We start from the raw sequence: 257,845 nt of genomic DNA, 5'->3' as shown, positions 1-257,845 counted from the left end.
TAGTCTCTAGATAGAGATTTGCTGCTGCTGTTTCTATTTCCACTCTGCTACACCCCCCCCACCACCTTTAAGATAGTTCATTTTTTATTGCTGAAGGGTCACTTACCATATTTTTGGGTGCAGATGGGGCACCTACACAGGTTGAGTGCCCCAGGATGTTGGTCAAGCAGCCAGGGGCAGTGTTGGTGTATTGGTGTGTTGCTGGGTGTGCTGTGTACAATGGTAACAGGAGTCCCAGCCAGCCTAACACTCTGCAACACGTGCCCTCCCCAGCCTGCAGCTACTGCTGTGCTTCCAAACAAACAGGGTCAGTCAACCCAAGGAGGTGCTGAATAACTGCGTGCATGGTGCAAGAAAACCAAGCTTTCCTAGGCTGTGCTCTGCTGACTCAGAGGAAGAATGGGCAATGGTTGTCACTGCCTGTTCGCAGCAGGAAGAGTTCCCCAAACCAGCTTCTTTTTTTCCTAATTTCAGTCCTAAAAATGTTGTTCACAAGTGGGAGGCTCCAAGGCTTCCATTTGCCAGCTTTTCTCCAAGGCTTGGCCCCACCAGGCACACCGGGTGATGGTGGCATAAGCAGAGCTGAGCAAGGGCAAGGGGCTGCTAGGCTGAGCCAGCCTTCCATTGGCTTACCAACTGAGAGCCCAGCAGAGACACTTTCCATGGTGCCTGCATATGTGCTGGGATAAAACGATCCTGTTCCCAAGTTCTTTTGACGCTGGAACAGTCACAGGATTTCCCAGGAGTTATCTGGGGTTGCACAGGGTGGAGCTGCTTAATGCTGATACTGCAGCCAGTGATGTCTGCAAGCCAGTGAGCATTTTCCATCCCACAGGACTGTTTTTCCACCCCTACGAGCATCTTCACTACACTCACTGCTGGGATTGCTTCATCTGCATGGTGCTTCCTGTGTCCTTACAGGGCTGTTTTGCTCAGTCCAGCTCAGCATCATTCAAACCTATTGCAACTCTGTAAAGTCCTCTGTCAGGGACACAGGGTCCTCTCCTGCCCTAGGTAAGCTCGTTCATATCTCTGTCTCTCTCTAGTCTACTTTGTCAGGTCATCTGGTACCTTTTTGCCTCTAGCCCCATCTCCTATCAGGGCTTCTCCCTGCTGCATGTAAATACTAAGGGCCAGTGACCGCTCTGAGCCAGTCTGGATCAACTTGGGTGGCTCTTTTAAACACTTTTTAGGCTCTACACCAGTTTCACGGGACCCTCTCTTCTTTCTCAACCTTCTCTCTCATATTGCACTGCCAAAATATAGTAGGAGACAGGAAAGCCTTAGAGGCTGCAGCTAACTCGGGAAGAGGTCACATACCAGTGCAGACAGAGCATGAAAGCCTCTGGGAACAGTTGTGGATCAGTGTGACATTGTAGTTAACCACAGTTTCCCTCTAGGGATTGCTCAGCTATTTTTCTTTTCTGGTGCCTACCCAAAACCACCAGCTTAGCAAGCCCCTTCTCTTCCAGGTTTGTATGGCCAGCAAACACCATCGTTGTCCCTGATGTGATATATATATATATGTATGTATATGTACTGTAGCAGCACTACAGTGTCAAGCAACCCAACCCATTGTATCAGCAAAGTGAAGTGTACTTATATATACATGCATTCATATATGGGTATATGCGTGTGTATATCCAGGTTTAAATTCAGCCCTGACTCATAGCTGCATGTTACATAGACCTGTTGGGTCGTGGTGCATGTTCCCTGCACGGAAGGTTTTGTTACATGAATTAACTACTCCTATAAAGGAGGGTTTTGCAGGCACCATTAATTAAAACTCCCCTAAGGATATACTGCATCCCCCAGGGCTGTGTTGACCAACTTTGTTAATATTAACTAGATCTCCAGGCACCAAAGCCAGCTGTGTTTCACCCAGCCCTCAATGCCAATCAATCACAGCAATCACAATTACTCAATGCCTTCAATCATAGTATTGTTGTGATTGCCCCAACTCCTCCTTCAGGTGCCTTTTCCTACAAAATGCTATATGAGGTCTCAGACAGCATAGCTATGGCTTCAGCAGGAGGTTGATTGGAGGGTAAAGCCACTGCATTAGGGAATCTGGGAAGCCAGCTCTGGAGACTTTGTTTTTCCTCTTCAATCTTTGCCTGGGACAGTACTCTGCTGGTGTAAAGTAGTAAAAGGTATTTTGACTTCCATGCTGTAATGTAATGCAATGTCCGTTGGTGCAATGGAGAGGCTGGCAAAAGCTGTCTTAATCACCCACAAGGGAAATGTTCAAAGTGTTCCTTCACTAGGACTGAGATTTTGCTCACTGGGTGATAAAGATACCAGCCTTGAGGGGTGCAGGTCCATTACAGAGGGAACAGCTTGTACCACCCACCAGAGCTTAGAGCTGAAGGTGGTCACCTGCACTGTTTCCACTCCAATGTGCAAAAGCCAGCTGTGCCATAGTGCTGGAAGAGCTGGGTCTCAGAAAACATGAGGGCTTTCATTTCATTCCAGGCTGGAAGATGGTGAGTTTTCTGTCTCAGCTCACAGCTGCTGGGCGGTCCTCTTCTCTGCAAACCTCAGCCTTTGTCAAAGAAATTTCTTCTCATTCCCTTCTCTTCTGCCCTTCCCCACTCCCACCCTGGGGCTTTCCTCACCTTCCTGAGCTCTTTAAGGGCTTCTTTTTTAATCTGCAAAGTCTAAAGGCCCCAGGTGCCGGCATCTCTCTGCTGACCTGGGAGCCTGCAAGACTTTGGGAGGCACCTTACCACAAAGGAGAGAGTTCTCAGGGGACTGAGACTCACAAGCTGCTTCAGCAGCTTCCCCACCTCCTCCAGACCCTTCCCAAAACCTGCCATCACCTCTCTCTTTTTCAGCTTCTCTTCTTGCTAAAAGGTAAGCTCCTGGGGCTCATACAGGGTGGGTGCAGGAGAAACCCTCCCATGCAAGACCTTTGGGGAGGTTGGCTGTGCTTGCTGCCATAAGCTGTGCTTTGTTAGAATTCCTGGCTGTGCACGCAGGAAGGAGGGAGAAGTGGGAAGGGCTCGGACCTCATCTGAGAGGAGCCGCTATGTAACGCAGCAGCCTCCGAAATATTTCTCGCCTGAGCTCATCTGCAAAGGGAGCTCCAGTGGGTCAGGTCTTTGTCCAGTCCCCAGCCCTGTCCCTCCCTTCAACTGACACAGCCAGTGCCCAGAGTGGGGTGCATGGAGAGTCGAGCCACGGGGCAGAAAAAGGCCAATACTCACTTGCTGCTAAACTGAAGAAGGGGGGTGAGGACCGGACCGGAGCTATGGCTGTGTGCCGTGAGAAGGGCTGGGAGCAGCTGGGGGCTGGCTGAAGCCGAAACAGGAAGAACTTCGTGAAGTCACTGAAACGTGTAGATGTGGCAGTTAAGGACGTGGTTTTATGGTGGACCTGGCAGTGCTGGGTTAATGGTTGGTATCAAATGATCTTACAGGTCTTTCCCAAGCTAAACAATTCTATTATTATATGACTTTATGGGCTGAAAACTTAAACCCCTCCCCTGAATCCCCTCAGCCCAGGGAAGTCAGAGGAAAAGCAGCTCCTGATGCCACAAGCAGGCAAACACCCCTCTAATGGGATGAGGCGGGGGGGGGGCGACACGCTAAACCAGTGTGGACGGCACCAGGGTGTGAAATTGATGTCCCCATGCTGAGCCGTGAGAGCTTCACCCTAGGAAAGGGAACAGCAAAGTGCATATGCCCTTGTGTGCAGAGGGCTTTCTTCTCCCAATTAATCCTGCTGCCATTTCTAGATGCAGAATATAGGCTGCTGATTGCAGCATGCTCATTAGCTGCAGTGTTTACAGAAGATAGCATTGTGCAGATGGCAAACATTCCATGACGGGCGACCGATCCACCTCCGCCTTTCTGTTTCCGAGCTAAAAACAGCTGTTCAGGCAAGCTCAGGAGAGATTTGCAAGCTGGCCTTCTTTATAGGGGACTGGGTGGATCTGGAATTACCCTGGGAAAAAAAGTAAATGCAGCGGGATGCATTACCCTCCAGCAGGAGGTGGCCTGTTGGGTTAAGGGGGGGGGGGGGGGGGGGTTGCACAGCTGAACAAGAGTCCAAGAGCTGCTGCACCTCATTTCCAGGGTAGTTGAACTCCATTTATTTCAGAGGGGTTTGGGAGCCCTGAACAGCCATCCCTATCCTTCCTTGGTGCCTCAGCACCTCCCTTCCAGGGAGACATGTGACTCTTTACAGCTTGAACTGATGTCAGAGGATGGGGCAGTGCAGCCCCCGACTGTAAGGAACCCAAATAAAACTGCAGGAGCACAGACATTGCTAGAATTGGAGTCATTTTCCAGGGGCATGCAGGGGAAAGTAAACCCAGAGAAGTGGTGGTCTATTAAGCATTTTATTTTCACTTGCACTAGTACGGTCCCTCTCAAAAACGTAGGGTGAAAAGTGTGTGAGAAAAAACACAGGTTAATGAAAAGACAGGGATTTGGGCTTCTCTTCATTAGCAATTGCTGTCATCCATCCTCTGCTATTACATTTGCATTACACTTGCCTCAGAGGCTTCAGCCCAGTCCAAAGCCTGTTGTCTTTGCAGCTTTTCTGACATAGGAAGGTAGCCAATATCGGTGGGAGGTGCAGAGATGGAATTCTTCCCAGGAGGCTGTGCATCTCTTTAGGAACTTTTCCCTTAGAAAAGCTCACTACTAAGGCCTGTAAATCCATTTGATTCAGGAAGGTTTGGTTCATGAGCACCTGTAAGGAGAAAGAATTGAGGCAAAATTGTCACTAGTGTCACTGGAGGCTATGCCTGATGGATATCCACCACCATTCTGCCCATGCATCTTAGTATCCCAAGGGAGTACTGATGGTGGTTAGGAAAATGTCTTTCTCCTACAAAGCCAGCTGCTGACACCAGTGGTGACTGTGTTTTGGCACCAGGGTGGGGAGCACTTTGAAGGATCGTCCCCCTTCCTCCTTACACCATGTCAGTGTCCTCATAGAATGTGAAATTTTCCAGCTCTGCATTTTGTATCAGGTCCTCGTATGTGGTGGGGCAATAGGCTTTATACAGTTTCTCAGCCAAAGTGTTGCTGCCTGCAATCACAGCTTTCCGGTTGTGGTTCATGAAGTTCCACAAGTGCAGAGCGTAGGAGTGGCTGAAATTGGGGCTTTTGTCCCACACCTCATAGTACCGGCCCCAAGCTGGGTATGGTATCGGGTAGAAACGCTGGGGATTGAGGAAGGAGATGTTCTGGCAGCTGTGGTCCTCAGTGCCTTTGAAATCCGTGAGATTGCAAATGGCCTTGAGCATCCGTGTCATTAAAAAGGGCCCCTGGTTACCCCAGATGTTCCCGTTGTACTTGAGAACAAAGTTCTCCATGCAGTCCCAAATAAATTTGTGGTGGGCAGGGAAGCCAAAGATCCCATTGCTGGAGAACTGTGACTTCTGTGCCGCTAGGAAGCTTTCCTCAGGGATGGGCCTGATAGAGATGACATCTGTGTCCATGTAGATGCCTCCATACTTCCAAATGAGTGCCAGCCGGCTGGCATCAGAGCTGACATGGACCCAGTTCTTCTCCAGCTCTGGGACTACCTGCAGAGTTAGAAAGGTAAGACAATGTTGGCACTGGCGAGAACAGACCACATCCATCCACTGGGCTGCAAATGTCACCATAAAACTGCACCTGCACTTCTGCAAATGTCACTCGCTGCCTTCTCTTCCTCCAGCTATTGAATTGTATTGGTATAAGGTAAGGGGGCAGTGCAGAACAATGTTTTGTTAATATAAATGAATGCAGGAACTTTTCACATGGGTTTTGTGGGACCTACAAGGTTAAATCAATGATACCATTATTCATTGCCTGCTATTTCAGTGGGACACAACCCACTTAACACACTCCCTCATCACTCCCAGCTCTTTGAAACAGGCTGGAGGGTTTTCATTTGCACTGTTGGTATTTGGAGTTATTTTTTTTTCAGGAGAAGGAAGAGTTTGGAGGAAATGTGCCTGCCCTGCACATAGATTGAGCCAAACTAACTTGACAAAAGCTACTTGCAAGCAGTTTCCCAGGAACTTCTTTCCAGGGTGCAAGATCCCACCTTGGTTTTGCATATTGCGAGTACAAAACCTGAAATCTCTTCCTTGTCTTACCTACTGTGGGCTCTGTCAGTGTGTAGGCAGCTCATTTTGTTTAACCAGCTTCAGTTGAAGCAGATTATTAAGCGCTGTTTTATCAAAACACGTATGCAGTCTATTTTTACCAGTGTTTCGTTTGCCAAAATATCTGATTCTCCAGATAGGGCGGAGGGGAAATGCTGATAATGTGTTCAATAAACAAATCAATGAATACACTGCAAAACACAGCCAGAGTGTATCTATTCCAAAGCAAAACATAAAAGTGACTAATTTCACAAAGCCAGTTCTGGTTTTTATCATTCATTTGAAGCCTACTTCAGACCTTCCCCCTTCCTCTCCCCCATTTGTAAATGTTTTCTATTTCCCCTTCATTATAGAGCTCACCTGATTGTACCACTGGAGCAGAGGGGTCTCCCGGAAGACAGTTTCCATCTGGAGAGGAAAAATGAAGACATTCTTCATAGAAGACAAAAGCGAGAAGGCTGCATAGCTGGAGTTCAAGTCCAATGCTGTGTCATTTGTAAGTCCCTTCATGAAGAGGATGACGGGCCGGTCCCGGTAAGTCCTGGCAGCAGACTCCACTGAGCAGGACACCAGTGGGGGGGGCTCCAGGCGCTCTGTCGTCTCCAGGAAAATGATGCTTTTGCCAAGGTTCAAGACCTGCTCAGGTGTGAAGAAGTGCTTGGGCACAGGCATGTAGGAGAAAAAGCAGCTGGACAGCAGGGAGATCTCGTACAAAATGCCCGAGACAAAGAAGAAGCAGAGGCATATCTGTATTTTCTTCAACATTCTTGCTTTCCCTGGGCCTTTAGGGTCATGCATTGGACGTGAATGCTAAGGAGAGACAAGGAACAGCAAAAATATATGCCAGTGTTATTAGCTAACAGGGCTGGGAAATATAAGACATGTCTTTGGACAGCATATCACAAAGGCAGTTCGGTGAAAGTCATGCCTTTTCCCCAGGACAAGCCTGGTGAGATGTCTCATGGTGGAGAGGGCTCTTCCCTTGGGGCAAAGTGCTGGGGTCCCACCTCCTCACCCCCAGCCAGACAGAAGGAATCAGGAGAACTCTTGGGGAAGGGACTTGCAGCTATGTCTCATGGCACATATATGCTTTCGTTAGATTGGCAGAGAGGGAAGAACAAAGGGAGAGAGCAGGGAGAACAAGGTGAGAAGGATCACCTTGCCCAATGCCAAGCAAGGATCCCTGGGCCCATCCCTGGGGCTGGCTGATATAGCAAACTGTTCCCAAGCACTTCATCATCATGCCAGCCCGCGCTTGTCCACAAGCAGGAGAAGTCCAGGGTATCTGAGGAACAAAATGTGCCAGTGGAATAAAGTGGCCAAGGGGGCTGTGAGTGCCAGTGAGGGTAAAGTCATGATTACAGTTCGGGATCTGTCAGCCAAAGCTAAAACACTGGCATGTAGGCACCAAGTCTCTTTCCTAGTCTGGCCCTTCTGCTCACAATTGAACCCAAAAGGCCACTAGGGACTTGGGCCCTGCTGGGGTGGGTGATGGAGAAGGACCAGAGACAGGTAGGTATAAGGATGTGTCCTGGGTTCAGCAGTAGCAGTCATGTTTCTCCTTCCTGGTAGCTGGTGCAGTGCAGTGTTTTGACTTTCGGCCTGAGAACAGAGCTGATAACAATGATGTTTTGGTTTGGCCAAGGACTTTGTGAGCCTCATGCTCTGCCAGGGAGGAGGGGAAGCTGGGAGGAAGCAGAGACAGGACACCTGACCCAAACTAGCCAAAGAGGTATTCCATACCACAGCATGTCATGCCCAGGATGTAACTGGGAGTTAGCCGGAAGGGCTGGGGGACTGCAGGGTTGGAGGAGGTATGGGTCAGTGCTTGGTTGGGCTTGGGGGGTGAGTTATTGGTTGGCTGGTGGTAAGGTGTTGTATTCTCTTCCCTTGTTATTTTCTTTATCATTATTATTATTGATGGTAGCAGTAGTGATTTGTGTTATACCTTAGTTACTAAACTGTTCTTATCTCAACCCGTGGGAGTTGCATTCTTTTCGATTCTCCTCTTTGTCCCTCTGGTAGTAGGGGGAGGGAAAGAAGTGGGGGAGTGAGTGAACGAGTTACCTGACTGGGTTTAAACCACGACAGGATGGAAAGTGGATGGTTTTGTACAAGCAAGGAACTAGGACCTACCTGGATTATGGTTCTGACAAATCCACATTTCCAACTTGTTTCTTTGCCAGCACACTGGCAATCAGGCTGCCTTAAAGCCCAGCTCCTTGGTGAAGACACCCAAACTGTCTTGAACATGCAAATGGATTTCTGAAGGCAGAAGACTGATGCACAGGGGAAAACTGGCTATGCTGCAAGCTAAGTCTCAGTCCCAGACACAGTTTGGTACCAATGGGACCCACCTGAAAGGACAAAGAAGGGAGAGGTTTTAGGTGAGACCTGTCTCATACCTACATCAGCCTGGCCTAGCTCTTCGTTCCTCGTCTTGCCAGGAATGCCTGGTGAGCCTGTACAACACTGAGGAGTTCCTGCTGGTGAGAGGCTGGAACTTAAGCATTGCACTGTCTGACAGGTTTATGAAGCAAGGAAATTCCCTTCTGAAATGCCACCCGCTTGCATCTGAGTAGCCCTCATTGGTTTTGCAGAGATCATATGCTGGGCTCCAGCAGAGACTAGATACTTGGAATGACAACCCAATGTCCAAGCAACACCTGGAAGTCTTTAAAACCTACTTAATGAAAGGGAATGGAAGGAAACAGTTCTGTGTGCTCGGGTAATTAATGAGATACATTATCATGTCACCCAGGCAGAATACAGATAAGTCCACAGCACTGCAAACCCTGTGGAAATTCCCCTGCAAGCGCTAAGCATGCACTTGAAGCTGTGGCAGCTCCTGATCCATTTCTCAGTGCTAGATCTCATCAAATTAAATATTAAAGCAATGACTATTCCCATCAGTACAGCTTTCCATGCCGCATAGCAGATTCTGTTATTTTCCATTGCCACTGCACAAAGTTTCTCATTACACCCTGGGTGAAGTGGGTGACAGTGCTGTAGCCACAGGTACCAATGTGGCTTTGGGTACGTCATGCCGGTCAAAGCAGCATGCAGAGAAGGGAATGCTGCTTTTTAATTATTATTACTTTTCACATGGTTTTCCCACTTTCTGTCAGCCCCAGCACTCTGCAGAGGAGCCCCTGCTGTGAGAGGCAGCACCTTGTGCCCAGGGCCTCTTTGTAGATATCAAATTTTAACGGAAGGCAGGGAATGGAGAGCAAATACAAGCAGCTGGGGAACGACTTGTTCCTAAGCCTGAAGATAAACCAGCCCCAGTGATGCTCAGGTGCAGTGTGAATAGTTGCTGCTGAATCCAGCAGGAGTGAGATTAAAAACAACTACATTGCTAGAACAACATTTCCTTCTACAGTCCCATCCTGCCTCTTTCCCAGACACATGTTTCTCACTTACTCCAGCTATTTGAAGATAAAACAGAAAGAAAAAGTTGCCCCCTCATAGCTCTCTTGCCAATCTCAGCTTTGCCAATTTTCAAGCTTGCTTGTTTTCAGCTCTGACCTAAACCTGCTGCTGTTCTGTGCTGTTGCTCCATTGTATTCCAGGGACTGGTGCTCCCTCCTTCTTTTCCTTGCAATTTTAAATATCTTGATGCCACTCTCTTGGCAATGTTTGCTTGAAGCAGAAAACCCAGACTTTGCTTTGATTAGAAATAAGACCATCAGGACATTCCTATTACTGGATTAATACTTCTCCTTTGATGGCCTAAAGACCCGATGTCTTTATGAGCACCCTAGCAAAGCTGTGCTAGCAATAGTCATTCAAATTTAAAATAGTCCAGGAGGCATTTTATTTGCAAATTGTGGGGAGAGAATGAGTTGACACTCCAACACATCCCAGCTCTGTGTATGACATTGTGAAGAGAAACACGAATCTTCATCGTCTCATTCTGGGAAATTGTTTTGCTTGGTTGGTTTTCCAAAACCCCTATGTGGCGGGTTATGAATTCTCATCACATTTGACCTGGAGGCTGCTGTTATCAAAATGTTCACTTCCCCGCTCAAGTTAAAAGGACTGCAGAACCAAATGTTAAAAATAAATCCCAGCCATTGAATAGATTACCCTGCTGAGTGGGTTGCTTTTCTGGATGCAGCAGACGGCATGCTGGCTTGATGGCCCATCTTGTAAAGATATTTCTTTTCTCAGGGCAATTTCAGTATTTCAAGTGCAGGATGAAAACGGGTGGGAGACTACAAGAGAGATTACTACGAATGCCAGTGCACTATAGTACTGTTACTGCCATGTGATGATTTGTCTGAGGTGTTCATGAGACAAGTGCAGCAGGAAGATAGGACTGGGTGTTTTTCAGTAAATGCCACCAAAGGGAGAAAATCAATGTGCCAGAGTGCTGGCAGCCCTGCACACCCCGTCCATATCACAGCCTGACCCTACAAACGCTGGGGTCCCTGAAGCAGCAGCTTGAGCATCCCTCAAGATTCAAAAGAGAGACTCTCATCCTCCTGTTTATTCCAAACACTGCATCTTTCCTTTGAGAACCAGCGGGTTTTGTGTTTGGGTCTGCACCCATCCAGCTGGGTGATTGTCCTTCTTTCTTCTGGAAGGGAATAACTCCAAGGCAGTCCATGTTTGTAACACACACAGCATCCCTTGAATCTACCTGGGCTTATTTCCATGTCTCTATAGAATCTACTTGAGTAAATTACAGCTAGAATCGAGTTAGCGCACGTCTGTGCACTTCAAAGCCAACTTCCTTACAGATTTAACACCAGGCACATTTGGAAACCTCTTTCAAATGGAAAACCTGTCGAAGAATATATCGCATTCATTGCAGACTGTAATTAAACAGCCGTTCCAACCTCCAGCAATGCATGCAAATGAAGCGGCTTCTTACTGCACAGCTTCTCACCTGTTTTCTGATTCTACAACCTGACATGCTTAGAGATAAAGCAAAACTCACCTCTTGGCTGCAAAAAGCTGGCAGTGTGTAGTATATTGGGAAGTAAAGCCAAGCTGAACCACACTGGAAGGTATCCACAGCCGCTGGTAAGCCCTTTGCCTGTGCCAGAGGAGCTGCACTGCCTCTCCACAATCTTCTGCACTACCTCTCCACAATCTTCTGCCCTGCTGGGGCTTGGAGCAGCCTCATGGCTTGTTCTCCACCAGCTCTGGTGTTTGCATTCTTGGTGTACTGAGATAAGGCTGAGCAAGGAGCTAGGGTTGTGCTTTCGAAGGTGCAAGGAACAGAGGAACAGGCAGTGCAAGGTGCTTTGGGCAGCAAAACGTGAGCCCCACCACTCATGAGAGATGGGTGGGACTGAGCAAAGTGGGTTCCCTTTGCATCTTTTCAGGGTGGTTTGCAGTGTATTAAGTCTTCTCTCTTTGTATGGAAACCATGCTTATGGAGGCTACTTTACTGCTCTTTGCCCTATAGCAAAAAAGAGCTTTGTTTGAATGGCATTGATGTTCTGAATACTTCCAAAGGCAATGACAGGGTCTCTTATACATTCCAAATAACATGACATATCCTGAACTGGCTGCCTGACCAGCTTCCCATTAGAGATCAGGCAGGCAGGGAGGTTTGCTGATCTGTCAGAGCTTCTGCTTGTCCCCACAGCCTGTACCCAGGAGGATGCCTTGAGGGGTGCAGGAACATCATCAGGTGTCCTTAGAACTGGGATGATCCACTTCAAATTGGTTGGATACCCCAAAGCTTTCCTGGCCCTGGAGTATAAGGGGTATGAATTTCAGTGGCCATCCTGTGCTGGGACAGCAGAATTTGTAAGAGAGAGGTGGAGCTGTAGTGCCGGAGACATCTCCCCAGTGCATCTGTCCTGGCAGTGTTCAAGGCCAGGTTGGATAGGTATTGGAGAACCTTGTCTAGTGGAAGGAGTCCCTGCCTGTGACAGGAGGTTGGAACTGGATGAGCTTTAAGGTTCCTTCCAACCCAATCCATTCTGTGGATCTATGATGCTTCCTGAAACCCTGACCTGTGCTGAAACAGCACCACTCAGCCCATGCAAGGAGACTGGAGTATCCTGCTAGGATGCAACCTCTGGCTTCCAGTTACCCACAACCATCAGGCTCTTTGCAGCTCCCCACCTGCTCTTTTTCTCTTCTCCTCCTGATTTTTGGCAAGGCTCTGTATGTAGATTACCAGCAGGGCTGGAAATTATTCAGCCAACGTGTGCCTTCAGCCCTGCCTGTTGCGCACATGCAAGCATGGCAAAACCACTCAGTGGCCACAGAAAACCACTTCTCTCCATCAACAGCAACCACTTAGTGCTTATAAGCCACCAAAAAAAGGACTCAGCTCATCCCCTCTGCAGCTTGTGAGGGCAGCAAAAAACCAGTGTGCCTGCTCTCAAAGCTAGCTGCTGAAAACGGCAGGGTGTGCCCGTTTGCTCCTGGCCACCTCGGGGGCACCCCACCTCGCCCCACCACAGGGTGCAGGGGGCCTGCCCCTGGCTTTGTTTGTGCTCCCGTGTACGTGTTTCCTGCTGCGGATAGCTGGCAGAGGATGCAAGGGCAGCGTTGCCGCAACCAGGCAGAGCAAACAGTACCAAGGAAAGCCATCGAGATAATGAGGGCTTAATCATTAGATAGCATCCTGGGTGAAAATGCCAGGAGGGCTCCTATTCCATAGAAATTCCTTGGGCAGTGACGTAGGTGAGAAGCCCCCATGCCCTGACACACCTCCCTGTGAATAACCCTCTCCTTTGGCAAACACTTGCTCAGGTCCATCATTAGCAGTCTGACCTGCAAGGAAATAGTATGGCCAGTGTCCAATTCCAAAGCAGGGAACTCCTTCAGGAATGAACAAATTCATCTATCTGTCCATCCATCCATCCATGCCTTTCCAGTTCACGTGCATAGTGTCTGCTGAGCCTAGAGAGTGCTTTAATATAGGGGCAGGTACGGGAGCAGACAGCAGCTATTATTAACAGTTTCAGCCCCCATTTTTTCTTGCACAACATGAAAGCATCCCCCTCCTGCACCAGCTCCCTCCATTGCCTTGATGTGTTACTGAGACCTTTGCCCTGGAGTTAGGATGAGAGTTTCCTATGCAACCTACTTCTACAGAAGGGATGGTTTAAAGTTATAACCTGGAGCAGCCTGTATCACCGGCATATAGCAGAGATGATGAAACTACGAGCCAAAATTACAGGCTTAAGGTGCAGCAGAAAGTGAACATGAATACAGGCTGCCCACAAGCCTGGCTGTTAGGTGGGAGCATTTGGGAAAGCACTTTGAGGTACAAATGTGTTTACTTATCTTAGGAGATTCTTCTTTCTACCTCTGCACTTCTACAGGCAAAGTCCAGGATTTGGCTGGGTTCTAATCTCCTACATGAGCATCTGTGCCTCAGAAACATGCTTTGAGGGCTGGACTCAACCTGTATCTTAATATGTCAGACGAACTGAGGCAAAACCTCTTTCTACCTTCTCAGCCCCTCAACTAGCTGCCATGAGCTGCCAGCTTCTCACCTGGACTCTGCCCCCTTCTTCTGCTCCATGGTGTGATGGGCCAGATGCCACTGCCACGGTCTTGCCTGTGCGCTGCCAACTCAGCATGCAAGTTTGAGTTCCTGAAAGTCTGCTGGAAAGGCAGCAGTGAGACAACAGGTATGTTCACACTTACCAGTGAGCTTGTTGTGCATGGAGCTGGGGGCTGAGCTGGTGGATGGGACAGGCACATTACTTGGACTTGAGACCGCTGCGTGCTTCTCACCCGCATCAGAAAAAAAGTGAAGTACAGGGAGTAGCCAAAATCCCGGTGATGCTCTGCATTGCCCTCTACAGGAGCTTGTTTTCTGCTTCGCTGAATGGGGAGCCCAAATAAATACGAGTCTGCAGGCAGAATCTGTACCTTGAGTACCACGGGAAACTCATCATGGTCATAAGGGAGGTGTTGTACTAGCTTTGACCCCTGGTCTGCCTGCTTAGACCCGGTCTAGATTTCTCTTTATCCTGAATAATCTTAGAGACATTAATCCTACAAAATCACCCTTGCTTCACTCAGAGATGAGGTTCATTTTATTCCCGAACTTGAGAATTTGCACCACAAAAGGATAAATATCCTTTGTTCTGCTCTGGAGATCTCAAAAAATGGAGGTGCATTGATGTGGCTGCTCAAGGATGCTTCCAGCAATGGCTGAGCACTGCTTTCCATGAATCCAGCCAGCTGCTGGTCTGGATTTGGCTCCAGTAACATTCAAAAGGATGATTTCTCACCCATTCAGAAGAGAAGCCAGGGTCTGAAGGCAAGCATTCCTTGCAGGCACTGTCATTCCCCTAGAAGCATAACACATTATAATATTTCTGGACATACTCTCAACATCCCCCATAACAGGTTATTGAATAATGTTAAACAGTATCTCATTTTTTAAACCTTACCAAAGGTCTGCTCAGGTCTACTCCTGTGACCACTGCCAAGCACAGGGGTTAAATAAATTCCTCAGGGCTTATCACCCTCTCACACTTACCGTATCTCCCTTCTAAAACACAGACACTTCTTCCAAATGAGGCAGCTGATGCTGTTGTTTGATGAAGTAGCTCCAAAGACCTCTTTCTAGGAAGTTTCAGCCCATCTAAACACCATCTCCGGAAGTTACAGCAATAAAACTCACGTGCCTGTCACTGAGAAGCTGTGACTGGTGCCCTGGGCACAGCCCTACTTTTCACCATATCCTTTCACAGTTTTGCTGTGCACTTCCCTATAATCTCTTCAGCCTTTCCTATAAACTTTTAAATAGGGAAAGATAGCAACTAGACCCCCTTCACCTCCTCTGTTCTGGGTTTAAACCATGGCAGGTTTCTGTACTTATATTTCCAACACTTGCAACGACCATACAGCTTTAGAGATAAAGCAAGCATAACGACTAAAAAGGAGGCCACCTTATCTGCACTATGAGAAGAGTTTACTTTCATATGCTTCATTTTACTTTGTTAAGCCTTTTGTAACTTCCCAGCTTGTGACATCATCACTCCCTGCAAACACGTGGGCATTATTGTAGCCTTCCTCTGCTTTAATTTGTCAGCCTTTGTGATATTACTTTATAAATGGTAATATCAGGACTTTGGGGAACTAACTAATTTTAACAGGTTTATGCATTGGTCAACCTTCGTTTTTTTTTAAGAGGGGTTGTTAACTGAAGACATGATGTTGGTAGAAGGAGATGGTTTGGTTGGGGGTGCTTCTAAATCTGCATTTACATCACGAAGGCCTTTTGTGCTGGTATATCAGTGTGCAAACACCATTAGCCTTTGGGGGCCTCACTTGGCAAAAACACTTTCTAAAAATCTCCTCCTGTTAGAAACAGCTCTGTTTCCTCTGGCCAGAGCCAGTGTAAACTACCAGTATACATGCTACAGATTATATTTCAGCCACTGAGATTCAGGCTGTGTCAATCCTGCAGGCAAAAACCCCCACCAAGCAGAGCCCATCAGCAATTTGCAGGCTGTTCAAGTGTGAGCAGGTCAGGTCCTACCCACTGCTGCAAGCCTGGTTTTGCTGGACCCCACAGAGATCCCAGATCCAAAAAAAAGAGAAATGCTGTAGAATGGTAAAACTCCAGAGAAGTGGTTGCTTTACCTCTAAAAATAGGTGGTTTTATAACACAACAAACATTTGTAAATGCTCTGTTACCACAGTGCCCTGAGCAGGTTGATCTGCTCCATGTTGATCCCTGCCTTCCCCATGCTCTATTCAATGGTAGGCAGAACAGCTGATGCCATATCCTGAACAATACGAGAAGGAAAATGCTGCCTGCATCACAGGGTGAGCAGGCATGCCTGATCCCACTGCTGTCATTGAGGGAAAGTTGATCCAAACACAATGCAGGGCCAGGAGCTGATGGCTGAGCAGTGATAGATGCATGTCTGGAGTAAGTGCATTAGAAATCTACAAGAAAAGTCTATCAGAAAATCCTGCTTGATTTTATTACCATTTGGTGGACAGCCAGCAAGAAGAGCTTTCTATATTCATGAATTCATCAGATTCATATTTCAAAAATAATAAATGTTATTGTTATTATTATTGGAATGAATTTCTCTGACATGTACTGAGTGATTGTAACTACTTACTGCCTCCAGCACTGGAGCCACCTGAAGAATAATACAAGCAAATAATATTTCTGTAGGGATTGCTACAGAGTTGTGTTAGGGTTTTTTTAAGTGAGAAAGGTATTAACCAGAACAACAGCAACAATCATAACAGAAATAAAGTCATTATAAGGTTGTGTATAACACTGCCAGTTTTTTTAAGGTAAATTTAGTTTGGGGCACATGACTCACACTTCTGTGAGATTTGTCTTGATTTCTTGGAGCTCTGCCTCTAATAACAGCTTCACACTTTCTGCTTGCTTTATCCTATGTACAGAGGAAGGAAAACAAAACAAATCTCAGCAGAATGACTTCCTGATCCAAAGATTGCAAAGGGGGACGACAAGACTGTTTGCTCCAAACCCCTTATCGACACCTCTGAGCCCATTTATTCCCATGGCCCATGTGTGCCTCTTTGGCTCGTGTACTTTGGAGGTGGGGCTTTCCCTGTTTGTGGGCACCTTCAGTACTGCAGCATTTATTCTCACAAACTTGTCCATAGAATGCTGTGTATTGACAAAGAGCAGGGGAGACAAATCAACTGACCATAAATTATGCACTTGCAAGCTAAATCGAGGCAACTAGTGGATAGAGTGGATGGGCTGTGATAGATAGATTTCTTCCAGCTAGCTGACAGTCTGGAGAGTGTGGAAAGAAGGCAGAAGGGGCCACAGAGTTGCCTGGGAGGCACTTCAGTGACTATACTAGCATGGTCTGGTCTTCCCTGCCACACAGAATGGTTTATTGTAGAAGTAATGAGTCCATCTTCGTTCTAGTTATTTTTGTCCCATTGTGATCAGCAAGTTCCCTCACGACCTCTGTCAGGCTCCATCCTGACTTCCCTTTTCATGTGACCAATATTGTGCCCCCATCCAAAGAGCTGCCATGGCATTGTAATATAGAAAATTAGAAAAATATGAGACTTTCAAAGAGGCCAAATCTAGTTGCCAGCAGATTTTGACATGAGGCCAACAGGATGGATTCAAAAAAGATGAGATCCCACTGTGCCAAAACACAACATTTGGTTGAGCATCTGCCAAAACAAAACTAGCAGACTTCTGGAAAGGAAAATGCAGCCTTTCCAGGTTTTTTTTTAGGCATGCACAATAGTAAAGAGGATCACTGTGGGCATCTTCAGCTCCCCAGCCTATGTGAACAAATACCCATTGATAGCTGGATTACAAATGCTAGGCAAAATTTAAACTTAAGGCTGCTGTGTGATGACAAATTGCTCTGCTGCCACACTATAATAATCTCAGCATATTCCTATCCAGAATTCAGGATTTTCCCCTGCATTTGTATGGAATAATCTTGCAAGTTGAGACCCTTAGTCTGTTGGAACAGAGCAGAGGAATGAGTTGCTTCCATGCTACATTTTGGTGGCTAGAATTCATGGAGAACTTGCCCTCATTAGCTCTGCTGACCACCGACATCAGAGGTGGTATGAGACCTTCCCATGAGCAACGCCCTGCACTGTCATGTTTAGAGGAGGACCTTTTCTATCCCAAGGGTAAAAATCATTTTTGCAATTACTTGGAGTTGCAGAGGTGTCTCTGAGCCATGGAGATCTATTGTGCATGGGCAACTTGCAGCCATCCCTTCTTGCCTTCTGCTTCCACTGTTCAAGAGTTTGTTCATATGAGGGACTGAGATAAGCTCCAGATCTTGGAGTGCTTATAAGAAAGATGACAACAGAGTTTTTAATAGGGCCCAAAGCGATAGAACAAGGGGTAATGGTTTAAAGAACTGAAAAAGGGTAGATTCAGACTAGATAGAAGGAAATTATTTTTGTTTATGATGAGGGTGGTGAAACACTGTCATAGGTTGCACAGAGAGGTGGTAGATGACCCATCCCTGGAAACCTTCAAGGTGAGGCTGGTCTGGGCTCTGAGCAACTAGATCTAGTTGAGGATGCCCTGCTCATTGCAGGGGGATGGACAACATGAAATTTAAAGGTGCGTTACAACCCAAACTGTTCCATGATTCTATGATCTCCAGATTAGAGAGAATGGATAGATAGATGACATGGATGGACATAAATGTCAGGACACAAGAAAGGTATGCCTTCAAAGAGAGGGGAAGGCCGAGCATGACCAGGCACATGTAAGGGAAAAAGAAAATAATTGAAAGTTTCCTTAGTGAAATATATAAATGGAAGCAGAAAGAAGGACATCTAGCCAGCAAAAGCAGGACCAGGCTAAAGGGTAATCAAAGCATTCCCTCTAAATTAATCAGCTAATTATTTTTTTGATGGCAAAGGTGTTGCAGACTGGGGAATAAAGGCAGATATTTACCTGGAATAAGAGGTGGGGAATGAAGGCAGACATATCTGTGGTGAAAGCAGGAAAGCAGGATCCTGTAGGGAACCAAGATGAAGCCTGAGGGGTTGGAGAAATCTCCATCCCATTTGGGGAAAAGGGGTCCATGGTGTGCAGAGGAGAGAGCAGAGATTTCTAATGAGTTTTGTGGGTCAAATGACACTGCTTGAACCCATACAAGCAAGTGGATTGTAAAGAAAGTAAGGGAAGATAAGGAAAACGAAAAGCACGAGCTAGCCAGCTATGGATGTGTTAACCTGGTTATAGTTATACACAAGATTCTAGGAAAAATTCTGAAGGAAACATTAATTAAAGGCATTGAGAAAAATGAGATAAAGTGCAACATAGGTTTACCAAAGGCAATTTGTGCCAGACTGTGCTGACATCTTCCTTTGATAAGATAATTGGTTTTCCAGACAAGGGAAATTTGGTAGATCTAATCTATCTAGAGTTCAATAAAGCATTTGATATGGTGCCACATGGGAAATTATTAGTGAAGCTTGAGAAAATTAGAATTAACAGAAGAGTTCTGAAGTGGAGAGAGCAGGGGCTGGCGCAGAGACAGCAGCAGGATTGTCAGGGAGGAAATGGGACGGGTGAGAAGTTGCTGGTGAGTGTCCAAAACCCCTGTCTTGAGACTCATCCTGGTAAAGGCCCTCCATCTCTAAGCTTGGGAGCAGACTGGTGATCTTTGTCTATTCACCTGGATTTTCTGCAGCTCAAGTGGATTTTCTGACTCAGGTGCACTTGGATCACACGACCTTGAATGCTGTGAATGGGTCACTGCGGACTTTGTAGGGAGGCACCTGCACCATGAGATGGCAATGTTGTTCTACCAAAGAGCATCCCTCTCCTCTTCTCTTTCAGCTCTAGTTTTCACCGTCAGGACACATTGCAGTACCCACTTCAAGAAATATCAGTGATCGCAACTGTGAAACAGCGATGATGGTAGAAGCTAAATCAGTCTCTGTGGCTCAAGCAACGTGGCTCTGGACAATCAGCATTCATGTCTTGAGACTGAAAAGGTGCAGGTGACATGGGACTGGAATATGTTTAAATACATCAGATGAGAAACAAAGCATTGCTGTCTTTGCTGCAGATCCAGTCCAAATAACCTTTCCCAGTGTACACACACCCCCCCCCTCCCCTGACAACCCCAAAACAGACAATGTTGCTCAGGGTAAGTACAAACGTGTACGCATGTGCACATGGCAGAGAAAGAGGGAGAGGAGGAGACAATTTTATATGGAAATAAAATATGCTTATCCCTTCCCTGTATTTTTAGCTTAAATTACACCCAAATGCCATCTGATCAATTCAGCTGAAATGAGCCCTTAATCCTAATAAGTCTTCATCACCTTTTTAAACCTTGCGTAACAGCAGGGAATGTGTTTGCGTTAAATATTAACACCTTGATTCAAATTTCTTTGGCATGTATCTAACTTACATAAGCATAAACTGCTCTCATTAGTATTAAACAAGAAACTGGAGAGGGCCAAAGAAATGCTTTGGGCTACTTTTTCTCCCTGCACATCATGTCTGATCACTCCAGCTCCTTCCTCTCATGGGAAGGTATGAAAGGTACATTAAATCTTTATGAATTCACCAATTAAGGCAGCATTGGGTTGCTCTGCCTGGGCCGAGCTGAATACACCCCATTCAGGCCTTTTTTGTGTACTAAAGATGTTTCAATCTAAAGTAAAACAGAGAAGATCAAGCAAACAAGAGGCTTCTGAAGACACCTAAAGGGAAACAACTGATGCTGAGTTTCACCTGCGCTGCCACAGATTTAGCCAAGGGTAGGACTCATGATTTTATTTAATTCTGTGAAAAAAAAAACCTTGTAGGAGCTCATTATTCCTCCAACCTGGAACAATTCTGTCAGTTCTAATAAGTCTTTGGGGGGGGGGGGGTGGTGTTTGTGTGTGTGTGTATGTCTTAAATATTGAACTTGCCAAAGGATGCTCTTTCAGAGAAACGTGGGCATTAGCAGTCAGCTGTAACCCTTAATTCAATCATTAGCCATTATGCCTCCTGAATGTTGAAATCCATGCATTATTCTTCTTACTTTCTAGATTTCCTCCCTGATTTTAGTACCAGTGCAATCACTTCTTTGCCAGTGGTAGCTTATGCAATAAAATTGTTTCTTTCTCCCTCTCCTTTTACAGCTACAGAGGAATTTCTTTAGGTCATCTATCTCTTACTAAATTATGGGTTAGAGCTGCAAGAGAGGAAGGACTGGTAGGCAGAATGTCTTTTTATAGTAGTCTTGCAGAAGCCTGGCCCCAGCTGCTCCAAATTAGTGCGGACCCAGTGGTGTCAATCAAGATATATTCATTTGAATGTAGCTATGATTGTTATTCCCAGCTGAGTGTTTGATTGGGGCAGGGGGACAGGACATGAATTACTTTTTTGTGGTCACCTGTTCATCACCCATTGGGCTCATCAGGAGGCCTGCTGTTGAGAGTGCTTGTGGAGTATGAGCTCCCATGGCTCTGACAGGAGAGGAAAGCTATGGGGGAGTCCTGAAGGTGGTAGCATTTCCATTGCTAATCAAAAGCAAGTTTGCTGTCAGCAGCAGTGAGAACATCTGAAAAATAAAAGGATGATGCCAAAACTGCCTCACAGAGGCAGCTGTACCAGGGAAGGGAATGGGAGGCATGAAGTGTGCCCTTGAGAGTCGGTGTGAGGATGGTGATGAAATGAGCTCTGCAATACTGCCTGTACTGGGAAATGAAGCAGTAAGAAGGGAAAGTTATCATTGCAGCCTGCTTTGCAACTCAGTGCTTGAAGGTGTAGGTCAGCTAGGTGGGAGACCATGTTCAGGTCTCCAGCTCAGCTGTCTTCTGCAAAGACTGAATATAACCAATAGGGAGTGAGTGTTACCCTGCGTGTTCACCTGGAAAGCAGGATGGAGGTAAAACTGTTTCAGGATCTCAGTTTCTAAGGGAATCCACCAAAAAGACCACACCAATCTCACACTGTTGAGCAATTTGAGTTTGCGTATTTGGTCTCCACCTTCTATGTATTCTCCTGCAGGACCACACACTGGCTTTGTAAATCCTTTGGAGCTCCATCCTACGGCATCTCCTTAAACCCAAAGTACTTTAGATTCTGAATGTGGTTGTGCGAATGTCCCTCCCCTTGTCAGCATTTTCCTATCTGGGGCCCTGCAGTGACTGAACAGTCATAGAGCTCCACTCTCATTTAACTATAAATAAAAGGATCAAGGTCTTGACCTCTGGAAATTCACTGTGACTCCATCATTTTGCAACCATGCCCAAAACACTGTATTAAACTGGCAGGGAACATAAATCTGGGCGGAACTAATGAAGACCCCTAGGGCCACAGCTCTCCATAGCTGTCTTGTTAATATGATCTAGGAAAGACAGGGGGCCCTTAAAAAAACAGGAAAGCAGAGATAATAAGTGACTCAACAAAGTCATGATGGAGAGACAGAATATTGTCAAGGAGGTGTTACAGCACTGGATGAAGTATTGCAGAGCATTGTACTTTGAGCACCACTGACAAGGGGAATGGGGGACAGTTATCCCTCAAAAAATTCTGTGAATTTCATGGCCCATCCAATATCAGCATCATTGACAAAGGCAACAAAAGGCCTCATCCTGTGACCCATCCCTCTTCTCACTGTCAAAAGCAGAGTAGGCATGAAAGTCCTTTTGGTTTTGCCTTCATGTTGGTAGGGATTAAACAGCTTGTGGACGGTGTAATATTGGGGTCTCTCACTGATTTAACAGGCCCAAGATCAATGTTTTATGAGAATCAGGAGAACTTTCAATGACACCCAAGGTGGCTGGAGTAGACGACTGAGGTGTGAAAAGCTGCCTAGGGAATTTGTATACCCAGTGCTAGTTGAAGTGGTTGGAAATCTGGAATTGAATAAAACAGGAAGCCTATGCTTTCCCAGGCAGTATGGGATTGGCACCCTCAGGGACAATGAAAAAGGGTACGGTTGCTCTGTTCTAGCCTCTTTCAAGTCCAGGATACTGAAGCTGGAGATGGGACTCGAAGCCTTTTAGTGAGGAAGGTGGCAATGACGATGGTTTTAGGTTCAGTTGTCACCTCTGTGATGGCTGATGGCCAAACCTGGAGTGCCCAGGCAGTTGCCCAGTGGGGATGATCTGGTCAGGAAACCTTTGTGGCCATGGCCATCCACCTGTGGATGACAGCAGACCGGAATTAGATGTAGCAGTGAGTCTTAGGCCTCTGAACTTGCATGTCCTTGCTCTTGACCTTTCAAAATGACTGGCAGATGGATGGGAAAATTGCATGGGACAGCAGAGATTCAAGTAATGATTTTAAAACTGTTTCCAAGCCTGCTGCTTCTCCACAGTTCTCAGATGCTACAGGACAGCATTACACTGGTTTTCCAGGTACTGCAGGTGCTGATTTCCCCTAAAATTGTATTTTGGCTGCTCACAATGCCATTGCTGTCCCAGCTGCCATTGGGGATCCCAGTGGCACCAGGAATCAGTGGGGCTCCCATTGTGTTCATCTCTCAGCAAGGACGACATGCCAGGAATGTATTAAAGCTCAACACCAGAGATCTGGTACCAGTCTGTGTCCCTCACTAATCCTATTCTCTATTAATTTGTTATTCCATTAACACCTTGCACATTTCTTTCTCTCACTGCTGTGCTATCCTGTGAGACTTCTGGGGACCTTGTAATATGGTATTTTGTTGTTAAGAGTGTAAGCCAGCAAACTCTTCTCATCTTAGGCTAGAAATCCCTTGATAGAAAGAAAGAAAACTGCTGCTTTGTTTCTTTCAATCAATACTATCCATTAAGATCTGTGTCTAACAGCTCTGAGTCCAAGTGAATAACCGAATGAGCTACCTCCTGCTCTCTTAAACCTTTGGAAACAGTAAATTCTCTTCTAAAAAGAACAATTTGCTATCACAGCCATGTCTGGACCAGGCTGGGGGGGGGGGGGTCAGCTTTCTTCTTTGAGGCATGGAAACAAAATTACTTATGGTTTTCATACAGAGCAATAGAGGGCACAGAGAAATATGCCCTTGCTTCTCTGGAGAGCTCCACAGCAGTGGATGAGACATCAGCTGGGGTACACCTCCTCTCTGCCACTCGTGCACTGGGGTGTCAGAGATTGCAGGGAACATAAGGTGTAAAATCTCCAGCATCAAGCTGTGGTGGAAACTGCAGTTTCATGTACCTTGGGGGTTGGCTGTGAGCAGAGCCTGGCCTCGCTGTGCTGACTGGGTGATGTGGACTGTGGCACAGCAGGAGATTGCATGGTATAGGGTCCCCCTGCACTTCCTGAGCACAGCTGGCTTCTGGTGAGCCATAGTGCACCCCGGCAACAGCAGGATCTTGCTGCACTGAACCCACACCAAAAGTAAGAAATTTCTCTCTTCAGAAAAGCGCAGATAAAGCCTTTGGAGCTTCATGGTTAGAAACCTTTTTCTCATTCCTATCTTAAACCTCTCCGAATCCAGCTTATACACAATTGTGCCTATCAATACAGGTACAATAACTATGACGACAAAAATAGTGATGCCCCCCTTCTCTTGGAAACTCCAAAACAAACTTTCTGCTTTAAGCAGGGAACCTTTAAGCAAAAGGCCAAGTTTTCAGTCTAGGATAACAAACCCTTCAAGTGATCCCGCCACGAAACCATACAAGCAGTCCTCAAATGTATCAGCTGAGGGATTCCTGGTGGAGGAAGGCAAATACTCATACATTGAACTTGCAACTGCAACAGAGTATTTCTCCCTGTCGTCATTTCAGAGAGAAACTCCAGCCAGAAACAAGCTTGGAGAAGGCTAAGAGGGTGATGACAGAAATGGAGAGCCGGCCTGGAAAGTGTCTGGTGCCTAGAGAAACATATTCATTGGGCAGTGCCTGCTGCAGTACTCTTCAAGACATGTGGAGCTATAAATTGGTTTTCCTTTCCCACCTGCCATCCCACGGAGCATGCCACTGAGTGAACAGTAACTGAACGCGCTACAGGAATGTTCTGTGTTCATTATTGATTTGAAGGTTCATTGGTTAGCGTCAACGTGATCAATACTTTATTATTCCACCAATCGATTCCTGCTTTGTTTGTGAACTTTATCCAATTGATATACATTAAAAAGTTTAGCAGCATTGATAAGGTCTAAATCACAAGCTCTAGATGGAGAAGAAAAAGAAGCTGCTTATAACACAGAGGTCCCCACACTGCAATATCTCAGGTGCAATGAGGCCTTGCAGGCAGATACTGCTTGGATAACCTGGCATGCTCCTCTCTCCAGGTGGGACAGGCTAATAACCTCTTGGTCTCATTAAGCCCAATTAGAGCTATACCCTGTGATGGAATAAGGTGAAGAGGTTCAGGAGGGTTTGTGCATGTAAAGTAGCTGGGGCAAACAACAGTCAAGAGGCTGTTGCTCCCTGACCAGATCCCTCATCTCAGGATGATCCTGGCTAATTCAGTCTGACATGAGGGTTGAGAAGCCTCCTGACAAGCCAGAACCAAAATTCTCTGCAGTCCAAAGCCAAACCTGCACAATGGCCTTGGAAAGACATCAAGGAGCTCCCAGTTACTTTGCCTCCATGAGCTGGACCACATTCCTCTGCCTAGTGTTCCCCTGGCCATCAGATGGTAGAAGGAAACTCCTTGAACAGATGCAGCTCTGAAGTGAAATAAGGTAGTTTGCCTTATGGCCAAATGCAAATGGAAAAAGAGCCCTATACAGCAAATTTCATTACTGCAAGCAAGCGGTCCCCACACCCTGCCAAGACAGATGAAAACAAAGCGATATTCATCTCTTCACACCCAATGCAGTGTTTTGTTCTCCTGTCTTTTATCTCAAGCTCTAAATTACTCTGGCTGTACATTCACCCCCTGTTTGCAATGCCCCCTCGCCTCTCAAAACATAAGGGGTTTGAGCATGGGAATTTTGGTGCTGAAGGCTGGCTACAGTGGTGTGGGGCATAGGGCCACTGCTAAATACTCATCCGCCATGCCCTACCAATCCATGGCCATGGAGGCTATTTCCTGCAAGTGCTGTTTTGAAACAACCCTCCCACTTTATAACCAGGCACTGGTTGTCTCTTGACTCCAGTGAAGAGTCACACACCTTCCGTACAGCCTGTTTCTGGCTTTGAAGGCACTGTAGATGTGCAGAGTCTGTCCTCAGAGGTCGCCTTCCCATCTGGCTTGGCACTTCTTAAATCATAGTCTGTGCTTTCCTTGGGTGTAGTCCTGGTAAGGACATCTTCCTTTGGATTACCCCCTTCCTTTTTTCTCTGATGGTTATCAAGGCAGGAGTGAAAACTATCAAGCAGCTTTAGGAAAAAGAAAACACACATACATATATATATTACCAAAAGCATCCTGATTAAAACTGATTTTATAGCAGGATGTGAGCTGCAGCTGAAGTCAGCATCCGATTTGCTGGCCCCTGCTCTCACCAAACTACCCGTATATTATTCACAGTTGTAAATTACTTTGAGATTTCTGGAAGACATTAGAGCGGATAAAACCCTATTGCTCTGCAGTCCTTTTAAATGTCCTGTTGTAAAATCTATTAACATTCAGAGGGATGCATAGGGACGAAAGGCAGAGGGGGAAAAATATAAAAATCTCTGAGAGTATGCAGTGCCCCAAGCTTCATGCAATTTTACCTGAAAATGGAGCTTTTGTCAGTGTCTTTTCTCCATGGGGCTTTTCCATTCCCTGATGTAATCTGAACATTTTACTATTTGTGTCATTACTGAACAAAAGGGTGAAAATGTGATTTTTTTTTCCCCTTTTTTTAAATTAAAGGGCTTTTTCCGCCCTATAGAAATGGTAAAAGAATATCAAATTATGGCCTGACAAGGTACACTTCTGAAAGAGAATCACCAGAGTACAGCAGATCTATATCTTATCTCTCTGTGAAATTGCATGTCTGTGCCATAGCATTGTAACAGATTTCAGCTGGGCATAAATTCATAGCATTGCAGGGTCTAAATAGGAAGCTTATTGGAGCCTAAATTGCAAGTGAACTATGTATGAACCAATTTCAATACTAATGAGATGTTAGCCACACAGTCGCAGAATATTAGCAAGAAGCTGTGGTTGGGAATGTGGGGAGCTGTTCTTCCCTCTCAGTAAGCTCCAGAATCGCATTAGCCTTTGCCTGGGGCTGGGAAGGGAGGCATGGTTCTTCTCACCATGGCTAGAGTCCTTCTTATCCAGTGTGAGAAGCAGGAGGTGGATCCCTGGGGGCACAGGTGAGCAAGCTGCTGCTCCTGCCTCCTCTTCACCCTGTGAAGAAGCAGCATATGATGCTTTTTCATGTGTGTTGGTTTTATTGTTTTTGTTTGTTTGCTTGTTTTTATAAGAAATCCTGATTTTCAACAGAAACAAAGGGAGTTATTGTTCTGGTTGAAACATCATCAGAACTGCTTTTGACAGGGTTTTTTTTTCTTTTGTCCAGACTTTGTGGAGGATCCTCAAAGTCTCAAACACCCACCTGAGGAGAGCAATTAGCTAAGGGCACTTCTTTAATTAAATATGAAATAATTTCTTCCTCCACCTAATACCACCTCCTTGAGCCAGAAGTGCCTTGCATATTCTTAATTGGTTGGTTTTGGTTTTGTTTTGCCTTCATGATGTATCCTTTGAGTAATTAATTCAGATAGGAAATATTTTTAACAAGTGTTTCTTCAAGTGATGGTTGGATTACTTGTTCTAGTGTTCATACATAGGTTTTCTCGATAATAAGGTTGCATATAAGGTTTAAGATAGCGAGCAGCTGATTTATGGTAACATTAAGCGTGTATGTGAACTTACATTTGAGACTGATAAATATGAGTCTTTACTATGCGCATGCATCATTTTTATGTTTCTTTTACAAAGAGGCTTTGAGTTGTGTGCGTATTATAAAATTACTCCGAGAAGAATGCCTGCAGTCTGCATGGAAGCTAAGGCTGTTGAAGGGTAATGAAATATGCATTTTCTGGTATACTGTGTGCAGGTTTGCTATGGGAGCAGTATAAAATTTATGATATCCTGAGCTATTTATTTTCATGGGTTTTGAGAACTCAGGCCTTGTAAATGCTGTTACAGATAACTGTTGAAGCAGTCGTTCATTTGCAGCTTTAACTGCTTTTTTAACGACCGAGTTTTATTTTTATTGTAATTAGTAAATCAGCTGTTTTTTGGGTTTGTGCTGGTTTACCTCCACATTTTCAGCTTGGTTTCTTAAGGCAGTGATGTTGGCGCACTGGATGTCAAGCTCTTCCGTAACCCTTTCTAAATTGTGGCTTTTTTCAACCAACTTCTATGTGTGCAGCTGACGTCTCCAAGATAATTAAGTTCCTGGAAAGCCTGTAGAAATTGCTAACTGAGTAGGGGAGGGGAGGACTTCAACCACTGCCACCAGTAAGGGGAAGGGTGGCAGGATTTGGCAATTGGGTTTGGCAGAAGCTGGCTGCCCACACCAGCCTGGAGGAGCTGGCCAGCTCATCCTGCAGCTGGATTTCTAATGGAGGTATTTAGGTGACAATAAATATGAAGACTTCTCCCTTCAACTCATAGCAGAGTTGCAAATAATGTTGACTGGGAGAAGTGTGTTTTGATATGTGGGAAGGTGGCTGTTAGATGCAATCAATTGTTTTGAGTGAAGTCATTCTTTGCCCATCCATTCACTCCCTTCTTAAACATTAGGTTTGCTTCTTGGTTCCTCTCCTCTATTTCTTTGTTTCTTCCTTGTTTCTTTGCTTTCTTATTTTTCTCTCCATTTTTTTTAGAACTGCTATATGCTGTCTTTCATCCCATCCTACTTCCCTTCTATTTGTCTCTGCATCTTTAGTCTACGAAAAGAGTGTTGTGGGGGAATGTAAAACATCATCATGCTTTAGAGTTGATATTTCCAGGTGGTTGATGAAGACTGTTCACACCCCAGTGCTGTTGCTTCAGGCTTTCCGCAAACTCAGAGTTGTTATCTTATGAAAAGTACCTATTGCCTACAGCTGGCATGGACCCATGGGCTATTGGTGGAGAAGCCAAATGAAAGCTTGCAGCATGCAAAGGTTGCCTGTGCCATCACTGTACGACTTGTTCTGGGTACAGATCATGGGACAAACATCCAGATAAATTCATTTTTTATTTATTTATTTTTTAAAGTAGCTGGTGGGGTTGCTGCATTAAGAACCCAACAAGGACAGGCTTAGCAAGGTGAACCTTTTCCAGCCCTTAAGGCCTCACTCAAAATAGGAACAAACGGGTTGGTTTCCCTTCTATACCTTGAGTCAGGGTACAGACAGACACTAGGGCGTAAGACCTGGAGCTGAGCCTCCCTAAGAAGACATTAAGGAGCCTGTCGACATGGTAAGGTACTTCAAACCATCAACTTCACAAGCCCTCAGCATTTTCACGGGGAAAGGAGAGGATAATGAGGTGCATAAGCACCTAGAGGAGCAGCAGCAGGAGGGAGAGGAGGTTTCTCCAGGTGCAGGGAGGTAGAAAGACCCATAATACTGTGATTTCTGTTAACATTTTCAGTGGACACAGAAAGATGCTTTCTCACTCAAACAAATGCCCTCCTAGCGAGTCAGGACATGAATAACCCATTTCATGTAGTGCCACAAAAAACACATGAAAAAGAGGATAAATACCACTGTTGCCTGAGTCAGACCTTTGCTGCTAAACAGGAAAATAAGCATTCATTACTGTAAAGCCTTCCAGTGAAGAACAACATCCCAGTGACACTGCAGGGCTGGCTGTGGGTGGACAGTCAGACCCAGAGATTTGGAACTGAAAAGATTAGCAAGAAGAAGCTGGGATGGGAGAGGCAGGGTGAGAAGCCAGAGAACTGGCATTTTGCAGGTTTTTGTTCTGTGGCTATTCTTAAAAGCTACCAAAACCTTAAAAAATGCTGGGTGTTTTTCCTTATTTTTTAGGTGGATAGGAATGTGCTTACCTTAATGTACCACTCTTGTGCTTTCTGACCACCAAAACTACAGTGCACAAGGCACAGTGTCACATCCCTTTGAGACAGCAGGCCATGACGGGTCTGTCAGGGACCATCCAAGGCTTGGTAATGAGGCAGAAACACCCAATGTAGTCATCTTTGTCATGGATTTTGAAAAAAGCTCAAAGTAATAAGACTTTGCAATCTGCAATGAAGGAAACAGTAATTATAGTACAGGACCAGTTTTTAACACTTTTGGGTATGAATTTGCATAAGTTGTCTGCATGCTTACTTACCTAAAGACAAAATTCCTCAAGCATTCATCAGATATGATGATGGCTTAATATTATTAGTGATTCATCACACACTTTTGTACAGCTAGGATAGTGCAAATAATGTGTGTTATCAACTTAAGGGGTCATTAAACAACTTTTGCAGACAAATTCTAAGCCAGCTTCACATAGGCTGTATCACTGGGGGTGATTTTGATGTTTTTGTGTGAGAAAAACACCCCTAAAGGATGATTCGTCCCACTGTAAGACAAGGAGACCTCAGACAGCTGTGGAATAACCCATTACAACTCTTGTAACAACAAGGTGCCTAGACCTCCAGACAAGCCAAACCACAGTATTCGTATCAGCATCAAAGGTTCATATACAAGTCTCTCCAGAGCCCCCATTTGCAGAGGCCTATGAGGAAGCCCAGAGCAGTTCCCATAGGCAGGTTTATGACAATGCAGAATGGTCTGGTGCTGGACTGGATGATGAAAAAGCTTGTTCTGGATGAAAAATGGATGAAGGATGCCTGGAAATTAGGAAGGATCCCATTTGTGCTCTCCCACACTCCAGTAGTGCCTGTGTTTCTTGCCAGGAGCATGGTTGTCTGGTCTTCTCTACTGTAATCCTCCATTTCATATTTTGAATTATTCTCAAGTGGTGTAATTAGGGAATATCCTCTGCTCAAGGGATAACAGCTGTACACACTGGCCTTGAATTGGCTTTGGTATGCTGCTCCAGGCAACATGGAAGAACCTCTGAAAGGCAACTGGTAAGTGCATTTTTCACATCTTTTTCAGGAGCTTATTATTCCAAAAAGATTTTTTGTGAGTTTTTTTGGTTGGTTTTTTTTTAAACCAAGCACTGGATTCCAGCTCCCAAAATATACCACGGTTTGTCATTTGAAGAGGGCTTTGGAAATGAATGGAGCACTGATCACAATTAGTACAAAGTAATTTAAAATTATTTTAAGAGCTTTCATAACATGAAGTGTTCCAATAATTTGTAATTACTTAATGTTTCACCTGCTCTGAATCCCATTTACTTCCCAAATCAAGCCCTTGAAGGGCTTTGAAGTGGCACATTTCAAAATGAACAGGGTAACCTGGAGTAGCTGCTAATTCTAGAAGCACTTCTGGTGCTCCTGCATAACAACGAGGCTTTTTTTGGATGCATTCCCCAAATGGTCACTGAAAGATTACCCCCCAAAGCAGACATGAAAGGGTAAGGTAAGACATGGGATGTCTGAATGCAAGCAGGATGGGCATCCCATCACACATTGGCTGAGGAGGCAGCAGCAAGCACTGAAAATGTGTTCTGCAGACCACCTCAAAGGGGTTGATGCAAGTTGAACCTGTGAAAAGTGATGGGAAGCCACCAAAGATTATTACTTCCCCAGGGCTCCCATATCCACTACCCCCACCTGGAGCAGGATCTGCAGGATGGATGGGCAAATGTCTGGGTGTCTTTTGGTCAGAGAAACTCCAGGAGGTTACAGCTGAAACCAGCCTCCATGGACTGCCCTCAGAAACTTGTCTTGCATTTTTGGAGAATCTTTTTGCTGATTCCTGCTCCTGTTTTTGCCTCTCCCCAGGGTGTAGAAGGGCAGGACTCATACAGAGAGATTATCCTGAAGAAATTTCACTAATCAATGGGTGAAGCCCACTTAGGGCTGTCAATTGTTACACAGTGATGCTTTAGAGACTAAGATCATCCCCATGCAGCAGAGCACAGGCTTTCCAGGCTGCACACAAGCAGACCTCCAGGAGTACTTCAGCTTTGACCTGTCACTTTAAAGCTGGCCTGAAGCCAGAAGAAAAGCCTAGATGGAGTCAGTAGCAAACCTTAAATCTCAGGACACGGAAGACAACCAAACCATTATCCACCAAGGAGAAGAGTATAATTGTATACTCATGGTACTGGCCAGCTCTGAAACTGGGGAATGAAGGATACTACGTCAGGTGGAGCACAGCCTTCACATTTCCAAAGGGTCACTGCAGAGATGTTTTGGCAACATGTCTGACAAAAGGCAACTACTTTTTTCTCAAAGATCAGTTACAGTAAGAACAAAAGGGGACACCTGTGCACAGCTGGCCATCAGCTATCAGAAAAACACATGGTCAGCAAACACCTTCGAGGGCTCTATTCGAAGGGCCATAGCTGATGCCCAGGAAGGAAAGATGCTCTGTATTACCCCTGATAATCAGTGCAAAACTAGGTTTACTGAATGTCTGTACTCCTGAAAGTGCTTCCTTTTACTTTGAAAGCAAATATTACCTTTGAACAAAGAGGAAAGAATTACGTTAAAGGTTCTACAGGGGCTTGTAAAGAAGAAGCTGGATCTCAGGCACCAGCAGCCCTGAAGGAGTTAATGATGGGGGCTCATTTTCAAATGCAGGTGTGCCTGATCAGCTAATTGGAAAGAGCTGCAGTAAAAATGAAAAGGGGAGAGGAAGGCAGCTCTGGAATTCCTGAGTAGCACTGGGATGGTGAGTAAGGGAGCAGGGAGGTTCTGAGGGTTATTTCAGCTTCTGTGAAAAACTTCTCTCTAGTCGAAGGGGGTCTCCAGGACCCCCAGTCTTTTAGAGAAGAAGCATTGCTCACATCCCCTTATCGTGGTGCAAGTAGTGGGTACAGAGACAGCTCTGTTATGAGAAATCTGTTGCTCCTATACAGAACGTCCTCAGAAGAGTTAGCATAGATGGCAAATAACACAGCAATAAATAAAAAGCAGCAGAGGTCCTAGAATCTTTTGAAAAAGAGAGAAAAAATAAGGGGAAGAGGGTTGGTCTTACTGCACTGTTCTGATTGAGTGGGAGAGGAGGTCTGGTGGTGCTTGTTGAGGAAGGAAAGTGGGTGATAGGGTGGTGGAGATGCAGGTATGGATGTCAGTGATGTGGAACTGGGAGGAAGGCTTGGAAGGAGCTCTAGGGAAAGTCAAATGGTGAGTGTGCTACATGAGTGACGTGCTAACAAAGTCAGGCAGCGGCTCCTAATGCTGCTGGGGAAAGGAAAGGCATACCCTCAGCGCTATGTGCCAAGAAATGTGTCATAGGGAGGAAGATGGAAGGCTCCAGTTTAGCTTCTAGCCATGAGCCTGCTGGGTAACAGCAAACACTCCTAAAAGGCTTTTATTCTCTTTCGCAAGCACTTCAGCACCTTCCCACCTTTTAAAGTGGTGCTGTTATCACCCAGTGCATCATCTGAAATGTTATTAGCTGTATTTCTTCTGTAGGCAACACTGATTTGCCGTGCTTACTTGGGTGGGGGCAACCACCAACAGTCAGGAATGGGAGGGTTGGGGGGCTGCTGCGCAACAGTTTCTGTCTTTGAATACAGACAGAAGAAAGCTGTAAAAGGACTAAATGGATATGTGGTGAAAGCTTTACATGGGATATATGAATGATACAGCTTGTTACCATGCTTCAGTTTTGCTGAAGTTAAAAGCTGTTCAGCTTCAAGGTCTCTTCTGAGTAACACTTCTTGCATCACAAGTTATTCTTAATGAAAACTCACATAAGAGACAGGAATCCATGCTTGCAGCTTGCATGAAAGGAGAAAAAAAGGCTCCCAAAATATTTTCCAAAACTAGAGAGAGAATTAGTATCTTCTGGTGAGCTCTGCAATCTTGTCTTCTGCCTATAGCACCTTAGAAGTATCAGAAGGTGCCTTATAGCCTGTATTACCTCAGATCTTTTCTGGGCGAAGTGGACTTGATCCCTTTTCAAAGTGTGACAGGTTTTCAAATATCTGGTTTGAGAAATGACACTTTTGGGAATGCTCTGCTATGGATGGCTTGTAGTTATTAGAGCATGTTAGCGGCCCAGGAGAGAAAACTTCCTGTTGAATACACTTGGGTGTAAGGATCAACATGCTGCTGCTGCTTGGGATGGACATTGTTTTAGCTTCTGATGGTGTCATGCAAAGGACTTGCTATGGGGCTGGGCTGCACCAGAGACATGTGTGTCTTCTCTTCATGGTAGGGCTCTGGTGGTTGCATTGCAATAGACCCTTTGGCTGGTCCTGCTGATGCCGAGTCCTCATTAGCTTTTTGAGAAGGGGGATGTGATGTTCCATTTATTCCTACTACACTCAGCATGGATTTTGGTGTTCCTCAGTGAAGGAACAGGGCTGTGAAGTGGAGGAGGAAAAGCATTTAGAGCAAAGGACTTCTGGTCCTCATCTCCCCACCAAGAATTACGTGAAATTACAGCAGATAAGTACAAATGCTTTATTTCACTTGAAGTGCTCTGCCTTCAAGTGGTATTTGGGCTTACTTTCCAGCTTTCTGTGCATAAGAGACAGAAAACCTAGGAGAGAAATGGCTCCAGTCACATTACATTAAACCTGGGTTTTGACACCATTCCTTCTGGAGAGTCTTCAAGAGGCTCCCAAGTCTCTCTGGAAGTGCAGTTTCATTGGAAAACTGAGGAACTCGTGCCTCTGCAAAGCCCATGCCTGCATCAGTATGAGGAAAAGTGGACTTCTCACCGAACAAATCCAATTGATTAGATAAACAAGGAAATGGGTTCCTGAGCAGCAGGGCTCTCAGGGCTGCAAGGCTGTCACACTGCAGAGCAGCTCAGCAAACATGACAAGAACATGGCTGGGCCAGCTCCTCCTACACAGTGCAAACACATGCAATGGTGTGGGGACCATAGCAAGCCACCTCCTCTCATTTCCAGAGCAAATGCAAAGGGTTTAATGAGTGTGACAAGAGAGGGTAAATATTTACACTGATGAGCTCAAGCAGGCAAATAAACCCGGCTTCTAACAACTGAGGCAAACATTATGCACTAGCTGCAATTCAAAGGAAATTTTTTTTTTTGAGTCTGGGTCTCCAAAGTAGTTTTCTTCCTCCAAGAAACTTCTGCAAACTGCATTCCTTGTCAAAGAGTATCAGAGGCAAGGACATTCAGTTAAGTCTGTGCAAACACACATGGTATTAGAAATCCTAACTTGAGACGGAGAAAGAAATAGGTTCTCATTAGATTTGCAGTCACATTAGATGAATTTTTTGCCTCTTTGGCAAGCTGAGATCGACTTTCCTGTTCTCATGCTGCCAAAGTTGAGTATTTCAGCAGCAGCCCTATGCCCTCCCAGCACAGAGTAACCACCTCTCCAATCAGCCTTTTGTGATAAATAACTACTGGTGAAATGCTAGAAGTCCCTACAAAGCCTCAAGTAAACACAACATTGATCTTTTTATAGGCTCTGTGGATTCAGCTGGAGAAAACAAGGGTTGCAGGTGCAAGGTCCCAGGCTATCTCACCCAGATGAAGCTGTTATGGCTGCAGAGAGAAATCTGTGCTGCTTATGGAGTGATGCAGAGCTGCTCTGGAGCTGCTGCAGCTTCCCTGTCTGCAGCAAAACATTCTCAATGGTGGCCTGAAAGCCTGCAAAATAAATCATGCTTCCTCTTGCTCCTGGTGTGAGGCAGATGCTCCTGCAATTAAGGAACATGCATCTCAGAAAATACTCTGCCAGGCTGGGACATGGGCTCATGCTGAACCAAAGGTAAGAACGGGCTGAAAAAGAAACAGCAGTTCCTTGTCAGTTTGCAAAACCACCCATCTACAGCCCAGCACAGCTGCCCTAACACACTGGCTGTGTTACTGCCAAGTAGGGATGAGGCAGCTTGTATCCATGGGACCCTGCAGATCTCAGGCAGGTCAATGTGCTGCCTCCAAACCTTTCATTTTCTGGGACTGCCACCTCAAAAGCCTTTTTGCAGCAGCACAGAAATGGGGACTCAGGGATGTCTCCTTGACTGGCAGATGACAGGCTTTCCCCTCGTATTAGAGGTCTGGGCATCTCAAATCTCATTAAGGCTGCCCTAGAAACCATGAGCTATTGCTTTGAGTTGTCAGCAAGGAAGCTAACAAAGCTTTACTGCCCTGCAAGAATACAGCATGGTGAGGGAGCCTGAGAAGTCCAGAGTGGCCAGGCAGCGATTTGTTGTGAGAACTGGGAGTCAAACAAACTGGGAGGCAATTTAGTGAAGAGACTGGACTTAGTCTCCCTCCTGCTTTCCAAGGGCGATCCCTGGCCAGCCTAGTCAGAGTGAGGGGCTCCCATCTGTGCCCCCAACCCAGCAGCTCCTGGCATTCTGCAGTGCTCCCCATCATATTGCAACCAGCAGCTGAGAGGAGTGTGAACTATTGATTAGCGGGCATTGCAAGCTCACTTAAACAGATGGGCTTTTAGAAGTAAATTAGAGGAAGTGTGCAACTAGAAAAGCATGAAAAACGTATATGGTTCCTTGAGCTAATCACAGCAATAATGCATGTTTACTGACAAGGCTTTCTTCACTTACAGAGCAACCCCCATTTATCCAATTTATCCATTTATCTGAAAAGCAGGTATCACGGTAAACAACAACTTAGCAGCAAGTCCACAGCAATAATTAAGCATTTTTTCTGAGGAGTAAGTAGAAGGCTAGGCCTTGGCATAACCGTTTTGCACCTCAAGTAGAAATTGCTCAATTCTGAAGTCTGAGAGGATGCTGGCAGACCTGGCGAGCAGGTGCTGAATTTTAGTTAGGCTTCTTCTTCATTTACCATGCCAGCACCAGGCTCAGAGTTCAAAATATTATCTTTGCTTTGCTTTAACAGAGGACCGTACTCCAGCTGAGCATCCCCATTGCTTATAGGAAATTACAGTATATTCTTATTACTTTTCATGATATCCCTCACAATCAAATCACTTCTCATTCTGCTCTCTAGGCCTAACGACTTCAGTGCTTGTGATGCCTCTCTGCATCATACTGTTCTGGTTAATTATTTTTTCTCACTGCCAAAAAGCTAACAAACAGAAAGGCAGCAAGAGAGTTGGGGCGGGGGGGAAGGAAAAGAAAAAAAACATAAAAATCTGAAATGGTTGCAAAAAGATTTACTTTCTTTGCATGAAAGGTGTCCAGTGTGCGTTAATATTTCTAGATTCAGTAAAGAATAGTAATTTCTGCTTGTAATTAAATTCTTAGAGTCTGCATTCAAGTTTGCCTTTCATAAACAGGAAGGCAATTAATGGCTTTCATTAATGCTATTTGTCTCCTTCTTCTTGTAAGTCTGCCTGACAGGGAAGCAGTCTGTTACAAGGAGGCGATACCTGTTTGGGACAAAAGGATGCCTTTTTAGGAACATGGATTTCAAGTCCCAGTCTTCGGGTGATCTATATTTACAGATCCTATCATATACTGAACGATTCATTAATGAGAGATAGACAAGGTAGAAGCAGGATGGGAGATGCAATAAAAAGCCTATTTGTTATTCCAGCAGCCTGAGAAACATCTTGATAGATTGGTTTCCATTAGAAAGAGGAAAAAAAAAATAAAAAATCCTTCACTTCTTGTGCTTAACCGTGGTGTCTATTGCTGTTAATGGAGATAGCCAACAATCTCCTCTCCTCATCAATTTTGATTACCAATTGTTTCCTGAAGGTGGAGTCCAATTTTTGTTAGCAATGTTTACCCACAGGACAGCAAATGTCAGGCTGACCTGAGAGTTGTTCCTCACTGGCTGTCCTTTGAGTGCTCTTTGTTCAGAAAGCTGTGTCCAACTTAACTTCACCTTAGTTACAGCCCCATGCATCATCCTCTCCCAGTTTTTTGTCTACCACAGGCATCACACTGCCGTGTGTTGACAGACAGCCCACGTTTGCTGGTGAGTTTCCTGGCAGTCTTTAAGCCTCTTAAACCAAACACATGAGAGCATTTAGCAAGCTACATTTCACTATAAAACATGTTCCTGGGTAGCATTCACACATAAGCATGTCATTGATGTTCCCAAAGCACCAGTCTTGCCAGATGTGTAATGGGGAAAGCTTCTGCTAAAGCTCAGCTTCCCTCCAGGATGCTGCTTTGGCCTCAGGAGGGGAGCAACTGAATGTATGTGTCAGCTTTGTGAGCATGTGCCGCCAGAAAGCTTGGTGGCCTGTCTGCAAGATGTGCAGGTCTGGGTCCCAGGGCACAGGAAAGCCTTCACAATGACGAGAAAAGCTCTCTTCTCGGCTGGATGACCTGCTGAAAGCTTATGTGGCTACAGTGAGTGGATTAGAGCAGCTCCCTGGAGAATGTGAAGTGAGAGTAGATATCACTGAACCTCCTAGCACAAAATTCTGTGACAGGTTCTACTTTAGCATAAACCTGATGAGCTAAAAGAAGTTTTGGGGTAGAAATCGACAGGGCAGTTCTGGCTGGAATGCTCCCAGAAGAGGGTATGATGAGGGAATGGAGGAAGGCCTGGGGGGGAATGTTGAGAACATCATCATGGAGTTGGGAGAACATAGTTATTTAAAGCAGTGTGTTAGCATTTCTAGACAGAGTGTAATAAACTTGTTGAACAGAAAAGATAAGTGAAAGAAAGGGTGAATGGCTGGCCAGAGAAAGGGAAGCCCAGACTTCTACAAGCATTGAGCAGTGAGGGGATCTTCTCTGCCACTCAGGTGTCCAAGATCCCATATCCTCTCAATTTTAGTGCCACTGGTTCAAAGCAAGTCTCTAGCAGGCTCTATTTAGGATTGCAAATGCCTGGCACATCTGCAGAGCCAGGGATGGAGATCCTCACCCCTTCACGCTCAGTGGTAGCCCTCTGAAAGCTAAATATCCTGAGCTGAGTAATTTCCAGTTGACCTCTAGAAAGTATGAAGACAGCTTCCTGGAATGGGTTGGATGAGTCCCTGTGGAAGAGTTTCTCTCACATCACATTGGCTAGGAAAGGAGCCCGGATAACTGCTTGTTTCCAAACATTTCATTACAGCACTTGCTCTTTAGCTCATGCGTGAGTGTGTGCATGTGTGTGCTTAGGGAACCTTCAGGCAGGGGGCAGAAGACCAGCTTCCAGTGCACAGAGCAAAAACCACGTTCCTTCCAGCGCATCCCTTGGAGCTCATGGAGAAACTAGAAGGTGATTTTTAACTTCCCTGCAGCCCAGTCCATGGCATTAAGGAGAAAACTAAAATGGTTCTTGTGTCTTCCTGCACACCTTCCCAGCTTCATCTCCTCATCCGAAATCATGCTCTTTGACATCCTCAGCTCCTATCCCATCTTGTGTGAGCTCCTTCCTTGCGCCCTTTCCAGGCCTGTGCAACTGCTACTACATCATCCTTCTGCTCTCTCCTTTTTCTTCCCGTTTCTTCATTGGTTTTCTCCTTTAGTTAGAGCCCAGCCTCTAAGGTTTCAGCTTCCAGTCACCAACAAACAGATATAAGGGATGGTGTAAACTGGCTTTTTCAGGAGCTATTGGCTTGGAATGAATTGGCTTGAGTGAATTTCCAAGAGGCCACCATTGGCCTCAGCTGCTCTGCCAAACAGTGGGCTTTTTTTTTGCCTGGGAAGGTAGTAAAACTGTTTAAATGTGAGAGGGGAAAAAGACAAGATTTTGCTTACTTCACTTGCCAAGAAAAGCTAAACCCTGCCAGGCACCCAGCCAAGCAAGTTTCAGCCCAAAGAATTAAAATCTAGCAAAATTATAAGCAGGTGGGTTTTTATATATATAAAGGACATACTGTCAGAAAACTGTAAATAGAAGTATTGGTGCTTGCTCTGCATGATAAGGAACAGTAATAATTGTGTACCATAGATGTGCTCTCATCTGCTTTTTCTCTCTCAGAAACAAGCATTTAAAGTAATTTATGATGAAGATACATTCAGAAACTAAGAATTCTGAATTTATTATTTCACATTATTCATATAATGACACCACCCTAAGTTTGCTCAGCACTGTGCGGAAGGAGAGGAAGATAAAGCCTCGGGTGCAAAGAGACTTCTAATACATGGAAATAAGGTTTAGATCTCTGTGTGTGTGTGTGTGTGTGTGTGTGTGTGTGTGTGTGTGTAGTTTTTAAACATAACTGAAGAAACTGTGGGAGAAAAATTGCATTATACATCAGCATATTCACCACCAGGAAAAGGGGAAAAAAACGGGAAAGTCTGCATGCTCTTGATAACATTTTAATAATTTACAAACTCAAATTTCACCCTGGGAGTGGCTTTCATGAGAAGTAAGAAATCGTGTGACTGTAAACACAGCTGGAAATAAGCAGAAAATCATGGTGAATCCTTCACATAGGGAGAGGAAGTGGCAGGAGGAGAAGGAGGATGGCTGCTGTTGCCTGCGGAAATTGGGACACTCTTTGTGTTCCTTATTGGAGAAGACAGTAGGGATGGGACAGAGCACTGGCCTCCCAGAAGCCGACGTTTATGTCCCTGCCCACATTGCATCCACCCATTTGCCCCTTCCCCCCCCCCCCCAAACATGTATAGCCTCACTCTGCATGCAGGAAACAAGGTGCAGAAGTGGTAATGCTGCTGTGCAAGCAGGATTTCATTCACCCACAAGGTCGACTGTGGGCTTCTGAAAGCGACAGCTGGAGGGGGTCGAGTGGTGGGGGGTTATCTGCCCATCCCATAATTGGTGCCTTGTCTCCTACTGGCTGCAGCAGGGAGAAGGTGGCAGTGATTCAGAATGAATGACATGTCCTGAGATGTTCACCATGGGTTATTGATGAACACTAAGAGCATAACAGTGTCTTACAGTGTGCTTATGGGGCTGTGCTCTGCTCTGCCCCATCCCAGGCCTGCCTCATCTGCTTAGGTGGGCACCAACCCCATGGTGGCCCCTGTGGGCACAGAGCTTAGGTTTTGGGAAGGCCATGATACAACCTTATGGTGCAGGATCAATGCCAAACCCAGGGCTGAAAGGCTGTGGAGAGCTGTAACACAACTTTGTGTGCAAACTGCTGAAAGTGCCTTGGCGTGGGGGGGTTGTGGCTTTCCCCCATTGCTGATAAATCCGTTTTCAGCCGGGAAAATGGTAGCAAAAGTGTGAATGCTGTCCTTCAGCTTCCCCTGGCTCCTGCCTGCAGTGCTGCAGTGCATGCAGGTGCCAGGGGACTGGTGACAAGAACACCAGCACGCATGGATCTCTGTGATTACTGTTTGCTGCTTGTTTGTGCTTCTCAGGCTGCTTTTGTGTGAATTTCTTCATCCAGCAGGCACTGCGGGACCTATGTTTCTATTTGCCAGAGAACACAGGCTTGCTGTATTCATTGGAAGTGGTGTGAAAAAACCTTATTGCTACTACCCAGTCACCCTCACTGCTTCTGTTTCTGGGTGGTTTGCACAACTGTGATAATTTTGTTGACCAGGGAAGCTTGAGGAGGATTTCCAGCTTGTCTTAGCTGGAAGAGCTGGCACACAGTAGCGCCTAGGGACCATGGCAGGGTCTGGGGCATGGCAGCAGTCAGCAGCAGGGTTTAGGAACCCAGCCAGGGGACAGGGACACCAAAAACAGAGTGCACTGAGACATTGTCTTGTCTGACTGCCTGCAAGAGGGCAGAATGCCTGCATCTGCTAAAGGGACATCCCTGTCAAAATCCCTGTCACTCCCTGCTGAGAGTGGACAGTGGGTGTTTTTGTTTGGAGAAGGTTTTGTTGTAAAATGCCTCCTACAAAAGCCACCTTGGTAGCAGGAGTGGAAAGCCGTGGCCTCCGTACAGTTTTACAGGGTGCCCCTTTCTCCTTCCCCATTAATATGGGAAGAGGTCACACTGGGAACTCCCCATCCCCACTGCTTGGCACCTCCTCCTGCCTGCTCCTCTAACGTTGCTGAGTGTCTACATGCATGGGAGGCTGCACAGGTCTTTGTCTACTGAAACCCATTGTTCCAAGCCCAGAGGAGACCATAGAATAGTTGCCAGCAGAGGGACTATCAGAGCCAGAGAGACAAAACCCAACAGCATGTTGAAAAACAGGAGGGACCATGTAATTTATTAACAATGTCCCTTGGAGCAGTGATGATTGCCAGTATCTTTTTTTGCCCTGCAGAAAGGCTGTTGGTTTCATCCATGGAAGGTGGCCCTCGGAGACAGTCTGTGGTGTCTCCTGCTCAGCCCCACTCTGCTCAGTTCGGGGATGTACAGGATTTGGGCTCTGGAAGCCACTAGATGTCAGGGTTACTCTGTTGCAGCCTTGACACTTGCCAGATGTGGCACAGCTGGCTTGACCTGGAGGAGCCAGGTCCCCTGTGTCCCCACTCCCAGTGCAGGCCGGGGCCAAGCAACGTACAGGAGCTGTAAATCATGCCAGGAATTCGGTGGAAACAGAAGAAAGTGGGATGAAGACTTTGTCCCTTTGCTCACATTTGCTATATGCCTCTTGAACAACAGACACGGTTCGGTTTGGTTTGTCCAGTGAACTTCTGACCATTGATGCTGCAGGAACAGCCACACCAAATGGTCAAAAGCCTGTCCCAAAGTCATGAGTAACTTCAAAATTGAGCGCTGGTGGTCTCCCACCAGCATGTGGAATAGGAATGTGCATTTATAACCAGGGTGGGTTTGGATTAGCTGTTGGAGACATGTCAAGCTGTCATCTGAACACCCCACCTCTGCATTCCTTATGAGCAACTGTAACCCCTCAGTCCACAGCCTGCCTGTACCACTGCTTGGCTGGAAACATGTTTTGATCATTTAGCCCTTAAAATCACCCCCTTATTTGCTTAAAAACCTACTGAATTGGGGTGGGAGGGGAGAGAAAAGTTCTAGTTTTACAAGTCAGAAAAAGTTCACATTTTGCAGAGACTCCAATGTTTTCCCTAGATTAAAAGCAATGTAAAATACAGAGTTTAGCTGAAACTGCACAATTTTCTGAAACGTGACAATTGTTTTATTACATTTATCCTAACATTGTAAACTGAGTTAATCTCATAAATAAGGGTTAGAAAGAACTCATTTTAATGTATTAGAAACTAAGGGAAGTTATTTCATTATAAACAGGAGGATGCAGCAGTAGCAGCTTAAATGACTGAGACTTCTTTTCCCTGGAGAAAATGTTCACCGGACTGGAGTTAAACAGCATATACAGGGATATCCAAGCTTTGGTAAGTCACATGCTTAGCTAGTTTCCGACCTTGCTCCTCACCACATACTTTGTAAAGTGGGACAAGACCCTCAGTTTTTAGATATTTTTGTGTCCTGCCTAAAGACTTATCTTGATCTATAGAAGAGAGTCACAAACTTGGGATATGCAACTTCATATCACTTCCAAACCCTTTTAAGCCATAGCTATAGTGATTGTGGGCTTCTGACTACACATTTAATGCCTATGGGGGGTTTTAATCTTGCAATATTCTTGAGCTGAATGACTTTCTGTGGTGAGAAGTCCCATGGACTAATTATGCTGTATATGAAAATCTGTTTTCCTTTATCAGTTTAAATGTTCTGCCTTCATGGGAAAGCAGGTTATTTATTGGGAAAAAATAACTCCGTGGCTTTTTGTAGTTATAGCTTCTGAGATCACTTTCTCACTGAAGGAATCAACAATTAAAGTTGGCTATGAGTTGCATCACCACTTAGTCATGATAGATATGCAATTTCATAGTTTTCATTATAGAAAATAGGCACCAAAGTACATCAATAAACTATATAATGTGAAGGAATACTGATAAAAACATGCTATTAGGTTCATTAGTGCTAATCAGAAGAAAAGCATCGATGGTTACTCATTGACAATACTCAGTTAAAAAAGCAGTTTCTTAGGGTGAATGATTTTCAGTGATATGGGATCGTTGAAAAGAGAGTCTAAAAGAAAATGTCAAACCTGCCTCATTCATTGAGCATTGCCACTAAAGGAAGGGAAAAACCCCTTAGATGAGATCATACCATTAACATTTTTATTACAGATAAGGGCAAAGGAGAGAACATAATGGCAGCAAATGAGTGAGTGTAAGGAACAAAGAAGACAGTGAAAGTGTGGATGAACATTTCTGTTAGTTGGTATGTGAATGGCACTGCTTTGTAACCACAGCATCTTTCAGGGGGAAAAGATGTGGGTGTGGGGGATGCAGCCAGAGATAGAGGACAGCCTGGGACCTCCTGGCATACAGAGGAAAGAAGAGGACAAAAGAACAACCCCACACCTACAGATATGACTGTGGATATGATGAGAAGGTTTCTTCAGACAAGATCCAATTCCACAAATTCATTGTCATTTTAGACTTGCTTGCTGCTGTTGGATTGGTCATAGAAAACAATGCTGGTGACTAACCATGAGAAGGCTATTCGAAATTGAGGGGGGAAAAAAAGTAAATGTAGATCTCTCTCAAATTCACAAGGACAAACTTGGGGGAATCCAGGAAACTTGTTGGAAACTTGTTGGAAAACTTGGAAGCCTGAAGGTTAGAAGGCAGTCTGGAAGTTGTCTGACAAGTAACAAGGAAAGTGTGTTTGAAAAAATTCCAGCTATGACAGGATGACTAACTGTCTCTAAAAATATATTAGCAGTAAGTTGAGAACCTGCAGAAAGGAGAGAAAAAAGACTGATCATCAAAGAGAGATGTGACATAGAGGTCAGAAATTGTCGAGAGAAAAGGAAAATTGAGAAATTCAAACTTAACTGGAACTTGCAAAATAAATTAAAACCTCGGGAAAAAAAGGTTGCCTCTAGAGCCACAATTCTTTCTTGTTCTTTTCTTGTGTAGCTAGAGATTGTAGCTAATCTAAGTAGGACAAAACTGAAAATGAATGTGTTTCTAGAGATTATGTTGAAGGCTGAAATGAAGGCAGAGTGGAACTGCAGGAAAAGAAACGAGGTGGATGCAGAATGAAAATGTCAGTGCACTTAGACTGGTGGGGTGAGAGTGGGAGAGGGACTGAAACAGCAAGAACAGTCTCCATCTTGAATGCTGAGATGCTTCCCCTGGTTTTGCAGGTCTCCTGGCAAGGGTTGGATGTCCAGTTGGTGGGGATATCATCCAACAAAAGAACAAAGGCAGTGATTGTATGAAAGAGAAAAGCAATAACCGGAGTAACTACAGGTGAGATACTCTGTGTGCTATGATATGCAAGACTGTAAAGCAGGTCTAGAAGGAAAAATCAGTTATTTTAAAGAAATATGTGGAAAATCAGGGAAAGAAAGAACATGGATCTCCTCAAGCTAGAATGCCTTCTAAATAGTGCAAAGCAGGCTAGGCACAGGTAAAACTACATGGTGTTTACTGATGGGGAAGGAGATCCCTACAAGACCCATAAGGTAGGTAATATGACAGCAATGATCAGCCACTGCTCCTGCTAAAGAGCTCTCCATTGTCAATGACAGCCTACTGTATCTAGTTGACAGGGACTAGCCTAAGACTTTCCAGCAGCCTTTGGTATGTCTGCACAATGCACAAAGGAAACACAAGACAGCTTGCCTTCTCCTCCAGGGCATCGCATTTCCTACCAGCATGTGTCTCAACATAGTAAGACTTATCTGAAAGGTGAGACTTCATTTGTAGCATCTCACAAAGACAGAAGGGATCTAATCCTTTGGCTTCAAGTCTACCACAGCCCCTGACAGGGGTACAAGGTTCCAATACAACACTCAGCTCTGCCATCTCGCTTGACTGCCCTTTGGCGAGCTGCTTTGTAATTCTGTTTTCCCATCATGTAAATCACAGGATGGCATTACCTTGCTCTGCATGTACATGTGTCATCTGGCACCATGTTGATTTTATCTTGAAGCCTGCTAGTCTAATCATGATGAGAAGGACAGCTGTTGGCAGAGGCAAAGTGTCAGATCTAAAATCATACAGAATTTAGTGAGACTGCAGGACTTTTTCTGAGCTATGGACAAATATTGACTGGGGCCAGTTCCAACAGCCTCCTTTCTTAATAGATGCTCTAACATTGAACACGAGTGGTGACAAACTGGTGCAATTACTCACCGTGTTACTAATCACACCATTTCCCTCCCTCCGTTATTGATTTTGGAAACAGTTTGAAAAGAAAAAAAAACCCACAACCCTTTGTTGCTTGTAAAACCTAAATGGAAATTTAATCCCTCTTCCATCTACCATCCCCTCTCTGCGTTTATTTTCAAGACACATTCTGATTGTTTTGTTTACTGCTTACTGTGTTTATGATTATTTTAATAGGAAGTGTTATGTGATACATTTTGTATGAAGGTCACTGCTTAGATATTCTCCATAGATGCTTTATTCGAGCAGCACTGATTCATAATGAATTCATGCCAGCCTCTTGCAGGGGGCTCTTTCCATTTCCAGACGGGGGTCCCACTGTAATTGACATTAGCAATGCACTGAATAAATAAGATTATCTGCTGCGGTATTTAGCAGTCACTGCAAATAGTGTAAAGGCCACTGTGAAGTTGCTGAGGCCTATCATTTTACCCAGGGGTTAATATACTGTCAATAAATGGGGACACAAGCAACGCTGGAGCAGTTAGCTCACCAGAAGCCAGAGATGTGATAAATGGAAGATTTCATCTTCTCTCCAGCTAGAGAAACGCCAAAGGCGTTCCCCTCCTCTCAGTGCCAAGCTCCAAATGAGCTCCGAGACAGCAGTGCTCACTAACAGAAGACTGAAATCTGGCTTTCTCAAGTGCCCATTTCTCCCCAGAGGATTGCTCTCAGTCTGCTGAAATCATCAGTGTTTGCTTATCTTCTGTGCAGAGCTGTGAACACTGTTGTGTAGTGCTCAGTGAACCCTTGATTCTCCCCAGGCTCCCACTCAACTTTCTCCCTGCACCCTACCAATGAGACAAGATTTGTTTTGTCTTCTTGACCTACTTGCAACAGGTCTCCCTCCTGGGTCTGACCTCCACCCGGTGCAGTAATGAACACTTAAACTGCACTTATGGCGAGAGGTGTTGTATGAGTTGTAAGGGATACCACTTTGCGGGAATATTCTTTTCATGTACTGAGCATAAGAGGCTACATCTGCTTGGATTCACCTGGATAAGGTGTAATGACCATCAGAGAGCAAGTCTTTCCCAGCTGTGAAGATAATGGCTAGCATACAAGGATCTAACATAATTTCACAGGAGTTTTAGTGTATTCTGTGAGGACTTGTACTAACCACAGAGAGGGAGAAAGCCTGTACTAGCATAATTGTCTCTCTAGACCTTGGCAGATTAAAGTCTGTTTGGATAAAGGATCTATTTCAATGTGGATTATGTTCTGAGCGAGGTAATGCTCCCCACAAACACTCCCTTGGGCTCCAGCAGTAGGGGTTTTGTTGTCCATGTGCAATTTCTCTCTATTCATGATTTCTCCGCCATGGCTTGTCTACTCTGCTTTTGAGTGCAGGCAGCCTCTCACAAGTCACCATACCCTTTGGCGTACACAGCATGCAGAGGAACCCATGCCCTTCTGTTTGTCCAAACCAGCTTCTGCTCACTTCCTTTGCAATCCTCTTATTCTTGTATAAGAAGGGAAGATTTTCCAGGGGTACCACTGGGTTTGTAGCTCAGGTTGCTGTGGAAAACTTTGCATGGTCCTTGCTCTGCTCCAGCATGTCTTTCTTGCTCCTTATTCCAGATACGCAATGGGAAGGGCCCTGATGTTCTCACAGGTGTGTACCCTTCTGAATCCTGCTTGAAATGGCTAGATCCAAACTGCCTTCAGACCCTTTCTTTCTTTCTTCCTGGGAACTGGACACTGAAGGGCTCTGGGCTTGGTTCCCATCTCCTGGTTATGATTAGATGCTCAATAGCTCATCACTGGCAAAGGAAGAGATCCCTCCAGCTCTCCCCCCAGCTATTATTGTTTGGTTTAGAGTGGTCTGGGATCCATTAGCATACGGGAAAAAAATCACAGATAATAAAAAAAAAAACCAAACAAAACACAGCTCCTAATGATTTTATGCAGTCTGGCTTCTATTTCAGTAAAACACAAGCAGAACTATCTTTCCAAAAGTTCCCAGAGAACAATCAGACATAAATGCTTGACTTCGCTATACAGACTGTGTGCTTTCATCTCAATACATCAGGAGACACCGCGTTTATCTTTGCATTCATCATCTTTTATTCCTACCACTTGCTAATACCTGGAACCATACCTGGACTGAATTTTTGCCTGTTTAGTAATCTTTTTCTTTTCTATTATTGTGTTGCATAGTTCTATGCTGTATTTCATGGTTCATTTTCTCCAAGAAGGGCTTTCTCATTTAAATATTCAGCGATACAGCCTCTGAAATACAAGTGGGCTTTACAAACAAAGAGAAAAGCATCTGGAAAGGTAAACCCCTGGTTTAGCTTAGCCATTCAAGAGTTTGTTCTTCCCTGCAAGGCAATCTGGGTACATGGCCAGGAAGGTTGTCAGGTATCAGTGGCACTTCCCTGTCACAACAAAAAGATGTACATAGGTACAATCAGGAAGGAAAAGACATTCCAAGGAGTTCCCAGAAACTGTGGTTGCCAAAACCATTCTTTCTAGTTTCTTTAGAGAACAGTAGAAGCAAGAGTAAAAGCATGTCTGCCATATGGCCCTATTCTATTATATTTGGGGCAGGTTGGGGAGAATTGTAGCCTAGCATTCATGGCCAAAGAGGTCCCTCCTGCATTTGACACCTCATTCACGAGTCAGAAAAAGCCTCACTTGTCAGCTTTGTGAGTCTCCATTCCAAGCAAGGGCTCTAATTGCAGTGCCTCCATTTTCCTCCTCTAAAATGAAATAAGTGTCCATGCTTTCTCAGCCTTCATGAACAATTTTGACCAGGGACTGTCAGCACCTGGCATTTAATCTTTCATGTCCAGACTGGAAGATAAATCTTTTTAGACTTTGTCCAGAGCTGGTGGTAAGGACAGACTGACTCCACTTCTGAGTCATTCCCAAGAAGACTCCCTCTTTCTCCACTGACCAGAGAGGAAAAAAAGGATTCTAGCACAGGCTTTGTGTGACAGACTTTGCAAAGGCACTCCTGAGTAATTAGCAGGGACGACTCTGGAAACTGTTCCAGTCCTGGAAGTGAACAAGACCATTTCTCACACCCTTTCTATCGGCAGAGCTGGGGTCTTGAAACATCAAGACTGACACTTGGTGTGCTATTGCTCCTCCTCCCAGCTGCTCACCTTTCAAAAAAGCATGCTTTTTAGCACAGAAAGATGATGTTCTGGGGATCAGCGAATGGAGGCTAAACTGGTAACATGAGAGGCAGAAAAGATGACTTCTCCCAAAGTGCTCAGAACAAGACTTCCCAAGTTTGCCACTGCAGATCTTGCTGTGGTACAAGGGGTGCATTGGACAGGCTGGGGAGCATTTCTAGGTGTGTAGCACCAGATTTTGATGATCATTGCTTCAAGACCAACAGGAAGCACAGGGCAAATTCAAACAAATCTGCTCTCAAAGCATCCAGGTCTGGAAAGCCACTTCATGATGTAAAGCTTAAGGAACTCAAGTGAGCTCCATCAAGAGAGGTGAAAAGTAGGGACCATTAAATTATGTAGGAACAGGGTGCTTGCTCAGGATTTTTTTTTTTCTGCCATGCCATAAATCTAAAAATATATTGATATCATCCTGCTGTCTTCTGCTCTTGTCTGTAACAGATATATTCTGTCTTTAGGTTCAAAATATTATCCATAATTTGTATTTTGGTTTGACATAGATGTCTGGGTGACCTTTACCAGCCTGTGATATATTGAAAAGCTGATTACATGTTGTTTTGTTTCATAGGAAGGATCAATAAGAACAAGATTGGGAAAAAGACTGCAATTTCATTTGTATTAAACAAATTCTGACAGTGGTTTATTTGAGAAACTCTACACCTCCAGTGCTTGGAACAAGGATTTGAGAACTGGCACAGAGTCACTCTTCTGTCACAGATGTGTCATTTGACATAGCTGTAAAACATCTGCTCAGACTCATCCAGCCTATAAACCTCTAAGGATCTTCCTTTCTATGGGTTCAGTTCTTGCTTCAAGAGAAGGCGATGAGGTCTCTGAGAGCAAATCTGAAAGCATCAGAGAGATGAGAACCTACTGCTCTTGGAGCCCTGGGTGGAGGTTATCCTCTACCACATTGTTTTCTTTTTTAAACCTCTCTACAGCATTGCATTTCCTTGCAGTCTTCTTGGTAGCAAGATTTCTCTTGGTAAGCCACAGCCTGCTGGAGCAGCTCTCCCTGATTTCCATCAGTAGTGTTTTCAATGGTAATTCAGGTTTGGATAGTAGAAGACTCATTTCCAAGATCTAGAGTAAGTGCAATCACAGTGGAAATGCTGCAGAACAAATTAGGAAAGGCTTTGAATGTGTGGGCTTGTCCTTCACCTCCAGACATCATGAGTGTCCAAGCTGTTTTGACCTGTAAATCCAACCCTGGGACATGAATGTGCAAGAATTTGCCTCTGTCCTATCAAACAATTGTCTGAACATCCACGTCTTCATCTGAGCTAGTGAAATGTTGCATCTATGCACACAGATTATACTCAGCCTCCCTACATAAAGGAGGATTAGGAGACTGCCTGCTTTCCCTTTGGGAATGCTCTGCCAGCTGGCAGTGGAAATGTTTGCTGCCTTTTACAGACTAGCGGCAAAATCTGAGGGACTTCACAGCACATTATGAACACATTGCATTTCATCTCCAGCATGAAATCCACTCTCCCAGCTACCCTCCTGCTGCAGTTCTAAATGTGACTTTCTTCATAATCTGTGGAGACTGAGCAAGTTGAAGCAGTTCTTGGCCCCTGGAGCCTTGGAAGAAAGACCAAACCAATTTGTAATGCTCAAGAACCTCATGATGCTAATGAAATAATCAATTGCAGTCCCTTTTGTGGGGATAAAGACGTTGACTGTAATCCCTTGTAGTGCCTCCCATCATTTCTGCAAGTCACCCAGACGGATGAGCATGGCAGTGAAGCTCACAACCTCTACATCTGTCCTTGGCTGTTGACATGCCTTCTCAATAAGGATGATTATTTCTGCTGCCGGGGTTAGCAGCTGTGCTCCTAATGCCAGCTATGCTATCTTGTGTTTTCACAAATAAAGGCAGTGATTATCTCGTTTGTTTGTTTTCCCTCACGGATAAATGTATTTGTTCCATATCCCCCAAAGACTCAGGAGTTTGAAGATGCACCTGCAAACATAAAGAGAGTCTACTCTGTTTCCCAGGAGGACTTCAGGAGAGACTGAGATCAGTCCTTCTCTGTCATTGGAATGTAGCAAAGTCATTACATGATAGAGGAGGTAAACACATCAAGTACAAACCTCTCACTGATCTTGCTTCTTCCTGTCATCTGGCCCTGGCAAGTTCAAAACAGATAATGGGCCCTGTGAAACTGTAGCCATATTTTACATACAGAAATGGTTTCTCAGAGAATGCTTGCTTTAGCTATCAGTGTATGTTACCACCACAAGTCTGGTCCTTTCCCCTGTGCATGAGGTTTGGGGCTGTGCATAGCACACAGAGTTTTGATACCTGAAGTGGATAAATCTGATATGCCTTGGAAGACCATTTCAAGCAGATATTCACAGATCAAATCTATGTTTATGCTTACTATGAAAGCTTCTTTTTTGTTTGTTTTTGTTTCTTTGTTTGTTTTTTCCTTTGCCTAAGCAGTTACCAAAAAAAACCCCAACAACAACAAACCAAAAACCAAGCCCCCAAAACAACAACCCTGAGAACTGAGGCATTTGTAGATCTTTTTCCCCCTAAAAGAGCTTTTAATCCAGAAAAGAGGAATACATCCTCATTTGAAAATAAGGAGAAACACATTAAAGAGTTGAACAAACTGTTTTGATTTAATACTAATTAATCAAAGGCTTGAAGGAAGACTTGATGCTGTTTAAACTTGGAATCAGAGCTAACTCTTTTCTAAGGCTGCTGGCACTCTGAACTTCTGTTTATCTTGTCCCATCTTTCTGTCCACCGAATGAACCTTAAGGTGATTTCAAGAAGGGCTGGTCAGCATTTTGGTTAGTCTGAATGTTCTCAATTCCTGTTTGTATTATTTGTTGCAGATTCTGGCCTGAAGCCCAGGATTGCACATTTCCCCTGGCTTTTTTCTGCAGTGCTTTTCACAGTGGACAGGGCTGCAGGAGTTACCTCTACAATTCCCAACCCATCTCTGAAGGATAGGGTAGGGAACTAGGTGTAGCTGAAACTTGGCTCAGCTTTGAGCTGATTTGTGGTACTGTCCGCAGGCAGAAAAGGGACCTGGGGTCTCTTCTTGGCTCCTGAATTGTTCACAGGCATTGCTGGAGAACTTTCCCTACCTGCATCTTTCTAGCAACAGCCGCTTGTCCTTTCCTGGCCCACCTTTCTAAAAGAATTCTAGGTACATGCACTCCTGAGTCAGTGAAATACAGAAAAAGACACTTACCAAGATGGGATTGGGAACAGAAATGCAGTCAGTGCTGAAGTGTTTGTGCGGTGGCGCAGAGCCAAAGGCAATTAGCAAGCTACATGAATCTTTCTTGCTCGCCACTCAACCATGTGCAAATGGCACTTCTTGTCCTGTGGGTTAAGGAATGGCAGTTTAGTCTGTCAAGTCGTGCTAAAGTTTGCTGATTGAAGGGGTTTGGGGCTGCACTATTACAAAAACTATGTTTTAAAAAAAAAAATTGCTCTTAATCCCTATTTTATGAGGCACACGCTGAAAAAAGGCGAAGTCATTTCTTCTTGGAAAAGTAGCAGAATCAGCAACTAGGGACTGGAGCACATTCTACCCTCCAGTTTGAACAAAGTCAAATTGGAAACTACAAATAAAGGTGTTTATGAACTTGTGAGGGCTCCTAAGAATGATCTTAGGCTTTCACTATGACCAGAACAACAGCTCAATGAGGTATTGGTTTACTGTCCTGCACCCAGCCTCATTTCTTTCTCTCTCATTTCTTTCTCTTCTCTTTCTTCCTTCTTTTTTTCACCTTTTTAACCCAGTGATGTGGTTTTATACTGTGTTTTTTTCCAAGACTCTTTGCCACTAGAAATGCCATTTCCCATTGGTGGGGAGCAGAGGAGAGGCCAAGGGATCAGATCTTACTGCATGACTGAAACTGCACATGAACTTACTTTTAGCTGCGGTGAAGAGATGATATTATGCTGGGGCCTTTGCTTGTTTAATAGACTTTAGCCAATATAACACTACTAATGTATTCTTAAACCACTTACACTCCATATGACTCATTGATCATATGGGATGAAGGGCTGAGCTGGACCCATCAAATTAGCTACAGGCAAGCCTCCAGGTGCTAGGAGATTTGCTTTGTCTCTGAAAAGAAGCTGTACTTGTGCTCTTCGTGCTTGAGCTAAGTGACTCTATGCATTATTTTGTGGTCCCCATCCCCTCCTCTTGCTCTCTTCAGGCTCCTCTGACCTGTTGTTTTCTGCTTTTGGGTATTTTTCCGCCTGAGCCCAGCATCCATCCTCTTTCCCACCATGAACAGACATGTGGCCACTTGCACCCCTTTCATGTTTCACAGAAGAAAACCTTATGGGATCTTTCTTTCCCTAAGGACATGTTAACCTCTCAGCCAGTTTTAACCTAAGCCACTGGAAGAAAGGAGCTCCTCTCAAAAATACTAAATGTCCTAAAAAAAGTCAGAGGCACATGAGCAGTACCCTCACTGGGAGCAGAGCTGTAGCTTGAGCTCATTCAACTCTCATCTCCCCTATCTAAAGCAATTATGGGTCTTTTAGACACGGCTGAAATTTAGAAAACAAGCCACTTCAGAAGTAATCCCCCTTTTTGTTTTTCAAGCCATGATAATACACAAGATACAAATGCTTCCCCCCAGTGCCTAGGAAAAGCTGTATGGGAAATCAGCAAGCAAATGTGAGAACAGAACAGAAAATGGACCCAGGAAATAAAATCTTTTAATGCTTGGGGCTTTTCAAGCTACCTACTAATTTTCCCCATGTTTTAAAACATGATAGTGAGTACTACAGAGAAATAAATCACTAGCTTGTGATGCAGATAGGCTGAGGAAGAGGAATCATCCTCTAAAGGTTAATTTCTATGTGCTAACTTGTTTTAATTGTTTTCATTACTATGCTGATGTGTCCTGTCTCACCCCTAGCCAGAAAGACCTCTCTGGCAGACATCAAACACTTTCCCTTCCTTCCAATAACAAAAGCTGTTAATAGTGCTTGAAGCACACTAAGGTGAGAAATGAAGATGTGGTTTTGCTCCAGCCCCACAGCTTTTGTGGTTTCTATAAGCCTTTAGCACAGGGTGGGGAATTGCAGCAGCACCCCAGGGGTTGGCAGCAAAGTGCAACATGTGAGCGCAAATAGGTTGCACGCTGGGTAGGGTTGAAAAGCACCTGAAGCTGCTGTGGTTGCTTCTCCTCAGCTCTGGCTCCGGTGCTGGGTCTGAGTGTATTTCTGCTTCTCTATTTCAGTGACTGTGAAGGGCTGGGGCTGGCCAGCAGAGCTGGGGGGCTCCAACTCTGGTTCGGGAGCTGCTGAGCTGCAAGCCGCTGAGGAGCTTGAGTTTCCATTTGGTATTTGGACTCTTACACGAGCTTCTATTCAGGCTTTTCATGACAAGATACAATGTTTCAATGTAAAGTGAAAGTCAAAACTAAACAGGGAGAAAATCAAACCCAAATGTTTCTACCTCATTGAAATGAAACATTTTGATACATTTGTCAAAACAAACGAAAAAGTTGAAACAATCTGTTTTGCTACATCCCAGTCAAAATCAAAACGGCTCCTTCCAAATGTTTTGGTTTCAGGCGGACTGCGTTTTACTACGGGGGGAAAAGCCCACAGCATTCTTCTGAGATGTTTTCAACTGGCTCTAGTGTTGAATTTATTACAAGAACCTCGTTACAGGTCTAGAGGGCTGGTTAGAGAGCAAAATACCATCAGATTAGATATTGAAAATGCATCCATTATCACTGTATTATGATAGGAGGAAAAGGCATCCAGTATTACTGCATTACAATAGAATAGGAGAAAAAGACATCCAGGGCTTTCAGTGTATTACGATAGACTAGGATGGTGGCCCCTAGGAAAATAGGATGATGGTGACATCTCAGGCTCTTTGACCTCCAAATGGAAAATGTTGTCCTGCAGAAGCCAGAGCCATTGGACTCTTCGTAGGGATAATGGGATGAAGTGCTGGATAGGTAATGGGACCAGAGAGGGAATTTGCATAGATAAATGACTTTGAATGTAGAATAAGAGTGAAGAAGGAATCAAGGGAAGTTGCCGCCAAACCCTTCTTGGTCTTATGGGATGACAATGAAGGATGAAGTTGCAATTGCAGTATCTGAATTAATTTCCCAAGGATGAAGTTGCAAGTGCAGTATCTGAATTAATTTCCCAAGGATGCATATGCAGCCATCACCCGGGTGCTTGGATTTATAACCTCATCTCTAATTGCAGACCACGACCTGAGGGAGGGAAGTGCTCCCTGGGACCAGTAACTGAAGGGCTGGCTTCATGGTGACCGACAAGCACTGAGCCAGCCCTTGCACTGGGCGAGGTGCCACCAAAAAGAAGCTGCCAGCACCAAGAATGGCAGAGGAAGGTGCGGGAGGCCTCCTGGTTCACAACTAAAATCCAGCCAAAAGCTGAGCAGCAGTTTTTGCTCCTCTCTCTGTCTGCTGCCATTTTGGGTTAACAAAACCACCAGGAGAGGTCAGTGGGCTGTAAATCAATCCAAGGGCTTTGGGTGGGCTCCCAAACCACAGGAGCGCAGACTTCGTGCCCTGCTGCAGCCTCACATTGTTTTAGAAGTATCTCATCCCTCCATCCCTGTCTGTTTCACTCTGATCATCTGAGAACAAAAGGCAAAGTTTTATCAGTTTTCTTTTAACTCTGTTTTCTGACAGACCAGATGCCTCCGATCCTAACTTCTTGGCACATGGATGGCTAATGTACATGAGACAGGCATGGACTTCATGACATTCCTGCGCTGTTATTATCTCTTGATCTACTGATTGCATAAAACAGATAATTCCTCTTTTGTGTTGTGTGCTCACCCAGGGTCACCCACGTTCCCCTCAGGAAAGAAGATCACCATCATACTCAATGTGCAGTAATGATTGAGCTGCTCTGGGGGTCACGGAATTAAATCATCCTCTCGTGGTGGCATAAGAGGAATGCTATTACCTCCACAGCAAGGTCAGATCTTTTTCCTGTGTTAATTAATCAGTAAAATTAAATAGCTTGCTCAGTTAACATTAGTCCCTGGGAAACCAAGTCTCTTATTAAAATGAAGCAGGGAGCCAGGTGGAGTATGACATCCACCATGGAGATCTGTCAGTACCTCTCAAGCTCACCTTTAGACACAGTCCTGACTGTTTCAGCCAGTCATTTCCCTTCAGTGAGGTGGACATTGCTGCTCCATGACATGTCATGCTGGGGAAGGAGGAATTACCTGGGGCCTTCAAGGTCTTATCCATGGGTGAAGCAAGTATGTAGAAGGACAACTGTCATGGTTTAAGCCCAGTCGGCAACTCAGCCACACAGCCACTCTCTCACTCCCCGCCCTTTCCTCCCTACCACTCCTGGAGGGATGGGGAGGAGAATCAAAAGAATGTAACTCCCATGGGTTGAGATAAGAACAGTCCAGTAGCTAAGGTACAACACAAACCGCTACCGCTACCACCAATAATAATAATGATAAAGGAAATAAAAAGGGAAGAGAATACAACCGCTCACCACCCACTGACCAATACCCAGCCCGACCCCAGCAGTGATCTAGCCCTTCCAGGTAACTCTCAGTTTACATCCTGGCCATGACGTGCTGTGGTATGGAATACCTCTTTGGCAAGTTTGGTCAGGTATCCTGTCTCTGCTTCCTCCTGGCTTCCCCTCCTCCCTGGCAGAGCATGAGGCTCACAAAGTCCTTGGTCAGAGTAAACATTACTGAGCAACAACTAAAAACATCAGTGTTATCAGCGCTGTTTCCAGGCTGAGAGTCAAAACCACTGCACTGCACCAGCTACTAAGGAGAAAAATGACTGCTACTGCTGAACCCAGGACAACACCTATGGAGATTAACAGACTTTGAATCAGGGTGTAGAAGTCATTAGCTGCTTGAAAAGATAAGTTCAGGTTTGGCAAGCACAAAAGAGCAAGGACAATATCTAGGAAATAGAAACAGCTTCCTTAGTTTCCTTTCAGAGGATTGGGCTGCCTTCACCTGAACATGGACTCTGTGGGGAAAGCCTGTGCCAGGACTCAGGCAGCCCTTATCAACAGCAGTCTATGATGGTATTCATCTTTTCCTAAAATAGGAAAAAAACCATAAAGCTCTCATTTGGTTGGACAATTCCCTCTCTGAGCTCCATTAACTTTATTGACTCAACTCCACCAAGTATCAAGGGAGAGAAGCTTTCCTGGAGGAATCTACGCCATAGACAGACATCTAAGTTAGGTACGATGAAGTTGACTTCAGGAGATTGGTTTCTAACCTGAAAAGAGGTTTCTAACCTGGACAGACTTTGGGTCCCAGAACAGACCCTGTGTGCTAGGGAGAAGTTTGACTGTGAGAAGCTGTTGATGCTAGGGATTTCTTTTTATCGACTTGAAGGAAAGTCCAGGGTGGATCTGCTTAGTTGCAAGTTTAAAGAAGGCAGAGGGGGAAAGAGGTCTTCCTCAAATGATGTGTCGCAGTGGATTCCACCTTAAGACTTGAACTGCATCAAGATCCAGCTCCTGTCATCAACCTGGCTCTGCCTGATGACCCAGACTGCTAAGCAGCATATTTCCCCTATAAATCTACAGAAATACCTGCATGAGAAAGCACAACATTTTCATAAGTCTCTGTCAAAACAAAGCTGCGTTGAAAGGGCCCCAAAAGTAAGATCCTTGGCTCTGAGCTGGATGTGCATGGAAAAGTAAGACACAGGCTGAACAGCAGCAAGTATGGTTTTTAAGTCCTCCTTGCCTGCAAGGCTTCCTGCTCTGCACTGCACCCTCTCCCACATTGCTTTCACATATTTTCTAACCTGAAGTTGTAAAATACCTAGGAACAATGAGCTTGTCTTCCTCACAACATGCCTGTGAGGTCCCCCAGCATCTCTGGGGTGGAAGGGAGCTATATCCCACCGTGGGAGGCTGACACTTCAGCAGAGGCAGCACATGGCACTACACAACCTAGAGCAACAGAGGGGAGCTGCCCTCAGTGAACACTGAGGTTCTGACTATTGCAGTCAGGATCTGCAGTCAGATGCTGAAAAGAAAAAGAAGACAAAAAATTTCCAACCTGTCAATATTTTGCAAAGAACCCCTCAGACAGAGTTTATCTATGTTGTAGATGCTGACATCCTGTCCTGACCATGGGGGCAAGGGAAGGCAAAGATAAGGGAATAGGAATGGACAAGACTGCAGAGTGCTGTCAAGAATTTGAGTCTCAAAATAGAAATAGCTATAACAGGCAGTTAAAGACACAATCTGCACAGAGGGGATCGCCAAGGGGCTGTGGGACAGTGGCTCTTGGGAGCACTGCAGCTGATAGCACAGACCTGCTCACACTGGAGTGCCTGTTCCAGCTGGACATGCTGACCTCCCAGCCAAGGGAGATAATGGGATTCCTTCTTCAGGCAGGAGGGAGGGGAAATGCTCTGCCTTATCCAAATTAGAAAGGCCTGTAGTGACAGGACAAGGGGGTAATGGATTTACACTGGCAGAGGGGAGATTTAGACTGGATATTAGGAAGTTCTTCCCTGTGAGGGTGCTGAGGCACTGGCACAGGTTGCCCAGAGAAGCTGTGGCTGCCCCATCCCTGGCAGTGTTCAAGGCCAGGTTGGATGGGGCTTGGAGTAACCTGGTCTAGTGGAAGGTGTCCCTGCCTGTGGCAGGGGGTTGGAACTGGATAAGGTTTAAGGTCCCTTCAACTCAAACCAGTCTGGGTTTCTATAATTTGAGCTTGAGCATGACCATCATTTCCAAAACCCAGCTCTGATTTCTCTGAAGTATTACAACTCAATTCTGAATGGCAGAACAAAGTCATAGGTAAGTCTCAATACAGCCAGTTGGCAAAGCCTTCTACTTGTCTCCAGAAAGCTCTAGGAGGAAAAAAAGAAGGAGTTGTCCTTTTCATTTTCCCAGGATCATGCTACAACTTCCATTACTTTCATTCTCAAAGACTGTTTTTCTCCCAAACTCTTTTTTCCCCATCTTTTCCCATACTTCCAGGTTTAGTTGATTTGATTTTAAACCAGCAAATATCAGTGAGAATGCTGGTTTAGCCATCTACCTGAATTTCATTTAACCTCTTATATGCAAACAACAAGATTGTTTATAGTACAAGATGTGGTGGATTACTCAGTGACCCGCTTTGCAATGAACTGTCTTGATGTTTCAGATATGGTTTCTTTTATTGGAAAATTTCAGCTGTTCTTCAGTGATTTAAATCTCCTTTCTCTGATGCATCTCAAGGTTACTGTATAATTTGCTACATACTTCACAGTTAGATAACAATTATTGGCAGATATAAATAGACGTTTTCATGAGCAATATTGTTTAGTATGCTAAATGTTGCTTTAATTTGCTGGTTCAATTTAAAGTGAATTCCTGTCATGCACAGAACAAAATAGATCAATTATATTACTACTAATTATTGTTATTATTTTAAACTGTGCTTCTCAAGCAGATTTAACAAATTTGACAATCCAGCCTGTTCACCTTCTTGAAACTGAACCTGGCAGTCTTGCATACAAATTACTGTAGATTTTCAATGAGCATCGATGATAATTGCAACTGTTTTGTAATTATCTCACCCTAGACTGTCTCTATTTATCAAATCTAGGCCTAAAGGCTCCAACATTTTCATCTGCCAAAAGTATTGATATATAGTCCTCTACATTCATAGTAAAATATTGCATCTTGCAGCAATCCTTACTGTCAGAGTCAGAATAAATAGGCAGAAATACAAATACTTTGGAAAAAAATGTATTTACAACTCAGTCAAAAAAATTCTTGCTGGAAAACCAAATGTTTTCAGCAATATTTTGAGGCAATATGTTAAAATTATCGGAAAAGATCTTCCTTTTCTGCCCAGCTCTGATAAATAGCCTTCTAGATTTCTAGCATCAAAATAGAAGTTCGAAACCTATAAACTATGTGACATCTCTCCTGCTTATCTATAAATGCATGTTTTCTCCATCAGGATATCTTTATCAGAAGGTCATAAATCATAGCCATTCACACTAGAGTGGTGATTCTGACAGGCTGTGCTAAGGCACGTTTCATCTTAAGGTATTCATTTTTGCAATTCACCATTGCATTATTTACTCTTTTGCTGCAATAATCCATCTCAGGTCAAATATATGTATATATAAACCAGCCTTAGTCCTGAAAAAAACAACAACCAAACCTGTGGGTATTGGTGATAGGTGGACAGAAATTCTGCATTTGTGAAGGATTTTGAGGTCTCTGGGTGTTTTGATTTCCTCCCCAGTTGGAGTGAAGCTATGTTTATAAGCCATGTGGAGGCAAAAAGTTACAAAAGAAGTGAAAAACAGAGACTGTTCTCAAGCATGAAAGATGAAGAAGAGCATACACCCAGCCAGAGTAAATGTGAAAGCTCATGACAGATGGGACAGGCATGGTGAACGCATGAAAACTGAAACCACAGACCTTTCCAAACACAGCAGAAACAGGAAGCCTGCAGAGACAAGCAGGGGCAATCAAGGAAAAGGGAAAAGAGAAACAGATTATTTTGTTCTTTGTTCACAAGCAATACATCTCCAGAAACCATGGCCCTGAGCTGCTGCCAAATACTGGATTCAGCCTGGGCATCAGGGAGACAGGCAAGGCAAATCTTTAAAACAAGCTTGGGGCAACTCAGCAAAATACAGACCAGCGAGGCTGGTCTTTGGGTTCAGAAATTTAAGGATTAAGGGAAGGGTTAGCAGCCCTGGGAATATGAGATATTCTAGGAAGGAGTCGCCACTCTTTGTAACTGGCACTCATGTCTCACAGATCTAGGAAAATACGAAGAGAAGAGCAGTCTGGTAATGTGCTTTCCTGCAGCTTCCCAAGGCTTTTTCCTAGATCCTGCACCACAAAAACCTCAAAGTATCACAGAGGGAGGCCAGTCTGTTAGGGAAAAAAATGGTAGGAACAAACTGCCAGCTTTCACAGAAGGACAGACTAGCTAGTTGTGACCCAAAAAGGATCTCTGTTGAGACCTGTTTGGATCTGAAGAAGCCAGAGTGATGGAGGAGCAGGGGAGCATCCCAGGTTCCAGTGTTTTCTAGGCATCCAGGTGTCCTCTAAGGCATGGAAGTGGGAGAAGCAAGAGCCTCCTTGGAGGCGCTAAAGGCTGTGTCTGAAGTTTATCCAGCACACGCAGCCATGTCTAGAAAGACCCTTTCTCCAAGGATGAAGTAGAAAAGGAGTCCTAAGTCCTTTTCCTGACCTTTTTATTTGATCTGCCTCACTCAGCTGCTCAATACTCTCTGTGCAGTACTACCTTGTTCAGATGTATTATATTTGTGCATGCACTAATAAAACACAGCTTTAACCTTTGGGGTGCCTTGGAAGGAAGTGATGCTGCTCTGCCGCGAGGTGCAGCTGGCTCCACATCCCATTTTGTGATACTGAATTATCTGGCTTCATCACTTTCAGCAGCGAAGAGCTGTGGTTCAGCCAGAGAAGGAGCTACAGTAGTAAAATGGCAGCTGACACTCAGTGTTGTTAAAAGCAACATAAAGCACATGGGGAAAAAATAACCTGGCTCTACGCTCACCATGAAAGGGACTAAATTGGCTATTACCTCCAAATTGAGATCTGAGTGCGCTGTTGTCTCTGGTTGTGAGCCCAACATGCTGCAGCAACCAGCAAAGGGGCTACAGTGACAGGAGCTATAAGGGGAGAAAGAAAGGGAGAAATAGAGAGTGCAATGCTCCTGCGTCAGGCAGTGCTGCTCTTTCATCTTAGGTATCGTGCCACTCCAGAGCATATCACAGAGCAAGGTAAAATTCAGAGAGGGTGGCAATGGGAATGCAGGAGGGAAGCAGCATCTGTCCAAACCCAGAATTTTTCAGTGGGAGTGCAGCAGTGACACTGTGATATTGTCAGTAATGCTGGGAAAATGATTCCTCACCTCCTGAAATTATAGATTGGGAAGGGGGTCCTGCCCTCCACCTCCTTCCTTTCTCATCTTTTTTTTAATCCCAAATTTTCCCATCCGGTCTACAGCCTAAAGGAGCAAACTCCTCTGACTGATCACCCTTGTCAACAGCAGCCTTCCTACCTCATTGGAGTGCATAGTCTTGGATAGGTATAAGCAGATTTTATGCATGTGTTCAGACAATACATAACCAGGTTGTGCCCATGGCATAGTACAGAGAGAGATGCTCCACAGCAGATGTGCTACAGTGTGCTGCTGGTGGAAGCCGGTGCTCGGCAAGCTGCCAGGCAGAGCAATGGGGTGCAGAGGACCGAGCGCAGGATGTGCGTACATTGTGTTTTGCTACAGCAGATTGCCAATTTTACACATCTCCATATCTCAAAACCCATGTAATGAAGAGAAGATGTTTAAAGCAACAAAAATACAGGAAATGTAATAAATGCAAAAGAGAATTATGTGGAAAACATGCCGAAGGAGTGTTTTCCTTGCTGTTGAGACGCTTACAGGCTACTTGCTTCATGAATATTTAGAAACAACAAGGTTTCTTCCAAATGTCAGTCTAAATGGACACAGTTTTCCTTTCTATAAATATTACATTTTATTCCAAGACAGCAGAATGCAGAAAATAGCCAAGACCTCAAAATCCGCTTTTTTCTTGCTTCTCAAGATGGGTTCATTTGGACTGTAAATTCTTCTGGGATATGTGATAAAGATACTTTGCTTTCATCTTCTTCTAAGGTTGCCAAGTCCAAATGATAGGTTGACCTGGAAAATAAAAAGGGACTGTTGTAAATATTTCACACTCGTGGAACCATGACCAACAACTGCTAATGCTGAATGGAAGTGAAATACAGAGACTGACACTACCAAAGAGAGTATCACGCATGAGAAGAGCTCATCTTTTTGGCACCTGGCAAATTAAGATTTTGTCTTTTAAAAGAAATACTCTGTGAGGAGATGATACCTGATTTGTAGAGGATTTGTAAATCAGATGTATGCAATTACTCAGCAGCTCAGCAGGACATTAGTCCTCTAGTCCTGCTCCTGGAGGGTAAATTTGGGGTTCTGTCATTTGTAAAGACAGCCAGGCTCTTTGGGTTTCTGCCAGCTGAGGAGAATTTTGATGGTCTTGAGTGAAGGAGAAGTAGGCACGTTGATGGGCACGGGGAAAAAAAGCCATTGTAGTATGTCTTTGGATGGCATTGTGCTCAACAGGCAGATCAGAATCAGACACCTCAACCCAGGCAAGACGGGAGCCTTGCTGGAGGAAATAATGGGAGGATTCCCCCTGCTCTCTGTCAAGATTGTATGTCTGCTGACTGTTAATGAGATTTACAATCTTTCCCTAGCCCCGTCTGCTTCCAGACCCTGATGATACACAGTAGCCAATAGGAAAGAGCTAATAATTCATCATGAATCATTTATTTGATGAATTATATTTTGGTTTTTTTTTCTGTTTTTTAAATTGCCTCTGAGCAGCACAGTGGTTTTCTTATTCTTGCAACTTGAAATACTTGCTGGCTGATTTCTACGAGTAAATCCTGACCAATAGACTTCCTTCCCAGGCAGCTGTCATGAATGGGTGTGATTTCCACATGGAGCTATGCTAAACCATAGCTGCCCAAAAGCACCTGGCCTCTCTCTCATGTCAGTCTTCCTACACTGAACCTACACATCCCAAAGGAAAAAATATCAATAAGAAATTATTGATATGATAGTTCTTTGCACCAGAAATGGACTGGGTTTCCCAAGTAACCTGTTTGGATACTCAACTATTTCAGAAAACAGGTTCAAGGATGCCCTTATGCAAACACTAAGGTGCAGGCAAATAACTAACAGTCTTTCAAACTGTTTTCTTTCCTGAGGGCTTCATCAAGAAAATCACTGTTGTTCTCTGAACTTGCCCAAGACCAAACACCTGAAAACTGCAAACGTAAGACTAGGGGCTATTTCAGAAAATGTAGTGCATAGCTTTAGCTCTTCCACGTTACAGTTTTTGATTAAAAAAAAGCCAACAAAAAAGATGTTTGTTTGAGATAATTCTCAAAAGAATGTGCATCGACAAATTCCCAGCAAATGGAATTTGGGATTTTGTTCTATTTATACTCTCAGCAAATCCACAGACAATATAAATGAATCTGAAATACAAAATGGAACGTATTAGCCAGACTAGTGAGAGTCACATATCCTTCATACAGCAGTACATAGAAATCTGGCCAAAATATTTCAGAACTAATTACTGTACAGCCTTCTAATCCCTAGTAGAGAAAAAAAGAAAACCACCCTATATATTTTTGGAAGTTCATTGGAAGCATCTGTTTAAGATGTTACTAATCCGTCATTCCAGAATCATTGACTGGATGATAATGGAACAAGTCTTGTTTGCACTTAGTGTGTTGAGACCTAAAACTCATCATGGTTAAAGCTGATTATTTTGAACAAAGGAGCATAATTCATTCCCTTTCTTCTTAGTTTGCTTTTCTTTCTTTTGGTGGGAACTTTTCACTCCTACTTTGGTTTTGTAGATGTTGGCTGTCAGTAGAAACTGATCAGCTTAAATCTCAAATTTCAATATTGATACAGTGTGGGTACTATTGATTTTGGCATGCCTGCATGACCCCGGGCGTTCACAGCAACCAAAGAGGACTTTTGATGTTTCTGGAACCTCTTCAGTTAGAATTCCTAAAAATCCCCCACCCTTTTAGATGCCAGCAGTGCCAGAATAACTTTCTGTGCAGCCACGGTTTGAGTAGCAGCACAGTGGTGTCTTGGCTTGGGACACCCGCAGATCTGGTAGAGAAGGCATCCCTCCATACCTCAGAGCAAGGGAAGCTGAATGCATGCCATTGTGCCTAAGACAGGTTGAAGGAAACTTTTAGACCCTCATTTGCTTTCATTGCGAAACAAGCACAAATCAGTATTGGAAATGCAGCCAGGTGAATTCTGGTTTTTGCCATTTCTGTTGAAAGTGCATTTGCAAGGAACCTTACATCTCAGGCTTCCTAACCTTTGAGTACTCGACTGTGTGACTTCAATACTGTTTAACCATATGGGTTTCTCTAAAATTCTAAATTATTTATTTTTAAAGGTCTGGATTCAATTCTCCTAATAGCCTCAGTGTTTTCACGCTAGCTAAGATCACTCCTTCAGTTTGGTGTAAGTTTGGGACGTTGCCCAGAGCAAACAAAAGAGGAGCTGTGAACTTTTTCTTTTTTCTTTTGTATGTTTTTCTCCTATAAATTTTACAAATTTCAGATTTATGTTTGTGGAGTCTATATTTTTGGTTTTGTTTTTTGTTTTTTGTTTTTGTTTTTTTTTTTTAATCTCATTAAAGATGGCTGAAGAAGGAAATGGATTGCTCTGCCATGCACTGCACTCCAGTACAGCATCTGTCTCTTCCTCCAGGCTGTGATCAGCTAGGGACAAATAAAAAGTCCTTTGAGTGCACACATTTTTGCACCTATTGAAGGCACCTACACTTGCATTGGATGAGTCACCAGGTCAAGGGGCCTTCCTCCCCCCCCCCCCCCCCCGGCAGCTGTAAAAGCTATGTGACCACCCCAAAGATGACAGATGTTCCTGGTGTGTCCCCCACGAAGTCTGAAAATTGGATATTCAAGAATAAAAGGAATCATTTCCTTACCTCCAAGAAGCATTTCAAGACACTTAAAAATGAGGCTTTTGCAAGAACTGGTATTGCATCTGGTCCTGCAGAACAATTCTGGAGGACAGAATGCAGACTATCTTCCCAAAACATGTGGTTTGTTCTGCAATGGAAGAAACTGAAGAAAGGGGACAGGTTTGAACACAGGGTGATGCTGGTAATGTAATGAAAAAGTCTGAAGAATAAAAACAGAATGGAATTTAATGGGGATGAGGGCAAAGTATTGCTCTTCAGACAGCAGAGAGGAGCTCCTACCAACATTTAGTGGAAAGGTCTGGGTGGGCTATCATCCATCATATCATGGCTGTCATTCAGCAACTTCCCATTGCTGTGAACAGGGACCAGACCCTTCCAGAGTTCTAAAACAAGGAGGCAAAAAATGTGGGATAATGGGGGCTGGGCAGGAGTTTCCAGGCACAGTCCCCCACTGTTTTATCAAGGAGCTGGGCTAGGGGAAGCCTGGGAGGAGACAACAAGAGTGGTCAGAGGCATAGAAAATGCACTATTCAAGGAAAAAATAATAAGAGAGCTGGTACTGTTTAATTCACAGAAGAGAATACTAAATGGAAAACACACAACACTCTGGGAATGTATATTTAGTGTCAGTGGAGAAGAGGTTTTGTTCACTGTGTCCACTGGGTCCATAGCACAGCAAGTGTACCACATTCTGAAAAGAGGACAGACAACCTTTTAAAGATCACTGTGTCTTACACAGCTGCTTTGAAATTTCAAAAATGTCTCCATGATGGTGGGTGAAACTGGAAATTTTGGGAACGTCAGAAACAGTAAATGACATTTCTAAATAATGGTCAAAATGTTGTCAAAAATTGTGAAAGAGGCTCATGTTTTTTAGTTTTCCTGACCTCCTCCTTCTGAGCAGGCAAAGCAAGCCCAACTATGAAAACTTTGCCTTGTAACACACTGAGATTGGCAACTTAGCTTCCTGCATTCAAATTGGCGCACTTCTGCAGCTAAAATAAAACAAAACATTGCTGGGAGGGGGTGCCTTTTTGGTTTTTATTATTATTATTTAACTGTTGAAATCCAAGATGAAATACTTCATCTGGTCCAATCAGCAACAACAACTGTTTCACATTCTCTGCTTTCTAAAATGTGCTCAAGCGTAGCCAGACCCCTGCTGCTCCAGATTGGGGTGGGATGGAGGGGGAGAAGAATGTGTCTGGATTCTGCAGCTCATCTTAGGGTGGAAGAGCTGCTCCCTGCTGTACTTAGCTTTCCAACAGAAGTTTGAAAACCTGTTTCCTTGCAATGTTTTGTGTGTGTGTGTTTTGAAGTTAGTGAGAGCAGTGTCTGAGAATTTCTGAGAAGAAAACCATCTTGTAAATACTTTCCTGGTGAGAGAAGCTGCTGTACATGGATGTTAGAGAGTTTCATCTCACATTTCACTTATCAGAACTCTTTCAATTGCTTGAGGTTTTGGGATGTTATGGCTCTGACAGGGGAAACTCAACTGTTAGTGATGGGGTGCAGCACGCGCTGTGTCATCCCAAGAGTAAAACTCATCTGAAAACCTTGAATTCTGGAGAGGTAAAAGATCTGGGAAAAGATAAGTTCGTGTCTTATTAAACCTTAAGATTACTTTTTAGCTTTCTAAACTTTGTAGACAACTAAAGAGATTGCTTGAGAAAAGGCAAAAAGATAACAAACATCTCCCTTTTAAAAGCAGAACAATAAAGGCTATTCTTTCATCATTTGCATTTCTTGCCTAATGAAATTGGATACAGTCTGAAATCCCCCATAAGCCAAAAGCTAATTCATTTCCACATTTGAAATGCGTGTTATCAATTACTGACTGTAGATCTAATGATTTCCATAGCTAGTTTTTATTCTGATTCAAGGGGTTTTGAGAATTTATTGATGACGAGTATATAGAAAGTCAATTCAGAAATGTACACTGAATTCATCTCTGCAGTGTACATGCAGCTATTGGATCTTTGAACCACAGCTCAGTCAGGCAGATAAATATCTTCTTCTCATCAGCAGACTTTAAAGACAACCTACATCTAAGAGTTGCTTTTGAATTCTCCATATTTCCTGGAGGCCCAAGTTCCACGTGAGGATGAGCAATGGGTATGGGTGTGATGCAGGCATGTCACGGGAAAGGTTATCATCCTCTCTTACCCGGACTTGAAGTCAAAAATGTCCACAGTACCTGTCCAAACTCTAATATTTGTGATTCTCCAGTGTAATATGATCATTACACAATGACTTTTTAAGGAGAGCATAACCTCAGATTGCTCACCAGCTTTATTTTCAGAAACAGGTGGATTCCCCAAGCTGAAACATTAAAATACTACCTCTACCTGATGTAAGCAGCCAGAGCAGTAGCCTTCGGTTTGAATATATGGCTTTCCATACCAAAAATAAGCAACCGGGTTTGTGGTCTTATCACAGGAAACCCTATGATAGAGATGAGGCACGCTGTCCCTCTCGCCTGCCTGCTCCATGTCAGTCTACTGCATCTTCACAAATTCCTTTCAGAAAAGAGTGGGTTTTTTTTTCTTTTTCTGCCTGTCATAGCCATGTGCACAGGTTCATGTTTTCATGGTGACTCTGAGGAACTTCTGTAACACCCTGCTTTAGCCTGAAGGGGAAAGTCACAAGGGAAATGAGGACATCAAGGCTGACCACCCACTCCAGCTTACTCTTGGCTGTGGGGACAATATACTGGGAGAAACTGGAGTGGGTTTGCCTATGGCTGGGAATTTGGGAAGGCAGTATTTTTGTCTGTTTTTACCAGCACAAAAGCCACTCTGTCATTAGTTTATTCCAAAACTCGTGTATATACATGGCTTATTCTCAAGAGCCTCTGGTTTTCTAATTCTCCCATTTGCCCTTGGTTAATGTCTTGTATTTGACTTCAGTGTTCAACTGGAGAGAAGGCTACGAATCACAAGACTCATTCTTGCTCTTCAAGAGCATAGGGATCATAATTTATGAGATTTCTTGATGTTACTGTGAGCACCTGTGTCTCATCAGAGCTGGTTATTGAGGATCCCAGAACAGCCCTGCAATGCACTCATCCCATCAGACATGGGATGTGCCATACCCACTGGGCTCTTTGGGACTTTTATTCAGGGTAGACACCCCAGCAGAGGTAGGCTTTATGCAAACAGAGACAGTCAGAGCTGCAGGAGCTCCCATGGGTAGGTCCAGTGGGCTCCTACTAAAGCCAAAAGATGCTGATATAATTATGAGAATGGTTTTACTGGGTTTTATAAAAGACCTGATCCCACTCACATTCCTATGTCCCTGCATGGCAGTGTACATTCTTTTTTTCTTTCTTACTGTATATTAAATAGCTGGCTTCATATTTTCTTAACAGAAAATTTCTAGGACAAAAACTCCAATCACTATAAATCAAGCAGAGCACGCAAACACAACGAGCGAAAAGTAAAATCATAGATTACAAATCATTCAGTATTAATAATCTTGGTTGTTATTTGTAGCCAGCAAAGGAAATTGGGCTTTTTAATATGTAACACATTAACCTAAGTGTCTGCCTAAATGGAGCTGCGATTTTAATGTGTTGACATATTAACACAAGTACTCTTTCTCTAATTCCCCCAACCTTAACATAACAATAATATTGTTAAATCATTAGTGGACCTTTAAAGAAATATTAATTCTCCCTAATAAAATATTGAATAACACTTTTTGCTGTTGCCTAGCCACCCCGAATAAGCAGCATTCACCTGATCACTCCTGCTGGGGCTTAGATTTCATAGCTGCAGAAAGCATAAGCTTATGTATGCTGAGAAGAGGTGCAACTTTTTAGCAATAATCCCAGGAGTTTGGTGGACAGGTTTGGTTTGGTTTGGTTGGGTTTGGTTTGGTTTGCAAATATCACAGAGAGCAGGGAAGCTGAATTCCTATTCTTACTGTGTGTTTTCTCTGATGTTGCAGTTTATTGCCAGCATGGAGGAGGTATGACCAAAGAGAAAATCCTTATGCCTTCTGCCATCGCATGAGCACCTGAGAAATCTGCCCATGCTTTGGTAGCCCATCCTGAGTTCTCCAAGTCTGTGGTCAGCTTGCAGCCACAGCCACAAAGTGCCCCTTGTGAGAGTTTCAGAGAGTCACAGTGGATACAAAGGGAATCTGGGACTCAGGCACTGTCTGACTGAGCTCCATGGAGCTCAGCAAAGCAAGAGGACATAAAGCTCATACTACATGAACCAGATACCAGGTATCAGGTAAGGAAGACCAGAAAATTGCTACCCATACTTACACTGGAGAAGTGGACAATGGTCTGCTCTGTTAATCCTCCTCCTCCCATGGCTTTCTTTATTTTGATGCATTTTTTTTCATCTTTAATATGGTGGTTTTATGAGCAGAATGTGCTCAGGATGGTGTATAATGGGGCCAACTGTGCAGAAATGTCATGCATGCGAAACCTATGCAAAGCCCCTGCTATGCTTTTGCCTGAATCAATTTAAAGAAGACGCTCCATAAAACAGGATAAAGCCAGATTAAAGTGCATACAAATGAGGGAGCCCAGGCAAGGTTTTCAGAATTTGTTGGAGGCAGATGGAATACAAATGGAGAAAGAGATTGCATTGGCGCATGTGTAAAACGTGCTTGACGCATCTATCCAGAGAAGTTGGAGGTGAGAGAAACAGCCTAATGGGAAATCTCCTCTGCAGAGGTTACCTGAAGACAGAAAGGACAACATTAGGCCCATCTTTACAGCTATGTGGTCTTCGGTTTTTCAGCAAAGTCCCTGGATAGCAGCATAGGCTTCTGTGGCAGGCAGTAAAGCCTGTGGCAGCTTCATGAGAAATAGAGGCATTAAATGAATTCAGTGGAGGGAAAAGCTGATCAGCATTGCTGCCCCAATGCTATTTGTTTTGCTTTTGCATTTATTTGATATTCTCCTATCATTTTCAGTTTTCAGCCTGCTGCAGGTTTTCCTACTGACAAAGTGTAACAGTCTCCACAGGATGGTAATGCCATACGCGGCAATGCTGGTATGTAAAATATACTGTGAAATAAAGCAAGCAGATTGGGAACTTCTGTTCTTGTAATCTGAGGACGAGGGCAGTGCATTGAAAACTGATGAAAGGAAATACTTTTTTTTTCACACAATTAGTTGCTGTAAATCACTGCCAGGAGATTTTGCCGAGGCTGAAAACTTGGCAGGCTGCAAAAAATGAATTGTACGTTTATGTGAATGGCAAACACACCTAGCAGCAGGGCCTTAGGAGAGGCACAGCAGGCTATATAGTCCACAGACTTACCTCAGTAAGGGGCTCTTTTTTGGTTCAGCTTCCTGGAAAAATGCAGTCCCACCACTGGTTTGTAAGCCTGTGTCCATGTGCCAGCCATTGGATTCTTCCTCCATCTAATAACTTGTGCATCTTCTGGTCACGTCCCACTGGAGGTGACAAAGGGCTATGTAATTCAAAGAAAATTCACTTTCTAGCAGAGCTGTGAAATACCAGTGGTCAGGTAGAGATAAAGATGCTTTTCCAGTGTGTCTCCTGTGAATAAACCAATTCATCCATGCCTGGGTATAACCATTGTTAAATCAGGAGGCAGACTCCTCTGACACCAGAGCCTGGTGCTGCAGTACTCATGGAAACTCAGATGGATATTTTCACAGGTACTTTGGGAAAACAATGTGTCCTCAGACTGCTTAGAAAGAGAGCTCAAGGTCTCCAAGCTTTGGGCTTACAGTCAGGAGTAAAAAGCCATGTGAGTAGGAGCTGCTGCTGTGTTTTGTTCATGTCCTTAGGAAGTACGGGCTAGCAGAGATGAGGGTCTACCCCACACAGCACCAAACCCCATCTGCTGTTTTGTTTGGGGGCATATTTTAACAAAAATTTATTCTGAATCTATTTACACAATCCTAAATATTTCATTGGCACTGTTTAAGATATTCCCACAACTTCATACCAAGCATATGGCCCTACAAGGAAAAACGGAATTGAAAATAATGACTATCAAACTCCGAAAACGATCTGCAGTCCCTTTTCAACCAAAAAAAAAAAAAAAAAAAGGAACATTTAATGCCAATTATTTCAGTAAGTTAACAATAAAGAAACTAAAGTATCTGGCAAGCCCGGATGTATATTCAGTTTGGTGGTTGTCTGCAGAAGACTTTGTTTTTTGTCAAACTTCTTGTTCAAATGTTCAGCCCTATGACAAACCTCATGTGGCCAATGAACACCCCAAAATGCTGCACGGGGTGGCAATTTGCCTTCTGATGTTTAAAAACAGGTTGCCATTCATCCTGATTAAAAGTTGGAAGCTTTCAGAAAGGCTGACTTTGCAAGTGTGAAAAGCTGTTACTGCTCTTCAAGAAGTCATTTTTTATGAGGAAAACGGGGAGATGAAGAATGAGACCTGTAAAAACACATGCACCACCTTTTATTTGATTGCCTCTGTATACTCCTGTGAATAGCTGTGCCAGGGACATGGCCATGTATTATGCTGCTTGAGAAGAATGGGCTCCTGTAGTCTGCCATGGTGGCTCCATCAGCTATGGGGTGCAAGGGCTGAGTCTGGGAGGAGGAAGGAAAAAACATTTCTCCCTCTTCTGCAGCTCTCGCTATTTCTAGCTGAATAATTCAGGTCTCAGATTTTAATTATGGTGTCTCTGAAGCTGACAATTTCACTGCCATCTCCACAACAACAAGCCTTTCATTTAAACAGCAGACTAGTTTTGGCTGCAAGCCTGAACTGCTTTTTGTCGATTTGAGGAGTATCCAGAGATGCCAAAGGGTCACCAGATGAGATCCTGTGGTCTTTTCCAAGCAGTTTAAGGACCTCTACTGGGCCCAATCTATTTCCCTTTCCTTCTTGCTTTTAGCCCCAAAATAGAAGCATTTTGCTTTGGTGGGAAGAGTCCTGAGACACTCTTGAGGAAGCTAGACTGAGATTTTTCCTCAGCCTAGGACAAAGCTTCAGGAGCAAGAAACTTGGTATGGGGAGTGGGTTGGCAGCTTGGTTCTCTGTGGACCTTGAGAATTGTGTCTGTGTGCTATTTTACAGCTATGTAATTCATTGGTGGGATGGGAAGCTCACCCCTACCCACTCCCTCCGTGAGTGAATGACTGCTCTCAGCCTGTCTCAGCAGTAGGTATTTCACACTTTTTGTCTCCTTTTCTCCTTACAGACCAAGACTTTTCCAGTCGTCCTCTGCCTTCTCCCCTCCCATGAGGATTCCTGTCCTTTCTGGACCTCCTCATTGTGCTCCACCAGGGGAGACTGTTTCTCAGTGATATCTCCTTTAACTTTGTTACGATATTGAACATAATGCTAGCAGAGTTGTTTTCATTGAAATATTATTTTCCCCTTTTCCCATCCTCTCCAGCCTAAATGCTTTTAAGAAAGATTTGTACTGCACCTGATGAACTTTTTCTTGCCAAAAAAAAAAAGGAGAGGAGAGAGACAGGGATGGATTTTGAATTTGTGAAAAGTACTGTTCCAGGATTTTCTTCCTGTGACATGACTCCCTTAGGAAATATCTTGCTGTTTTCGTTGCTCAGCCTCTCAGAAATAGTATTTCTTTGTTTAGAAACTGACCCATCCAGGAACTCAAAAGCAAGGTTGTTCTTGGTACTCTGTGCTACATGATCTGCATCACCTTCTGTTAGGGTAATGCCTGTGCCCAAGGCTTTGTGCTGCATCTTTGCAAAAGCAGAGAAGGGCTTTGGGATTCCCTAAGAAAGAGAGCATACGAAAAGCAGAAAATCTTAATACCAAAAATAAAATATATTATTTTAAATGGCTTTTTTTGTGGACTCCACTAGGACTTGTGAACATACATCAGGTGAAATGTCCCCATAGAACTGGAACCAGAGGGGTACATAAAGTCAGTCCAGCCATGTCTAGGCATCCCTTGGGACAAATATCACATGAAATAGCAATCGTGAAGAAAAGGAGCACACATCACATGCAAGGCATTCCATGGAAATTCATACATCCCTAAGGAGAGATAATTAAGAGGTTCCCTACCAGCTTTGTGAACTGATGTGCTGCCAGACAGCAAAAACAAAGGACAGCTTACACATCAGACACCATGTTTCCTCCTTGATGGTAATCTCTGGTGTCAAATTCTAGCAACTGGGCAGCTTAAAATTAGGGCCATAGGTTCATTAGAGTTGATAAGGCACAGAGGATTGGAGCCTGTAAAATTCTTCCAGCTCTGTCAGCTCCAGAATCCTGGTGAAAAGCTGACAGTTTCTTTCTAAAGGCTCTGCTCCTGCTTCTATGTCAGAGAAGGGTATTTAGGCACCACAGGCATGGCTAAAGAGGAGGTTAATGCTGTGGGAGCCCCTGGAGCCTACCTGAGTGCTACATGGCTGCAAGAAACAGGGTAATGAGAGAGCTCAGTTTCAAGTGCTTAACAGAGAGACTCCTGAGGGATATTTCATAAATTGCATCTTACCAACCAGAAATTGATGCCTAAAAATTACAAGTTAGTCTACGTACAAGTGGAAAGTCAGGATGGGCACAAATCTGGCTCTTACAAGTGCAAATGTGGTGCTTAAACTGCCACATCTTCCTTCCCACCCCCAAAATGTGTCAGACCTGGGAAAGATGATGCTAGTGACTTCCCAGTAGAGAGGAGGTAATTTATCCTGATGAAAATGGACCGATCACCTCTGAGCTGCATGCCCTTTGAGGAAGAAACTCCTGTTCTTCTCTATCTCCAACACATGGCTTTTATATTAGTTATTTCCTCCTTCTTTAAATGTGTTTTAAAAATGGGAATATCCAAATTGAGGTGCTTTGTCCCCTCTTTGGCTAGCAGAGAGCATCACCTCCCCTGGCCTGAACGTGATGGAAATGTCCACCCCAACAACAACTCGAGCCAGGACACTCTGGGCAAGGTACGTACATTGACTCCACTCCTGCTTGTGATGACTGACCTTCATGGAAAAACATAATCTTAGGAGCTGCAGGTAGGGAAGTGAAGCCATATTTTCTTCTTGCAGCAACAGCTGCCTTGTGCTTTTTTGTATGCTGTTCATTTGCAAAGTCATCCTTGGTCATTTATTTAGAAACATGCTGAGGAACAGATGCTCCAAAACCAAACATGGGAAATCCTCCACAGGACCCCTTTTGACTTTGTGATCAACAGGAAGAGGAAAAGGGTGAAGGTGACAGGAGCTGTGCGGGTCCTGGTGGTTTTGTACAAAGAATAGCCACAACAAGCCTGATGCACAGTTGCTGCTGGAGCTGCAGCTTTGCTCAGGGGTTGTGGTTGGAGATTAGGTTCAGCCAAGCTCAACTCCTTTGGAGCATATCCTGCAGCAAACTTAATAACGTTTTCTGCTGCCTGCCTGTGTAGGACTGCCTCCTTCTTGCCCAGGTAGCACTACCTCATGCTCTGCTGTACAGCGTACAGGTCAAACAGGCTGTGAACAGTCCAGTGAAGATCAGGGTTTGGTGTCCAGGATCTACCAAGTAACACTGGCTTCCCAAAAAGGCTCCTGAGGGCTCAGAAAAACATTCTTTGAAAGGAAAGGAGATAAGATTGCTCCGGTGAGATAGGGCAGAAGATATGAGCAGTGTGTGGGAGGAAGACCCGTGGTAAGGCTGAGGTTAGTCTTCTGAAGCAGAAGAGCTTGTCTTACTGAAGCTCACAAGTGGAAACAACTCTGTTGCATAAATATATAAAAGTACTTTTGGATCTTCATCCTGGCTGGGCTGAAGTTTGGTTTGGAAGGACCTGAATCTGTGGCTGTGCTTTTCACTAGCAATAAGTATCATTAAATCCTTCCCTGTGAAGGTGCTGAGGCCCTGGCACAGGGTGCCCAGAGAAGCTATGGCTGCCTGATCCCTGTCAGTATTCAAGGCCAGGTTGGATGGGGCTTGGAGCAACCTGGTCTAGTGGAAGGTGTCCCTGCCTGTGGTGGGGGGTTGGAACGGCATGAGCTTTAAAGTCCCTTCCAGCCCAAACCATTCTATGATTCTGAGGTTTTCAATAGGAAACAAAAAGAAAGGTAAAAGGCACAGAGAGGAGGCTGGAGGGACTGAGATCTTTGAAGGTCCCAAGGAGTTCAAACGATGCTCTCAATCTCAGTTAAATCAAGTAACCAGCAGTGAGCCTAGACTGCACTGGGAGCTGTTGGTCCCTAGTTCAAGTCCCTGGCTATGGATGGGGTTGGCTAATCAGAGGATGCAGGGGTCCGCACAGCTCCAGGAAATGACTCTATGGCTCATTGCAATCCCCCCCATATAGGAAAGAGATGCTGGGACAGGGGTCCCTGCTATCTCCAGTGGCCAGTCACGAGGGTCACCACGCTGTTCACCAGACCTCCTTCAGTATACAACCCTGGAGCTCCCACCTCGTTCCCTTTCCAAATCCATTTGCAGGACTGGTGTGCTCAAACTCTGTTGCTAGACCCTGGCATGCTTCTGGAGGCCCTGCAGGAGAGGGCTGCAGCACTAGCTCTGAAAGCCACCTGAAATTCAAAATCCAACACTCTGCGGAGGGGGGAAGCAGTGAGGCAAAGCAGATAAAGATTTGCTGTAACAAAGGAGTTATTTTTTCTGTTCTGATTTTTTGTTCCCCAAAACAAAGGAGAGACTGAAGAGCGCCTGTTTAATTTGTGAATTTCACAGATTTGGCTCACACAAGAGAAGGGGGAAGAATCAACAAAAAGCCCAACAACAGGCATGGAAAGAGCCCCGAGTATTAATGGCAGCTGATCAATAACTAATCCGCAGTGTTCCAGTTACCAGCTTCATGGAGAAAATTCATGGTGCTTAAGTAATTCCAACTAATCTTAATGAATGCCTCCATGCCTCCATGCCTGCAGAGCAGTGTGAAATTTATAGAAAAATGTCATTTCGGTTCTCTGAATATTTTTTTTTCCTTGCAGTCATCAAAGAAGCATAAAAAATGCTCTTAGAAATCTGCTATCTCTCTCTGCCAGATGAGGGCTTCAAAAGGCAAGCACTCATTTTTTTTTGTCGGAAGCAGGGAAGATTATGAATACATTATCTAGTTAACATTAAAAAAAAATCAAAACACCCAATTTTACATTCTTACTTATTTATCCCAAGCCTCTGTCCCCCTTTGTGTGCCTCACCCTTTTCCCTGCTGAAGGAAATAATGCCAAGTAGACAAATCAGCTACAAGTAGAAAATGTTGATACATATTTTAGTTCTATTTTTATTTGGCACTACTTAGAAAAATTTCAAAGGATCGGTATGGTGGCTTCAAGCCTTCTCTGTCTTTCCCTGCTAAAAGTTGATGTGTTCCTCTTATGTTTCTTAGCAGCCTGCAGAAGAGAAGCCTTCCGTAACTTGTCACCAAGCCTGCAAGGAACTTGCTGGGGCTAGCAGAAATGCCGACACCGAGAATGAGCTTTTGTAAAGGTGGAAAGGATGGATGGAAAAAGGATGGAAAGGATGAAAAGAAGCATAGTGGGCTGGGAATTTTCCAGTGGAAGTTTATTTTCTCCTGGAAAGCCTAAGATGGGGACTTAGCATGGGAATGGAGGGAGCAGTTACAAACAGGATGCGATTTCTGGAAGAGACAGGAGGAAAACCTTGCTCTGGCATGGCCAAGAGCACAAGGGTGATGAGGGAAATAGATTGAAGTTCCTGTTGCACAGATTGGGGTCCCCCTGATCTAGATGAATGCCCCAATCCTAGGTCCCACAATATTGTTAATGAAGAGTTTCACACCCCCACCAGCTGAGTGACCGGTACTGAAGATCTGGCTCTGAAACTAGAGATACCCAGGAGTATTTGGAGATGGATAAAGGAGACGTCACTTAGCCATCACTTCAGGTCACTCCAGCTCTTCAGGTCACTCACCTGCAGCTTAAGACACAGTAAGTAGTATTCAGCATAATTAATTTTAGGGTGTCGATCCTCCCACTTAAGAAACCAGTTTCACCTTACTAGTAAGGCTGCCTGTCTTTGGTGGGCAGTCATGTCCATGAAACTCTTATTACTTACTGAAAATGCTTCACATCAAAAGGGTCTCTTTTTCTCCTCCATTTCCCTCAGGGTCCAGCTACGACTCTGTCATAAATTGATGTACAAAGTATGAACAGGATGGTGGGGGTTTTTTATAACAACTTCAGCAATCTTTGTAGTTCATAACTAGGCATGCAGGGTTTTTATTAATTTAAAAGTGTTATTCCCCTTATGAAATATTCATCCCATAGGATTTCTGTGCACATGAAGGTTTTGAAGAAATTGATCTGCAATGCAGTTACTCCTTTAAAAGAATGATTTCTCTATTATCTCTCCCTTTCAGTTATACTGTATATACGAACACTGATTAAATGTGTGATCAATCTCACAAAATCAAACAGGTATGTATTTAACTGTGGGTGAATTTACTGTATGAGAGGGCGTATTTGGACAGCCCAGCATGCTGGATACTTTGCCATGCATCACTTTGTCTGCTCCTCCTCTGGCATCTTTGCAAGCCCTTGGCCTCCCCACCCTGTGGAGATGCCTTCACCCTGCTTCGCATCACCATGCTTGCCAGCTTGGCCGATGCTCCGTTGTCCCATCAAATGGCACGCATCTGTTCCCTGAGAGGGCTTTGTGATTGTAATGAACTGTGCAGGGAGAGGTAACTGTTCTTGGGCCATGATACAACAAAACAATTAAGCTTAGACATTTCCCTCAGTGTAAGCTGAGCCCTGTTGACTTCAGTTTCATTGTCATCTCCCCATATTCCTGTGCTGTTTTACAAATAGCTGTTCATTTCACTGGTGAGTGCTGTCATGTCCTTTCTGGACTGCCTCAGGTGGGTAATGATAGCTGGTTTCCAGCCCGCTATGAGTACGTACCATGAGATGAAATGTTTCCTGCAGTGCTGGACTCCAAGCAGGGTTCCTGAAAGGTAAGTGAGTCTTGTGTGATTAAAGACCAGAACTTAAAGGCCATGCAAAGGGGAGAGATGGGAGTTATTTTGACACCCTTCACAGCAGGATCCTTGCAAGGGCTGACACAGCAAAGCACTGGACTAAAAGCTATCTGATACATCTCACAGGGAAAGAAAGCACTATCTCTGCTCCAAATACCCAAGCATTTCAGTCACTTTTAGCCTGCACATGATCCTTGCAAGAGGTATCATCCTGCTCCATATCATGCCAGCAGACCCGTCCAGCTGCACTCTCATCAGTCCCCTCCTCCTTCTGTCCCCACCACACCAGCGCTTGTTTTGGCAGCTTCTGTGCCCTCCCGCCCTGAGCAGCATTAAGCTGTGCTCCCCAGCCCCCCAGCACAAAGGGATAAAGAATAAAGGGCTGAGACTTTACTTTGAGGCATGATGAGAGTCCTCCTCAGGTGCATAACCCAGCTATTACCCCTGTTTCTTCCTCTCAGGCCACACTCTGAAGGATATCCCCCTTTGAGATTGGAAAATGTCCCCTTTTACCCTGCCCTTCTGGCCCTCTCCCCTCTCCTTGCACAGGGATACTTTGAACTAACACTGCCAACCCCCAAAGGAGCTAAGTGCAGGAGATTCGCTGGGCATTGTAGGTATTTCTGGAGGGATGTGAAGCCCAGATGCTGTTTGAGGCCATGTCTTGCCTGGTCACTGCTCAGTCTTGTAGTGTCCCCTGGTGTTTGAAGACATCAGCTCAAAGCAGCTGGAGCTGCAGTGCTTACCCCAGGGTTTATTTACCTGGGAACATCCAAGGAAGTAAGTACACCTTGGAGATGGACCTGCAGTGCAAAAACCCTTCTGCCATCTACCACTGTATTCCCAGGGACATCCCTGGTAACACTGTGCTCCCAAAAAGGACACCAAATGGTCATTTTCAGTACAAGCCTTCTCAGAATTGATATAAAAAGCTCACTTCAACATAAAACCATACAGAAATGTTTACATGGGGGGAACTGGAGGGATTTGCCTCTTGATTTGGTCTCCAGTGGACATAGTGTGACCATACTGTGCCTATGCCTGTTTTCCTCCCCACATTAACTCTGAAAGGCTGAAATCACTCAAATCCGAACGGGCACAATTCAGCTCCTATAAGCCTGGCAAGAATAAGCAGCCCTGCAGAAAATAGTAATGGCTCTTCATGCTTTCACCTATTTATAAATTGGGCATAAAATCTCTGGTGGGATGTGAGAAACAGAGGGAAATACAGCCTGGGATCATGGAGCTTACTCCATGAGTGAGAAGAGCCAGGAGGCCTTGCAGAGAAAGCCTGCTGGCTTCTCTTGTGGGCCCCTTCCCATGCTAGGGAAGAAGAGTAATATGATGAGCTGGAAAGTTTCTGCATTATGAGCCAAAGGATGTAAGTGCAGGAACATCCCAAACTCACAGTTTGAGCAATATATATGTGCACAGCTATATATATATGTATACACATACTATTTTGGTAGTTAAATCAACCCCTGTATACTAAAGCCTCTTATGTGTATATTAAACCTTATACTGAGAATCTCAAAGGATCAGATTCCTCAGGATTGCTGTAAGATTTGTGGATCCTTATCTTCATGGAGGATCAACTTGCGATAAATACATGTGAGATTTTCACATAATAAAAATCCAGATGGATTGTGTTGTTATCTAGCGTAAGTGCTTGACCTCAGCACTTGCTATGGCTAAAACCTACAAGGCAGTATTGTATTTAGAAAGCATGCCTTAGGTTTTGCTGTTCCAAGTTGGTAAACAAAACTGACTGGAGAGACATGCGAGTCTTGGTGAGCTAAAATGATGCTCACGGACAAAGTAGGCATCCAAGACTGAGAGTATTATCCTAGGTAAAATTTCAGCTGAAACAAAGTTGGTGTTAAATGTAGTTATCTCAAATGAAAGAATATAACCTACTGAAATTGCATTCGAATATTTATCTGATCCCTAGAACTAGTTTGATTCTTTTTAGCTTCAAAATTTATTGGCACATCAAACTAGTACTATTCATTTCTGTATACCTTTTTGAAGACAGAGGTCATTTACTGTCTTTGCATACCACCTGATGTGAACTTCGGTTAGTTTGCTGGACATGAGTTTTATAACACAAACAGCCAAACTTTGTAATGTTGACTGAACAGACACATACCTCCCTTTGTATCTTATTAAATCTCACTAATTTTCTGTGCTTTAGTTTAATTCTCTTACTTTTTTTTTTGTTGGTTTTTTTTTTGTTTGTTTTTTTTTTTCTTGAAGAGAAAACAATGACCTGGGGAAAGCACTGACATCCAGCACTTTCTGTGGCACTGTTAAACACCATGTTGTGTTTCTCTTTAAAGCAAGACAGGCATACATGGAGAGAGAACAGCAGTGAAAAGGCACAGCCCCAGTTCTAATGTGCACCGCGTATGAGCTGGAAATCCATCCATAATCAGGAAAAGATTTGTGCGAGCTCCCATCTACTCCCAAACCTAGAGAGCTTTTCAAGCTGGCTCCCAAGTAATTTCCCTTTTGCAGGGGCACTGCAGCAATTGCAGATACTTCCAGGAGGTGGCAGGAATATTTTTTGCAGAGAAGGAGGAGAGAGAAGGATGAAAAGGAGGAAAGAATACACCTGGCAGCATCAATCTGAAAAGCCTTTTACTCTTCCCATGCTGAGGTGGGTGCAGCTGTCTTCACATGTTGGCCTCTGCGGGACATCCCTGGTCCGAATCACAGAATCATAGAATGGCTAGGGTTGGAAAGGACCTTAAGCATTCTATATATCGCTATTTTCTAAAGAGGGGATATAAAATAGTTTGGTCCCCATTTGGCAATGAGTAGACAAGCCAAGAGGGTGAAAGGGAGAGAATCTTCCACTCTGCACACATTTAGTTAAATGCTATCAGTAGCGCGACACACAAAAGCCTTCAATAGTCTATCCTCTCTGGGAAGTTACTGGTCATATACTGCTTACTGGCAACGTCGAATTATGTCGGAAATACTTCTGATGGGAAAAAAAAAGCAGTGTTTAAGCAGAAAGGGAACCTGGTTCTGAGGCTGTTCTATAGGAGACAGGTGGTGAAGGGCTTAACAAGGTGTGGTGCAACGCCCTCATGGGCATAATGGGCTACTGAGGAAGGTGATGGGCTGCTGTTGGGGGTGATTAGGCTATCAAGTGGATGCCTGACGGCCTTCAATGCTGCCTAAGCCAGGTGGAAGAGGGAGTGGTGTTGTTTCATGGTTCTGTTCTGCCCATGGACAGCCAGACCAGGGCTCTCATTATCCCTCTTTTAAATACCCAGATGTAAGGAAGTGCTTCCCTGCACCATTCAGGGCAGCAGCACCAGGTAGTTTGGGATTTGAACTTCGCTGTCAGAGGATAAGAACATGACTTCACTTTGTAGACAAGTTTGTTGGCTCCTCTATCCTCCCCAAAGCAGGGATGCCTCTTTGGTAAGTTTTGCACCTGAAGCTACATTGGATGATACTCTGTGAAACTAAGCTTAATGAATTACCTGTTGGCTATGTTTCCATAGGAGCTCAATTAATTATTAGTTTGCTTTGGGTTTTAGCATTAGCACGAGTGAGTTTGTCAACAGCCATTCCCAATCTGTATTTCTGTTGCTTCAATGAACCACGCTATTCATGAATCTGTAACCATGGAAGCTCTTACTGAGTGTGACTGTATTATTGTGTTGAATTGGTTGTGACTAGAAATGAAGCCTGGCTGTCCCCAGCCCCTCTGATCTCTTGAAGAGTGACTGAAACTCTAACGTTTATTTTCTGCTCGATTCCTATACTCAACATAATGTATTACCCCATTCCCTAAAGTACAAAGGAAGGCTGGAGGATTTCTGAGCAGATCTGGATTCTCAAATGTCTTTGCTCTTCCTACTTCAATCTATGGGTCTCATAAAGGTGACTGCATGTATTGTTATCTCCAGGTATCCCAAGATGGACAGGTGACCTGAAAATCCTGTCCTCCAAAAGCATTCTTTTGTGCTTTGAACTTAGAGGGACCCAACTCTATTGTTAGTATTATTGTCATTACCCCTTAGTAGCATCAGGTGTTGCTGTGGAGGATCAGCTTTGTTGTACATGCACTACAAAACCAAACCATTTTTCAGGGCCTCATTCTCACAGCTGTACCCTCTAAGCATGTAACCTGAGTGCTGCTGAAGCACTGGGGTTTGTAGGGTGTCCTCTGAACTCAGCCTCTTGAGACAAGCTGGCATTACAGCAGCAGGGATATTTTCTCAAGGAAAGACTTCTCTATTCAGAAATTGATTTTTGACACACTTTAGTGGGACATTATTGAAACCATTTGTAAAATTGCTGTGCTGTATTCATATTGTATCATGCAGGAATTGGAGCAGTAGTGTGGAAATGAACCATTTCAATCTCAGTTAATATGAATTGTTTCAGTCTTATTAAAACACTTTAAGAAGGTCAAAGGAAAATATTGTTGCAATATTTTGCAACAGGGAAGATTTGCCTTTGAGATCACATATAAGTGTGATCATTCCCCAAACAACATGCTCTAAAAAGCCTCACAATAAAGAACCATTCTGCAGGGTAAAGTTAGTAGTCTGAATTTGGAGTTGTTTGACCTAAGAATTTTCCTGCATATACAGCATCTTAGGAATCTCAGTAAACTATCAGGAAATACTTGCTGACCATCATGAGGTCCTAATGGTGGTTCTCCATCCCCTGGAAGCTCCTCTAGGTTCATTTTCACTGGGTTTAGTGACCACTGTGTAAGTTATTTGGGCTGAGGCTGCACCCTTGATGTGCATTGACTAGGATTCTGAGCCCCAAATTTCATTTCTACCTGTGTGTGCCTATGTATTTGTGCAAAGCCAGAGGTCTGTCAGCAGACCAAAGCATTTGTGGGTTAGTTTCAAAGTATGTGGGTGGTCTAAGGGGACCAATGTGAGCAGTAGATCTGATGGGGTAGTTCCATACTGAGACCCTGCTGTCAGCATCTTTCAAAGCAGGTGTGTTGTGCATGCTAGGTGTGATCTGTAGAGACTCTCTTAGAAAACCAAGTTTCTGCTTGAAGTGTTGATATATCAAAAAAGCTTTAAAGCCTTGAGGTGGACTTGGATTCCAATCTCTTGTCACTTTAAAGGAAAACAGCCTGAATTAAATCAAGGAGAGGTGGAAAATGTCTATTACACACTTGTCTTGGGGTAATGTAACTGCATTTTGTGCTCATCTCTCAGGGCAGATGTGTATTTTAGCTCCTGGTTTTCCTCAGCATTTGCTTTTCAGGTGTCTAGAAGCTCTGGAAAAGGTATCAGCTGCTGAGACAATTCATGTTCCTGTCTTAAAAATGCTGGAGAAAATGTGCCTACCTTTGGGACCAAGAAAGGGAGTGAGGAAATGGAGACACACCAGTCTAAGAAGCTTTCTGTATGCCACGCTGATGGGCTGTTGTCCTTTGTTCAGAGCACAGTTCGCATACCTTCAGACCCTGAGACAGAAAACATGTGAATGGTCTCCATCTGAAGCATGGGCCAACTCATCCCTGTATTAGGAAGGCCACTGCTTTTCTGTGATCCTGTTGTGCAAACTTTCATCACACAGATATCTTCAGGTTGTGTCTTCTGCCCCTCAGTTTTAGACTGACTGCCAAGGCCAATCACTGACCTTTTTCTTATCCGTTTTTAAACCTTCCTATAGTAAAACTCATCACTTATTGAAAATGTAAGCGTTTTATTTTCTACTTTCTCTTCCTTCATTAATCCCCTTTGTCTTTCACCCTCATTTGTAATACAGGGGAATAAGAAAACATCTCTCATTATTTAGCATTAATATTAGTGTTAGGTTTCTATGTGTTCTTTTGCAGAAGTTACCAGAACCTCCTTCAAAAGACCAGTATGTATCTGTAACCAGGGTTTGCATTTCTAGATCATTAACAAACATGGATTTATGAAATTCTGTCAGTTTGTTTCTTTATCACCGAGAAGGAGAAACAGACACCCCTTCTGCTGTCATCTCCTTTGAAAGCATTTAATACTTTCTCTTCATAGTTCCTCTGCAATTCATGCCAAGAAAATATTCCTGCAAGGTCAGGTCTGCTGGGGAGGCCAAATGAAATGTTGGACCTCAGTGGTATTATGAGATCATCTGGACAGGTAATATTGGCCTTGGGAAAGAGCCTTCCTCCTTGAATTCATAGAGCTGGCTGCAGCCAGCTTGTTTTTTTTAGGAAATAAAACAGTCTTTGAAGGGCCTTATCTACAACTAACACTCGGTAGCTTAAGCCTAAGAGACCCTGGGCTACTATATCTAGTTTTTCCTTTCTCCTGCCTAGCTTCTGACAGCACCTAACCTTGTTGTATTGGCTTTCTTTCTCTAGGAAGTGGGAGAAATGGCAAGCTTTGCCTTAGAAGGCAAAGAGGACCAAAATATGCCACAGAACTATAGGCAGAACTGTTGCAGCAACTGCAGCAGGTTTCTTCTTCTGGTCTCTGCACCTATCTGTAACCACAGTTATTTGTCACCAGAAGACCCAAGGCTGGATATAAAGATCTTTTTTTCCCCCTGTGTTCTTGCTTTAGTCTCCCAGACTAAAAACACCCCAAGCAATCTGATAAACAAGGAAAAAGCTGACATGATGACCAAGTCACAGAAAGCTTGCATAGGTCACCTGATTATCACACCTTGCTCTGTGACTGCTGAGGAGAGAACAGCTGAAATGCATTTCATTGAGATTTCATCCAGAAACAAGGGAAAGCCCTAAATTTGCTCAGAAAACACCTGAGCTGCCCAGTGTTAAGGAGTCATTCAAGGCTGGGCACAAGTGTGGGGATTGATGAGATTGCTTTGGGCTCCAGGCAGTCTTTCAGTGTAATGCTAAAGCTTGTTTCTTCATCAGAAGAGCAGTTTAGAAAGGAGTATCCTGCTTTATTAATTCTGTGAAGAGTTGCGCCTGCCTGAGCTAAGTGTGGAAACTACATGGAAATATCCATTCAAGTCTTGACTGTGAAGGAATGAATTAGTGAGCTAATGTCTTTTTGTGGTCCTTGCCCAGCTCTCTCAGCCCGTCTTCACAGGAGGAAAAAGTTTGTGGGGATGCTGTATGGGTCTGTTTATGTTTTTCTGAGTGGGTCTTCCAGTTAATGCTCCTTTGAGGTGAATGAAGCATTTCACATCTTTCCTAGCATTTTTTCCTTGCTCTGTAGGTCAAACCAGCCACCAAACTCATCTTGGCCTGTTGCTTTGAGGGTTGTGGTTTTGCTGTGTTGTCAGAGAAGGAGCTTGTTTTGCTGCAGGCAGGGTAAAGGGCAGCCTTAGAGGAAAGCCAGCCTCAGATGCTGCTGTGTTGTTTCATGTTTAATTAATGTGACTTTGGTTTGTATTTTTGAAAGAAAGCTTTGGGTTTTTTTTGCTTTGGTGCTGCATTTGTTGGGGTCTCCTTAAACCCGCTTGTTCCCCATAGGCGATTACAGCTGCTTGGGTACCTCTTTACATGGTGGTTTGAGAACAGTGCTGGCCCTTCTGGAGTAGAGGGAGGTTTGTGCAGGCACTCTTTTCCTTGTCCTCCTCTTATGAAGGGCTGTGAGAACCTCTGTAGTGTCTGTGCCACCGGCACATCCTGCTGCTGCCAGGCAAAGCAGCCCCTGCAGACCTCAAAGTGCAGGAGGAAGGTTGCTATTTCTCCTTGGAACAAGCACTCCCATGCAGCCTTAAGGGAGTAGGGGAAGGTATTCCCACTGTTTTTTTTCTTCCCATTTAAGGTAGTGGGGATCATACTTTCTGAAGCATACTGGAATTGGTAAAATAAAGCTGGCCTTCTGAAGAAACTTGCATTTATTTGAGTGAGTGTTTTTTTTTTTTCTCTCTGATTGTGTGGGTGTGTATATATGCTGGGAAAGGCAATAATGTTTACTGGAATTGTACTACAAATGGTTGGTAACTTCCAATTCGCTACACGATAAATATCATAATTGATACTACAATATGTTAACATTCAAAGCATAAGCTTCTCTTTCATATGGATTTATTTTCATGCATGAATAGTGTGGAAGGTTTTGAAGACATCTTCATTCAAAGACTAGGACATCTTTGAATCTTCTGTATGAAGAGGATGATAAGACCTCTTTTATGAATAGGTGGATATTACTGGGCTTTTGTATATAGAAATAAATGATAGAAATTGTTAAAAGCATTTTTTTAAGTCTGCAGAGCTGGGTTGAACAACTTGCATCTATGTTAAATCTTGGGAACTGGTCAGCAAATCTCAGTGCTTTCACTTCTGTCTGAGCAGGTAATATTAGACTTGTGGTAAATGATGGAAACTATCTGGTCCATTGAAGTTTAGACCAGGTGATCCTTGAGATACTTTCTAACCTGGTATTCTATGATTGTGATTCTGTTGTCATATTGCAGAACATGGAGGGGAATCCTTCCTTTTAAGCTGTAATATAACTTGCAGAAAAAATAGGATTTTAGCCATATGTGAGGTTATGGGATAAAATCAATGAGCTCAGGAAGGAGGGATTACAGCAGTGTTATATCTGCCTCTGTCAAACAACTGGTTTTAGACATGGATTTTAAATGTTCCTTTGCAGTATGTTTTTATACTTGGACTCTTGGGTTCAGATACTCAGATTTTATTTTGGTGATGTATTTCTATCAAAATAGGTAGACATTTAGCACCAAAGTAAGGCTGAGATGAATGTCGTGCTTTAGGACTCCATTTATTTTGTGTGTAGAGCCATGGGTTCTGATCCGTCATAGCAACTCTTGTGGGGGCTTTCTGGCTCATAACTGTTTTTTGAGGGACAATTTGGTATAAATTTTGCTCCCTCTTAAACTAGAGATAGATTTGCATAGAGAATCCTGGGGGCATTTTACAGATTTTTAAACTCATTGTTAGTTATGTTAACAAGCAAATAGCCTTTCTATGTATGTATTGCTTTTTAACACAGTAGCCCTCATTTCCTGGCCAGGAAGGTCTCTTGCAGTTTTATTTCCTCAGGTTAAGACAGTGTTTGAGGAATAGTTTACCTATAGATGACTTTTTCTTTCCTTTTCCAGTTTTCCTGGTATTTTGTTTGCAGCTTGTGGAGATCTGAGGTTTATGGCTGTGTGTTTGTCTGTGCTCTGCAGGTGGTGGGGGATATGTTTTGGTGGGGGTGGTTTTGATTTTGTTGTTCTAAAGGCAGAACTGTTTCTTTAAGTCTGAACTCAATTACCTATTGAGGGGGTTTGCTGATTTTAATAGTAAAATGGGATTAGGCAGGGTTTCACAAAGAAAGTAACTCTTTTCCATATTCTGGCTTTGTGCCTTCATAGAATGTGAACATGTAAAGTCCTTTGAGATTGTTCTCTTTTTATAGAGAAGTAGATGCTTAATGTTACCTCTGGCTTTGGGAGGATTTTCATATATCCAATCTGTGCTCAAGTATTAATTGCACATCTCTTCTCAGATTCAAATCACCCAGTTTGCACAAACCTAGATGTTATTTCTATGTTCCCTACTGGAAAAATAACCTTACACATAGGCTGTTGGATCAGTTAGTTTCACGGCCTGAGGCTTTGGGGTTTATTTTTGTATGGTATCAGAATAAAGCCAATATGCCTTCCAGACTAGTGATCTCTGCTGCTTCGTTGTTCTCCTCAGTGATTTCTATTACCTGTTTATAGATAACACACTTGCTTGGAGGGTCAAGTAGAGGGAGAAAGCATTTTATGTCATTTAGCATCAAAAGATGGCACATGTGGTGGGACTAGCAGGATCCTGGGTACCTGGAAACCTTTCTAAGTGCCTCTTTTTCAGGGACAACGCCTCGTTAGCACTATGCATCCCACCCAGGTGTTTTAAGATGAAAGCTGCCTCCAGAGGTTAGGCTGCAGGTGGCAGCAACAATCTTTCCCTGCGGCAGCTGGAAATGCTGCAGCGGCCCTCGCTGATGCCTGCGCATAATTCAGCTCCTCGCTAAACCAGCTCAGTGGTAAAACAGAAAACTGTAAGCAAAGAGTGCAAAGATTGTCGTCTAACCACTGAGATGTGGGGACACTTCATTTTCCACTCCCTTTTCTCCTCCTTAGGAGGAGAGGGTGGGGGAGTTTCTGCGTTGCACAGTACCAGGCATACGTGAGAAATCACATTTATGTGGAGTGATTGGTCTGGCTGGGCTTGCCTGAATCCTCTGTTGAGCAACTACAGGCTTTTTGTGCTTTTGGGTGTGTATATTTTTCTCTTCCTGCTCCTTCTGTGCTTCACTCTGATAGCAGGGAGCTGTTATGTCATGATACCAGTAACTAAAAAGCAGCAACATCTTTCTATTCATTATTATTCCAGGCAGAGAGATGGACCTCAGAGCTCTGGGGTTTTGAATGCTTAGTACATGAACTTTCTGGATGAGAGAGTTATCGCTTCCCAGAACTCCTGGTTCTGGCTGTTGTACCTGCCCATACATGATATGGGTTGCAGTAGTTTACCTGCAAGTGTTGCTTGGATCACATCTGTGCAGTCTTTGTGTGTTACTTCCTGCAGCTCTTGAATGTCAGTGCTGTCTCTCAGAGAACCATCTCTATGCTGCTTGGGGGATTTGCCCTCCAGGAGGGGAGACTCTATCTGTAGATGTGTTAGGTTTTGGAAGCTGTTTGGAGCTAAATGTTGCAGATGTTGTCCCATAGCTGGGCTCATATTAGCAGACATGCTGTTTCTGTCTCTGTTGAAGAGCTGAGGGAGTTCCATTAGTGTGTTGCATGAATTTTCTGGCTTGCCTCAGGATGGGATGGAGGCATAGATACCATGCGTGCTCCAGCCGGTGACATCTAGTCCAGGGAATGATGTCATCTGACCCATCCCTTTGGCAGAAGGTTGCCAACACCAAAGGAGAAGGGAAGATGTGCTGGGGAACTGCTGCCTTCAAGAGGCCCTCAACTGAGACGCAGCTCCTGCACCAAAATGCCTAGACTGATACACAGTAATGAGATACCACCTGCAAGGACACTGAGGTTATACCTCTCTTCATCTGTGTCACCTTATAGAATCACTTAGGTTGGAAAAGACCTTGAAAATCTCAGAGTCCAAGTCTTAACCTAACACTGTCAAGTCCACCACTAAACTGTGCCCCAAAACACCACATCTACATGTCTCTTAAATACCTCCAGGGATGGTAACCACTTCCATGAGCACCCTCTTCCAACGATTCATAACTGTTTTGGTGAAGGTATTTTCCTGATATCCAATCTAAACCTCTCCTGCTACAGCTGTAGGCCATTTTCTCTTGTCCTATTGCTATTGCCTTGTTGGACAGCCCTTGAAGTCCAGAACTGGTGCAGATGTGAAGTGCTCAGATCCATGTTGGGACTAATACTCTTATTCATGTTGATTGTATCTCAGATGATAAGATTCTGTTGCTTGCTCATATGCAACCAGTTGCACAATTGGCCCTTTAGCACAAGCTGTGGGAATACTGTCTATGATACAGTAAGTTGTTGTGGCAATAGTTAACACAGTGTGCAAACAGCAGTGGTATGTGCAAACCAAGTGCTGGAGAATTACAGAAAATGCATGGAATAGTTTGGCACCCTCTTGATAAGAAGAATATGGTAAATGTAAAGACTCTGTGGTGGTTAGGGGGAGAAGGCCAACAAAGCCTCTGTATGCTTAGTGATTGAAGTGAGCATAGAGAAGTTAAATTCTTCTAGTGCCCTGCAAGCTAACAGTGGCCCAGAAGGTGCATAGTTGTTCTAGCTGTCCCAGTGCATAAAATCACACAGGACATTCCTGAGAGACAGAGGAATGCAAAGCATGCAGGTGTATGATAATTGCTTGTTTCAAAGTGAGATGCCTGGTAAAGGCAGCTTAGGTCACACTTCTACATCCAGAAACCTGCAGAAATGGCTGCAGTCACCTTAGGCTGTGCTTGAAAGTCCAGCATCTAATGATGGTCATGAGCTGATGCCATCCCCTCATGAATGAAGGGCAGTGCTACCCTGTAGCTGCTACTGTGCTGTATGGGTCAGTGTAGGGCAAAAGTATGTCCTATAGGAGGACAAGAGGGAGAGAGAAGCCTGTGGTCACCGTTCCTCCTTCCCTCATGGTCTGCCACAGGTCAGCCAAGGGAGGGGTAATTCTCTGCAAAGCCATTTGAAGTGCTTAAAGGAAACTGATTACTTCCCAGTTCAGAGCTGGGCGCTCCTCTGCTCATAGGAGCTGTGCTTGGAGGCATTTTAATACATTTTATTTGTTTCTGCACCAAATGAAGATTTGCTAACACAGGTGCTAATCATGACTCTTAAGTGATTGCACCAGATTGTTTTATAACAAAAACCCCTGGGGAGAAAAATACAAGGATTTTCTGCTGACATTTTTGCAAACTCTTCCTTTTTGCTGCTTTTCTGTTGAGCTGACTTTTCATTTCAGACCTTTCTTTAACTTCTTTGAGAAGTTTAGGAGCATTCCAAAAGGACTTTTTCAATTTTGAAGCAGATACTGTAGTCAAGCCAGAATAGGTTTCTCTTTGCTCTCTTCTTCTTGACTCCAACTTTCACAATGTGTAAATCAATCAAAGGAAAAGTATTGTTTGTCTGCTGGACTTCTCATCTAGCAGCTCTTGGGTAGGGTAAAGCAATTGGATTTGTGACCTCTTGGTTCTGAATGCCTGGTTGACAACTCTTTTTTTTTTTCCCTTTGATGAGGGGGATGACAAAATCCTGAACTTGTCCCTGTTTTGGTTGTGAATTGGCTCAGAAAGATGTCTGTCTGTCTTTGCACTGATGCATGTTTGACATCTCTAATTCCAGCAGCAATGGGTTAGTAGTCAGTGAGCAGGTGGAAATGCTGGAGCAGAATGATCAATAGCCATTAACTCCAGAAACAGGGTGGTTTGTGAGGCATTAAAGTATATTTTCTTGTGTTTGAGCAGTCTGATGGCACAACACTAATTACTGTTTATGCATCTTGAGGCACTTCTGTTTCTTCTGTCACCCTTACAGCAACACTGAATGCTTGCAATGTAAAACATAAAGCAACATATACATGGGCTTCCAGAAGTCTAGCCCTTTTTATAGGGCTGCCACACTGGAGAGTGGTGGGTTCAACTGCAGCATCTATTCTAATGCCTCTTTAGCAAAACCTTTTTGCTGTGTGAGTCTTTCAGCACCAGCTACTGAGGATGGCTTGTTTCTTTCCCATCTTTACCTTTCAGTTGTGATGAGTGACCTCCAGAGCTGTAGCAGTGCTGTTGTTAGCAGCATGAAGAAGTAATGCTATGGCACAGTAGAACGTAAGTATGCAGAGCTTCAGTAATGCAGCATGGGTATTAGCTAACTAGATGAATACATAAATGGGTGAATTCATCCTGCTCTGCCAGATTATCCAAATGGGTATTGGTCCTGGTTCTGGCTGGGATAGAGTATATTTTCTACCTAGTAGCTGGTACAGTACTGTGCTTTGGGTTTAGTGGGAGAGTAATGATGAGAACATGCTGGTGTCTTAGTTGTTGTTTAGTAGTACTTGCCTGATCAAGTGCTTGTCAGTCTCTCATGCTCTGCCAGTGAGGAGGGGCACAAGAAGCCAGGAGGGAGCATAGCCAGGGCAGTTGATTCAAACTAGCTAGAGGGATATTCCATACCACGGTAGGTCATATGCAGTATATAAACGGGGGGGGGGGGGGGGGGGGGGGGGGGGGGGGGGGGGGGGGGCGACGGACTGGCCAGGAGGTGCCAATTGCTGTGATGGGCTGGGTATCAGTCATAGGGTTTTTTTGCCTGGCCTTTTTAGTTTAGGGTTGTGATGTTTTTATTAATTTTTTTAATTATTATTCTTTCGTATTCTGCAGAATAAGGATTACAGGACAGGAACTGGCAAAACCCTGAGCCTTTCTAGTGGGGTATACTGGCAGACAGTTGCAGACTGCTGAAGGGATTGTGAGTAAATAGACAAATTGCTGGTGGCATAATTTCTTGGAAATAAACCTAGCAAATTAGACTTGTTAAAGCAACTGCTGAAATGGCTAATGCCATTGAATTGTCAAAATAGAGAACTGCAAAGATCCTTGGTTCATTTACATATCACCAAAGCAAAAATAATGGAAAAATAATGAGCAATTATTGTCCCTGGCTCTCCCCATTCATTATTGGAAGTAAAGACATTTATCAATATGGAATTAGGTTGGCAAGATATGCATGTGACATAATTATATTGGTCAGTCAAAACTAGAGGAGATGATGAGGGATTTTGGAAGCACCCATTAGAGGATGGCAAATGGGCAGCACCACTAATATTCACTGTTGCAAGAAATCAGGCATCAGAAGGAGCAGTCAGGGCTACTGAAATGTTTTAGCAAGGGCTAGGTCACTTAGAAGGGCAAGAGTTGTATTTCTGAAGGGGAAAAATGAGATTTGGTTCATGTAGAGGACAAATTGTAGTGTAAAATATTAGGACTGTGTCTGGGTTTGGTATGTACTGGTCTTGCTGATGTATCATGGTGCCTGCCAGCTTCTGGCAGATGTTGAGCATCCTGTTTACTCCGTAAGCCCTTCAAAAGCTGCTGCAGTTAGGAGACCCCTCCTGAAGTATACCAAGTACATTATCACCCAGACTATGGAATACACTGGATTGGAGAACATCTTTTCTTTTAGAAGCCATAGAGTGAGGATTTGGAGACTGCTTTTCATCCCCTCCCATCTTTGTGTTTGATGCCAGAAGACCATAATTTGTATTAGAATAAGGCTGCTGAAATTTGGGCTCTGTGTGTCTGCAGGCTGTCTCTGAACTGAAGGTGTAATAGCCCTGCAGGCAGGAGAGGCTTCTGTGCCTTGGCTTCCAGTAGGAATGGTTCATCTGACCTTTAAACCCACCTGCCACTGCCTTTATGGTGATTACTGCTGGAGCCAGTAAGGCAATTCACAGGGCTGAGCACAGTTTGACTAGCACAATCCCTAGCTCTGCAATGAGGTTTGACAGATGCTATCAGTGTATCTCCCCATAAATAAATATGTAATTGGACTGCGTGCTACACTTTCACATCCTGAGGAGGGAATTCTGACACGCCTGTCCTTTCATCTCTCGCATCCCTCAGCAGCTGTGAAAAAGCCTCTGACCTCGGATGCTCATTTTTATCATTTCATTTCAGCAGGAGTTGGTGCCTGTGGAGTTTTGTTACTCTGTGTTATGAAGGAGGAGGAAAGCAGCAGGCATTTTGTTTAAATTCTTAATTGCAGGCACTGCAGGATTATGGAAATGTCAAGAGGGAAGTGACAGGGAAGACCTGACAAGCACACAGGGCTTTGTTGAGTCACTGCTTTCTCTTTCCCATCAGGGTCGTGGGTGGGTTCTGAGTCGAATGGATCTTATGTGCTCACTGACCACCCATATGCCAGACTGGTCTCTGTGGTGTGCAGTCTGATGAGTTTAACAGGCCTTGCTCAAGACAAGCCAACGGTTAACAAGAAAGAACTAGCTTGCACCAGCAGAGCTGAAAGGAGTGCCAGAGCAGAGATTTGATCCCCCTTTAAATGTATACTGATGGAGCCAGTGCTGGATGCTGGCAAAGCACTGTGCTGTGCCACATTTCATACAGTTTGCTTCTCTTGCTCTGTGGGCTCTGAAGCAGGAGAAATTCAGAAGGCTCATTTCCAGCTTGTCTGCCTTGCTCTGATTTAGAGTGTTTTACTATTCTATTCCTCCTTCTTTTTTCCTGTTTGACTTCTGCACAAGGCTTTTTTCCCTCATCTTGGGAATCTAGAGCATGGAAGCTTTGTGGGCATGCACTGAGATTGTACTTGAGTTGCTGCCTTCCCTAGACTGTGGAAGAGGAGCCTCTGCACCACTTGGCTTGCCACTCTGAAGAGGGGCAGACGAATTATACTGCTGCTGCTGCTGTGGACTCCCCGGGTGCCAGAGTCTAAGAAGTGGTACACATGGGATTCAAGCTTAGAGCTGCTGCAGTAACGGGAAATTCCTTTAGTCCTTGGGGGGCTGTTGTCCTGCCTGTTATGAGCAATCCTCTCTAAAGCATATCTAGCTGCTGTGCTTGATGTTCCAGTTGCTTGTCAGCATTGAAAGACAGGGACATGAGAAACTTTTGTGCACCTAATTGGACTTCATCTCCCAGAGTTGTCTTCAGTAGGTCAGTTATGTCAGCTAGTAAAGCTGAATGGAGAAGCAGAAAAAATGCAGTGGGAGGTCACTGTGCTATCCATGTGGTCTAAGTAGCAGGTTCATCTTGGTTCTGACTGAGCTATAGGAATGAGAGCTGCAAGAGAAGTGCCTCCTGGTGTGAAGGATGGTGTTGTGCCACTGATCTGGACCATGCCAGGGGTCTGTGCATGCAGTGTCATATACTGAAGTCTCCCACAGATCCTCATTTCTGTGTTTATGGTGATATAAACTGGTGCCCATTTCCAGTGTGTGTTTGCTAATGTAAAGATAAGTAGCGAGATGCTCTCATTCCTCTGCTGTTTTCACAGCCAAGTGGTCTGCCAATAGCTGACAGACATTTCGTGAGTCTGAATGGGCTGTGTTAAGCCTGACAGTGAATTAGGAGAGACTGTCTTAGTTGGCAGCTACATCTCTTCAGTGTTTTTGGGGCCAGAAAGGAGAAAAGAGGGAGATAGAAACATTTGTTGCCTAAGAGAGAAGACAGTGGGTGAGGGTCAAAATGTGTGGCTGCTATCAGGGTAGAAAAGGGAGATGACAGAGAAGGGTTTGCAGAGGAATAAGGTGTCCGTAAAGGGCATACTGGGAGGGTGCCAGACATTTGCAGAAAATGGGTAAGTGGGACCTGGAGCATTGCTGTGCCGGCTCTAATTGTGTCACCTCTTCACAAAGGCCACGCTGCTTGATGATATTATTATATCACTTAATATTGAGCCCTCAGTTAGGGCATCCCTGATTTTTGTAACCTGAGTCATTTTGCAAGTCTGTTTGCATGTGTTTTAATAACCTTTGGGAGCATTGTAGGAGAATTCTTGTAGCTGTACTTCTGAAACTGGTCAGTGTAGGAAGGTAGCCACCATGGACACTGGGGACTTATGCTGTGATCTGGGATCACTATGAGACCTCTTGGAGGACAAGGAGTGTGAAAGGAGTTTGGTGCCTGATTCCTGGGTGCTTTGCTGGTTCTAGTGTGGATGAGGCACATGCCAACTGGACTCTCTGGCTCTGGGCCTACCTGGGTCACAGGGAAGGCTCCAGTGGAAGGGCTAAGACTGAAAGAGACACCACACAGAATTACATGCAAGGGCTATTTGCAGTAACAGACTCCAGGCACCCAACACTGGCTCTTCTGATGTCAAGATGAAGCTGGGGCAGAAACAGCCTTGTTTTGCTGTCAGCTTTGATCTTGAGGCTGTGAGGAGGGGTGGCTAGAGGTCACAACTGGAGGGCATTAAACATTTTCCCACTAACATGAGTGGAATTTGGCTTAGACCTTAAACATGGTGCTTTTGCTGTCTGACCTTGCTTATTTTCATGGTTGCTGGGGAGGGTTCCTGCCTATTGAGGCTGTTTTGCTGCCTTTTTGCTTGCTAAAGAGGTGTTTTTCTTTGGTAGGGTATTAGAAAGGTGTTGGTGACATTTTGAGCTAAACTTTGCTGTTTCAGCAGCCAGCAATGAAGGTGATGCCAGGCAATTGTTCCATAAGCAGCAGAACTAATGAGCCACTGGATTTGTATCCTACTTTCTTAACCTCTGCCTCTCCCTTCATAATATTAGCTCTTCCCACATGACCACTGGGTTCCTCTTTCCTTCCTCCGTGTCCTTTAACTACTTGGCAGTCATGAGCTGGTACTCGCTGTGGCAGGTTGCTTCATATGGGCTGATGCTGAGAGGCCTGCTTGCCATGAAAAGCAGGTATTCTTTTTCAGCTCACATGACAGCTGAGGCACTAATTTGGCTCTGTCTCTTCCCATTTTCAGCATATTTTTTTCCCTAGGATTTCTCGGTATTTAATTATCTCTGAACCTTCTGTCAGTCTGAGGGAAAATTAAGTTCCTAGAAGTGGGAATCTGATGGTCAGATGGACGAGCAGTTGTACAGACAGCATGAAAGAAGCTTCTGCAGAATAAATTCCTTTCCTAGAAAAGCCTACATGGTATCCTTTGTCCCTGTAACCTGTATGGAAAGCCAGATACTGCCATGCTGCTGACTGCTGTGGCTTAGACAGGAATAGCCAAGGTATAAACAGAAATAGAGCAAAGAACTGAGCAAGGTGAACAGGATATGAGGACAGCAGACATGCTTGGGAGAAAAGATGAGATGTTTGGGATATTCTAAGCAGTTATCTTGTACAGAAGGAGTTCTTCCTCAGTTTGCCAGAGAAACTGTCCCACCAGTATCACGTACTTCAGGGCATGCCATCCCTTCCCATAAGGTTAAGATAAGATCTAAGCAGGAGATCAAATAAAGCCACTGTGAGGGCTCAGGAATGAGTGGATGATATACTGCTTATGTCTTTGTCCCTATCAAATGTTGTTCTTACTGGGATGCAATCCGAAGTCAGAGCAGGACTTTTCCCTGCACTGTGCCCTTGTAATCTGCAACCCCTTGCATTAATTTCTCAGCCCAAGTGTTGATGTTCAACTCTTTCATCAGCAGTGCTGCAGCCTCTGCACTGCCTCATGAGGCAGATGCGAGTTAAGTGAAATCCAACTTGTGATCCTCTCTAGGGCACAAGGTTTTGCTGTGGTTTGGCTCAGTGTCCCCTTGCCCTCTAACAGCAGGCTATGTTTGTCTTGCACCGTGGCCTGTAACCCATTCTGTTGTATGGACTCATTTTGGTACAGTTGGGATTCAGACACTCAATACTGTGTCTGTTACTGTGTATCTCAATGTGACTCAAGCCGCTGAGGAAGAAGTGGTAAAGAAGCAGGGGTTGCATTGTGCCTGTGAAAATACATTTAAAGTCAGTATCCTGAAAGGGCCCAAAATTTATTGTGCTGCTGTTGTCATTTCCCATTCACTGGCCTGACTGAATAAAGGAGTGCTGCACAGAGCTCTGCATAACTTGTTTGACTTTAAGAGTTAGTAAATGATAGATGTCTGTATCCTTGGATGAGGATAATCCAATTGTACAGTCTGGCTGGATTTCTGCTGCTCTCTGAAAAAGGACTAGAGGAGTGAAATATTTGCTTTTGGTACTTCTCACAAGTGGAGATGACAGAGCGTGGGAAAATAAAAGCTAGTCCTGGTAGGCAAGGGTTTCAGGGGAAGAGAACTGGGGGAAATCTAATCTGCTTTCTGGTAGAGAAGGGCATAAAGGGGCTTGGCAAGAAAAGAGCCACTCTCTTGGTTTCTCAGAGGAGTAAAATGAAGGCAGCATATTCAATGAACATAACTCCACAGTTGTCAATGCAGTCAGGTCTGTTTATGCCAGTTGGTCAATTTGACCCAGTGCTTTGATTAAAAAAAAAATTCCCAAACATTTCAATAAGAAAAAGTTATGAAAAAACTTGTGCTTTGGGTGAAGAGCACCCAATTCTGGAGTCATTTGTAACAGCTGAAAGGATTAAACGTCATCAGGGAAACAAAGAAGAGAGAATCTGTAATTAAATGCTTAGCCCAGCCAAATCAGTATGGCATTGCCAGGTTGAATAACGTATAGAGGAAGCATTCCAAGATCTAAGCGTAACTTTCAATTTTTTCCATTAAGTGAATCTATATTAATACAAAACAAGATTCCTGGGTGATTTTCAGTGTACTCTGGATTTGTTAGCATTTTGATGATACTGCAACTCAAAAGCTTCAGTTGAGATCAGTGCCAGCTTGTGCTTGGAGTTATGCAAACACATAAAAGATCTGATATCTGCCAGAAAGAGCAAACAGGAGAGCAAGCAAAACCAGTGAAATGTCTACCAACCCCTGGTTGTGACAGAATTGTGTCTGGAAATCCCTGGCCAGGGCATTCTCCTTGTTACCAGCCTTGCCTGTGCAACTTTGCACAGATTTGTTTAAGAATTGGGAACAGACGTAAGATTTCTTTTTTTAATTAATGTTATTGACTAAACATATGCTGTTCTTTTACATTGTGATATCAAAGAATATGAGAAATGAATGATCAAATTCATCTTATAGCAATCAAAATGGTGTAAAAAGGTCATTAATTTAACTTGGTTGTATGTTATGATTGTGGGAAGACTGTTTTTTGTCCAAATATGGAGGCTTAGCCCAAGATTTGAACTCTAATCAAGCTTACTTATTAGTAGAGGCATTCTCAGTGACAGTTGTCAATTAACCTCAAGATTAGAAATTCAGGATAACTGGAATCACTGCCTAAGCTCATGTCAAAGTCAAAATAATACTCCATAGTATTGAAAGAAACCTTCATCAAATTTTACATGTGTGCGAATAGCCACATCCACATGCTCCAAGCCCCCAATGTACCTGCTACATTCTTAAACTATTTTCCAGTTCTTTTGAAACTTCATTGCTTTGGCAGCTAAATAGTAGTATTAACCTTCAGAGCTTTCTGTCCCACTTAAGCTAATCGAGGCAGCAGCAACTGCTTTTTAGATTGTTGATTCTTCTGTCTCTAAATAGGTTATTTTTCCTGCCTCTCCCCCCAGCTCTAATTGTGTTTGTGGTACCAGGCCTTGAAAATATTTAAGTTTTACCCGGTCTTTCATTTTGCTTCTGCTGTAGCTGGAAAGCACATGCTTGGCTTTTAGAATTGGAGACGATGAGTGTCTTGCAGTTAGAAAGGGATTGCAGTTTGCCTCCCTTTCTCTTCTTCCACCACCTTCCTACACAGACTGCTAAAGATGCAGGGTAGATGAAATGCTGAATATCAGTGATTAAGTTTGGTAAACCTGCAACTCTTGCTGTCACTTGCTCTTTGATAGGCAAGCAAAGTTATTCCTTGTTCTAATTTTAGTAAAATTGGTTAATAAAATTATGCACAGACTGAACATGAGACTCAAACTATCATTATACTAAAGTAGTGCTTTGTGAAAAAATTGCTTGGAAATGTGCAAAAATCAGAAGCTTCTTGACATGAATCTATGAACAGGAAAAGGAATCTAGAACTGCACAAGCCTGACTAACGGGCTGTCAATAACATTTAGCTTTGGGCCTTGGCAAAAGAGCCTGAAGCAAGGGAGCGTGGGAGGCGGTATATCCTGAAGAGGATACTGTCCTTCATACTAAAGGCCACCTTACTGAGCACTGTGCTGCTAAAACAACTGTCTGACTCTCAGGTATCTGCTCTGCCTTGTTAAAGACAATGTTGTGTTAAATAAGGGTTAGGTAAGCCTAAAATTACTTTAGAAGATGACCCTTGTGTTCCCAGGAAGGGTGAATTCTTGATGTAGAAAACCTATCTCCCTTTAAATATATGCAGTACTCCTTTAAAGGAAGGATGGCTTTCACTTCCAGTACATTAAAAGAACCATTTAGGTGTGATTTGTGTGAAAGCTTCTGCCAGAGGTACTGGTCAACAACTGGTCAGGCATAAGGAAGTCAGCTTGAGATGGCTACAGTTTTAATGTAGGCATCAAGACTTTGTGCATCTCAGCCATGGCTGAGAGCTTGCTATGTGTGTTGGGTGAAGGTGTGCTGGTGGCTTTGGGCACTCAGCCAGAAAGAGGAGAGTATCTGTACACCCAGTGCCTATGATGAAGGCGCATGACATCATTAAGACATACACTTTATTTTAGTGACCTCTGGGTTACAAGGAGAATTTTAATAGGCTTTGGGTTACATCTCAAGAATTCTGTAACATTTTCAGGTTAATAATGCTGACATGTCTTATCACTCCTTCTCTATCAGAGCTATAATGGGGAAAACCCAGCATATTGTTAGGAGTTTTAAAACTGCCTTGAAATCTGTCAAGGGAGATAAACTATCTTTTATATCAGAAAATAGCTTCCCTTTTGCTATCTTATGGAACAACACACAGCTTCAAAAAAAAGATGCTCCTGCCTAGCAGCTTACTAGGAAAAGGGTTCACTCAGACTCCCAGGGTGAAAGGGATGAGAACTGAGGGGGCTTTTGTGCACCACTTGAAGAGGGGAGACTCTGATTTCAAGTAAATGGGATTTCAGGTGAGTGAAAAGATTTCTCTAGAAGGACAACTTAATGCACACTATTGGTACATTCCATAGCAGCATCCTACCTTGCACTCGGTGAAGTGCCATCTACAATGGGAGATGAGATGCTCTGAAGATGAGGTTGTAAAGAAGTTCCATGAATCAGGAGATATATGGTTCTGCTCATACTCATCATAGTGAAAGAGTGGAACTGAACAGTCTGTTTTGCTGGAAATCACAGTATTGCACAAAGATCTGGACAATATTTTTATATGGGCTAGACTGAGATATGGCATTGTGGTGGTTTGGAGAATGCTGCTTTTTGAGTGCTTGAAATTATTTCTGCAAATGAAGCATTTCCTTCCAGGAAATCATTTTGCAATGAAATCCAAAATATTCCATCTGCAAAAATATCTGAGATGTTAACAGAATCTGTATCTAAATTACTTGTCTTAAATGTGTGGCTTTATTGAGTGAAGGCAAATGAAGCTGTAACAAAAACATTTAGAGAAAGGCATTCTTGGGATGGGAACACTTCTGATAGTGGTGACAAGCAACCAGATGTTTGAAATCACTAAAGAGTGTGAGATTTCCAGCTGGTAGTCCTGTCAGGCACTGCAGGTGCCAGCTCAGACAGACCAATCTGAAAAATTGCTGCTTCTTGCAGTTGAGACTGCATCTCACACACCACCACTCTGGATTCCTGTGTCAGCTCGGGGACCATCCTGGAAGATGAAGCTCTTCTGCAAGGCTCAGTATTTGAGGGAGAAAGGCAAGCAAAGCAAACAGCAATTTCTGGCAAGAGGTCCCCTTGTAAAAGACATAAATGAAAAGATTTTGGAGCTAAGGTGTTTTAATCCAAACACATCCCACTCCAGAAAACTGAAACCGAAATCAGAAAGTAGACCTTGGCTCACAGAATATAATTTTGTCAGAAACCGAATTTTCCTGTTGAAAGGCGTTATGCTAATGAACATATCTACTTCATTCACACAGTGAAAGGCATTTCCTTGGCTTCTATTCATTACCCAGAGTTCCTCTGGGAAATGCCACACTCACTCCAGCTCCCTGCTTACTGCAGTTTTTACCATGGCACAGATTGTATTTGGAGACAGGTTTGGAGTCACCTTTTTTCATCAACAGCCATCCCCTTCCTGCTAAAGAAGAGGGGGCAACAGGACACTTTTTGGACTGCTTAGTTCTGTGATTGTAAGAGTTAAAATACTGCTGCTCCTCAGCATTTTCTGTGTAATGCCTCTGAGATCCTCTGCTTCAGTGTTGGTGAGGACCTGGTCCTCTTAATAGCACACATATTGCATTGGCAGTACAGGATGCTTGTCTGAGGAGATAGCTGCACATGGAGAAGGAAAGTTCAGCAAGATCTTGGTGGCTGTGGGAAGACTGTGGGGTGCTGGAATTTTGTCTCTGGATCTGATCTTGCTGTAGGCTGGGACCTGTTCCTGGGAGTCTTCAAAAGATAAAGGTGCTGTTGTCCCATGTTCAGCTGCTTCATGTGAATAGGTGCTTGCTTCATGAGCAGGATTAGAACTTCAGATGGACCCTCAAGGCAGTCCATTATCACTTGCAACCTGAGATTTTTCTCATTCATTCCAGTTTTCCCTGGGGAGCATTCCCAATTTAACCTCTGCTGGTTTTCTATCATGATCCTACTTCCCACTAGAGACTCTCTTCTGACCCTTGATGGGATACAGCCCACTCCCTTCTGGGAATCACTCTTCTGGGTGTATGGACTCATACCTTCAGCCTACGGTCCTCTTGGAGACCTTTCTTCTGTTTCCTACCCAGCTGGAAATAGGAATCTGACAGTCTGCCCCCATTCCCAGTGGCTTTCTTTTAGCTTGTTGGCAGAGAATTACGAACTATTCATTGGGCCTTTTCTAACCCTTAGCATGGTTGTAGGTACTAATACCTTCTTTCAGGTATGGATAGGTAAGGGCCTTATTCAGCAAAGAGATGCAAGTATTTTTCTGGGTAATAAGATAGTATTAAGATGTTCAAAACCCTTCTCTGGCTGATATTTTGATTTCTGCAGCATGTCAGACACTAAGTTGTCCTTGTCCTGAGGCTGCCAGGATGCTCTGGATCAAATCACCAGCAGGGCTTTCTAGCGAGGTTTCCTTTCCCTCTGTTCATTACAGAGCCAGATCTACACACCAGGTGTATCTGCATATTGGGGCTTTCACTGGGTCAGCAGAAAGTGCCTCAGACTCATCCTTGGTCTTTAGAGGACTCTTGTGGGAGACCAGTTTGCAGTCCTTGTGTCCTGGGTTCAGCAGTAGCAGTTATGTTTCTCCTTCCTGGTAGCTGGTGCAGTGCTGTGTTTTGACTTTCGGCCTGGGAACAGAGCTGATAACAATGATGTTTTGGTTTGGCCAAGGACTTTGTGAGCCTCATGCCCTGCCATGGAGGAGGGGAAGCCAGGAGGGAGCAGAGACAGGACACCTGACCCAAACTGACCAAAGAGGTATTCCATACCACAGCACGTCATGCCAAGGAGGTAACTGGGAGTTACCCGGAAGGGCTGGGGGACTGCGGGGTTGGAGGAGGTATCGGTCGGAGCTTGGTCGGGCTGGGGGGGGGGGCGAGTTATCAGTTGGCTGGTGGTGAGGTGTTGTATTCTCTTCCCTTGTTATTTCCTTTATCATTATTATCATTGGTGGCGGCAGCAGTGATTTGTGTTATACCTTAGTTACTAAACTGTTCTTATCTCAACCCATGGGAGTTGCATTCTTTTCGATTCTCCTCTTCGTCCCTCTGGTAGTAGGGGGAGGAAAAGAAGGGGGGGAGTGAGTGAACGAGTTACCTGACTGGGTTTAAACCATGACACCTTGTTCTTGCTGTGCTGGGTGATCTTGATTCAAAAGGTTGGTGGCACAGCAGCAAGCTCAGCCTGTAGATTAAGGTATGGGATTGTCTCATGCCGGTCATAATGGAGAAGCTGTGGTTTCCCCTTGGATGACTGTGTCATGTTGTGGACAGTACTATAAAGACTGATACATAGAGGCTCTTGAAAAGTAAGAAAGTTCTGTGGAAAGGAAATCTGAGACTTTTAGGCTTTAACATTGACAAAAGTAACATTGATAGTAATGCCTTGGATGCGGGAGGTGGGGTTTCTCTTTTATTTCTGGTATGTGTAGAGACCTTTCCAACACTAGTTTTTTGTTCTGAATCTATGTTCTGGGTGTTAGATTTTTTGGGAGTGGGAGGTTGGCTGCCCTTTCCTCCAGATGGCTCATCAGAAGACTTTCTCAGGGTACTCACTTCCATGGAGAGGAAGCAGATGAGATAAAAACAGCAAAGCTGAAGGTCAGTTTCTGAACTAGGTTGGTTTTTACTGCCATGAGCCAGGAGCTGCTGTTGTGTTTGTGCTCATAAGTTGGTTAGTGTAGGAGGGTAGGCAGTAGGAAGGGTGGGGGAAGCAATGTTTTTAAATAGATATTTATGGAGGATATCAACATTTGGCATTTCCTGATTTCAGAACAGTGGAGGAGGAACCAAGAACTTCATCCTGCATCCTCCTTCCCTCCATGCCAATTAGGACCACAGTCTGCTACCCTTCACCACATGGAGCAGCCACTTACTAGCTTGTGCCTAGCAGCACCTTTCTTCATGAGCTGTTTTCCTTTCATTGGTTAAGAGGTGCAGACCTATCCTTGGGAGGTTTCCTGTATGCTGGGTATGTGCAAACTGGCTGTTTCAGTGAATTAGTCTAGTTTCAAGATAATCTCTTCCACTCCTTCTAGTGCAGCTACCTGTTGCCCCTTAAGTGCTTTCTGTGGTTTAAACCCAGTCAGGCAACTCGTTCGCTCACTCCCCCCCTTCTTTCCCTCCCCCTCGGATTGCTTTTTCCGAGCTCAAGATTGGAGCATCCCAACACGTAGGAAGTCAAGGAAGAGGGCCAGGAGACCTGCGTGGCTAAATAGGGAATTGCTGGGTATGCTCAAGTGGAAGAGGAGAGTTTACAGGTCATGGAAGGAGGGGCTGGCCACTTGGGAGGAATATAAGGCTGCTGTAGAGGATGTAGGAAGGCAGCTAGGATGACTAAGGCCTCCTTAGAATTAAACCTGGCGAGAAGGGTCAAGGACAGCAAAAAGAGCTTTTTCAAATACATGGCAGACAAAACTAACACCAGAGGCAATGTAGGCCCACTGATGAATGGGATGGGTGCCCTGGTGACAGAAGATACAGAGATGGCAGAGTTACTGAATGCCTTCTTTGTCTCTGTCTACTCTGCTGCAGGCAGCCCTGAAGAGCCCTGTACCCCTGAGACCTTAGATGAAGTCAGGTTGACAGAGCGGTTTGCTTTAGTCTATGAGGAATGGGTTAGAGACCAGTTGAGCAATCTGGGCATCCATAAATCCATGGGTCCAGATGGGATGCACCCGCGGGTGCTGAGGGAACTGGCGGAAGTCATTGCTAGACCACTCTCCATCATCTTTACCAAGTCTTGGGAAACGGGAGAGGTGCCTGAGGACTGGAGGAAAGCAAATGTCACTCCAGTCTTCAAAAAGGGCAAGAAGGAGGACCTGGGTAACTATAGACCAGTCAGCCTCACCTCCATCCCTGGGAAAGTGATGGAACACCTTATCCTTGGTGCCATCTTAAGGCATATCAAGGATAAGAGGGTTATGAGGGGCAGTCAACATGGCTTCACCAAGGGGAAATCATGTTTGACCAATCTCTTAGCCTTTTATGAGGAAATAACATGGTGGATGGATGATGGCAGAGCGGTGGATGTGGTCTACCTTGACTTCAGCAAAGCATTTGACACAGTCTCCCACAGCATCCTCGCGGCTAAATTGAGGAAGTGTGGTCTGGATGATCAGGTAGTGAGGTGGACTGTGACCTGGCTGAAGGAGAGAAGCCAGAGAGTTGTAGTCTATGGGGCTGAGTCTAGTTGGAGGCCTGTAACTAGTGGAGTGCCTCAAGGGTCAGTACTGGGACCAGCATTATTTAATATATTCATCAGTGATTTAGATGAAGGAATTGAGTGTACTATCAGCAAGTTTGCTGATGACACTAAGCTGGGAGGAGTGGCTGACACGCCAGAAGGCTGTGCTGCCATCCAGCGAGACCTGGACAGGCTGGAGAGTTGGGCAGGGAGTAACTTGATGAAATATAACAAGGGAAAGTGTAGAGTCCTGCATCTGGGCAGGAACAACCCCAGGTTCCAGTATAGGTTGGGGAACGACCTGTTAGAGAGCAGTGTAGGGGAGAAGGACCTGGGGGTCCTAGTGGACGACAGGATGACCATGAGCCCTTGTGCCCTTGTGGCCAAGAAGGCCAATGGCATCCTGGGGTGTATTAGAAGGGGGGTGGTTAGTAGGTCGAGAGAGGTCCTCCTTCCCCTCTACTCTGCCCTGGTGAGACCGCATCTGGAATATTGTGTCCAGTTCTGGGCCCCACAGTTCAAGAAGGACAGGGAGCTGCTGGAGAGAGTCCAGCGCAGGGCAACGAAGATGATTAAGGGATCTTAATCCTCCCTTACGAGGAAAGACTGAGGGAGCTGGGTTTCTATAGTTTAGAGAAGAGGAGACTGAGGGGTGACCTTATTAGTGTATGTAAATACATAAAGGGGGAGTGTCACAAGGATGGAGCCAGGCTCTACTCAGTGGCAAACAATGATAGGACAAGGGGTAATGGGTACAAACTGGAACACAAGAGGTTCCACTTAAACTTGAGAAGAAACTTCTTCTCAGTGAGGGTGACGGAACACTGGAACAGGCTGCCCAGGGAGGTTGTGGAGTCTCCTTCCCTGGAGACATTCAAAACCCGCCTGGACACATTCCTGTGTAACATTATCTAGGTGTTCCTGCTCCAGCAGGGGGATTGGACTAGATGATCTTTTGAGGTCCCTTCCAATCTCTAGCATACTGTGATACCTCTTTGGCTAGCTTGGGTCAGGTGTCCTGTCTGCTTCCTCCTGGCTTCCCCTCCTCCCTGGCAGAGCATGAGGCTCACAAAGTCCTCGGCCAAACCAAAACATCGCTATCAGCTCTGTTCCCGAGCTGAAGGTCAAAACACAGCGCTGCACCAGCTACCAAGAAGGAGAGAAATGACTGCTACTGCTGAACCCGGGACAGTGCTGAGGTCTAGGAGGCAGTCATGTACTAGGAGGCAGCTTTTTTGTTTACACCCTTGGAAATAGGTGGCCCTTTCTGATCGAGGGTGATTAGAGCATCTGAGTAGAACATCAGTTCTCTCTACAGCCAGGCATGTGGATGCTTCCCACCAGCTCTAGAACTCGCCTACGTGTTTGGATAAAGTATCATATCCTGCCCCTCTCCACCTCCCAGGTAGTTGCTGAAAGTCCCCTGCTAATCTGCATTCCTATGAGCTGCCTCCTCTAGTCTGGAGGTTCCAAGTCTCAAGCAGTCTTTGCCTCTGTTCTGGGCCAGTCTCCCAAATATTTGCATTTCCTTTCTCCATATCCTGCCATCACCTGCTGCCACTGCACTTTGCATCTTGGCAGCCTGTTTCTGTCATAGGGATTGAGCCAAAACATTGCAAGGTGTTGGAAAATCTTAAATGCACTGAAATGAGAAGCTGTTATTTTAGTAGCATCTGGAGCTTCCAGCTCCTGTCTTTGCTGCTGGTGATTTCAATTGCTGCTCCTTGGCAGTGGTATAAAGTACCTGGGGAGCTCTTTTCCCTTATTGTCTGGTGAATGTGCTAAGCATAGGAGTCTTCAGATCATGCATTGCTCTTGGCACAAGAACTGATTTTCCCCTGGGTGCCTTGGACTGTTGCTTTTGGGGTGCATGGATTGCAGTGATTTATGCTTTTGCATTTTGGAGCTCCTGCACCCAGAACTGCTTGTGGTCAAAGCCTAAAGGAAGCTGGTACCAAGCTTAAAGACTTTCAGCTGGTCCCGAGTGCTGCCTGCCCCAAGTTGTGCTTGAAGGGCTATGGTGGAGGACAGAGCATGGCCACTGCTTCAGCTTGTTTGGGGAGTTGTGTAGTCAGTTATAACTTTCTGAAGGGTGCTCAGAGCATAGAGCTGAGAGCAGAGAAACTGGTGAAGCTGCTCAGTGAACTGAAGGATAAGGTAGGACATAAAAGTTGCTTTCAAGGCTGAGGTACTCAGGATTAATAAGGAAGGGAGGCATGAAGGGATGCCTGGTTCTCAGTTTAGCCTCTATGGAGGGAGGAAGGGAAGAAGAGAAATGACACAGAGCAGAAATCAAGAGGCTTTTATGCATAGAACATCCTCTTCTGACTCCACTTCCACAAGGAAGATGTTTTTCAGTGATGCCCTCAAACTTTTTTATTCCTCCCAGAGCTTAAGCCTGAGCCATTCTTTAATTCCATTTTAGTCCACACCTCTCTTAGCTACAAAAAATGGAAATCCTAGTGTGACATACCTAGGTGAATTCCAACACCAAAGCCCCCCCAAAAGTAGACCTTTATCCAGTAAGATAAGGCTACTTTGCAGGGAATGGGATAGTTCCACTTGCTCACATTTTTTTTTTTTTTTGTCTGGAGGATGGATTGCAAATTTTATTTTGCTTCAAATGGTCTCACATTATTGAGAACCAGTGTACAAATTTTCTAAATAAATCCTGTCCTCTTTGTTTAAAAGGGGATGAATCTAGCAGCAGGGAGTTTTTGAAGAAAGGTATGTGCTCTGTTTGGATTGCATTTGAATGTATTATAAATATCTAAGCCTTGAGGACTTTAGGATCAAATACAGCTTGTGAAATCAGAAGTAAAACTTACAATTAAAAAAAAAAATCTTTCCTATTAATATTTGCCTACCAGTTGTGTATGTATCAACATAGCAGCTTGGGAAGAACTGGAAACAGGATTTTTATCCCTTTTATATGTGCTCATTAAAGTCAGCATAAAAGTCCTGCTGATCGGTACTGTGGTGTCAGCTGGGAGCTGTCTCTTGTGCCAGCACAGATGCACAGGACAGCCCAGCTAACACAGCATGGAGGGATTTGATTTTGTGATGATTAAAGAATTTGGTTGTGTTTATGTTTGCACAGGTTAGTACTAAGCCCATGCTGTCCTGAATCAGCAGTGAGGGATCATCTGCATTTCTAATTGAAGTTCCTTTGATTGCCTTCAGATCCTTTTAATGATTGCTTTCTGGGAGTTGCCGTGTTTGCAGAAGGTGCCCTGGAAAAGCCAGTGTACTGCGGAGCTGGGGAAGCTGAGGGTTTTGGCTTTCTCTGTAGCAACCAGGTAACCCATAGCTCAGGGAGATGGACTGAAGCATCATGAAGCCTTGCCCCAAGCCTGGACTTGTTGTGTGCCCATGCACAGCCTCTTTGTTTGCTTTCATTTGCCATTTCCAGGGACGTTTTTACTTGAGCTGCAGACAGTATTAACACAAAAGAGTCTTGCTATCTGGGATACTGTGGGTCCAGCAGACGTTTCTGTACACATTACTCTGGCTGAAGTTGCAGCATTTCTCCCAGATACTGGGACAAGAACTTTCTCTCTTTCAGAGAGTACTTATCTGTATGGAAAACGTTAGAAGATCTCACTGCTCATCAGTTCAGCAGGATGGGGGGGAAGAAGCAAACCAAAGTCACTGCTGCAAACTAAGCAGGTCATGCTCTTATTGCAGCATTATTCTTGTTTCTGAGTGATCTCAGTTCACAGATGGAACCCGAGCTGTGGCTTCCAGGCTCTGCTGGTAAAGTTTGGCTTTGCCTTCTCTGAAACTTTGCTCTCTGGTAGTGTGACAACATGCTGTGGCATCTCACAGGGCTGCTGAGATCTTCCAGGAGAAGGCAGATAACAAAGGAGACATGGGTTATACCATGTAGCTGGACTGCTTCTGCTTAAACCTCTGAGGGGCAGAGTGGAGGGCAAATAGTCATAGAAAGAAATGGAGAAAGTAGTAGATAACCCAAAATACTGTCTATCTGATCTGTTTTACTGGTAAGGTGTGTTGTGAGCCTGGTAGATTGGTACTTGTGGAAGGGTCCAGAAGCTGACATTGCTCTAGAGGCACATAGATGTGGAGCCCTTAAAGCCCAACCTTACTGGTCTGAGCATGATGATTGTCTTTATGGTAGCTTGAGCTGCTGTCACACCCCACTGACAGAGAACCTGTATAATTTAGAAGTGGTGGCGTCTCACTGTGTTGGGACTCAGCCCAGCCTTGCTGAGCTCCATGTTGCTCATCTCCTGAGGCTGCCCCCAGCCAGGCTTCCCAGAGCTCGGCTGGATCACCATTTACTTGGGAGAGGCACTATAAACTCCAGACTTGTTTGCTAATAGCTAATGCATTTCCAGAATTAAAGGAAGTGGCTAAGCTCCTATCTTCCTGGGCTGAGGGATGGGATTTGACTCATTGCCAAGGGTCAGAGCTCAGAGCTGTGAAGCTGTGATGGCTGGAGTTTGCTGTGCACAGAGCATCAAATTCTTACAATGACCAAGAAACATTTGGCTCAGTTCTGGGCCAGATACACCACCTGGTAACACAGAGCCTGGAGTAGATAATATTCCATCAATGGACAGAAGAGGGGTGGGATGGAACCACTCAGTTTTTTGTTCTCCTTATCTTTGATGGAGATGGAGACTGTATCAGGCAGGGGGAGGATGTGGGAGGAGAAGCTGAGGGTTTGTCTGATGTCTGTAGGCTTCAGAAATGAATCCAGAGGGGATCAAAGACAGAGCCAGGAGTGAATGGCAGGGAGCATTCGATCGAGGTGTCAGACACTGGTTGTCTTTATGTGGCATTTCAGACAGTGTGGGCAGTTTGCTCAATTTTTCTCTGTAGACACTGCTTTGTTTGGAAGGTTGTAGACACATGTCAGCAGTGATGGATAGATTTGTTTGACTTCCTGTCAAATCAATGATTACTCATAGAAATCTCTTTTATTAGTTTATCATAGGAAGTTCTATGTCATTTATCCCAACGGAGGCTTGGCTAGCTGATGTCAGTGAGCAATTCTGGTGAGAGTTATTGCTGATTTTTATTGTGTTGCTGCTTCTCTTTTATTTTTTTGACACGGTGTTTATTTTTGTCTTGGTTTTACACTAGGGAAGGCTTACACCTCTTGAGGTGGGTATGATACAGCTACATAGAAACACATTTTGTGTGACTTTGCATTGTTCACTCTAGTGTAGCCTCTTTTCCCCTCTCAGGGCCAAAGATTTCAGTGTGTTCAAGGGACGTGGTTGCCCTGTTACTCCAGGAACTCCTAAGTCAAGCTGGGCCGTACTTTTAGTATGTTGACCTTTGACTTCCACAAGGAGAGGAGTATCTGCAATTTTTTCCCCTCAAAGAGATGTACTTTCATGGTAGGGAAGGCATTTCTGCCACTGAGCTGGAGGGCGACTTGGAGCCTGCTTTAGATTCAAGCTGGATAGGACACCTAGCTTTAGATGGATGTCTACTCCTTAATTAAGAGGCAGGTGGATGCTCCACCAAGTGCTTCTCATGCCTGTTTCACCCTCATACACAGTTCCATGTCTTGGTCCTGGTTACTTGTTGACCTTGAGCTCTGTGCAGCTGGATATCTGGAATTTGTACTGAGCAAAGCAAACCTAAAGGGAGAACAGTATCCAGATGATGTACTGTGTCATGGTTGTGACCAGGCTTGGAGTAATTCAGGCTGTGGGGAGAGGAGGGAGTCATTGAAGTTTTTGGTGTAAAGATAAAAGCCTTTTCTCAGATCAAAAGCAGTGTGGGAAAGGTGCACTTTTCTTGAAAGCAAATAATGAACCGAGCTACCAGTCTCCAAATATTAGGCTTGGATTTTTCTGTCACTGAGATGAAGCCATAGCATATCCCTACATCAGCAGCCAATCCCTTGCTCAGAAACAGTAGCCTAACAACAAACAGTAGTTGCCTCCCTTCTGATGGGTTACTAGAGATCTGTATGGTAAGAAAGCAATAACCTGTTGCCTTCCCAGTAAAGGAATCTGTTCCTTCTGATGAGAAATACTACCAGAGAGAGAAATCAATTTGAACTGTTATCAGATTTTTCTACCCAGCAGTTAATGTGACCTAACATCTGATTTGATTTTCAGGCAGTTCGCAAATTAGTAAGTAGCACAGGGTGTTGAAGTCACCCAGAGAAGGAACAGAAGCATGGAGTAATCCTTGGGAGAGGTGCCCAGCATTTGCTAGCCCAGGGGGCCCCATTAATTTTGCCAGCATGTAATGCAGAATGCAATGACTGCTCCAAACAGAAATTATTTAACCTTGAATGAGAGAAACATAACTAAACAGTAGCAGTGGAACAATAAAGAAATTCCATCTCTGATCTCTTGTGACCCACGTTCTGCTCAAATGGCTCAGATGTCACTGATACATTATTTTCATGAGTGACTGTAAGTGCATTATGCATGAGTGTGTGGCCACTGGTGAATAAACTAAGAATTCTTCAAGGGAGCATATACAATATATTTGATTTCATGGAGCTGGACTGTATTCCTTTATTCTTTTGAAAGATGTCCGCCACTTGGCGGAAGAGTGTGATTGTGCCTATGTGAATTTGACACCAAAAGGGGTTTGTCATACAGTTCCCTGTGGGTATGAATTGTTGCAGACCCCAGCAAGAGGCTTTGCTCTTTAGCTCAAGTGGTAGCAGCATGTTTGGCTCTCTGTATATGTTGGATTTGTTCTCAGTGTGTTGATATAGGGTGAAGCTGAAGCATGCACATCCCCAGCTCTTGGCATCTAACCAGACAGTTTGTAAGCTGGCGGCGGTGTGCTTGCTACCCCTCCTACTGTAGGGGAAATGGCACTTTGCTGTGCCAAGGCTAATCCAGTGCATTTTGCTTGTCTGAAAGAGGCTAGGTGCTCTCCTACCACATGGGTTTAGGAAAGCAAGACATATCGCAAGCTAAACTGGAGGTCAAAAGGTCTCATGGACAGCCCGAAGCACAGGAGGTCAAATCTCACTTGTGCTGTTTTGTTTCCTGAGCATATTGCTCTGACTCCTGCCCTGCAAGGGAATCAAAGCCGTTCTATCCACAAGTAAAGGTAAAAAAGGATGCGTAAGCATGGTTTAGGCAGAGTGGGGACTGTTGGCAGTCCTGGCTCTCACCTGTCCATTCACATTACTTGAAGACTTCTACAATCCCTCATTGTCAGAGAAGCATCCTGTACCAGAACCAACATCCTGCTTTCTAGTGTAGTAGTTGTAAGGAAGTAAGTGCCCATCCTTCCTGCCCTCTGCCTCTCCAAATATGTGATTGCTGCATCTGATGTTATAAGTTAAAATACTCATCTGTAGTAAAGAAACCAGTCCCACTAGCCAGGCTGTGTCTGAAGAGCTGTGGCTATGCCATAAGCATATAAGCTCTACAAGGAACAGGTGGTTGAGAAGTGGTCCTCTGTATTGCTGAGCCTTCTCTGCCTTGGGAAGATGTAGTAATGAAGCGTGCTCCCCCAGAAACAGGCTGAGAGTCCAGCAGGGTTGGCTCCAGCATCTGAGTGGGTTCATCCAGCTGCCCAAAGAGGAACTGTGTGTGAAAGTGTTGAGACCTGGTGTGAGACACGATGACTAGTGCATAGGTATGCACTGAAGTATTCGGGCTTGGAGCAGGCTGGTCTAGTGGAAGGCGTCCCTGCCTATGGTAGGGGGTTGGAACTAGATAATATTTAAGGTCCCTTCCAAGACAAATCATTCCATGATTCTATATAGAATAATAGCTGCAGTGTTACAGCTCTGTGGGAGATCTGTTAGGTGGTAGGAAGTAACAGTCTGCTAAATGAAAGCATGTTTCTTCATTAGGTAAAACAATACATCAGAGGGAAAGCGTATTTTAAACAACAAAAGGCTCACAGCATATTTTGCCTCATCTAATCTTACAAGCTGTGTTTGATAGGATTATATTTTCCGTTATAGTTTACATTCTCCTAGCACAGCTCAGATTCCCCTCCTGGGCTTTTATTCTGCTTTCCCCAGTGCTCCCTGGGATCATCCAGGCAGTCTCAGGCCAAAAGGCTGTCGGGCGCCCTGGAGACAAAAAGGTTGCATCAAGTGAGCTGCTGTTTGGCTGTGGATCTCATGGGCCGCGCAGTGCATCAACATTGTTGCATCTGGGTAGCCCGGAGGGAGTGGTTTTCCCCCAGGAACTTAGTTTGGCTGTCTTAGTTTGCTTTGAAACTGTTCATACTTTTCCCTATCAAAGGGGTTCAGCTCAGCAGCTAGTATTGTAGAGGTGTAAGAGGTTGGTTTCTTTTTGTTATCACAAACATTTGTCCCGTGCCATGGCTTAGGTACAGTTTGTGGTTGGCTTGAGCCACAGCTGAACTGAGCTGGAGGCTGTAGACCAGGAATGGAAGACTGGAGTTGTATTTAAAAGGGATTATTCAGTACTGGTTGTGTCACCTTGCTGGACTGTCCCGCAAAGAGGTCAGGGAGAGGCACACAATTGGTCTGTAGGACTTCCAGTTTCCAAGGGACACTCAGGAGCATCCATCCTTGATACTGTTTCCTCCAGGAGCAGAAATAAGGGAAAGAGGCATGTGCTCCTGGGTGTTCAAACCCCTTCAACTTTAGGTTTCACTGAATTAGTTTCTGCTTAGTGAAGCTGGGAGAAAATGAGCAGTACTATTTTCAGCAACCCTTACCTGAAAAGTTCCTGCTTTGGTATCCCAAAACATAGTAACCCAGCTGCACTGATGTTGCTTCTGAACATAAACAGGTAGTTGTAAGGAATCGGGGGAACTATTCTGTAGGCATGTAGAACATCTTGCAAAACCAAAATGTCATATATCATTGTCTAAAAGTGTGAGGCACTGGTGCAGGACACTATTAGCTTGTGCTTGCTGTCCCCCCAGAGACTGGTGTCTCCCTGCATCAGTGCTGGCGTTACCAACCTGTAGATGCCAGAATTGCAAAAGAAGTAGCCAGAGCCATTCTTCAGCAGTTCCTGTTACTTCATGGCAATCTCTTCCATTTCAGGTCACTTTATGTTCACTTTGTGTGGGATAAGAACATAGCACTAATTAAGTTAGAATCCTGAGCAGTTTTGCATCTGTATGTTGGAGTCTGCTGGTTGTGATGGGATCCTCTTCCACTTCTGAGACTGCAGAGTAGTCTGGAGCAAAGAGCTGTAACATTCCCAGATCACCACAGGAAACAAAACTGGCCCCTAAAACACTATGCACGCAGTGCACAGAGCACCAGGCAAAGCTCTGACTGACCTGAAACAACGCACTTCATCTCTTTTTCAGCTTTTGTCATATCCATTCTCTTGTACGTGCTCTGGGGCAAGAATTTCCACTTGTGTATGTGCATGCAGAATGATGAGTCTTTGATCTCAGCAGCTGCATCCTGTATTACAGCAGAAAGAGCATTTTAATAAGAGTCAGAATCCAATTAATAATTTTAAATGTCTATGCATATGTGCTTCTCTAAGACACATGCAATCCTTGTCTGGTTCCTGCGACAACAAGTTTGTATTGGGAGTGCAAATGAGACACTTGCCCTATTTAGAAAGTCCGTACCTGACTGCACAAACACTCGCTATAACAACTGGAGGGGCATTGTGCTTTTTTTGTCTTTTTGTGACTGGGTTTCTTTTCCTGTCCAAGTGTTGTTTAAAGGCCACTCAGAGCTCTGCAGTGACCTATCAAAACACGCCCCAGCTAGGACATGAAGATGCTGTGTGAGGAGATAGTACTACCTCCCGCTTTGCAACACTCCTATGTTGTCATGCTGTGGCCTGGCTGTAAGCAGGTTTGGTTGATTTGAGATGTGTAGATGCTGTGCAAGGCCCTGGGCTCTCCCTCATTAGACTTGATTGAGCTGCCTCCCTCTCCATACAGAGATGAAGGGCTGTCTCTCATGGCAAGAATTTGTGGGGACAGAGTGTCTTTCCTCTGTTTCTTGTTGAACTGAAGACCAACAGTGGTGTATTTTCTACAAAATTATTTCAGGAGATGCTTCATAAGCTCAGGGGTGTTACCTGCTCAGCCTGAATGCATGCTAAGGTGCTTGTGAAGCCCAGGGAATGCATGGCTGCCTTGCTTTGTGAAGGGAATTATCTGTGCCTTGTACTGCAGATGTTATAAGTGAGCCTGACACATCTCATTTTCTCCTTGTGCCTTTGTCTTTTAATTTTGTAGGATGTACTTTTCCTGACCGAATTTCCAATTCGGTTTGTTTTCTGTCTGCCGTGGGAGGGGAGGAAGAGAGGTGGTTTGAGGGGCTTGCTGCATGTATTATTAATTGTCCTCAATTCAAGATAGCGTAGTCTTTCTGCCTGATATTCCCATTTTCTCCTAACTAGTACTGGCTGGAGACTTGAAAGAGGCTTGGCATTTGAAATGATATGGATTTCTTTGTGATGGCAGTGTGTTTACAGCTAGAGAATGAGCTTCTTCTGTTTATCTGAAGCTAAAATGGCACTGTATTAATCATCAGCCAGTAGAACAGTGTGTTGTAGAGCAGTTGATTATTGAGGTTGCCTATGTTTTCTGGGCTGCTTAAAACATTGCCCAAAAGATGTTGTGTCAGAACCTATCCACTAGACATCATTAAATCTGCAGTAGCAGGAAGATGTTTTTGCTCATACATGAACAGTTTTGGGTCATTCCCAGCTCTGTTGATCCTGTTACAAGGCAAGCGTGGTCTTGGAAAATGGGCATTTTTTCATGTTGAGGGGGGTTGGAACTTGATGATCTTAAGGTCCTTTCCAGCCCTAACTATTCTATGAAAAGTCTCTAGACAGCAGTGACCATTCAGTTTCTATATGAGCCACACTTGAAAGAAGGTAACAACATGTTTGCCAGCAGAAGTAACTAACCTGTTAATGAACCTGAGAGGAGCAGTGGCAAACTGCACAGTATCAGCACAAGTCTGGCTCCTGCTTTTCCTATCCCTCTGTCTATAATTCTCATCTTTTCTCATAAGTCTTTTCAAGGCATTTGTAATTTCAGTAAATTTTGGACACAGTGGCTGGATATGGGTGACTGCTACTCCATTTCAGATGTAAAGCAAATGGGGAAGTGCCTGCTGAGAGCTAAGAACCTTCCTCAGATGTATGTGCAAAACATAGCAGTCCCTGGGAGGAGAAGATATTTCAACCTACTACTGAGCTGTCCAGGTCTCTCAGGTCAGCAGCCAGCCAGTGTCTGGTAAATTCTCTCCTGGAATGAGCTGAGAAGCAAGGGGGCAACTGGGATTCTCTCCCACCAGAGCTCCATCTCGGATGACTTTCTTAGTTGTTGTGGGCCAAGGTAACAGTTGCACTACCCCTCTCTCTGACTTCATCTTGCCTGGCTCAGGCTTATCTGCTGGATACCAAGCCTGCAGTTTGCCCCTTGATCATAGTGCCATCCCCATGTCCAAATAGTATTCCTTGTTAGCCTCTAAACAGCATCCAGTGCTTTGTAGTCTAGACAGACTGTTCATGGGAAGCAGCTCTGCCCTGGCCTTGTTTGCACCAGTAGTTCTGCTGTTTCCCTGGCTTTCCTGGAGCTAGTGTAATGGGATTGTCTTCTCTTCCACTCACTAGCTCCTTTCAGCTCAGCCCCCTCCTGTGCTGTCGTGCAGTTTGTTGTCTCTGCAGTGTGCGCTGCTGAGCTGTGGTGGAATCCAGCCATGCTCCTGCTACAAAGGCAAACATCTAAAGCCAATCAGAGCATGTCGAATGGGATTTGTGGTGCTTCCAACCTCTGTACGTTATTGACTCGCCCTTTCAAGTGTGGCCAGGACTTTATCTGTTGGTAATAGGGAGAATTAATAATTTCCTTTAAAAAAAAAAAATCAGCTTAAAAAACTCTCCATCTTTTTATTTATTTATTTTTTACATAAAAAGGCAAGTAGAAGACATAATAAAGTTGTTAAAAGTTCAAAAGGAACGCTAATCCCTGTAATGTGGGCTAATCAACTTTTATCCAGACAATATCTTTCAGGCCTTATAGTGTGGTTAAGGGTTCCCACAGGCAAGTGCTGGGCTTTAACTCCTTTAGAGCTGCTTTAAAGCCTATAGTTACTCTTCCTGGAGCAATACTGCCGTACTATCACTCAGAAACAGTCTGGCATGTTGTTAGACTCAGAACAGCTTCAAAGGTACTTGAACTTCCCAGGCTAATCTTTTAAATAGATGTGGAAACAAAAAGTTCCTTTTCCTTGGACAGAGAAATCAGTCCAGTGTGGAGATCTTTAGTAGAGCTGCTCCAGCTTCAGTTGTTTTAACTGCTGAGGATAAAGTGACATGGAGTCTAGGCAGAATGCTTACAAGTGAACAGTTCTTTGGTATGGTGACTCTAAGAACAAGTTCTCTGGCAGCAGACATGTGCTATGTAGGGCATAATGGCCGGTGGTGTCAGCTACATTCAGCTTGTGTTTGCTTAGATGCCTGTTTGCTACTCCAGCCTTTGTCACACTGTATGTGTAGACATCTTGAGGGATGATAGACAGCCAGAAATGTTTTCTTTCCTTTGGCAAAGATGATGCTATTTGAAGAGGCCATCCTCAAACAAATATCCTGAGGTGTCTGTTATCCCTTGTGTTAATTTAGTTTTCATTGATATCAGGAAGAAGCAGGGTCTAACACCTTGACTTAAAAAAAATACAAGAGAGGTAAAGATTTGTAGCATTCTTAGGTCTTGGAGTATTAGATATTCACTGGGCTTTACAAGTGATTCTTTGCTGTCTTCAATACTATATTAATATCCCTGGATGTTTTGTGTATTGCAATGAGACTTTTACAGCTGCCCAGCTAAAAACCCAGGTGGTGGTGATGGTCTTTTCTGGAAGTGGAAGAAATGGAGAAAGGCTCACCTGCAGAGACAGATGTATTTGTGCTCTCAAAATCACTGGCAGAGGTAGACATATAGCCACACTGTTTCAGACTTAGTAACAGCTGTTAAAGTAAAGCCTTCTGCTTCTTTTACATCTTAGACAGTAGGATGTTAATTTAATTGTTCTTTACTGACAGGCATTCAGCTGTCACATTTTCTCTGGCAATAGCAGACCCTGTTCTTGTGTTTTGCTTGTTTGCTGGAGTTGGAGCTTGCACAATGAGTGGCATGCAGGCAACCCCAAGGAGCTTGCACATGTATGCCTGGTTCTTAGGTACTGAGAATGAGAAGATAAGCTTGATCTTCTTTGCTCTAAGCTGTGTGGTAGCAGGGAGTGGTTGTTTCCACTATCCAGAAACATGCAGCTTCTCAAGAGGTGGTTTATTGTTTGTGATCTGTGTGAATAGGGATGTAGTTGAGTTGGTCTCCTTGAAATTCTGAGCATTTATTAACAGTCCAGCCCCAGGCATTAGCTGAGGATGGACTTCCCACCATGTCTCCTCAGTGCGCGGTTTCACTTCACTGCTGTGAGTTGTATGCAGACTGTAATCCACTGGTGTGATGCAAAGCAAGGTGTGATTGCACCCTGGCTCAAATCTGGCAACTGGATCCCAGCTGGTGTGAGAGACTGCTGGAATGGGTTTGCCTTTAGCAGCATGTCAGCTTACATCAAAAAGGATGAAAGAATAAAATTGAGGCAGGGTAGGAGAAGGCAAAAGGGCTACATCAGAGGAGCTGCTTGTCACCAGCAAGTGGGTTGCCCTTATACAGCCCTTCCCTGCTGTGCAGTCACCCAGACATCAAGCTTCTTAAGATTTCATGGTTACTTTGCCAAACTGTGATAAAGATCCAACCAGTCATGAAGCAGCTTCTCTTGGAAGCTGGTATACATTGAGGAAAACATTGGAGCATTTTCAATGGAAGGTTTAGATTAAAAAAAATCAGTAATATTTTCTGATTTAATAATTCTTTAAATACTTTGTATATAGCTTTAAAAAAACACTCAAAATTTGGGCTGTTGTGTGGTGCTTTTTTTTTGTGTGTTATTTTTGTTTGTTTTGTAAACTTAATTCTGCATCCCAAAATAATTTTAGGGTTTTAGATTTCCTCTGAAGGTATCTGGGCATTTTTTCTAAAATGACTTCCACTGCCTGGAGTGATTTAGGGGTTAACAGGTTAATTAAATGTTGGAGAAACTCACTGAGATGTGAGCTGACTTTTCTTATCACTTTGTGTTTGAAAATCAAGATGGGACTGGTGCAGAAATCCCTGGGCAGCCATCTCCTCTCCAGAAGGGGAGGTGGGGTAGATGGAATTACTGCAGTGGGCACTCCTTTCTATGCAAGCTCTGATCTTTGGGAGCATTCTCAGAGGACATCCCTAGGTACCTACTAATTACCTCTCCTCTGCTGTACAGATTTCCCTCTTGGGTCAAGCTTCAGTATTGATGCTCTCAGACAAAGCCCACATTGATCTGCTGTGCACCGTGTGGTGGGAGGGGAAGGCTGGCTTCAGCAATATTGCTTCTGTCTTTGTGCTTCACAGCAAAGAGTGTAGCCACAGTGAGTACCATGGAGGCAGGAGACCTTTGCTGGTGCCATACAGCAGCAGAGCATCCAATGCTTTCCTTAGTCCCCACGGCAGCTGGAAAAATGGAGAAGCACCACTCCAGATCTGACCGACTGGGAATTTCCTATGAACACATTCACATTATACACAAAGACTACAGGGTTAGCCATAGCCCTCACTTGAGGGTCATACATCCTGCCAGCTAGAGAAATTGGTGCTGTCTTAGGGATGGTCAAGGCCATACATGGGCTTGTAGCGAGCCTTCCGCACACACACACACCCTCTGTGCTCAGTGTCGAGATGGAGTGAAACCTTCTAATTTATTCCTGGAAGTGAATGACTCAAATATGCCACATCTATCATTGTATCTCCTTAACTAAATGGATTAATTTTTTTGTCCTCTTCACAGGCTTAATTATCAATCTGTAGCACAAATTAAATCACTATCAACTAATTCCAACTATCCCTTCAGAGTAGCCATTAGCTAGCTAAATAATCTGGTTAGCATTGAAATGAGCCTGCATCTTACATTGCAATCACACCACCGTGATTCACAAAGCTGCTTTTTCTTTCTTTCTTTTCTTTCCTCCAATGCTGATAACGCTTTGTCCTTCCTAATGAGGGCAGCAGTCACTTGTGCTTGGAGTGTGCTTGCTTGCAGGCATTTAAGCAGTGTTTGAGAGTTTTTGTTGCTGTGTGTGAGATGACAGCTGATCCGTGGTGAGGGTTCCTGTCCTGATAGGAAGAGGGAACAGCGAAGACAACTCTTTTCCCGCAGTTACGGACTAACTCAAGCGCAGTATTCCTTTCATTGACCTGTAGGCGAACACAGGGATATCTAGTGTATCAACCTCTGTGGGCAAATGAAACATCACACGTATTAGTGTATTGGCTTAAATATATGAACAAGCCTTCAGAAACTGCTGGAAACACTAAGAAAGCTGCATAAGCCTGTGATCCTTCAGGCACACAGCCAGGGCCCTGCAGACTCTATCCCACTGTTTCTCCTTTGCTTTGTCTCTTCCATTGTCAGCACCATCAGCAAAAGCTGGTTGTAAAACAACAGTTCTCATCTGGCACAATTTTGTAGGGCTTCGCGAGGACAGGAAAGTCTGATAAAAGTTCTGGGGCAGTTCTGGCCAAAGACTTTGCCAGAAAAAGTTGAAAAAACTGGAGAGTGCTGAGGTTCCTACTGAGGGATTTTTTTTTGGCATTTCTGCTTAGGTTATTTTCTAACACTTTCTATGTTGCTGGTGTGTGAAGCACAAGGGGATTATGACTTCCTCCTCCAAATCCTTTTAGTCGTGTTTGTCCATGCTCTTGTTTTTGCTACAGCCAGAATGCAAGCTGTTTGGATATGGATGTTAAATGTACGTAGTTCATAATCTCCAGGGTCCTTATGCTTGCAATAACAAATCTACAGTAAACTTTTGCTATGCCCTTCCTTCCCATTTTGCTTGGTTATTGCAAAAGGAATAGAAAGAGCAGGAGAGCGGAACTGACAAACAGAAGTGGTCTTGACTATCCAGACTCAGTTGTGAATTTATTGGTGTTCATGATTTTGGAAGGGAGGATTCAGATTCATGAGGTTCTGGAGAGACAAAAGTGGTCAAAACAGTGCTGCTACTTTCTTCTGGTCACACAAGAATCACTGGGAAAATGTCTTGGTGGAGATTCAGGAAGACTGCTTTACTGCAACTGGGTATCAAGTTTCTTTAAGTATTTCCATGTTAATGATTTTACATACTGCTTTGGGTTTTGGAAGGAATTGGGCTGGAGCAGCATTTTCTTCTGGACAGAGGAAATATAAATCCCTAGTCTGCTATAATAATACCTTCTGACAAAGCATGCAGTTTTCAGTGGACATCATTGCTTTGTATAGCTTGCATTTGATTGTTAAGGAGAAATAGAAGGAGGATATTGCTAATAATATTTCATAGTTGTGCCCAGGAGGTGCCAAGGGGTCAAAGCCCTTATGTCAGTTTTCCTCAGTGGATTATATAAAGCACAATATCTGGGTTTTCTTTCCCTCACAGATTTGAAATATGGAAATGTAATTTGGATGGAAACATAGAGTGAGTTCTTAAAGGTTTGTGTCTCTGAACAATTTGGTGTAGGGAGTAGAGGATGGCAGAGATCAGGCAGGAAAGCAACCTTTTTTCTTTGTCTCCGGCTATACCATTGCTGTGCCCCACCCTCTATGAGTCCCTCATTCTCCTTCCTCATAAAAGCTTCTCTCTGCCTCACCCCCTTTCACTTTAGGGGGTAAATTACATGGGAATTTCCAGTTGTGATCTTTAGATCTCTGAATGCTGTGCTGTGTATGTTAAGAGGTGGTGATGCTGCAGTTGAAATCGCCTGTCTTTGGAAAGGGGAGACCAAACCAGCTGCTTGTTCCTCTTTAACTGCAGCCTTAGAGCTATCTGCAATCTCCAGACAAACTGGTCAGAGCAGTTGGATATGGGATAAAAGCACAGGGCCTGCCTTTCCTTTGTAGTAAGCCTAATGTCAAACCTTATTCCTATATCTAAGCGTGTATTTAAATGCAGTAATGTAGTCTGTCGGAGACAGAGTACCTGAATAGCTCTTCAGGAATCCAGGTGGCTTTGAGAGAGCCTTTTTACTGCTTTGTGCTTCATTTTTTCCTTCTTGTCAGTGGGGCAAATAACACTGGTTCTCTTCATGGGGTTTTCTAGAAACCTCAGGGCAGAGGGCAAGTGAAGTGCTGTGTGTGGTGTTGCTTTTGTACTCAAAGTCCTTTTCTTTTCCCCTGAATAAAGAGGGCAAAAAGAGCTCCTACCAAGTGATTGAATAAGGGACTAGAAGCAGAAACAAGTGAGAGAACTAAATCTGGGAATATACAGAAAGCAGACTCCTCTGCTAATTGTCTCTTCACATACTTTGCTGAAAACACTATGCAGCAGAGAGCCTCTGAAGTCTCTTCCCATGGATAATAATGGAAAGGTCCTTTCCAACCCTAACTATTCTATGATTCTGATGCAATGTGACACTCCCTACCTCCTTTTCTCATAAAAGATTAATGCACATATTCTTTCACTCTTTTCTCTACCCAAAGCATCACTGACAAAATTTCGCATAACCAGTGTGCCACAGACTGTGCAAAAGTTTATTGCTTCCCCAGCTCCTGGTCAGCATGAGGAATGATTTAGTGAGTTAGTATTGCTACCCTGTTAGAAATGACTGTAGCACAGGCTCTGGTGGCACATTCATTAAGTGCTCCAAGCAGCCATTGGTATGCAAAATGACACTGAGTTTAGTGCTTACCCTTAATAGCAAGTAAATTCGGAGTTATACCTGTTGGGCTCTGCCTATGGCTTTATTATAAAACATGGCTCTTCATTTGACAAGTTTGTTAAAATTTGCCCCCAGCTATGTCCTAAGCTTAGTTTACTATTTTAAAATTGGCATATGTTTTTATATATGTTATAAATATTTAACCTGCTGACCACCATTAACATCAGCCCCCTAGCCTTTGCAAAATAAAGTAATTGCAATGTAAAGCAAACTTACAGAATGGAAGGATGTCTATGTCAGTATTCCTCTGTTTGAAATGGTTTCTCAGGCTTGATCCTGAAGGGATGAATAAAATCAAACTTACTGATTATAATTTAGGCCAAATTTACTTTCTCCATTTGGAGGAAGGAGCTCTATTAATCAGCTTCATTTCCTGGTTCACGTGAAGAGTGCTCCTGTGTACCTTTCAGAAGCTTCGTGATAAATACATATAAATATATACGCATGCTTGAGCATAAATATATAGATGCTAAAATAGCATTTAAGTCTTTCTGTCATCTGCTCCATTACTGCTGTGATAGGTAGAGAGATAAAAACCCTCAAGGTTAAATTTTCACATTTCATTTTCTCATTTCTTGCTAATTTCCAAGTACCTGGACCCGTAAAGAAGCTGGGCTCTTAAGAAGTGGAATTAAAGGAAAATTTCAGGCTTGTGTGTGAAACAACCACCAATGGAAATTTACTGAAAGGTTAAAGGAGAGGACAAGAGGCAAACCGGGAAAAATCCTTTAAAAATCTAAGCGTAGTAGATGTTGTTTCCTGCACTTTAGTGCACATAAATTAAGACAATAATTCTAGGAGCTGAAGGCTCCAGTTTAACACTTGTGGTTTCTTGTGGCCCTCGAGTCTCTCTGTGGACCTGCAACTTCATTATGTACAGCTGAGGAGACATTATTCTTTACATTATCTACTGTGCTAACACAGTTACCACTGATGCGCTAGCGCTATTTGGATTCTCAAACGTAATGGGCAGATATGTTCTGCAACCATTTATGTGGCTTTTCTGCCAATTTGCGACTGAAATGACTTTCGTGGTTGAGAAAAGTGTATTTACCGCATCTAATTCCTGTGCTTCTCCAGGTTTACTCAGCATTTTTGTTTGGATGGATGATGTGGGCTGGTCCAGTTATGGGTTGAGTGCCTGTGAGCTATGTCCTAGGGGAAAAAAAAAGTGGTACACTGATGTTCAAGAGAAATACGTATTTTACTTTTTCTTATGTAGTATGTGGGGTTTGTGGCAAATTCTCTGAATAATCTTTCCCCTTTTACTCCTGCTTCTTTCTGTATACAAGATGAAAGTCTGAGTAGGAAGATGGCATTTCTCTTTTTTCTGTGGAGGCTTAAACGTGCAGGTTAAACAAATAGGTCCTTGTACTTTCGCGTAGGGGAAATTTTAGGTCAGAAAGAGGCCAGTGAGCTTGTGTTAATTGAAAACAGTATCTCATGTCCTGTAGCAAAAAAATATCTAAGTTTGGTCCTGGATTGCTGCAGAGCTCAACAGAGTCTTGATGGTTTTCAAAGAGATTTCATTGCGTAATACTGGCCTATTTCTCTTTTTCAGCAGCTCATTTAAGACAAGAGAGTTAAAAACATGCTCCCATAAAACTGCATGAAGCTGAATTTGGTGCTTGGGGTATGTCACAGCAGCCGGAATGGGTTATGACATTGCAGATGACAAAGTGAAGCTGTTTGGATTGGACAACTCTTAGGGCATCAGCTCCCACCAAGGGGGAGGCCTTAGAAACCCTGGAAGGGGATAATCTGGAAAAGGTTGAGGCAGGCATAGCTGAGGTTTAAATCTGCAGCCCAATCCTGGTTATCCTCCTCTGGGGTAACCTGTGCCCAAGGACAGCAGGTGTTGGCCCTGCCAGAGACATTGTCCATGCTGCAGGAACCTCCTGGTTCCACCGTTGATGCTCTGAGTGCAGATGGCTCCATCTCTAATATTCCCTCTGTGATATCATGGGGGTTGAAATTTCTGCAAGACCCCAGGTCTTCCAGGATTCCAGAGACCTTAGCGGGGGGGGGAAAGGAAGAAAGTCACATAAGGTAGCTGACCAGAGGAAGATGCTGAGTGGCTGATCTCTGATTTTGATTTTATTTTTCTTCCCTCTGCATCCTGAAGTGTTTGTTTGCTTTTCAAGCCCCAGCTGTTGGAGTCAGGGGATCACACAAGAACATCAGGTCTCCTTTCTTAAACAAACAAGTGCAGCAGGCTTTACCAGAGGAAAAACATGAAAGTGCAAATCCCAGGGGCTAAAAACCCTCTGGAAGACAAAAGCTGCAACATTTATTAATTTGTTGAATAACCTGTTGGGGCCTGACTTGATTTTCAAATAAATGGAATTAGAATATCAATACCAGAAGGCCAGGTTCCTAAAATATTCAGAAGCAGCTTGCTTTTATGGTAGTGCCTTTCATGGAAACTGCTTCATAAGGTGATTTGCAGTGCTAAATAATAAATAACAACACACATACACACACAGAGACATTAACAGCTGTGGCCAAGGGAGGAAAAGATGTATTTTCAGATGAGATGAAGAGAGAAATAAGGAGTCAATGAGGCAGAGAGATACAAGAGGGGTTGGATCTGGGTCAGCTGTTTAATTTTGACCTTGGTAATTATTAGTCATTGGAGATAAAATACAGCTAGTGTCTCCAGAGCGTTCTCCATATACTTTGTATTGCAAGAACCAGGAAGTATGGAGAGAAAGAATCTGGCTGGATTTTGAGCAGGGAAGGCTAGATAGGATAAGGTTTTACTCTTATAGAAGGCAGCTTGCACTGAAGCAGACTCCTGCTGGCTGTTTAGCTGCAGCCCATGCACATACATTTACCTGATAGCTTCAAGAGATTAATATTAATGCTTAAGCCATAGAAGACTAAGCTAGTGATTAAGGCAGGTACAATTTACGTGCACAGATGTTCACCTTGAAGGAAAGGACCAGGAAATGTGTTTCCCACCCAGAGCTTGAATCTTGATCATTTCCCATGTAGCAACAGCCATTTCCCCAGTTTCTCTTCTGCACTTGTCGCTTTTGGTGCTGAGTGCCATTTCCTTTGCAATATGTGTGCTTGTGTAGAATTAAGTCCCTCTACCTCATGCTTCTTACTGGGAGATCACACCAGCCCTTTGAGACCCCTTTCAGTCTCAGCACTAAGATTTTTGGGCTATTGTAAAGCTAAAGAGCAATCCATCCTCTGCCAGTCCTCAAGTAGGAAACTGCTTGAGTTTTCCTGGTGCTTAACTTGATATGTACAGTCAGCTGCAGTGGCTTTATAGCTCTATAAGAGCAGCAGTTTTATGGAAAGTGAAGATAAATTATGAATTTAAGCAGTAGTTGTGCACATGGTGAGTTCCAGAACCTTCAAAGGCAGCAGTATTGTACTTTACTTCCCTGCCAGTGAATGGGGAATGTTAGCCATTCCCTACCCTCAGAAGAGTTGGGACAGTATACTGAGACTGTGAAGCTTGTACTCATAGAAGTGAGTAGTTAAAGAAGTGCAGCTTTCTCTATTCATGCATCCTGTGTATGAGTGAAGAGTTGCAGGTGCGTATGTTTCCTCTTTCTTTCTTAGGGATACTCATAGTTTGCAGAAACCTTGGATACTCTTTATTTTGCCTTTGTATTCTGGGTTTCTTGAAATACATAATTCTAAGTGGGGATGCAAGTGAAACAATTCCTTTAAGGGCTGTAGGTTCCAGCAGTATCCCAGAAATGGTCACCTTAGAGCAGAAATCATGTTGTTTGCTCAAATGCCGTAACATACATATTTTCAACTTGGTTTTAAAAGAAAGTCCTCTTATGAACCTAACAGGATTCATACCGACCTCTGGCTGGTTACTTTCTCCCAAAGTCCGGTTTTGTTTTAATCTTGTGGAGGCAAACCTGGTGGACTTGTACCTTTCAGATGGTTTGGAATTGACTAGGTTCTTTAAACAGGCTCTAGGCCATAAATATCTTTTGTTTCTCCTTCCACTGAGGGCTTCACATAAGTGGAACAGATTTCTTATCTGGGACTGGGGTCACTGGCCAGCTCTTATGAGGCTAATGACAGTGAGTGCTTGCCCTTTCCTTGATAATCATGTGTTACCCTTATGCCTTGGGTCCTGTGTAAGACTCTGGGATCTGCTTTACAGAAAGAATCAATATTTATGAGCCCACAGAATGTAAATTAACACTTGTTAGCACAGAGAACATGTAGAAGTGGAATAAAATACCAAATCAAAATATTTGCCATAAATCTTCATCATGTATTATCCTATTTTCTGAAGTTTATCCTGGTATCTACTTAGTGGAAATATTTATTTAAATGTGCTTCTTAGCAATTGCTTGCAGCATTTGCATCTTTAGATGCTTTCTGTACTTGAAGGATTGCTGTTTCTGCTCTAACACTGTGCTGATACTCCAAAGAAATTGTCCCTGTGGTTTATGGATAGGTCCATTCGTTATGCCTTTAGTAAAGTATCAGGATGGTAATACTTTAGTCCCAGCTTTTATCAGTCACTTAGGTACTGGCAGTGGGGACTGCTTACAAAGCACAGAGCTGCTCTGTGGATCTATATCTCTCTCCTTGGAGGTGAAGAAGGGAGTGCTTAGCCCCCACAGTATCATTCACTGTTGTAGAGAAGAAATAATTTTCTTATCCTTACACAACTGATGATTAAGAAAGCAGCAGTGATTACTCTCCTCACCTAGTCACTGCCTGTAGTGCTCAGGGACAGGAAAATATCCCAGGGACCCAAGCCTTGGTCATACAAAGCACTTCAAAAATCCACTAGAGAAATAGTGCTCTTAGCATCCTGTGATACCTCAGATTCATGCTGATTAACCTCTCTTTGAGGTTCAGACCCACAAGAGTCCCCAAAACCAGGATGAGCGTAGTGTGTTTCACAGGGGATATTTCACGTGTGGGATACCACAAACCTGCTCATAGCCTGCTCATCTTAGCATAACTTCCACTAGCATGCTGCCTGTCAGCTCCCTCCAGTGAGTACGTAAGTGTTTCTGTCCTCTTAGGTGATGTGGTGTAGGTTTAGTCCTGTAAATGAGGGCACAGGATTCCTACGAAGCTACTTCACACTGAATCCTAGCTGCATGCTTGGATTGCAGTCCTGGATTCACGTTTTTAACAATTTAGCACATAATGCTTTCTAGATAGAACCTCTGGGATTTTCTGCTGACTTAAGGTTTCAGCCAATGCCAGCCTGTATTCCAGCTCTTGTTGGGGAAATCACGTGCAATTCCAGCTCCCAGTCTGATGCCGTTCCACATACAAAGTGGTTCTTGGACAACAGTCAACAGAATTGCTGGGTGAGTAAAGGCTGAAGGGTTGTCGGATCAGGTCTCCAATGGCAATTTTGTGGAAAACAAATAGTTTATTTTTGTTTCATATCTCCTTAAAAATGTAAGAACTTGCAAGAAGCGCTCCTGAGCAAGCTAAAAAGCCATGCTGTCCAAATCACAGTTCAGTGTGTAGGGTGGTGGGAAAGGCTCTGGCAGGAAAGCAGTTTGGTTATCAAATATCTGAAAACCTTTTATAGTTGTTTTAAGCAACCTCTGTTCTTGCCTTTTGGTGAAACAATTACCATGAAGCAGTCTGTTGCTGGGCTGCCTTTGAATTGTTCTGCCCAGTTGAGTGATGTGATTTGGTGTAAAGCTTGGAGTTCTCAATCTTTATTTCCTTGCTATGTCTCCTTTCTCATCACCAGGAGCTTTGGATTTCCCCTCTGCACTGCAGATCGCTTAATTCCCCACATGGAGATTATACTTTCGGTGTGTTCACAACTGTGTTTGCTCAGAGTAAGTCCTTCCTGCCACTGCCCAATTGTGGAGTTTCACTCAAGTGGAACAAGTAATAACAGAAATATACAGCTCTTGCTGCCTTCATTTGGCTTCTTAGGTGGCAGGGAGCAAACCATTTCTTTCTCCTGCAAAATGGTTAACTGGGGCTTTGGGAGAGGAGCTAGAGGAGGTTTTCATATGGCACCAAATGCAGATAAATAATCCTCTTTGGCCCTTTGAACTTGGCATTACTCCTGCGGCTGTTGAAGAAGGCGAATGTTGTGAGGAAGGGGAGCTGATAGCAGCAGCTCTTATTGTGGCAAACCTCACTGTGCCTGTACTGAAGGCTGGGGACAAAGGTAGTGAGCCTGGCACTTTAAAAAGGAATGGGTTCAGTGCTAGGTTGAAGGTAGCATACCACGTTTGATAACTGCTGCCATGAAGTCTGTATCCTGCAGTGGGGCACATTAACAGTGTAAGCATTATTTGTACAGCAGAGCAGCTTCTGGTCAGAGGGAAGGAGGGGGTGGTGGAGTGGTCAGGGCTCTGGGCTGGGTAGATTTTGTCCTTCTCTCTTGGAGAATCGCTGTCTTCTGCTTTGCTTTCTAAGCTTGAAGATGAGGTTGCTAGCATTTCTGCTGTTCATGGGACTGCAAGAATGAGCTGTCTGAAGAGCTCAGAGGCTAGCTTGAGCAGGCTTAGAAAAAGATGAGGATGCATTCTTCTCTTATATTTGTGTGCATGAGTAGCACCTCTGAATCTGCTGTTCCTCCTACCCGCTAGCCCTGGGCTGTCCTTGCATGGTTGATTTTCTGCTCCGTGCGTGGGGAGGGCCAATTTTATCAGTGAAGAAGAACAAGAACCACCCTGCCCAGCAGGTGGAGAGGGACAGTTTTAGTGTGATGCTCTGTGAGACAATAAACACCCTGTGAGACATAAAGAACAGTAATTTGGCTGTTGTGATCGCATATTTCTGAAGGAAAAAAAGACCCCTTTGGGGCACATAAGGGCAGCACTTTCCTCCTCTGCTGCCTGGGATGAGAAGAAGAGGAGGGAAAGACCCTCTGGGGAAGGTGAAAAGCTGCTGCTCCGATTTGCAGCCCCTACAAGTGGTGTTGCTGGTGGAGGGCACTTGTTAGCAAACAGGTGCCTGGTTCAGTCTCTACCTGAGAAAGTGACCCCTACCAGGAGGACAAATTCAGCCTCAGCAACGATATCTGTTTCAAAGGAAAACACAAATAACAAAATTGAGTGCAGTGGTGTTGTTCCTTTGAATTGCTGTTTGATGCCCTTGGGCTCTAACAGGCTGGCTGGGATTGGGGGGGGAGAGAGGGCAGCTTGTGCAAGCTGTGTTCCTGCGATAGTGTTTTAATTTCTTCCTCTTCTGTTCCTGGTTTACACTTTAACATAGTTTAATTTTAAAGTCTCCTCTTTTTTTCTCCCTCTTTTTTTCCTTCTCTTTCCAAGGTGAATCTCGAGCAGTAATGTAATGAAAAGTTGACAGGCACAGATCTTTTTTAATAACTCTTACGTTGCATAGCTTAAATTGGTTTAACTATAGCTGAGCTGAATAATAAGTGAATTCATCTCATGAACCATGAATACTTTTAAGTCTACTTTTGGAAAGGGTTCGATAGCTCTGGCTCTCATTCTGAAAGAATGGGACCATGGTTTGTTGGTCACTGTGTGAGAGCTGGGAAGAGCTGGGACACAACATCCTCAAATTGAAGTGAGATGAGAAGGCAAGTCTGCTGCCTTTCAGGCAGCTCGGGTTTCCTCTGTACAATGTAGAGCTGCACCAGCTCTATAGGGTTGCACCAACAGTATCAGTGGGCAGCTTTGGGTTTGAATGCGATTTTGAGAGGGGCTGAAAACCAAGATGCTTTCCAGCCCTCCTTTGCAACACCCATCGCATGAAGCTGCAGTATAACCGTGCATGGGGGAGACGCTGGGACAGCAGAGGGAGCTGAGCGGCAAGGTTAAACAGTACAGCTGCATGCACTCAGACCTTCCACTAGACCACGTTGTTCCAGGCCCTTTCCAGCCTGGCCTTGAACACTGCCAGGGATGGGGCAGCCACGGATTCTCTGGGCACCCTGTTCCAGTGCCTCACAGTGAATAACTTCTTCCTGATGTCTACCCTCAGTCTCCTCTCTGTCAGTTTACACCCATTCTGCCTTGTCCTGTCCCTACCTGCTTTTGTCGAAAGTCTCTTCAGATTTCTTGTTGGCCCCTTTATGAACTGGAGCTGCTCTAAGGTCTCCCTGGAGCCTTCTCTTCTCTGGGCTGAACAAGCCCAATAGCTGGATGCAGGACTGCAAGGGTGTCTCAGAAGAGCACGGTAGAGTAGGAAAATGTTCTCCCTTGACCTGCTGATCATGCAGTCCAGGACACAAGTTGTTTCTGGGCTGCAAGCACACACTTCTGGGTCATGATGAGTTTCTCATCAACACCCTCAAGTCATTCTTCATATTGTTGCTCTCAATGTTAACTACCAGGTGGAAAGAAGAAGTAGAGGCTGCTTCAAAATATTTTAGTGACGCATTTGAGCAAGGCTAGTGAGGGCTGAGGACCCCTCAGAGGTTTTGTGGGGGAATGGTGTTGCAGATCCCAAATGAAGAAAGACAACCTGCAGATAGGAGGGATGCTTGGCTGCCATGAGAAGGTTGAATCTTGTTTTCTGGCTATAGCATGGCCAAAAGAGGTTTCTAGAGGACTGGGAGCTGAGGGACAAAAGCTGTCAGTCCTTGAGATTTGTTTCTGCATAGGGAGTGGAGTACACACAAATCCCCTCTTACCTTAAGTGTTTCAGTTCTAGTGAATAAGCCAATCCTACAAGACAAAATCTCTCCCCATGTTCTGTCTCTAGGTGTTTCGTCTCTTCTTTTTTCATTTTCTCACTGAAAACACCATTCATCTTCCATTCATTCCTGGTTGTTTTGTTTTTTTTTTTTCAGGGATAACTTTGTTGTATTTCCTCAGTTTTAGCTCTTTCTTCTGAATACTTTGTATAAATTTACTTCATTCTCTCTCTCCATCATCATGACAGCAACAATATGGAGAAGCATCCTTCTGACCTCTGCTATGAGCAAAATGGGTATGAAACAGGTTCCAATGAATAGGTACAAACAGGTACCAGTGAATTCCAAAGAAAAGCAGCCCCTGTGATAAAAAGTGTGATGAGGTTACCCTATCAAGCACTTAAGATATGTCCATTTAGGGGCTGTTAGGAGTAGATCTTTATTTCATCTCTTCTGCACAGATTTTCTCTTACACAGCCTTTAATACATGGCCATACATTACTTACTCTGCCTGCTACCTTGCTCAGTGCTTGCAATGAGAGCTAGTTAGAAATGTTCAGCGTCGCAATTCCCATTGTAAAATATGGCTTGAATTAAACAGTATTTCTTGTGAAATTGTATTTCACAATAAAATGCCTGCAATACTGGAAGTGCATGCTTTTTAACATTAATATTTTGCATTTGCTTCCTGGCTGTAGGGTTGTTTTTTCTTTTGGATTGGAATGAATTTTACATTAAGGACTTTGAAACCAGGAGGGTTGATCTAAAAATGAGACCTTTCATTTGACCCTGAGCAGTTCTTTCGCCCTGAGCTCATTCAGAAAACAACTTCAGCATTGTGCCTTTCAAAATGGTGACTTTTTAAATCCCTCAGGAAGTCCATCCGCAGAACAGCTCTGCATTTTGGGTGGTGACATGTGATGCCCTGCACTGTGCATAAGAGGGGCATTCCTCTAGGAATGGTGCATGGGTGGTGCAAAGCACAGCACGGGCTGTGGGGACAGGAAAGAACAGCCTCTTGAAGTCATGGGCTGGGTTGGAAGATAGGAATCACTAGCCATGCATCTTCTGTGATGCAGAGCAAGAAACTGAACTTATTAGCAACTGCATGCCTCGTCTTCTGAATGCAGATTGTAGGGCTGATGTGTAGAAATGCAGATAACTTCAGTCAAAAGCTTATTTGAAGGTTTAACTCAGTATATTCAAGTCAGTGACATGCTAAATGCTCTGGAGTTCATCAGACTGATGCCTGGAGTATTGCAAAACGAGCTGTTATATTCAGTAGCTTTAATCTCCGTGTGCTTCAGTCTTCGCTTTTATATCTGATGTTGCTGAGAAATGAATTTATATATGAAATCACTTACACATAGTATGCTGTGCTGAGAAGAAAATGCTCTGAAGTTTTCAGCTACATCGGTTAGAAAAATCTAGCCAGGTTCAAGAGGAAATGCGCAGTTTTCTGCTTGAGACACGGTTTGGATGTTGTATACTAAATAATAATTAGGGTGATAAAAGTCTGTAGTGAACAATTATCCATTCAGCAAACAAGGCAGGTGTTTTGGAGGGGGGAAATAGGAGGCAATTGGGTAATTAGACTGTACCATAACATGTGAGCACAATAAAATTTGCACAGGCAATTTTAAATCTGGCACAGTCTACTCTCTGAGCGCCTGACTCAGAAACCTGAGTACTTCGACATCGCTTTTAATGTAACACCACATTACCGATTACAAGTATTCCTGAGCAAAATTACTCGGTGATTTCTGGCTGAAACTCAGGCACTGTAACAATTTGAGCTATAGAAGAAACAAAATAATTTATGGTGTCTTGGTGGTAAGAAGGGAAATGCTGAATGGATAAGCATAAGAGAGGGGAGAGTTGGCTGTTGCATGGTGACTAGCTTGGGTAAAGGGAGCACATTTGTTGATCCACCCTTTTTCCTTCAGTTCAGTTCACTGAAAGTCCATCCCCATAAGAAAAGAGACAGGCGTACGGGGATTATTTGCTGCTTTGCAAATAGAGAGCTCCTGGGCTGGTCAGACAGGCTTACAGGAAGAGTCCTGACTGCACACACTGTGGCAATGAGACTTTGCTGGCAGCCTTGGTACGGTGGAGTCAATTATTCATCCCTGCCACAGGATTTGTGGAGTGGAGGAAGGCAATCCCTCCACATCCCTGCTCCCAGTGTGCAGTGCTTTGGATGTGGGCAGCCTGTGCCAGCCTGCTGATGGACTGTGGACATCAAATGCCTTGCAGATGCCTTTGCATGCCCCTGCAGAAGGGACTGCACAGCTATAGACTCACTACCTCGCTGGCTGAAAATGTTTCATCTCAAACAAACACTTGTCTCATTATCTGGCTGTGCTAGCTTTGCACTATCTGGTTACTGCCTGGCTTGGAGACACCTGTTCTGTGTCCAAGCATTTTAGAGGGGAGAAAAAAAGCTATCCGAATCTGTCAACAGACATAAAAAGGCTGCCTGTTTCCATGGGAACATGCTCTGCTGAGCCCTGAGTATAATGAGCTGCTCCCTGTGCTGCAGAAACACTGGACCTTGCTGAAAGAGCCAAGGGGATTGTTCACGGGGCTAGTTTAGAGATGCAATTCCCTTCAGTGGCTGTCCTGTTTGAGCAGTGTTCAAGGAGAATGCCTCTGGGGAGACAGTGCTGTGTCTTGGCAGTGCCTGTGGAGAGGAGGGACGTGTTTTGCAGATAGCAAGATGGAGGATGGGGATGGTGGTGTGGGTGCCCGTGCTTGGAAGAGTGGTGTGTGCACTGCTTGCTGCTGGGCTTCCCCTGTGCTTGCTCCCTCTGGAGCTTGGAGATTCCAGCTTCTCAAAAGTGGTGTGTATGACGGATGGGAGAGTCAGACAAAACAGCATCATGTGGGCTGCTAAAAAATCATTTTTGTAAGAATTTTTTAGCCATGGGTTCTACGTCTCTTTCAGTAATGAAGTATTGGAAGAGTTCTTGTGGTGCAACCTCAAATGTATGTCATGTCCAATTTGAGTCTGCTGTGGCCACTGTTTCCTTCTGTTGCTGTAAGCTCTTTGAGGATGAAGGCAAGTGATGCCTGCAGCTGAGGGCTCAGAAGATTAGGTTGCGTTGCATCCTTTGCTGGGGAGCTTTGTCTCTTCAGCCCACGCCCTAGTAATTAGCACTTTTAGCTCTTGAAGACTCCCTATCAATTCATGATGTTTCAGCACAGATGAGAGACTTTATGCTAATGTGTCTACAGCCTTTTTACCATGCCACAGAATCATATAATGGTTTGGGTTAGAAGGGATCTTAAAGCACATCCAATTCTAACACCCTGCCAGGGGATGAGACACCTTCCACTAGACCAGGTTGCTCCAAGCCCCGTCCAACCTGGCCTTGAACACTGCCAGGGATGGGGCAGCCACAGCTTCTCTGTGCAATCTGTGCCAGTGCCTCAGCACCCTCATGGTGAAGAATTTCTTCCTAATATATAATCTAAATCTCTCCTCTATCAGCTTAAAGCCATTCCTCCTTGTCCTGTCACTACATGACCTTGTAAAAAGGCCCTCTCTAAAGAAAATATCTTCAAAAAAAGGTTGTGCAAACCATATTGCAAGTGCAGAAATTACTAGATCTATTTGTGAGTCTTAAGGATGGAAAAGCTGAACTGCAGTGGGGAACTTTTCAGTTAAAACTGCATTGGCACCAGAAGTAGTCTTATGAAAAGCAGCTTATGTGATGGTGGTTCTCGAAAGGGCTCTGTGGAGGTCCAGAGAAAGACTTAAACTGGGATAACTGGAGAAAAGAAAGAACTGGATCAACATGCAGCTGGATAAGTAGGACAGTATGTCCTTTGGAAAGGGCAGGTATCAAGCCTTGCAAATCTCTTGAGAAATCTTTGAAGGTGTCAGAGAGCCTGTAGACAAGGTAAGTCCAATTGACAAAATCCACTTAGATTTCTGGAAGGCTTTTAATCAGTTTCCTCAGTGAAGGAGCTTAAGGCAACTAAGCCACTATGGGCTAAGAAGAAAAGTCATCTGATAGGTAACTGCTTAAAAGACAGGAAGAGCCACACACCTCTGCAAGGGAGGGAAGTCAGCAGTGGTGCTCTGCAGAGACCTGTGCCAGCAGCACTCATTCTCTGTGTATCTTAAATGATCTGGAAGACAAGTCAAGACTGTGTGAAGACTGATGATGATAGTAATGGTGGTAAAAAGAAAGCCAACTTGAGTGACTAGGCAATAAATAGCAGGTGAAATTCAATGCAGATAAATGAAGTGATGCACATGGGGAAAGGCAGTTGTCAGCTTTTACGCAAAATTGAGTTCTGAGCTGGGATCTTACTCCTCAGTGACACTTGGGAGCTACTTGTAAATTATCCTATGGAAATGGCATTGTAGAGCCCAGCAACTGTCAAAAGGTAAGAGGCTTGATGGAAAAGAATCAAAGAGCAAAACAGATTATAGGTAGGGCTCTGTCTTCTCATCTGAGTGCTCTTCTGTACCCCCATCTCAAAAATGCCTTCTTGGAGCTAGGAAAGGCATAGAGGACCAGCAAGTGCTAGCAACATGGGAAGCACCTGAATGTAAAGAATGATTAAATAAAACCTATAGAGCAGGGGACTGCAGATCACTAGTTGTACAATACTACTATGCGTGGAAGGAGAATTGGAACAAGAGGTTTTCTATCTCTTACAGCACAAGAACTTGGGCCATAAAAAGAAATGCAGATGGAACAGTCAAATGAGAGGTGACAGTTCTTCATAAAACATGTAACAGGTTTCTTGTAGCTATCTTGAGTACTGCAAGTTCAAATAACATTTGTATAAATTATAGGGAGCAATACATCAAGAAGTACTCACAAACCTTTTCTGGTGCTCCAAGTCCTGGAGGCTTGGAACAGGTATTCAAGAAGTACTAGTACATTACCCTTCACAGGGTACCTTCAGACTGGATGTTCAGTTTGATAGACCTCTCATCTGATGCAGCATAGTCATCCCTCTGTGAAGAGAGGGATAAAAAAGGAAACAAATGATATTTTCACATTGTTGGGTTTCCATTTCATACTGTGGTGTCTCACTGTTAACATAAAAATTGCAAAAGCTCCGGAATACCACTTTGTGCCGTTCATCAAATGTTTTCTATATAGTTCATGGCCCTTTAAAAGCTGTAAAAAACATGTTCCTCTCTCCGTGAGGCTTCTGGTTTTCTTAAGTGAGATTAGACAATGTGTAAAATCATCAGACCTTTCTGCAGAGAGAGAACAGTGAAGTGTCAAGCAGGGAAAGAAGGAAAACTACTCTTGGGAGCACTTGTCACTTCTATCTGTTACTTCAGGTCTCTCGGGCTCCTGTCACAGTTTCAGAGCAGTTTGTTCTGTTTATCTGATGTTCTAGTCCAAAGTAAAAGGTGAACTGGGGAAGTGATCGTTTGCATTGGATGGCCATGATCCCAAAGGAGGTTGAAGAATTCCCATTTAGGTGAGTGGATCTCCTAAAACCCATTCCCAGCTCAGAAGCTAGTTATCAGATATATCTAAGCCCAAAATAAAGCCACAGGAACCAAAAGCCATCCTAGTTCTCAAGCCTGCAGCTAAAGTGCTGTAGGGATTGTTCTCCAGCTTCTACTGATTTTCATTAGGAGTATTTCTGCTTTATTGCCCAGGAGCCATAATTGTGCACTGCCACTCTCATGTTAGATGCTGTAGGAGAGTAAAAGCAAGCAAGTCTAACTGTGGAATAGGTCATCCTAATGTCAGAGATATTAGGTGTAAGTATGCTGCTGATAGGATAGATGCGGTTAGCCCCAGGTCAGTAAAGTGTATGATGGTAGAGCAGAGGACTGCTGTGTGCTTAATGCTGAGAAGGTGCTTCAGTGCCCTGCTGTGTCAGGGCTTAATAATTTGTCCCTGTTCAAATCTCTGCAGCAGCCTGGCAGTGCTGGTGCTTGATCTTCTGCAAAGTTGGTGCCTTGTCGTGGGGAGCCCTGAGAGCTGACTGCAGTGGTGGGGGTCTCTGCACTGCAAAGTGCAAGACCCTGTCCCAAAGGAGGAGCCTGAAGTGAGATTTGTTACCCTGGGCTGCTCTTTTAAAAAAACGACAAGAAAACAGACCCAAAAGAAAATTTAAATATAATAATGAAAAAAAAGTAATAAAAAGTTAGTTTTGCAAGAGGCTGATGGGGTTGGTGGAGTGTTCATTATATGCTGTATCAGTAAGTATATGAAATGTCAGTGTGAAGGGAATTCATTTCCCTGTAACAAGCATGACAGACTATTGAATTGCACATAGAGGCTGTCTGCAGGTGGCAGGGTGGGGAGGCCCTCATCAGGATCTCACTTTGAAGGAGTTTACTTGAACAGCATGCTGGTTTTGAGCTTTTAGAAGTCCAATTTTTTTTGGCCAAAAGCATTTTTGTCACTCCTCTGTGCACATATGTGCTGTTGAGAGGAGACTCGGCATTCATGGGATGGGGTGCCCTGGGTATACCCTGGCTCCCTGCTTGGCTGCAGAGGGATTGTCCCTTTTCTTCTGCTCTCTTTCATTTTCCTGATGTCTTTTGCTTTTTCTGGACTCGGAAATCCCACTGGGTATCTATGCTCACCTTTCAAGGACTTTGTGCCTTCTAGTATGAAATGGAAAACCTCTTATGGGCAAATCCTTTCCTTCTATGGTGCTCTTCTGAATTCAGCAGTAGCTGTGGACTGGGGAGAAGAATATTATCTCACACATGCTGTGAAGGATGGGAACACAACAGCAGAGACTGTGAAGAGAAGGGAACAAGCTGAACCACAGGAATGAGAGCTTAAAGATAATTGGCAAGCAAGGGCTAAATCTGGATTTACGTATGTGCGTCTTGGCCAAAACCTACTTCACAGGGTCAGGCTAGAGGTGAGGATTGCATGGGCTGTGGAGATCAGTCAACACAAAAGCAAATATACACACACAGATAGGGCCTTTCAGTAGATGGTTGTGCCAAAGTGGAGTCGCATGCAGAGAGGAGTGAGACGTGGCTTGTGATTAGGAGCTGTTCCTCCAGAGCACAGTGCCCACTGACAGGAGGATTGTGGGCAGGATGGCATACCTGGGAGCCCTGGCTCACCTGGCCAAGCATGAAGCTTTCACCAAGCCACAGTTTTAACATCCAGAATAAAACTTGCTTTTCGTCTGCCTTAAAACCGGGCTGTAGTTTGAAATAGCTCAGCAAACTCTTCAGTGAACTTCAAGAGGTGGGATGGTGGAGAGCAGTTACCAATGCAGGCATTGCCTGCAGATTGAAGCAAGGTTACTGCTGGAAAGCCTTTAGTTCAGCTAGGAACCATTCTGAGTCCTCCCCTGGAATAGTCACTCTCTCTTCCTTGGATCCTGACCTCTCAAATCCCCTACTGTCATTAAGTGTCACTCAACCTGTGGTGGCAGAGACTTCCAGGCAGGGGCCCTTCAGAGTTCCATCTTTCCCATAGTTTTCCTTGTTAAATCCATCCTAGATCCCTGCTGTCCTGGTTTTCATTAGGGCTGTACCTTTCTCTCCCGTCTTTTGGAGGAGCATGACTGCCATGCTGGATAACTTGCTTCATCTTGGCATGAGCTGAACTCTGTATACAGCTGGATGGATGAAACTCAATGTTCTGTGTTATACAAGTCAGACTAAGGGACTGTTGGATCTGGTATGTCTCAGATGGTGAATACATAGCTCCAGGATGAATGCTCTACAAATGAAACTTGTATTAGGTTTAAGAAAAAAAAGAGAAAGGAACTGAGAGGTAGGAATATAAAGATGGAAGTCCTCCAAAAGAGACACATTTATTGCGCTGTGACTTAGAAAGACTTAGTATATTATTTTTTTTATTGCTGCAAGAGTCTGCTCAGTAATTGGTGCTGCCCTATTATTGCAACAGAATTAATTGCATAGTGGCTATTACTGAGCACTGGGGATCTACGCCAGGCAGTGATGGCCGAAACAGCTGAATGTCTGTAACCTTCAGAACTGGACTGGTGTGGGAGTACTTGGCTATGAAGCTCTTTCCTTGCGATTGAACCAGAAAATGGAAGATCTGAGAATTAAAGGCTGAAACAAATGACAGTATTCAAACCTTACAATGTGATTTTTAAATTAATATCTTCATCCCCTTTGGGCTACCTGCATAGACAGTACCAGCTGTCTCATTCAGTGTTCATGCCAAGGGCTGGAGCACCTTCACTTTTCTTTGAAGTCCTCTGCTCTATGACAAGGCACACTGATTAAAAAATGGAGTGAAAAGAATAAAAGGAAAGAGTGCAGCTGGACCGAGGACTATGTAGGGCTAGTGGGGTTTCAGCCAGCAGCACTGCTGTTGCAAATGTTATGCTGGCAATGTGGCCTTTCCCTGTAGCTGGTGTCAGCAAATAACTTGGTCATGCAAGGTCTCTCTAAGGTGCAGAGCTCAGGTAGCAGGAGGCTCTCCTGCTCCCAAAACCAGCTAGAAACAGAAGCCAGGAGTATTTGAAGCTAGATTGAAGATGGATTTTTGAGAAAATTAAATGTATTTGGCTATTTGGACAGCTTAGTTACAGGCTGCAGTGGATTCTTCCAAGGACAGACTTGTCTCTCTAAACATCAGCTCTTGAAGGTACTGAGGTAATTTGGTTGAATTTCTGTTTATACCCCTGTGTTTCAAACATAGGAAGATAACACACCAAGCTGTGGGGCTGCAGGTGATAAGAGCCTTCAAGGATCAGAGCTGCTGCCAAATAGGAATCCAGTATCTTTAAGCCTGCTTGATGCAGTGTAGCATCTCTTGGCTTGTTGGGGTGTGTGACTGCAACAACTCAACTCTGCATGGGCTGTAGTGATCTGGTTAGGGATACGAGGTGCTACTCTGCATCTGCTCTGCTTCCAGGTCTATGGTTGGTGACTCTAGAGCCCCAACTGTGAGTCTCCACACCTTCTTGGCCTGTCCTCCATATTTTTTGTATTTGAGTAAATCAAATAATATGTTAAAGGTCATAATAGATAGTCAAATCCACTCTTTCTCATGAGGGCCTCCCCTGGCTTCTCTACATTTAATCAGAGCTATGTATCCATACTCTCAGCAGTTGGCAAGATAGGGTAAGGCAGCATCTCTGATTCACTTCCTAGGCAAAGGGTGGCGTGTTCACCTCCCACTTTATTTTCTTATTCCACTTCATAGATACCCTTTACAGTACTTCATTATTCTTCCATTTTCCTGAAGGAACCTAGTGTTTGAAGCTGGGTGATGCTTTTAACATTGTGTTTTTGCATGACAGCATGACAAAGTCTTGTACAGAGAGCACAGCCCTGCCTGTGACTGACATGTCTGATAGAGTGTATACAAGGTACATGACTCAGACCTCTGTGAGTTCACCCCAATGGGGCTTTGTGGGGGTTGCTTTGGGCATGGTAACTGCCTGCATCCCTTTCCCTCCCTGCACTGTTCCAGTGCAGGGTTCAGCTGAATGCCTATCTCTCTGGCATGACTTGCAAACGAGTAATTGAGGTATTAGCCTTGTTCCCATTGGGTTCAGATTTCTGCTAATCATTTCAGCCTCCATAACAGCAGAACTCTCTCATCAGGCTGTTCTTCTCAGACCAGCAAATGTCAGCAGCTTTTCGGCTGCTTCCCAGGCCCCACTGTGTGCTCACTTAAACCCCTCTGGTTGGACCGACTCCTTGCTGAGATGGGGGAGATGCTGCTTGGAGGAGGCCACCCACTTTGGACGTGTGATCCTTATGTTGCCAGAGGCAGGAGGATTGCCTGTGAAGCGTTAGGGTTTATAGATATGTTTTCTGGCACTTGGGCTGAGCAGCTCAGTGGGGGCATGGCCAGACAGCCCAATCTGTAACAAATCAGAGGGCTATCAATTGCTTTGTTGTACTTCTGGCTGAAGGATTGAGAAGTTTCCTGCCTTTGTTCCTCTCCTGTTCCCTTGCAGGAGATGAAGCCTTGTGTTAAGACTGCAGTAACAAGTACAAAGGCTGCAGGGGGCTTGCTGGGGTGAGAATTCCATTGGAGAAGAATGGAGGCTGTACCCGTGTTTTCCTGTATGCCCTCTCTGTGCAGGCCTTGTTCTAGGCAGGCATAGAGATCTGCTTCAGCCAACTTTGCCATGAGCAAAATTCACCCTGTGGCAGGGCACCCCAGGGTCAGAAATGCTGTGTGCATGTGCTTCTTGGCAGGGTAAGCCAGTTTCTTGTAGGCAAGACTTTCACATGCGCAGTATCTTTCCCAACACTGGTGATGTTTATGAAGGCATACAATGATTTGGGTCTAATTAGGTCACTGAAACTTGTGATGTGTGACTTGTAAATTAATCCTGTGTACTGCTGGCAGCTGCCTCACTGATGAGTGGGAGCTGCTCCCATGGTCCAATACCCATTGTCAATGGGTCAGCTGAAAACCCAAAGCTGTAGCAGAGATTTTTTAAGTAACTTCTTCCATAGAAGATAGCTGTTGTGTTGTCCTTGATTTGTACTCCTGAAGTCTGGTGCTCTGGAGGTCTCTTTGTCATCTCTGGTGTACTAGGCAAGTTTTAGGTATATGTTTAAATTCAGAAATGGGCAGGCTGATGAAAATGGAGCAAGGACCTGGAGACCATGATATCTGCCATGCATTGCTCACAGTGGGCTGCAAAAGCCATAGCACTCAATGCAGGACAAAACTGAAAATAAATTGAAACCATGATGGTTTTCTTTTCTAATAGAAGAATAATCAAAGGGAAGATGATACCCCACTACTTTCTATTGCTTTAGATGCTGTTGTAACTTGCTTCCAGTGGGGTGCTTTTAGGGTTAGGTAGCTGATTTTGCTTGTGCATTGAACATAAACAAAACCATAATGTTGTTACACAGCCAGCATCGAGGGCAAAGAAGATCCCAGACCTGGGGATGTTGATCTCTGTGGCTTACAGGCTGTCTGAAGACGATGAAAGTAGTCTCCCTTTCTTTAGCGTGATACTGCATTTTTACCTCAGTACCATGAAGAGGTTAAGAAGCATCTGGAGCTATTGTACCTCTGCTCCTCAAAAATGCAAATCCAGGGGTTGGTATTCACAGGTCTGCTCCAAGTGGTCCTAAAGATCAAAGAAATAGCTGTATGGATGTGGCATGGCTGTGATGCCTCCGTCATGATGGGAAAGTCAGCCTGTGGGGAGAGGTAAAGCTGAGAACAGCCACAAAACCTGTTCTTGCTTTCCAGTGCTCACTGTGTAGCCTAGGCTTGCCAATGCTGCTCCCTTTGTTTTTACAGAGGTTCATGGTGCTGTCTCCTCATTCAGTGGCATTCAGCAGTGAGCCAGAGGGAGCCTGGGGTGATTGCCCAGTGCCAGCCTGGCATTCATGGTGGTAACTGCACATTTTCCCAGTTTGTAGAGAAAACAGCTTATGGAAATGCATCATTAAACTGATTCTTGCAAACCAGAGATGCTTTTCCTTAAGGTACTTGGGAAGAAAGACATTCATGTTAAATGTAATGAGTTAATACAAATGACACAGATGAGATGTTTTGCCTCAGGATCAGTCAAAGAGCCAGTTGCTTTTGTCACGGAACGGTGCTAAGTTAAACCTTCACCTTAAGGAAGGAGATTTACCCAACAGAAAGCATTGCTAGCACGCAGGGATTAATTTCTGCAGAGGATTTGGTGGGGGTTATTGTAACATAAGGCACCATTTTGCTGTGCGATTGCTGCCGCCAAAGCCCCCAAACACTTTCACATTTCTGGGGGGGAAAAAAAGAGTCAAAACCTTTGGAATAATAGTTTCTCTTAGGTGAAAACACTTAGTCAAAAATATACTGGGGAAAAACAGGATTTCACCACACTTCTTACACCACATCATGATAGATAGGAATGAGATCTTCCATACCTAACGCTTTCTGCTACATGTGTCTTTTTGGAGTTGAAACAAGGTTTAACTAAAGCTACAGAGGTGTATGTTCTGCGTACCCTGCAATCACTGTGCGCATGGGAATACATGTTTGCAAATTAAAGACTAATCATTCCAGGTTTACCAGCTTCTCTTAGAAATACATAATGTAACAAAGCAGACAAAAGTTACTTTAAATAGAGTAACTTTATCAGACGTACTCCTAGGATTCTCATCACAGGCTTATGACGGGATGATGTGACAGTAATGCCACGTGGAAATGCTCTGCCATCCTTCCCAGAAGAAATAAGGAGCTGTGATACTGGAGCCTGTCATGTCTTGACAGGACTCATAACATCTGGTGACAGTGTAGTAATTAACTTGCATCACTGGTGAGCATTAACGGTTTTGCTTGCACATGGTGTGTAATAATGGGGATTAATTTGGGATATTATTTATTTATTGTGAATTGGAATACAGTCCTGCAAGTGCCAGGCCACTGACAGGAGGAATCTGAGATTTGTAGACCTGACCTTTAATACCAGCTACTTCCCTGCCTCTTATGCAGGTAGTAGCTGTGCTGGCTGGAGTGACAGTATCTGATGCGGAGAGTTGGTGTTGAGAAAGGGAAATCCTGGCAGGGATTGTGACTGGGTTAAGTCTGTGGTGTGGTTTAACCCTAGCCAGCAACTATCATTTAGACTAAATACCATGCAGATTATCTCTCACTCCTCCCACTTTTCCCCCAAGCAAGATGAGGAGGATAATTGGAGAAGGTAAAACCCATGGGTTGAGATAAGAATGGTTAAATAATTGAAATGAAGTAAAATAACAATAATAACAGTTCAGGTCAGGTGTCCTGTCTCTGCTCCCTACTGGCTTGTTGTGTTCTTCCTCATTGAGGACAGCATGAGAGACTGAAAAGTCCTTGATCAGGGTAAACACTACTTAGCAACAACTAAAACATCAGTGTATTATCGACATTGTTCTTGCACTAAATCCAAAACACAGCACTGCACCAGGTACTAGGAAGAAAATTATCTCTACCCCAGCCAGAACCAGGACATTGGTGAAATGGCCAAGGGAGAAAATGCAGTGTATTTTGTTCTGCCTGATGTATACAAAAAGAGACACTGGGAAAAGATGAATCAGAGGTGGAGGAGGCATGAAGAGAGAGTTTAAAGGCTGTATTAAGGGAAGTGATTTGTACAAAGACCCAGGCAGCAATGTAGGCAACCAGTGGGAGGCAGTGAATGGCTATGTGTTTTGCTGGTGTCCTGTGCCAGCCCCTGCATGTGCCCTGGCAGCACTGCGTACATCACCCTGTGGACTTTGCTGTTCTGCACCCTACTGGTACAGCTTCATGCTTGTGGGCCTTCCTGATAGAGCTCTTCTTCAGTTTTCCCTGTCCACCACTCCTCCATGCAGTGGTGACTCCCACTGAAGCTCACAGTCCTACATCTTTTGCTGTATACCAAAGCCTGAAATAAACAATTTCTTGTTAATTTGGTTTTTCTTTATCTGTTTCTATAGTTCAAAAATCCCAACTGTTTCTGCTTATAAAATCCCTCTCTACCACAGTGTTTCACCAGTGGGGGGTACATCCCCACATTCATATGTGGGAAAGAGGCATACGTGAAGCAGAGGGCAGGAGAGGCATCCTTCCTCTTGACTTCCCCTAGGTCTCTGCATTCTGGTGTATGATTTTTTACTCTTAGCTTCTCCCTATGTTCCTTGTAGCTCTAGCGTATCTCAGAGGAGGAGGAGAGAGCCCGATGCTGGGAAATGTCTTGCTTCATCTCTTCCCTGCCAAGTCAATGCTTTGCCAGCAAGGTGGATGTATATCCTCTCCTCCCCTCCAAGTCAGCCGCAGTATGCGGAAAGCTTATTGAGCAGTTCAGCAGCAGCTCATATGCATGGCCTCATTCCCAGTCTATAATGGGTTCTGCCTAATGTATATTCTCCTTCTTTCTAATTAAGTGGTAACACCTTGGTGGCAGAGCGAGCCTGTAAAATAATAAAGGATTTTGCACTTGGAGGCACGGTAAGGCAGGCCCTGGGGAGTGATCCTCCCCAAGATACAGGAATTATTGCAATTACAGAGCAATTGTATGGAAAAGAGAATGGAACAGCAGACTTCTCAGACACACTTTTCCAGCCTTAATATTTTTAATTAAGGCTATTGGCAGTGAGTTATGACTTTGGCATAAGAGGCAGCACAACCTCTGTTGGCAAAGCATATGCACTATACTGTCTTTTCCTGCGGTGGGTGAGAATGTACAAGCATGTTCCTGCAAATATTACCTTGGTCCTGTGCAAACTCTTCTTAGCTACTGATGTGGAGCACTGTGGAAGCAGCACAATTCTCTTGCAATTCAGGGACAGCTTTACTAATGTCAGGTAATTCTGAGAGATCATCTTGGCTCCTGGCAGCTGCCTTGGCTTCTGCTTTTGCAAATGGGAAAGCTGGGATCCAGGAGATGTGGTGGGAGTACCAGAGGATCAAAGGCACTGATCATTGACTTTAAAATCAAGGTGTGTTAGGTGCTTCTGGAAGTTCTTCCTTCTTTGTCTCACCTTTGACATCAGTAACACTCTTATAAGGTTAAGGATCTTTAAATATCAGGCAGTAAATGGGTTTATCCAAGGTCAAAAAGAAAAGAAAGTGTCAGATTAAGGAGCCAAAGCCATGTACCTATTTACCAACCTAAAGCATTAGGGCAAAAGGTTCTGCTGTGAGGGTTTTGTTATTGTTATAGGTGTTTGGGGGGTATTGAGTAACCATAAAGGGCCAACTCCCTCAAGTTTTTCAGTTTGAAAATGTTATGGTTGGGTTATTCTGCCAAAAACTGACCCAGGATCAAGAAAGCAGAGAGCTGTTGAGAGGAGATTGTTGCCCAGTCCATGGGATTACTTCAGCTTCTGTGGGAAGGATGTGGTGGTTTTACTTTAAAGATAGGAAGGCAGCAGCAGACAAGAAACCAAGTACGTGTATTAATCAGAAGCATTTAGGTTTTGGAGCGTTTGCTGTTGTACGTTTGCATGATTAGGAAGTAAGAGGTTTTGGGACCATACAAAATATCCCACATAGGGTTTTGCAGCTCAGGTCAGTGATCACAAGGCTTAAGGTTAACCTTTGCAACAGTGGCTGAGTGATCTGAGTTCTCAGCTGTAAAATGGGGCCAATAATGTGGGTCCTTATACAATGTCTTTTTTTTTGTCTGTAACTGTAATCTAAAGCTGGCCAGGTATCCTTTGCTCTCTGTTGCAAGAGCTGTGCTGTGTAACAGGCAGTGAAGCAAGATACTTTGCTATACCATGAACAGGCTGCAATGCACCCCTTCAGCATTTTAAATAGCTGGCTGCAGCTCTCGGCATAGCTGAAAGAACACTAACCTACTTACCTGGACCACTTCTATTTTGCAGGCTGCAAGGCCAGTAAGCTGAATCCGTTACAGTCTGTGACTCCAAGCAAGACATTCAACCTCTTTGTTTCTCTGTGGCTTTATCATTAAAGTTCAGGAACAAGGTGTGACCTCAGGGGGGATTGTATGGGTGTAGAAATAGAAGAATAGGTGAGAAGTCATCGAGATACAGAGGTACAGAGATCTTTAGTTCCTCTGAAGTCTGTGATAGTCCTTGCTGTTTACTCTCAGATATGAGGAAAGAAGGAGGTTTTCTCAAGTCTTCCCAAAATGACATCATAGAATAGTTAGGGTTGGAAAGGACCTTAAGATCATCAAGTTCCAACCCCCATGTCACCCAAGGCTCAGTCCAACCTGGCCTTGAACACCACCAGGGATGGAGCATTTACAACTTCCACAGAACAATGACTGTTCTTGTGCATCTTTAGCTAGTTTGGAGTAATATAGGGATTTTCACTAGCCAGTTTTGGTGCTGTCAGCACTAATGTGCGCAGTGTTACTAGAGGGATTGGGGGTTTCAAAGCTTGCTGCATTAAAAACTGCATTTTCTGGAGCTTAGCTAAAGGTCAGCTCTACACATTGATACCATATTTCAAAGTTAACACCTTTTCTTCTACTCTGGAGAAACTTTGCTTCCATCTTTGTCAAAGCTAACAGGAAAAGTTTCATCCAGACTTTCCAAGAGTATTCACTGTAGAGTAAAATATGTGTGGGAAAAGTGAGCAGAGGGGCAATGTCCTGAGCTCTGCGAGGTGTAATGGAAGCTGTCCTGCATCACACAGGGTGTAACGCTAGTTGAAACCCACAGGCACAATTCATATGTCTGAGATGATTGTTGTTGATATCATAAAGTAATATTCATTTTAATTATGTAGACAGCAGGCAGCTTAACCCATCTCTGCTATTTCATTTTCCCTTTAGACACAGATGTAATTTATCAACAAACTGTAGCTGTCTATTGTATTAATTTATAAACTATTTGTCAGGAATACACTTGGAGGATTTTATTAACAGTATAAATTCCATAAGGCTTCTTGGTTTGCAATGTCTAGTAACGTAGATGCTGATTGAATCATTTAGGTTTCCAGTATGACCTGTCCTCAGATTTTAGAAGTAAAGTTCAAACTGTGTCTCTGTACACAGTAGGATGTTTTTCTTTTAAGCATTATAGCACTTTCCCTAGAGTTCTGTGCAGGGGTCTGCATATGGGATACTTCTGTGTACTGTTCTTCTGAAAAGCCCCAGGGCATGGGTCATTTATGCCTTTGCTCAGCAGCCTTGGCCTCCAAAGACTTGCCACTAGGCAGCCAAAAACATCTCCCTATCTTTCACTGGGTCTGCAGATGTTGTTGGGTCAGTCTTTTGTCACTTTTGCTCCAGATTAATCAACTCAGTTACCAGGAAGGTGACCTCTTTCCCAATCAGGTGATGTTCACCAGAGTCACCCTGCTACCTCTTCCTTCGGTTTGTTTTGTTTTTCCTTACAAATTGGAGATGCAGGTAGAAGAGAAAGAAAAATAGCAGATACAGATGCACCGTGTTTGCAGATGAACTCCTTGTCCAGTGGGACACAGGCCCAAGAGAGGACAAAGCCAACCTGCAGGCTTTGGGGATCAGGCAGCATATTGGGCAAAAAAAGAAAAGCACTGCTCTTGTCTCTTAGTCCTTGGCAGGGCTTTGGTGCTGTGGAGCCTTGTGCTGCCTTGAGCGTGGGGCTGAGCCACAGAGTGCAACTCACCAGAAGTAATTTCTAGGCAAAATTGCTGTAAAGAAAAAAATATTGACTTTTGACATAGTCTGATAAGCGCCGATGTTTGTTTCCAAGAGTTTGTATTTTATGCAATTTAATACTTAACAATGACTGACAACAGTAGTGATGGTGAAAAACATTAGAAATGAGGAAACTGCAGTCATTTCCGTTAGCTGCAAGCTTCTCTCCTGGTATGTTTTCTACTGCCTGAACCCTATGATTTTCAGCATAAAGCCTGATCTTTCATGTGCCATTGGTTTTGGAGGCTGAGGCTTGCATCTCTAAACATCAAATTTCCAGCTGAACATAAAACCTCCATGAAGGATGCATTAAACATAGCCTAATCTTTAAAAGGAAAACATCTTTTCCCTATATGATTATCTTTATGAATGGGGAAAATTAAATGAGGATTAATGTAGGTTGTGTCCTTCTATGAAACACCCCTTAATTGGGGTCCTTGCTGAAAGCTCTGTTTTGAAGGAAAGAAAAACTCAGTTAAGCTTGGTGTTTTCCCTCATCAATCATTTCTGTTCAGATCGATACTTCTGTTAGGACAAATAAAACAAGGATTTGGAGGCAGAGGGCCAGAGAGAGGGTAGAAAGGAATAAACACCATCACCCTCTGATTCTTTTTTACTGATGGTTGACATAGTATGATCTAAAATAAATCACATTGTGAGTCTCGGGACCTCTTTTTGAGTGTCTTCAGCTTGGTGTACCTTCTGTCCATTCCCTGTTCCTTGTCTTCCACAGTGCAAGATCTGCTCACTCTTCCCTTACCTGTCCTGTGAATGTGACACTGGTGAGGTAGAATATAGCATCCTTTCCCAAGGCATGGGGATGGTACAAGAAGCAAGTGAGCAGGGAGCAAGAGGACAGGTAAGTTGAAACACACAAGTGATACAGGTAAGGCTTCCTCCAAAACTAGAACTTGCCAGCATTTGAAACATCCTGTCCGAGATGCTTGTTGATTTGTCAAGAATGGAGGTACAGGGCAGAGGATACAGCCTGCATATGATGCCCAGAAGCTTGCTATGAAGATATATCAAAATCCTCTGGTATTTTTCCTAAAGAAGTTTCCTTAATGGTAGGAGCTGTTCACATTACATTGAAGTGTCTGGTTGAATGTGGTAGCTAGTGGTTCAAACACTTATCTTTGTTTTGGTGTAATTCTTGTTCATCACCATGGCAGGTATTAACCCAGTCACCCAGTTTTTACAGACTGATCCAAGGATCCTGAGTCAAAGTCTCTCCTCATGTCATAGCTGAGAGATTTCCATCTGGGTTCTGATACCTGTTTATAATTCTGTAACTACCAGTAGCTCGTGGGGTGGTTAGAAAGTGATAAAGTCTTCTGAAGCGAGAGGTGAGGAGTCAGCAGAAGTTGTCTGAGAGTCTGAAGCATCAATACGTCATGCCAACTATAGAGACCCCTTTGTTTATTCACCTCTTTAGTCACCATCATCGTTATTTATTAATAAATTTTGCTTGCCAATCCAACAGTGTGAGCTCATGTCTGGACTCAAGTGCATCTATAATTAATTGCTAACTGTTGCTTTATGTTGTTGTGACCAAAGAATTGGTGAGTCTCAACAAAAAGCTTCTGGGAATTCAGATATTATGTGCCACAATCTGACTGCTCTTTGAGCAGGAAGAAGATCTGGAGCCATATGTGTTGAGCATGTACCTTTAAGAGGTATACGTTTGCACTACACCTTAAGAAATGAATGATCCTATGTCACCCTGTCAGAAATCTTCCTTAACAGCTCAAAGTCTACTTTAAATCAAATAAAGCTTTTCCTTTTAATAACAACTTACTTCCTGCACTCTGCTGACCTTAGAATGAGAATCAAAGGGAAAAAGATATCATACATAAAACAAAAAGAAAGAAAACCACAAAAAAGTGAATTGAATTCCACCTAAATGTCACCTTGCAAGTTGGCTTTTATTGTTTTGATAGCAAAGCAATTTCGCTGACAAATCTGTTATCGGCTGCATGTTGTACAAAAGCAAAGGTACGCATGTTACAGGTGGTGGAAAAGTCATTTTTAAATAATGTTGGTCTAAGTAGTGCATCGGAATGCTTGTTAGGGAGTATGTATATAAATGCACTCAGAGCATAGAGATGCCCCGGAGAATACTGTATAGGGGGCATAAATCAATCCTGTTTAAGCTGTACTGTTCCCCAAAAACTCTTGGCATTTTGACGCACAACAGAGGAAGCTTGAGCTCCTCTGGGCAAGGGACAGAGGCAGCAGCCTCCTGTTTCTGATAAGAGGATTTTATGCTAAACTTCAGCAGGGTGCCTTTCCCTCTCTCTGAGATAGAGCAATGTGGTGAGAAATTTCCAATATTAATGTGAGATCAGGGGAGGGAAGAGAAAGAATTAAAAAACCTCAATCCCCCAAATCCCCTGCCACCCTTTCTAATTTTATTGCCCTCTTGTGCCTTAAGCCCTCATACTGATTAATACATAAAGGTGCTTTTCTTCCCCCAGGATACTGAAGTTGCATGAACACCTGCTGGTAATGGTAATAGGGGTGCTTGTAGGTCTCTGTTGCTTGCATCAAAGGCAGTGCAAGTGACATGATATAGTTATGCTTGGTGCAGCCTCACCAACTCACTTGCACCTGTGCATCTGCAAGATTTTCAGTGTGAAAAAAGGAAGGCTTTTAAGGGCTGGGAACGTAGGTGGGCGCAGGTCAGGAGAGCTTGAATTTGAGTAAGCTAGCATGCACTAACTCAGCTGGATTTTTGGTGTTTCACTTACCTCTTTACTGTCTGCCATGACAGTGATTTATATGCTGATGCTCCCCTTTTCCCATTCTTTGTAAGCTTTCTTCCTTGCTTATACTTTTTAATGCTAGTGCAGATAGTGTACAGTACAGTTCTGACTCTTTGGCTGAAAGAATTTAAAAATGTGTAGAGCTGAGCAAAAATTTGTGCTCAAAGACCAAGAGTAAACCTTGAATTCCAGCAGTTTCATGTATTTGTTGGGGGTATTTTTTGGGTTGTTTGTTTGTTTTTTTTCTTATTCAAAGACATGTTTTGTAAAAAGCCCACATGAAAATATCCAGATACATGGGGGTACTTACATGTTGCAATTGCATACTAAAAAACCCCACTAAATTTAATTGTGTCTGTGCAGTCATGGGACTGCAAAGGCCATGACTTGTCTGCATGCGGGGAGTTCCAAGGAGCCAGGCCCATTACCACATGCTTCTATGCTTAATTTAGAGTACATGCAATTCCTGTACTTATGTTTGATATTTTATTACAAGGGCAGATATTGAGAAAAGAAAAGCAATTGCCCAAATGTTCTCGATACCCTCCACAAAGGGCTCGATTTCTCCATGGTTTCGGGTCTGTAAATCGAATGGGAGCAGGAGCTAATTGCACCCCACATCTTTGGAGGCAGTGGCAGAATGGTAGCACTGAGGATTTGTATTGAGCATGCAAGACAGTCCTACACGTATAGCTGTGAATGTGTTCATTTTTTTTTAGCTTCAACAAGGTCATTCACACTGCTAAGCATAATCCCGACGCGTTAGCAGGAGTGCTGTCCAATTCATTCTCACTCCATTAAGCAACATGCTAGTGAAGCTTTCCTCCTCTCTCCCTAGTTCTTTTTTTCCCAGTTATATACATTGAGTCACTCCTTAGAAGCCCAGATATGCATGAGCAAAAGAGACTGTATTCTGCAGTGCTTGCAGCTTGGTTTTGGAGATGGTTGTAACACTGGAGGCTGGTAGGACTGGGAATCCCAATGAGGCAACTGGACTGTAAACATTTCCTTGAGCTGCAAGGTAAAATGGTGTGCCCTAGCCTCTCTACTGCTGGCTCGGGGATCTTCATCTACACTGTGGGTTTCAGCTTAAGAAAAGTCATTGACATTCCTAATGTCTGTTGTCAGCATTTCATCTTTGCAGGGGGAGGTGGCAAGCTGATTTTCCTTTTGCCTCAACCTGGGATTTGCATGAAACTTTCCACAAACCCATGCTTGCATTTCAGACTTCTGGGTAAAAATGCGGTGCTGGGCTTTTGACAGCAACCTCTCCACTGAATCCGAAAGATTCTCTTTGGGTTTATTTTGCTGACTTGATTTTGTGAGAAAGCTCAAGGAGAATTGTGCTTCCTTATTCTGCTAGGACAGATGTCAGTTCTGCATGAGTTAGGCCAACTTGGGAGGTTTTCAGAAGGAAATATGCCCTGTTGATTAAACTGCAGAAAGTGTCAACAGGAGCAAAGTGAACCAGTCTCCTTTGAGAAATCTCCTCTGGGGAGATGAGGAACTTCTCCTATATCAGCCAGCAGTCTATCAGCTGCTTGTCCATTCAGATGTGCTCACAGCTGGGATCATAGGCTGGTATACCAGGATACAAACTCCCTGTCTCCTAGAGCTTTCCTTAGTTTTGTTCTGGCTTCCCAGCTGTGGCTGTCCCCAATTCAAGCCCCTTCTTTAGAGATGCTCTTTATTTTCTTTACAGCTTTTAGGCCAATAATCAGCTGATTTCCAGGCATATCAGTAGGCTGAGACTGTGGAGAGTTCTGCTTTAGTTCTGATTATTCCTCAGCTGGCTTTGTGATGCTAAATAAATAACTGAAGACTCCTCTGTGCATGTCACTTTCCCCCTTTGACTCTTTGTCATGCCTGGTTAGATCACAGATTGCTTACAGACAAGGTTTTCTCTGTCCCTGAGTGCAGTTCTGCTCTCTGAGCTGCCCCTGAAGCCACGGCCATAGAGACACTGGGTAGCAAAGATGGTTTGCAAGAAACCTTGAAGCTTGAAGTTGTCATCTTTCCTTGGTCTGCTGGGATGCTTCAGGTGCGTGCCTCACTTGCCCTGACTCGGAGAGAGCTGGCTCAGCCCACAGATGCCTCCCATGCAGTGCTCATGGTGATATGCTGTCTTGGATCAAATCCCCAACTTTAACTGAAGTCTCGGTAGAATAATGTGAGTCCATGGAAATCGATGGAGAAGAGCTGAAAACAATTGATTTGAACCAAAACACACTGCAATCAAATTTGGAGGGATTGAACTAATGGATCATAAGGTGGCTTGTGAATGGGTCTGATTGAATTGAACTGAAAGGTCTTGTATCTTCATTACAGCTAACTGAAACTAGTATAAATGATGAATTTTCTAACAATGTTTAGTGTCTCTTTTTCTGTGCTGATATAGCTGGATTGCAAACCAGCACTTGTGAATTATTTATATATATAGTGTTGGGAGAGGGTAGGTTAGAATTTGCTGGTCATGGGTTGTTCTATGTATGCAGACAGGACAATGACTGGATTTTATAGTTATCTTGACTGTTGACTCCTTTATTTTGCCCCATTTATTACTCCCAGGATTAGCTATCTATTTCTCCTGCCTTGTTATGGTAGAGTTTTGAGGTGGAGAGACATGTTTTCTGCCAGATGATCTACATTCAGGCAAAATTTTGACGAAGGTGCACTTATTGTTGCATTTTTTTATTTTGGCAACAGCAGCTTGTAGCATCTTCTCTTATTCCACCAAATCCTGGAAATTCTTTGGAATTTCTATTATCCTAATGTAAGTCTCCTCTATGTCCCAGAAACAGAAGGCAAGAATGATCCACTGTTTCTTATAGCATCTCATTTTTTGGTCAGACTGAACTTCCCATGCTCTAAGGTATGATTTATTACTGCAGTGATTAAGGCACATAGTTGATGTTTCTGAAAATGTTCTTTCAGAGCTGAAGGCTTGCCTATGAGTCAAAAGACAGTAGAAATATATGAATAACTGGGTGTGTAATGAAGCATTTGCCATTCCCTATTAAGAAGAAACTCGTATTTGTTTCATGCTCCTATGGATGGGCATAGTGAATCAGGTACCAAGTTGTCTAACTGCACTTGTTCTATGTGAGCCCTGATACAGATGTGAAAGGAAAACGTTTCTCATGAACTCAGCACCTTGATTTATCTTGTGACAGCCTTAAACTGATAGTCTTTAATCTTGTTATTGTGCTTGCCTAGTAACTCTCCTTCTGGTTGGACACAGCCTAGCATTAGGACACGCTGCCTGCATTTAAATCCCTTCTCACTGTGAAAGTGATGAGGCACTGGCACAAGCTGCCCAGAGAAATTGTGAAACCTGGTCTAATGGAAGGTGTCCCTGCCCATGGTATGGGGATTGGACCTAAGTTCCTTTCCAACCTAAATCAGATGCCAGAGCCTTCAATAGCAAATCAATCTCCTAAGCATTTTTACCACAAAGGGGAAAAACTAAAACCTCTTTAAGAAGCTGTCGACATTCCTGCATCCCTGGTATTTCTGTGCAAGGCAAAGCTGTTTGTGCCCTATGGAATCAATAAGTATCTCTGGGTAGAAGGATAGCAGGGGAAGAGATCCACAGCAGCAATGAAGCAGTGCCTCTCCTTCATAGGAGTAACGTACATAGAAGTACTTCTGAACCTACTGCTGCGTGTCGTATGCAGATGGAGCTCCTTGGTTATGCCTGTCAGGTATAAGTGGGTTGCTGATTTACTTTTTTTCAGCTTGTTTATCAGACCTAATAGAAAATGAAGTTTCTTCGGGTTGATGACCAATGTGAATTGTTGTCTCTTTCCTTGCCTACCCACCTGAAAGATGCACTTAATAACCATTGATTGTCTGGGAGGAGAAAGAGTGTGGCTGTAAATGTACCTTTCCACCCTTACAAGGTGTCTGATTAAAGAGCAGAGGTAGCAGCAGATCGATGGGAATTGTAGGCAGAGAACTCCTACAGTGGATCCTGGTGGCTCTCATTAACACCATCCTTGCGCACCTCAAACATAAAGGCTTTCTATTGTGTTTGCAGACAGCTCAAGACACGGATGCATATGTGCAGCACAGTGAGGGTCACTGGGAGGCTGAAGAGCGATTGAAAACTAGCAGGCCCACTGGGAGAGATGGGTGATGTGCTAATGAACGCATGAGCCCCAGGGAGCAGCAGGTTGACACTGGGGTTTCAGCTCGATCAGGGAGTTACCAAAAGTTAGTTACTTCCGTGTATCATGGTCCAAGGTGTTTTCTTGATGACAAAGCACAGCTCTAAGCCACATGTCTGAGATCCCACTGGTGTGATTCTTTTATCTGTTAGCCCTCAGCCTAATCTAAAGATCACAAGGTAACTGATTGCAAGAGGTGGTTGACCAAGCCTTCTTTGAGCCCAGCAACAGGAGCTGTGCGATTTGCTGCTGACACTGTAGTTTTTGTTTAGTCCAGACCAGAGGTTACTAGAAATAAAAGAGGGGTTTTGCAAAGGAAGGCAAAAGAGAGTGAGATGAGGACATGTTTTTTGGAAGGCCTCTGGTTAAGAATGCAGGGTGTTGGGTCACCAAAGAATGCTTTTTTAAGAACAAGCAGCATATTCCACAGTTCTCAGAAAGCACTCTGGTGTCCTTTGGAGAGTCCTTTGAGTGCAGCTGCTCTCATGAGTCAAACTGCTCCATTGTTTGCTTCAGTTTCTCCTTGGCCATAGGCAAAAGGATACTGACTCTGTTCTTCCTCCTGTTCAGCAAAATTGCACCTCAGGGTCAGTTTTGGTTTAATAAAATGAGCAGATCAAGCTGGCTTTGGGATTTCTCTCAGTTCTTCGGTACTGTGCTGCTTTACCAGAAGCATCTTTCTGCAAGGCACTGGAAAACTTGATAGCTTGAGCATAAATAAGTGTTTGTCTTAAGGGTGCAAAGTGAAAAACAGAAAATGGAAAAAATTTCCAGTGAGGTAAATATTTAGGAACAGGGTCTAAACCAAACCTAATCTGTTAATTGAGATCTAAATGTTTTGTTTTTCATTCTAACTCATTAGTTAGGTTGAAATTAAGAAGTACCTCTTGAATACAAAGCTCTTCATTCCAGGTTAAAGTGGTTTTCTCTAGTTCAAAGCAATCCTGGGCAGGGAAAAGTGACAAAGTGCTGTGAGTATATCTTCCAAATTTTTGAAACTAATTCTTCGTTTCTTTGTGCAGTCAGGTGGTTGTTTAGAACACCAGAAAGTAACCTTCTTCCATGAGTTCAAATGACAATATGAGCCCCTGCAGCCTGCTTGTAATCTCTAGGTATGAACTGTTCCCACTTTCCCTCTTTATTTAAGTTGCCCTTCTCCCAGCTCTGCCCCAGGATGAGTCTTTAGGGGTTCATATTAACTTCAGTCAATGCTTTTGTTGTTGTTGCACTTTGCAACAAACCCGTGTTTGCAAGAAACTCAGATCTGACTTTAAAGGTAGGACCTAGGTCCTTTAAGTTATGCTCCGATACCTTTGAAAACTGGATCTGTCAACAGAGGCTGACAAATACTTGCGAAGTAGCGTGAAAGGCAAGAAAAGAGAAAGTAAAAGAGACACCTCCTGTAGCTTGGCGCTGATAAGCATCCATCCTCAGGGTTTGTCACGTTACTTGCTCTACTTGAGAATGTTTGAGACCACAGAGTCCAGCTCGCGTGCTCCTTATTAAAACAAAAATAACTGGAAAAAATGGCCACTGTCACAACCTGGGAAAATTCATATCCAAGAGACTAGCAGCAGTGTATTTGCATAACAATTCAAATCAGTATCAATCACCTCCCAGAGCAGGCTGTCAACTGCTCGTAAACATGTCCCCACTGTGACAGATTAGCTCCTCCGTGAAGGAGTGCTCTGTCTGCAATCATGGACTGTCAGGACTAACTCTTAAGACAGCACATCCTTCAAAGATGGCTCTTAGAGAGAGATCCAAATTCCCCAGCGTCACTTCTTGAGCTTCTCAGGTCAGTGGTCTTTGGGCCAATAGGCCCAAAGAGCTGGCTGTCTGGTGCGGTTTTTCTTTCCTCATTTGAGTTCATGCTTTTCATCTTAAGTTTTAGGGTTTTTTTCTTTCTTTTTGCTTTTACTGTGCTTGAGAGTTTTTTCTAACAGCTAGGGAAGATTTTCTCTGTTGGCTCTAAATCCAACACCAAACTATGTCCAGTTTACTTTGCAGATTGTAAATCCAAAATGAAAACCAAATCTGATCCAGCTCAAGCCTTCTCTAGTAAGTGATATTACTTGAGCAGATACTAGCCTTTTGAGCAGTTACTAGCCACATGATCATACTGCTATTGGGAAAGCTCTCCCAGGATGAGAGATGAGGCTCATCTCACAGGATGAGCCAGATGTTTACAAATTCTGCCAATGTTTATCATGGTGAATACCACATTGAAAGTCTGTTAGCAGGCTCAGAGGCATTTCCCACCAGCTGCAATCCCTGCCTTACAAGACCTGACATAGATTGGAGGGGGTGTGTGTCACAGCTGCTGCAAGCATCACTCAGAGTAATAAGCAGATCTTGCTCTTTACAGACAGGAGTTTAGTACTTCTGGTGCCATGGGATTGCAGTAATCACATGCTCAGAAATCAGGAGGGCTTTTGAATGGACTAAACGTGCATGAGCTGAGAACATCATGCTGGATTCACACCCAGGGTCAACAGTCAGGTTCAGTGTTCAGTATCCAGGCTCCTGGTTCCATATTCTGCCATCTCCTGGAAGGGACGTGTGATTTGAACAGTTACAGAATTTGTGCAAAGATCGACAATAATCCTCTGTAAACACTGCTAGAAAGTCAGCCAAGGTTTTGGTTGGTACACCTCATGGCTAAGTAGCCAGCACAAAGATCTAGCTCAACTTATCCACATCTTGGACACACCCACCAATAACTGTGGAGTTGTATCAGGACTGTGGGTCTCTGTCAGGCTGAAGCGAGCCTTCCTCTTTCCTCTGGAAGATGCAACGGCATCATAACTTGGGCCTGTCATTACTCTTAGAATTAACTGCTCATTGTCATTACAGCCATACACAGGGCAGGGTAGGTGCTTCATAGATGTGCAGCAAGACCTTGCTACAATACACTTGCTTGTTTGAGGATAATTTAATCAGAAATATCATAAAGAAGTCCTTGCATGTTAATTACCAATTGATATTGAGCCACCTGTAAAGCTTGTGAAATAAGTCACAAATGTATTCAAAAGAAATTTCTTAGGCACTAAGAGCAGAATTCTTTTTGCTAAACACTAAAAGTTTTGCTTCTCACTAAAAGTTAGGCATCTGTCTTAAGCTAATCGTGTGAGTTATCATCAGTGATGGGCAACATGCACTTCCAGATGCATCCAATCCCGTCCCGAGTTAGATGAGAGACAGCTTGCCTTACAGCCAAATCCCTGATTCAGGGAGCTCTGTATGGACACTTCATGTATTTTTACTTGTAGACGTAGGTCTTTAACTGTTTATGCTCGCTCGCTCTCTGTTTATTCATGCTACTGGGTGGTGTCCAGAAAAAGGGATTACTATTCAGCCTCGTGTTGTGTTGTCTCCTGTGGATCTCAGCAAGACCATGGCATATGGGGTGGTGGGGGAGAGAGGAGGAGAGACAAAATCTGAAAAAAACCTCTTTAAACCTAGATTTACTGCAGAATTAATCTGTTATTTGGAAAAGACCCATGGGTCTGAATTACACTTACTTTTTCACATGTTCTCTGTTGTTCTTCATCCTGTTAAGGAACCCCATGGTGCATGTCACACCTTTGCGGCTCTCAGAAGGAGGTTCCTGTGGCAGTGGGGCATTCCACTTTGTTAACAAGGAATCTTAAACTTGGCCCACTTTGATACGTATTTTTCAGAGATTCTCTTTGCAGAGACTTGTGGTTGTGTTGCTGTGTTAACCTCTGCGGGGCTGTGTTAGTTTATCCCAGGGGAGGGCGGGGAGGGCAGTGCTCAAACCTAGGTTCCTCTAACTCATCACTAATGATGCTACTGCATGGGAGAGGAAGGGCAGCCTTGCATTTGTCAGAAATAACAGTGAAAGATGAGACTGAGGATCCTTTTTTTGTGCACATCCATCCTCCCTCCACTAATTGCTTGGCTCTGCAATACTGCTGTAGGCTAGTGGGCTTTACACTTCAAAACTCACCCTGGGAAATTTGGTACAGAATAAAACACAGTGTTCAGGAGAACACTGCAATTGTTCACAAAGCCCACAGGGGTTTCAGACCAGCCTTAGAATGTGGGTGTTGTTTTTTTTTTTTTAGGGGTGAATTCTTTTTTCTAGTAAATCACCAAGGAATATAGCATTGAAGAACAGGTTTCTCTAAGCATCCCATTAATTTTTTTCATTTAGTTTGAGCTAAGCTAATATCTTCTGCTTTTGTGACGAGGAAAATGGAAGCTGCAATGTAAAGTGCTCAGGGCAATGCTGCTACCTATCATGTCCTTGCAATATATCTGCTTATTCATCCCTTTTGAAACTAGAAGGTAACACTTTCTCCATTGTAAAATATGTTCAATTTCTCGCTCTGGAGAGAAAAGGGAAAAAAATCCTAAAGCACAGTTGATACTTTTCCTTGTATATTCAGGATCAGCCCATAAACTACACTCACCTGCAGAATTACCATTAAATTGTATCATATGTAGATCAAGCAATTCTTCTCTCGTTGCACAGATGCTAGCATATTACAGTTTATATATATATATATATATATAAATTTTTTCACAAAGATTAAGAAATAACCAGGGAACTTGTTCTGAAAAATATGAATGTAAGACCAGGTTGTTTCATCTTAGTACAGAATGCAAAATACCAAGTTTTTCTGCATCTTCAGACAGCTCTTAAATGGGTATTCTATTAAAAGCCTATAACCATTGACTAAAATAACCAATATGCTTAAATCAGGAGTCTCAAAATATCTCACACCACAGATCTTTATTATATGACACTCTTAACCTGACTTAATGTATTATATAGCACCCATTAATGGAATATATTAACTTCAGATGTTTGCATTTCTACATTAATAATGCAATCATAAATTTAAGCCAGACATTTTCTGCTCTACACTCTGCAAGAAAGAGATCTCAAAAAATACAGAAAACTCCTCATGTGCATCTATTGAATAAGAAATATTTTATTTTGTAACAATTTGTATTAATCAAAGAGCTTGAAAACAAAATATTTGAGGATTGGAACAACTGACATGAAGATAAGCAAACCAGCCAAACAGCAGTGTACTGGTCAAGGTTAAGACTCTTATCATAATGAAAGATATGTTCCTCTGAGCTTGCCATGGGTGGTGTGTTTGTTCATTAGATGGGGAGTGTAAGAAGCCTGGTATCTTCACTTGTTGGCTTTTAACTGCTTGTGTTTTTGAAAATGAGATGATAGGTAATTAAAATACAATTGCTACTTAGCAATCTGTATTAGCCTTTGGTGTGATGGCCCTTTTGTGTAACTTGGGAGGCTTTTAATATGGTGGTCTGAGCAAATTCTTTATACTTAAGAACTATTTGGCATGCCTTCTCAAATGCTTGCCTGGTTGCATTGTCTAGGTGGGTTTGTTTTTCTGTGAAAGGATACAAAAAAGACAATCTGAACAAGTCACAATCACGGGGTTGTAAATATCCAATTTTGACATCAGGTATCTTCGCAAAATCAGCTAACATGGTGAAAAAAAAATCCCAACCTCAAAATCACCAGCCACTGTATTGAATAATCTTCAACAGAAAGAAACCACAATTAGCTCATGCACATTCCATGAGCAGAGAGACTGAATTTGTCATCTAAGTCATTTATTGTAAATTACTCACTCTATCTTATTACAGGTACTAGCAAGGCAGGAACTTTTCCTTAGAAAGCAGGAACCAAATATGGAAACTAGGTAAAAATACATTTGCCTGGTACCTCAGAAATACCACTGTTCATTTTAATATGAGTAAGAAAACAGTATTATCTGAGAACCAGGCAGTAAGTCTGCTGCCTTCAGGTTGTTTCTAACTGATGCATCCTTGTTTATACATATTTTATACTTATGCTGAAATCACTATACTCCAGTTTTTCTCCTCTGCATATCCATCTAGAAGTGCTGACACACATTTTGGTGTCTCAGCCTGCTGCATGCATTTGGCATTGCACTGTGCCCATAATGTATTTGCCATTCCCAAGCTGTGGTTGTGTCTTGCCCATTTCCAAAGGGAGTTCTGTTTGGGTGGATCTGCCCTGCAGTCAGCTTGCACAGTGCCTCCCAACAGGGCTTTGGTCTTGTTTTGGTCCTCCAAGCATTGCTATGAAATAAATCCTAATCAAGGAGAAATAGGAACGCTGAAGATGTAGCTAATAGACCGGCAACCATTAGAGGTACACAGCTGGCACTAATACATCATCTCTGCCAGTGCTGGATGCATTTGCATATCCATATTAACAAGCTCCTGAAGCAATGATTGCTAGATAAGTTCTTGGCTCTGCTTGTTGGGCCTATCCCAGTGGATTGTTGTCTCCCCACAGTTGCCCAGGGTCAGTGCCTATGGGATATTGAGCAAACCTGGTAGATCAATCCCTTAGGGACATGGTTTAGTGGTAGACTTGGCAGTCCTGGGGTAGAGGTTGAACTTGGTGATCTTAAAGGTCTTTTCCAACCTAGCCGATTCTATGATTCGATGAATCTGGTGGAGGTCGGTAAAGAAAATGCAGGACCGGGATCCTTTTCTTGTCAAAACAAAACTGCTCCCCCTGAGATTGAAGGCTCAGAGTCCCTTCATGTCTGTGCATTTAAATTGGGTTTCTCTTCATCCCCACTCATCACAGGAATGGAATAGCTGCAAGCAGGCAGGTTTTTCATAGTGTGGATCCCTCACATTCACTGGTGGATGATCTTCTTTCTCAAGGCCAGGAGCTGCTGTTCCCTGCCTGCTCAGCCTTATACCTGGTCTGGTCCTCAAGCTTCACCTCCACTCCCCTTCACTCTGACCTGGAAACAGTGAGCAAAGCAGGAGTAGGACTGCTCTGGCAGAGAGAAATCCCTGCCCCATTCTCCAAGAACAGTCCTTGGAGAGGGAACCCACAGAAGCTCACAGAGACATTTAGCTGCAGAGGTCTGCTCCCTGATGGAGCAAACTGTTTGAGGCTGGAGCTGAGGGAGCTGCTGTCAGTTAGCTGTGCAGTGAGCTGCAGAGAGCCAGCTGTCAGAGCTGTGTCTGCAGAGAGAGCACGGATTTCCTTTTCCCTCCCTTCCTCACACCTTTGGGTAGTACTAAGATAGAGCAAGGCAGGGAGCAGATGAGGATACCATTCCAGCAGCCTCTGCAATCCTTCCCAGGAGAATAATGGGTGGTGTCAGCTGTGCTGGGAGTCTTGAGGCCTCTGTGGAAGTGTGGAAGGGATTCAGGCATCCAAAGGCAGCTTGACCATAGGACATGTCCCAATGTCACATCCCCTTGCAGTGACACTGGGCTGGGGATGCACTTGGAGGTTCTGCTCTGCTTCTTGTGCCCCATCCAGCACACAGCAAGTACCTGAAGAACAACCCTGGGATATGGGTCAATGTCAAATTCCTGGTAGCATGTAGGGAAGCTGAGGGCTCATCCTGTGCTATGCCCATGGGGTTAGAAGTTGCCACCCACCCCCTTCATGTGGTTTGAGGCACACCCAGTGCAAGGCAGATAGGGTGCATAGGGTCTTGGGAGTCTGTGCTGATTTTCTATGAAGAAACACAAAAGGAGGAAAGAAACACAGGAACAAATCCCTCTCTTCTTGTATTTCCAGCTCTGTGTAGTCCACTAGTATCTGTACACAAATGGGATGGCTGGAATCAGTAACTGCTTCTGGTGCCCTGGCACTTTCTAGCAGCTCTACCCTCTATTGCAGCTCTTTGTTTTTTGTTTATTGGGCTCACCAGATATAACCTTTCCAACAGCACAGGAAAGAGACTTGAAAAATAATTGGACCAAGTGGGAAATGCAGCTACTGCCTTCCTATGTCTGCCTATGTCTCATGGGAGCAGGGAGCAAGCACAAATCCTGACCAGGAGACCCCGAGCCTGTGTTGGCTGCAGCACTCCCACTTGCACCCAGGGCACTTTGGAAACGGCTGCCACTGTGCAGCAGCAGCTCCCTGACCTCAATTTTCTCAGTGGAGAAAAGAGCAGGTCAAGTGGAAAGTGCTTAAGGAGGAAATTTGTTCGTTACAGACAGGGAGTCAGAGAGACAGGCGGCTATCGCGTGTGCTGGAATAAACCAAATTAATTTTATACTGTGCAGTGAATTGAGGAGCTGGAGGGCAAGGCGGAGAAGGAAGCATGGAAGATAATAGACTTTGATGTTTTACTTGAACTCAACAAAACACCTGGCAAGAAGCAGGGATGCACTACAACTGCAGCTCAAAATGCTCCTAACCCAGGCAACTGCTTCCCTTTTGTTTTCTTTCTTTACAATCTAATCCCAAGCATTAACCAGAGTAACTTGTATTTCCACTGTAATAAAAGGTGCATTGTAAAGGGGAGATGGAGACAAGAGACTTTAATAACTTCTTTTGCTTCTCCCAGAGGGTTTGTGCTATCCAGCTCTTGCAACGCAAAAACCATCAAGCGATACCCCAGTGTGGAGGGGAGGGCTGGAGGGAGGACGCAGCAGGCCTTGGGAGGAAGTGGTTCTCCAAAAGCAAGACTAGCGCCAAGGCTTTCTGAGCAGGCTCTTTCCAAGCCACTGTGTGCTCCTGCTACTGTGACTGGGGCAGGAAGGATTCTGAATGCTGCTATCATGTTAAAAATGTTGCTGCGGACATTATCTTCCTCTCTACTGCTTCATTTTCTTCCTCTCCATCATCTGTGAAATCATCTCTTCATTAAATCCCTTAAACCAGGTTCAGCCTGGATTGTTTATTTTGGTTTATAGATACCTGTCAAACCTCTGCTTTCTCCTTTCCCCATTTTTGGGGCACAAACCAGCACAAACTATTCCAATTCTTCTCTCAAAAAAACCTCAAACTTTAAAGTCAGGCTGGAATAAAATTGTCAGTGCTCTGCTAATGTGAGCTTCTAAAAATACGTTTCATGGTTTATAATTGAATGTAAGGTTGAAAGAAACTTTTAAGCAGAAGTAAGAGCTGCGTATTTCTGGCAAATTCCCATTTCATCCAGCTCCTTGTGAAATGTCATTGCCTATCAATATTGCCTTGCTGGAAATTTTGGGTGAACTGGCAACCTCTGCTGAAAGAGCATCTAGCTGGGTAGCTCTTGGCTTTATCTAAAAGCATCTCTGGGCTGTTTAGTTCACCAGCATCTCTCCTGTTATGCCCATGGCTGGGTCCCAGGACCCCTCTTTGCTTCTTCTTGTCTCTTGGAGGATTATTGCCTCCTTGACATAGATTTGTCCCTTGTGCCATGCTCGAATCCCAGACAAAGAGCTGCTGGGGCAGGATGCTAGCTAAGGATGTTTTACATTGTTTCACCAAAAAACCCACCAAACTTACTGCTTCATTTGTGTCTCTGTGTGCAGTGTTTTGTTCTTTGGAAGCTCAGCATGGACCTGGTTAATAACAGGTTTCACAAGGAAATGTTACTGTTTTTTGCTTGCTGAACCTAAGCATTCTGGGACATTCATATAAATTTGTGGCTATATAATAAGGGCTTTCAGGATACCTTTCCATCATTATTTACAGATCTGCAAATCAATAAAGTGTATTATTCTGAGAAAACTAATTTATTAACCTCAAACTAGTTTTGCCCAATTTATCACCTTATTCCAATGCATGGATATATCTCTTTGGTTGAAAATGGGAAGGCTGAGCTCATTAGCTTTAGCTTTCCTTCAACAGTAGTGTTTTTGCAGCCTGACTATAAAATGCAGTTCCACAAAATGGTGTGGATTAGGTAATGATGTGAATTCACATTTTTCTGATAAAAATAGGTTTTTGGCTTTGGTTATTTTTTTTCTTTCCCCTAAGTTTGAAAGTGATGAAATGCCAAATATACTGCATGAGAAGCTGGTCCTGAGACTCGTGCTTCCTGTAGTGAGCAGGGTCTGGTGTCACAAGGAGCTCTACAGAGGTCAGTGGGAGGAGAGGGTGAGTGTTTCCCTCATGAACTGCAAAATCCCTTTTCATGGCTGTAGCCTTTTATACTTGCAAGGTAGATGTAGGAGTTTCAAGCATAGGGCTTCCCTTGCTGACTTTCTGGCCAAAGAAAGCCCTTTTCTCCTTCTCTTGTAGTCTGTACTTCTTGTGGTTTGGAGACAAGGAGAGAAATTTCTCTAAAGCATATAAGTAATAAGAAAGCAAAGTCTCACTGAAAGACAGTGGCACTTACTCTCCTAAGTGTGTTTTGAATATGGATGTGTCGAGATCAAGCAGGCCAGAGAAAGCTGTGAAAGACAAACCTGTTTTGAATCCTGTCTTGCCCTCACACAAGCTGAAGTCCATTCCCCTTTTCTGTGTGACTTCAGTAATGATTTTGGAAGTGGCCGTAGCTCTGCATTCCACAACATAAATCCTCAGTAGGAGTTCATCCAGCTGAACCTTAAAGCTGACTGCCTTGCTTTATGGAGATCTCTCACATTTTTCATTGCCTTTGCATCAGACCTCATCGGTCCTGCTCTCCTGGCAGAGTATGAAGTGCCATGAAAAATCTGATCTCTTTGAAGATGACAGTAAGTTATGGCAAATACATATGTCGCTTCAACACAGTTTCAGCTATTCGCGTTGTTCCAGTGCACTGTACAAAGATATTGTCCAAGTAAGTAACTACCCATCTGACCTCCATTATTATCTTTGAGATTTTTGGAATAAAAGTAAATTAGTCTTTCTCTGGGGGCTCCCTTTAATTTCATACAAAGGTTTTTTTAGACCTTAGTTCAGCTCAGTGCACATATCTGCTTAAATTCAGTTCTGTGGATTCAAAAAACTCCAGGACGTTCCTAGAGCCGTAGCTCATAAGGCCACTAGGACATTAAGAAAACATGGCTGGAGGTAAAAGCAAAGGCAATCTCCCAGGCCCTTGCCACTGGACTACATTTTCTTGGCCAGCAGCATTCTTATCAACTGCAGTAGCGAGTTCATCCATACTTTTTGTCTACCCATTTTCTGGACCAGTTTTTATCCTGTATGTTTTTCTCCTGTGCAATCCTCCAAGGACTCTCAATCTGTTCTCCTGTTATGACAGTGTAGTAGTGTGCTTGTAAACACATGCCCGTGGCCTTTTCCAAACAGCAACACTTGGGCACAGAGGTACTAGTGCTACGAACAGGAATGGGTGCCTGCTTGTGGATGCAGAGCTGAACATCTGTACACAGGGCCAGTTAATGAAAAAGGAAACGGATCTCTCACTCTGGAAAGAAATGGCTTGGAAAATCTTCTCTGTGGTTGTGCTCCTTATTTCCGAAGTTTTTATCCATGGTGGAGCCAACACAGTGACAGCCTCCTGCTAATCATGTGAGGCTTAGGGGTGATTTGCTGAAGGAGACTGGAGGCTTAGTAATTATTTAATTAATAAGAAGAGGAGATTCAGTGTTGTCAGCTCATACTTTGAGCTGGGAACTTTGAGCAGAAAAAGAAGTTGTCTGAGCTAAACATGAAGCAGATTTGAAGCACTCAAAGCTGTTGAAACTGAAATGTTAGCATCAATCTACTGAAGTTTGATTATGTGTTCCCTGCATGTATGAACAAAAATAGAGTTGGGGGATTATAGTTGAATGATTTTTGTTGTTTTATTGATGCTTGATGGACAGATCAGCAATAAACCAGGCACGTTCTACAAAGACATGCTAGTATTAGTCTCATTGCAACAGCAATGGATAACACTCTGAAAATGCAGTCTGGAGTTGGTATTTCATACTTGGTTAATGATGCATTTCCCTGTATCTGGGCATCTGACACAAGCGCATTGTAACGAGACCTCTCATCTCACTAATGTTTCCTCTGTAAAGCTGCTGTTTTAGACTGTTTAGCTTTTGTCAAGCTGCCAGGCTCACAAAAGCACTCAAGCTTGCATTCGTGATGCTTTGGTTCACTGCACCCTGAGTTCACTACCTGGTGCTGGGTGTGAATCTCAGTGCTGGCATTTGGATTAATGTTCCTGGTATGTGAAATGGTGGGCCAGGCACGTAGGGTAGCAGCTGGGATGCTCTGCACTGTGACTCCAGAGAAAACCAGAAAATCCCTGAAATGTACTCTCCCACGTAAACCAGCAGTTCTGGGACCTGGGATTCAGAGACCAGATAGCCTTTGGCTCCTGTGGGTAAGGGCATGTAATTTGTGGCCAGTCCTGATTTCTTCCTGATCCTGACCCTGTCCTGGGACATGCCTTCCTAACCTGTGGATTCCACAAGCTTTCCTCCAACCAAGCCTTACTACTCCCATGCAAATCAGACATGTTTGCAGAAGAATCATAGAATAGTTTGGGTTGGAAGGGACTTTTAAGAACATCTAGTTCCAACCAAAAGGACTGATCTCCCTCTTACTTCCCATGAAAGTGCAGTCATCCACTAGTGTACGGGTCGATGCCTGTTATAGTGCTATTGCATAGAAATGTGGTTCTATTGATTCTCTGTGCTTTACTTTCTCTCACAACCCCCAAAACTTCTCCTTTTTGTCAGGCTCCTGTGAGCCGTTCTCATAAGCCAAGAAAATGGGCATTGTTATGGGAAATCTTGCTGCCTTTCCTTCACCGAAAGAAATTCTGCCCTTTTATCATTCATACAAGGTGTCTAAGCCATGCTGATTTCTTGGTACCTTGTTTATCAGCAAAATCTAAGAATTCTGTTCTAAAAAATAATTTACCTCCTTTGCCAGTATCCTTCACAAATAGACATGAAAGCAAATGAAGACAGTAGCCAGAAATGCGTCTGGGAACATATTGAAATTTGCTGGGACAAACGCAGTAGGAAAAATGAACACGATGCTTGTGTTAGTAATTAGCATAATCTTCCCTAAATCTTCTGCACAGTAATGGTTATTAAGAAATGTGTCTTCTCCAGACCGTTCTTCTTATCTTAAAAAGAAGCTCAGAGCATTATAATATTTATGGATCCTGTGGAGCTCCTTACTGCTAGGGTTGGGATAAGGATATTTTCTTATTTGTGTGTGGTGTGCAAGTGCAGTGTAAGAATTTGGACTTTCTGCCAGTTCTCTGAGATGGCCTGGAGAGAAGGAAAAGGAGATTTTTCAGAAACAGTAATTATTGGTTTAAGTAGGAAGCTGCCAATGGCAGAAAGGTAAAACCAGCCTAAGTGCTTTTCTAAGGCTGCATTCTTCACCCAGTATAGTGCCTGATGCTTTCCAAAACCCATAGTCCTGGAGACAGCTCTTTGGAGAGGGATGAAACTATTGCCTACGCCTCAACTAGGTATCTCCATTCACTGCAAATCTGGTCTGTATTTCTTCGTCCCATTCACTTGCTTTGATAAAACCATTGCTGCCAGCTTGGAGATTACTGCTGGACAAAAGAAGTCTCTTTTTTGGCCTTTGTTCCCTCTCCCACTCCATGTCTGTCTCATCCAGTTAGGCTGCAAATTCACTGGAGCCAGTGTACACCATGGTGCTCCACGTTATTTGCTGCCCCCTGCATGCTGTGACATGAGTATAAATAACGTAGCCTTTTAGTTTTATTATTCATCCACCAAATGAGTTGGTTGCAAAAGGGCATTCACAGTATCAAAGCTCAGGTGCTGGGTGCATGGAGTAGCTATAAAGTCAAATGCCTGGTAAAAGTCTCAGCACAGACACTGCCAGTGCAAAAAATGAAATCTTCAAGGTGCTGTAGGCAATTCTTTTGTTTACACCCTGCTTTTCTTAAATCTTTTCTGAGAGAAAAGGAAAGCTGCTGTACAGAGCTGGGAGGATTTAAGGGGTGCTGCTGGCACCTTGGGGAACTCACCATTAGTGTGGGAAAGGAAGGACCAGTCGACGTGCCATGGGATGCAGGAGCAGCCATTGCACGTGGGCTCCTTTACAGCTCCTCATTCTCACACTGTATTTTATCCCAGCTCAGCTGGAACTGAGCTGGGACTGCTGTCTTTGTTCTCGGAGATTGGTGAGTGACGTACAACAGTCATTCCTGACACGTGTCAGATGTGTTTCTGTAACATAGAAATAAAGGACTGTGTTGCACCAAGACACATTCTGTCGCCTAACTAGCCACCTTGCTTGTGACTAGCAAAAAGACACAAGTTTTCTTCCCTGCAGGCAGGTAGTACATTAATGGAAAGATAAGATGGCCAGGCAGGCAGGCATGCGTATGATTTGCAGCTCAAGTTTGAAACCCCTACAGAGTGTAGTCCAGGCTTTATAAAATAAAAGCTAATAAGAATCATAACAATTTTGCTTTCTCGCTATAGCCTGCAGCAAGCCAGACGCAACATGGGAATTGAAGAATAAAGGCCATCAACTTCCCATGGCTCCCCTCCTCCTACCTTCCTCCTCTTGCTCCAAATTGTTTTGAAAACATTGCTTCTCCCTTGCCTATTTCATTTCTGCAATGAAGTCATCAAACAAGATGACAGGGACTTTTGGAGACTGAAATCAATCAGCAAGTTTCTCTTTTGCTTTTTCTGCTCAGGCAGGAAACAGGGGAATAAATTTTAAGGGAATCCAAGGCAATGGAAGGGGGCAATGGGTGGGTTAGAGCCAGCATGGGGAGGTGTAGGTAAACAGATGGAGCTTCTGGACTACATCCAGCCCATCAAAAATAAATAAGCCCCTAGCATGTGTTTGTTCTGATGTGAGAAGTTTGAGCAAGTCACAACGGTTTTCTGTTGTCCACTGGAAAATAAAAGAGACATCCTCAATAGATCCTGTCCCCTGCCACAGCAGTTCTGCTTGAAAGGGAATTGTGGTTTTTCCAGAGGGCTCCCCCCACCTCCCCAGATGAATAGTCCAATTTCAGTACTAAAAATCGCGTTTAAATCCTGCCAGGCTTGAACTCTCCTACTCATATCAGTGATTAAAGACCTCGTGTACTGTTCTGTGATGCTGATGAACTGGTGCCTGTGTAGTACCTAGCTGGAGACCGGCTCCATCTTATGTACCCAAGCGGATGGGGGATTGTCATCTGGGGGTGCTTTTCTCTGGCTTCTTCAGGGGGAGCCTGAATAATAAGCTTGGAGCAGATACGTAATTTATGGAGGTGGCTGAAGGTAATGGAAAGAACTTATCCAGTGTGATCACCCTGCTTCAATTTCTTTTGCTAATCGTAAGGATTGTCTGAGCTCAGACTGAGGCTACTTTAGGAGTAGATTTAGCACTTAAGATTTACTGGGATACACAGCTGGCAATGGAGTGATGGCCAGGTAGTCACATTTTCAACACACAGAGGTAGGAAAAGCCATTGTCATTTTTTATGATGATTTTTATGCTGGCTTCTTCACTATTCCTCTCCCCTGTTCAGCAGGGACAGGCCATGCATGGGAAGTGTTGTCTCTGTAACTGCAGCCCTTTCCTCCAAAAGCAATCCGAATGCAGTCAGAGAGCAGTAATTTGCTTATATGGTATACAAAGAAAGTGCTGACCCAGTAGCACAAAAAAAAAATCACAAAACAACAGCTTTTACCAGAAAAGTGTTTTGTTTCAGCAAAAAAGATTTGGAGTTTTGAATGAAAAGTTGACAGTTTGCCCTAAAATTACTTCATCTTTTACAGTACTCACTTTGTTGAGACCCTCTGTTCTTGTCTTTTTCCAAATAAAGCAAACAAACAAGAGGCAAAAACGACAACACTGACCAAGCTCCATCAGTACATTTCTCATTGGCAACTTGTTTTAGGGAAGATTTATCTCAGCTTCACTGATGCTAATGAGCATCAGTCAGGTTGGTAACTAAACCAGCTTTTCTTGTGAGTCTTTAAAGGCTTCTAAAATAAGAGTGTTTATTAGGTGAGTCTTCTGCAAGGTTTTATTTCTTGCCGGTAAAGATGCACACTTACGGCCAAAACATTATCTCAAGTAGAAGCAAATGCTGACTCTGTTTGTTGTTATTGATAACATATGCCCACATAGTTGGCCCAAGCCAGAGTATTCTCAGTATGTTTTGGTTGGAATGCAAAGGGTAGGGAATGCAAAGGGTAGGGAATGCAAAGGGCAGTCATGCCATGCCCTGGTTAATTAGGAGCCTGGATGGTCCTGCAAGTCTCCTTGAGCAACGCAGGGTGCTTCAGGATGGGTCATGCCAAGTGGCAGGGGGTTTGCTAGCAGTTAGGATCCTCTGGAAGGTATTGTGCAGAAGCCACAAAGTGACAAAGAGTACTGGGGGGGGGGGGGGGTTCGGGAATTAGCATTTCTGAAGATGGAGACTTGAAGGACTTGGAGGCACCACAGGCTGATTTCCAGGGACAGGCAGGCTGTTAAGGATGTCAAGTGAGGTACCTTTGTCTTTTCCCCCTGGAACCCAGCCATCATGCAGTCATAGTTTTTATGTTTTGCGCCTAGTCTTTGGGTGACTTGAGCACAGAGCAAAAGACAGTGCTATCCTGCTTGTTCCCTGGGGAGGCTGAGACAGCCACGCCATGGCCATGAGTTTCCCTGTGCATTGCAAAGATGTTTCAGTCCACTTTGGGTGGGACATTTTTCCTGTGCACAAGCTAGGAGTTATGAGAACAGATTGGGGTGTTCAGCCCCCCAACAGTGCAGAGTAGCACCAGTGCAGGGATAAATTGTGGTCGATGTTGGTGCCAGCGATACAAGGAGCACTGCGCTGTCTCTGCTTGATACCTAACAGCAGATGCCAGCTACAACAGACAGTATTAGGACGTGCTGATACCTTTTATGTGCAGCAGTGCCAGTACAGAGCATGAGCCTGGTGTTAATATGGAAATATGGATAAGAGCTTATGCTGTGACAATGATTTACTGCTTTGGTAACTACACTTGATAACATAAATTTATCTTGGTCTCTCCACTTCAATTATATTTTTTCTAATATGTGTTTTGAAATACAGATTCTCTCGGTCACATGCATTTATAGACACCACTGTGTGACTCAGAGAATTCAAATTGATACAGGAACATTTCTTTGCATTATGTTCCATTGTCTTCCCATGTATATTATACCTTGCCAAGTAACACATTTTTTCACATATGCATAAGATAAAGAGAGTAAAAAGAGCAGGCAGGCTCAGGCAGCATCCATGTGACATGGATCATCATCACTCCTAAATTACCTGCTGGAGTTTGGCAGCAGCAGCTGGATGTCTTCTCAGCATTTGTAATCTGGGTGGGGGGTATTTGCTTGTGGCAAAACAGGGCTGAGCTCAAGAGGGGTAGTCCCCAAGTGCTGAACTGCTTGCAGTACCTCTGTGGTAGCAATTCTGTAACCACAGGGTTCTGCTTCCCTCATTGCCATGGGCCCAGGCAGCTGGCAGGCCCCCAGGGAGCAAGACTAATACCTCCTCCTCCTGGTACAGCTCAGAAGAGATTCAGCAAGGGATCATGCATCCATGTAAAATATATATTCTGTAAGGGCTTTTCTCGCTGTGCCTTAATTGCTGCTCCTGGAAGAAAGCACTGGCAAAGTTGTTCCCTTACAGCAAAGGTAGTAGCAGAAATCTGAACATCAGGACTCTGCCTTACCTAAATAGGGAGCAAAACCCCTGGTGGGCTATTCATGCTTTTCTAATGATGTAATGGAGAAGCCAGACTAGTACCAAGCAGTGTTATAAGTAGCAGTTAATCTCTAATGAATATGTTAGCAAGAAACCACACCAGGCAACTACAGCAACCAGAAATATGTTCCTGCCACACAGCAGTAACTGAGGTCACTTTTCAGTTTACTTGAAAACACAGCTTGTGGTGGTGGTTTGAATGCTGGACACGAGAAAGCACATCTGACCTTTGAGCTGGAGCAAATGCCATTTGGTCCATAAATAAAAAGGTGTGGAATTTTGATAGGACAAGTCATTAGTCCACCTGCTTGTGCTCACCAGCTGATAGCTGCAATTATTCTTCGACATTCTCCAAATTTCCACAGAGGGAAAAGGGTCCATTACTTTTTTGAGGCTGCTGTTGTGCTCTCAGTCCTGCTACTGCTGCTTTTCTCTGGCTATGGAGTGGAGCAGCTCTTTCTAATGCTCCAGGTACTGCAGGTACATGGGAGATGTCAGGAGCTGGTAGAACTGGTTGTCTGGAAAAAGATATCCCACTGCAGCTTCCACTGAGGGGTGGACAGATGTCTTTTAACAGATGGAATGCAGATCTTTTCTTCTCCAAACCCGAGTGCTGGTCTCCCTCAGTCAAGGGTGAGTCGCTGGATCCCACATATTTGATCTGATGCCATGGCTCAGCACTGTTAAGTACAGATATTGCTGGTCTTCTGTTAGTCTCATGATTTTCTTCTGGGGGCTGCTCTGTCTCTTGGATCTGGACACAAGATGCTTGGGGACTCAGCATCACATTTTACTTGTGATAGCAGCAAGAACAGGGGATCTCGTCGACAACTTTCATCAGTGACATTGTACAGGCCATCCTGTACAATGATGAGAAGTATCTTCTGGAGTCTTGTTCAAGAACAGTTACACAGGCAATGTGAACCAGATTCACCCAATCTTTCTTGCACGTGTCCTCTTCGGGTTTGGAGCTGTTTTCTTTCCCAGAAGAGAGTATGACTATACTACCACAGTAGCACATCCATACTTTAAGATCAAACTATACACAAGACTTCGAAATCCAGTCTTGTTCCAGCAGATCATTGTATTTGCTCCTGTAGTCAGAAAGTGGGGAGGTGTAGGCATCAAAGAGCTGGGTTCTCCTGCAGTCATGAAGCTTCATGCGATTGGATCTTCTCCCAGTGGCCTGCTTTCAAAGGGCTGTCAGAACTATGAGCATTTAGAGAAACCTTGATTTATGAAAGGGCTTGATTTTGGGGTTTTGTTTTTTTTTTTTATTTGTTTTTTTTTTTTATTTTTGTTTTAAGTTTCTCAACAAACCTACCTAAGGAAGAATCACCTATTTCTACAAAGGCCTAATATCTCACTGTAATGACAGGTATTCTCAAAGATATTGCAGATTAAAAAGGCAATGGTCCCCAGGCAATATGATATTCAAAGGTATGTTCAGAAGAGTTTCTGATGGCCATTAGTAAAGAACACAGTGTAGTCATTTTTGTTTCTGTAAAACTGAGAGTAGGTGGCTTGTTGCCCTGGAGGAGAGGGAAAGCAGAGATCTACAAAAACCCATTTCAGTTGGTTTGCCCCCACCCCAGGAAAAATGGCCTAACCAGATGTCATTATTGAAAAATACTATGTTTCTGCCTGAAAACTGTGCCTTTCTTTATCTCTAAGCTTACCTTCCATATCTGTAATAGTTACCTATATAGAAAAAGATCCTTTAAGTGAACGTGTTTGGACGGATAGCTATATAAAATGAAGACATCATCGTTATTACTACTACTGCTGGTAGATACATCAGCCATGTATAAGTCATTCTATAAAATAATAACACTCTCTCAGAGTGTAAGTCAAGAGTCAAAGAAGATGTAAATTCTCAGTGTTTGCTGGTGTTGCTAAGACGTGTTGCACTGCTCAGTGAGTCAAGGTTACCCTCAGCTGAACAGTGTAAATAAAGTATTCACAAATGGTTGCCAATTCCAACTCAGGATTCAATCCAACCATTTCTGTGCAAATATTTTTTATTTGCACAAATGTACAAAGAGGAACTTTTGTTCTTGCAAGCATATGGAGTCTGGAAAGGCCTTCTGTGCTTCTGAGTGCCTTAGCATGCAGACAGACCATTACAGATGGATGGTCTGTAAGTTGGTGCTGGGTTAGGAGAGGTCCTGGAACTGTAATTCCTACTCTAGAGACTGTTGGTTTGGTTTATGCTATGGCTATCTTGTCCTGGGTTCAGCAGTAGCAGTCATGTTTCTCCTCCTTGGTAGCTGGTGCAGTGCAGTGTTTTGACTTTCGGCTTGGGAACAGAGCTGATAGAGATGTTTTGGTTTGGCCAAGGACTTTGTGAGCCTCATGCTCTGCCAGGGAGGAGGGGAAGCCAGGAGGAAGCAGAGACAGGACACCTGACCCAAACTGACCAAAGAGCTATTCCATACCACAGCACGTCATGCCCAGGATGTAACTGGGAGTTAGCCGGAAGGGCTGGGAGACGGCAGGGTTGGAGGAGGTATCGGTTGGTGCTTGGTCGGGCTGAGGGGGGGCAAGTTATCGGTCTGCTGGTGCTGAGGTCTTGTATTCTCTTCCCTTGTTATTTCCTTTATCATTATTATCATTGGTGGTAGCAGTAGTGATCTGTGTTATACCTTAGTTACTAAACTGTTCTTATCTCAACCCGTGGGAGTTGCATTCTTTTCGATTCTCCTCTCCGTCCCTCCAGGAGCAGCGGGAGGGAAAGAAGGGGGGGAGTGAGTGAACGAGTTACCTGACTGGGTTTAAACCACGACAGTTTTTTTTGGCGCCCAACGTGGGGCACGAAGGGTTGAGATAACGACAGATTTGACTGGATTAATAGTCATTCGTCACAATGCTGATTTATTGGGTATCAGAGTTGTTCTTCTTGATCTCACAGCTTCAGACCGTTGTAACTTACGTAGAGCCGGTATTTGCTGTGATAGTGTTTATCAAGTGTGGGGCCTGGGCTAAGGTTCTTGTCTCACTGTGCTTTATGGCAATGGCTTGTAATACGGGTGGGCTCCAGCAGCAGGGCGGGACGGACGTGGCCGTGGACTTGTACCTGGCCGTCCGGCTGCTCTTCACCGTCCTGGCCCTCGCCCTACTCTCCATCTTCGTGAGGCTGCGGGGAACTGAGGGGGAGCGGTCCCGGGAGCCGGCGGCTGCTGAAGCGGCCCGGGAGAGCGGCCCCGGGGACCAAGCGGCGGCGGGAGCGGGGCCGGAGGCCGCCAGGGGACGGCTGCCGGTGGAGGAGGTCGGGGCGGTCGAGGAGCAGAAGGAAGCGGCTGCCGAGCAGCGGGATAAGGCGGCGGAGGAGCCGAGCCCCACGGAGGAGCCGAGCCCCGCGACGGCCGAGAGCATTCCCCGGAAGCCGCCCGCCGAGCCCCAAGAGGATGCAGGAGACCACGCAGCACTTCCCAGCAAGGCAGAGGAGGAAGAGCTGGACTCAGGAAAAGAGAAGCCGGTGGTGGGAGAGCCGGCAAGCACAGCAGCTACACCAGCCCCAGTGACAAGCACAGCAGCATCGTTTGAGAGTTCTGAAGGTTCTGAATGGCCTTTGGGTATCCCTGGGACCTGCCTGCTGATTGTGATGGGGATCAGCATGTTGGCACACACACAGGCTGTGTTCTACCCACAACCATTTTGTCTGATCTCAAAAGTTAAGCAGAGTCAGGTTTGGGTCTTGTCTGGGGTTAGACAACAATATAGGGGGACCAAGAGATTTTCCCCAAGGCTGGAGAGTCATGAGTGGCAGGGTGTGTGGGACAGTATGGGCAAGTATCTAGTCCACTGGGCCCCTCCAGTGCTTTGGAAGCGTCGGAGATGGAAGGCAGCTGTATGGAGTCCCCAGCAACAAGCTGCAGAAACTGCTTAAGGGGACAGTGAATTATTTTAAGCCTGGTGGGCCCATGGCACTTCAGGCCATCAGAGCAGAGATGCAACACAGAGATGGACTCATGATCGAGGGGTGGACTTAACAATGGACACTATTGCCCAGGTTATTCACGAGTGTGAACACTGCACACAGTCTCTCCTGCTCTGGAAGACTGGTACAAGAGATGGAGCCTGACATCATGGACCAGATGGACTCAGCAGCTTTATAGGGACTGGTCCATGCACTAAGATAAGAGTGCACCGAGATAAGAGTGATGGTATATTGAAAATGTGGGATCTGAGCATGACGTGAATGGTATGGAATAAGGGGTGGATAATGTCCTGGGTTCAGCAGTAGCAGTCATGTTTCTCCTCCTTGGTAGCTGGTGCAGTGCAGTGTTTTGACTTTCGGCTCGGGAACAGAGCTGATAGAGATGTTTTGGTTTGGCCAAGGACTTTGTGAGCCTCATGCTCTGCCAGGGAGGAGGGGAAGCCAGGAGGAAGCAGAGACAGGACACCTGACCCAAACTGACCAAAGAGGTATTCCATACCACAGCATGTCATGCCCAGGATGTAACTGGGAGTTAGCCGGAAGGGCTGGGAGACGGCAGGGTTGGAGGAGGTATCGGTTGGTGCTCGGTCGGGCTGAGGGGGGGCAAGTTATCGGTCTGCTGGTGCTGAGGTCTTGTATTCTCTTCCCTTGTTATTTCCTTTATCATTATTATCATTGGTGGTAGCAGTAGTGATCTGTGTTATACCTTAGTTACTAAACTGTTCTTATCTCAACCCGTGGGAGTTGCATTCTTTTCGATTCTCCTCTCCGTCCCTCCGGGAGCAGCGGGAGGGAAAGAAGGGGGGGAGTGAGTGAACGAGTTACCTGACTGGGTTTAAACCACGACAAATACTCATTAGCCAGTTTAGAAACAGTGAAGTTTTTCTTGTGAGCACTCCCAACAACTAAGTGAGGGAGCCACATTCTCCTGATAAAGAAACTTCCTTCTCTCTCCTCTAAGTATCTTGATGTTGTCACTGCATACTTGCATAGCTTAAGCCAGAAGACTGAGCTGTGATCCCTATCTCCTCTGGCAGCTTCCTGCAAAAATCATAGGAGTCTGGGCATCCTTAGAAAAGGCAGAAGATCTCAGGCTCAGTCTGAGGAAGGCACTAAATCTGCATCTACCTTTTCTCCATGAAGAAGAGAGAAATGCAAATTGTGGGTGCTCTTCCTCTTCACAACAGTCTACACAGAGAATTGCTTCTAGAGAGGTGAAGGGATGCAGGCAGGTATAGACAGGAGGTGGCCACAAAGCTGACCAACCTCAAGGTCCTTTTGCACATGTCTGGGGTGCTCCTGGTCCTTGAAGTCCACTGGAGTTTCTCGAAGGGTTTTTGTACAGCTGTGGGTAGGGGAAGAAAGAGTTCTTAGTGACTCAAGGTCAGTTTAATTGAAACATGAGGCTCAGAGCTGTGTGTGAAAATGGCCCTTTGGCTCCCAGAGTTGCTGGGGAGATTTAGAAGAAAAACCACCCTGTGCGGTACAGGTCTTACATTACAGAGAAAGGGTTTGTTGTGCTCATCCATCACACATGGGTGTTGTACCAGATATGTGTTAAAGATTGTGCAGTAACTAGGTATGCCTACAATGGGAATTGTGTAGGTACCACGGGTAGAAAAAGCAATTTGGATGTAAATCCCACACATCAAATACTAAATCTAGTTTATGTTCTTTCTTTCCTCCTCAGTCAGGGAAAAGTTCTGGAATCAGTACAACAAAATACGACAGTCTTTATGGAGAGGGAAAGACTGGAAAAGGTTTCTGGTGAGATTTGGGGGTAAATTGCAGCCTTATATTCTGAAAAACAAAGAAAAAAACAAAATCTGTAGACAACTTTAAACAGAGGTTAAAGTTTCTAGAAGCAATCATATTTTAAGGTTAGGATCCTCACAGTTCCATCCCCTCATTTTAGACAGCTTTTCAAGGGGAATGGCAGAGAATGGGAGACATGACTTCATTAGCAACAGGTACAATGTTGACAGGTTCTATTTTTATGTGTTCATTTGTCCTTTACTTTGTCTTTACTTCTATCCCATAATAGTATTATGGAAGGTAAAGGAGAGATGTGTTTATTTGTGCCTGCCTGAATTCTGTCCTCCAGGAATGGGAACAAGGCTCCATTTATCCTTCAGTGCAGTGATGGTAAAATAGAATTACTGGTTAATATATCAAGTTAAATTATTTTCCTTTAACGCTTGAGGAGAAGAACCATGCCCACTATCAACCTAACATGGAAACCCTGGTGTGAACAGTCTGTGTGCAGTCATCAAAGTCTATGTTAACTTCATAAATGTCACAAAACTTATTTTAATATCTCCTCCATGGTTTACTGTCGGATATCAGTGCCCTCTGCTTAAGTCCATATTTCAACAGACCAGACTTTCTCTCTGTACAAGCGAGTTTTCAGAATATGGGATTGAATAGAATTATGTGATGTAGCTATAAGCAATGGTAAGTTCCCGTAGTAGTGACTTGGTACCTAAAGCTATTTTGTAGCTTCAGCAGGAAAGTTTAATTTACTTGCTTGTATACTTTTTTTACCCTTCCTAGTTTTCTTCTCCCTTTTGAAAGCACTTAGTCTTTTTCAACAAAACAGAAGTAGTTGGAGTAAATGTTTTCACTGCAGCATTTGTTTTGCTGTTAAACAAGCAAATAGAAAGAGAAAACTTCCTGCCACTTCACACATTGGTGTTTTGAAAGCCAAGCTATATTTTAAACAAGCTGGAAAATGTAAGCATAAAGAAGAGAGTTTTGCTCAGTTTCAGCAAGCTAAGTAAAACCATAAGAGGAAATTTTGTTTGTCTGAATATTTTCCTTTCCTCTTCAGAAATATGTTTCCTATTTCCTAGCCCTTGGTGTTTGTTGCCCTGTGCCATCCAGTTCTCCCACCTGCTCCAAAACCCAAGAGGAGCTGCAAGAGGGGAGCACAGGAGATTTATGATTAGCACAGATGAAGGGATCAAAGATCTATGCAAATACTGACCTATGCTTGCTTCCAGAGTGGGTGCTCCAGCTTTGTACGCCTGGGTAAGGATACCGGTAAACTCCCATCCCCAGCTCACTAAACTCCACGTTTGACCTTGAAAAGTGAACGCATTAATCCACAGCACTGCGCAGTCCATCGTGCTCCTAATCCTCTTGCTGATGAAGGACAATATTATCATGTTGGCAAAGTCAGTGGTAATGGCTTACGACAGCCTCCCGCCCTGCAGCAGCTTTTGCATTATATGAACTTTATCTACAGATTGCTGAGCCCCTGGCAGAAAGAGAGGAGCAGAAGGAAAGGATTTCTACCTGCCACGTTAGACAATAACATGCTTCAGTGGCAGCTGTGGGGAATACTAAAGAGCTCAGGGAATGAAAGGGCTGTGTTTCCAAGGGGCAGCCCCCCCTGCACCCTGGTTTTGAGAGGCATCCTGGAAAGGTGTGCATGCTCTGGGCTGGGTACCCGCCTCACAGCAGCGTCACCATGCCAACAAGCAGGGGGATAAAGCTGCTGCCATTGATTTCTTATTCTCTCCTGTACTTCCTCCTCCCTCTGAAAAGTAACCTCCCCTGGAATTATAAATGACAAGCCTTCATCCTCTGGGTAGCAGCTTTCCTTCCCAAGCTGCACCTCTTCCTTTGGTTCAGAGGAGAGGAAAATGTGCAAATAGGAGATGGGGAAAAAGATGGAGAGGGAAAAGCCAGGAGTCACAGAAATCTGGGCTGCCCTGCTCAGGGCCCAGACTGGACTGAGAGGTTTTGTTTCATCCTGTGCACTACTGAATTAGTTTTGGACTGGATAAAGGTTGTGCAAGAGCCTGGGATGGATGGTCTGGGGCTCAGAGCCTAACAGCGGTGCAGCAGTGGTCTATGGATGAGGGAAGCCCATGGCACAGCTCAGCTATTCCTGAGAAGCTGTCTGGGTTACCATGGGGGAAACTGGATGAGGAATAGGATTTGGGAGTTACAAAACATCTCATGGCTTTGGCATTTCCTCTGCATTATGTTATTAGACCTTGCAAGAGCTTTCATATAAAACAAGAAGTTTTATTTTAGGGAAAATCTCTGCAGGGAAACCTCCTGACTAAAGAAGTCATGGGGAAGCTTCAGTTGATGTGTTTAACTTGGAACTAGGGCTTGTACGTGAAGTAGGCTACATCAGTGCCTTACATCTCATCTCTAGGATCAGGAGCTTTCTTCATGCTCCTTCTCCTTGCCACTGTGGTTGTGTGGAGAAGGCAGAATAGCCCCGGTAGATGAGGCTGTGAAGTGAATGCATATTCCCATGCTTCAAACAGTGATTCAGTGTGGTTTGGAGTCTGGCTTTCACATTATCCCTTCAGCATTCCTCGGTATGACTCTCCCTCATCTTTGTCATCTGGCCTTTGGAAAATCTTTGTATTGAAATCAAGAGTTTCTGTGTCAAATCTATATTCTCAGGCCAAAGCTAGGAAGTTAAAAAAGTCCCTACCTATGGGCCCTTCCTGGCCTGAGGTGTTCACAAAACCTGAGTGGCCCAAACCCTTCTGGGAAGGGTTCTGCAGTGATGGTTTCCACAGCTTTCCTGTGCATCAGCATGAAGCCTCCTCCTGCTATATCTAGGGCTTTCAGGGTGAAGGGTTTCAGGTGGACCTCAGAGCTTTTATTCCCCAGTGCAGGGGATTGTGATGGATTTTCCTTCAGTTTGGTGCTTAACCACATGGTTAATTTAAAGCATGTGCTGCACTTAGTGAAGTTGGCTGGGGTTTAAGCGTATGCTTAAAGTTAACTACAACTTTATGAGGTTGCAGACTCTGGAGGCTATCTCTGTGGATATCCTGATGTTTGCCAAGAACATTTGCTTGTGTAGATGTTTACAGAAACACCCCAGTAGAGATAAGCCCAGGCAACTGCTTTCCTTCCAACAAATGTTCTCTTGTAATCCCCACAGTGTTGTTCCTGCAGCACTTACCCAGTCTCCTACCCTGGGTACCAACAAGAGTTCTGGAGACCCTTGTGGGTCTTCCTCCATCAACAGGATTTTCTTCCCTTAAATACAGTTTCAGTAGGAAACAGTATCTACATCGGCTCATGGCAGAGCATCCAGGCTGCAGGGAGCTCTTGGGGGGAGATAGTGCATTGCTTCATCCTTTCCATCCAAACCCTCTTTAAAGCCTGTCACTAATAGTGTTTTTTTTTCAGTATTTCCTTTGCCTAGAAAGAGCAGTAAGTAAAAAGGAAGAATTAGAGTAGAAGTTTTCTTGTGTGATTGGACAGCATGTAATACACATTAAAGAAGTTCTACAAGAGAAAACCAGCTGCTGTGGGTTGATATCCTCAGCATTTTTGTAGCCTGGTTTTGTCAGACAGCCATGGAGCTTAGTGAAAGGAATAAAAAAGATTTTCCTTGTCTCCCTCCATCTTTTACCCTCTTAAAATCAATCCCTTGCCCTTCCCACACATATTGGCTGAATGACCCTGCCTTTCACCTTTCCCACGAACCACAATCATTCTCCTTTGATTTTACCTCCAGCCTCTGGGCTACTCCACACTGTTGCCTGACCTTCAGCAGGCTGAGCAAGAGGAAAGCATCTGTGCCTGCTTGTCTCCAGGGCCCATGGTAAAAACTGCCACAGAGCAACATGGAGCTGAGGGAGACTGAAATGATGATAGTGGCCATTAGTGGGCCAGATTGTTTCTAATTGTAATCCCAACAAAGCAAAAGGAGAAACAATGCTACAAACCACTGTGAAAGGGCCAGAAATAATCGCAGCAGACAGCAAGGTTGCTGCAGGAGCAGTTCATTGCTGGATGGAGAGGATCCCATGGGAAAACAAGGCGTGGGGTGGAGGAGAAATCAAGCCTAGAGGCTGTGGTTTGTAAGCTTTATAGATAATGGTTCCTTGCTTTTTCACAGCTTCCCTTTTTCAGAAACATGTTTCAGGTTCCCTCTCTTGCATTTGGCTTCCAAACTTGCCATCAGCAAGTTCTGAAGAAGAACCCAGGGAAAAGTAAGGCTAAATACTAACCTAAGGGTCATTGTTGTAATAGTACAGGGATATTTTTGTGTGATTGTTTTTGGCTGGAGTTTAAAATATTGTTTTGCTATGATAGCTGTATGAGCCTTGGATGTTGTTATCCATGCTTCTGCTGGACTACATCCAGTGTCTTTGCTCAGGCTTCCTGGACTCCATGAGAGATATACACTGTAAGTGAAGGGTGAGAAGCCTTGGGGCAGAAGACCCTGCCCTTGACACTGAGGTGCTTAGGCAGATGCCTGTCTAAGGTGGAAGAGGTGGTGTGTATGGGTCATACTGACCCTCAGTGCTGGGCTTATGAACTTTGGTGTGACTCCTATGACAACAGTCATTTGGATGGGTTATATTAAGTGTTAGGAGAGGAAGCAAAGAAGGAAATTGTTGGAAAGAGGAAAGGGAAATGCAGATTCAGGGGGCTTTTACTTAAAGCAGGGTTTCTTAAAAAAGGATTTTTTTCTTTTGTCTATTATCTCTTCAACAAGGTAGGGCTGAGACAGCCCTGAGCAAGAACTGTTTTAAACTTTACAGGGAGTGATGAAAGAATGCGTTGATTCCATTTCCATGGCCTCACTGCCCTCCCAGCCACATGTGCCTTCTGCAGCGCGACCAGTGCTGAGCTTCAGAATGTCCCAGGCGTGCAGCACTGGCCTCCTCCCCTCTTAATGCAAATCATAACTTTGGGAGGGGACAGGAATCTTCTGCTGATCCCCTGAGCTGCTTTTAAGCAACCCCTTGGCTGCAGAGGCGCCACTGTCCCCGCTCCTCCCTACCTTTTTTCCCGTGCATTTGGCCAGGATTCTTGTCACTGGCCAGACTCCCATTTATGAACAACCCAGGTAAGATGTGTTGTTCATAACAGAGAAAATACAAGTAAATCATCTCAGATTCGTTGGAAGGTAAATACTGTTCCCCCCATTACCCCTAACAGCCCACAACACAGCTGAATTCCCCGCAGGAGCACACTGCTATTAATCACCTTCAAAATGGATCGTTCCACCTCACAGTTTTTGCTGTGGCGTAAGGTTAGGCTGGAAAACTGCTTCCAATCCCGTACGCTTCTCGTTTGGGGAAAATCCGATGCTGGAGGGGAGCCAGCGCTCACTTATCTGCCTTGCTTCCAGCTGCTGGGAAGAACGAAATGTTTTTCATTCGGTTGTTGCACTGTGTTTTTCCTTTCCCCTTCACCTCCCTTTTTCTTTTTTTCTTCTTTAATTTTTCCCCTTCTTTTAACACATCTGAGAAGAGATGAGAGGGAATCCACTTATCGCTGGCTGTACAGGGCTCTGGCGCTGAGCCGCAGCAGGCGCTGCGTGTGCAGGGCCCTGCTAGCACCATTATAGCTTTGGGATTATAAAAAAGCATTCTGCACACTGCTAATAAGAAAAGGAGGAGAGAGGATTATAATTTTTTTTTTTTCTCCTGAAAGGGGTATGGATTATCCGTGCCAATAAACATCACTGCAACATGGCCCGTGTTCTCTTACAATGGATTTGTTGGTAATGTTTAAGTGTTCAGATGCAATTTGCGAGGACTGAAAGCTTGCTGCAGTCAGTGGGAGGTTTTACACTGCCTTCCCTGGGCTCCAGAACAGGCCTTTACTGACTTGTTGTCCCCTCTCACTTTATTGTCGGTCTTGAAAAGCTTCTTTGTTAATCTGCCTTTACTGAAAGCTGAGTTTTGCCTCCTGACTTGTTCTCTCCCCATAACAGCCTCCTCCCTGTTAATGTTCTCAGTGTTCTCACAGCCCCAGCTCCATGTTTGCTTTTCTAACCAGGGTCCTGCCTTGCACCAGTACTGCCTTCCTTCTTAGAGCTGCTGAGAGAAATGAGTCCTGAAGGTCCTACCTCTTACCTTCCACATCTTTAGTTAAAAATGGGTCATTTACACAGATTCTCTTCTCAAAGCAGTTGTAGCTAGAGGCAGCAGTCAGTCCTGAAAATAGCCAATCATGAGGGTTAAGGAAAAGATTTCCATAGCTGTGTTGCAAATTTAGCCATGCTATAGCCTTCTATTAACTAAGGAGAGGGTACACTCCATAGGACTGTTGTCTTCCCTAGTGCGGAGTTAGGACTGATCACATGGGAAAAGGATGCCTGGGGACTGTCTCAGGCAAAGGCAACTATCCAGCTGGTGCAGTCAGGGACAGCCTGTGTGTACTCGACAAATGGTCTGCCCCAAACATTGTCCTGCACCATAAACCAGTAGCATCTGGAGCACTGTACAGCTAGAACATCTGTACAGCTAGAACACCTGTACAGCTAGAAGAGAGGAAAGACAAGATCTAGAGGATGCTTTCTGAGTCCCAACCCTTTGGACCAGGCTCACAGAGTCCATTGTTAGCAATATGTATAGCGGGAGGATGTGCTCTGCTGCCTCTTGCTCTCGTCTTTTGGAAACTTATCTTTATTTTTGTAAAGGAATCTTTAGGATGCCCTCAGTCCTGCAAGGTGCCTTGAGGTTTAGAAAACTCTAGCATCACTTGGCTGGATGTCAAGCCTTGCTCTGGTCTCCCACAAGAAATCTATACAACAGAGCTTAATATTGCTGCATGCTCTGACTTGGGTTTCTAGTGGGCTTCAGATATCTAGCTCCTGTGATCTCCCTAAAACTCCTCTGAAATGATGGCTTCCTTTAGAGGTGCCAGCTCTGCTAACCAAATGGGAGCAAAGTGCCACAGAGGGGAAGGAATGGCCATGTTAACAACAGAGACTTTTATGGTGGAAGCAGTTAATCAAAACAGTATTAGCACTTCAAAGCCTCTGGACACGGTGCGCTGGGTTTTCCCTGTCCTACACCACTCTCTTGCTGCCTCATTACCTGCAATACCTAATTTTCAGTGCTGCTAGAAGTGGCTGCCTCAGGAGGATCCCAATGCTCAGGAGAGGAGACTGCCTTCTCCAGCAAGGTCTCTCCCTCCTTATCATTGCTTCGCTGACCTGCATCTTTAGCCTCCTGGGTTGAAGTAGCCCTGTCTTTTTTTTACCATAGGCCACCTCACTCCACTCTCACAAGCTCCACACAGCTTTTAAAACACTGTTCATCTTCTCAAAGTGCTTTTAATTGCTGCACCTCAGCCAGCGGGCTTAGAGAAGCAGCTGGAAGGCTCAAAGGTCTCCTTTGCTGGGAAGTTAGGCTTTTTCAAATTTGGAAGACCTCAATTAATAAAATATTCCTAATTTTCCTAAGGTCAGGTTTAGCAGCCAGGCCTTGTGATTAAATGAGTGCCTTTTCCTCAGGATTGTCTGCTTGCTTGCTGGAATCTCATTAATATATGCTCATGCAACACAAGTAAAAGCTAAATAGGATGGGAAGTGGCTGTTTTCACTTTGTCTCCCCTAGGGATCTGATGTGAGGCAAGTGGAACTTGTGCCACTGCATTTTACCCTTTCTGCCCCACTAATCAGATTTATTCTTTCACTTGATGCATACCCACCCTTCATATTGCTGCAAATCTCTGCTGATTTGTGCAGAATTCAGGGCAAAATGGTGTCTGGCAACTAGATGAGGAGCCCTTTGTGCTTCTGGCAGTATGAATTTTTGCAGCTCTGGCTTTTTGAATTTCTGTCTTCTTGTGTGAATGAGGCCAGCAGAATGACCCCAGATTTCCACCCTGTTTAGATGGAAGCAGAGTGCAGCTCTTGGTTTCTAAATTCATAAGTCACCATCAGAACATCCATTTTAATAGAGTTCAGGCTATACACCCTTGAAGGAAATTGTTCTGCAATAACGAGCTCATGTATAATAGTTATGCCCGAAGTGAAAGCTTCTCGCTGCAGTGTGTGATTTGACTCCTCACTGAGGTGCACTTCTTCGATGACTTACTATTATTATTTATTATTTCTACAGTAACATAAATGTGCATGGCGCTTAGACCAAGCACAGGACAATACCCCTGCCTTGAAGAGGTTACAGTGTCCCTGCCCTTACTCCAGCCAGACTTGTGACATGATACAGATAAATAACTGGCATATGGAGAAGGAAGAAACGATTGCCAGCTGAAATAATGTAGCCTTGGTACCCACTGACCATTCGCAGATAAAATACCAGGCACTAACACAATTGTAAACTGGGACGTAACTGGGAGAAACAACTAAGAAAATAAAGTTGCATGGCCCTGGCAAATCCACAATTATGCAGTATATCCATGACCAGCAAAGACTTTTAGAGTGAAGCTTGGTGAGGTATTGAGTGAAGGAATGGTACATACTCCTTTCCCCTTCAACTGTGGTGCTTGACAGTGCACGTCAAAGGGCTGATCTTTGTATGTCCCATATGGGAATCTGTACCCCAAATGACACGCGGACTCCAGGCAATGTCATCACTTTCATGTGCAATTAAAACTTGGCAAACTCAAACCAGAAGCCCAGATGGAAGTGCAGACCAGCCTCTGGCATCTGCAGTGTCCTCTCTGGTGTGTTCTGGGGACTGGGGGGGGGGGGGGTGGGTGTATTTCTTTCAGAGGTTTTCTTCATGTAAAAGTGTTTTCTTCACGTACTTCAACATTTGGGAACACCTACACTCTACTCCCCAGGAAAGATCCCTGATGGCTGTCTGCGTATCTCCCATGCCATGTGTTCTTATCCTTCCGGTACTGTATTCCTGTAAAAAGAGTATATTCTTGAAATAAAAACTGGGGACCAAATTCTTGGCTCAGTCAGACTTTACCAAGTCAGTGCTAAAGGTGGCACATTTGCAGCACTACCATACTCAAAAACAGAATTTGGGAGCTTTTATTTATCATTACATTGGACTTGTCTGAACACCAGCCCACATCTCTATAATAAATACGAGCCCAGAGCTTGAATCTACATCGTTCTTCCAGCAATAGTCTTCCTTGGGTACCACAACCCAAACTCCTTCCTGGAGTGAGCAGGCTTTCCTAAGCCCAGATGTCTAGAGAGACCATGGTTGCTCCCCATTTTACACAAACACAGGATAAGTGTCTTTTGCAGTGTGGCTATAGCAGCCATGGACAAAATCCGGGGATGCGATGGAAATGAAGCCATCGCAAGAGGTTTTGCCATGCCCTGGGGGCAGGTTTTCTAGCACTGCACAGCCCTTTCTGACTATGCTTCTTTTCTGTAAACACACTCCTCCTGTATTTTCTGCAGCAGCTGAGCTGAGCAGAGCAACATTACTTTGACACAAACATTTTTGCCAGGGATTTCACAATTGGCTGCCTTCCCTCACCTCCGAACCGGGACTTCTTGCCAAGTATGTGTTTCCCAGCAATGCACTTCCAACCCTGTCACCTGCAAACACAATTACTCCTTGCTTTCGATCAGCTTCATTAGTGATGGGGATGGAAAAGGACTGAAATGGAGCATGCTGCATTCACCAGGGGGAACACGTTGTTAGCAGGCAAAGGCAAAGGGCATTTGCCAAACCAGCTCTGTCAAACCTAGTGCAGCTGTTCTTGGTGAAGCTCTCACTCTGTCATACAAATCAGCGAGCCATGAAGGAGGCTTCTGGCTGCTGGAGAAGGGACCTTATTAATACTGGTATTTAAGCATACAGAGAACATAGCTGTAATAGATCCAACCTTGCTGTTGGCTTTGACTAGAACTCAACACCTTTCTTTTTCAGGGGTGGCAGAGGAGGTGCCAGTTAAGAGTGGCTGTTCAGGGTCTTCAATAAGGAGGTTTTGATCTTTTTCATAGTCTTTGACATTGGAGTTTGTTTTCATGGGGAAAAGCAGGCTGGAAGAAGAAGCACAGTCATTTAGTGCATTGAATAGTGGTCTTTGGTAAATGCAGAAGAGATGATTAAAGCTTTCTTGCCAATCACCACTTTGAGAACTTTGCTTTCTTTTTTTATTTCCCAGATTGAGAGCACCTCAAGATGTCTGCAGTACCTCTGACCTTCCCTGTGTGGTTAGGATGTCATTCCGGGGGTCAAGCTTGTTTGAGTTTCAACAACTGCTTCTTCGTGGCAGATGGTGTAGAAGTGGTGTAGATGGTCTCTTGCAGTCTTACACAGTTGTTTGTCATGTTGTGGGCAGGCTGGACCTTTCTCGAAAACCAGGCTGATCTTTAGTGCATGTTCCTGAGAAAGACGAATAGTTTGGGAGAAGTGAAGAAGGGAGGAGAGAGTAAAAATGAGGTCTGAGGTTACCAGATATGTGGTGAAGGTATTAATGAGGTGTGTTCCTTGCAACAGCCTGATAACAGTGATGGGCTGCTGATGTGGGTGATTAAGCTATCAGGTAGACAGGTCTGATGGCCCTTAAGGCTGCCTCAGCCAGGTGGAAGAAGGAGTGATGTTAATGTTTTGTGGTTCTGTTCTGCCCTTGCAAAAGACAGCCCTTGAGCAGCCTGACAGAAGGTAATTGAAACTCTTGCTAACCCTCATTTACATACAAAGAATGCACCAAAGTGAGGAAGTGGTGACCCTCACACACCATCTATGGCAGCAGCAACAGGTAATTTGACTGCAGTCTCACCTCCATGTCTTTCAAAAGTATAAATCTGGGATTTGAACTCCTCTATAGCAGAGGATGAGAGCATGATCTCATTCTAGAGACAAGTTTGCTGACTCCTCTCCCCTCCCCAAAGCAAGGATCCTCCTGGGTAAGTTTTGCACCTCTGACTGCTTTGGATGATATCAGGTGAAATTAAATTTAACAAATTACCAATTGATTATATTTCTGTAGGAGCTCCATTAATGGCTGGTTAGCTTTGGATTTTGGTGCCAATGCAGTGAGTGAGTTTATTAACAGCTATTCCCAGTCTGTATTTCTGTTGCTTCAACAGACTGTGCTATTTGTCAGTCTGTAATCATGTAAGTTCTTATTGAATGTGACTGGATTATCATGTTGAATTGGTTATAATCAGAAATGAAGTTTGGCTCCCCTCAGCCCCTCTGATCTCTGAGGACTGGCTGGAACTTGAGGGGTTTATTCTCTTCACAATTCCTATACTCCTAACACAACAGAGAGGAAGAAAAAACATGTTATTCTGTGCAACCATTTTTATATCAGTAACTTTGAACTCATTGCTGAAAAACCAACAGGAGCAGACCTCTCCTGCCAAAACCCAGAGGCCAACTCCAGCATAGAAAGTCTGGTGTTCTCTACACCAGCAGCTTAAAGTGCTGAGGGATTGTGGTGGATATGGTTGAATAGCCTATTTCTAGTTCCTGGTACCTTGGGTTTGACAGACTGGTTTTAGGCAGTGATGTGGCCAAGAAACTGTTTTTGATCTGTCACACAAGGCATTTGTAGCCTGTTCCTACCCATCCCTAGGAGTGAAACTTAGCCTTTCACTTGCTTTTTATATACACTTAGGGGACTGTTACTTCCTAGCTTCCTGTAGCAAGAATTTGAGCTTTTCTGGCTGAGGTGCACTGCGAGAGCTAAACCCAGTATCTGCTGGCTGGCTCACAGTACTTTTCTCTTTAGCAGGAATTAACTGGGTTTCATTCTCTATGACTGTGTCTTATGGGGGTACCAAGGGCTTTAGGGCTGCAGAGGTCTACTGCAGTTCATACATTCATCATTTGTGGAAAGACCGAAAATGGAGGCACCTCTCACAAACACTACTGCAAAAAAATCCCCAAGCATGTATTTTAATCTAATCTGGATTGAATTTTGTGAGAACAGCAAATTTCACCGCAGAGAACTAGATTTCTGTTGATTTTCAAGTATAGAGCATGAATGGTTCATGTTCTTCCAAAGCAGGCAGAGTTTTCTTGGCATCCGTTGAAAATGCTGTGTCACTGCTTTTGTTAATGTTATCAGCAGCAAATTTGAGCCCAAAGCAGGCAGTAGGCATGGGCAATTTTTTTATGAGTCATCACAGTTTGGCAGGCTATGGACAAATGGAGGAGTGTTAACGTGACCTTATTAGTAGAGAGTCTCCTGTAGTAACCGGCAGCTTGCTTTCAGCAAAGAGCATTGTGCTGTGGGGTTGAATCACGCCTCTGGCAGCAGAAGTGGTAGAAGGGGGCTGAGAAAGAAGCAATGGGCACAGGGATCCATCTCATAGTGCTCATCTCTTTGGGCAGCCTTAGGGCACACGTCCAATGAGCCTGTGCTTCAAGGCATTTATTTCTTTTGGGGTGGCTGGCAAAATGCACTTTCCACCTTCATGGATGAAAACGTGGAAGGATGGTGAGCTGCATGGAAAGAAAGGAAGCGATGGTATGTGTCACACTGCCCTTTTCTTTCTTTGTTGTTCTCCTATTCAACCCCCCTAAGTTCTTGCTCTTGCTCAAAACTTCCTGTGGGACTGAAGGAGGAAGAGACCATGCAGCTGCACATCAACCTTCTTATAGCTGGTGCTGGGCACGTAACAACCAACTGTGAGCTCATATTTCATGTCCCCGAGAGCTTTGGGCAAGGCAGGCTGCTTCCAGTGAGTGATTTACTCAGTGGATTTTGAATGCTGGCAGAATTCATTATTTTGCTAGTATCTTTCATTATCCCATTTTCTCTGTGTGCCCCTAACACCTTGCTATCTGAACACCTCCTGGTAGTGCCTAGAGCAATTCAGCTAGTGTCTGCTTTGTGCGGTTTGTTTTCTCATCCGGTTCCTCAGGAGAGTTGCAGGAGAGTTGAGGTGGAGGAAGGCTGTTGGTTTGGTCTCCATTTATTTACTCATAACTAGTTTCTATACAGGTTTGTGGTTACGTTAGAAATAAACACACCGAGCAAGCACTCATTGCATTTGAAGCTGGCCTTCCTGGAGAGGCTGTTCTTGTGACACAGGCAGGCTTCCATCTGTCTGTGAGCACCCATGGTGCCACAAAGCAAGGCTGTCCCCACAATCTTCACAGTGGGCCGTGTGTGTCCTATATAGCCCAAGTCAGTGCCATGGAGTACCTTCAAAATCAGGAGCAAGACCTTATCCTAATTTGCTCTTCTGTTGGGAGTCAGTGTAAAAACCAAGAGGCTGGCGAGGTCACCTCATGTTCCTGAAAGACTGTGGTTGAAGAGCTCAAATGTGACTGTAGGCTCTTTCAAAGATTTCTCTTTGCCAGAAAATTTGTGCTAGAATCAGCCTCATTCCAGATGTGCTCTTGGCCAAGCACTGGCCCATGTTAACAGTAGGTATGTGGCGAAACAGAAAGCCTCTTGCAGAAAGCTGACGCTTGAATCCATCTTCTCTGGCCAGTTTGCAGTCAAGCTGCTCTTGGTGATGGAGCAGGTCTGGAGAGAGAACTGGTCTTTGTGTGAATGTTATGAGGGAAGTGCAGGTTCCTGTCGTGGTTTGGGTGTATCCCACCAGGAAGGCCTCGGAGCAATTCTCGCATCTGCTGGATGCATGCCACCTTGCAGGCAAGAGAGCAGTACTGCACACTCTTTCATTATCAACCAGTACTATGGACATGACATATTGCTTTCATTATCTTTATTTTTTAGCTTCTGTCTCCTCCTAGCACATCTGCTCCTATACAGGCTGTGCACCATCAGCCAGGAGCAAGCAGCCAGAGATGGAGGAGAGAGATTCCTGCTGATCACACCAAGAAGCCTGTGGGAGACCAAAACACTAGAGTTTGGACTAGAGAGTTGTAGAGTTTGTGAAGTAATTGTTCCCAGGTTTGTTGCTGAGTCTTTGGTATTATGGAAAGAAGGACTTCTCTGAAACCTGACCATCCTTCTCATATTCCCGTCTTTCTGCTGCATTCCAAGAGGTGTTTACTGAAAGCAGCCAGCTGGGACAGCTGTCTGCAAACAAGACCTTACTGCTTCTGAGCCATCCAGGGTTTTGTACAAACACCAATGCCAGCATGGCCCCTTTATATTCATCCAAAACAGCAGAACTCTTCCTGGGGCTGGATCTCCCCATGGCGGCTACCCTGTGGAGCTCCACAGAGTCAGCTGCTGTTGCATTGCAGAACACAGTTAGCAAGTAGATTCTCGTTACAACCAGAATTACTCTTTCAACCCTTTTTGTCATTTTCTATTATATTCCTCAATCCACCACATCCCCCAAGTGCACAGCCACCCCCTTCCGTTGACATTCAGATTAGCTCCTTCCCCCACAACCTCCACCCTCCTTTCCAGTGCTCAGAGCTCAGTCTGTAGAGAAAAGACATGTCAGAGGTTATACTGAAAGAACAGCAGCTCCTGGGATTCATATTCATTTCATTTCTAGAAGATCAGGCTGTAGAAGACTTCTTCACAGGTCCTGTGGGGAGCTGCTTGGGAAACAGAACCCTCAGCACCTCACCTCACTTAAATCCTCCTTTTTAGTTCCCAGTGGAACTAAACTGATTAGGCTGACAAAGAAATGAAAGCTGCCGAAGCACTTACTTTAAGCAGAGACTGTGCAAAATGAGACTGAAGAGGATGGAATGAGCAGTGTTTCTCTGTAAAGGTTTCAAAAATTCCCTCATCTGATAAGCAGAAGTAGCTTGTAACAGAGAAATAGGCAGAAGCCCCAGCAGTAACCTGCTGACATTTCATTAATTTTAACTCCATAAAACTGTTAGAATCCAAATATTCTCCTCAGGACTGAACAAAATGAGCTTTAGATGGTACCATGTTGTCAGAGACTCAAGGAAAATGTGTATGGTGTGCTGGGAAGTGGACTTTCAAAACAGATTTTGTGTCACAAAAAAAATGTGCAGAAGCAGTGTGACCAAATTGATGCAACCATTGAACCTAATATCTTTTGGTCCAAGTCCTCCTATGCTTGCAGTAATCCTTGTACAAGTTGTAGAGTCAGTGTTGTCCCCATATGATATATGAGTTAAGAGATTTTTAACGATACTACAGGTTGTGGTGGCCCACAGCAGAGGAATGTCATCTGTTGGGCAGGTAGCAGCTTTGTGCTGCATCAGGGAGTCCAGGATATGTTTCCCGGATTTCATTCAAAGCAGCAGTTTTCATTTTTGCTCTCAGGGCAGACACTTCTCTAAAGAAATGGAATATAGCCAGGGACTGTAAACTGAGGTGTTAATTCAGACTCATGGGAGGTAGATGAAACATTGTGTAACTGAAGACTAGCACAACGGAATAGATGCAGCAAGCTGCCCGTCTCATCCCATCTTTTCTCTCTGTGCTGGTATTTTGTTGGGAAGGGTTATTGTTACATCTCACTGTGTAAATTACCAGTCTAAATATCCCCTGACTCATAATGCAAACACTATGAAGGGAGTCTGTGTGGTGTGAGCATAAAGCACATCCCATGCCAGATCCCCAGAGAAATCACTGCAGGATCTGGTTCACCTTTACATAGAAGATGGATCTATCATGCCTGTCTTGGGGTCCTCAAAGTTAGACTTCCAGGCAAGCCTGGTTTTCCGGGCTCCTATATTCAGAGATAGGCAGTTCCAAAAGATGGCCCCGCCCTTACACAATGGGATTCTGAGGCCCATCTCTCTCTGATAACTGTAGAACAGCTTTCTATTCAACTACCAGGCTAGGTGAAGTTGTTGCCAGAAGGACTGTACAGCATGGATGGCTTCACATTCCCTTTTCCTTGTCCCTTCTTGGTCAATAAGATGCATTATTTGTCTTGAGTACCTACTAATGCCTGAGCAGTGAATTAGGCCTATAGGAAGTGTTATTACTGAAATCATCACAGTTCAATGTGGAACATGCGTCAGAATGGATTTTTGCTCTATTGCTACTGCCAAAATGCAATTAAGTTACTCCAGCATGTGAAAAGACAGGAAGAAAATCTCCATGCCACAGCAGGGATCTTGCATGATTCCTTTGGCTGAGCTAGCAGCAAGGTGAAGCTGGGAAGGTCTCTGCTTTGTGACTGAAAAGACCTTGAGACCAGGCTCCCACCCCACCCTGGTTGCTTAAGGCTGATGAGTTCCTTGGGACTGTGCTGAGCCAGCCTATGTTGCTCTCATCATGTGATAGAAAATAACCTAAAACATGTGACGTTTGTACAGAGCCCGGTTTTTACAACTTGAGAGCATGTTACAGACTCTAAGGAGGTCACAGAATCAGCTAGGTTGGAAAAGACCTTTAAGATCATCATAACCAACCTTTAAGAAGAGGTCATCCTCCTCCAAGCCACACCTGAGCTACCACTTCACCAAAGGCCATGTCTTGCTGTCTCTGCTTTGATTTTTGCTGATAAAACTTTGGCATCTCCATGCTCTTGCTTGGCCTGCACTAGACAGATTAACAGAGCAATAAGTTTGGCATGCAAGGGGTGAACTGATCCTGGGACTTAGATTTCTCATCAGAGAATTTAGCTCTGAATCCCAGGAAATCGGAAGGATTGGATATATGAAGGTGAGCATCTGTGCTGCACTCAGTCATTCCTGCTGGCTCTCTTGGCACTATGTGTGTCCTACAGCAAGGGAATGATATTGGCCAGCTCTAGCCAGCTCTAGCATCCTTCTTTTTGAACACCAAGAGAGGCAGTGTGTCCTTCATCCACCTCCATCCAGCTGCATCTGACACAACGGCCTCTCACCAAGCCATGTGAGCTCTGGGTGCTCCAGAGAAAGAGGTTGCAGATGTTTCAATGCCGTTTTTAGCTCTGAATGGCACATATCATTTTCCATCTCCAAAGCAGCTTTTATTCATGTGTGCACTGTGTGTGACTCCTTGCTTGCTCTGAAAAGCCTTGTTTCTCCTTGCTTCCCTGTTGCTCATGCCTCTGCCTGGTAAATCACCAATATTCCGTCTTCTAATCCTTCATCAGAGTCCTGTTCTGCTGTCCTTGGGCATGGCTCTGGCACGGATAACCTTTTGGAGGTGCTGTTGAGGGGCAGTGAGGCTAAATCTTGGGCTGATAGTGATTCACGGGATGTGATGGAATGATGAGGCAGGCTGTTTGGCTTTTAGTGATGGCTGAACAACCCACAGATCCATACGTACATCCAGGCGTGAGATAGCAGAGTGACTTTGATCTGGCTGGTGCCCACTTGCTTCTGGAGCAGAGTCCCACATCTAAAACACCCACGTGCAAAATGCCAAGCTGTGCAGAGAGAGCCAATGCTGTAGGTCATGACGATCATCAGTTTTCTGTCATCAGCAAGACAAGCTGACTCATGAAGCAAGAGCAGGAACAAAGAGTGGAGATGAATAAATGAGCTGCTGAGCAGCTGTTGAAGCAATGCCTTGGGCTGCATCCTCACTAGGACAAGCCTCTGGAGCCCCACCTAGCTTTGGCTGATGGGTGAGAAGGTACTGAATTATACCTCATGTGATGATCAAGATGACAGATGCCTGTTCCAGGTTTCATTAGGGTCTGTAGTGCAGAGGTTCTTCATACATCACTTGCTCATCTGTCTGGTCAACACCAAGTGATCATTCCCAATGTGAAGCCTGCTCTTTCTCCTGCTGTTCATGCTCTATGGCTGGTAATTTCCCTGGCATGCAAAAGGGATTTGGAAAATTAACGTAGAGCACAGGTTCTCACCTTGTCACAAAGATGCAAAGTTTAATAAACTGTGGAGCCAAACTGCTGGCTCCTTTGCATTAATGCAGGTGAGCAGCTGGCAATAACTCTACATAAGAAACAGCAGGATGCAAGTCAGAGCACCCAGAAATTCCACAGCAGCTGCTTTGTTCAGCTGCTGAAGTGATTGCCTCTGGAAACAGTGACTGTCTTGATCCAACCAAAGAGGAACAGAGCCCTAGGCAAAAAAACATTAAAAGTGTATGTACAGTCTTGCAGAGATCTAGAAAAACATTTTTTCACCCTCCTGCATCTACGGAGATTTTAAAGATGAGCCCAGCCCATTTCAAGGTGTCACTGGAGTATCCAACCCCCCTAGAGCTTTCCACAGCATTGTGGGTCTTCTGAACACCAGGCTCCTTCAGAGAGGTCCCTCTGAAGAGGTTGGGATGTAATCTCATGTTTTGTGTCAGCTTCTTCAGGCAGCAGCTGTTGGAGCAGGGATTGCATAGTGCAGCACCTTTGCTTTCACCGGGGCTAAACAGGAACATACAAATCACCATTAAGCACACATTCACAGAAATGTGTACTTACTGAAAGAGAAGGGACACACTTTCTACCACTGTGCCTCTTAGAGCAAGCTGATGACTTTGAAAACCATGTTCTTTCCTAAAAAATCAGACTGCTCCATTTGGGCCGGCTGTAAAATGTCTTACTTTTCTTGTACTGTTAGTTGGTAGAACCAACGTGGAACAGTCACAGGTTATCAGCTCAACCTTTGCAGTACTGGGGGAGGGCTCTCACCAAGTGCAAAGAGTGTTTCAGAGCAGCATTTGCAGCAGGGGAGCATGACGTAGACTTGCTTCAGGGCCACGGGGATGGCTCTCTGGGGAAAGAGGGCAGATGTACGGCATTCAGCCCCCACGCCTGTGGGCTGCAGAGCCTAGGTTCTTATTCCCACTATAGGATCCACCCACTGCCTTTAATGATTCATATCACTCACTTGTATCACTTAACCCATTCTTAAAGCATGCACTTAAATAATTTTGAGTCTGTTATTTAATCATATTTGCTAGGCCTCCTTTTTATTAATGCGTCAGCTGAAATCGTGTTCAAATGCATGAACTAAGGAGAGTCATGTACTTCACTAAGTGTTTTGGCTGTGGAATGGGAACAAATGTGTGGACACACTGTTTTCATATCCAAGAATTGCTCTGGCAAAGTATGTTAACACTGTTGTCTCTGCAGCACCTCTTCCTCCACTGGCTTTGTTCAGGAGGTCTCATTAAGCTGTGTGATGGTAAGCATGCTTTATCATGAGCCCAGCCATGAAGCTCAAGGTTTCATATATTGAGCTAAGCACAGGAATGCTTTGGCTGCCTTTGGTTCTGGAGAAGGTCTTGTCCATGGACAGACTGGATGCTTTGGCACAAGAAATCTAAAAAGAGGAACCAAGTCTAGTACATATATATATTTTAATCACACTTTTTAAGCTTATCTTGTACATGCTTGGCATCTGAATTGCGGTATTTCACTGCCTGGCTTTGGCAAAAAAAGTCAGATGCCAGTGGGATGTAAATCTTGTGCAGGAAATCTCTCAGCATTAAGAGTTCCTCTGGGTTTCAGTGGTGTCTTCATGCTACCCGCAATCCAAGTACTGCAAAATGAGTCAATATGGGTGTTTCGCCAAGTGCAGAAAGTACACAGGGCGTGCATAAGCTTCTTAAAAGAGGCCCAGTGATCTCTGAAGGGATCAATTCATCTATGTTCAGCTTCACTGTGACAGCTCAAATGGTGGAAAAAATTATTGTTGTCTGGAAGCAGCTTGAACATGCCTTATTTTGGGACTGAGCTGAAAAAGGCCCGGTGAAGAATAGCTCCTGCAGTGGTAAGAGGAAGAGCCCAGATTAATTACAACTGTCTAACTGGGAAGGGTTATAACTGGTTTTTATGACTGATTATCATGCACAGCATGAGGGCTTATTGTGAGAGGTCGCACACCTCTTTCTTCCCAGCCATCCTTTGCACATTCAGGTTGTGGTGAAACAGCGGCTGTGTTGTCAGCTGTGCATGGTAGGTCACATTTACCAAGCAGAGGCAGCTAATCCTGATTCTTCTGCAGGATTTGTTGCACCAGAAAAGATGTCTCGAGGAGAGAGTTTTCTAGGTTCTGGCATGCATTATTTGGCCTTGTGAATCATTTCTCTTGCTGCCGACTTCAGCATTCGTTATAGGCATGAGCTTTTCCCCCTACAGTCATGAAAAAAGACAACTCCAACACTTGCTTGAAATTGGAGTGAGAAACATGGGACAGCCCAAAAACATTGATGTTTTGCAATTACTAATAGACATCAAGAAGCTCCAAAAGGCAGAATAAATTAACACAGTAATTTTAAATACAGAGCCTATATCAAGGAGACAATTAAAACGTTCCTTCTTAGTCATTCACAAAACATCTGGACAAAGTGCAGGTGGAAGAGATCTATCTTTGTAAAGGAGGGGAAAAAAAAGACAAGAAAAACCAATAGCATATTTCTTTTAAAACCTTCTTTGATGTGTACGATGTGCTAGAAGAGGGAGGCAAGCACCCATTCCCACCAAGCTCCTGCAAAAACTGAGCTTCTGGAAACCCAGCAGAAGACTTTTTCATAGAATCATAGAATCGTTAGGATTGGAAAGGACCTTAAGATCATCTAGTTCCAACCCTCCTGCCATGGGCAGGGACACCTGACGTTAAATCATATCACCCAAGGCCTTGTCCAACCTGGCCTTGAACACTGCCAGGGATGGAGCATTCACAACCTCCCTGGACAACCTATTCCAGTGCCTCACCACCCTAACAGGAAAGAATTTCCTTCTTATATTCAACCTAAACTTTCCCTGTTTAAGTTTTAACCCGTTACCCCTTGTCCTGTCACTACAGTCTCTAATGAAGAGTCCCTCCCCAGCATCCCTATAGGCCCCCTTCAGATACTGGAAGGCTGCTATGAGGTCTCCACGCAGCCTTCTCTTCTCCAGGCTGAACAGCCCCAACTTCCTCAGCCTATCTTCATATGGGAGGTGCTCCAGTCCCCTGATCATCCTCGTGGCCCTTCTCTGGACTTGTTCCAACAGTTCCATGTCCTTTTTATGTTGAGGACACCAGAACTGCATGGGGGTCGTGCAGCAGTGAGCCCAAGAAAGGACCAGCATTGCTGTGCCCTGTGTGCCATCCCCCAAGTACCAGCACCTTTTGCATGAGCGTGGGAGCCATGTGCATCCGCCCTCGCTTCCCCTTGCGTGTCCTCAGAGAGGTGTGAAATCCAAAATGAGTATTGCTCATTTTGAGCTGCTGAGGTAGAGCTTGACATTTTAATCTCAGCTTTGTGAAAGTGAGAAGCCAGAGGAAGAGCATGGTCATATAAATGCACAGCCATTTGTAGTATTTTAATAATGGGAATGGATCTGGCTGCATCCCTCTTTAGCAGGCAACCATTCCCACTTTGCTGACGTGACCTCAGGATTGTTGTGCCTTGTGATGGGCTGTGTTGCCATGGAGACTACCAGGATGGCATCAATAAATGCACAGCAAGGTTATGTGCAAACAGAATATAGGGACCTTGAGAGTGTAAAAATTAAAATGAAGCAAAATGGGATTTGTGCAGAAGTCCAAAAAGTGATTAGGGAATACCCGCACTCATCAAAGAACTGTGAGATTGCTTGGTAGACGGAAGGGTGATATTTCATGGTGGCACATTGTGTTAACTGTGTTTCAAGAAGTGCTTTGTGCAGATGGTAGACCATGGCTGGGCTGTAGAACACCAGCTCAGCTGGAGATTGGCTGGTGGTTTCTTTTACAAAAACTTACTAGAGCTGTTCACTGTTCTCTCCCATTATTCCTTCCATCTCCCCGCACCTTTCTCTTTGGGTAAGTCTTTTCCATCTCCCTACCAGTTGGCATTTTTTTCTGGCTTCAGCATCACTCATCTCTAAGGATGAGCCTTTCTGGCAGACAGTGCAAAACCATCCTCAAGCCCTTTTTGAGATGGTAAGAACAGTCCTGGTGTGCTCTTGAGGATGGTGAGCTACCAACCTGTCTGGTTCAGGAAGAAAGATGGTTATGGGCTGATGGTGGCTGACTGAGGTTTAGCAGTTCTGACACAGTAGTTCAGTGCAGCAGTGGGAGCCCAGGTAGGGTACAGGTGGGTATGAAATCCTGGACCAGCCTTCCTCAGTGCCTATGTTATTTATAAATATGTCCTTAGAGGTGGACTTGCCATGTTCACAGCTGCTCCTTATCACATAATATCCACAAAGTCTTATGTATGTTTCACCTCTTTGTAGAAGGAAAGAAACAGCCTGAGTGGTTTTCTTGCCTCAAATGTCAAGTTTTTCAAAACTGGTATGGTCCAGTTTCTGTGCAGTCCCTTTGCCCAAAGGTGCTGTGATCCTGCTTGGGGCTGCTACTTATGATTGCATTAGAACAATAAATAGGAATCAGATTTGTCAGGGCTGATCCCAGCAGCATCCCTGCATAGTATAACCTCTCCTTTTCATTGTCTACACCAAGCTGTGACAACAGCACAACCCTGCTGCTTTAATGTGAAGGCCAGCTCCTCTTGTCCAATGTGCTGCACAGCATCAGAAAGGCTGCGAGTGACTTCTTCCCAAGAGCTGGCAGGACAAAAACACTGACAATTTGAAACCTTTCATATTCCATTTTCATTGTGTGTAGTCACTGGCTGCCACAGCTAAGCACAAGTGTTTGCACTGCAGCAGTGATTGAGGGTTACAAGCGGCATCAGTGGGTCTGCGCATTGAGAAGGGGCTTGGCTGGAAGAGACTGTGAAACAGAGATGAATTTTATACCTTTCTTTTTCTTCCCTCATGGAAAGCAAATGCACCATTTCTTCCTCCCCTTTCCATCTCCCAGAACCAATATACAATTCTGACAAATAAGCCCTGAATGCAAATCCAATAAAGTTAGCATAATTGTCTTTGTTATGAGGAGCTGGAACAGGCTGCTCTGCATGAAAATCAAAATAATAAACCACTAAAACACAATGCAAATAGGGCGATGGTAAACCTGGCTCCGTGTGCTCAAGAAGGTGTGGGGTACGGGAAGCTGTGTAAGGGGAGGTCCCTGGGGCTGTGCTGGGCAGCTCCAAGTGGCTTTTTTTAAGCTTGCTGGCATTTTTTAAAAGGAAACATGCAATGGAGAGAGAGGCAGATTGTTTTTGTGGATTAATGTTTAGCAGATGAAGAAGTAAAACTAAAGCATTTCATGATTGTGGAAACTAACTGCAAGCTCTTGCTCCTTTCTATGTTAATTGTGTCTGATTTGAAAAGATCATGCAAATAAATCAAAATATTTTGTTTAGAAAATATTGACACAAAACCGGCTTTTCCCTTTTCCTTTTTTATTTTTTTTTTCTGTTTTTTTCCTTTTTTTCCCCCTTTTCTCCAGGGAACTGTTCCAAAATAAACAGTTCCCTTAACATGAATCTGAAAGATGTGATGTGAGCGAGCCCTAACAAATGTTTAGGTAGTAAAAGCGTTCACTGTTTGTTCCTAAGCTTCAGGTCCAGGAGCCTTGAGAATGCAGAATTGCAGCTTTTGTTAAAAAAGAAACACACAAACACAAAAGCTGTGGCTTTTCTGATTAAGAAATTATCTGGCCGCGATGTTTTAGAGAGCTGAGATCTAACCCGGTCAGTGGAAGTGGAGGCTGTTTACCCTGAGGGAGGTGATGGGGGTCTCCTCCCTTCTCCCTCCTGGCCTTCGGTCTCCTTTCCCTCCCCAAAGAATCCTGCTTACACCCACATTAGAGGCATACACCAACTGCTCTGTAAATAATTGCTTTTAGCAGGTTTCCCTATGTACCTTGTGGCTGTGAGGGTGATGCGACCCAAGAATAATTCTTGCGCTTTCTCTTGCCTTTGCCAAGCAGGCATCAGACCAATTCACAAGAACCTAAACCTCTTGCCCTGCTCCCAGCCCTGCTGTTGGAGCTGAGGAGTGGGGGCTGCATCCAGCTTGGGGAGAAACAGCTTCCCAAAGATTGCATTTAGAAGAGGTCCAGCTCCAGAAACTTTGAAAGTGGGGGATCAAGACTTGAGGTGCTGGAAGAGCCCAGGAAGAGCAGTTTCTGACTTGGGATGAATTGATTTTCAAAGCTATTGATGTTGCTTTTGAAATTCATCCTGCTGTTCGCTGGCATTTAGATCACCTTTCTCTCTGCTGCACCCGCCTTTGTTGTTTTAACATCAAAGGAATGCTGCCCTGCTCCACTAAGAAATGGCCTCCCCCCTGCTATTCTGGGTATTTCCAGTCTTAATGCTGGAGTAGGGTTCAGCTCTGCAAGGGGAGGCAGGGAACCTCCGCAGCCCTGATATGAAGCTGGGCTTTGACCTGCTATGGGCTGAGGATTACATCTGAAAGACAGGGTGTCAAGATGTCAATGGTGTGATGGGACACCACAGTGGATGGTGTGCCACCCCATCTGATGGAAGGCTGGGGCTTGGGTTTTTCCCCTCCTTATCTCTGAATGGGGTTTATTTGTCTCCTGTTGATTGTTCTCCAATCCCTTGTGTTGCTTGGTCCCTAGCTCTCATATGCCATGGCTTTAAGATGGCCCCACTGGGCTTCTGTGGCCACAGAAATGCTGGCAGAGCCTGTTGCAGCTGCCTCTTGCTTCTTGCAGAAAAGTCAGCTCGGTTCTGCCTGAGCAGAAGGTATTGGGGGGGTTGGCAAGCAAATCACGTCTGGAAGTGACAGTATCAGCTCCTTTGGTTTTACGTGTTTTTTTCCCTCCCCCTCCCCCAGTCTCCTGCTTCAACCTGTGTTCTTAAAGACGCTTTAGAGCTCATCTGTGCTATTGTGCAAAGGAAACCTAGAAAAGGTTAAACCAATCCAAATTGCTGAGTCTTTGAAATAAAATAAGAGTCCCTCCTAGCAGGAGATTTGCTGAACAAAAGGGCTTCAGCAGCCAGCTTGATTTCAGCAGCTGTTCATAGGAGATTCAAAGGGGTGACCCCACGTCCAGATTCCCGCAGAAAGCAAGCTAACCCCTTTTCAGAGGAAGCGTGTCTTCCCAGAGACTCTCTTTCTCTCCCTGCAGTCGGGCTTCCATCTTATACCTGGACAAGGTGACCGATACCCTCGGTGAGCAGCTGGGGCTGGGGTGGTACAGGGACCGCCCCCCTACTCAAGTTGGCTCCACACAAGGGGAATCAACAGGAGCTATCAGAGGCCCTGCCTCCTCCTGGGGCATTTCACCTGCAGGGATGCCACCTCATCCACACAAGTGGCAAAAATCTGCCCTCTGTAGCATGCCTCCCAGGTAGGGATTGATGCTGTTTGCCTCTGCGCTGTAAACAGGCTTCGTGTTCACAGATGCTTCTGCACAAGTGTTCCCTGTTCTCGGTGGAAAATGTGCACCCTGACAGTTTGTTCTCTTTCCTGTTTGCATAATTGAGAGAAATTACAGAGCATTTAGCCTGCTTGTAGCATTTACATCATAGGCCTTGTGATATTTGTTTTTCTTCAATCTTCCCAGCATGGTCCAGAGATCCTTCCTCTCGCGCTAGCCAAGCAAATGCCAAGGTCTAGAGCCTGAGCATGCAGTGGTGACAGACATCATCAGAAACACTCTTCCACTTTGTGTAAATAATTGCATGTCCTTTGGGACACAGGAGGTAGAACAGGAGGTAGAACATGGCATCTTGTGAACTCTGCTGGAGACTTTGGCCTCTTTCGCTGTGCCACATTCGTCGTTAAGAGCTGTAGGAGCGGTGCGGAACAATAATCCCTTTTATGAATCAATCCTTAAGTCCTCTGGGACAAGAACAGCATGGGGACCTTGATCACAGCCACAGGAACTGCCAGTGTTGCTGTCATAAAAAATAAGAAGAAAATATAGCTTTCAATCCTCTTAATTGGTTGCATTACTGATACTTTCTGGTGCTGGCTGGGGAATGAGAAAATCTATAAACTGGTCTGGTTTGTCCATCCCAGCTTGTGCCTGGGACAGTGCAGAGGGGGGAGAAGAAAGCATCTGAGCTCTCACCAAAAAAAATCTCCTGCACTCTCCATCAGCCCTGCACTGGGAAACTGACCCCATTGGACCAGATTAAATTTGTAGCACCCAGAAACCATTTACAGTGAAAGACATCAAGGGTCTAATAAGGGAAGAAGGACTTTTTTTTTTTTTTTTTTTTGCTTTTGGAGGAGCCTAGTTTTCTTCCCTAAACCTTTGCCAATGACAGACACTCTCATAAAGCATTTTTATTGGATTTTCAAGCAATTTAATTAGCGTCTCCATCCGTGATGGCTGCAGAATTGGTGCAGAGCAATCTCTGGGGATAGTAAAACAGAAGTGGCAGCAGTGCTCTGCGTGCGTGGGATGAAGGGGAAGGGCAGCTAAAATGGAGAGAGCAGAAGGACTTGAGAGGAAACAGCTTGGCCATATCTCCTCCATGGGCTGAGAAGAACCCAGGTGCATTGACATGTTCACCCTCTTCTTAACGCTGTCTTGAGAGGCTTTTCAGGGTGGGCACAGCCCTGAAAGGTGCAGTCCTGGCTGAGCTTGCTCCTGGTTCACAGCTGGAACTTTGTCTTTGCTCTGGAGCAAACCGAGACATTCGCCTGGCAGAGATGCTTGGACTTGGGAACAGCATGAACGTATCCAAAAGACCAAGGTGCCTACCACAAGCCCAGCCTTGTTCTCCCTTCACCCCTTGCCATGGCAAAGGTGCTTTGAACTTTAAAAATGAGCCAGACATTAACATGAAGCTCTCATTCATGGCCATGGCATGCAGGATCTACTATGCTACCTCTTATATGATGTTTGAGGAGAATAGCTCAAGGTTCCCAAGCCCCATTTGGATGCTTTGAGATCAAGTTTTAGCAGCTGCAGCCACTACCCTAGATAGGAAGGCTGCACAGGGCAGACTTCAGCCCACACATGAACCCTTGTTTTCCTTTGCCACCCACAGACACATTGGGGCTGGATGAGCCAAAGGGAGGAACACACTGACAGCAGCCTATGTGCTGCTGGTCATGGGCCCGACATCTCTTTAAAAATGGGTTTCAGTTATTTGCAGGAGTAGAGATACAAAGGGAATCAGAGTAGCTGCGCCATGCAGAAGCAATATGTTTATGAGTTTGAATTCCAATTAATACACAGGGGCTGTCTGGTTTATATCAGTGCACGACATTGGCGTCCAGCTATTCTTTTATATGGAGAAAGTACGTGCTGCATGATTCATTTAGGGCCCACCGAGTCACACAGATTCCTGTGTCCCAGCAGCAACATCTGGCTGGCATCCTGCCACCAGGGCTATGCTGAATCCAGGGGCTCTGCTGCCCCACTCCGTGCCGTGCCGGAGCAGTGCGGTGGAGCTGGCCCCAAAGCTGACTGATCACCAGATCCAAAAAGCAAGAGATGAGAAGCAGGACAGGAAAGAAGAGGAGAAAACAGGAGGGTGAAGTCATGTATCAGGGAAGGGCTAATGGAGAGCAGCCAAGCTGAGTGCTTCCAGCCAGCTTCCTGACACAGGATTTGGAGGAATTCTGCAGTTTTGTGGCAGAAATAGGTGCCCTGCATCCCTAATCTTCCACTTGTCCCAGGGACAGGCCCAGGAATTAACTGTTCCTGGGGACAAAGCCTATTTTTCAACAAGACAGGTTTTCAGCAAGGAAAGGTAAAAAGGATTCTGGCTGGTCTGGAGCAAGGGAAGGAAGGCTTTGCTTATGGAGGACTTATATTTAATTTTATCCAGCTTATTAATACAGTGACGGACCACTGGAACAGGCTGCCCAGGGAGGTTGTGGAGTCTCCTTCCCTGGAGACATTCAAAACCCGCCTGGACACATTCCTGTGTAACATTATCTAGGTGTTCCTGCTCCGGCAGGGGGATTGGACTAGATGATCTTTCGAGGTCCCTTCCAATCTCTAGCATTCTGTGATACTGTGATCTTGTATTCCAAGCATAGGGACAGGCCCTGGATCATTCTCACAGACTGGTTGCAAATCTATGTGTGTAGATTTTCCTGCCTAGCTTTCAGGGAGTTCAGAATAATCCCTAAAAGGTTTCTTCCAAGCTTGACAAGGCACTCATCCCAGTCTGCTGGTGAATCTTGCTATGTTTTTCATGCTCCATCACACCTAAACCCCCATTGCAGCACTTGGGGCAGATTTTCCTTGGTTTCAGCCCTATATTTCTTTGGGAATGAGCTTTCTAGAAGAAAGCTCACCTCCCTGTGCCTGGCTATGTGACACCTAATGCAGATTGCAATCCCAGCGGCAAGGAACTGGGGGCTTGGACCTGGCTGGAAAACCCTGGGTCAGCTTTGGGCTAATCTGAGCTGCTGGACTCAGCACATTTAAGATGTGTCAGCTGTTTCTGGAAGCAGTCACCCTTCTATCTTTCCACCCATTGTCTCTCAGCTCTTTGACTCAGCTAATGGACTGCAGACCTATTCCCCCCCATGTCCAGGCAAAGACCCCATGTTTTAACTGCATGGTGGAGATTTTTCTAGGGAGCATAGAAAGGTAATTTCTTCCTGTACAGTAAATTATTGTTAAAGGAATGGGGGAGAAGAGCCAAATGCTTTCATTTTTAGAGTAAAAAGTGGTTCAAATTACTCCAGCAAATCTGTCCCTGTGGGTATCCTCTTTGATGTGCAAAGGAAAGAAATGTTTTAGCTGATCTCAATAGTTTTAATTCTCTTGCTGATTTCAGAGCCCTCTTTAGTGTGAGCTACCGAAGGCTTGCAGATTACCCTGTAAAAGCAGTTATGTTATTGTCTCTTTTAACCCCACCTAGCCTTCAATTTCCTGCCATCAGTTTTATTTGGTCTTCTTTCAACTGGGAATGAGCAATGAGCTTTACTAGATGAAAAGGTGAGAAATATAATAAGAAAAGCCCCTCTTTTCTTACTGTATCATGCCAGAGGCAGACACCCCAGTTGGGTAAGCTATGCCATGTGAACACAGCACTAGGCTTCTCCAAAACCCACCCATGCTCTCCCATCTGGAAGGAGCTGCAGGGGCTCTCTGCTAGCACAACTTTTCTAATTCAGAAGGTCTGATCAAAAGTTTCCCAATGTTCTTTTTAGTATTTCTGTAACAGATTCATGCTTACAGCAGCTTTGGCAATTTGGCCAACTTGAGGTCCTTTTCTGAGCCAGGTTCTGAGGCAGGTTTGTTTCTCCTTTTTCAAGAGGACAGTGTTTTTCTTGTCATTGGAATGGAGGAGATAGGAAAAATGAGAAAAACGTTGGAGAAGGGAAGCTCCTTTTGCCCCTCACCCTCCCAAAAGCCATTTGTTTTTACCTCTCCCATCAGTATGGTATATATTTGTTCAGTGAGAAACAAAAGAGAAACTGCCAGGGAAAATTTCCTTTTAAATAAGCTCCCATCTCATTAATTTTGAAAATTTCCAAAAACATAATGCGTGCCTCTTTCATTAAGCTGTAAGAATAAATTCAGGCCCTTAAAAGCCTTTCCTTGCTCCCTCCCCCATGTTGTTAACAGTCTGTTGTGCCACTTCTGCATTTCTTACACAAAGCTCTAACATTATAAGCATATTTTTGATACCAGGACCAGGCAAATGTCTCTTTACAGTCTCAGAATACTAAAGATTTTTTTTTTTTTTTTTTGCAGTGATAGTAGTCAGTAAGGTCTACAATTAAGCAATGAAACGCTGCCTAAATTTCAGAGGCTATTTGCTTCTGTCATTCAGTATATTGTTAATGCGCTGATTTTATGGTGCCACTAGTAAAATAAAGAATGTTTATCCCTTACGTTGAAGAATTCACTCCCTTTCCTTTGTAAGGGTAAATCTTTATTTGCACCAAGATTGACTCTCGATGATACAGCTTGCTTACTCAGTGGTTGCCTGTTTCAGATAATTGTTCTATTGCTATTAACACAAGTTCAAATGCTGTTCAATTGTGGGAATGTACAGAACGTTATTGCCAATCAGGGTCATTTGGAAGCTGAGCTGAATGCTGATAGGGCTGTAAAGGTAATGTTTGTGCAGAGAGCCCTGCTTGTTCTCTTAACGTTTTATTTTTCATATCATTTTAAGATCTTTAAATAGTAGCTGTCTAGGTATGCTGAAGGGCTTAGCAAAGGAAGATCGACTGGCAGATATCGTATAGTGCAAAAGCCTCAGCTGTAACAGAGCAGTGTTTCTGAAGTAATAATGTAAGGTAAAACTAATGTGCGTTTCAAGATAAAGGATGTTCTTTGGGTTGTGGGTGTTCAAACAGAACACAACAACATTTCTTTCAGCGCACTCTTTAATTCTCAGTTAAAATAGATCCCCTATAATTGTAGCTTAATCCTGGTTGAAAGCTCCCTGACAATTTTCAGTTGAAACCTGAGTTTTATTGGAGAAATGTTTTCACTTTCAGATCTGCTCTTCTTCAACATTTGGTTTGCTAAAATCATCCAGCAACAACAAAAAAACCCTCAACCACTGTAAAATGCATTTGGAACCTGACAAGCAGATTGGTTTGAGTCAAGAAAAAATCAGCAGCTTCCGTCAGATTTTTGTTTGCTTGAGGGCTTTAGGGGGAGGTGGCAGGTTTAATACAACAATTCAGAGTTGCTGTTTGCAGGGTTTGGTTTTCCAACACGAAAGTCAACACCATCTCCTGAGAACTGGAACAAAGACAAAACAAATCTACTTTCATTTAAACTTTCAGCAGAATAACGCTGGTTTTTCCTTCCCATTTCCCCTCTGAATACATGGTTTAGTTCCACCTGAAGGAAAACAGCCCTTCAGTACACTGCAGTCACCAGTGGACTTTCTTCCAACACCAAGAAGCAATCCATGGCATTTTCCTGGCCTGGCTCAAAATCAGAGGGCTCAACTGAGATGATTTTGTTTCTCCTTTCATTTGATCTTCCCCTGCTTTAGAGTTTCTTGCCAAACCTCCTGGAGACCCTTTTGCTGCAAAGGAGTAGCCCAAGTAAGACCAAGAAGTTCCTGCCATCTTCTGGGTTAGTCTCAAGGTGTGTAGAATTACCATGAAGTGAAATGGTTTTGGGGCACAGTGTAGAAAGCAGGAACAGAGGAAGTGCATGTACCTGAGCAGGCTGCATTTGTATGACCTGTTGAACAGGGCAGCTTTGCTAGTGCTCAGAACATGGCATCACTCTGGCATGTTAGGGAGTGGACTTGTCCCTTTGCATGGGGCTAAGGACAACATGTTCCCACATTCTTCCATACCCCCAGACTCTCAGAGTTTTCCCCATAGAGAAAATAACTGCCTCATCCCTCCTGAAAATGGAGATTAACATCTTTAGAGTATAAAAAGCCTAGTTTGCAGGCTGACACTTCCGTGTAATTGCCCCTTCTTTTTCTGTGCTGCGCAAGAACTTCAACATCTCTCTTTAATTGTTTAACTCCCTCACTCATCACATCTCTGAGAAGATAACTGGCTTCATAAGAAGCCATCCAGCCAGAATGAATTCTTCCTGCAATAGCAGGTAGAAAACTCCTATGCAGCACAACCCAAAATGCCTGATTCTTACGAGACCTAACTCCCTTCTGTGCCTCCCATGGTCTTTGCCAAACTTTCAGACCTCCTGTGTGGATTGCAGTGCTAGAGCAGGGGTTGATGTGCATGCAGCAGGCAGGAGGAACAGGAGTGCTCCCTGCTATTGAGTGGGCAGTGAAAGGGGGCAGCAGGGGTGTTGCAGGGCCCCTGCCACCAATCAATGCTCGTTCCCTGCGGTCACTGGCGCATGGCTGAAGTCAGAGTGTTATTGTGCAGTTGTTTATAGGCTGTAATTAGTTTAATGTTTGCCTTACCTGTTAGTATTGCTAAATGGAGTAACATCAGCCTCCTTCCACTCGCACCAGAAATAAACCTCCACAGACCTGGAAAACTTTGCTGAAGTTCACGTTGCTGTTTGCTCGCTAGCCTTGCACAGCAGATCCATATCTACTTGGAGGCTTTGAGCTGCAGGTAGATGGACAGCCCTTTGGGGCATCCCTTAGTTATGGCATTGTCTAACCAGGGGAAAGGGGTGATTTGTCTGCTGCTCAGTCTGCCTCTTGCTCACCCCGTAAATGAGCCCACTGAGGTGCCAGTCCAAGAGGGTCCTTCCATTGGCACTGCTTCAGATGGGCATGGTGAAAGGGGAGAAGGAAGATGGTGGGAAGAGAAACTCCATCCCATCTTCAAGAGCCCTAAAAGCTTCATTCCACAGGCTGGTGCCTCCATGGGATTGGGCTCATGGGATGCAGAACGTCACTTAATTCAGTGCTCTCTTTCCATCTCCCCAGCCTCAGCTCAAGTAATGATGGGCGAGGTAGCAGCACAGCGGGAATGTGCATATGGCTGGGTCAAGACCTGGTCAGCCTGTCCTTGCCTCTAGCTAATGCCAGCACAATTCCTCACTGGCTCTCAGAGGTGGCACTTACCAAGCTTTCTTCCTCATATCCCAGCTGTGCGTAGTGGGATGTCTTCCGGCTCAGCTGGAGGAGGTTTTCATCTGGAGGAATGGGGGATTCTGGTACACCCAAGTCTCAAAGCCTACAGAGGTGTTCTAGGTCAGAGATCCTAGGCTTCTGGAGCTGATGTCCTTTTGTGGGCTGCATCAGAAGGTCTCCTTGCCTGTCTTGGCCATCTTGATAGTTATGGAGTGGCTGGTGGACTATAACAGACAGGCAGGGGACCAGCAGAGCAGCCATGGTGCCTGGGACCTGGGTGTACCTTCATTGCTCTGACCATTCTTAGCTGGGATCTCTACCCATACACCTTTTGCCAATGGCCCAGCAGCTACATTTGAGCTCAATTTGCCTGGTCTGGAGCTACCTCTGATATGCCCACTAGTAGAGCTGGGACATGCCAAATCTGCAGGACTGCCACTCTGCCTGGGGACAGGGTCAGTGTTGCCATGAGGTGTCCATGGAGGCCACTTGAGCTGATGCCTGCGGCAAGAGCTTGTGCTGGTCTTGGATTTCCAAACGCTAGTGAAATATTGCAGGTCTTGGCCTGGGAGGAAGGGAAGGTGTCAGTTCTTGTTTTAGAAGCATGTAAACAACATTAAACCCCTGTGAACTGAGGAATGCTGATTGGGTTTATCTGCATGATGAAGGTAGGAACTTATGTCATAGTGCTAAGTGATACAGGTAATATTTCCAAAACAAAATCTCCAGTTTGAAATCCAATTAGGGTTGCTAAGTAACAACATAGTTAACCAGCCAATATTTGCTAAACCCAGGTTTATGCAAGCAAGGAAACTGCTTCAACAAACTGCACTAACAATGTATAAATACATTAACATTAAACCAAAACAAAAATATATGGTTTACTGCAACACAAAACCTTTTAACAGTGAATGCTAGGATTTTCTTTGTGATCCGTTTGATTTCAGAAGCTGGTTTAGTGCTTTTCACTTCCATGGCTGAATGGTCTGTACTTAAACGGCAGTATTGGTAGGATGGGAGTAGGAATCTGTATATTTAGTTTACAAGGTACTATGTAACCTTATTGACGAGTGTATCTCTTAATGTCTGAATTAAGGGTCTGAAAAGTAATTTTGATGAAAACTGGTTGCTTGAGAATGCTTTTCAGTTGTCAGCTACTTCAGTGTAACTGATCTACCTCCAAAAGATACTTCAAGTATTACTAAAACGGGTTGGTTTTTAAGTCTGTTCTCAGCAGATACGTACATTGATCTAAAAATTCCTTCTGGCTCTGTCCAAAACACAGCTCTGAGCCTCCTCTCTGAGGAGCTTCAATGACTCTTGTACCTGTGAGCCTCCTACAGCAGCAGGCACTTGGTACAGGTCTAGACTTGCTTTGGGACAACAGTACACCCCATCAGGAGGTCCCAAAGTGGGACACGTGCATTGCAGTGGAACTCCAAATCACCATGCATCAGCCTCCTGCATGAACACAGAATCTGCCAAGCAGTCCTCACCACCTCAAAATCTGCCTGACTCTGCAGCTGTATTGGCACAATGCATAAGCCTGGGTTGGGTGTCTTAGGTTTTATTTGGAATCCAGTTTTACATTTTAATGGTCTTTCCTGTTTGATAGAACCCTAGATTGGCTGAGGCATAGGACTTCTCAATTTTTTCTTCCAATAGAAAAGCAGGATTTCTCCAGTAGAGTTCATCTGGGGCAGAGACCCCCTGTGCAATGAGAATTCTTTCTTCTCTGGTTCAGTGGCTTTAGGACTTCAGCTTTGTTCTTTTCTGAATGTGTTGGGAGGAATACTTCATGGGAGCCTGCACCACTGCTCCACAGCTCTGCAGGTCCCCTGCCTAGCCACGTACAGCTCTATCATCCCTTGATGAAAGGGAAGTGCTATGTGTGATGGGTATCTGAACTCTCCCGGCATTAATGGTTTGCTGCAGAAAGCAGTGGGGTTAGGATTTTCCTGTCTGACAAGGCTCATAGGTGTGGATATAAGCTCCCCACATTTGGCTTGTGTGGATACTTCAGTGTCTGAGCCACGCTTGCAGCGAGTGAAGATCCTTGTCATGCTGAAGAGGCCTCCTCTTGCATCCTGCTTTATTCTTCCCTAGCTGCTGCTTTGTCCTGACTGTGTAAGATAGCAATACTTTTGCATTTGTTAGGCTCCTTTGGGTGCCCACATGAACTGAAGTCGAAGGTAATGGCCTTTGATGTGGGGAGCATGTTAATGTGTTTTCTGTGCAGAAACCTGCTTTAGTTTTTCTGAGTGTTCATCCCAGCAAATTGCCCTGTCTCTGCTCAAGGATCTTTGTAAATATATGGACTAGAAATGTCAGTAGCTGCAGACTAGCATATTTTACCAAGGAAAGATTATACTTCAAGACTTCCTCCTTTATATCAAATGAAAGCAGAAAATCTTTCTTAGATCAACCTGTCTTAAAGCAGATGTCCAACTTTCTTATGGCTCCCTCCTTATTTGTGCAGTGTGGAGTATTTGTTCTCTAGCAGCTTCTTAGCTTGAGGTATGGCTTCCAAATTCCCTCTTTGAAAGGGCTTTGCTTTCCAGCACTGAACCACATGGCAGATGACCCTTCAGATAAGCAAAGCGTAAGACTGTGCTGTGGCTAGTGAGAGGAGGCTCAGGGTTTGTGTTGTGCCAGCTGCAGTGATTTTTTGTAATCCTGAGCAGCCCAGAGACTGCCTGCCCAGGCTGGCTTCTTGGGAGAAGGGCTGGGAAGAGTAGGGAGCAGGTGCTTGAATGCATGGAAATAAGCAGCTGGAAAATATCTACATTTCCAGCTCTCTCCCAACCTTCCTTTGATGGGGGGAGTATTGGGGAGAGAACCACAATATTGTGGTAGAGGTTGAGGATCTTTATGCTCCTGATTCAAGTAGCTCCTCTGAAGCTTTCCAGAAACTTTGGGAAGTTGGGCAGGTGCGCCACTAGAAGAGCACTTAGCTCAGGGACTCCATACTGATCACTGATGACCCAGCTTCTCTAGTTCGTTGCTGCAGTCAGAGGCTGTTTTTCAGCATCTGAAGCGTGTGGTGTTGGGCTACCTGTGGGCTAGCTTCATAGTTATATAAGCTTCCAGAAGCTAAGCAGATGCTTGGAAAGCTGACTGACAGCAAACTAACTGGACTTCTGATGGTACACATCATATTGACTCCATCCTTCAGTAAATTAAAACATTTCTGTGCGAGAGAATGGAAACAGTGTGGACTATCTCTGACAGCTGCCTCCTGATACAGAGATGAATATGGCTTGGGGTGATGGAGCGTAGCAGTGTCCTAGCAGACCCATGGCATTTGCACGTGCTAAAGCCAGTGCCCAGGAATCACTGCTGGCCAGCTTGTTGCCATAACATGCACGCAGTTGGGACCCCAGAGACCAGAACATCAGGCTCTTGCCCAAAGTCAGCAGCAATATCAAACATCGTGCTAGCCAGCTGAGACTGGATATAATGGAAGTAATGAACAGTGCAGCTTCAAATTAAAATAAAGCTAATGGAGAGGGCGAAGACCTTAACTGTCACTCTGATGCATCTCAGCAGAGTTGCTTATGCTATGCTGAGCTCACCAACTCTGGGTAGCGTGACCCTTTGGGTCTGAGGCTGGTGTGCCATTCTAATGATGTGTACCCACCCCTCCCAAGGGGAGCAGGGTGAAGGGCTTGAGGAATGAGGGCTTGAGGGCAGACACCTTTATTTAATACTCCCTGACAATGCATAACTAAACCTCTTTATCTCACTGGATTTTGCTGATAGGTGGCAGTTCTAGCATGGGTCTGATGAAGTCTGTCCCAGCCTTTCCAATGGCACTGCTTTAACTTTTGTCCCCTCACTGCCTCTTTGCTGTTGCTATTCCCATTTGGAGGTGAGTGCTTTGTCCCTCAAAAAAGGAGACTAAGCTGGGAAATTACTTTACTAATACTGGTTCTTCTGCATCCTCCTTGATTAGAACAATGAAATCTCTCTCACCTGTGTGGTGTCCTGCTCCCCTTGCATAGGCACACCACAACAGTTAAGAGCTTTTTATCATGGCAGGGAGGAAAATAAAGAGAAATTTCCATTTGGTTTCTTTGAAGTTCTTCTCCAGGCAGAGCACCAAAGAGGGGTAAGAGTCCAGTCTTCTCTCCAGGTCACCTCTCAGAGCTACAGCTTTCATTTGAAAATGTACTTGGATAACTAGGGAATGGGTATTTGTCAGAAGAGTGCTTCCGAGCAGGAGGGCTTTGTGTCTTGGATGCCATAAAACCACTTCTGGAGGCTTTGTCTCACTCCTTGAGAGGTTTTGTATCTAATTGAGAATTCAGCAAACACTCCTGTGGGTTTAGAAAATAGAGCTTGGACCAACTGCATGTACAGGAAGATGACTGGGATGGGAAGAAATCTGTTCAGAACCCTGAGTGTGAAAACTGCTAGGTTGTGACCCCCAGGTATTTTCCTCCTGAGAAATGCCTACCACATTATTGTGTCCTTTCCACAGGGGAAGAGGGTGAAGTGCTAAATGTCCTTGTTATTTGTCCAGATGGTTAAATCCAGTACTACCCTGTCAGGTTTTCCATGTAGTGACAGATGGGAAACTCACTGGTTCCCCTGGGTCTCACTAAGCACCTTTCATCTTCCAGAATGAAAGAAGGATGCAGCAAAAAATCAGCCTAAATCTCACTGAAATGTTTCACCATGTTTCTCTTGAGTGTGAGAAGTAAGAAGACCCTAACCTCCATTTCCAATTGAATGTGCATGGGGCCACAAGAGCTGAGGCCAGAATCACTGAAAGGGCTGAACTGAGACTTATTCAGGAGGCCATGGGGTGGAGGAGCTCCCACCCCACAGCTCAAAATGGGAAGCATTGTTGTTAGAGCAGGGTCCAGCTCAATCCCAAACTGATGCAGGTGGGCAGAGCTGGAGGTCAGATGTGGTACCAAACCTGAGCAGCATCATGCAAGGGCCAAAGCATACAAGTGGTTGGAGAAGGGTAGGTGCTGTATGTCACTGCACAGGGCACATTGTCTGCTGTATGTGCATGACTGCCATTTGGTTTTCAAGCAGAGGTGAAGTGAGCAACTGCAGGCTGCTCCCAGGGAATGTGTAGAGCTCACACATGCTGTCCTTGCACCCCTTACAGCCCTTCAGCCAGACCAGCAGCTTCTTGCAGGGTGCTTGGCTGTCTCTGGCACTTGCTATTCCTGTGGGCTTTGCCCTCCGTTTTCCCACATCTCACTGACAGAGGAAGGGAATTGAAAACCTGAGACCTGGAAAGTAGCTTCTCAGAGGCCTCGACATCAATCGATCTGCCAGTAACCTGAGCAGAGGGGCATCTGCTGACTTGGGTGAAACAACCCAATGATAAATTGGTTTAGAAAAACTGCTGGATATTGGTGCTTGGGGATGCAGGACAGCAGAGACTGTGTTAAGGGAGAAGTGGCATAATGAATGGCTCCTCTCTCAGAGGCTTTGAAATGCTACCTGTGCAGCATGAGCCTTTGAGGTTTCCTGGGGAGATGCAAGGTGTCTCTGGACCCTGGCCTTGCCCCGCAGAGGTTCCCAACCTGTACTATGCAGGGACCCTGCACTTCTTGCTACTTTTAGGAGTGCTGCTGGTAAATCAGGCTGATTACTGAAAAGAGTATGGTAGAAGAACGACATAAGGTGGGGGAGTAGCAATAGTGAGTTTCCATGGTTGATAAGGGATTGTGAAACCAGGAAACTGAGCTGCATTAAATGATTGTTCTGTCTTGCCTGGAGGAAGAAGGCAGAGAAAAGGCTTCCAAACCCCTCTTTTCTATGAGCCTGGCTTTCCCCAAAAAGCTGGTCTGCTGTGTCTGTCCACTTAACAAGAACTGAAGAACCCACAGGGAAAATGGGGCAGTGCCCGACTTGTCAAAATAAGTCATGTGCAGGAGGGAAAACCCAAAATCAAACCATGACAGCTGTGAAAATGTGATGCAAGCCTCTTTCCAAGGTCTTCACCTCTTCACCGAGACGTCTTCATGGTGGCTGTGCCCAAAACCTCATATGAGAGGGTCAAAGTAAAAAGAGTTGGTATGGGTGAGACAGCTCTGCTAGGAACCACGTGAGGTGAGGTACACAGCCGGGCTGTGGGACACCCTGCTAGGGCTGCATCTCTTGTGCACATCTTGCACTCGTGTCAGGAAACACTTTCTTTCAGCTCAGGTATTTCCTGGAGGAGCAGCAGGATGACAATCTTGATTCTGGGCTTCAACAACAGCCCCAGTTCTGGCAAACCATAGGTGCCAGCACAGTATTGCATGGAGGGCAGAAATTCTATGGTACTCTTTGCTGCAGTGGACCTGCAGTGTCACAGGACCATGTGAGAGGTCACGGGCAGGCTCATGCTTCTCCTCCAAGAAGGGAGATCTAAGGGGGAGGACTGAGTCATGCAATATTGGTTAAGCTGCTTCCCAAGTCCCTCAGAGTACAGTTTAAGCCAAAGAAGCAATCCTCACAGCAGGCTCAAGGAGGCATTACCAAGCAGCAGGAGGTCTGCCTGGGTGCCTGGCACATGGCAAAGGGACGACCATGGGCCTTTAACAAGGCGAACTCACATTTGCTGCTGCCCAGAAAGAAGGACAAGGATGTGGATAAGTGGAGAAGTCAGGAAGGATTAATACATGTCCTGCTGTGGGAACAAGCCTCACACATGTGTTTCTAGTACAGCATTTACTGCTGATGTTTGCAACAGCACTGCTAAGTTCTGGGGTGCTTCTGCCTCTGTATGGTTATCCAAAGGAGCTGAGGATGCAGTGCTCATCAGGAGTCTCAATGGAGCATAAATACCTCCTGCATATGTAGCACAGTGATGAAAACCAATAGCTGTATGAATATTTAGTATCTGCTACTCTCTGCTCTGAGAGGATTTTCATGCTAGGTCCTCCTGCTCCTCTGGAGATGATGCTACTTGGTTATAGTGACAATAAGGCTGCATATGAGTGAGGGCAGGGTAACAGCCACTGTTGGCAATCATGTGCCATTGGGATGTGCCCTTCAGAGGAGGATGGAAACAAATGGCATCACTAACAGCTTGTGTGACAGAGCAGCCAGAAAATCAAGGAACAGCTGGCACTAGGCACACGGCACCGTTGAACACATTTGGAAGGTATAGATCTATAGAGCTGTGTGGGTAATAAAGCATGAAGCTATTGGAGCTCTTGACAGTTCCCAAAGCAAGGGAGAAAAGGAAATAGGTTCAACCCTTGCTGTTCCCGGAGGTGGGAAGTGGATTCTGCCATGGAGTTAAGGACCGTGGGCTCCTGCAGCACTGATTGGCATGGAACAGCTCAATTGTAGTGGCTCGTTTGAAGTGAGATCTGGAACTGGAGGGATACAGAAAATATTGAAACCACGGGGAAGCCATGAAATGCCTGTGGAGATCTGATGAAGGAAACAGCATAACATTTAAGTGTGTAACTCTCATCTGAAAACGTTGATTAAAATGTCACTAAATCCTAGGGAAAAACAGGTCTTTGTGCTGGCCTCTGATAATACAAGCTGATCTGGAAAGGTGTGGCTTGCAAAGAGGCACCTCCTGGAGAGATGTGGTGAGTAATGTGGTTCTGAGCTGGCATGAACAAGGCTCCAAGGAAACATAACTGTGGTCCTTTCCTTGTCCCTGAGAACAAGAGGGCTGGTGTGTACAGTCAGGCTGTCCCCTGTCCCCTGCCCGTCCCAGCAAGCTTTAGGCATGTAGCTTTGCTCAGCCCTCCCTATCTCCTATGACCATCTGAACTCCATTGCTGTGTTCCAGCAAGCTTTTCCTATAGCACTTCTTTAACTGTGCAGAGGCTTTGTAAGCTTTCTATGACTTGCTCATACTCAAATGAGTTCTTGTAACTTCCCACCAGCTTGGACTATGCTTGGAGCTACGTTCACTTAGCAAATACCTCACCCATACCAACCTCCCCTGCCCTGGATGCTCAGCTTGTGAGTTAAGGGTCATCAGAAAACTTGGTTGAAGATACAGGTTTACAGTATAAAGAGCAATCTGGCAAAGGTTCAGAGCAGAGGTCATTAAGATGCAAGACATCTTCCCCTGGAGATTGAGTTTGCTAATTAAAAATGCATTAATAAATCCAATGTTTTGGTCAGAGACAGTGAAGGAGCAGTCAGGAGCTGTTAAGGATAGTGAGGAGGCAGTACCAGACAAGCCAAAGTCTTGGCACACTTCAGGACCATGTTGTCTGGGCCCTGCCTGAAAAAGTCACTGAGGTGCTTGTGGGTGGGATCCCAGGCACTCGGTGGGAAGAGCACTGTGAGGGGGCCATGTGTATGGATGAGAGCTGGGAAACAGCCTGATGTGCCTGGCAGCTGGACTCTGATCCTTGCTGAAGCCAAACTGGCCTAATCAGTCCAGACTTTATGTAGGTTCCTGATAAAAGCAGTGCTACAAGTGCAGGTGGGTTATGGAGCTGCTTACAGGTTCTCTGAAGTCTCCCACATGATATCAGATGTCTGTGCTGTGTTCCTTCTTCCTTGTGTGAATTTTGTCATCACATCCTCACCTCATCCCTGAAAGGACTTGTTGAGTAACCACACATCTTGGGCAGCTTAGGGGAGCTGAGTGAGCCCATGAAAGGTTAAGTGGTGTCATTGTCTCCTGGGTTGATGATGTCCCCAGATGATGCAGGCAGAACATTATTTACTGAGGACACCAAGCAGGCAATTGTTCTTCAGGAGAAAGTGATAAATCTTGTTATGTCTCAGTGATCCTGTCACTGTTACTTACAGCGCCAGCAGCACAGGGCTGTGCTTGTTCCAGGGGCAGGCAGGATGGATTCTGCTTTTGTTAAAGCAAAAGGATATGTTAACAAACCAAATACTGCGTTTTGGTGGACCTTCTAGGGAGCAAGCCTTGGGGAGGCTGTTCATGGGGTGTGTGTATTACCACTGTAGTCAAGCTGCAGTAGCAGCTCTTACTGTGAAAAGTTTGCAGACTGGTTGGTGAGGAGACTGCTCAGCTTTCCTGTCTGTTCCCATATGCTCTCTATACCCATAAATTGTAAGTTGATCCCACACCTTCTCAGTATAAGCTTTGTTCTAATTAAAGCCCTTACAGAGTTGGAAGTGGAAAGGGATGAGGACATAAAGACAAGTCATTGATCTGCAGAAGTGAGGGGGCTATTCACATACTGGAAGGCAGCAACATCATGGAGGAACATCCTTGGTTTTAACAATTCCTGATTGAGGATCCTTGAACTTACCAACAAGAGCACTCATAGAGGACAAGCCAGGGATAAGGGGGAAATAAAGGATCCATGATCTGCACTTGTAAAGAAGAGCCCCACCAGCATATTGGAGCATCTTGTAAGCTCCATTTTCTTAAAGAATGTTGAAAGTCCTTCCTCAGTCTGGCCCCAGTCTTCAGTTTCTACCCTTCATCTTTTGCTGGAAGATGTGACCTTATCCTCATTGGGAAGAGTCTTCTTGGCTGGTAGGGAAAGGCATGTTCCTGTCCTGTAAACCTACTTGAGCACTTCAGAGGGGGAATGGCCATCAATAAATGGATTTTTCTTGGCTCAAGCCCTGCCCAGTTTAGTTCTTTGATAATTTAGTGTGCCATTTCCTGATGTACTGCTAAAATATATAGCATGCAGCTGGCAAGAGTGGAGGCAGACCTTGTCTGTGGAGATGGGGGTCATGTCCTGATGGAGGAGGGGATGTAGCGGCATGCCACTGAGTGCAGCCTATGTGATGTCCAGAGAGGATTGTTGTTAATTGAATTGAAGAAGACAAATAGCCATTAGCTTAGTCTCCAAAGGACAATAACTGTACTAATAATGAAGCTGAACTCCCTAATACTGATCTCTAGTATCTGTGAATTTATATAATTGATGGAATATCATTAAGTAAGAGGAAAATGTCCAAATGCAGGTGGCAGGGAGGGCATTTACAGAATTTGCTGAGATCTAATACATACAGCAAAACTTCAGAGACAGCTTTTCTGAAGCAGAGAGACTTTTGAGGGTTACTTTTTATCCTCCTTCTCCCTCCCCCCCCTTTTTTTTTAAGACAAAATTACATTCCAGACAATGATTGCAGTGACATTATGCTCAAGTGATCAAAAACTGTTTTGCTGCACCAGTGTCAGGTGTTGAAGGGACAAGTGCCTGTGATGAATGTCTAGTATCTGCCCATCTTCCTTGATGTGTATCCCAGGAGGAAGACAAGAAACGATCTGATCATCTTAGCAATCCCCTTGGCATTTCCATTGCCTCTGGAGCCATATTTCTCAAAGAGCTTCAGGACATCTTTCCAGGGGGGAGTCACACTTGATGTTGCTTTGACAAACAGCCTTTGGCCAGGGCTGTGGGGCAGAGGAGGTTTTCTATTAGAAAACACCAATTCATCATAATTGAACTTTTTTTGCAGGTTTTGAAGAAAACTTAGTTAGGAAAAAAGCTTTCTATTAATAATGTTGGGCTGGAGCAAGAGCAGAAAGGAAACCATGACACCATTCTGCATGCTACTCTTCCCGAGTCCCTCAGACCAAGGAGGGTGAACTGGTCACATATTGGACCTGCAGACTTGACACATGATGATGATAAATTGCTGGCAGATGAAGAGCTGTGGAAGGGACTGTAGGTTGGTTAAAAGCATGTGGGCTTAAGGAAAAAGCCCTTCTCAGTAGGGGATGAGGACGACAGTGGGGCTGGAGGCAGTAGGTGGGGTGCAAAAATAAATTTGCTTCCCTGGAAGCAGAAATGTTGCTGCTATTCCAGAAACTTTGTGCGTACTCTTCCATAGCAATCATGGTCTTGTAACTACACACTCTCCAATAACATCACCTAAGTGATTTCCCCCTAGGCAATAAGGTTAAGTCATGGGAAACAATTTCTATTTTTAATAATATTTTTGCTAAATATCCCACCTCTGACTTTCCCTAGAGGCTCAGAATTCATCTGCAAAAAGGGGGCTTTAAAAAGACTTTAATAATAAATATAATACCACCACTCTTTTATGCTTATAACTATTCATGCTTGAGTGAATTCCCTGATCTTTTTACGGGCCTGCTGAAATATATTGCGCAAGTCAAGGGCAGGCCTGTTTTGAAGCTTCTTGTGCTTCCCTGCTTTAATTATTTTCATCTCTAGGTGACAGTCTGGATAATGCTGTCCTAGTGCTGCCCACGTACAATAGCAACCAAACCTGGAGAGCTGCGTACAACCTTGCTGTACACAGGGAGGGGACAGCCCTGTTTTCCAGCTCTGACTACCCAGTGCTGACTCTCGAAGGCCATAAGAGCTCCCACAGAAGTACTGCAAGGAGCTACAGCACCTCTGAAAGACCTCACAAGCATGAATAACAGTAGGGAAGATGAACTTCTGTCTGCCTGATAGGCAGACCCCCTTGGTTTGGCAGGGAGGTTTAGAGCCATCAGAAACAATTTTTTACCCCATTTAGAAAAAAATACAAAATTGCCCTAAACATCTTTTCAGCCCAGCCCCATATATGTCCTGCAAAAGAAAATGTTCCCTCCCTGTTCCTTTTATTCACTTAGATTTCAAACTGCCTAGAGGTCCTGTAGCTGTCTCCTTTGACATTCCTTTAGAGCCTCCTCAAGAAGCAAACATGCTCTCTCTGAAGCTGTGAGAGCACTAGACATTCATTGCCCTGAGCAGCCTCATCTGGGACTTTTACTCACCCATACTCTGCTCCACCAGCTCCATTTGAGCTCAGGTCTGAGCTTTAACCTGTAGGTGTGTGTGCCAGCCCCCCTCATCTGCTGCTGCAGAAACACTGTAGTTTCTTTCCTTGGGCATTTTTTTTATCTTTGAGGTATTACTGCCTTTTCTCTCTGATCCCTGTCAGCTCAGAGCTTTCTTCTACTGAGCACAGGTTTGTGTTTCTGCCCCAGACATGTCTTTACTCAGCTTTTCCTGGTGAATGAGCCTGCATCTGCAGCAGCCAGTGAAGTCCTTGGCTGACTGTGGCAGAGCTGAAGGAGTTTGCCCTCTGAGCATGACAGGCAGAAAGATGGGAATTCCTGAACTAATTTGCTGTAAACAATAATGCATAATAGGTCACTTCTCTCTTCAGCAACTTGGCAATTAAATCCATCAGAGACATAAATGTAATTGGACTACTGGCAATTAGCACTTGCAAGTGCTGGAGGAGTCCGGAGGGCCTTTCCATCAAATTGCTCTGGATTTTTTTGTCTTTTGGCTGAGCTGCTGGAGTTTAGAAATCCCACTGCCTTGCCCATGGGTACCAGAGTGCCCCATGATTTGAGGTCTGTGAAACTGAAAGCCCCTAAGAAAAGGCATGAGGTACCCTCATTATGATGAACATTCACGCAGAGAGTGTGGTCCAGAGCAGAGTCCCACTTAGCCCTGGAGTCTTCCTGCTATGCTAAAGCTGCTGCTGAAAGTCTTTTTCATTTAAAGAGAGATCAACTGATGGCAGGTCAAAGCAGGGTTTGCTACTGGGGGTCTTGGTGGCTCTGCTGGGCTTTAGCTTCCCTCTGAAGGAGAAGGGGTCAGTTAGGAGGAAGCCTTAGCTGCTGCCTTGCTCATGTGAGGCTTCAGAGTGGGGCTAGGAACTTGCCTTATAGCAGGTACCTGGGCCATCCTTGCCTTCCATCATCACAGCAATTGCAATGCACAAGCTGCTAGAGGTTGGACATGCAGAAATGACTGAAGTCACTAATGACTTTATTGCATCCAAGACAAAAATTACCAATGTGGACACCATCCAAGCAATCACAGCATAGGACTCAACAACAACAAAAACCAACCCCCAGTCCTAGTTCTTGAAAGAAAATATTTTTATTGCAGGGCCAGAAAAGGTGAAAGAACTCTTTGAATCCAACCTAGAGAGCAGAAACTTTGTCGAGATTAGCCTTTGCTTAAAGAGTTTGGATTGGGGCCATACTTGGAGACATGCTGCCTCTTGCTCAGCAGGTCTCTGGGGACAACTTCAGAGTGCCTCACTGAGATTTTCAGGAGTGGCCAGTGATGATGGAGGGTCTGTTTAAGACAGGTCAAACCAGTCACCTTGAAAATTGTGGACTTTCCTGTCATTTCCACTTGGACCATTAAGTATGAAAGCCCATAAAATAATTCATCCTCTTCTGCTGTGGCCTATTCATTCAGCCTCCCCCTCCTCTCCCTCATGATAAACTGTTTCATCCAATAGGGTTTGTCTGAGATACTTTGGGTTTCAGCCATATGTATATTATTTTTATCTATCTTGCTATTTTACTTGCCTTTTGAACATCCAAGATCACTCTTTTATCTGTAATTTTAACAGTATGGATATGAATTAGAGGATATTTATTTCACTTGTGGGTTTCCTTTCACTACTGTGTATTAAACCAAGCTTCTTTTCAACACAATAATAATAATAATCCTTTGTCTTCCCCTTTGTAATACAGTGATCTGTTTGCCTGTATGAGAGAAGAGTTCTGCAATATCATCACCCAAAGTCCCCAATATCTCTACCATATTCCAGTTAATTATATGGTGCTGCTGTTTCATATGGATCCCAATAGGATCATTTTGCTGCAGACATTATTTTAGGAGGAAAGTAGATGCTATTAAGTTTAACAAACAATTTTTTTATAAGGGATCAAAGCCACCCAAATCTGGCTTTCTACAGTAGTCCCAGGATAAATCTGTGTTGCATATGTACATGCTGCTGTTAGCACAAGCAGAGCTGACAGGATTTAACCAAAACAAAGCACAAAAATTTTGTGTTTTTTCATTGAAAAAAATCTTACTTTCAGGGTAGCAAAAGTGATTGTCATCAGTGGTGGACTGTTTTAGGGTCATGTCTTTTTCCCACTGTCCCGCCAAAACCTCGCTAATATGGTTTTACTGAAAAGTAGATTAAAATGTAGTAATTCAACAAATAAGAAATGCTGTAGCTTTTAGTGGAAAAAAAATCGGAGGTGCCTTTAATTTTGATTTGTCAGGAAATAAAGTATCTCTTTCTGGAGGGTGCTGTTGGAAAATCGGTCATGTATTAGTGCAGCTGTGATAGTATCACAAAGCTGAGCATGTTTGGAGACCTTCTCCAGTGATACCATCTCTAGGGAGGCCTGCTGGTACTTCACTTTCAGTTAAGGCCCAGTTATCTAGTTCACATTATTTTTTAGCCTCCTGCTTGTTCTTGTCTATTCAGGACACCTTGTGTGTTTGCTCTTTGAAGACAGTGCAAGTCAGCAGCAGCCCCCACTCAGCAAAGGGCAGCTTGAAGGCTTGTGGCAGGGGGAAGGCAAGGATGTTGGAGTGCCTTAATCTCAGAGTTTCACACATCCATGTGTTTATGAAAGTGTGGAGAAACCCTTTCCACATCTATGGGAGTGGTGATGAGAAGGGAACACTGCAGACTTGAGGTTATTGATGAACTTAAGGCATGTTCTGGGAAACCCTCTGCAAAGCAGATGAAGTTTAGTGTAATCTGAAATAAATAATAAGATCCTGATCAGCCCAGTTTTAAAATTTGGTCCAGTTGAGAAGCAGAGGTAATTAATGATCTTTTCTGTAGCTTTTGCAAAGAGCATTTCCATTTAAATGCATGCTCTGACCTTCCTCTCAGGCAGAATAAATAACCAATACGTTATTCAAAGAAACATTTAACAGAGGTAAAAATTAACACTTGCGTCAGTGCAGGTAATCAGCTTCTGGGCTGGTTTGACATTGGTCCAGCTGCAGGGTGGGATGGGATGGGAACTGCCAGGAGGTCCACAAGCCCTCAGCCTAACTACTGTGGGAAAAGCCACTTTCTCTCCAGGAACATTTCTTTATCATGGCTTTCCAGGCCCAATCCCTGAAGGAGATGTAGGAGACATGGGATATTTCTTCCAAGGCTGGCAGGAAATCTCAATGCTTGGATGAAACTGTGCAAGGGAGATGGAAAGAGTGGGACAAATTGAAGAGACACTTCATGTTAGCTCGTGATGAGAAAGGCTAAGGCATAACCTGGAAGAAAATAGGTATCTGCCAGCTCCAATGGCTCTTGCTCCCTCTTACAAGGGAAATGGGCCTCTGACTGCAAAAGAATCGATGAGAAGCTAGATTCCATTGTATGGAAATTGATATGAGGCAGAGGAAAGGATATTGCAGCTGCCCCTTACGAGGCTGTCTTGAATCTGGTCATTAAAGGTGACTTTTATCCACTTGCATGGAGACCTCCAGGGCTTTCTGGCAGTCCTTCAAAGCAGCAACCCTAACGCTGTGCAAGCGGGTGGCACATGTGCCCTGAGGCTGGTTTGTCAGAGGACATGTGCCAGGAGGTAAAAGAGCGTGTGGGCCACACTGGAGCCTGCTGTAGTGTTGATCTGCACATAGTCATCTGAATTAGGATAACGCTTGGAGCTTAGAGTGCAGCCAGGCAACACCTTCTGCTGCTGGCTGATCTGGTTTGAGCAGTTACTGCCCTGACACTGGCTTCCTGGTGTCCTTAACCTCCCCTCTCCCCATCAGAAGCTGTTATTTGCTTTAGTCCTGCTGGCACCACCATGCTCCTTAACTCCTGTTAGGTGAGTTAAAGTGCATGCAAGCATTGTTTGGCATGATGTCCTTCCATAGTTAATCACTGCTGCTGTTTTTTAATATAACAAAAAATAGTCTGTATTTGCTGACTCACTCTGGAGGCAAAATGTAAAGCAAGGAGCGGTGGGGATGCCTGGGGCAGTTTTTCCCATTGGCCCAGGCTGCTGCTGGCACTGGGTGTCCAGGAGGCTGTGCTCGAAGGTCTTGCTCCAAGTTGGCATCTGGTGCCTGTCAAGGCTGGATATGGTGGTTGATTCACCCTACTGGGTGCTAGAAACATACTCCCTCCCTCTCATCCTCATCATATTTCTACAAGCAAGGTAGGGAACAGTTACAAAGAAAAAGAGTAGAATTAGTGTAGTGATGAGACTGCAGCTGGGGAGGACGTGTGAAAAATATACAATTCCAAATACAGCCTTTATCACAGACTGATTGGGAGGTTGGCAGTAAACCAGGGTCTGAGATCACCCAGTTAGCCTTAAAAAACTATCTTCAGGCAGCCCGTGCTTGGCACTGATTGGCATTAGAGTGAGCTGCAGAACTGAAGTCCATCATAAGTGGAAAGAAAAAGTCTTTTCTTTAAAAAAAATAGGTGGGGTGGAGATGTTCTTTTTTTCAGTATGTCTCTAACCCAAGGTCTTGCCAAAGGGATGGAAAAATATTCCAAAAGCTGGAAGAAAAAGTGTTTCTTTCATCAAGGGTGGCAACAGAGCAGACTGAAAACCCTAAGCATGTGTTTTGTTTCATTTTAAAACACTTTCTGGATAAAAAATTACTGATGGAGATCACTTCTAATAACGGAATGTTTGCCCCAGTAGAGAGGAGGTTTTCTAAGGGCTGCAAGACATGAGCACCAAGGGCTTGGTCCTCCTGCAGTCCCCAGATGATCAGCTCATGGCCCAAAGCTGAGTGCCATGGATGAAGAGGAGAAGCAATGCGAGCTGGTCCTGCCTTTCCAAGCCCTGCTGGCCACACCAGGATGACCAAGGGATGATGCAATCTGAGCAGACAAAGACCTCACAAATGTGCACATCATGCTCCCACCTGCAGGACCACCCCGCTGATGGTGCTAGGTCGTGCATGAGGAAGAGCTTGATGCTTGTCTGTGGGTTCCTTTCCCCCTTGTTCTTTGGCATCTCCTTCTTTGGACATATCATGGTTTAAACCCTAGCCAGACATCTTGTTCACTCACTCCCAGTGAGTGGTGCCGGGCTGAGAACAATCAAGGCCACCCCCCCCCGGGGCTCTCCCCTTCCCAGCTTCTGGAGGGATGGGGAGGAGGATCAAAAGAGTGCAACTCCCACGGGTTGAGACAAGAACAGTCCAGCAACCAATGTACAACACAAATAACCACCGCTACCACCAACAACAACAATGATAAGAGAAAATAACAAGGGAAGAGAATACGATACCACCGGCCAAGAAACGAGTCCCACCCGGAAGCCCATGTCCTTCCGGGTAACTCCCGGTTACTCCCCACCCCGGGCATGACGTGCTGTGGTATCGAATACCTCCTTGGCTAGCCTGGGTCAGGCGCCCCGTCTCTGCTTCCTCCTGGCTTCCCCTCTCCCTGGCAGAGCATGAGGCTCACAAAGTCCTTGGTCAGGGTAAACATCACTTAGCAACAACTGAAAACATCGGTATCACCAGCACTGTTCCCAAGCTGGAAGTCAAAACACAGCACTGCTGAACCCAGGAAGTTATCCACCCCTTATTCCATACCATTCACATCATGCTCAGATCCCACATTTTCAATACACCATCGCTCTCCCACATACATACATCCATATACACACAGACCAAGACAAAAAAAAATCATTTTCTTAGTGCATGGACCAATCCCTATAATGCTGCTGAGTCCATTCGGTCCATGATGTCAGGTTCCACCTCTTGTAACAATCTTTCAGGGCAGGAAAGGCTGTGTGCAGTATTGGATCGTTGCCTGCTGATGCTGGTCGCTCCTTTACTGCGGAACTCATCTGGTTCTATCAAAGTTCATTCTCTGTTAGGATGATGGTTAGAAGGAAGTCAGGGATAGTCGCTGGTGACCTGGAGACATCTAGCTGATGGGCTATAAAAGTATTACACAGCAGGCAACAGCATATAATTGAGTTCACTGGCTGTTTTCCCCTAAAATCAAATCCCCTTGAGGTATACATCGGACTTCCCCATCTTCCCGCATTACCCACCAAGTATATCCAGGTCCCTGAGCAAAAGCAATCCCACAAGTGGGTTTGCCTTTACCTGAAGCAGGAACAACCCAGACTGTCTTCCCCAGCAAATTCTTCATATGCACCACGGGAACTTTGTCCCCCTCTACAATATGTAAAAGTTCTGACAGGGCTGGGCCAGCCCTGTTGGCAGATCCTCTGGTGTTGACCAACCAGGTGGCCTTTGGTAAATGTGTATCCCAATGCTTGAAAGTTCCCCCACCCGTTGCTCTCAGTGTAGTTTTTAACAGCCCATTGTACCGTTCGATTTTCCCAGAGGCTGGTGCATGGTAGGGGATGTGATATACCCACTCAATGCCATGCTCTTTGGCCCAAATATCTATAAGGTTATTCCGGAAATGAGTCCCATTGTCTGACTCAATTCTCTCTGGGGTGCCGTGTCGCCACAAAATCTGTTTCTCAAGGCCCAGGATAGTGTTCCGGGCAGTGGCATGGGGCACAGCGTATGTCTCCAGCCACCCGGTGGTTGCTTCCACCATGGTAAGCACATGGCGCTTGCCTTGGCGGGTTGGTGGCAGTGTGATATAGTCAATCTGCCAGGCCTCCCCATATTTATACTTCAACCATCGTCCTCCATACCAAGGAGGCTTTAGCCGCTTGGCTTGTTTAATTGCAGCGCATGTTTCACACTCATGAATAACCTGGGCAATAGTGTCCATTGTTAAGTCCACCCCTCAATCACGGGCCCATCTATATGTTACATCTCTGCCCTGATGGCCTGAAGTGTCATGGGCCCACCGGGCCAAAAATAATTCACCTTTACATTGCCAATCTAAGTCCATCTGAGCCACTTCAATCTTAGCCGCTTTATCCACTTGTTGGTTGTTCTGGTGTTCCTCAGTGGCCTGACTCTTGGGTACATGGGCATCAACATGACGTACCTTCACCACCAGGTTCTGCACCCTGGCAGCAATATCTTTCCACAGTGCAGCAGCCCAGATGGGTTTACCTCTGCTTTGCCAGTTGCTCTGCTTCCATTGCTTCAACCACCCCCACAGGGCATTTGCCACCATCCATGAGTCAGTATAGAGGTAAAGTACTGGCCACTTTTCTCGTTCAGCAATGTCCAGGGCCAGCTGGATGGCTTTCACCTCGGCAAACTGACTCGATCCACCCTCTCCGTCAGCAGTTTCTGCAACTTGTCGTCCAGGACTCCATACAGCTGCCTTCCATCTCCGATGCTTTCCCACAATACGGCAAGAGCCATCAGTAAACAAGGCATACTGCTTTTCACTTTCTAACAGTTCATTATATGGTGGGGCCTCTTCAGCACGCACCACCTCCTCCTCTGGTGACATTCCGAAATCTTTGCCCTCTGGCCAGTCCATGATGACTTCTAGAATGCCTGGACGACTGAGATTTCCTATTCGAGTTCGTTGTGTAATTAGTGCAGCCCATTTACTCCATGTAGCATCAGTTGCATGATGTGTAGAGGAGACCCTGCCTTTGAACATCCAGCCCAACATGGGCAGCCGAGGTGCCAGGAGGAGCTGTGCTTCAGTGCCAATCACTTCCGAAGCAGCTTGAACCCCTTCATACGCTGCCAGTATCTCTTTCTCAGTTGGGGTATAGCTGGCCTCAGATCCTTTGTATCCCCGACTCCAAAAGCCGAGGGGTCGACCTCGAGTCTCCCCTGGAGCTTTCTGCCAGAGGCTCCAGGTAGGACCGTTCTCCCCAGCTGCAGTGTACAGTACATTTTTTACATCTGGCCCGGTCTGGACTGGTCCAGGGCTACTGCATGAACTATTTCACGTTTAATTTGCTCAAAGGCTTGTTGCTGCTCAGGGCCCCATTTAAAATCATTCTTCTTCCGGGTCACATGATAGAGAGGGCTTACAATCGAACTGTAATTTGGGATGTGCATTCTCCAGAACCCCACTGCACCCAAAAAAAGGAGGAGAAAAATGACCAAGAAGGATTCAGTGATTATTTTAATATCTTCTCAGTTTTTAAGCTGCTCTTCCTGCTTGCCTGATTTGACTGAAGATTTTTGAACTCTTGGGAGCAGCGCTGCTGTTTCTTCCCTTGGCTTATCACGCCAAGGTGCCTCCAGTGTGGTGGTTCGGTTATCTGATTGTTCTCCACCATTTGGCTGCAGCATGGAGGACTTACTAGCTTTCTGCAGGTATAAATTATTTCAAGGATAGCCCTGAACCCTGCAGCAAGAAAATCTGATCTCTTTGAGTGCATATAGGTTGATTTCTGAGAAGCAATGGCCTGAGTAGGATTGCAGCTGTAATGCTGAGCTTGCATTTATCCCCGTTTCTATCAGCCCTGATAGGTGTGCTGGGTGAAGGGAGTAATTATTCTTTAAAAGATTTAAGCATTTAATATGGCACCACTTTGACTTCTTTTGGAGAAAGCATCTGGACACTTACTCTATTGGGCCAAGAAAAACATCCTGCTTGAAATTGCTAAGTAGTTCCTATAGTATTTTAGCAAATATTAGCATGGGCTCTTGGAGAAGGCAGTGCAAGGAAACAGGAATACTGAAATATTCCAGGAGTCCATTGTAAAACAAGGAATGAGGACTTTGCCATGGAGAATATATTTCCTAAACTAAGCCAGATAATTCCAGAATCAGAAAAAGCTGCTATTAATATTAAAATCAAGTGGTACTTGATGCTGTAGTCCTTACTGGATTCAAATGCTCCCAGAAAGTACAAAATTAAGAGGGTTACTTATGGCAGCTTGAACAGGAAATATCCCCAGCTGGACTGAGCCTGAAACCTCAATTAAAAATGGCCTGTTGGTGCTGTACCAAAGACCATTAATTACAAGCCATGGCTTTTTGAAGAAACAGGCGTTTTTGTAACACTGCAATGATTCTCTATATGAAAGAGAAGCCCCTCTTCAGAGAGACAATTTTCACTATTTTGGGGTAAGAAAGGGGAGAAAATCTCAAAGAAATGCTAATGATTAAATGAATTACATTTTTCAGGACTCCTGGGTTGTGTTTCCAAGGAAGATAGCATCCCCTAACCAGCACAGCATCCTTAGCCTTGCTCCTAGACCCTACCATGCTGACAATGCCAAGTAAGTGGCTTTCTTGCTGTCTGCCTCAGTTTCCCCATGAGCAAACTTGTAGTAACAGAGAACAACTTAAACTGATAAAAGTGACAGAGGTAAAAGCAGCAGTACTTACTGTCAGCTCTAAACTGAACAAGTTGCTGTTCCGTGCTAATCCACACGTAATATAAAAGGTCATCCCAACTGTAAAAGTGAGATGCTTTTTTTAGGCATAAAGATTATTATTAAAGTGGAAATGGAAAATAACCTGAAAAGAGGAATTGAAAACACAACACAAATGTTACCCATATTTCACTGAAAACAAGGAATTGCTTGAGTCTTGACAGCATCCTTCCTCCTACAAGGATGGATTTTTATAACAGTGCATTATTAATAGCCACATCAATACATGAGTCAGAGGAGAGACTATCTGCTAAACAGAAGCTGGTTGGGATATTGCCATATTACATTAACTTTATTTCTGTTGGGCCAAGTATTTCTCCCAGTTTGGGATTTTTCTCTTTTCCTTCCCAGCAAGGATATTTGAAGTCATTCCCACGGAAAGGCCTATTTGTTCTCAGCACAAACGCTTGTAATAAGTATATGCTCTCCACAGAAACAAGATCCTTTCTACTCTACAAGTGACCATGTAAAGCCAAAAATATCTCACTGGAGATGGAAGGGCTTGAATGTGGTTTGAGAGTGTTTTGCTGTGGTTCTGTATATTGCTGGTCTCCCCTGTGGACTCAGACCTGAGGGAACGGGTGTCAGAGCAGAAATATCCGCCCCAAGATGTTTCTGCCTTCTGGGGAGATGTTCTGTTGAAATCAAAATGCTTCCAGAGAGTTTAAGTTAAACTGACATGTTCTGTCCACATTTTCCGGGGTAAACAAGACTTCCTTTTGAAAGAAGCCACTTCATCCATTCATGTCTGGGAAGCAAGGTGTTAGGATAGACAGAAATGACCCTAATGCAGAAGGTACCAGATCCAGGCTCTGGGTCCTGGCTCCCTGCATTTGCTAAGCCATGAGTGTGCCAAAAGGAAGAATACCACACTTTGTTTTCAGCTTGTCTGTACTGAAGTGCTGGCTCACCTCTAGCTGTTGCCCAGTGCTTCTTCCAGCACTTGGTACGTATTGCTTTCAACAAAGTTGGAGGCATAAGGTACTGGAGACACAGAGAAATAGGCTGCTGGAAATATAATTTGTAGGTGTTTTGGAAAGGTGGGTTTTTTTGATACAAAGATGCCTGAGTAAGTTTTGATGCCAGCATTACCATGGAGCTCTTCTACTACTGTATAGCTCCTCTTGTGCCTCTGTGCCCAGGGAGCCTTACACTTACATGGGTAGGTGTAAACTCTTCCTTGGTGGACATGTTTGGGGGCTGTATCTGCAGACACCTGCCACCAGCTGCAGTATTTCCTGCTGTTGGTAACACCTCTGCCTTCTGATGTGATTAATGGTGCTAAACCCTGAGCTTGACTAACAGCTGTTGCTAAGATCAGGCCTCCAAATTAGGTTCCAAATAGCAGTGAAGCAGTGAAACCTCCAAATCCAGGGAAGCCTGGAAACAGGGAACTGGCCCCAGAATACCAAATCCAGGAAAGGTCTGTGCAGGAGCACAGCCAGTCCAGGAGCAGGGATTTTTACAGTGGATGCTCAGGGCCTGTTATTGCTGCAGCAGTTGTGGTACCCAGCAGTGTGGCTGTGAACAAGAGGCCAATTCCTGCCTGGCACAGGCTGCCCCTGCTGCAGCATTTCCCAGGGAGCTGCAGAGGCTGGCTGGCTGCATGCGAGGCATTTGCTCAAAAAACCAGGTGTTGTTTCTGTGAACACTGTGAGCTGTCATCTTGGCTTTCTCTTTTTTATTATTTAAAAGACAGAGAACAAATAAGAGAAAATGAACTGCAAATAATGACTAACAGCACTTCCAGTCCAAATATTTGCTCACATAATCATGTGGAAACTTTGAAGACTTGTGAGTAGCTCTAGTGCTGTTTATAATACAGCTTGGCCCAAAGACGGTCAAGATGCTCGTCTCCCAATGTCAGAAGAACCCTCAGCACTGAGAGCTATATTCAGGGCTTCTTGCCATATCCTGGTCCTCAGAGAAGTGAGGTAACAGACGGTGAAAAGATGCTGTAGTAGATCTACTGTCTGGAAGCACCCTTTCAGACAGGATGCTGCAGCCCTAGGAAGCTCTGCCCCACTTGCACATGCTGGTCAATGTCTCTGCTTTCAAACAGGGCTCCTTATAGAGGATGTATTTGTGTTTCGTAAGTTTAAGGCCTGGGCTCAAACTAGCATTATCCAATTAATTATATATATTTCTTTTCTTTCCTCCCCTAGTTTGAACCCTTGGAAGCTGAACATAATTTTCTTCCAGCCATGCAGCACTGAGCAGAAAGGTTGTGGTCACTTGTCTTCTCAAGAAAAACAGTGCAAACATGTCTTATTTCAGTGCAGGTTCAGTTTTATAACCCATTAAAAGCATAGGAACTGTAGCCTATGGCAAGGGGAATTCACCAATGGAGAGAGGCTTCCCAACTCACTCAGGGGTGTTGCAGGTGGCTATATTACCTGGTATGAGACTTAGGGGAGTACCCAACCATTTGGTCTCTGTTTTTTTGACAGGAAAGCAGCCAGCCAGTGTGTGGATCTTAACCTGGTGTTTTAAGCTCTGTAATACACAAGTTAAGTGAGTCCCTCAACTTAACTTGGCCATGGTGGCTGATATAATAATTACAAAAGAAGCTCCTGGAAATACAGGTATCTTTGTTTCCCCCACTGTCACATTGACTGATACTAGTATCCTTCTTGGCACTAGGTTGGGTGGGTTTTTTGCCTGTGTCTGTGGACACTGGTCTGCAGCAATGCCTGAAGGAAGAGGATGTGAGGGAGCCTTGTAGGACAGTGCTTTAGAAATTTTTAGGAGTGCCTTCCTGTCCTTCATGGCAAGTCAGGAGGTGCCTGGTTATCCAAGGGCCGAGAGGAGGAAGGATCTCCACTTTCAGATTGTAGAGGCTGATGCAAGGTCCCTTAGACTCTTTTCGCCAAATTAAGACTTTTCTGGGAGTTCAGCTGAGAAATGTGAGCATTTATCCCAATATCCCACTAGTGACAGCAGGACTTCTGGAACCAGTGTTAAGAGACCCTGCAGCCCTCCAGTTCTGGTCAGCAGTACTTGTGTTCTCCAGCTCGGCTTTTGGCAGCTGGGCTCAGCAGAAGGCTTGAGCTACTCATGCTCAGTTGGTTCATCAACAGTACATGGTACCAGTAGGTGGGGATTGAGCAAGTCTCCTACCATTGGCATGGATGAAGAGGAGTTTGGGCACAGAGCTGCTAAATGCTCTTCCCAATGATAATTCTGCACTTGCAAGAGAGCCAAGCCTGAAGTGCAAGGTTTTAGAGGTCTTTTAACTGAATATAATGAATTATTTTGCTTCTTGTAATTAAGGAGGTGCAATTAAGAATTATAAATAGCAAGGTAGTGTTTGGCATTTACAGAAAACCGTAGGCTGTGCAATTCAGGATGTATTGCTATTAGTGGCCAGCCATTTTTTCCCATTAAAATATCAAGAGATCCTGTACAGTACTGGGTGCTGTTGATTTGTGATCAAAGCTAGCACGCAGGTAGCAGGTGGCATTTCTACAGTTCCTGCAAGGAATATATCCCAAAACGTCAAATTCGTCCCTTTCTATTAGAGAAAAAAGTGTGAGAGGAGGACTGGGGGAAGAGAAGGAAGGAAGGAGACTGTTTCTCTATTTTAAAAATAATATTTTAGCTTACAAGTGTTAAGGTGGCTTGCAAAATTAGGAAGCTCTAAAAAACAGAGTAAAGGGAAATGTAATTTTTCTCTTTGTTGCCACCATTTTTTCTTTGACTCCCAAACTTTTGTCTACCAGACAACACACATCTTTTCTAGATAAAAAGACTCAAAACCTTTGAAACTTGGAGAAAAATGTGTTTTTCCAAAATATGCTTTTGGAATGAAAAAAATCCTGATCCCTAATGCATCACTACTTGTCCTGACTTCTGCAGGGGCCAAATGTGCCTTTGAAAGCCTTCTCTATAGCATTATTGTCAAATTCACTTTTGAAGTAGAAGGGACAGAGTAAACCCAGCTCTTCCCACCCCCAGAAAGGACTAACTGGGGTCCTCTCAAGTAATTCTTATTGTATTAATGCTGGAGAAAGCTTCATGTTGAGGAAACATTTTATTGCTTTTATTCTCCCCACCTGTCTCAAGAGATTCTTATCATTGCTGCTGGTAGCTGGTACGTGGTCTCATCCAGACGGACAATTGCAAGCAAGATACTGCTGTGCCTCTTCTCCAGCTTCCCTGAGAGGCATGTTGGTGTTTATAGCGCGCCTTGAAACAGAGAATGGTTTATCTCTCATTTTAACGGGGCTCACCATATTATGGCCCTTGTGCAGCTTTCTCTAAATCTATGACAACCATAAATGTGATTTGTTCAGTATCAGAAGCAGAGCTGACAGATGGGCAAGGACAGTGTCCTGGGTTTTGGCATGGCTGGCACTGAGGGAATAATTCTTGTGGGACATTTTCCTGCTTGTGTGAGTGTTTTCAGAACATCTTTAGAAGTGCCAGCCTCTCCCCTGCTGTATGCTTTTTCTGTATAAATCTTGATGGAAGAAGGATTTCAGCTCAAACATAAAGATTCCTCTCACCTGAGCAGCTCGGGGTAAATCTGGGATCAAACCCATGAACCAAAATGCATTTATTACTATTATAAATTTAATCCAGAGCTTTTAGTGAAAATAACCAACTACCATCCAAAGTGATTCTGCTTGAAAGCAGAGTTTCCCAGACTGAAGGTCTGAAATACATGATAAACCTGAAAGATAATGGGCTGGGAGGGGTTTTGGACAGCCAGGTCCCTCTCAGCTTGCTCTGGTGGTGGAAGTAATCCACCCAGCCTGGAAAAGTTCTGTCAGCAAAGCAGTGGTTTCTCAGAGGCTTGCATCTCTCTCTCCTTAAGGATGGAGGGAGGTTTCCAAAGACTTCCCAAACATCTCCATGTAAAGCTTCCCAACCTCAAACACCTTGCTGCATCCTGTAGAACAATGAAACATAAAAGAAATGGAGATGCTACCAAGATGCTTTCTGCTTTGGTCACCCTGCCCCTAAAGGAGTTTTTAACTGCTCAGCATCTCACTGTTTAATTTTGCTCTTGACAGCTGCCATTTGAATAATTTAATCCAGTGCCCTGTTCTGCTGTGCCTTGTAGATCACGGTGGGTGATGAGCGGCTTGTCAGCTAGGGAGAGCTCAAGAGCATTCTCATCCGGGCACTGAGGGCTTGCCAAGAGCAAGCAAACATGCCATCAAGAGCCTAATTAAGCATAGGGGGGAACATGACTGCTCCCAGCAGTGAGGGTTATAGACACAGGCATGGTAGTCCCTGCCTGCATCTCCTTCCATTTTTTCACCTTCCCTTTTTCCCGTGCCCTATGCCTTTTCATTCATCTCTTCTTTTCTGTGGGCTAATTCACACTTTTCCAGGCGCCTTTTACCACTGCCATTTCTTTTCCCTGCTTGCCCTTGATCCGCAGCAAAGGAACGAGAGTGTCAATTGGTGGGGCGCAGGGAGGGAGCTGGGATGGCAGATGGCTGTGTGGCAGGGCCGAGCCAGGGCTTATCCATCACTGCTGTGGGCACAGCATTTACAGCAGGGCCGGCGTTCAGAGGGGTGAGCCGGAACAGGTAATTGTTGGCAGAGAGGATGCATTTTTCATTGCTGATGAGGAGGAGAGGGGCAGGGTTAGGGTTGTGCTAATGCCACAGTGAAGGATGAATTCATCACAGATTCTCTTTTTTTTTCTGCATTAATTCGTCCAGCTTTGATTGACGCTGGAGTACTCCCAAATGCCAAGCAGCTGGTAAGTCTAAAGCAGAAACCTTTCCACAAGCTAAGCTGCTGGGAAACAGCCAGGGTGTGCTGAGATCCCTGATGCTCTTGTCATTGTCACCCTTATCACTAAAGTCAAAGGGTCAAAAAATGCCTCCCCTGCTTTCACCCAGAGACTCTGGTTTGGGTCATGGTGCTGCAGCAGGGTTCATCTGCATTAGAGCTGTAAAGTGCCATCAACAAACAGATGGCACAATGGTGCAAAAAGGCAGATGTGGTTAGCGATGAGCCAGTTTTACAGTTTACACACCCCAAAATATGCTTTCAGCAGAGACAGACACTGGAACTAGGGCTTTCCTCCTTCCAGATCCTATCCAAGAAACTCCCAGAATCTCTGTGGCTCAGGGACCTTATACAGGTGACAGTCCCACAAGCAGGAATGAATTTGGGCATGACATTGCTCCGAGCCAGCTCTGAGGCATTTTGGTATTGATGCTCGCTTTTGGCTTACTAGAGTTTGTTGTGGTTGTGCTTGGATGGCTCCCAGGGCTGTCAGTTAGTCAAGAATAACAGCAAAAGTGTTTACCATGCACAGGCTCGTAGGCTGGATGTACACTTAGAAAAGACCCCAATGTGAGGAGTGAAACACTAGAGAGAATATAATTAAGAGGGGTGAAAAAAATTCATCTGTTTCCCCTCTATTTTTAGTTGTAGACATTTTCAGAATCCAGCCACTTCTGAAGCTGATTTCTAAATTTATTCTGTCCCTTTTTAGAGAACTTTCTGCATTTTCCCCCCTAATTTAAGTGTCTTCTAAAGTATTTTTAAAAGTGGCAGTCTTGGCCAACTGAGCAAAACTACTTCTTTGCCTATTGAAGTTATCTCACATTTGTGTTTAAGAGACAATAAATAAAGGCATTATAATGGGAACTGGCAGGACTGTACAAGTCTATATGCAGCAAAATTTAGTTCTATCCTCCCCAGAATGTGTCTCTGCTGGAAAGCAGTTCTTGGATGGTTTCAAGCGGGAATTTGCAAAGACTTTAATTCGTCATATCCCTCTGTTCTGCTGCAAATCATTCACACAGCATGTGGGAAGGGGCTCATTCATCTAATTTCAGCCATTCAATATTGAGGTTTTAAGCCTAAATTCCATGTTGTGGTTCCCTTGTGTTTCAGAAGGAGATTGGCACCAGCAACACCAGTCTCTCCTAGCATATTGACTACTTCAGTCAAGATGCTTTGTTTCCAGGTGACCATATTCAGGGAATGACACATCTGCCCGGTTCTCACTATCCTTCCTTATATTTCTCGAGTATTGTGTTATGTTTTTTTTTGCTACCTGATGTATCAGTGCTCGGTTTACACTGTCTGCTTGAAGATGATTTGACCAAGGCACAAAGTGCTATTCCCCTCTGTAAACACAGATTTAGCAGTGCTTTGCTTTGACTGGCTGTATTACAACTTCTGCTTTGCCCAGGTTGTGGGTTATTCACTATATACAGACTGCAGAGACAATTGTATTCCTTCCTCTTCCTACTTGTGGAATATTCTGACATTCCCCTGCGTCTGTAGTGATTCAGTCCAGTTTCTAAATAAATATCTGGCTTTCCCATAGGAAAAGATCCAGGAGCTCCTACCTGGGCTGCATCTTTCCAGCTATCTGAGTTTTCTTCATCAGAATATTGAGCTATGGAATCATAGAGGGTTTGGAGGTTGTGGGATTGGTGGTGGTGGGGTAGGAATTGGCTTTAGACAAAGAAGAGCCATACCAAATTGGAGTCCCAACAGTCTGCACCCACCATCCTCTGTGTTTTGTTATCTTTTGGCCAAAGACTTTCAGTTTTCAGGTCAAATAGAAAAGTCACCGTTTTCTAAAGGAGAGACAGAGGCAGTCCTGTGTTTATTGAAATATTCTGCTAGGTAACAACTAGAGGAGGATTTTTCCACCCATAAACAAAAGTAGTTCTCAGATTTGGGAAGAAGAAGTTTTTCTTGCTGCTCTTCTCAGCATTGTGGTGTTGGTGTTTATGTCATTTTCTGACTATTGCTTATAAGATGCTTGGCTTCTAACTGAATATGTCTTGTAGGAGGAGGCTGCACTTTGCTTTCAGCCCAGGCTTTAGCATTTGCCTGGTATCTGAAGGGACGTTTCAAGACCCATTTGAAGTAGAGAGAAGAGGTAAGTAACATTCTTAAAAAAGCATTATCTCATCCATGAGTTCTTGTGAAAGTTGACACAGGTGCCAGGTGGGTAATCACAGATACTATCTTCCTTTCCCATATTTTCAGGCTAGGTGTCCTGTGGAGAACCAGAGTCTCGGCATCAAAAGTTAATTCATGTCAGACTTGGATTTTATTGTAAAAAAGGCCAAATCATCCTTAAATGCCTCGAAAGCTGGAATACACCAGACATCCTGTGGAATGAGGTATTTGTAGTAGGTGGGGCTGTCTGGTGATGGTTACTGGTATGGGGGAAGGCCGCATCTGAAATGCTGATGCTTCCCAGAGCCATGGCAATTCCAACCTCCCCAGTAGCTTCCCACACCTGATTGTCACCTAAGCAGCCAGGTGATGGGTGTTCTCCTCCCCAGTACTGGTGGGATGCTTTACAGTTTGCCACCCAAAGGACAGATCATAGAATCATCATAGAATCACAGAATGGTTTGGGTTGGAAGGAACCTTAAAGACCATCTAGTTCCAAACCCCTGCCATGAGGGCAGATAGGCTTTCAGTATGCTTTAAACATAAGACCTGACTCAGCAGAACCACATGTATGCACCCCAGCTGCAGAGCTGCCCATTGTGTCAAATCTATAGGGGAGATGAAAACATAAGTGGCTTTTCATCAGGTAAGATGACTGATTATGCTTAGGAGCCCTGATGGTGCCATGTGTTTTGGATGCTCTATTAAATATCTGATTTTTAGCTAAAATTTCAGCTCAATGTGGACAAGTTATCATACAGCTGCCTGCTATGAAGGTCTTGAGCTTTCCCTGAATCATCTAGCAGCAGGCAGAGATGGGGCCATGGGTTGGTGGAGCCTCTGCCAGGCTGTTTCCAGCACCCACAGGGAATACAGACCGCAGCAAATGCCAGAAAACAAACTTTCTGATCTAAATTGTGCCTATTGACAAACAACTGTGCTAGAAATCAATCTTGTTACTCCCTGGATGTCAGCACTTCTTATATTTAAAAGAAAAAAACCCTCAACCTTGCTCTTATTTTAGTGCTGGTTTTTTTTTAGCCTTACTTGCTTGCAATCTTTTTATTAAAAGAAGAATTTGATGGTTTTGAGTGAGCACATATGGTTCATGGAAGCCAGACGTGCTGAGTGATGCTCTCAGAGCAGAGTTGGCATTTACAAGTGCACACACCCAAAAGCAAACCGTAGGGTGGATTAGCCCGTGCTATTCCCATGCCCTTACCAGCCTACATGCAGCTCTCAGCCATGCTTAGTCACACTTGGAGCTCGTGGTTGCTTGCCCAAGCTGTGCAGCAAGGACGTGGGCCAGCTCATGCTTTTTCTACTGTTACTTTACTGGGAAGCACCAGATCTCTTGCAGTGCTGTGCTGTAGACAGAAGGTCTCTGCAGCAGCTTGGCACTGCCGTACCAGCTGCACAGAGGTGATGGACACCTCCTTCGTGCCAAGATCTGCTGGTGCAGGTATGAGTGGGAGGGCTGGTATTTCATGCTACTACCCAAATAACACAAGGCAGTAGGAAAAGGCATTTAAATTGAAAACGCTTACCCCAAGCCCCAGCTCTGTAGTCCAGGACTCACCCCGTGTGCTAAGCAGTGCCAGGGCACTCACAAGTAAGGTCACTAATTCAGAGCAAACTTTATTTTTAACTGGAAACTTACAAGCAACAGGTTCATGTTTCTTCTCACATATGCCTCACATATTTGCCTTTTGTTGTTTTGGCTAAAGCTATTCTCCCAGGACCTTACAAGCACACCGAGTAGCATATGGACTTCTACTTGCTCCATTTCCAGCCCTCATTTTTTCCCACAGTAAACCAGACTTTTTCAGGCAATACTAATCCCTTGTGTCTGTCACTGGTAGAGAAAAGCACTAATAACTGCAGTTATCCTGGAAATATCTGTCACTCGCATTTGTTTTTTGTTTCCCTTTGGGTAATCATGCTCCAGATCTAATTACTGCAGAAATTTCTTTTGCTCCAATGAACAGCATTTTGGGTTACTCCCCGGCTGGTAGTAAGCTTAATTCCACTGGTGATGGGAGTTCCATATTGATTTACGTTGGCCAAGGATCCACTGTTTCTCATCTTTATTCTGTGTGTGGCAATGACACATGCCTGAGAAGGCATCTCCTCCTCCCTGTGCCACCAAAAGAGGGACCAAAAGCACCATCTTACGGGAGTGTGCTGGGAACTTGCAGGTCAGGTACAGCCAGCCACTGGGTGAATTGGTCAGACTGGGGGGAGAAGCAGAGCCACTAGGAGAGTCAGACTGCAAAATTAATCTCTGTATAACACAACATGTGAATTTGCCACTGAATAAAAGGTGTAAAAGGGTGAAAAGGAGTCACCCAAGAAGGGTGTTACTGGAGTTGGATTAATGGGAGCTCAGGAAGCATGTGGATGGAGTGGGGACCAAGGGAGCTGGGTTGGGAAGGTGGCAGGGCAAGGAGTAGGACTGGTATAATTTGCTTACACAGCTGGGAGCAGGGTGGGCTCAGAAGCAGACTAAATAGCCTGAGCTACAGCAAACACAGCACTGCATTTGGATTTTTAGGCACACAAGACAGTGGAAGAGACTATCGCACCAGATAAGCATAGGTTATGGCTCCTAATAGAAGTAAATGGTACAAGGAGCTCATATATGAACTGGTGCCTGAACAAAAGCACCCGATTACCCGTGGTGAGCAAGATGGATAGCATTGTGCAACCCTGGAGGTGATTCAGGAACAGGACACCGACCCTTGGGACTGGTGCCGTAAGTCTGAAATGAGCACTTAAAGCTATCATAAGTCAATGGATTTGGGATCTTTCCTGGCTTAGCTTTAGCAGCTGAGGCCATGTGAGAGAATTGATGTTCAGGACAAAGCTCACCCAACCACTTCCACTTACAGAGAGGCAAAAAAAAAAAGAAAATTGATATATTATCCACAAGAGGGAAGAGGAAAGTTTTGAGTTTTGCTCGTTTTGCTCCCCAGCAATATTCTGGACATGAATGAAGAGAAAGGGGATGTAAAGAAAAAAAAAAACAACAAGGAAGGGGGAAACAAAAGAGAGACAAGATGTCTTTTCTTTTTTCCTTAATTAATCTTGGAAGCTGATGACAGCGTAGGATGAGAAATGGGAAGTAAATGCTCTGCTAACAGCCTTTCATAAAGATCTCTCGGCTTGACAAATGAGCTCAAAGCCACAGGACCAGGAACCAGAGCTCTGCCTGTACGTTATAGATAATCCAGTGGTCAGAGGGAAGGAGAGTAGAGGTTGGGATGGGAAAAAATGCCCTCAGCCCCCTCTAGAAATGCCCCCAGCGTCTTGGCTTGCAATTACTCAGGTTCCTGGGGCTGCAGTTTGAAACCCACCTGGTGCCTGCTTGGGACTTGCCTAAACATTTGCCTTTGTTCAGTGGCCTTGCTGCTCTCACATCTGTGCTGGGCTTCCCTGCCCAGCTGAGCAGCACTGTGCCTGCTGAAGGTTCCTCAGCTCCATCCTGCTCATCTTATGCTTCAGGGCAAGGTATCTTTTAATTGGTGTTTTAGCAGCAGGGCCAGTGGCTCTGGCCAAACTTTCACTGGTCTATCACTAGCATTGGCAGTTGGGGATCCTGAATCTGTTTTCTCCTGCCATGGATATTTTTATTGCATTGGACAAATCACTTGATCTTCTTGTGCTTTTAAAAGTACCAATCCCAGCCTACACCAGAGAGCAATTGTGAGAATAGATGTACAAAAGACTATAAATATGTTAAGAGTGAACATCAGAAATCCCAATATTTTGTGGGACAAAATTATGAAGAAGAAATGGAAGAATTAAACAAAAGAATAGGATGGGAACACAATACGATAATTAGAAAGGCTTTTTTTAAGCAATAAAATCCTACACTTGTACAGGATTACTTTTTAATTTGTTCATCATTGTTTTTCTGTAATTTTTATTCCAAGATAAGAACTGTATTTTGGCTTTTTGCTTGGATTCTGATTATTCATGAGCAAACTGAGGCTGGGGTTGGCAATGGCTTCTGCAATCTCCTGAGAGCAGTTAGAGACACGTAGAAGTTACTCCCCCAGGACAACCCAAACTATAAACTTTATTGCCCTATAAAGAGTAACCTGCAACATCAAAGGCTTTTCAGGCATCAATAAAATCAGAGTTAACTAAATTGTCAGCAGCCACTATTCCCTTCCCCCAGTCTGCTCAGCTATTCGGTTCCAATTACGCTAAATTGGGACTTCAAATTTTGGGTGAAAGCCAAACTGTCAATCTCATAATCAGTTATGAACAATGTAAGCAATGTCTATCTAATCTGTAAATGACCAGCTAGTCTGAGAGGCTCCTATAATGATGCTAAAATAACCATTGGGTTGGTAATTATTCATGTCTGGAAAGATGGGGGAAAAAAAAGAACCAATTGGGAACTGCTGGTCCCAGCAGTTCAGAGTGCTTCAAACCCCAGCGCAGCACATTCCTAAAGGGTCAGTAGAAAATGTAAGAAAATGGGAAAAAATTAAAGGTGTGAGGGTATTTCAGGTATTTTTAGGGACAAAAATAGGTGCCCTATAACTTTGCAAATGGCCGTGTAGGGTGGGAGCAAAGCTGGGGCAGCCAGGGTATTTTTAGTGTCAGATGTGAGATGATGTGAGCAGTCTGAGCTCAGTAGAGAAATATTGCCCTAGGTAAATAATTTTTCACAAGGGCATCTTCCTGTCAGCCAGTCCAAACACCTGAATATTCCAGTGTAGGCAGCAAACAACCCCCTGCAGTGAAGCAACTGCCAGCACTCTCACAGATTTCCATTTAACCAGAGCATCGCTTAATAGGTGTGAAAAGAGGCGGCATGCAAAATGCAAACATCTATCGAGGAATGTGGAGCTTCATTTAGTGGAGGGGCAATGGCAAATCGTGCAGAAAAAAAACAAGTAAATAACATTTACTCGGAGGTGGTCTCTGTGGCAAGGCAGTATTGTTTGTAAACCAAGCAGTGAGACGGAAACACTGCAGATGATGCTCCTGCTCACCATCATGGGAGCTGCTTGGTGCCAGACTGGGGCCAGGAGCACAATGTTTTGGGGTGATTTGGAGGAAACCCCATGGGTGAGCACTAGGGTTTTCCCTAGGGAGGGCTCAGGGTCTAAGCATCCTCCGCAGACCGTACACACTTCCTCCACTGGAAGTGGAGGGCGAGCTTTGGTGAGTAAACACCCCGTTTTTTCCCCTCTATTAGAACATGCTCTGTTTTAGCGCACACCCTGTGTAAGGATTCAGGAAGAATTTCCTAAATTTATCATTTACCCTTGAATACTTATCAAAGCCTCTGTCTACTCTAATGCCTTTTCTCATCTCCAGCCAGCCGTCATCAGCACAGGTAAGAATACCAATGATAAAAAATTAAAAGCTACAATAAACATTATTGATGCCATTCCTAATGAGACAGAGAAAGAGAAAGAGAGGATGCTGGGGTGATAAATATCATCTGTCAGCAATAAATTACAGCCATCGTTAGGTTTCTACAGTGGGCCCTGACAAATTGTTTTGTGGAAGTACATGCTTAGCTGCACCTTACACAGTCTCAGCTATTCCAAGACTGCACCTTAAAAAAAAGAGTAAATCTATGAAATTGATTCTGTATCAATCTGAAATGCACCATGTAGTACTGGAATAGTGCTCAGTGCTAGGTACCGCTCCAGCCATGGCTGAATTTCTTGGATAGGATAAGGGTAATAGGATTTTTTTGCAGTGGGCAACAGATTGGATAAAACAGGGTAAGGAAAGCACAGGCTGGGCTCTGCATAGCTCACCTGTAAGTCCACAGCTGTGTTTGCAGGCTGCCCTGACCCTGCCAGCTTCCTTATTTGGGAATTTGTGCTCTTTTTTTTTTTTAATGAAGGATGGGCTCTTCTTTGGTCATATGGGGATGATCCCCAGCAAGCACTGCTCTGCCCCTTCAGGAGACTTGCAACACTGCTGCAGAGCCGCGCTGTCCCAAATCTGTGAGTGCAGGAGCTGTCTCAGGCTGCACCACGGCACTGAATTGGGCAGCAGCCTGGTGATCTCATGGTTAGAAAAAGTGGGTTTGATGTGATCAGAGGGAGCACACTGCAGGATGAGTCCACCTCGTCCCTATGCACATATGTACCATTGCACCTTTGGATTAGCTTCCAGCCCTCTCCTTGCAGCAAACCTAGGACTGCCTCCGCCACACACCTTATAGACCTTAATTTGCAGAACAGCAGAGAAAAGGGGAAAAAAACATGTTGCAGTGCAGTCTTTACAAAAGCCATTCATCCCGGTGCTCTTACTAACAGGCATCAAATGAGATTCCTGCAGTAGATGATTTGTTTTGTCCTTCTCCTGCCGGCTCAGATTAATCTCTGCTCCTGAAGTAGTGGTGTCATTTCTCGGAGACATACAGCAGCAGGAATCAGAGAGCCCCATAAATTAGAAACAATTCAGGATCCATCCGTCTTCCTTCCCACTCTCCATCCCTGTGCTTTCCTGCAGGGCAAGGGCAGGCCCCGCAGGTACCGGCACAGCTGCCTTTTTGTAGACTAATAAATAAAAAATCCTCAACAAACTCAAGACGAGAGAGGTTCGAACAGAAGAAGGATTCTTGTGGTCAAAAGCAATTTGCCTTCTGCTGTTTTCCTTGCTTTAGGTTTGCACGAATGGGATCATGGCTGGCAGTGAAATGCCCTGTCCCCAAGAGCGTTCCTTCTCTCCTGGCTCAGACAGCACTCAGCAGTGATACCAGCCACAAGACACAGCACCAACTATGCAAACCTTTAAGGTTTACAGAACCCCATATAAACTAATTCCTCCCAGGTATGTTAATCACTAGATTTCTCTACGTTTTGTTCAAATGAGAGCTGGGTTTGATTTCTCTTTTCCCACACTGGCAGGCTTTTTTTTTTGGTAAAAAAAATCCAAGTTTTAGCAAGAAGAGTCTTTTTACATGTTTCAAAACTCATTGCAACAGCTTGACTAAAAAGGCTTCAAAAGAGGCAAGCACAGGGAGATGGGACGCATGCATGGTTGTAGGAATGGCATAGGAGCTCAGTGTGCACCTGATATATTCCTATCCTGCTTGCAGTGGTCTCAGATCTGTCCCCTCCTAGTCCACATAATGGTAATATATACACTAAATACATCTATAAGTCTGCCTTTATATACAGATACACAATGTGTATATATGTTAATGCACATATAGAGAGATAGATCTATTATATCTATTAATATATATTATTATCTCTATTAATATATCTATTATGTATATATATAGGGAGAGATCTATTATACTTCATTCTGGATGAAATGAAAGCTTGGAGGAGACAGGAACACTACCGTTTATCATTTATGGAATCCACACGCTGACAAGCAGTGTACAGGCATAAAAGCAAGTGCGGTCTCTCCCCTAAGGAGTCTACAAGCTTGCTTAGACATAGACAAACTGGTGCAAGAGCCCAGAGGGCTGGAGGGAGCTGGAAAAGGCTGGAAGAAAGTGATGAGGCTTCAGCATACTTCAAAATCTGGCTGTTCCCTCTGTTGGCAGTCATCAGCGTAACACATCATTGACCACTGTTTTGTTCCATTGCTCTCAGAGTCATCAGATGCTGCTGAGGGTGGAGGGTGACAGGGACCTGGAGAAGGACTAGTCCTTACTCTTGTGTCACACTCTTATCGAAAGCCATCACCTGCTTGTCCCCTTGGCCAAGCCAGGTAGCCACGCCTTAGAAATAGAGCGAAAGGCCAGCTACTTATTTTGTATGAATTTTTAAAGATGACTCGTTTCGTATGAGTGCCTGTCTGTCTCTGTCTGTTTGCCACTGCTAAGAAGATTCATTACTTTGATGGATTTGTGTAATTTTTTCAGGTGCTCCCGGTGACAAACAATAAAGCACACTTCACACTTGGCTCTGGAGCTGCAGTGAAGTGAGGGGCTTCAGGGAGAGCAGGGAATGCTATGGAGGGGGGATTTTTCTGGGAGAAAAATGACTCATCCCACTCAGTTTGATCTGAGCCCCTCCCTGGCTGTCATCACCAGGCAAAGCCCTGCAGGGTGGGGGGAATTTGGGGTATTTTTAGTGATGTAGCTGCTGGAAAGGGCAAGGCCATGGGTGTGAGCAAACTGCTGAGGCTCTAGACATCACAGGGAAGTGGGCAGGTGGGGACACAGGATATATACCGATGGCAGTGGCTTGTGAACACTGCTATGTTTTTCCATAGGAGCCCTCCAGAGGGAAAGATTTTATCCCAAGCATTGTTTCTTGAGCAGGTGATCATCTCTGCTGTAACTGCATGGGCTCCAAAGGAATAAATTATGCCAGACAGGCTCAATCACTGCTCGTGACAGAGGCACAGGATTTACAGCTGCGAAGATCGTGGACACGGGAGTGCAGCATAGCTTCAGACACCCATTATCTGCAATGATACTGGACCCAGACAGCAGAAACGGCCCAGTGCCATAGCCCCCATGCCAGGTGAGTGGAGCAGGGACAGGGTTGGTAGCAATGACAGTGAAACCAAGACGAGGTTGAGACACAGAGTTAAGCCTTACAGAAATAAGTTTTATTGAATCTGTCTATACTTTGTTTTTAAACCATTAGTTATAGGAACATCTTGATTTAAGAAGTTGGCCTTCATGTTACCATGGGTTGCTGTGCTGCTTGAAATCCGATGCTGTGCTGCTTGAAGTCCCTGTTCTCTGTAACATGTTAGCCTTAGTCATAGAATCATAGAATCGTTAGGGTGGGAAAGGACTGTAAGTTCTTACTCTCTAGACCATAACCAGAGCACCTAGGGTCTATTGTGTATAGGATGAGTTATTTGACAATCTGTCAAGGTAGATATCTAGCCAGCCAACTTGGAAACAAAATAAGATGAGGGTGTCCTTTAGATGAACTATCCTCTTTATACTCTAATTATAATACTAAAAAACACACCTGCAGATCAAGAACTCCCTTGCCCAGGTGAATACTTTTCCTCCACACAAGCGTAGTAACAGAAGAGAATGACACAGAAGATATTATAATTATATGCAAATCAACAGTTAATCATTGTAACCGTGAGTGTACTAACTTGCAATTTTTGTGTAGAAAAGTAACGACAAAAGCAGCATGGGGTGTACTTGATTTGTGGAAATTCCACCGAGCACCCAGCGCTAGGTGCCTCTTACTACAACATTGATATTAAGGAGTTTTATTCTCCTGACTTTCAGTGACATGGGGATCTGGCTGAGGTCACTGGAATGGCATTTTTCTGTCTTAAATGTTTTGTGGTGCTCTGGAGGAGCGGAGGAGAAGGGGATGAGAAGTGACTTCTCCTGTAGCAGAGCCAAGAACAAGCGCATTCCTTGTGCTAAGGCCATGCCTGCAATTTTAGTTGAGATTTTTGGCTGGTTTTTGAGTTAATGGGGTTCATATTATGAAAACAGGCTGTTCCAATGGCCAAAATACTTGTCTAGCTTTGGCTTACACCTTCCCAATTCCCCATCCCTGTAACAAGACTTTCTGTGTTATACCGAAAAGTCCCTAAGTGCTATGAATCACAGGAAAGGAGGACTTGCACTGGGATGGCTGATGACAAAGCATTCTCTTCACAGAGATAAGCCTGAACCACAGAGATTTCCACAAATCTCTCTGGTACCAAAAACACAACCCAAGAGCTCTGCCTGGCTTCCCACAAGCACTTGGCTATTAGTGTGACCACTGGAGAGCTGTATTCTTAGCTTTCCATGCAGCCAAGACAAGATGAAGATGGAAAGGTCACTGTCTCCACAGAGCCATCCCAGAGGGAGCAGAAAATGAGTGGTGTATGGCATGAGGATGCACTGGATGGAGGATAAGACACCCTTAGGGAAGCAAAACCCATCCCACCTAATGGATGAGGTACTGGGCTGCCACCTTCATGATCTGAATCTCCAGCCAGTCTGCGTGTTGTCCTCTGAAAATAACCTTCCCTATGCCATCTGCCAGGGTTAAGCAGACCTGGGCATCTCCATCCACATCATGGCATGCAAAGAGGAATATCACAGCACCAAAGCTACTCAAGTCCAGAGCATAAGATGTTTAGACAGTGTGTACAAACAGACAAGAGCAAAGTTGGGAAGCAGAGGTATTTGCTTGTTCTTCACCCTTTGTGTAATAAAAAGCAATAACTAAGGAGAGTGGGAAGTAGAGGCACTAACAGCCTGGATTTATCCAGCTTTTGGAGAAAAATCTCTACTGCTGACCTCTAGATGAAAGCGCAGACAACTGTTTTAGTTTCCACAGAGGATAGCCTCAATTCTTGCATGAAAAACCGATTTCTAGTCCTTGGGGGAATGAGAAGGACCTAGATCTATAGCTCTGGCTTCCAAAGAGCAAATGAAATGATTTTTCTTTTAATCCACATCCCAAAAGGACTAGTCGTCATGAAAAATGAGAGTGCCTCCCTCGAAGGGAGATTACCAATGCCACTTCCCGTCTGAAACCCTTGCTTCTGGTTGATGCTGTTGGCAAAGACCCATGGTGCCCCAAACCTGCTCTTGCCTTTGAAAACCTTCTCCATCTAGTGTGTGACAGTTGATGGGGAGAAGAAAGGGAGGGAAGACCAAGGGGAGACAGACTGGGAGGGGGGGAAGAGCAGAAAAGATGAAGAGGAAGGAGAAGGAGAAGGAGGAGGAGAAAGAGAAGGAGGAGAAAGAGAAGGAGAAGAAGGAGAAGGAGGAGAAGGAAAAGATTTCCCAGAGCAAGAAGCTGAGCAATAGGTTTCTCTGCCACTGAGAGTTTGCATGTGTTTTGTCACTTACAAAAATATCCTCACTGCTCCCCAAAGAACTCTTGACTCTTCTAGCAGAAACTGAGAAAATATCTCTGGAAACTTTTCACCAAGTGGCTTTGGGGTTTTGTGTTTTGAGGAGCTTTGGATGAAGAGCTCCACTTTCCTCTAGGGCAAAAGGAGTCGTGCTCTAGGCTGGCCAAAACAATTTTTTTGAGATTTCTTCTTTGGACAAAAGAAATGGAAGTGAAGTGAGCAGTTTGAAAGAAATATCAAAATCACCGAGCAAGAAATATCATCAAACACCGAGCAGTTCAATCTCTTTTCTTTTATCCCACCCTCTTTTGACCCCAGAATCCTCCAGCAGTATTGGTACAAAGTCCCAGTTTTTTTCCTTTGCCCTGCACACACACTTGCTGGGCTGAAACACGTCAGCGGATGTTTGAGTTCACACCACTTTATTCCTCGGAGTCACAAAAAGCAATGGCTGCATCGTGGCCAGTCCCCTTCATTTGTAGTGGGCTACTCAAAAGACTTAACTCCTAAAATTCCCAGTTTATTAGTGCAGTTACAGGGCACTGAATTTGCAGGACTTAAGCACATGCAGGTGAGGGTTGCTCAGGAAAGGAATGTTTTCTTGAGTTGGAGCTGACACATTTTGCACTTGAAGATTTCTGGGAAAGGAATAATGCATTTGCTAAACATTGTTATTACTTAAGTGACAAGAGTGAAAATTGAAAAGAAAATCTGTTTACCAAAAATATCAACAGCAGATATTTGTCATCTCTGTCAGATACTCAGACCCACACAATTTCATAGGTTTCATAAGCTCTCGTTAATTTTCTTGTTTGGGAGGATTTGCTATTTTAATGAAACCTATTTACATTAGCAGCTGCTGGAAAATCATTCATTAGTGGACGAGAACTACAAGAACTATTGATTATTTTCATCCAACTACTCAGCCACATTCTAGCCAATTACTGTAAACAATAAATAAAGAAATATCAACCTTGCATTCGTGCCACTGTCTCCAGTAGAACTTCATTCCCCTGGATAACACATATGCCAGCCTCAGGGAAATGCTGAGCCAGAGAAACCTCCTTTAACATTTATGTCACATTGCAAGCTTCTGGAGAGCTGAATAGCCCCAAGAAAGTGAAGACTGCTAGTTAGTGCTTTAATATATTTAGTAAAGAAAGTATTTACTGAGCACATGGCAAGAATTACTGAAAAAATAGTGTGAGGTTTAAAGAAATGCCTGGCTAATGGCCGGATCTGAAACTCTTGGTTTACTATGCAAATATTTGGCCTGATTTGCAGAAGTCCTGAACTCTGGATGGAGGATTCATCTTACCTGACTAAGTGAGAAATCTGATTGCTCACAGAGGTGCTGGTCTGTTTTAGTGGTCTCCAAAACCAGATCAGCACTGCAGGTACCCGTGGACAAGGAAGGCTCAAGTTTAAGCTTGACAAATCACTTTAAAAAAGCAAACCTTAAGAAACTTGAATTTGTCCATACATTTCAACCTGTAGCTTTGCTGGTACTCAGCCTCCTTAATAGTGCAATGTTTTATTTAAATATTATATTACGATAGGAGCCATGGCTTTAAAACCTTGGCCTTTCATATACATTTTAATGGGCTTGGGGGAAAAAAGGGAGAAATCTGTCTCCAGCTTTTTGACAGAGTTGTAATTAAAGAAGATTTTTCACAGAGAACATCTGTTTCTCTTGACAGCTATATTCTTGTTGGGAGAAAAAGAAGTGCCTAAAAAAATAGTTTGTCAGTCTGAGCTTTTTATAGGTTTTCATCCAAGAATATTTATCTTGAGGCCTTTTTTTAACAAAAAAAAGTTGATATTTCCTGAAAGGAGAGCTATTCTGATCAAGGCTTGTGTTTCAGCAAATGTTGACAGAGTGGTGGCAGCCCCAGGTTCTTGCCGAGCTGCCTCCTCCACAGCCCCTACAGTGGGAGAAAGTCAGCTCTCACCCTTCCCAGCCACTGTGCCAACAAGTCAAAGAATTTATATGTCATTAAAAGAAAATCAGAGACAAGATGATGAATGGCTGGCTGAAGGGGTCATGCTCTCACATATACGTGCATGCAAATGTCTGTGTCTGTATGTATATATATATATATATGTATATATATATATATATATATAAAAGAGTTTTCTTTCTATTTCTTTCCAAGCTGAAAGCACTGAAAATTCCTCCTGAGTAATTTCCCAGTAGTCCTCGTTAATTCCTTAAGATTTTCCCCACCTTTTTTCAAAGCCTGAAGTTCAAAGACTCAAGAAGGAGCTGCCTCAGCACTTTCTTTTCCCCTTGTTTTTTAAGTTTTTCAGCAAAGTCCAATCAAGCCTATTAACTCTTTTCTTTCATTTTTTTTTTCCCCCTCCTTAAAGGAGAAATGGACATGGGGCTCAGCCAAGGCTGCCAAATGCGACTGTCTGCAGAATTTCCCTATCCCCACTGCTGTGGGTGATGCCCAGTTTCTTGGCAGCTGTGTCCACATGGATCTGCTAAACACCCGTAAATCCTACCTCTGCTCCTGGAGGGCTCTGAGAAGAGGCTGGCCAACCTGCCCTGCCCAGGAAAAGCAGGACAAGCTGGATCACAGGTCACTCTGCAGCAGGGGTAAGCTTTTCATGGTCCCAGCATCTCCCAGTGCAAGTCAAGGAGGCTTCCAGAGAAGTCCTACAAGCAAACAGTCGTTACCTTTTAAGATGCCTTAACCATGCATTCTCCTTACACCTTTTTTTCCTCAAATTTTCAATTTCTATATTACAGGGAAAAAGTGTCATGTCCTTGCTTGATTATAAAGCAGCACCCTGCCTGCAGGCTATGCACATCAGTGTCATTCCTATGTAGGCATTTCAATCAACTGTGGGTGCAAAGTGCTTTGAAAAGTCTCAGTCTCTCCATGCAAGGCACAATAATTAATCGCAAGCTCATAAGCAATGATTTTCCTTTGTCCCTCAGGATGCAGATCCCTTGGTGTCTGAACAGTTTGCTTCACTATATCACCCTGAGCATTAATATGAACTGCAGACAGTAATTATACCAGGCATTAAAGTTCTTTAATTGTATGTACTGTGTTCATATTTATTATGCAACAGCAATCTTTGAGCTCTTGCAGTACTTCTTGCTCCGCAGCACCGTCTGTCTGTGAAAAGGCAGAGGCAAGCCACATAAAATATAAAATAAAATCCAAATATATAAAGGTCAGGGTAGTAAATATAAAGATAAGCATCACATCCCGTTAAATATTTATCATTAGTGACATTTTCATTATGGGAGGGCTGGGACTTACCGTGTAGCAAACGTGAGAATGGCCAGTCCCAAATCTCTTCCTTCAGGTCACTAGGGCAATAAAAAAAGGCTTTGAAATGGGATGAAAAATATGTTGAAAACGGATATGAATTACAGGCATTGTTATGTCCTCTGTGAAGTAGCCTTCGCTTAGTAAGTAGTGCATTGAAGGGGAACACCACACCCCAGGGTAACTCCTGGAGTGGCCCTGGGCATGCTGCTATCCCGAAGGAAATAAGGATTTGGTATGGGGGATTGAGAACAACGCTTCCCCTGCCCCCACGCCTGCTCACTGCTCCCTTCTCACAGTGGGGACCTGACCTAAAAAATGAAATAAAAACCTGAAGGGCTTTTGTAATTGACTGAACAAAGGCAGAACTCTAACGAAGACATGTCGTAAGGAGGGAAATGGGATTGAAAAGCAAGAATAAAGGTAGGTGATGTCCAATTCTATTTAAAATACTCCATGTACACAAAAAAAATCCACCCCATCTTCGGTGTGAAGGGAGAAGAATCTCCTCGTCCTGGGAGCGTATGACCTCACCGTGGAGCACCAGAAGATGTGGCTGAGTAAACAGCATTCCTCTGGCAAACACCACTGTACAATATATCCTTAGCACCAGTGATGGATCTGAGCTGAGAAAGCACCCCTCAAATAAGAAATGCACCCTTTTGGAATGGCTCTTGAGAAAGGTTTAATATTTTTAAATCCCTTGACTAAGTGCCAATTCATCAACGCACTTCATCTGTTCCTCCCGTCCGTGCCTTAATTGTAACATTTTCCTTTTAATGAGGTGAAGCAGGAAAATGGGAAGGTAATTGTGACAGTGCTGATGGAGGGTTTCCTTTATGTTTTTAAAACTAATGATGACATGAAGCATGTGTTATTTCTGTTCAAAGGACTTTCTCCCCCAGAGGAGGTAGATTAACAGGAGAAGGACTAATCCCATGTATGAGGTGAGTCTCATTTAGATAACCCCTAGTAGGGTGGGGAGAAACATCACAGAAGGCTGATGAGAGCACAGTATAAGTCAGACAGCTCCCATTGCTGTAACGCAAAAGTAGGTGAGTGTATATGACTGTATACATGATACATATTCACCAGGGTTTCCTCTGACACCATTCGTGGCTTCCCTAGAATAAAACCAGGCTCTGCTGGCAAGGGGCATGTATTTTGTGCTTATTTTTTTGGACAAATCCCAAGTATTGATCACCATAAATGCACACTTCTGGGTCTCCCTCTGGTCTCTTTTAAGCAGAAGGAGTGACATAAACAGTAAAGCACTCACATAGGGCTCCTTCCCAAACCAGCTTTGAAGCTGTCAGGGCATTCTCTACAGTGACAGTCCTCAGCACTTTCTTCACCCACTGGTTCATGCTGTCCTGCAGCATTGCCTCTCCCTTTCCTATCCATGTCCCACACATGAAGTGGCTTCACTCCTTGCTTTGGGGTCCAGGAAGGCAGGGGACCAGAAAACCTTTCAATAGTCTTCAGAGGAAAATCGAGGGGACAGATTTGGGCAATGTTGCTCTATACAGTGGTGTTGGAAGCCATCAGTATCATTTTGATCTCCCACTGCATGGTCTGAGCACTGGAAGAGCAGCTTACCATTGATTTCTCATTCTCAAATGTCATCCTCTTCATTTCTGAACTGCTGGTGATCCAAAGACCTGAGAAACAATGGGTGCCTCCCAGTATTTTGCTGAGATGTTCTCGCTTTCCTGGGGTTCTGCATTGGCAATGACAAAGGAAGAGTTAACTGCACATGGAGTTGGGTGGCACAAACAACTTATGGGTCCCTTTCAGCCCTGTCTTCTCGCTAATTCATATAATCACTTCTACACCATCACTACAGGATGGCCTAGCCTTCACTTACTGCAAGGCTACCTACTTTTCCACCTGTTACCAGGTGAGCCAAAGTAGTCTGGCCTAGAAATTCGCCTCACACTTTATTTCTCAAAAATAAAAGTAAAATATTGTGGCCTAGAAACTTCAAATGTGATTTAGTACCTTGCCCATAGCAAAGAGTGTTGCCCCTGGAGAGACTGGGGCATCTTCCATTATTAACAACAGGATCTGTGCATGCAATGAAGTGAGCGTGGCAGATATGTGCATCAGAAAGCACAGCTCAGGGCCTGACTTTGTAATTGTTATAATTATGCTGGGACCCCGAGAACTGTTTCAAGCACTATTGGTCTCCTTGTGTTGACTGCACTGCTGTGACATCTACAGCAGTGACCTTGGGGAGTCAACACAAGCGGAATCGCTGGAGGCACGAAGGGAAGTGTGCTGGGAAACCTGCTATGGGCACATCTGGGGAAGTTTTGTCTTGAAAAAGAATAAAAAGTCACAACAGCAGAACACTGCAACAAATTACAAAATTCATGGATTCAGAAAAGATGTTTCGAGTCTCTGCATATTCATAGTTCTGCTAGAGCAGTGGCTGGAGGACAGACAGAAGACTTCAGCCCTCAGGCATCCCGTGGGACAGGAGGTGTCCCATATCCAGCTGGGCTCTTGAGCAAGCACTGAATTAATCACAAAGCCAAAAGAAAGACTGTGGGAAGGCAGCCATGAGGACATTTCTGCAAAGAATGCATGGCCTTTCCTTCATCACACCTTGACCAGCCCCCTTGTAAACTGGCTGGTGGCAGAGGTACTGTGGCCTCCTCAGGCAGTCTTAGAGCATGAAAGTCAGAGATGCTTCCCAAAGACCTATAGGACAACCCCTTATCCCCTTCCCTGCTGAACTGCTCTTCCTCAGCAGTGTTTTCATGCCCCCGTCAGCCCCCATCATCCAAGCACTGGAGACCAGTGTGACAGCACACGTACTGGCTCCCAGTTCATCCCTGCTTTCATGTCTTCCTCTTCATGCAAGCTGTGTTCCTTTTGTCTCCTGCAACTCCTTTCCTTGGGGAAATGTCGAGATTTATCATACAGCAGTGGGTCTGCCTTCCCCATCTCCCCACGTCACCCTGTGGTCACAGTCCCTCCATCCCCTTCTCTTCACAGCTTCCTTCCAAGCTTTATTTTCAGCTCCTTCCTCCCTCTTAGTAAAACATCTTAACAAGCTCAAACCTTGCTTTGTGTTAAATTCAACTCTGAATGGTATGGAAGAGCTCAGAAAAACATGATTTTAATTGTGCTGTGCCCACTCACATCAGATTAAGTCTATAGAAGTAACTTACTGCATATAGAAACTGGAAGGCAGAGGCCAGCTCATTAATATCCAGGATTATTATTATTATTGTACTAAACCTAGTAAATGTAAGTTTATAATACATATAAGAAAGCCCGCCCATACCAGTCCTTACAGATCACTATGGATTTCAGGAGGGAGAAAAAAGGAGGAAGAAAACCAGCAGAACAAGAATATGCCAAGAGTCTAAAACCTCACATAGGCAACAATTTAAAGGATTTCAAAGACTGTTTTCATAAGCCTTTTGGGACTCAAATGTAGCATATTGATTAAACTTCGGAAGCAGCTAAAAGCAGCTTCAACATGGCTAATTAATACAGTGATGCCCTGATGCCCCTTCTACTTGTTTTACTGAGGTTCAGGCTGTCAAATCAATTAATATTCACAACCCTGATGAAAGCGGAAACCTTGTTTATCATTTGATAAAGTAATCAATGTATTGACTCACTCAACATAATGAAGTGACCTGTCCTGTGGGGTTGAATGTGGTGTCCTGCAGATGCTTTTGGGGTGACACAAGACAATCAAATTTATAAAGACCCTTGTTTTGCCTCTGTAATCACATTGACATTTCTGATTTGATGTCAGCCTGTGTAACTAGTTCTCTGTAAACCCTTGGTATACAACATTTCAAGAAGAAATGTCTGTGATTATTCCCTGTTTGAACAGAGCTGCTGGTGCTTGTAGGACACACTGACAGCATTCAGCATGTAGTCTGCAGGGGCTGGAGGGCAGCACCCCTTCTCTGGGGAAAACCCCTTTACTTCTGTCATTAAAAACAACATTTGACACAGGGATGTGATATGGCCTTTTGCATTTGTCAGCTTCCACCCACCCTTTGTTGTAGACCACCACGCATTTCCTCCATACGTGCCTCATTTCCTAATCTACACAGAAGGAACCATTTTCCACCTGTTCAGTGGAGCCTGTGGCAGATGCTGTCTCTCACTGTACTTCAGTTCAGAACTAGCTCAGTGTTGCCGTAACCAACCCGTTCGGGACTGTAATATCACATTTTACCATTGGGCAAAATATTCTAAAGCGGGGCTTTTTACAAGTCTCCTTGAACGGAAGATCACACCTGGTTTCAGGTTCCTGCCTTCTAAACTTCCTCACCTGAATCCACTCTGAATAAGTCAAGTCAGATGCAACCATAAGACCTTCTGGAAGGTCTTTAAGGCAGTCATATATTTATGCATGCTTTCTTTTAAGACTAAGGAGCCAGATTTACATCCTTCTGGCTCACTGGAGAAGGTGAATTACTGGACAAAGGAGTGATACAAGGCAGGAGCATGCAGAGTGCATATCATCAGGATGATGTGCTGACCAGGGTGACACTAGACGCAGTGGAGGTATATGAGCTGGCTGTTATGTCATGTTTTTGGGAGCCTTTGATAGCTTCTGGGGTGAGCTGCTGGTTCTGGGTAACTTGGGAC

General features: G+C 44.4%; 1 protein-coding gene and 2 long non-coding RNA genes across 5 annotated transcripts; 2 read left to right on the top strand and 1 right to left on the bottom strand.

Annotated features, from left to right (window-relative positions):
• The first annotated feature begins 2,686 nt into the window (after positions 1-2,686).
• LOC130609807 (uncharacterized) lies at positions 2,687-10,421 on the top strand. 2 transcript variants are annotated; one of them, XR_008974875.1, is made up of 3 exons: positions 2,687-2,856; positions 6,463-6,643; positions 8,557-10,421. It is a non-coding gene; the product is annotated as an uncharacterized LOC130609807 (long non-coding RNA). The 2 variants fall into 2 exon arrangements; XR_008974874.1 differs by lacking the exon at positions 8,557-10,421 and adding an exon at positions 8,296-8,412.
• Positions 4,364-11,129, bottom strand: A4GNT (alpha-1,4-N-acetylglucosaminyltransferase). Its single transcript, XM_057429133.1, has 4 exons — positions 11,055-11,129; positions 8,246-8,466; positions 6,470-6,919; positions 4,364-5,542 (listed from the first exon to the last, which is right to left on the bottom strand). The coding sequence occupies exons 2-4, from the start codon at positions 8,360-8,362 to the stop codon at positions 4,925-4,927; spliced, it is 1,185 nt and encodes a 394-aa protein (XP_057285116.1). The 5' UTR covers positions 8,363-8,466; positions 11,055-11,129; the 3' UTR covers positions 4,364-4,924.
• A 70,243-nt stretch (positions 11,130-81,372) lies between these two features.
• On the top strand, positions 81,373-239,129 carry LOC130609809 (uncharacterized). 2 transcript variants are annotated; one of them, XR_008974877.1, is made up of 4 exons: positions 81,373-81,490; positions 231,007-231,101; positions 236,936-236,976; positions 239,036-239,129. It is a non-coding gene; the product is annotated as an uncharacterized LOC130609809 (long non-coding RNA). The 2 variants fall into 2 exon arrangements; XR_008974876.1 differs by lacking the exons at positions 236,936-236,976; positions 239,036-239,129 and adding an exon at positions 233,423-233,721.
• The last annotated feature ends 18,716 nt before the right edge of the window (positions 239,130-257,845 follow it).

Source organism: Pezoporus wallicus, unplaced genomic scaffold, assembly GCF_028554395.1.
Source record: "Pezoporus wallicus isolate ANWC-B61680 ecotype Strahan unplaced genomic scaffold, APGP_CSIRO_Pwel_v1 contig_593, whole genome shotgun sequence".
Lineage (NCBI taxonomy): Eukaryota > Metazoa > Chordata > Aves > Psittaciformes > Psittacidae > Pezoporus > Pezoporus wallicus.
The sequence above is the reverse complement of the archived record's forward strand: the minus strand, read 5'-3'. Positions and strand labels throughout refer to the sequence as shown.

What these genes read in the sequence shown, in the direction of transcription:
- A4GNT (XM_057429133.1), bottom strand. Translation starts at nt 8,362, where the DNA reads ATGTTCAAGACAGTTTGGGTGTCTTCACCAAGGAGCTGGGCTTTAAGG. An exon ending in TTGTCAGAACCATAATCCAG is followed by an intron (nt 6,920 to 8,245) that starts GTAGGTCCTAGT and finishes GTCTCTCCTTAG; the next exon opens with CATTCACGTCCAATGCATGA. An exon ending in TGCTCCAGTGGTACAATCAG is followed by an intron (nt 5,543 to 6,469) that starts GTGAGCTCTATA and finishes CTAACTCTGCAG; the next exon opens with GTAGTCCCAGAGCTGGAGAA.